The sequence below is a fragment of the Myotis nattereri genome (assembly GCF_964212035.1).
Source record: "Myotis nattereri genome assembly, chromosome: Y".
In the NCBI taxonomy this organism is placed as follows: Eukaryota; Metazoa; Chordata; class Mammalia; order Chiroptera; family Vespertilionidae; genus Myotis; species Myotis nattereri.
Window position 1 is genome coordinate 11,558,710 of NC_138094.1, and position 288,358 is coordinate 11,847,067.

At 43.0% G+C, this 288,358-nt stretch overlaps 2 pseudogenes across 2 annotated transcripts; one reads left to right on the forward strand and one right to left on the reverse strand.

Moving 5' to 3' along the window:
- The first annotated feature begins 320 nt into the window (after positions 1 to 320).
- LOC308512335 (centriole and centriolar satellite protein OFD1-like) lies at positions 321 to 41,675 on the forward strand (annotated as a pseudogene). The gene is made up of 5 exons: positions 321 to 348; positions 36,699 to 36,817; positions 38,821 to 38,894; positions 40,473 to 40,567; positions 41,469 to 41,675. The product of its transcript is annotated as a centriole and centriolar satellite protein OFD1-like (transcript).
- Positions 41,676 to 115,283: 73,608 nt separating this feature from the next.
- Positions 115,284 to 241,088, reverse strand: LOC308512336 (TCF3 fusion partner homolog; annotated as a pseudogene). Its single transcript has 2 exons — positions 240,560 to 241,088; positions 115,284 to 115,303 (listed from the first exon to the last, which is right to left on the reverse strand). The product of its transcript is annotated as a TCF3 fusion partner homolog (transcript).
- Positions 241,089 to 288,358: the final 47,270 nt, after the last annotated feature.

The window sequence follows — 288,358 nt, forward strand, 5'->3', positions numbered from 1 at the left end:
AGCCCCAACCCCCTGATTGGCCCTGCTCTGTGTGTGACAGGGTATGGAGCCCCATATGGAGCCCCTCTGTGTGGGGTGCAGCACTCCAACCCCCCTTCTCTGTGTGTGATGGTGTAGAGCCATAACTTCCCCATTGACTCTGCCATGAGTGTGACAGGATGTGGTGCCCCAACCCCCTATTCCGCCCTGCTCTGTGTGTGACAGGGGGCGGTGCCCCAACTCCCCTATTGGCCCTACTCTGTGAGTGACAGCGGGGAGCTCCTCAAACCCCTGATTGGCCCTGTTCTGTGCATGACAGGGGGGAGCTTTCCAAACCCCTGATGGGCCCTGCTCTGTGCGAGACATGGGGTGACTCCGCAACCTCCCCATCGACGCTGCCTTGAGTGTGACAGGGGGTGGTGCCCCAACCCCCCAATCGGCCATACCCTGAGCACGACTGAGGGTGGTATGGCAACCTCGCAATCCACCCTGCTCTGTGCATGACAGGGTGCGGTGCCCCAACTCCCCAATCAGCCTTGCTCTGAGCCCGACCAGGGGCTGCACCTAGGGATTGGGCCTGCCCTCTGCCACCCGGGAGCAGGCCTAAGCCTGCAGGTCATTATTTCCCAAGGGGTCCCAGACTGTGAGAGGGCACAAGCCAGGCTGAGGGACCACCCCCCACCCCCCCAGTGCACAAATTTTTGTGCACTGGGCCTCTAGTTCAAGTATAAGGGGCTTTCAAAGTTGCGGAGGGAGGTATGAGAGGAAATCAGGGGGAGATGTGACTTCAGTAGAGTCACAAGATGCAATATTCCTGGCTTTTAATGATGAAGGAAGCGGTCACCAGTCACAGAATATGGGTGGTCTCCAGAAGCTAGAAAGAAAGTCTCCCCAAGAGCCTCCAGAAGAGAATGCAGCCTCCTGATACCTGGATTGCAGCCTGGTGAGCCCCACACCAGACTTCTGTGCTAATAACTGTAACACATTTGCATTGTTTCAGGCCACTAAATTTGTGATAATTTTTTACGGCAGCAGTAGATAACTAACACACATGTCAAAGCTTAAAAAAAGCCTTGCAGGCATGAGGAAAAAATATTTAAAGAAGTGTCAGCAAAAAGGTAAAAGAAAGTGAGGATAGAGGGAGTTCATTTACTATGGCACATGGATTGTAAAACTTTGTCAGAAAGGTTGGTCTGAGCACAATGCTGCATCAACGTGCAGCTACTTACAGCAATATGGAGAAAGAGTATGGAAAAGAACAGCGTTGTGTTTTTTTCCAGCCTGATTCCCTAACACTGAGACCAGGATATAATAAGTGCTCAATGTTTGCAGAATGCAGCTGCAAGGAGGGGACTGTAATTTAGACAGTATAAGATGACCCTGAGATTAGGGCAGAGGTAATGCTGGCATGAAAGGCAGGGTGGGATTGACTAACTCAGTTGAGGACCTTTGAGGGCATGGAGGAAAGGGGTGGTCTCAGGCCTGAGAGCTGAAGTCTGTGTTTGAACAATTATCACCACCTTTTTGAGAACCGGCTGAAGTTGTTAAGGTCCTTACATAAAGCAATCCTCATTACAAGGGACAGGGCCTGTTGCCTAAAGGTAGGGGAGCCCTGACTGGCTCCTGTGGGGAAGATAGCATCTGTCTCGAGTAGCTAGGGTGACTTTGTTAGGGACAGAAATAGAACATTCAAGACTAGCTATCCTATATAATAAAAGGTTAATATGCAAATCAACGAAAAGGTGGAACAACAAGTTGCTATGACATGCACTGACCCCAGGGAGCAAATGCTCAATGCAGGAGCTGCTCTCTGGGGGTCAGTGCACTCCCACAGAGGGAGCACTGCTTGGCCAGAAGCCGGGCTCATGGCTGGCAAGTGCAGTGGCAGTGGCGGGAGCCTCTCCTGACTCCATGGCAGTGCTAAGGATGTCTGACTGATGGTTTAGGTCCACTCCCCAAGGGCTCCCAGACTGTGAGCGGGTGCAGGCCAGGCTGAGGGACCCCTCACCCCTGAGTGCCCAAATTTCGTGCACCAGACCTCTAGTTAATTATAAAAAACATTAGTCATGTTCTGCTCACTGTGATTGTTTTGTCCTGATTAAAGAAGGCACATTCTAACCTGGCTGGGATTTCCAAGCAGGACCTAGGACCTCACTTGGAAATACGGCCCATCCTCCACATCCAGTGATGCCTTCCCCAGGATATAAGTGACACATTTTCCCATGGAACTCTGAATTAGTACCTTTCCCTCTAACTTTCTTCAAATTAAGAGAATCTATGGAGTTCCCTATACTGCACAGTTTTAATGAAAGAAAATAAGACTTTCTAAGAGCATCAAATACATGTTTTTTTTTTATTTATAAACATATATACTCCTCTCTCTCTCTCTCTCTCTCTCTCTCTCTCTCTCTCTTTCTCTTTAAAATATATTCTTACTGATTCAGAGAGGAAGGGAGAGGGAGGGAGATAAAAACATCAATGATGAGAGAGAATCGCTGGTCGGCTGCCTCCTACACACCCCGTACTAGGGATCAGGCCAAAACCTAGACATGTGGCCTGACCTGGAATCAAACTGTGACTTCCTGGTTCATAGGTTGATGTTAACCCACTGAGTCACACTGGCCGGGCTCAATTCTTATTTATAAATTCATTCCAAGGACATATACAGCTTGAAAAGCTTTGAAAGCAGTTTTAAAAAAAACAACAACTAGCTTTTAAGTAGCAAGAAAACAGTTATAGAAGAAAGTTTAAATTAAAAGAAAAAATAATTGTTTTACTTTATTCAAGAGTGGGAACATCCTCCATGAAAATGTGTACCTTGACTGAGGATGGCTGGGTGGCCTTATCACACCTTAGGAAATTAAATGCTTTTTACAATGACAAGAAAGAGAGTTTCATCTAATTTCTCTCCCAGGGTAGATGTCTGTCAACAGAAGGTGGACATGAATAAAAGGAGGGGCTTGCACAATCAATCCAGAAAATCAGCAATCTATGAGTAATCCAGAACCCAGTATATATCTCCTCTGCCACACACCCTCCCTCCCAGCCAGTGAGCAAGACAATTACTCTCAAGTCAAGCTAAGTGCCCCCCAGTCACAGTGGCCCAATGCTGACATACAAAGCATACAAATAATTCTCACTCTGGCATAAAAGTGACAACTTTCTTGGAAGAAAAGCAGATACTGTAAATTTCTCAAAGTCTTCCTGAAACATTTTCTAAAGTAATTTTTACTTCTTTAGAAAAAATGCATACCTGGCAAACCATCTGTAATAAAAGGCCCATTCTATAAAACCTTACCTGGTCCTACTCATATCTGCAATCATAATCATATTTACAGACAAATATATCTATACTAAGAAAAGAGCAATATGCTAATTAGACTGGGAGACCTTCCAGGAGACCTTCCAGATGTTCTTCTGGACAAAGCCATGGTGGTGGGGCCAAGGTAGAGGCGGTTAGAGGCCAAGAGGGGAGGGCAGTTGTGGGTGATCAGGCTGGTGGGGGGCGGTGCTGTTTGGGGGTAAGCAGATCAGCAGAGGGGCCAGTTGGGGGCAAGAAGGCCATCAGTGGGGGGCAGTTGGAGGTGATCAGGATAGCGGGGGTGGGGGCCAGTTTGGAGTGAGCAGGCCAGCAGGGGGACAGTTGGGGATGAGCAGGCCAGTGGGGAGGGAAGGGAGGGACAAGCAGGCCAGCAGGGGCGGAAGTTTGTGGTGATCAGGCTCGTGGGGTGGGGGGGCATGTGGGTGCAAGCAGGCCAGCAGTGGGGGGCGGGGGGAGGTCAGCTGGGGTCGAGCAGGCCGGCAGGCAGAGTGGTTAGAGGCAATGAGGCAGGCAGGCAGGCAGGTGAGCGGTTAGGAGCCAGCAGTCCCAGATTGCGAGAGGGATGTGTGACTGCTGTAAACTGGCAGTAGGACATCCTTCGAGGGGTCCCAAATTGGAGAGGGTGCAGGCCAGGCTGAGGAACACACTGTCCCCCGTGCATGAATTTCATGCACCGGGCCACTAGTAAAAATATAAACAAACAGATAAAAACAAAGATAACATGCTAAAGACCACAAATTTATTATATGGCAAAAGTCAAGATTCAAAAATATCTCCCCTACTAGCAGAATTAGGTGGGAAATTAACAAAGTAGAATTTAATAGGATGCAAAATAAAGTCTCGTACTAGGGCTTTAAAAAAAAAAAAAACCCTGCACAACAGGATAACCTAGTTTAAGACCAGTGCATCTACAAAAACACATTTTCGTTTATTGCAAGCTCAACAAGAGGCAGCAGTCTGAAACAGTGGTCCCAAAAAGCTAATGCAATTCTAAGTTGCATTAAGAGAAGACAATGTCCTCTTCACAAATAATATCATCCTGGGGACCATACTCAGTTCTGGGAATCACATTTTAAAAGAATCAATAACTGAACTGTGTGTTGGGAGAAGGGTGGGATCTAGCCTAGGGAATATTCTGCACAAAAGCTAGTGAAGGAACTGGGGATGTTTAAACTGTTTTATTTTGTTTTTCATCTCATCTGTAAAGAGGATATGCTGCATAATGGAAAAGGGAGTGGACTAGGAATGGCAAATGGGTTTCCTTTCCTGAGCCAGTTCTAATCAACTGGTAGTGACTCCCAGGACCTGGTGCTGAGAAAGATTCTGAGAGTAGAAAGGAGGGAGTGAGGGCAGAGAGAGAGACATCAACTGGTTGCCTCCCACATTATCCCAATCTGGTGATTAGGGGAGTAGAGGAGCAAACTGCACCCAAAGTAGGTACCTCTGACTGGGAATTGAACCCAGGACCCTTGGGTATGCTGCAATTCTCTAACCACTGAACAACACCCACAAGGCTTCAGTGCATCTTAGTTCTTATACCATTCTCTGGCTATGTTTTTATTACCGTGTTAACATAAGAAACATTCAAACCTGTAAAGAATTTTGTGTTTATTTGAGCAAACTGTCGACAAGTGCCTGGAAGCAGTACCTCAACGGATTGGGAAAGTGCTCTGGAGAGTGGCGGGTTTTATTCTATTTTTATACATTACAACCAAAGGAGGAGACATAGGTAGGTTACAAGAAATTCATTGGTGATACATTAGAGAGGCGGGAGAAACCAAAGGGGGCTTGGGGGTGAGGGAGAGAACCTGTGAGACTGGATAAAAAATAAAATGATAGACACATACTTAGAAGGGTGTAGGATAGCCAACAGTCAACAATTAACATGAGAACAATGAAGGAATTAGTGGTAACTGTCCGGGAGCCCAAGCACATTAGGTTGTGCCACAAGGGGCCCAGAAAAAGGGAAGTTACAAGTTACCCATATATTTCAAGGGTATCCTAGCTAATAAAAGACAAAAGGGTAATGAACCGTACCTCCGCTATGCTTCCCATTGGCTAATCAGGGCGAGATGCAAATTAACTGCCAACAAAGATGGCGGTTAATTTGCATACATAGGCACAATGATGGGAGGCGAAAGGGGAAGGACAGAGGAAGCTGCCTGACGCTGACAGTGATCGGAAACCCAGGCAGCAGGCAAGAGCCGGGTGACAGGGCAAAGGGGGGGAACCTGGGCCGCCTTTGCCCTGCATGAACTATGCAGCTGGGAGAGGGGTGTGCGGCCGCTGGGAGCAGGGCGGGAACTTCCCGGGGTTTGCAGCAGGCAGCTGGGAGCGGGGCGGGAACTTCTGCCGCATTGTCATGGCAATGCGGCAGAAGTTCCCGCCTCGTAGCTGCTTGCTCATTCACTTACTCGCTCATTCATTCACTCATTCACTCACCCATTATTCACTCACTCACTCACTCACTCACTCACTCAGCAAACCCTCTCAGGTCCCTGGCACCAGGCCAGGCACTGAAGTTGAAGCAGGATAAGACAGAGCAATGTCCTCAAGATGTTAGTAATTCAGTAGGGCGAAGCAGGCACATGAACAAGGCAGTTGTACGCACAGATGCAGTGTACTGGGTTCAGTGAGAGCAGTAACTAATGCCGACTTTGTTCTCTTGATACAATGGGGCCTCGGGAGCCAGGCTGCCCCAAGCCTGTAGGCCTGTGCCTAGGCCAGGAGTGGCTGGGGTCCAGGAACATGACAGAAGGCGCAGGTCGGGCTGAGGGGTCTGACCCCACCCCTCACCCTCACCCCCGAGTGCACAAATTTTTGTGCACCGGGCTACTAGTCTATCTATATAAAAGACTAATATGCTAAGTGTCCTGCCGTCAGGGTAATACGTTATGTCGCAATGCCCAGCTTCCTCTCCCTAGCGACTAGCCTCCTAGAAGTTTCTTCAGCCCAGGAACACAATTTGCTTTATAGCCAGGTAGAAACATTCACAGTTAACCAAATGTCTGTGAAGTATTTTCCTGTGCCTCATCTCATTTGATCCTCACACAAGTCGTGGAGTAGGTAGATCAGAGACTTGGTAGAATCCTATTTTCTTTTCATTAAACAGAAAATGAAGATTTAGAAAGTTTAGAAACTCGACCCAACTGAAAAGAATTGAGAAATGGTGGACCCCCACCCCCCCCCAACCCCCCCTTCCCCCGCTCAAAAAGAAATAAAGAAAAGAAATGGTGGACCTTAAAAATGACTTCAGGTTTTTTCACTGCACAAAATATAGTCAAACACTGCTGCAAATTAAATATTTTACCCTTTGTTCTCCCTGCGTGATCTACAATAATAATGTGCTTCTTTGTGTTGATATTTACTGCTGTGTTGCTGACAATTACCTGAAAAGAAGTTGGAGTGCTTCACTGGGCTGGAAAAAGTTTAGCTAAATCAGAAAGCAGCTCTAATTAACAAGTTTGTTTTATATCTATAAAAGGCTAAGTTGACTCGCACATGGGTGATACATATAAAGCTCTCATTGGCAGCAATCACATGCATTTCAATCTGTCATTGTCGATCATGAATTTGGTTGACACTTCTATTATTGAGAAAGGGTGAACAGGGATATTAAAATATTTCTTCTAATTAATTTCCTTTCAATGTGCACAAATTCATGCACCAGGCCTCTAGTGTTATTATAGATGCAAAAAGACAGATAGGCTCAGTGAAGATACTGTCCTAGAATGTAACTACCCACTATTACTGCTTTTGGTTAAAGTTTAATTTCCGATCGTCCTTTGTGGTTACTTCAGGTCTTTGAGTTTGCAAGACCATCATACAGGCCTTCCCTGAGCTTGTCAGGTTACCATGTGGCCCCTTTCACCCACAGCATCTTGGTAAGCCAGCTTACCTTTATCTTCCTCGGTATGCACAAGAGTGGGTACTTGCCATGGCCTGTGTTGCTCGGTGGTTAGAGCATCAACCTGAGCAGCAGAGTCACCTATTGGATTCCTGGCCAAGGGCACATACCTGGGTTGCAAGTCCAAGCCCACAGTGGAGTGGAATGGGGGTGCTGCAGGAGGCAACCTATAGATGCCTCTTTCACATTGGTGTTTTTCTGACTCCCCCCCCCCTGCAACCCCCCCTTCCTTCCAGTCTCTAAAATCAATGGAAAATATGTCCTTACTCCTTGGGAGAGGTACAAAGAAAACCAAAAACCAAAAAACGATAAAAAGGTAGATACTTAAAGTTTAGCTCACTGATTTTCAACCAGTGACTTTTGCCTCTCCAAGAACATCAGGCAATGTCTGAGACATTCAGTAAGGTCAGAACTGGTAAGAGGCGCTGCATTTAGTGGGCAGAGAGGCCAGGGATGCTGCTAATCACCCGGCGGTGCACAAGACGGAGCCCCCTACAAAGGGTTTTCGGGTCCCAAAAGGCAACAGTGCCGCGCTTACTGCGTGACTTAATGAAAGGCAAAATAAGCAAAGCCCGAGCTGGCGGAGCTCGCTGGGTGCAATGCCTGGGCTGTGATGGGACCAGCTGGCCAGGGGATAGCCAGGTTGGGTCCAGCGCCCTAGGCCCAACAGGAGGAAGACACAGGGTTAACAGCCAGATCCCGCAGGCCCCGGATGTGGTGCAGAGCACATGGCTTCTCCTCCAATCCCAGCTCTAGCCCAGGGGTCCTCGCGGGACTGGGAGGCCAAGCTCTCCCGAGAAGTGGGCGGAGCTTCTGGCGGTTGTTGGCATTGACTTGGCTGTAAAGCTCTGGGTTCCCGGATTCCCGGATTCCTGGATTCCCGGATTCCTGTGCTGGGCTGGCTGGGTCTCGGGGAGAGGGCGGGATCGGCTGTGAGGCCCCCACCCGCCGCGAGGTGCCTCCACTTCCAGGGCCGCGGGTTTCACAGCCTCGCTCCGTATCTCTACTCTCCAGCCGCTGGTGAGAGTCGCGCCCGGTACACAACCCGCTCACCGTGGCAATCCGAGGGGAGGAAATGTGTTTATCCGCCATTTCCTAGTTCGAGTGGGCGGGAGAGCCTTGAGGTATACCCGTTCCTCTTGATTCCCGGCCCGCGGTTGGGCTCTGAGGACAGGTGAGGAAAAAGTACCGGGAGCACACGTGAGGAGATGTAGCATCTTGTTTGTTTCCATTAAAGCACCAACCCGGTGCGCGGGTGAGGAGGCGAACCTTCTTGCTTGTTGTCGTGCAAGCGCCGTCCCCGCTGGGCTTTCGTGCTTTCCCGCTTTCCCGCAGGTCAGCCACTGTTCCGTCTTCAGAAATTCCCGTGCCCGCTGCCTGCCTGGTAACCGTTGGCATCTTCTCTTCCAGCTCACCGTGCCCCCCAAATATGACGTGTTGAGTCAAGACGAACTACGCACAAAGCTGTCCCAGACCTTCAAGCGCCGAGGTATCCTGGACTCCCTCAAGGTGTCGGCTTGAGGCATATCTGTTCTGTAACTTTTACAAGTGGAAGCGGTGACAGGGAGTCCGCATTTAAACCCACTGGGTCTTGGTTTTAAAAATAATATGATATGCAGGTGGTATTGGGGAGTGACGCTTTTATGTTTTGTAGAACTCGTTATCCTGGAAAGCATTCTCAAACGGTTGAGAGTTTGCCCGGTCTTCATATTCAAATAGATTTATTGACTGACATTCAGGTAGGAGCGAGTAGCTGTATAAAATGAAAACATTTTAGCAACAAGGCAAGTTTTGTGAAACTGGTTTGTAGGTTCTTGAATTAATACGTGGTTTTGTAATAGTCATGTTTGGATGAAGGATATTGAGACAATATAATAAGCATTGTGTGCTGCTTACAGTACAATAGTCTGGAGAATGACAGCTTTTTTCTTTAAAATATAATGAAAGCTCTGAAGGTTTCACTTGGGCAGCACATATGTATTAGTATGAATTAACAGCAAGGAGTAGGGTTACCTCAAATGTGTTTTCATTACTATATACAGTTAGACGTGTATTTTACACTTATCAGGGGAAATACTGAGTTTTTCCTTCTCCCCCCATTGTTTTCGTAACTTAAAAAACAAAACAGAACACTTTATACCTATCTGAAAAACCCATAAAAACATAGAGGAAGAGAGTCTTTTCTGATTCAGCTATTATTGGCACAGTGGTGTGTGTGTGTATTCTTAGTTCACTGTTGTATAGTGAGCATTTTCCTGTGACCCGAAAAGTTCCTTGAAACCCTCCATTTAAGTGTCCCATGATTGGATGTATGTGTAATTTATGTAGCAGTCCCTGGTGAATGTTTAATCTTGGCAGAGAATAATTTACTAATACACTTTACATGTAAAGTAACATCAGGAATAGAATTGGTTTAAATGTGTTTTCATTACTACATATATTTCAGAAGTATATCTGAAATATAAATGCTGAATAGGTTATAACCAGGTCTGTGCATCCTTCAGTTGCATTTCTCATTTTTGCCTAGGTTACGTGGCATTCTTACATTCTTGTATGACTTTATCTATATAGAAAAGGCTAATATGCAAAGTGTTTCCTTGGAGGTTAGCCCGGGAGACCGGGAATTCGATTGCTCGCTATGATGTGCGCTGACCATCGGGGGGTCGCACAGAAAATTGCAGGCAGCGAGCTGGTGTTGGCGGGTTACTGAGGGAGCAAGGAAAGGGGGAAGCAGGAACAGGGGAGGGGGGAACCGCGTGGTGGTGGTGCATGAGGGAGCAGGAAAGCAGGGAACCTGATCAGCCGTGATTGCCAGCCAGGCCTAGGGACCCTACCTATGCACTAATTTCTTGCATCAGGCCTTTAGTCCTGGAAAATAAAAGGCCATAAGCATTTTTTTAAAAATACATTTTATTGATTTTTTAAAGAGAGGAAGGAAGAAGGGTAGAGAGTCAGAAACATCGATAAGAGAGAAACATCGACCAGCTGCCTTCCGCACACCCCCTACCCAGGTACATGCCCTTGACCAGAATCGAACCTGGGACCTTTCAGTTCTCAGGCTGATGCTCTATCCACTGAGCCAAACCGGTTAGGGCCGTGGTCGCCAAACTGTGGCTCGCGAGCCACATGCGTCTCTTTGGCCCCTTGAGTGTGGCTCTTCCTAAGCCTTAGGAGTATCCTAATCTACACTAATAAAAGAGAACAATGGTAATTGGCATACGGCGATACCGTTTTTATTGGCTAATCAGGGCCATATGCAAATTAACTGTCAACAAGATGGCGGCTAACTTGCATATGTAGGCACAATGCAGGGAGGCGAAAGGGAAAGCAGGAAGAAGCCCCCTGCCACTGACAGTGATCGGAAACCCACGGGGGAGCTAAGAGCTGAGGGGCAGCCCTTTGCCCTGCCTCCCAGCCATGATCGGAGAATCAGGCGCCTTTGCCGGCCTGGCCAGTGATAGCAGGAAGTAGGGGTGGAGCCAGCGATGGGAGCTGGGCACGGTCAAAGCTGGTAGTCCCGGGAGCTAGGGGTCCCTTGCCTGGGCCTAATGCGAAGCCCACGATCACGGCGCCCCCCGCTGCCACTGCAGGTCCCCGCTGCCCGGGACAGACACCTAGGCCAAAGGCATTAGGCCTGGGCAGGGGCGGAGCCTGCAACCGTGGGGTGCTGGGGTTCCCCTTCCGAGGCCTGACACCTCTGCCGGAGGCCTCAGGCCTGGTCAAGGGGCCGATCCGGTGATTTGTGATCGGAGGGTGATGAGGGTCAACTCCTCTGGCTGAGGTGTCAGGCCTGGGCGGGGGGTGGAGCAAGCGATCAGAGGGAGATGGGGGTCCCCTGTCCAGGCATGATTCCTGGGCCAGAGGCCTCAGGCCTGGGCGGGGGCCAGAGCCAGTGATCGGGGGGCAATAGGGGTCAACGCCTGAGGGCTCCCAGTATGTGAGAGGGAGCTGGCTGGGCTGAGGGACACTCTCCCCCCACACACACACCCAGAGCACGAATTTCGTGCACCGGGACCCTAGTTACGTTACTAACAATGTACCTACCTATATAGTTTAAGTTTAAAAAGTTTGGCTCTCAAAAGAAACTTCAATCGTTGTACTGTTGATATTTGGCTCTGTTGACTAATGAGTTTGCTGACCACTGGGTTAGGGCAAAGCACTTTTTTTAAGGCTCTTTGGCAGAGCATGTGTATTCTTCTCAGTATAAATGTCTTTTGTACTATAGGATTTTTGATGTATAAGTACTGTTCTGAACTTGTAGTTATATACTCTTGTTCTTTTCAGGTGTAGGATAGAAGATAGAGGTATAGCAACTCTATTTGTTTCCTGCTTGTATAGTATTGATATGAATACGTTGCGTGGATATAGGCAACATAGTCTTGAGATCTGCTCAATTAATATGTTTCCAGATTATATGCAAAGTAGATTAGGACAATATTCAGTAGTTCAGTTAATTTAGAGGTTTTCTTAAAACTCAAAGGAAAACTAACACATTATAACCTTGAAGAAAATTACCCACTTTGAACCTAAGTTTTCATATTTGTAAAATGTGGGAAAATTACTGTATTTCACAGTGTCTTGAGATGTAAATAATATATATGGAAGTGCATTTTTAAAAATATATTTTTATTGATTTCAGAGAGGAAGGGAGAGGGAGAGAGAGATAGAAAAATGAATGATGAGAGAGAATCATTGATCAGCTGCCTCCTGCACACCCTCAACTGGAGGTGGAGTCCTGCAACCTGGACATGTGCCCTTGACCAGAATCGAAACCAGCACCCAATATTTCTTCCAATATTATTTTCATATTCTTCATCAATCCACAGAGAGTTGAGGAAGCAACAGAATTTTCTCTTACACATGCTATCTGAATCAAAGACTGCTGAAATGGACTCATAGGGAAGATAGTTAGAGTCTTCATGTGTTCTGACTAACCAGCAATTCACTTGGAAGCAGGTGAAAACAGCTTCTCTGGCCAGAATCCATGGGCTGCTTATCTCATAGAGTAAGACAAAGTGTGCAGCAGAGTAGTACTAACTTTTGGCCATGGATCTAAAACAACTCCCCCATCAGACCTGCCTTGAGTGTGACGGGGGGCGGTGCCCCAACCCCCCAATCAGCCCTACCCTGAGCGTGACTGAGGGTGGCATCACAACCTCCCAATCCACCCTGCTTTGTGCATGACAGGGGGCGGCACCCCAACTCCCAAATCAGCCCTGCTCTTAGCCGGACCAGGGACTGCACCTAGGGATTGGGCCTGCCCTCTGCCACCGGGGAGCAGGCCTAAATAAAACAATTCTAATAAAACGATTCTAATTTCTGTGGCAAATCTGTGTATTCCTAGTGCAGCAAACCTGAAAGTTTGTTCCCATTTGTTGTTTTTTTTTTTTCTTTTTTGTCATTGAGCTAGACACAACTGAGAAAGCAGGTCATTCACGAATTGATGCACCCTGTATTGAGTGGAAGTCCTCCACCATTTCAGTGGAAGGGAGTGCCCTCTTCTTTTTAAAACATATTTTTATTGATTTCAGAGAGGAAGGGAGAGGGAGAGAGAGAGAGAAATATCAATGATGAGAGAGAATCATTGATTGGCTGCTTCCCGCATGCCCCCCCACTGTGGATTGAGCCCACAACTTGGGCATGTGCCCTTGACTGGAATCGAACCCGGACCCGTCAGTCCCCAGGCCAATGCTCTATTCACTGAGCCAAGCCAGCCAGGGCAGGAGCGCCCTCTTAATAGGCAGGTATACCTGTGTCCCACATGAGAAACCAGAGTCTGCAGAAGTGGGTAATTTGCTTAATGTCACAGGATTTCAAGATGGCAACACAGGGCAGTAAATCTAGATCTCTAAAATGTGCTCTTTAGATAAGAGAAATAAAGAATACATTAATTTTTTTGAAACCTGTTTTAATCCTCAAGTATTAAAACATATGTTTACCACTTCTTAATTATTTTAACTATATTCCTACACCATTGCCTTTGAACATATTAGTTACATTTTATCTTAAAGGCAGATATAGCAAACTTTCCATATATTTTTTAAATTGACTTAATATTTTAGAGCAGCTTCATAGCAAAATTGAACAGAACGGAGAGTTTCTGTATGTCTCCTCCTCCTTCATGCACAGCCTTCCCCATGATCAACATTTTTACAGTCAATGAGCCTACATGGTGGCATCATTGTCACCTAAAATCCATAATTAACATTAGGGTGCACTCTTTATGTTGTCCCTATGTTTTAATTCTCTTTCTATTAGCTGTAGTTGTCCAAAAGTTTCTTATTCAGAAGTTTTAAGAAATCTTGAACAGTGTTAGTATTTGAAAAACTTGAAACTTAAATATGCTGTATTTAAGTTTGCCTGAGCAATAGTCAATTACATAGTTACTAGAGGCCGGATGCACAAAAATTTGTGCACTGGCGGGGGTGGGGGGTGCCCCTCAGCCCCACTTGTGTCCTCTCACAGTCTGGGACCCCTCGGGAGATTACGACCTGCTGGCTTAGGCCCACTCCCAGGTGGCAGAGGGCAGGCCCAATCCCTAGATGCCTTCACCGCAGCTCCTGGTTGGGCTCAGAGCAGGGCAGACAGAGGAGTTGGGGTGCCGCCCCCTGTCATGCACAGAGCAGGGCAGATCAGAAAGTTGTGATGCCACCTCCAGTCACGCTCAGGGTAGGGCCGATTGGGGGGTTGGGGCACTGCCCCCTGTCACGCTCAGAGCAGGGCCCATCAGGGGGGTTGGGGCTCCGTACCCTGTCAACACACAGAGCAGGGCCCATCAGGGGGTTAGGGAGCTCCCCCCTGTCATGCACAGAGCAGGGCCGATCGGGGGGTTGGGGAGCTCCCCCCATCATACACAGAGCAGGGCCGATCAGGGGGTTGTGATGCCACCCTCAGTAACGCTCAGGGTAGGGCCGATTGGGGGGTTGGGGTGCTGCCCCCTGTCACACTCAGGGCAGGGCTGATGGAGAGGTTGCGGCTCTACCCCGTCACACGCAGAGCAGGGCCCATGTGGGGGTTGGGGCGCTGCCACTGTCACACTCAGGGCAGGGCCAATGGGGAGGTTATGGCTCTACCCTGCCACACACAGATTAGGGCCCTGCTCTGTGCGTGACAGTGGGCAGCGCCCAAACCCCCTGATTGTCCCGGCTCTGTGTGTGACGGGGTGGCGCCGCAACTTCCCCATCAGACCTGCCTTGAGTGTGACGGGGGGCGGTGCCCCAACCCCCCAATCGGCCCTGCTCTGAGCAGGACCAGGGACTGCACCTAGGGATTGGGCCGGCCCTCTGCCACCCGGGAGCAGGCCTAAGCCAGCAGGTTGTTATTTCCCGAGGGGTCCCAGACTGCGAGAGGGCACAGGCCGGGCTGAGGCATCCCCTCTTCCCCCCCTCCCCCGAGTGCAGAAATTTTTGTGCACCGGGCCTCTAGTACTAATATAAGGGTAATACGCTAATCAGACTGGATGTCTTCCAGACATCCTTCTGGACAAAGCCATGTTGGTGAGGGCCGAGGCAGAGGCAATTAGGGGCAATCAGGCAAGCAGGGGAGAGCAGTTGGGGCAATCAGGCAGGCAGGTGAGCGGATAGGAGCCAGCGGTTCCAGATTGGGAGATGGATATTGGAATGCCGGTTTAGACCCATTCCTGGCAGTTGGACATTCCCCGAGGGGTCCTGATTTGGAGAGGGTGCAGGCCAGGCTGAGGGATCCTCCCTCACCACTCCCTTACCCCACTCTTTCCCCCTACCCCGTGCATGAATTTTGTGCACCGGGCCTCTAGTATTATATATTTAAATGAATTAATCGTGAAGAACATAGTTAATTAAGCACCTGTTGATTGAGATTTTGTTGTTTTATTGTTTGGGTTTTGCCATTAGAAGCGGTGTGCAGTGTACACTCTTTGTTTCCCTGTGGAAGTGTAGCTGTGTGAATTCCTAGAGGTGAAAAGACTAGGTTAAAGAACACATGTCTTTTTGAATACACAAACACTAACAAATTTCCCTCCTGAGTGATTGAACCTGCCGACTTCCCTGCTTTCTTGCCAGCACTTCAAGTATGATGAGAGTTTTAATCTTAGCAGTCTTATTGGGAAAATAGGACCTCTTTGTTTTAGTATTAATTTGCATTTTCTTAGGATTTTGTTTATCGACATTAAATTGTCTTACTGATTTATTAGATCTCTTTAATATTATGAAAGTTAGTGTGCTTTCTCCTCATTATAGCAAATATTTTCTTCCAGTGTGTCATTTGTCTTTTGACTTTATTTCATGCCATATATAAGTTCTTAATTTTTATGTTATTAAATATTTCTCTTTATCACTTCTAGATTTTTGTATCATGCTTGGGAAGGACTTCCTTCAGAAATTATTCTTAAGAGATACGTAACGTACAACAGGATAATGTCATAAATCCAAAATTTATAAAGTGACTGAGTAATGGTTGAATGAAAGTTGTGAGACAAAACTGTACATTGTGTTTTTTAGGTTTTCTCGTGGAGTTTTTAAAAGAAATGGCAGAATATCATGAGGCTAAAGAGACTTGTGACATGGACCCTCAGACAAGTGCAATTTTGCCTAGCAAAGACTCTCTTGGTAATTTCAGGCTTTTTTCCTGATTCCAGGTTTCTATTTTCTTTTTGAATGAAGAAAAAGATCTGCTTTTCTATGTTGTGTGTGTTCCTAAACTGTGTGCAGGTGGAGTGCTCATTTCCCATTGTGTCAGCACAGTCCTATCTTCAGTGCTGCCCCTCCCTCTGTGATCACCAGGTGGATGCAAAGGCCCATGTTCTTGTTTGTTGGGTCAACCCCTCAACTGGGAGGCTCTTCCCTGTGACTCATCTAACTTTATCGTATAGCCATTAACGTGAGAAGATCCTAGACTATTTGCATTGCGGAAAACTAGAGAAGTCAGTGGCCCGTCACTTCATGTTATAGTTGAGGAAACCAAGGTCACCAGATGAAGGAAAAGTGATACTGGAGTCCAAGTTTTCTGGTCCATGATCCAGATCCTTTTCCATGGGACAGCCTTTCTACATACAGTACCATCCTGCCTTTAGGCATATGCTCAGAAGGGAAACAGGTGGCTAAAATGCTGTGATTAATCCTGGCTCCTCCTTACTCATTAAAAGCAATAACTTGTTAGACAATAAATTAATCTGATTCTGCCAGTCTTTTTTTCCTGTGCATACTTTTTAGTGGGCACTGGTGTTTACATGATTGAGATTGCACTCTAGTGTGGGTTTTGCACTCTGTTAATGTTTGATTCTAATCCACATTTGGTTTGAGGGCTTCGGGTCTGCTGCAGAGAGCACTGGAATGAGAGAAATAGCAGACCTGGCTTTTGTCCCAGTTATGCCGTTGTGTAGTTGCTAAGCCCTCTGGGAGTCACCTACACTGTGTGGGCACCAGTGTCTCTGTAAAATGGAAGACTTAAAACTAAGAATCTCTGATTCATTTTAAGATCAGTGTTTTGAACATGTGACTCAGCTTTCACCAAAGACCATAAAAGAACTCTTTGGCACTTGGAGACTGGAAAAAGATGCCATTGTTTTCTGACCTACCTTTTGCTTTCTTTTCCCCTGACTTTTATGATGGAAATTTTCCAGCATTCAAAAAAGTTGAAAGTTTTACAGTTCACCAGTAAGTTTGTATTATGTTTGCTTGATCACTTTCTGTTCATCCAGTAATCTATCTCAATTTTTTGAATTGGTTCAGAGTAAATTGCAGATGCCCCCTGTCCGTATCCCTGTACTCTTTGCTTTTGAACAGACTTCTTGCTCACCTACCCTGAGTCCTCTGCCCTGTTTGTGTTTTTTTAATAGCTGAGAAGCTTCAACATATTGATGATCAGTTTTCAGGTGCTTACCCTCAGCATCCAACATTAGGAACTTTAGAAATAAAGTTAAATGAATATAAGAGAGAACTAGAACAGCAGCTTCAGGCAGAAATGCATGAAAGGGTAAGTTTATCTTGTTGCTGTTAACAAAAGTGGTATTTTTGCTTATCTTTTCATTCTTAATCTTAGGTATATAGGAAAATATCTAGAATCTTTAATAAACTAGAGGCCCAGTGCATGTGTAGGTTCCCTAGTAGCTACCTGCTGGTGGGGCCTCCCTTTCCCTGGCCACCTGCTGCCAGGTGGGGCTGGTCTCAGGGGACGGGCTGCAGGTGGTTGGCCAGCCCCGCCCCTGCTTGAACTCCCGGTGAAGGGGACAATTTGCATATATGGCTTTTATTATATAGTTAATATGATATATACTCTTGTGCATGTTATTATTTTTCTTTCCACTTGCTGTTGTTTCTTTTTGCCTTTTGAATGAGTTTTACAGGAACAGTTAATGAGACCAAAGATGAATTAAACTATAAATATAGGGTGTCCCAAAAATATATAAACACACCTTGAATAATTATAAAGGCAGTGTATATTAAACAACATTTTCACAATTGAGCTATCGGCTGTTAGAGTGTGTATACATTTTGGGGGGGATACCCTGTATAATTAATGAATATTGAACTTAAACATGGAGAATTTGTTACTAATTGTTTAGTATTATTATTTACAATGATTTGTAGTCAATTTGCATTTGAAGCATTTTAAAAATACTGAAGTAGTACAAATTAAAATGGAAGAGAAAGGAAAGTCTGAGGAGTTAGTGGTTTGGGAATGTTGTTGGAGAGCTTGTCAAGCAAGATCGGAAGCCTTCTTGGGAAAAGATGTTCCTTGAGAGAATTCAAAAGCACCAGAAGGCAATATTTTAAAATCATTTACTGGATGGCTCCTTCCTGCAGCTGCTTGTAGATTTGCTAAAAGTCCAGGGGTGAGATGAGACATTTGCTGGAACAGTTGAGGACCTAGAGCAGTGATGGTGAACGTTTTGAGCTTGGCGTGTCAAAAATTTTGAAAAACCCTAACTTAACTCTGGTGCCATGTCACATATAGAAATATTCATATATTTTTTTTGATACTTGCAACCATAATAAAAAAAGATTTATATTTTTGATATTTATTTTATATATTTAAATGCCATTTAACAAAGAAAAATCAACCAAAAAATATGTATAAAATGAACAAAAACAGAAAAACAATGTACATTTAAGAAAAAATAATAATAAAAACAATGATAATCATTACCATTTGCAACGTCATGGATGGAACTGGAGAGCATTATGCTAAGTGAAATAAGCCAGTCAATGAAGGAAAAATACCACATGATCTCACTCATTCATGGATAATAGAGACCATTATAAACTTTGAACAATAATAGATACAGAGGCAGGCCTGCCTCAAACAGATTGTCAAACTGCAGCGGGAAGGCCGGGGAGGGTTGGGGGGCAGGAGGTAGGGGGGTAAGAGATCAACTAAAGGACTTGTATGCATGCATATAAGCATAACCAGTGGACATAAGACATTGGGGGATAGGGGAGGCTAGGGGACTGTCTAGGGCGGGGGAATAAAGTGGACACATATGTAATACCCTTTGGAATACTTTAAGCAATAAATTAAAATAAATAAATTAAAATAAATAAATAAATAAATAAAAAATTAAAAAAAAAACAATGATAATCAAATGGTACGAAAACTAGAAATTAGTGACTTTTTTGGTGCTGAAGTTTGTCTGCTATTTCTTCGATTGCAGGTTCATACTTGGTGCACTTCAAAGCCAAGCAAGCCCCACTAACATCATGTTAGCCGGTTCCTTTTGTTCATTTTAATATTATTTAATGCTGAGAACAAAGTCTCACAAAAATATGTTGATGAAAAAATTGTTAGCAAAGCCATCGCTAGATTTTTTATATTGCTAAAAGTGTCAGGAACTCTGTTCCAAGCACTCAAAATTTCTTCTTCATAGTTGCACTCTTCATGTTTCAAACGATTTCGTTCCAGATTTTCAAGTTTCGACCTTAAGTCGACAAACACGAGTCCAAATGCTACCTTGAAAATCTGCAAGTTGCATCTCTAAATCATCAATTTGCATCCATTGGAAATTATTCAATTCCAAAGTACTGTAAACTACATCCAGATACTTAATTATTTTAATGGTCTGTTCTAGGCTTCTAAATTGGTTGAATCTTTCACTGAACTGTTCAAAGAACGTGTTTACTATATTCTGGTACATAAGTATAGACTCCATTACACTTGTAGTAGCCTTCTCGAAATACTTTTTCATCTGAGGAAAATACGAGTTTTAGTTTCAATATCTCGCTTGAAAATTTTAAGTTTACTTTCAAAAGATTTGATGTATCCAAACATAACGTCAATATTTTTGCCAAAACCTTGTAATTTTAAGTTCAGTTCATTCATATGAACAGAGAGATCTGTAAAAAACATCAAATTGCTGACCCACTTATGATCATTGATCTGAGGAAAGTTTGCCAGATCCTTATTCTCAATAAATACCATAATTTCTTGAAAGCACTCCACAAATCGCTCAAGTAGTTTTCCTCGACTTAGCCATCTCACACGATTGAACATCAGTAGTCCACTGTAGGTTGAATCAACTTCCTGTAAAAGTACAGAAAATTCTCGCTTGTGAAGGGGTCGAGAAGCTATAAAATTCACAATTTTTGTTACAGCTGACATTAAATCATTCAATTCAGAGAATCCCGATTTGGCACACAACACCTCCTGATGGATAATGCAATGAAAAGGTGCAAGTGGATGTCTAATAGCTTCCATAAACAATTTCAGGAATCCCACTTTTTTCCCACCATCTTTGGTGCCCCGTCTGTCGTGACTGACACAATTTTAGAGATATCAATGTTTAGGACACTGAATGTTTTTATAACAACTTTACATATTTGGTTTCCTGATGTACTCATTGGCTCTTATTCTAACTTTATCAACTCTTCTCTCATAGTGAGACCATCAGAATATCTAGCAATAATGGCTAACCGAGCATATGATGTGACATCAGTAGTTTCATCAAGAGAAATCAAAAAATATTTACATCTATTTAAGTCTTTTTTTAATTGACTTTGTACGTTTTTGTCAAGATCTGTTATTCTACCTTTTTTTTAAATTAAATCTTTATTGTTCAGATTATTACAGTTGTTCCTCTATTTTCCCCCCATAGCTCCCTGCCACCCAGTTCCCACCCCACCCTCTGCCCTTACCCCCACCCCCTACCGTCCTCACCCATAGGTGTATGATTTTTTTTTCTATGTCCCTGATTCTATTATGATCACCAGATTATTTATTCACTTGATTCTTAGATTCACTTGTTGATAGATGCATGTTTGTTGTTCATAATTTGTATCTTTACCTTTTTCTTCTTCTTCCTCTTCTTAAAGGATACCTTTCAGCATTTCATATAATCCTGGTTTGGTGGTGATGAACTCCTTTAGCTTTTCCTTATCTGTGAAGCTCTTTATCTGACCTTCAGTTCTGAATGATAGCTTTGCTGGATAAAGTAATCTTGGTTGTAGGTTCTTGGTATTCATCACTTTGAGTATTTCTTGCCACTCCCTTCTGGCCTGCAAAGTTTCTGTTGAGAAATGAGCTGACAGTCGTATGGGTATTCCCTTGTAGGTAACTGAGTTTCTCTTGCTGCTTTTAAGATTCTCTCTTTGTCTTTTGCTCTTGGCATTTTAATTATGATGTGTCTTGGTGTGGTCCCCTTTGGATTCCTTTTGTTTGGGGTTCTCTGCGCTTCCTGGACCTGTAAGTCTATTTCTTTCACCAGGTGGGGGAAGTTTTCTGTCATTATTTCTTCAAATAGGTTTTCAATATCTTGGTCTCTCTCATCTTCTGGCACCCCTATAATTCTGATGTTGGTACGCTTGAAGCTGTCCCAGAGGCTCCTTACACTATCTTCGTATTTTCGGATTCTTTTTTCTTTTTGCTTTTCCAGTTGGGTGTTCTTTGCTTCTTCGCATTTCGAATCTTTGACTTGATTCTTGCGCTCCTCTGGTCTGCTGTTGGGTGTCTGTATAGTATTCTTTATTTCAGTCAGTGTATGCTTGATTTCTAGTTGGTTCTTTATCACAACATCGAGGGTCTCATTAGATTTCTTGAGGATCTCACTACATTTATCGGCGGTCTCACCAGTCTTTTCGAGGGCCTTACTAAGTTTATCGGCAGCTTCTAGACAGTTCTTGAGAGACCTTAAAAGTGTGGTTTTGAGCTCTGTATCTTCCATTTCTGACATTTGCGTCCTATTTCTTTGTCTCCGCATTTTTTTATCTTTTCTTGGTGCATCCCCTAGTGGTCTTTGTGTGCAGTCTTGTTGTAGTTACGCCTTGATTGTTGTCGGCAATACTGGGGGTGATTTGGCCTCCAGGCTAACTGGCTATGAGAGCTATTCTGCCTTTGATAGTATTTCTACTGAGTGGTAACTTAGAAATTCTTTTAATAACATCATCTTTTTTTTCATATCGTGAAATAGAGCTGGTGCACCTCTTAGAAATGTTTCCTTACTAAATTCTCTGTCACTGAGGGCTTTTTCCATGCTGAGCTATGGAGAGAGCAATATAGTAACTTGCTGATATTAAATTTGTAGAGCATCTTACAAATTTAATGATGGAATTTGATTGACTTTTATAGAGGTGTAGCTGCCTAGAAATGCATTCCTTCCTCTCATCAATACTTTTTTTCAAGAACTGACAATGATTAGTTTCAAAATGTCTCTTTACATTCCACGTTCTGCTTACTACTGTTTCATTAAACAGTATGCACAATGAATTGTTGTTTCTGTTGACAATCCCGTACATCTTGGTGCATGTGTCTTGAAAGGGTCGGCTACTGCTACTTCCACTTCCCTTATCATTCAATCTTGCTTTTTTATTTTTTTGATTCTCCATCACAAGGCTGCAAAAATGAATATAAATGACGGCATTTTTTACAAAAGGTTGATAGTTTTCTTACCTATTAACTTTTTGCAGTGTTGTTGCACTGACTCCTGGTGCAAAACAATTCAAAAATAGTATGTATAACCAACAAATATATGGTGCTGTAATCAATTATCTGACACGCAGAATGTCTCGTCGAGCACTGTTGCACTGTATATCTTTTTCTTTTCTTTTTCTTTTTTTTATTAGTTAAGGTATTACAAATGTGTCCTCTTCCCCCCCATTAACCCCCAACCTCCCCAACCTCCCTGCACACTCGTGCTCCCATCCCCCTGTTGTCCATGTCCATTGGTTTGGCTTATATACATGTATACAAGTCCTTCGGTTGATCTCTTCACCTTACCCCCGCCCTCCCCTACTTTCCTTCTGGGGATTGATAGCCTGATTGCTGTTTCTCAGTCTTTGGATCTGTCCCTTTTCATCAGTCTATGTTGTTCTCTATAATCCACAAATGAGTGAGATCATGTGGTATTTATCTTTCTCTGACTGACTTATTTCACTTAGCATAATGCTCTCCAGTTCCACCCATGCTGTTGCAAAAGGCAAGAGTTCCTTCTTTTTTACCGCAGCATAGTTTTCCATTGTGTATATGTACCACAGTTTTCTAATCCACTCATCTGCTGATGGGCTCTTAGGCTGTTTCCAAATCTTAGCTATGGTGAATTGTGCTGCTATGAACATAGGGGTGCATATATCCTTTCTGATTGGTGTTTCTGGTTTCTTGGGATATATTCCTACTAGTGGGATCACTGGGTCAAATGGGAGTTCCATTTTTAGTTTTTTGAGGTGGCTACATACTGTTCTCCACAGTGGCTGCACCAGTCTGTATTCCCACCAGCAGTGCAGAAGGGTTCCTTTTTCTCCACATCCTCTCCAACACTTGTTTGTTGATTTTTTGATGATAGCCATTCTGACAGGTGTGAGATGATAATGCGTTGTCGTTTTGATTTGTATCTCTCCTATAATTAGTGACTTTGAGCATGTTTTCATATGTCTTTCGGCCTTCTGTATGTCCTCTTTCGAAAAGTGTCTATCTAGGTCCGTTGCCCATTTTTTTATTGGATTGTTTATCTTCCTTTTGTTAAGTTTCATGAGACCCCTGTAAATGTTGGAAATTAAACCCCTGTCGGTGGTATCATTGGCAAATATGTTCTCCCATACAGTGGGTCTTCTTGTTGTTTTGTTGATGGTTTCCGTTGCTGTGCAAAAGCTTTTTATTTTGATGTAGTCCCATTTGTTTATTTCCTCTTTAGTTTCCATTGCCCTAGGAGCATTATCAGAGAGGAAATTCCTTGGGCATATGTTTGCAATTTCGCTGCCTGTGGATTCCTCTAGTATTTTTATGGTTTCCCATCTTACATTGAAGTTTTTATCCATTTTGAGTTTAATTTTGTGTATGGTGTGAGTTGGTGGTCTAGTTTCATCTTTTTGCATGTATCTGTCTAATTTTCCCAACAGCATTTATTGAAGAGACTGTCTTGACTCCATTGTATGCTCTTGCCTCCTTTGTCGAATATTAATTGGGCATAGTGGTTTGTGTCGATTTCTGGGGTCTCTATTCTATTCCATTGACCTATATGTCTGTTCTTGTGCCAGTACTAAGCTGTTTTAAGAACAGTGGCTTTAGCCAAAACCGGTTTGGCTCAGTGGATAGAGCGGCGGCCTGCGGACTGAAGGGTCCCAGGTTCGATTCCGGTCAAGGGCATGTACCTGGGTTGCGGGCACATCCCCAGTGGGAAATGTGCAGGAGGCAGCTGAACGATGTTTCTCTCTCATCGATGTTTCTAACTCTCTATCTCTCTCCCTTCCTCTCTGTAAAAAATCAATAAAATATATTTAAAAAAAAAAAAAAAGAACAGTGGCTTTGTAATACAGTTTGATATCTGGTATTGAGATCCCACCTACTTTGTTCTCCTTTTTTTAAAAAATATATTTTATTGATTTTTTTACAGAGAGGAAGGGAGAGAGATAGAGAGTTAGAAACATCCATGAGAGAGAAACATCGATCAGCTGCCTCCTGCACATCTCCTACTGGGGATATGCCCGCAACCCAGGTACATGCCCTTGACCGGAATCGAACCTGGGACCTTTCAGTCCGCAGGCCGACGCTCTGTCCACTGAGCCATACCGGTTTTGGCTACTTTGTTCTTCTTTATCGGGATTGCTGCACCTATTCGGGATCTTTTTTTTTTTTTTTTTTTATTCCAGATGAATTTTTGGAACGTTCGTTCTAGATTTGTGAAATATGCCATTGGTAATTTAATGGGGATTGCATTGAATATATAGATTTCTTTGGGTAGTATGGACATTTTGATGATGTTGATTCTACCAATCCATGAACACGGTATGTTCTTCCATCTGTTTCTGTCTTCCTCTACCTCTGTTTTCAGTGTCCTGTAGTTTTTTTGCATATAAGTCTTTTACCTCCTTAGTTAAGTTTATTCCTAGGAATTTTAATTTTTTTGGTTCAATGGTAAATGGGATTGCTTTTGTAGTTTCACTCTCAGTAAGTTCACTTTTGGTGTAAAGAAATGCCATGGATTTCTTAGCATTAATTTTGTATCCTGCTACATTGCTGAATTCATTTATTAAGTCTAATAATTTTTTGATGGAGTCTTTTGGGTTCTGTATGTACAGTATCATGTCATCTGCAAATAAGGACAGTTTTACTTCTTCTTTTCCAATCTGGATGCCTCTTATTTCATCTTGTCTGATCGCAATGGCTAGTACTTCCAGTACTGTATTGAACTGGAGTGGTGAGAGGGGGCATCCCTGTCTTGTTCCTGATTTTAAGGGGAATGATTTTAGTTCTTGCCCATTGATTATGATGTTGGCTATTGGTTTGTCATATATGGCTTTTATTATGTTGAGGTATGATCCCTCAATTCCTATCTTGCTGAGAGTTTTTATCAAGAAAGAGTGTTGGATTTAGTCAAATGCTTTTTCCGCATCAATTGATATGATTATACGTTTTTTTTCTCTCAATTTGTTTACGTGATGTATCACATTTATTGATTTGCGGATATTGTACCATCCTTGCATCCCTGGGATAAATCCTACTTAGTCATGGTGTATGATCTTTTTGATGTACTGCTGGATCCGATTTGCTAGGATTTTGTTGAGGATCTTGGCATCTATGTTCATGAGGGATATTGGCCTATAATTCTCTTTCATTGTGTTGTCTTTATCTGGTTTTGGTGTTAGGGTGATGCTGGCTTCATAGAATGAGATGGGAAGTGTTCCTTCCTCTTGGATCTTTTGACATAGTCTGAGGAGGATAGGTTTTAGGTCTTCCTTGAATGCTTGGTAAAACTCCCCTGTGAAGCCGTCTGTCCCCGGGCTTTTGTTTGCTGGAAGCTTTTTGATTACTGCTTCGATTTCCTCCATAGTTATTGGCCTATTGAAATTTTTAGATTCTTCCTGATTAAGTTTTGGAATGTTGTATTTTTCTAGGAATATGTCCATTTCCTCCAGGTTGTCTAGTGTGTTGGAGTAGAGTTCATAGTATTTTCTAACAATCCTTTGTATTTCTATGGGGTCTGTTGTTATTTCTCCTATTTCATTCCTGATTTTGTTTACTTGGGTCCTCTCTCTTTGTTTCTTGGTGAGCCTGGCTAGAGGTGTATCAATCTTGTTTATCCTTTCAAAGAACCAGATCTTGGTTTTGTTGATCTTTTGTATTGTTTTTTTGGTCTCTGTGTTGTTTATCTCCGCTCTGATCTTTGTTATTTCCTTCCTTCTGCTTAGAGTGGGCTTTTTATGTTGCTCTCTTTCTAACTCTTTGCGTTGTAGAGTTAGGTCATTTATTCTCATTGTTTCTTGTTTCTTGCAGTAGGCTTGTAGAGCTGTGAACTTCCCTCTCAAGAGTGCTTTCACTGTGTCCCATAGGTTTTGGATTGTTGTGTTTTCATTTTTGTTTGTTGCCATGATGTTTTTTATTTCTTCTTTGATCTCTCTGGTAACCCAGTCGTTGCTTAATAGCATGCTATTTAGTCTCCATGTGTTTGATTTTCTTGGATTGTTTTTGTTGTAGTTGATTTCCAGTTTTATGCCTTTGTGGTCTGAGAAGATGCTGGATATGATTTCAATTTTCTTGAATTTGAAGAGACTTCATCTGTGACCCAGTACATGCTCTATCTTTGAAGATGACAAATGTGCAGTTGAGGAGAATGTATATTCTGTGGCTTTGGGGTGAAATGTTCTGAAGATGTCAATTAATTCCATCTGATCTAGTGAGTCATTTAGGATTGATGTTTCTTTGCTGAGTTTTTGTTTAGAGGATTTGTCCAATGGTGATAATGGGGTGTTAAGGTCCCCTACTATGATTGTATTGCTGTCAATCTCTCCCTTGATCTCCTCCAGAAGTTTTCTTACGTATTTGGGTGTTCCTATATTGGATGCATATGTATTTACCAGAGTTATTTCTTCTTGTTGGACTCCTCCGTTTAGTATTATGAAGTGGCCTTCTTTATCTCTTTTTATGTCCTTCACTTTGAGATCTAATTTGTTAGATATAAGTATTGCTACCCCGGTTTTTTTTTCACTTCCATTGGCCTAAAAAACCTTTTTCCATTACTTCACCATCAGTCTGTGTGCGTCTTTTTTTCTGAGTTGGGTTTCCTGTAGACAGCGGATATATGGGTCATGTTTTCTTATCCACTCATTTACCCTATGCATTTTTACTGGGGCATTTAATCCATTTACATTTAAAGTTATTATTTATAGAAACTTGTTAGTCACCATTTTTGATCTTTACCGCTGCATTCCTTCTTTGTTTCCTATTTTTTCTTTTTTCAGCAGACCCTTTAGCATTTCTTGCATTGCTGGTTCGGTTGTAATAAACTCCCGTAGACCGTTTTTGTCTGTGAAGCTCCTGATTTGACCCTCAATTTTGATTGATAGCCTCGCTGGGTACAGTATTCTTGGATTCAGACCCTTCCTTTGCATGACTTTGTATATTTCATTCCATTCCTTTCTTGCCTGATGTGTTTCTGTTGAGAAATCGGTCTCTAGTCTGATGGAGGATCCTTTGTAGGTAACTTTCTGTCTCTCTCTGGCTGCTTTTAATATTCTTGCTTTGTCGGTGTTTGCCAATTTAATTATTATGTGCCTTGGTGTCGGTCTTTTTGGGTTCATTTTGTTTGGGACTCTGTGAGCTTCTTGGATTTGTGTGAGTTTTTTCCTTCCCTATCTCAGGGAAATTTTCCCTTATTATTTTTTCAAACAGGTTTTCTATTCCTTGCTCAGTTTCCTCTCCTTCTGGGACCCATGTTATTTGGATGTTGTTTCGTTTAGTGTTGTCCCAGAGTTCTCTTAGGCTCTCCTCATGCTTTTTAATTATTTTTTCTAGAAGCTGTTCTGTTTGGGTATTTTTTCCTACCTTGTCTTCTAGCTCACTGATGTGGTCCTCTGCTTCTTCTAGTCTACTGTTGATGCTTTCTATTGAGTTCTTTATAGCAGTGATGTCATTTTTCATTTCTTCTTGGTTTTTCTTCATTTCCTCTTGGTTCCTACACATATTGGTGAATTTGTCTTCCATTCTTTTCATCCACCTTATGGCCATTTCTCTGAATTCTTTCTTTGACAGGTTGCTTGCCTCCATTGCCTCCATTTCGTTTACTTCCTTTTCTGATGATGCCTGTTTTTCTTTCATATGTGGGTTGGTTCTTTATTCACCATGATCTCTCTTCTCCAGGTGTTTGGTTATGTAGTTCTCTTTCTGATGCGTTGATTTAAAGGCACAAAATACAACACAAAAAGGCACAACATACAAGGCACTGAAAACAAATGTATTTACGATATTAATAACCCCAAATAAAGGTGACCACTGAGTGAAGAGAATTAGGGGATAAAGAAGAAAAAAGAGAAAAAGATTAAAGAGAAAAAGAAAAAAACAAAAAGGAATGCCGAAATGAGATTGGGAAAAGGGAGAGAAGAAAGAAGAAAAAAAAGTGAGAGAATGAATTAGAGGTGGGGAAGAGGCTATTTGTATTGGGAGAAAACTCTAATAGAACCACAAATAATCCCAATGAATTCCAGCAGCAGATCCCTGGAGATTAATGCAAACTACAATCAACCACTAATATCAAGCGAGGCAAGGGAAAACAGAAGCACAAAAATAACCAGAGAAAGAAAAAGCAAAACAGAAAAATAAAAATGTAAAACAAAACAATCTCCCAAACAAGCATAAAAAAAAAATATATATTCAAAATCAAGCAAACACTAGCAAAACGACAGAGAAAAAAAATTGGATAGTGAAGAACGATAAGAGAGAGGTGTATATGGATTTAGAGCAAGGGATTGGAAATTAGGTATATCAGTAGGGTGAAATTTAGACAGTGGGTAAAAAGAATGAATAGGGAAAATCTAAAGCAGGAATAGGGTAAGAGAAACAGGACAACAAAAGGGGAAAAGTGAGGAAGAGTTATGGCTTAAGGGTAAAGGTGAGATAGAGAGAAATGATGCTAAAGGAACGATGAAAATAGAGTGTAGAACACTAATTCCAAAATAAAATAATGAAAAAAAAAATAAAATGACACTTGAAAAAATGGTAAAATGATAGCAATAATACTGGTTAAAAAATGTAATTACAAAGGTAAAATCAGGTGATGAAAAAAAAATAATAATAGGTTCTTTATGAAATGGTGAAAAAAGAATTAAAAAGAAAAAAAGTTAAAAATGTACAGTAGTGAAGGTGCTTCAGATCTTCTACTCTTCTTTTTTTCACGCCTTAGTCCTGCCAGGCATTTAGGAGAGTGTTGAATTTCCCTGCGATACACTGTTCCTCTGTGCTGTAAACCACAGTCCTGATTTTAAGGCAGGTTGTATTTGTTTACCAGACTGCCTTTATTTGTATTTACAGAAGAGACAGTTCGTGGCTCTGCCTCTGGGTGGCAGTGTGTCTGGATTGACCTCCGAGGCTATAAGTCCTCTCTATCCAGTAGTTAGGGTTTATTTTCTCTATGTTACTTGAAACTGGTTTGGGAAAGTCCACTGCCCAGAGCTGGTTCTTTAATCATTACTCCCCGCTCTGTTTCCCAGGCTCCCCAAAATGTCTTTCCCCTACAGGCTCTGTGAATGACCCCACCTGGGGAATCCCATCCACTGGGTTTAATAATCAAACACACGGATCTAAGGGGAACTGTAACAACAAGAGCCTGAGAAGTTGTGTGAATTTGCAAGCCTCCACCTTCCAGGTCTGCGCACAGTCTCCACACACCCACTCGCCCCTGGCACCAAGCACCCGGCAGACTGGGAGAATCCGAGGCTGCTTTTTTGCATCCAGTCTAGCTATGTGCTTATTTTTATCGTTCCCTTCTGCCAGCTGCCCTGTGGGGCCCCTTCGCCACTTGAGGGTCACGCTGGTCCCAAGGGCCACGGACTCTGTGGGGCGCAGATTTCGCCCCTCGCGGTTCTCTCTCCAACCTGAATTGCAAACTGCACCTTTAGGGGAAGTCTAACCTTTCTGTGAGAAGAAGCAGTGCTCGTCTGAGTTCACGCAGTCACGCTGCTTGAGATCCCTTGTTTCCAGGTTAGTAGCTGATCTCTGGTTGTCTGTAACAGCCACTCAAGATGGCACAGTCTCCGCTGCTGAGCCGGCACACAGGGAGATGTTTCAGCCGCAGTCTCCAACCGTCCTTTTTTTTCTGGGAGTTCTCTGTCTTTCCCAGCTGCAGACTGTCTCTCAGCTGAATATCCTCTGCCTATTCGGGCTGTATGTTACCCGTTTCAGCTGCTCACCCTTATCTGCTCCAGGACAAGGCACAGGACACGTCCGTTTATACCTCCGCCATTTTTCTCCCCTTATATCTTTTTCTTCTAACCCTCCCACTCCTGTCCCCTAATGAACATGGCGATCAAGTGCGTCCGTTTGCCGAATGCACCCGAACGCACAGGAAGCTTACCCGAGGCACATGTTGACAATAATGAGGCCGTTTCCAGAATTGGGCGTTTTGTCACTCGAGTAAAAATAAAGTGTCTTGAGTAAAGATTAATCTCTTTATAGTGCAATTCTTAACCTTTTTATATTAATGCCAGTATTGGAACAGTGTATCTTGGATGTTTTCACAATGTATCTTTGCTACGCAACACTGATGTACATGCTTACATCTGGTTTTAGAATTGTGTAATTGATCATGAGTAACATGAGTAATAATATTACTCGAGTGATGCCCAGCTCTGGCCATTGCGAGAGACAAATATATGAATACGCAATTTTTTGTCTCTGTCGATGCGTGTCACCCAAAATGGTACGCGTGTCATAGGTTCGCCATCACTGGCCTAGAGGACTAGTAGGGACTGCGGTCAAGAATACACCTGGAAGAATCAGCTTTGAAAAGGATACTAAGACTTCTTTTTTCGAGATTACTGGAAGGAAGAGTGGAAGTGAATGTCTGAGTCAGGGGCATGAGACAACCTCACTAAAATTGCAGCAGATGTGAGAATTAAGTGGTAAGTGACCTTTGAGGAGAGGACCAGAGGTAAGGAATGGCCACTGGGTGGCGGGGGGTTGCAGAAGGAGCAGAGCAGCTCTCTGAAGCTGACAGGATTCTCGAGCTGTTTTGAGGGTACTGCTGAAGTGGGCAACCTGGAATTGAAGTAGACCAGACCAAGTGCATGTAGGTCAAGAATTTCAAACACTAACACGAACCAAGTTTATGTGGGCTGCAAAACAAAAGCTTCAATTTTCATAGAAAGGTTTATTTCGATAAAGACATGTTGAATACAAAGGGCTGAAATAAATGAGTAATCGTTAACAAAAAATAATAGAACGTTTTAATAAAAATCAGTATTTTGCATTGAACATTAACTTCCCAGACACTGAATAACTGGACAGATTAATAAGCACAATGCAAATAAACCTACTTTTCTCATTCTCCAAAAGCAAAGTATTTCCTGTTGCACATACCAAACAAGTCAGTACAAGACTAATGATGTGGCCATCGGGTGCTAAAATATTGTCTGCTAGTATTAATGGAGAGAAATGGCACGCCTGCGCATAAGGCACATAAGGGAAATGAATGCAACACAATTATAATCAGTCATTAGCAAATGTAGTTAGTAATTAATAATTATGTAAAACAGGTTATTGTAAAAATCAGGTTATGAAATTTTTATTAAAACGCTACATACTGTTATATTCGCTGAGCCACAAAAATATTCATTGTGGGCCACGTGCGGCCTGTGGGCCATGCGTTTGACATGCTTGTTGTAGGTGATTGTTCTGTTGCAGCTCTTGGGAGGATTTGGAAGGTCAATGAGGGCAGAAAAATGGTCGTAGTTGAGGAGTGTAGCTTTATAGAGCTGAATTTATTTCATTTGAGAAAGGCAGCCTGTTTAGTTGAAGACATTGGGGTTCAGCATGATGGTGAGCGGAACCAGAGCAGAGTGTGGATGACTAATAATCCAGGAGAGAAGGGAGAGCTACGTGGCAGTCTCAGACATCAAGGAGTAAGTCTGGGGATACAGACAGATGGAAGAATAAGGGTGGACCAACAGGACAGAGTTGCAGGTTGGGGTTCTAGGTGAAGTTGGAAACCAAATGCAATGTGCTTCCATCTGAGCAAAGGCAAAGGTCCCTGCAGTAGAAGGGTCTGGGGCTTATAAGTGTCATCCAGTGGCCATTTGATCTTGTCACCCAGAAAATGACTGGACAGGACATGAAGAGGTTGAGGAATGGTGGGGAGTGCATGCCAGCAAAAGAGATTGGATTGTTTCTTTTGGAAAAACAGTTTCTTTCCCAAGGGTTGTCAGACCTAACTAGGTTGGGGTCATGGTTTCCTCAGCCAGGACTACTGATACCAGGAGATGGTTGAAGTTAAAAGGCTTCCTCCCAGTGTCAACCTTTCTTGGAGCTTCTCAGTAAAACCCAGTTATTAATGGTGACCACACCCCCTCTCCAATTTTTTCTGGCATTTCTGGGAATTGGGTTAATTTTAGCTATAAAAATAAATGGAAGCACTGGTCTTTGAGATGATGGGTTGTGTTCAGACTAACACTTTGAACCTTAAAATGAGTGAGTGACTAGATCAGATCAACCAGTTGACAGCCTGTCTCGATTCAGTCAGATTCTCTGAAGGCACTGGAGAAGCTTGGCATCCTCATAAAAGGCACCATACTTTTACTCTGCCACCCAACTGTTCACCCCCTTCTCTCCCTGATAAAACTGTCCTGTCCTTCAAACTTTAGCTTCAATGATGCTTCCTGGTGACGCCTTCCCTGAATCCCATTGATAGACTCATTTAGGCATCATTCCTGCCGTGGAGACTGGACTCTGGTTGTGAAATTATCACATTGTAGTATTATTTCTCTCTCCCGCAGTAAATTGTGAATTTTTTAAAAGATGGGGACTGTAGCTGTTCATCTTTTCATATCCAGCTCACTGTGCTTTTTGACATGATATTCAGTAAATCCTTGCTCAGTGAACACACAAATGTAAGTGTGATCTATTTTTCACAGTTTCATTCCAGCTTGTTCATTCTGAGTCAGAACCGCCCATGAATTGAAACTTTCAGACGACTATTGAACCATGGGGATTCTACTTTGTTAAGTTCCCCCATTTTGTTTTTTGTGTTTTTTTTTTCTGGAGAACTTACAAAAATGTTAAGGAAGTGTCAGGATATTCTGCACAAGGGATATTAGGGTAATATAGCGTAACAGTCATTGGGCTAGGGAAGCCATGGGCAAACTACGGCCCGCGGGCCGGATCCGGCCCGTTTGAAATGAATAAAACTAAAAGAAAAAAAGACCGTACGCTTTTATGTAATAATGTTTACTTTGAATTTATATTAGTTCACACACACACTCCATCCATGCTTTTGTTCCGGCCCTCCGGACCTGTTTAAGAACCCATTGTGGCCCTCGCGTCCAAAAGTTTGCCCACCCCTGGACTAGGAGGTAAGTTCTTGTGTAACTAGAATAGGCAAAATGCATACCTTGAGATGGAATGTTTTAAAAGTGAAATTGTTCCTCTAAATGTCTGTACTTTGTTCTCTGGAATGTAGGAAGCAGTCCATTAGTTCAAACCTGTCTTATTTTCCTCAGCTTGCTTGCTACAATTAATGCTTTCCTCTACAGATGGAAACAAAAGAACTTTATGCTCAAATACAGCTTCTACTGAAAGATACCGATTTCCTAAGAGGCAGAGAAGCAGAACTGAAGCAAAGAATTGAAGCTTTTGATTTGTAAGTAATGTTTTCATTTTGACTATTCAGAGACTGTGAGTTTAAAACAAATACTACTAATTATTCTAATGCTAATTGCCAAGTAGAGTTCTTGCTTGTAAAGGTACATTCGGCTAGTTTTAAAAGGCATAAGTTGAGAGAAACAAAGACTAGGATTTTGCTTTTGAAATATTAGTTATTGGGATGAAAAGCAGTGAGACACCATCATCAGGCTACAGTAAAACCAGACCAGTACTTTGAAGAAGCTAACAACTGTTAACAAATTATGTTCAGTCACACACTTATGTTTAGTCATTGAGATCTAACGGTTCCATGTGCATGTAGTAACTCAATGCAGTGGCTCTGACTTGATTTGTACTGGGTGATGGATGTGTGTGTACTAAGTGCTCACCACTATTTCATTCTTCACATTGTACCTGCCATTAATGGCAAGCTCACCAGTCTAGTTTATGAAACAGGTTTCATTTCCATTAGGTTCTACTATTAGTTGACTCTTACTTCCTTAGTGGATTTGTCCTGGTCTTCATTAATGTGGTTAGATCATTTATATAGGCTTTAATTCATTTTATTTTTCATCTCTGCTACATTACTCTGTTCTAAGCAGTACTGAAGTGGTAAATTGATCATGACAGAAAAGGAAAGTGACAAATAAGCCATCGATTTTCAACTGGTGTGCTGCAAGAATATATAAAACATGACATACCTGACTGTAGTCAAGGGCATTAACCTCTTTTTCCTTAGATTTTCAAATAAAAAAAAAAAAGACAACAGTCAACACAAAATAGCGGTTCATTGTGAACGATTCAAAAATATACCTGTTGTGTTTTTTATAAATGGGCAAATATATTTTTGGCATGCTGCAGAATTTTAGTAGTTTATGTGTGTCAGAGATAAATAAGGTTGAAAATCGCTGATATCTTACGTAATAAAAGCCTAATATGCAAATTATTCCCTCTACTGGAGTTCCACTGTGAGTTTGACCACTGGATCAGTCGATCAGTCACTATGACGTGCACTGACCACCAGGGGGCAGATGCTCGGACCAGTAGGTTAGCTTGCTGTGGGCACTGGTGGGCTGGACTGGAAAGTGAGATGTGAGGTGAGAGCTGTCAGGAAGTTCCTGGGGTTTGTCTTGAGCCCTGGGCAGAGGCAGGTGGGGGCGGGAGCCAGCAGGGACCGGGTGGCTGGGGAGGCTTCTATGCTGAGAGCCTGGACTATGCAGCCCTCCGCAGCCTGTGGCCTTCTCAGTGCTCAATTTATAATCTTCAGAGCTGCTTATATTTATTTAAGTTTCACTAACTACTCCAGGAGAGTGGGTAACACCATTATAGGGTGCAGGCCAGGCATAGCTGCCCAAAGCCAACGTGCAGCCTCAGGCTCCTGGAACGCAGCTGAGAGGGGGGTGGGGCTGAGTCAAAGAAACTGAGTCCAAAACTTGAGGCGGAGGCAGCAAGAGGTGGAGGATGATAGCTGTGCAGGGGCCTAGAAAAGCTGCTGTGTGGGGATAGCCCAGGAACCCAGTGCCTCTCCCACGGGACAAGGTCTACATCCCTCCCTCCTCCTCCCGGTGACCTGTCACCCCAGCTCTTCTCCAAAGGTTGGACTTGGCCCACAGAGCTCTCCACCACTGCACACCCTGTACTGCCTTGTCTGCCCCACCCCACTCTGCACAGCCCACTCCATTCCCACACAGCCTTTGGAGAGCTCTGCCCCCAGAGGAGAAAGTGGGAGGCTGCGGACAGGAGGTCACATGAGGAGGGGCAGAGCAGGGCCCACCAAGTTAGATGGAGGGGAAGGAGGGAGAAACCACACAGGACTGGGGGCAAAGACAGTCGGGGAAGGAGGTCCATGTGGAAGCTTTGCCCTTGGTTGAAGTAGAAATCCTGACCCCATTTTACAGACCGCAGCAGAGTGTGTGTGTGGGGAGGGTCAAAGACAAAAGAGGGTTTGAGGGGACTGGATGGAGAGCAGCAACGTTTGATTAATGGCCTACTTACTATTTTTATTGATTTCAGAGAGGAAGGCAGAGTGAGAGAGAGAGAGAGAAACATCAATGATGAGAGAGAATCCATCGCCTCCTGCATGTGCTCCATACTGGGGATTAAGCCCGCAATCCAGGAATGTGTCTTTGACCGGAACCAAACCTAGGTCCCTTTAGTTCGCAGGCTGCGGCTGTACCTACTCTACCAAACCATCTGGGGCGACCCATGGCCTATTTAAAAACCACTGCAGTAGGCTGAGCAGGGGTCTTACCATGATGGTGTTACCTGATAATGAGGGTGTCTGTCTTTATGTTGGAGTAATTGGAACTGCAACGAAGTAAAGACACAGCAATGGAGCCTACAAAGGGTTTCCACGCACACAATGCAATTTACTTCATGTGGCAGCTGAATTTGGTGAGCAGAGCCTTAGAAGAACATGCGGTCTCCAAGACCAGGGGCAGGGGAAAGTTCATGCTGAACATTCTGTGCTGTGAGTTACAACCTATATATATAAAGGCATGATATGCTAAGTGTCTGACCGAGTGGTCAACTGACTGGTCGCTACGACTTGCACTGACCACCCGGGGGCAGATGTTCCAACCAGTAAGTTGCTTGCTGCTGGGGTGGGGCCCATCAGGACCAGGCAAGACAGGACCAGACTTGCCCTGGAGCCCTCCTGTGATCCCACCCCAGCCCCAATTGGGACTGGGTGAGAAGATCAGGACTGTGTGAGACCACCGTGATCAGCCAGGTGGAGGGACCCCTGCCATTCATGAATTTGTGCACCAGGCATCTAGTAAGCTAATAAGTATTGTTTACTGCTCCTTTGCTTTACATGTTAGTCAGCAGAGGGTGCTAACACATAGAGCTTTTATCCTTTGCTTGGAATGGTCAGCATTCCCTAGCACTTACCTGGCTCGATCAAAGGGAAGACCATTCCATTCTTCAGTATTTGGAAGTTCTGATTGACCTATCTATCTTTTTCTATTGTTCAGCACTCTTCAGTATTCAATCACTAGATTATTAAATATCAGAAACAAATCTTTTGTCTTTCATACCTATGGGCTGATCAGTTAAACCTCACAGAAATAATCTTACTGAAGAAATAAGTACTAAAGCAAAAGTACACTAACTTAAGTTTGGTATGTAGCTTTTCTCTGAATGTATTATGGCCATTTATTACCTGCAATCATTTTTTAAGTGTTCATCATCTTCTATGAAAAGCACTTTGGTCTTGAAACTTGCACACTCCCTGCAGCCTGGTGCACCATGCTGCTCCATCTGCTACTTCAGATCCCACATAACTTGGTCAGTTCATAAAATAGATGGAGAACTCCAGCTCTTTCCAGTTACTTCCCAGCAGTGACAGTCACATAACAGTTTTAGCTTGTGGAGCTAAAATTATGTTATTTTTTTCTCCTAAAGTCTTTACTTCAGCAATTACAGTTTTATTTTTTTTGCTTTTTATATTTTTGCTAAAATCAGAGGCTACAGAAGAAAATCATAAAAGTGTGGCTGATGCACTTAGGAGACAGGATCCTGAATATAAAGAGCATGGAGGAGACCTGTGACCAAAAGCTCAAGAATGAAATTCTAAAGAAATTGTTTGGTGTTCTTAAACAAGTAATAGATTTGGAATAAGTTGATGGAAACACAGCAATACTAGTGAAGTAGATAAGACTTAACATTTTATGGTGATAGTGTTTAAAAAAATACGTGTTTTTTATTGACAGTCAAGCCTTTCCCATGAATATTTAAGATAATTTTACAGAGTTACAGTATAGGGAATAGCATCCTCTGCTCTTTCTTACTCATAGCTTTTCTAACATGTATTGAGGGTCTGTGATTTGCTTTCATTTTATGGCACATTGTGAGTTGCTCAGCTCACATTGTAGATAAACTATAAAAGTGGTTGATCTAAGGCAGTTGTTCTCAACCTTCTGACCTTTTAAATACGGTTTCTCATGTTGTGACCCAACCATAAAATTATGTTCGTTGCTACTGCATAACTGTAATGTTGCTACTGTTATGAATCGTAATGTAAATAGCTGTTATGCAGGATGGTCTTAGGCGACCCCTGTGAAAGGGTCGTTCAACCACCAAAGGGGTCACGACCCACAGGTTGATCAACTTTTTAAAAATTCACTTTTTTTTAAAAAAAAAATAATTTTAGGGAGGAAAGGAGAGAGACAGGTAAAAATCAGCATGAGAGAGAAATATTGATCTGTTGCCTCCTGTATGTGCCCTGATCAGGAATTGATCCCATGACCTTCCAATGCACTGGACAGTGCTTCAACCATCTGAATCAGGCTGACCAGGGCTGGAATTATAATCCCTTTTAGTTCTCTTTTCCTCTCCCGCCTCAAACTTGCCACTACGCTGGAGGTATCTATCAATTTATAAATTATTCTGCCTAGTGGTTTTAGTGCTTATCAGGTAACATGTGCCCTGTATTCCTTCAAGATTCTGCAAAGCCAGAATCAAAAGAAATAAATGGAAATTAACAATGGAGCAAAAAAAATTATACAGGAAAAGGAAAATATGATAACTATGGTTACTATGACTTCCCTATAATCTGAGTTTTAATGTGTTGCAGTGATTAACTACTCAGTGCAGACATCAAGCCCATATGGTAACTTTTCTCTACAGTGCTCAGTGTAGTGTCTAGCACACAGGTGTTCATATAATATTCATTGAGTAAATGAATTTGTGGTGAAGAGATGACTCAACTAACTTTTGGTATGTCTTAATAAGTGGTCTCTTTTTACTGCCTTGCCCGTAATTTGTCATGAGATTACATTACATAGTACTTACATTACATAGTACTGAGCTTATTCTTTAAAAGAATTCTAATTAAAATATAGTACCTTTCCATGTATAGATTTTGAAATGATGACATACATATAGTATGTCAGCTTCTCGAGTGTAATAGCAAGTGCTGACATGTCTGTAGTTGTTAAACCCTTAGGAATAAATGAATGAGTAAATGTGTATGTTAATTTTCCCACTGCTTCGCAGATCATGTACTGTTTGATGTTGTCTGGTTTGGGTATCCTCTATGACTTGAGCAAGGGTGGGAATTCACAGGATACTCACCATCTATCTCAACTGAAACGTCTGCTAGTGGCAGTTGGTGGAGATAAGTAAAACTTGAAAGTGTGCTTTTGGTATTGCTAACCCAGATATGAGGGTGGTCGAAGTTGGCCCCGAACCCTATGCCCAGCCCTTGAGGGCAAAAGTTCTTTGGGGTGGGGATGGGGTGCAAGGCAAGGCAGGTGGATGTGACTGACTTCTTGTTCTTGGGATTTAGAGTCAGTTGTACCAGTGTAAATTGAACTTAATTTACTTTTGTGTGCCAATCCAGACCACCATGGAATAATTGTTCTCAATAACCTCACAATAACGAGTTTTGGGGACCAAATTAAAGGATTGTAGCAGGTTTTATATTCAGAATTTGCATCTCTGGGCTTTGGTACTGATAGTCCTTGAAGTTATGCATGGCCATGTTCATGCCCTTAGGTGCCCGGGTGCCACAGAAACCCATACATTGATAGGAATCTGTTCAGGAAAGTGACAAGAAAATCATTTTGGTCATTCTAATTCTCAGGTATCAACTTGAGCTAAAGGATGACTACATCGATAGATCTAACAGACTGGGTGAAGAGGACAGGAAGAATAAAGGTGATTCTTGTGGAGAAGAAAGCTGCATTTGTAAATTTCTGGTATAGGTTATTAGCTTCCTAAATTGGGCCTGTTCTAAATTTATATGTGTGTGTGTAGCTTACATTTTACTCTTACTACAAAATTAATCATCATTTTGTTCTTTTAATTTTACGTATCAAAAATGACCTTAACCTGAGAGAGGTAGGGTATTCAGGAGGTTTTTCTTCCCCCATCTACTTTCCTCCCTCCCCTTTGACCACCACTTGCTTGTTATCTATATTTATGGGCCTGTCTGTTTTGTTTTGTTTATTTTTATTTCTTAAGATTCCACATGTAAGTTAAATCATAAGGTATTTGTTTTTCTCTGTAACTTATTTCATCATAATATCCTTTAGATTCATCCATGTTGTCACAGGTGGCAAGATTTTATTCATTTCAGTGGCTGAGTAATATATCACATCTTCTGTATCCACACATTCATTTATTGATGGTAGTCTAGGTTGCTTCCAAATCTTGTCTGTTACTAGTAATGGTGCAGTGAACATGTGGGTGCACATGTATGTCTTTTCAAATTGGCATGTTGTTGTTTTTTACATATACTGAGAAGTAGAATTATTAGAACATATGGCCGCTCTTATTATTATTTTTTTGGGGGGGTGGGGGTGGGGAGAGTGACTTCACACTGTGTTTCCATAGTGGCTGCACCAATCTGCATTCCCACCAACAGTGTATGAGGGTTCTCTTTTTTCCACATCTTGGCCAGCACTTGTTATTTATCCATTTATTGATGATAGCTGTTCTAACAGGTGGGAGGTGATATCTCATTGTGGTTTTAAGCATGAGAGACTTCATTTTTTACTTATGGAAAATTTTAACTTCTCCATTCCCTGTGACCTGTTTCCTTATTTCTTTTACTTGTAACATATGTTTATGCCTCATGATATTTTTACCTGACATATAACTTCCTAAACTGTTTTATAACTAACCCAGGAGTAGGAAAGTTGAATAATTTTTCAATCTCTTGATATTTTATGTCTCAGTATATTTGTAGAAACTTGTCTATGAAAAGAAGTGAACTTAAGTAGAAATTTCAAAGGAACCAGAGCTGGGTACTTGATAAAGACCCATAAGGTCACCCAGTGTGTGACTGCTCCTCTGTGACTATCTTGTGAAAACTAGACTAATACTTCTTAGGAATTAGTACCATCATGTAGTCAGCTAATTTTTTTTTAATGATATATCTGCAAAGACTCATATTGAATGAAGTGAAAATGATGAAATAGACACTAAAATCATAAGACAAATCTTTGTATTTAAGGAAATTCAGATCTTTGGGTATGAGGACTCTGAGCAGCTGGTGCAACTGGTTGGTATGTGTAGTGGAAGAAAGTTCACAATATATGTGACCATTAAGACTTCCCATCACCTGTTGGGTAATAGGACTTATTTCTTACTTTCCCTACTGATTTTTGACTCTGACACCTGCTATTTTAGATGATGAAATAATCGTCATTAGGTCTGACATTGTACATAAATTCTTAAATGAGTTTTTATTCACTAGAAAAACATCTTAAATTGGTTGGCTTTCTCTTTCAGAAAAACCTATTCTTTTGCAAGAGCAGTCCATGGCTACCAATTCAAAACAGGAAGAAGAATGCAATCATTCTGCAACTCGTGTGAAAGAACTTGAGGTAATTGCTAAGCCTATTGTTTTTTGAAGTCGATAAAACTTCAAGGCAGTAGATGAAATTTTAGTTTCAGCCATACATTATTTAGCTTGATGTGTTTAGACTGTTTATTTTATGACTAAGAAGGCCCAACTTAAGTTAATTTAGTAGTTCTTCCTTTGAGTCCTTCCTGCTTGTTGCCTGGAACAAGTTCCTTAAACATTGGGGTGGTTGAGGTTCCGTGGTGAGCTGACCTATGTGCCTAGCCCATAGCAGGTGGCCAGAGCTTTTAGTTTCTGCCTTAGCCTCTCCTTCCTTCCCATCAGCAGAAGGTGAACATTCCTGTCATTACATTGGGATCTTACAGGATAAAACAGAATGAGATGTGTTTTTCACATGCCATTTATTTTCTTGCTGTTCATCACGTGTGCTCTCTGAAGGACAGAGCTGGAACTTGATGTACCTGGATATATCCTGCACATAAAATGTATTTTTGCAGCTGTAATGATCTATTTATTTGAGAACATTGTAGACTTTTGTATGTAAACATGAAATGTATAAAAAAAGGAAAGCACCACAGCATGTTTGTGATAGCTCAGCTTTTCATTTTTATAAACATTGCTGCAGTCTGTGATTGCTATTGGGACCTTAGTTGTATCTGGAAAATGGGCAACAAACTTAATCTGAAGCACTTGCTTTGTAGGCCAGGGTTCTGCATAAGTATAAGGTTGGATGAACTTCCCCCGCCCCTTCTAGGGCAAAGATAAGCTTCCATGTTGGAATCAGGTTCTTCTTACTGCAGAGAATGAGTCCTCTGTCCAGTGACCTTACTTACTATGGCACCCAGTTTATAGCAGCCTGCCAGTTTTTGCATAAGAAGTACTGCAGTAACTGTTCAAATGCAAGTTTTTTTTTTCAATTCCAGCTTGAACTCGAATCTCTCAAGGCCCAGTTCTTGGCAATAACCAAGCAAAACCACCTGCTGAATGAAGAGATGAAAGAGATGAGTGGCTATTTGCTTCTAAAAGAAGAGAAATTAGAGCTTCAGGCTCAAAATAAATTACTTAAACAACAACTGGAAGAGAGCAGAAATGAAAACTTGCATCTTTTTAACCGTATGTCTTTTTCCTGATTTGCATGTCTTTGTAATTCATATTAGCTTAATATTATGACACTATGCTTTGTATCTGTAAGGAAGGCTTCAATCAGGAAAATTTTTGTAAAATTAAGATTCTCAATTTGAAGTTACTTCCTTTTTTGCTTGCTATTACTATAGTATATTATTAGTGTCACTAAGAAGTATCTTTAAACTACAAATCTGCCTTCTGGGTTGTACAAATCTCCCCTCACTTTCTGCTGCTCAGATTTGGCCATTGAGAAGGAGGAATGAGAGTGAGGTTGAGGTTATTATTCCCTCTCCACCATTGCATCCTCACCCCCACTGTATATATTGGCTGTGGGCTGGCCCTGTGCCTCTCAGCAAGGCAAGATCCAGTGCTTACAGGATGACCTCTCACCATTGCTCTGTGCCTGTGCCAGATCTTTCTCTCCCAATTCTGGGAATTCTTCCCTCCCTGATGGTTTAGGCCAAGTGTGGAGACTGTCCTGCCCACAGGCTATAGAAGACCCATAAAATCTTTTGATCTGGCCCTGCCAAGGCATTAGGGGTGAGTTAATTAAATGTTTGACCAAATATAGGAGGCTAATTAAGTTGATAATTTTGTATGACCTGCAAATGATGTTATAAATATCCATGTCAAAACCGGTTTGGCTCAGTGGATGGAGCGTCGGCCTGCAGACTGAAGGGTCCCAGGTTCGATTCCGGTCAAGGGCATGTGCCTGGGTTGCGGGCACATCCCCAATGGGGGATGTGCAGGAGGCAGCTGATCGATGTTTCTCTCTCATCGATGTTTCTGGCTCTCTATCTCTCTCCCTTCCCCTCTGTAAAAAATCAATAAAATATATTTAAAAATAAATAACTAACTAAAAATAAATATCCCAATGGCCCTTGGCAGAAGTAAGTTTCCCCACTCCTACTTTGGGCCCACGGAGTTAACAGCATGGCCCGATTACTAGCCCAGAGAACTATACCACCCTTAGTGGCTAACCTACATGAATCACCCTTTAGTGGTTCTTCAGTGACTGAAATGGTGGAACTCCATCTGATGTCTGCTTGAACCCTGAGTGTTGCTGACTGGTGCACAGATCAGATTAGACCTAGGGGTACTTAACAGGTTTTGATGGAGAACTCCTTTTATGCCTCCTGTGTGTGATAGAGGAAAGAGGTGGGCTTTCAGGTTAGTTAAAGGATTTGAAAGAATTTCTTTCATTTGCATTAGAAAAGAGTAGTGAACTTTGCCTCTGCATGCATTAAACTCTTCTGAAATTTGTGCTCTTAGTCCATTCCATAGAATTAATATGGTATTAACTACATGTGTACAAAGAAAAGAAAGAACAATTTAAAATATCTTTAGCTGCTTTTGCTAAGTGAAATGGGAAAACTTACTGTTGATAATCACTAGGCTTTTTTACCTTCTTAGTTATAGCTCAACCACCTCCTGAACTGGTAAATTTGCAGAAACAGTTGAAGGAAGCAGGAGCTGCTTTCGTGTTAGGGCATAAGAAGTTTGAAACTCACAAGGAGGCTCTGCAGAGACAGCTGCAAAGTGAAGTGAGTACTGATCTTTATTTGGTCGGGTGTTAGTCTGATCCACTGTGTACACATGTAAGCTTGGTGTGTGTCACACCAGTGTAAATCAGATTGGTTTTAACATCAAAAATTATCCCCCCACTATTCTAAGGTAACCTTCTCACCTGAGAAATTCTTGGGTGATGATATAACTATATTTATAACAGTAATAAAATCCCAAGGAAAGCGCACTCATAAACAGAAATTGTCCCAGTCTCGGTTGTGCCCTCTAGTAATGTCTCTTGATTCTTGCCCTGTGACTTAGAATTGTTGACACTCTGGTGTCTGCCTCATACCTTATAGAACTGTTCTTAGAGATGAGTGCAAATGGAGGTGGCAAACTTGTTTGTGTGCTCTATTGTTTTCTAGGGACCTGTGGACCACAGGCATGAAGCTGCTCAGAATGGGCAAAATGGAAAAGAGAATAAGCCCTATAAAAGACTTGTTCCTTTTGAAGTGAACTGGGATTTCTTTTACATTGATTTCTTCCCTTCTTTAAATCTTTTCAGACTGAGCATTCTGCAAAGCTGAAGGCCCGGATATTAAATTATGATGCTTCTGTAAGGAGGTTAACTATGCAGGTGGCTGATTTAAAATTGCAACTGAAGCAGATTGAGACAGGTTAGAGAGATTTTTAACTTACAAATGTGTATGTGTAAAACTTCCAGTATATATGGAAATGTAATGATCACTACTGAAGTTTCAGTAATTCTCATAGTAGGGGAAAAGCCATAGAAATATGTCATCTTAGAAGTAAAAACTCTGTCCATTTCAGGAATACCAACCAGTCAGTCATCAGCTAACGTGACTTGCTTTTATAGGTTCCTTTGGCTTGGAAGAGCCTTGTACCCCAAATAAGAAAGGTGTAATGGCACAGAGGTTCCCAAATTCATGGACCTTGGTTTTTCTTTTATATTTGTTACCTTGATAATAAGATCAATCTGACCCTTCAGGGTTTTTACGTGTTCCTTGAGAGATGAGTAAAATATGTGAGAAGCAGGGTGACTTATGTCACTCTAGAGGCCTGGTGCATGAATTTGTACATGGGTGGGGTCCCTCAGTGTGGCCTGTGGGGATTGTGCTGAAACTGGCAGTCCAGCGCCACCTGCTGCTACTGCCTACCACTCTCGCTCATCCTGATCCTGCTGCACCTGCCACAGGCTCACGCCCAGTCAGTCCTGATCAGGAGAAGCTCGTCTGCTGCAGTGGCACTTGCCTGCATCTGGCGCCTGTCCCAAAGGGTATGGGATGGAGGGGTCGGTGGGGGGAGAACGCAATCTGCCCTTTGGGCAGGTGGTGGGATGCCCTTGCCTGCCCAGGATCCAGATCTGTCCCTGATGTTCGCAGGGATTGTCAAGATTTCTTCCTTGCAGAGTGTCTAGGGAGGGGAAGCAGCTGCGGTGCCTGAGGCCAACTTTCAGGAGGCTAGTGGCCCTGTGCTAGTGGTACTGGTCTGTTGGTGCCTGGCCTGTTCTCTAGAGATTGGACCTGCAGGACTACTGAGGGAGTGAGTGGCTACTGCTGCTGGCTGGTGGGCCTCCAGGAACAGGTCAGTCAGCAGAGCGGCACTCCCCCTGTGGGAGCGCACTCACCACCAGGGGGCAGCTCCTGCGTTGAGTGTCTGCCCCCTGGTATCAGTACATGTCAGAGTGACTGGTGGACCTGTCATTCAGTTGCTTTAGATAGAGGTTAGTATATATCACATTGATTATATACAATGTTTATGTTTTTGCACCTCAATTTTGAAGTTACTGATTAACCTTGGATGGACACATTTAACTTCTTTGTGATAACCATTATAATAACCTGGTTATTAACAGGGAAGGAGTAAAAGGAAGATTAGGTAATAGAGACATGCCATTTATACAGCTTTGCCAGGGAATTGCAGTTAATAGTCTCCAAGTTTATTACCTAAAGATCACTGTGGGAAGGCACTAGACAATGGACCCATGCCCAGTGAGGTCTGCATGACGTGGGATGTTGCTTATCTGTTAGTCAGTCACACCAGGGAATAAGTCAGTAGCCAGAAATAGGCATGCCACCGCAAGTACAGGAATATTTAATTTTTAAGCTCCTGAACAAAGAAGCCCCTCTCTCTCGCTGCTCACCTCAGATTCCCAGCTTATGGTGTTCTTACCTCCCTCTACTCACCCTGTGACCCACAGCCATGTAGACTTCACACAGTGTACTGATGTACTAAATGTAGCCTGACACTAAATCATGCCCTGCTCCACCATGGAATGGACACTCTGGATACTGGCCCTACTCTTTGATTCTGCTGGAGCCCCGTCTGCACTCTTTTCAGGACTAGGCTAAGGGACATTGAACCCTGCAGACCAGAAAATATAATTACACACCAATAAAATACATTCATTCTCCCATGGGAGTCTTAGAAAAGTCTTTTTCTAAAGATACTGCAAGAGCCACCCACTACCACTAAAGTCGGAAAAATTTGACCCAGTGATTTCTCCAGCTACAGTTGGACCTCAGTTTCCTCATTTGCAATGGGGATATGAATATCTACTTTGCCATGGTGAAGAAGGCAAAATGAGATGGCTCTCAGTTGAGTGCCTGCAACACATCAGATACTCAGAAGGATTACTGCTATCATGTTACTGCATGTTTGCCCTGAGGATGCATACTGCCTGCCTCTTCTTCATAACAGGTGTACTGAAGCTGAGATACAAAGCTCAAAAAGAAAGTTTCTGTGTGTTAGCAGTTGAACTGGTTTCCACATTTCCTGGCCTGGAGCCTTCCTCAGTTCCTATTTGTACTCACTCCTCCTCAGTTCCTTTTCCCATCTTCCACACTAGTTTCATTTTTATCTCTTGACTCCTTCCCTGTTCCTTTTTTTCTCTCACGCCTATTTGCTAAACTGCCCACAGCTGAAATCACAGTGATCTCGAAAGATGAATAGTTTGAGGATGGAACCTTTTCAAACACATGCATTGCCCTGGAGGCATTGCTGGAGAGTAGCGGCCACAAGACTGGCTATGCATGTCCAGGTTTTGCTTAGGGAGTCCCAGCATCTGTACACCTCCCTACCTGTATGACCTAGCCTTAGCTCCCCAGGTGTAATGTGGGAGGAGCAGAGTTGTTAGTCTTGTTGTGGCTGCAGGTCCTCATACCCTTATCTGAAAACTAGAGGCCTGATGCATGAAATTTGTGCACTCACCTTCGGTGGCTCGCCTCAGACCTCGCAGCTGTGGCTTTGTCTGGAAGGTTGTCCAGAAGGATGTCTGGAAGGTCATTCGGCTGTCCGGTCTAATTAGCACATTATGTTTTTATTATCGACTAGAGGCCTGGTGCACAAAATTCCTGCAGTCAGGCGGAAGGGGCCCCCCAGCCTGGCCTGTGCCCTCTCAGTTCTGGAGCCCCACGATAGATCGCCCCAAAGATGTAGGCTCCTGGATGAATTGCCCCAAAGAGGTAGGCTGGAGTAGGGTCCCTGCCTGCAGGCATGTAAAGCCTCGGGACCCCCAGTGCTAGAAGCTAAGACCAGCAGGTCATAATAAATGCGAGAAGTTCACCAGAAGGCTGATGGGCTTCGATATTCAGCAGGGCTGAAAATCTGCAAATTATTACCTGCTGCTAGAGGAAAGGCCAAAAGCAGTTCCTCTAACCTGATAATTTTTTCCTGTTTATCAAACCTGACCTTTGATATGTGTGTTTATTTTGCTAAAGGGCAAAATGTGTAAATAAAAAGCCATGGGTCCAGAAATTCGGCAAGCCACTCCACTAGAGAGCTGGTTTCCGCCTGGCTTTCCCCCATGCCTTCCAAATTTATACTTCTTGTCCAGTGTATCCATTTATGTGTCAGCCCCTTCTCCAAATTCCTGAACCCTTGATGCAAAAAGACTGCGGCACCCCAGGCCACGCCATGTGGAGCTAGCTGCCAGGCCCCACCTCCGTGCACACAGCATCATGTCTGCGCCCACCTGTGCACGCAGCCTCCTGATGATGGATGTGATGGGCATGAGGGCATTGCGGCGTGAGGGCTTAACAACCACATAAACTTATATTAGCATAGATAGATTGGGCCCTATAGTGGTTTTGCCACAGCCCTGGGAGTTCTGGGGCAGCATCCTTTAGTGAACCATGTTTGCAGTCAAATATGTGACTATCCATGCTGGGTAGAATAAATAAAGGTAATGAATGGATTTGCATCAGTTCAGGTAAAGTTTATCAACAGTGAATTCAGGTCTGCTTAGGCTTTGTTACCAAATTTATGAATATGATTGTGGATCGTGGGTTGTGAAATAATATCATGCATTAAGAAGGAAGGCCTAGCTCTGGCTAATTTTGTTCAGTGGTTAGAGCAATGGCTTGCAGACCAAAAGATGGTGGGTTCCATTCCTGTCAACCACATATACCTCAGTTGTGGGTTTTCTCACCATCTTTGGTTGGGGGTGCATGTGGGAGGCCAAGTTGAGGTGTCTCTCACATCAGTGTTTCTCTTCTCTCTCCCTATTCCTCTACTCTTCCCTTTCACTCTTCAATGGAAAATACATCTTTAAATGAGGACTAAAAAAAAGGCCTAAAAACAAGGTCTGTGAAGTTATAACTGGTACATAAAGCTCTCAAAAAAAATGCTAATAAATAAGAATTGGCTTCAGAAATTGTTTAGTGTGCATATTTGTTCTTATTAATACCTCTCTCTTCATTTAAAAAAAAATATCAAGCATATTTGAATTTTTTTTCCTGCTCATTGGTCACATTATTTTCATTTAGCCCCCAGCCAAAGCCATCTCTGTTTCATCATTCTGCCAGCAGATTTATGGTGTCTCCTACTGGTGAAACAAGCAGGGATTTCTTGAAAAAAATCATCTCAAACAGGAAAAGCTGATGGGAGAGACAGTTACACCAAGGATCATAAATCATCCAAATACAAGCACAGTTGTTTGCTCCCACATTTCTGATCTTTAGTTTGTAATCACACCAAGGCAAGAATGAAAGAGCTAGAGCAAGAGATTGATTGCTTAGAAAAAGCTTTCTTTGGTATTCTGTTGCTAGAAGCCCACTAGCATCTAAGAGTCTGCCTCCACTCATTTAGGTAAGCTTCTGCAGAAAGGGTTTCAGGACTTTCATGGTCCTTTTATCTGAGTACGAGTGAGTGAGCTGTAGAGAGCAAGAAGGAGGAGAAGTCTATGCTTGCTGTACCTGGGAAAACTTTAGCCTGAGTAGCTTCATCCTCACTGCACCTATGGTTGCCTGCTTACCAGAGACTTCTCCCCTGTGACATAACATTGTGGGAGGCAACGGCTTAGAGCAAGTTCAGCATTTTGCTTGACATGCAGACGTGTTCAGAGAATGGTAATCAATGGCTTTTCCCTTACTGCTGATTAGTTTTATTATTAATGCTGAATCCTTAATAATGTGGGTCAGTTATACATCATACTCAACTATTTGCAAGGATAATAGAATTTCTTTTCAAATTAAACTCCTTAGGAACCATGTTGCTGTTTTCACTGTGTAATTTGTAATATTCTTGTCCTGATACCTTTTGCCCTTTAGGTCTGGACCAATCCCAGTCCTTTGCTTTTCCCAGTCCTTGTCCTGAAAGAATGCTCCCGCCTTCAGCAACTGAATCTAGGCACAGCCTTTCCATCCATTCACTCTCAAGCCTTCTGGAGCAGAAAGCCAAGTAAGTTCCACATTCTGTATTCATCGGGGATAATTCTCTTTCTTTGTAGTGGCTTTATCTGGATTTGGGATTAGGGTAATGCTGTCCTCATAGAAAGTGTTCCTTTCCCTTGGATATTTGGAATAGTTGAGGAGATTAGGTATTAGTTTTTCTTTGAATGTTTGATAAAACTTCCCTATGAAGCCATCTGGACCAGGACTTCTGTTTGCTGGAAGTTATCTAATTACTGCTTCAATTCCATCAGTACTTACTGGCTTATTCAGGTTTTCTGATTTTTCCTGATTGAGTTTTGGAAGATTGTATTTTTCTTATTTGTCCATAGTCTGACAAAGCAGTTACCTTTTTGCTTAAGACAGTTCTTCAGAAACCATTCCATTTTGGGAAATCATAGTATAAAATTGAAATGGCGGTTAATACCCATATACATCTTCAATGTGATTGTAGTATGTTAATAATTCTTTGTTTCCTTCATGTCTTTAAAAAAAAAATAAGGACAGAAGAACCTTTATATTTCAGTTTTCAGAAGAGCTGATGACATTGGAGGAAAACTCGTCATCAAACTTGTCTGGCCCACTTTCTCTTTCTTCTTACTGTCTCTAATTTACACACTTCCCTCCCCTGTGTGGAATCAGGGAGGAAAGCTCTAGGGGGAGATTAGAGCTTTGTCTCATACTCCAGCCAGATCTTTTTCTCCTTGAACTAAAGAGTTTAAGCCTCAAGCTTGAAAGGAGATTTCTTAAGTAAAACCACCTCTTGTTTTTCCAGTGTTTGGATGGGACTATCATGTTCAACGCCTCTTGTAAGTAGTTTCTTGGTTCAAGTCAGCATACTCAGGGAGATGAGGAATTGCCAAAGGAAACAAGACTTTGAAAGGATTGTTCTCACTGATTCCAGGGTACACCATCCTGTAAAGCACTCATTCAGCGAGACTTCATTGAGAACCTTCACTTCATATATGAAAACTCTATCACCCAATATCACCTCATTGATTTAATTGTGAAAAAAGAAAAACAAACACCTCCTGTGTGCTGGGTGCTGGGCATACTGCAGTGGGACAACCCAAGCCCTTTCTTCATGGAGCTTCTAGTGGGAAAGTCAGCAGTCAGCTAGCCATCACCAAGACCTCTGATGGGATAGATACTGAGTAGGGGCAGTGGCCACCCAAGAGTGGCTGTGATAGGTTGTTTCGCAGAGACCTGGGTGAGTAGGAAATAAAAATAATACAATAAAGGAAACCAACTGAGTTCATAGGTGTTCTATCTCAGAGATAGAATGAAAATTATAACAATGGCTTTTAAAATTATTCTTAAGTAATGTTTACATTGATCATTGAAAAATTCTCTTATAATCATCATTTCCCCTCTTCGTTTGGATACAAAGGGAAGTGAAAAAATCCAAAACTTGATATCTTTGAGATGTCCAGTGGAAATACTAATTAGGTAGCTACCAAGTACAGTCATGCACCATTTAATAGCAGGTATATATTCTAAGAAATGTGTCCTTCGGGAATTCATTGTTGTGTGAACATCAGAGTGCACTTTTGTAAATCTAGGTGGTACAGCCTCCTGTACATCCAGGTAGCCTATTGCCCCTCCGGTACAAGCACATACAGCATGTTACTGTACAAAACAAGATTAAATCAAGCACAGGAGAAAATGACGCCATCGAGAGATGTAATAAACATGAGGTATATGAAGTTGCTGCCCATATAACATGGGATGCTGTTTCACAGCACACTTTTCTTTATCATTAGAAAAAAAAAAAACCACTATAAAACAGTGATTAAAAGGGTAGTGTAGTAAATACATAAACCAGTGACATGGTCCTTTATTATATTTATTAAGTATTAGGTACTAGACGTAGTTGTATGTGCTGTACTTTTATATGACTGGCAGCACAGTGGGTTGGTTTACATTAGCATCTCCATAGACACGGGAGTAATGCATTGTATTACATTACCATGTGGTGATAGCCACACCACTTAGACAGTAGTGATTTTTCAGCTCCATTATAATCTTACCAGAGGCCTGGTGCATGATTTTGGGGGGTCCCTTGGCCTGGCTGGTGAACAGGGCCATCTTGTCCACTCCTGATCGGGGCCTACTGGCAGGGGTGGGGTCGCGGGAGCAACCATGGGAAGTTGTCTGGTCATGGGAGCTTGGCTGTGGGAGCACACTGACCACCAGGGAGCAGATTCTGCCTTGAGCATCTGCCCTCTGGTGGTCAGTGCACATCATAGCTACCGGCCAGTCTTAACCGTTGCTTGGACTTTTATATAGAGAGAAGATGGGACCACTGTCATATATGTGGTCTGTTGAACGAAATGTTGTTATGCAATGCACAGCAAATATATAGTCCTTTTTTCTTCTTTATTGTTTAAAGTCAGCAACCAAACAGCATTTCTATTTTGAGATTGCTATTCCATGTGATAAAGTGATGGCATTTAGGTCTGCAAGCAAGAAGAAGATTGCCTTTCTGCCTGTGAAAATGATCAACTGCCTCCTCTGGTATTTGAATTTCATGACCAGGAGTATGAGTCCGAAATGACTGTGTTGTTTCTGTCCTGTTAGCAAAAACCTTCAAAATCCTTTGGTGAACCTATGAATTTGTCTCTTAGCATTGCTGGGGGGAAAGTGTAGCCTACAAAAGTTTAGGCTCTTCCAGAGCCAGAGGAGAAAGGCAAGCATAGCCATCTGTGGGATTGACATTGAGTTAAACCTGTGACAGGTGAGGACTTTTGCTTTGAGCTACAGGGAATAGACAAATAAAGCCTGGAACAATAGATGTAGAACAAACAGATTCATGTGGTTGTGAGAAGGCAGGTACAAAATACTGTGTAAATGTGGTGGTGGAGAGGTGTCACTTTAGGAATACTGTTTTTCTTAGTGGCTGTATCTTGTATTCCTTAGCCAGAAGTGTGCTAAGGTTCCTTCTTATCCACAACCTCACCAGCACTTATTGTATGACTTATTAATGGTTGCTATTCTGGCTGGTTTGCAGTGGCACCTCATTGTCATTTTAATTTGCATCTCTCTAATAATTAGTGACATTGAGCCTATCTTCATGTCTCTTGCCATTTGTATGTTGTCTTTGGAGAAGTATCTATTTAGATTTTCTGTCCACATTTAATGGGGTTGTTTTTCTTTTGGTGGGTTATCGGAGTACTTTATGTGTTTTGGAAATTAACCCCTTACCATATGTATTATTGGCAAATATGTGCTCCAATACAGTGGATTCCCTTTTCATTTTGATGCTGATTTTTTTTTGCTTTGCAGAAGTTTTTTTAGTTCAATGTAGTCTCATTTGTTCCTGTTTCTCAAGAATGTTGAGGCTAGGGGACCCTACCCCCCTCCCTATGTGGGAGTCTGTTCTGTGGTACTCTTTCCCCCTCCCTACTTTGGAGTCTGTACTTGTTCTTTAACAAATCTCCGCCTTTGCTATACCGAAGAAAAAAAAACACAAAAACAAAAACGAATGTTGTGGCTATTTTGGGGTCTTTTTCAGTGTTCTGTATCTCATTTGAATGTTCAGAACATTCAAATTTATATGCAAATATAAATTTTTTGCATATTTCTAGATCTGTGAAATATGCACTTGGCATTTTAATAGTGATTGCATTGAATCTAAGGATTGCTTTGGATAGTAGGCACATTTTAATGATATTAATTCTACCAGTCCATGAACATGGTATATTCTTCTGTTCGTTTATCTCTTTTTTCAGGGTCCTGGGCGCTTGCTCAGTGGTGGGGTTGTGTGGGAGAGGTGGGAGGAAGTGAGTATTAGGTTAGGGAGAGATTGAAAGCAAAGCACAGAGCAAGGGAGGCACAAATATACCCAGGTAGCATGAGTCTGCTGCTGGAGGTGCAGTGTTCCCAGTGCAGAAGTAGTGTACTATTTCAGGTCAGTCCGGAAAGAAGGTGTGGACACCACCAGAGCAGAGACAGCAACAGAAATCCAGGCCTCCTTTTCAGGAAATGAAGGGTGCTGCTGATGGTGGTTGCTTGAAGGCAGAGAGACTGATGTCAGGGTGAGCACATTGATTAGGTTATTTCAGCTCAGCTGTCCAGGTAAAAGGTAAGAGGTAGTCTTATTGCAGTATCTGGGGGAGTTAGAGCCTGTAAGCCCTGGTGGATGAGTGAATGTAGTGTAGAAAGGCATGATAAAAAGGGACAGGAATGATAACTTCAGGTCTGAAGCTGATGCTGTGGGATTTCCAAGTGTTGATGGTAGGGAACTGGCCAGAAATGCGGATGAGACTCGGGGAGAGATCTGTGCTAGAGAAAAAGATGTGAGAATGATCAGGGCAGAGGTAATAGCTAAAACTCCAGGAAGGGATCGGCCCAGGGCAAGTGGGAAATGTTGGTAAGATGACTAGGGGGGTTCAGGGGCGGGGTGCTGGTTTTGTACTAATTTTGTACTGTTCTGGGCGGGAGAGGCTCGATTGCTTTTGTGGGAATTAGGGGAAGAGTTATACAACTGCTGTATAAATACAGACTAATGTTTAAGTTAGAATCCTAAATAGAGAGTTACAACTGAGGATAGAGGCAGAAATGCAAGGCTTGCGAAGGGCAGAGTACAGAAGAAGGGGTGAGGAAGATAAGGAAATGTGTTGTGGCAGGAGGACAGTTGAAGTTGTTCATGGCAAGGGTGACTTGTTTTCATCTAAGTAAAGTAAAAGGCAGATGCTGTGCCAGGTGTGGGGCTGGAGGCTGCGAGACCATGAAGATGGATCAGCAGGCCAACACAATCAACTGAGAGTTGAGCAGTCTCCCTGGGCCTCTGCTCTTTATTTTCTGTCTCTTTAGGTGCAGATGAGAAAGAAGTTAGAGAAGAGAGTGAAGAAGCAAGAATATGGAACCTGCTGAAAGAACAGAAGCTGAGAGAAGAAAGAAGGCAGAATGAACAGAAAGCTTTGGAAAGAGAACGGAGAAAACTAGAAAAACTGGATCGAGAAAAGGTATAATAAGCATAGCTCAGTTCTCCATGCTAGTAGGTAACTTTTAAAAAGCTTGCTGCAGGCATCCCAATCCTCTCCTGTGCTTAAGCCCACTGAAAAGGGCTGTACATGGGCATAATAGGAGTCTCATAGGAAAAGGGAGCTTTGCAAGTCTGTGAGCATGCATTCTCATGTTCCTGAAAACACACTCGGAAAGGAGATGGACTCTGCTTTGCTGTAGAACTTCCCTGTGTAAGGGGTTTCAAGGTCAGCTGGCTAGGACCAGAAGAAACTGGGGGAGGTGGCTGCCAATCTGGTGGCTTCCTCAGGCTGCCCTGCCCTCCTCCCTCCTCATTGTCTTTGACTTTCTATGTCCTGATTCTGGTCCCAGGCAGATGGATTACCCTGCTACTTCTCATGCCTGCTGGACCTTACATAGATTAATCTTCTGTATCATGTTCCTTGAATTCCTGGCTCATTTGATCTGGAACACAGACACTTTAGGCACAGTAATTCCTATTCTTCATTACATGATATATTTGTGCCACTTTGATAGTAGCAACGAATGAAACAGTTTTCTGTCATGCACATGTCACATAAAGAAACAGAGTTATAGTACTATGTGTTTTTAAAATGTATATGTGTATCTCCTATTTTGCTGGTCATCTATTTACAGCAGATTATTGAAGAGTCTTTCAAGACGGAAATGGAGAAAGAATTAGAAGTGAGTGCTCAGGAAATGAAAGACAAATCTGTTTGTGGTGAATATGCTTTAAAGAAATACATGCATATCACCCAAAAGGACCAAGACCTGAAGAAGGTGGATAAGGTACTGATGCTATGGACCAGTGGTCTGTATGTGAGGATGTGAGGGCTTCTGTGGTTTGTTAGAAAACCTTGGGACAGGAGTTGGAGACAAAAGGTAACAGCAGAGGAAATCCAAAATTCAAATGGAGCCTCAAGTCGTATGTATATTACACTTCTGACAAAATGTTATCTCCTTTGCTTGGGCCAAAGAGTGAACAGATCTTGATTGGTAAGGTTTGTAAAATTGGAGCTATCTCATTATTTTCAGAACAAGAATGAAAGTGCTATCAATGAAAAACAAATGGATTGGTACTATCTGAGACATGAATTCTATATAATAAAATCCTAATATGCAAATGGTTGAACCGCAGAATGACCAGTCATTATGATGGGCACTGACCACCGGGGACAGATGCTCAATACAGAAGCTGCATCCTGGTGATCAGTGCGCTCCCATAGGGCTCATGGCTGGCGAGCGCAGCGGTGGTGGTGGGAGCCTCTCCCACCTCTGTAGCATCGCGAAGCGATCAGTGGGACATCCCCCGAGGGCTCCCAGAATGTGAGAGGGTTCTGGCCGGGCTGAGGGACCCCCTGAGTGCACGAATTTCATGCACTGGGCCTCTAATATATTACATAAGTCTAGAATACTATGGCTATTGAGAATGCGCACAGGACAGTTAGAGTGCTTGCTAAATTTCACATCTAAAAGTCAACGTTTTGGACTCAAATTATATTTAGGCAGTCCTCGGGTTACGTTGAACTCGATGTATGTTGTTTTGCGGTTACATCACTATCTCCCATTTACAGTGTTAATAAAAAAAAGTTCCGTCATTTCGACATATGTACATATGTGCTTTGTTTTTTATTATCTGCCACAAGTAAAGGTCAGGAATTGTTATCTTGCTTTAATTTTTTTTTTTTTTACTCTTTCACTTCATTACTGCTGTGTATGTGCTCCATGTGAGTGATGTAGGTGATTCTATAGGTGGGTTCCGACTTAACGGGGAAAATCGCATTATGTCGCGATATAACCCGAGGACCTACTGTATATTTCAAAAAGTTTTCAGCCCAACCAGCATGGCTCAGTGATTGAGTGTTGACCTATGAATCAGAAGGTCACAGTTTGATTCCTGGTCTGGACACATAACCCAGGTTGCTGGCTCGATCCCCAGTGAGGGACGTACAGGAGGCAGCCAATCAATGATTCTCATTGTTGATGTTTCTATCTCTCCCTCTCCATTCCTCTCTGATATTTTATTTTATTTTATTTTTTATTTTAGTATTTTTTATTGTTTTATTGCTTAAAGTATTATAAAGAGTATTACATATGTCTCCTTTTTTTCCCGCCCTTGACAATCCCCTGGCCTCGCTTACCCCCAGTGTCTTATGTCCATTGGTTATGCTTATATGCATGCATACAAATCCTTCAGCTGATCTCTTGTCACCCCTCTCCAGCCACCCAGCCCTCCCCGGCTTTCCCGCTGTAGTTTGACAGTTTGTTTGAGGCAGCTCTGCCTCTGTATCTATTTTTGATCATAGGTTTATAATGGTCTTATTATCCATAAATGAGTGAGATCATGTGGTATTTTTCCTTCATTGACCGGCTTATTTCACTTAGCATAATGCTCTCCAGTTCCATCCATTCTGTTGCAAATGGTAAGAGTTCCTTCTTTTTTACAGCAGCATAGTATTCCATCGTGTAGATGTACCACAGTTTTTTAACCCATTCATCTACTGATGGGCACTTAGGCTGTTTCCAGATCTTACCTATGGTGAATTGTGCTGCTATGAACATAGGAGTGCATATATCCTTTCTGATTGGTGTTTCTGGTTTCTTGGGATATATTCCTAGAAGTGGGATCACAGGGTCAAATGGGAGTTCCATTTGTAGTTTTTTGAGAAACTCCATACTGTCTTCCATAGTGGCTGCCCCAGTCTGCATTCTCACCAGCAGTGCACGAGTGTTCCTTTTTCTCCACATCCACTCCAGCACTTGTGTTTTGTGGATTTGTTGATGATAGCCATTCTGACAGGTGTGAGGTGGTACCTCATTGTTGTTTTGATTGGCATCACTCGGATGATTTCAGTGACTTTGAGCATGTTTTCATATGTCTCTTGGCTTTCTGAATGTCCTCTTTTGAAAGGTGTCTATTTAGGTCCTTTGCCAATTTTTTGATTGGATTATCTCCCTTTTATTAAGTTGTATGAGTTCCCTAGTTGGAGATTAAAAACTTATCGGTGATAACATTGGCAAATATGTTCTCCCATGCAGTGGGTTTTCTTGTTGTTTTGTTGATAGTTTCTTTGCTGTGCAGAAGCTTTTTATTTTGATGGAGTCCCATTTGTTTATTTTCTGTTTAGTTTCCAATGCCATAGGAACTGTATCGGTGAAGAAATTGCTTTGGCATATGTCTGAGATTTTGTTGCCTTTGGATTCTTCTAATATTCTAATGGTTTCTGGTCGTATATTTAAGTCCTTTATCCATGTTGAGTTTATTTTTGTGTGTGGTGTAAGTTGGCGGTCTAGTTTCATTTTCTTGCATGTATCTGTCCAATTGTCCCAACACCATTTATTGAAGGGACTATCTGGACTCCATTGTATGTTCTTGCCTCCTTTGTCAAATATTAATTGAGAATATTGGTTCGGGCCCGTTTCTGGGCTGTCTGTTCTATTCCATTGATCTATATGTCTGTTCTTGTGCCAGTACCAGGCAGTTTTGAGAACAGTGGCTTTGTAATACAACTTGATACCTGGTATTGAGATCCCACCTACATTGTTCTTTCTCAGGATCGCTGCAGCTATTTGGGGTCTTTTTTCATTCCAGATGAATTTTTTGAGAGTTCGTTCTAGGTCTGTGAAATATGCCATTGGTATTTTAATGGAAAGTGCCTTGAATTTATACATTTCTTTGGGTATTATGGACATTTTAATGATGTTGATTCTACCAATCCAAGAACATGAATATTTTCTGAATAGAGGTCTTTTACCTCTTTAGTTAAGTTTATTTCTAGGTAGCTTAGTATTTTTTGGTGCGATGGTAAATGGGATTGCTTTTTAAGTCTCTCTTTCGGTAAGTTCACTATTGGTGCATAGAAATGCCATAGACTTCTTGGCAGTAATTTTGTATCCTGCTACATTGCCAGATTCATTTATTAAGTCTAATAGTTTTTTGATGGAGTATTTAGGTTTTTTTATGTATAATATCATATCATCTGCAAATAAAGACAGTTTTACTTCTTCTTTTCCAATTTGGATGCCTTTTATTTCTTCTTCTTCTTGTCTAATTGCAGTGGCTAATACTTCCAGTACACTGTCAAACAGGAGTGGTGAGAGTGGGCATCCCGGTCTTGTTCCTGTTCTTAGGGGAAATGGTTTTAGTTTTTGCCCATTGAGTATGCTGTTGGCTGTGGGTTTGTCATATATGGCTTCTATTATGTTGAGGTATGATCCTTCTATTCCTACCTTGCTGAGAGGTTTTATCAAAAATGGGTGTTGAATTTTGTCAAATGCTTTTTCTGTATCAGTTGATATGACTGTGTGTTTTTTTTCTTTCAATTTGTTTATGTGGTATATCATGTTTATTGATTTGCGGATATTGTACCATCCTTGCATCCCTGGGATAAATCCTACTTGTTCATGGTGTATGATCTCTCTTATGTACTGCTGGATCTGATTTGCCAAGATTTTGTTGAGGATTTTGGCATCTATGTTCATGAGGGATATTGGCCTGTAATTCTCTTTCATTGTGTTGTCTTTACCTGGTTTTGGAATTAGGGTGATGCTGGCTTCATAAAATGAGCTTGGAAGTGTTCCTTCCTCTTTAATTTTTTGTAGTAGTCTGAGGAGGATAGGTTTTAGTTCTTCCTTGAATGTTTGGTAAAACTCCCCTGTGAAGCCGTGTGGTCCTGGGCTCTTGTTTGCTGGAAGCTTTTTGATGACTCTTCAATTTCTTCCATAGTTATTGGCCTTTTGAGATTTTTAGATTCTTCCTGATTGAGTTTTGGAATGTTGTATGTTTCTAGGAATATGTCCTTTTCCTCCAGGTTGTCTAGTTTGTTGGAGTGGAGTTGTCCATAGTATTTTTTAACAATCATTTGTATTTCTCTGGGGTCTGTTGTTATTTCGCCATTATCATTTCTGATTTTGTTTATTTGGGTTCTCTCTCTTTATTTCTTGGTGAGCCTGACTAGAGGTTCAACAATCTTGTTTATCCTTTCAAAGAACAAGCTCTTGGTTTCATTGATTTTCTGTATTGTTTTTTTTGTCTCTATGTCATGTATTTCTGCTCTAATCTTTATTATCTCCTTCCTTTTGCTCCTTCTGGGCTTTCCTTGTTGCTCTCTTTCTTATTCTTTGAGAGGTAGTTTTAGATGATTTACTACCATTTTTTCTTGTTTGTTGAGATAGACCTGTAGAGCTATAAAGTCCCCTCTCAGGACTGCTTTCATTGTGTGCCATAGGTTTTGGATTGTTGTGTTTTCATTGTCAGTAGTTTCCAGGATGTTTTTAATTTCTTCTTTGATCTCATTGGTAACCCAATCAATATTTAATAACATGCTATTCAGCTCCTAAGTGTTTTTATTTCTAAGTGTTTGAAAATGTTGAGTTGTTTTTATTCTAGTTTATTTCTAGTATTATGCCCTTGTGGTCTGAGGAAATGCTTGGTATGATTTCAATCTTCTTGAATTTGGGGAGACTTTGTTTGTGACCCAGTATGTGGTCTGTTTTTGAATATGTCCGATGAGCACTTGAGAAGAACGTATATTCCGTGGCTTTGGGGTGAAATGTTCTGAAGATGTCAATTAAGTCCATCTGATCTAGTGAGTCATTTAGGATTGCTGTTTCTTTACCATTTTTTTTTTTTTTTGTCTAGAGGATTTATCCAGTGATGTCAGTGGTGTATTAAAGTCCCCTACTATGATTGTATTGTTGTCAGTCTCTCCCTTGATATCTTCCAGGAGTTTTTTTTTTATGTATTTGGGTGCTTCTGTATTGAGTGCATATATGTTTTTCAGGGTTAAATCCTCTGTATATTCAATCCTTTAGTATTATGAAGTGGCCTCCCTTATCTCTTATTATGGCCTTCACTTTGAGGTCTATTTTGTCAGATATAAGTATTGCTACCCCAGCTATATTTTCATTTCCAGTTGCCTGAAAGATATTTTTCCATCCCTTCACTTTCAGTCTGTGTGAGTCCCTGATTCTGAGGTCAGTCTCTTGTGGACAGCAAATGTATGGGTCATGTTTTTTGTTTTGTTTTTGTTTTTGTTTTTGTTTTTGTTTTCTTTTTATCCATTCAGCCACTCGATGTCTTTTGGTTGGAGCATTTAGTCCATTTACCTTTGAAGTTATTATTGAAAGGTACTTGTTTGTAGCCATTTCTATTTTTTCTGTGTGTTTTCTTTCTGAGCTTTTTATTTCTTCTTTTTACACTGATCCCTTTAGCATTTCTTGCATTGCTGGCTTGGTATTGATAAACTCCCTTAGCCTTATTTTGTCTGTGAAGCTTCTTATTTCCCCTTCAATTTTGAATGATAGTCTTGCTGGATAGTGTATTCTTGGATTCATTGCTTTGCTTTGCATCACTGTGTAAATTTCCGTCCATTCTTTTCTGGCCTGATGTGTTTAGTTGAGAAATCATATGATAATCTAATGGGAGATCCCTTGTATGTAATTTTCCGTCTCTCTCTTGCAGCCTTTAAGATTCTCTCTTTGTCCTGAACATTTGCCATGGTAATTATGATGTGTGTTGATGTGGGTCTTTTTTTTTTTTTTTTTTTTTTTTTTTTGCTTAAAGTATTACAAAGGGTATTACATATGTGTCCATGATGTGGGTCTTTTAAGGTCACCTTGTTTGGGACTCTCTGTGCTTGTGTGACTCTTTTTTCTTCCCCACCTCAGGGAAGTTTTCTAATATTAGTTCTTCAAATAGGTTTTCTAAGTCTTGTTCCTCTTTCTGTTGTTCTGGCACCCCTATTATTCGCATGTTGTTTCGTTTCATGTTGTTCCATAGCTCCCTTAGGCTCTCCTCCTGTCTTTTAATTTTTTTTCGCCAATTGCAATTCAGTTTGGGAGTTTTGCTTCCCTGTCTTCTAATTCGCTAATTTGGTCCTCTGCTTCTCCTAGTCTACTGTTGAAACTTTCAATGGTGTTTTTTATTGCAGCTATATCTCTCTTCATTTCTTCTTGGTTCTTACATAATTTATTGATTTTTTTTATCTGTTTCTTCTTGCTTCTTGCATAAGTTGTTGAGTTTTTCCTTCATCCGGTTTATGCACTCTAGGACCCTTAATCTGAATTCTTTTTCTGTCATGCATGCCTCGGTTTCACTTAGCTGCTTTTCTGGCGAGTCCTCCTTCTCTTTCTTTCGGGGGTTTCTTTGTGTACCCATGTTTGATCTCACCGACATATCTCGATGTTGAGTCATTCAGCGACTGCTCCTTGGGTGGCAGTGGCTCCTCAGGCTGTGGTTGCTCCTCTGGCAGTTATTGTAGCAGCTGCTCCTCAGTTGGCAGCAGCTCCTCTGGTGGGTGCTGTTCACAGTTGTGGTGGCTCCTCTGGCTGGTGGGGGGAGGCTTCACACACAGAATCTGTTCCTGAGACAGAGGATGTGCTGATCACGAAGCTGCTGTTCCTTGGTTGGGGCTGGCTACGCACGCAGCTGCTACTCCTTGACCTGGGGCGGACTGCTCACGTGGCCGCTGAACCTTGATTGGGGGCTGGCTGCATGCTGCTGTTGTTCCTCTGTGGTGGGCTGCTTGTGGGGCTACTGCTCCTAGTATCGGCTGCTGCTCATCAGACAGGTGCAGGCTGTTGTGGCTCTGCTCCTCCGGTGCATGCTGTGTAGAGCTGCCACTCACCAGATGTGGCCGGTCTGCTCATGTGGTTGCTGTTTCTTGGACCGGGTTCGGCTGCCGCTGCTCCTCGAATGGGGCCAGGCCACTTGCAGAACTGCTGCTCCTCGGATGGGCACACAGCTGCTGTTCCTTGGATTGGGCAGGCTGCTTGTGCGGCTGCTGCTGCTTGGACAAGGGTAAGATGCTTGTTCAGCTGCTGCTCCTCGGACAGGTCAGACTGCTCATGTGGTTGCTGCTCTTCGGACGGGGAAGCGGGCTGCTCACACAGCTGCTGCTCCTTGGATAGGGGCAGGCCACATGAGGCTGCCTCTCTTTGGCTCGACGCAGGCTGCTCACGGGGCTAATGCTCCCTGGACAAGAGTGCACCGCTCACATGTCTTTTGCTCACGTGGTTGAAAAAATAATGTGTACAGAAGTAGGAAATAAAGGAACAAACAACAAAAAAAGAAGAACAAAGAAAGAAGAAAGAATAAAAGCAACAAACAAAAAAAGGGGGGGGACGACAAAAAAGAAAAACAAAAGCTAACAAAATAATAAATAAAATTGAAAAATTGAAATGTCATTCCTTTGGCTGGGTTAAGATCCCAGTTTTCTGGAATGTCTGTGATCTTCTGATATTTTCAAAATCATTTTTTTAAGAGTTTCAGAGAAATCAAAATCTACACTAATAAAAGAGAAAAATGGTAATTGGCGTACGGCACTACCCTTTTCATTGGGTAATCAGGGCTATATGCAAATTAACTGCCAACTGAGATGGCAGTTAACTGCCAACAAGATGGCGGCTAATTTGCATATGTAGGCACATGCAGGGAGGCGAAAGGGAAAGCAGGAAGAAGCTCCCTGCCACTGACAGTGATGGGAAACCCAGGGGGGAGCTAAGAGGTGGGGGGCAGTTCAAAGGTGGCCCTGGGGCCACCTTTGCCCTGCCCCCCAGCCATGATCTGAAAATCAGGCGCCTTTGCCACCCTGGCCAGTGATAGCAGGAAGTAGGGGTGGAGCCAGCGATGGGAGCTGGGCACGGTCGAAACTGGCAGTCCCGAGAGCTAGGGGTCCCTTGCCTGTGCCTAAAGCGGAGCCCATGATCGCGGGGCCGCTGCAGCTGCGGGTCCCCGCTACCCGAGCCGGATGCCTCAGCCAGAGGCGTCCTGCAGGGGCAGGGGCGGAGCCCGCGCAATGGCGGCGCCCCCCGCTGCCACTGCGGGTCCCCGCTGCCCGGGCCGGACGGCTAGGCCAGGGGCGTTAGGCCTGGGCAGGGGCGGAGCCTGCAACCACTGGGAGCTGGGGGTCCCCTGCCCAGGCCTAATGCTTCGGCCAGAGGTGTTAGGCCTGGGCAGGGGCAGAGCGGGGGATCACGGCGCTGCTGCCGCTGCGGGTCCCCGCTGCCCAGGCCGGACGCCTCGGCCAGAGGCATCAGGCCTGGGTGGGGGGCGGAGCCGGGGATTGGGGGGATATGATGGTCCCCTTGCCCAGGCCTGAAGCCTGGGTCAGAGGTGTCAGGCTTGGGCGGGGGGTGGAGCAAGCGATCAGAGGGAGATGGGGGTCCCCTGCCCAGGCATGATTCCTGGGCCAGAGGCCTCAGGCCTGGGCGGGGGTCAGAGCCAGTGATCGGGGGGAGATGGGGGTCCCTTGTCCAAGCCTGACACCTCTGGCGGAGGCGTCAGGCCTGGGCAAGGGGCTGATCAGGCGATCGGAGGGTGATGGGAGTCTACACCTCTGGCCGAGGCATCAGGCCTGGGCAAGGGGCAGAGCCAGCAATCGGAGGGGTCTGGGGGTCCCCTGCCCAGGCCTGACGCCTGGGCCAGAGGCATCAGGCCTGGGCTGGGGGCAGAACCAGTGATGGGGGGAAATGTGGGTCCCCTGCCCAGGCCTGACGCCTCTGTCAGAGGCGTCAGTCCTGGGCAAGGGGCCGATCCTGCGATTGGAGGGTGATGGGGGTCAACGCCTGAGGGCTCCCAGTATGTGAGAGGGGGCAGGCTGGGCTGAGGGACACTACCCCCACACACACACCCGGTGCACGAATTTAGTGCACCGGGCCCCTAGTTGTTTAATAAAATTAATACATTAATACACCTCTAATTTCAAAATTATTCTTTCTCCTCTTTTCAGAGCTCAATAAAGAGTGTCAGAGAAGACTCACAAGTGGACAAGCTGCTCCCTAGTGATAAAGATTAAAGGTATGCTTTCCCCAACATTGTGTTCTTATGCAAATCATTCATCACATTGCTGACTTTGTTAGCCCAAGAGCATTGTTCATATGTTGAGGTCTGCCTCTAAGAAACTATTGAATTAATCAAAATTACTGACTGCCAAAAGAATCTTTTACATTTTGAAGTTATGATATGGCTACTGATTAGGAAAGGAATGAGAACATTAGAAAGGTCCCCTAATGAACTGACAAGAATTTAACAAATTTTTAAAATTTTTGTCTTTCTCTAATTTAGTTTCACAGGGCTGTCTCATGAAGAACCAGATGACTTCTGGTAACCACCTGTGTTGCCCAGCTTTTTTCTCATGTAACACAATGTAATAAATACAATTCTCAATAAAAAATGTTTGTTTAATACAGGGTGGTTTCTTTTTCATCATTTAATTTGGTACTCTAGTGTATAAAATTAAAAATAGTCAGAATTCCTCATACTTAGACCTTTCATTACACTAGAATGAGCTGTTACGTGTTTTTTTCCTCATTTTTGTGTTAGATATTTCTTTGAAAATCATGTTATTGGTCAAATTTCCGGACTGCATTTTGGTCGTTTCTTCTGTGTTCCTTGCTCTCCAGAGTTGGGCTATTGCCTGTCAAACCAGAGGCCATCTTCCCCAGCACCATCCTTCTGATTTGTCCCTCAAAATAAAGACAAAGGTTTTTCATTCTAGGTGCCAGAAACAGCATAGTACACTGGGCTTTATTTCTGACATCTTTGTCTTGAGAATGAACCCAAACCCTGAGAAGAAAAGGTAACAGTTACTGAGCACTTACTGACTGTGTGTCAGGTATTCTTTAAACTTGTACCTGTATTAACTCACTTAATGCTCATATCAGCCATATGAAGTGTGACTGCCTGCATTTTATAGATTAGGGAACGTGGGACACAGAGGTTAGAGACTTGACCAAGGTCTTGTGACCATCCAGTTGTGCAGCCAGGACCCAGGTGTCTAGACCAGCATCGCTGCCTCTAGCCTGGGCTGTGCTGGAGCTGCTTCTATGGAATACATCCCAGGACTGGGAATGGCTCAGCCCCTAGAAGCTCTTCCAGAATGGCCTTTAGAAAATGCACTTCACCCAAATCCAGCCTAACACAGGAAGGATTTATCTGGTCAGTCCTTCCATGAAAATCCTGGAGTGGATCATCTTCCTTTACAAATACAAGCTAAGCTGAATTGTTTTTGCCATTAATACTTGTCTAGCCCTTGAGTTCTACAACAAAATGATAAGGCTTTTTAGTGTTATTCTTTAGGCTTTAAGAAATGTATCTTTGAAGTATTTTTAATCCTTGACAATATGTTTTTCATTTCTTAGTTTTTTTTAATTTTAGAGACGGGGACAGAGAGAGACATCAATTTGGTTGCCTCCCCTACGTGCCTGACCAGGGATCAAATCTGCAACCTGGGTATGTGCCCTGACAAGAAATCAAACCTGTGACCTTTTGGTGCACTCCAACCAAGTGAGCCACATCAGCCAGGGCTATTGAAGAATATTTTGGAAAGTAATTGAAAGAATTTAAGCACTATTTTTTTTTGTCACAATTAGCATAAGCAAAACATTTACTCATGTTGCCACCAAGAATTTGACATCTCTTGCAACAGCTCTTAGATAACATTATTTTTCTTCCAGCTTTATTGAGATAAAATTGACAGAAGATTGTGAGTTTAAGGTAAGGTATATAATGTGTTCATTTGGCACACTACTGCAGAATGTTTGCCACCATGGAATTCAATGACACCTGCATCATGTCATATAATTATCAAATATTTGTGGTGAGAACATTTAAGACCTACTCTCATCAATATTCAATTATACAACATAGCATTATAACTATAGTTACTATAACACATAATAGACTTCCCAATCTTACTCATTCCCTAACAGGGAGTATATGCTTTTTGGCCAACATCTCTTTTTGCCCACTACTCAGCCTCTGGTAAACCCTTACTTTAGTCTCTGTTTATATGAGTTCTTTTTAAGATTCCACATATAGAGATTTAGCATTTGTCTCTGTAATTTATTCACTTAGCATACGAATCATCCATGTTGTTGCATATGCGAGGATTTCCATGTCTTCTCATGGCTGTGTTTCTAGGAATTTATCCAGGATGTTCAATTGTTGGCCTGTAATTGTTCATAGTAGTCTCTTACACACACCCACACATATTTTTCTCCATTCATCCCTTATAGACACTAGGCACTTAGGTTGTTTCTATATCTTGGCTATTGTGATTAATGCTGCATTATATCTGCTAACATTGGAGTGCAGAGTCTTCAGTATTCTGTTCTCATTTTCTTTTGATAATACCCAGAGGTGGAATTGCTGATCATATGGTAGTTCTATTTTAAATATTTTGAGGGACCTCCATATTGTTTTTCATAGTGGTTGGACCAATTTACATTCTTACCAAGAGTGCACAAGGGTTCCCCTTTTCTCCATATTATCACCAACATTTGTCTTCTTTATGATAGCCAACCTAAATGTGTGAGGTTATAGCTCATTGTGGTTTTGATTTTGCATTTCCCTGATTAGTGATTTTGAACACATTTTCATGTACCTGTTAGCGATTTGTATGTTTTCATTGGAAAAACGTCTTCAATTCTGCCTATTTTTTGGATTAATTGTTTTTTGTTTGTTTTGGCTTAGGTGCATTTTATTGGTTTTCTGTCAGAATCCTTCTACAAAAGGGCAAAGTTAAAATCCAAGTCCCTAGTAAGGCAGTGAGAACCCTCCCCTTTACCCAGAGCCCTCCACCCTTCTCATGTTCATGGAGGTGGAGAGGGGGCTAATTCCATCCCACTTAGTGGGCTCCGTTAATGTCATAGGTAACATACAAGTTTTACATTTGTCACAGACGTGTTAGAAACCCCAAAAGGGGAAAGACCTTCCCCCTAACTCACCCTGCCCCTCAACCCCACCCCTCACACGTTGGTCCTGGCTGCAGGAGCCTGTCGTTAAGAACTGGTGCCATCCAGCAGGAGTTCTAACCCCAAGAAGGCCACGGCCAGGTTATAATCCAGGAACATCCGTCCTCCAGCACTCCACTGCGGAGCCCAGCACCATCTCACTCCCGGAGGCCGGCTATGTGCAATCTGGGCCAGGGAGAAGCCGAGGATGGGGCCGTGTCCGGGAGCTGGTGCAGGTAAATGCAGTCAGACTTGAAGGGGCAGCGGTCATTCCCCTGCGCAAAGTACCAGCATCGGATCTGGCTGGTCCGAGCCTTGAAGTTCCTGATGATTTGCACCTTCTCTGCCCCCCTCACTCACCCAGAATTTGTGGGGGATGATGTAGCTGGAATAGACACGGCACTGGGGACAGGCCTTGATGACATTCAGCGGGAAGTGCTGGCGGTTCATCCGCCAGGTGCTCAGGCAGCCCAGGCAGTGGGCTTGTGTGCAGTTGGGCAGGATGCCGAAGATCCGCTTGCCCTCCGGCTTGTCCCACACCTTGTCCATGCAGATGCCACACACGACATCGCGGCTGTCTTGCTCGCTCGCAAGGTCCGTGCTCTGAAGTGGGGCCCAGAGCCCCTGGGCAGGGTCTGACTTAGGCCGAGACTTCTGGGAGTAGCCGTGATCTCCATCAGGTGATGTCAGCCACCAAGCTCCTCATTCCGGCTGGCCAGCCCCTCGAGGCCAGGCTCCGTGTCCCAGATGGCCTCAGCCTCGGCCTCAGCCCCTCCCTAACCCACAGCCACTGTGGGCAACTAGGTGGGCTCGGAGCCCCTGCGGGTCAGCCCCAGCGGGGGTCCTGGCTGGGTGACAAGCGGCTAGGAATGGCGGCGGCCCCCACTGCAAGTGGCCCGGGGGCTGCGGGTGCTGATAGCTGCACCAGTCTCCATGGAAGCAGAATCCTCGCTGAAGTACCTGCAGTCCTGGGACGCCTTCCTGTCTTGAGCAAAATGGCAGCTGGATCCCGAGTGATGGGCCCGTCAGGTAAAGGTCCTGAATGGCCACTGGGAGTGGGGTCTGTCCTCCTCACCATGGCTGCCGCCACCGCCACCGCCATCCAGCCCTGCAGGGTCCATGCCAGCTGTAGCTCCTAGTGCCTGGATTAATTGTTTTTAATGTGTTTTGCTGTTGAGTTGTATGAAAGGGACAGAATATATACTTTGGATATTAACCTCTTATCATATAATAGTAGATGAATTGTGAATACTTCCTCCCATCCTATCTAGTTTGCCTTTTTATTTTGTTGATGATTTTCTTTGCTGTGCAGAAGCTTACTTTGATGTAGTCCCACTTATCTGTTTTGGCTTTGTTAGCTTTGCTTTTGGTCTTAACCCCCCCCCCCAAAAAAAAAATAATAATAATTGCCAAATCTGTTAAGGAGCTTGCTTATGTTTTGTTCTAGGAATGTTACTGTTTCAGGTCTTACATTCAAGTCTGTATTCCATTTGGAGTTGATTTCTGTATAGGGTGTAAGATAGCGGTCCAATTTTTATTCTTTTGCATGTGCCTACCCAACTTTCCCGATAAAATTTGTTGAAGAGACTTCTTTCCTTATTGTACATTGTTGGCTGCTTTGTCATAACTTAATTGACCATATAAGCGTGGATTTATTTCTAGGATCTCCATTTTGTTTCATTGATCTATGTATATTTTTATGCCAATACCATACTATTGATTACTATATCTTTGTAACATATTTTGAAATCAGAAGTGTGATGCTTCCAATTATGTTCTTAACATCATTTTAGCTATTCAGATTTTTGTTGTTTAGTGATTTTATACAAATTTTAGGATTTTTTTTCTATTGCTATGAAAAAAAATGACTTTGTAATTTTGATAAGTGTTACATTGACTTTTTAGGTCTCTTTGGGTAATATGAACATCTTACCAGCATTCTTCCAGTTGAGCATGGAATATTTTCCATGTATTTGTGTCTATAGTTTCTTTTATCAGTGTCTTACACTTTTCAATGTATAGATGTTTTATCTTTGTTAAATATACTCCTAAGTATTTTCTTATTTTTACTAGAGGCCCAGTGCACGAAATTCTTGCACTGAGGGTCGGGGGTCCCACAGCCCAGCCTGCCCCTTCTTATAGTCCGGGAGCCCTAGTGGATGTCCTACTGACAGGGAGTGGGCCTAAGCCACAGTCTGGCAGCAGAGGCTCAGAGCAGGCCCTCTGTGTGTGTGTGTGTGTGTGTGTGTGTGTGTGTGTGTGTGTGTACGCTGGGGGCCTGCCCCCAGCCGCGTCAGAGGCTTGGCGAGCAGGCACCCCGTGTGTGTGTGTGTGTGTGTGTGTGTGTGTCCGTGTCCACTGGGGGCCTGCCCCCAGCCACACTGCTGAGGATTGGAGCAGGCACCCCTCTGTGTTGATCTCTCAGGCTCCTGGCCACGGCTGCGTGTTGTTTCCTCCCTTGAGCGTGGCCAGGGTAGGGGGGAAGCTTGGCTTCCTCCATCACCGGGGGCAACTCAAGCCTCCTGCTCCATGGCTGCTGGCATCTTTGTTGGGTTAATTTGCATACTCTCCTTGATTGGCTGGTAGGTGTAGCTTAGTGACACCAATTTGCATGTTTCTCTTTTATTGGTGTAGATACTGTTGTAAATGATAGTTTTCTTAATTTTTCTTTCTGAGTTTTCATTGTTAGTGCATTGAATTTTATATATTGGTTTTTCATTGTTTACAGATTTTTCTTATTGGTTCCAACAGTAGTAGGGTACTTAGGGATTTCTATATATGATACCATGTCATTTTCAAATAGAGACACTTTTACTTCTTTCTGATTTGGATAGGTGGGTTATTTATTTCCTAATTGTTTTGGCTGGGTCTTTCATCCTGTGTTGCATAAAAGTTACAAGAGTACACATCCTTCTGATTTTAGAGGAAAAGCTTCCGGCTTTTCACTGTTGAGTATGATGTTAGTTGTGGATTTGTCATATATAGCCATTGTTGTGTCTCAACAAACTGGTATTGGCACAAAAACAGGCATAGATCAGTGGAATAGAATAGAGAGCCCAGAATTCAATCCACGCCTTTATAGCCAATAAATATTTGACAAAGGGGGCAAGAGCATAGAAGGGAGTAAAGACAGTCTCTTCAGTAAATATTGGGAAAACTGGACAGATACATGCAAAAAAAAAAAAAATGAAAATAGACCACCATCTTAAGCCAATCACAAGAATAAACTCAAAATGGATTAAAGACAAATATAAGTTGTAAAATAATAAAAATCTTAAAAGATTACAAGTAGTAAAATTTCAGACATCTCTTGAAGCAATATATTTTCTTATTTGTCTCCAAGGAAAGAGAAACAAAGGAAAAAGAGACAAATGAGACTACCTAAGAGCAAAAAGCTTCTGTACAGCAAAAATGTGGCAGAAATCATGGGAGAACAATCAGTTAACACTCTGAGGGAGGAAAGTTTAACCTTTATTTCACAGATCTGCTAGTCCAAGTAATTCCAGATTCAAAGCCAGAACTGAACTAGTGGGGAGGCTCTGACCTATATATCTCCTCCTGTGATGGGCCCCAGAGTCCCCGCAGCTCTGCCTGTCAGTCTTGGCTCCGCCCAAGTGGGCTGTGGCAGGGACCTGGGATTAGGCTCTGCTGCTCCACCCAAGTTCAATACTCATTCTGCAATCAGAGGCATCAGATACTGAAAGCATGTTCTAGTAGAGTCAATATTAAAAGGCAGAAGAAAAGTTATACAGATATAATGCACTTGGAAAAATGGCCAAAGTTATTAAGAAAAGGCAAATATAAAACAAGAGGGTGCTTTTACCATAGAGTAATTTCATAAACTAATGCAGAAATTAAGAAACATTGTGGTTATTTTCAAGTAACTGTAGAGCAAATATCTTTCCTATGAAAGGTCTTTTACACAATAAAAATCAATTACACGAAAGACCTAAAAAATGTAAACAATGTTTATTTTGGGTAAATAATAACTACATAATTAACATAAAATAATTAAGTGAATTTCAAAATCAACCTTAAAAATTACAAGCAAAGCATGCAGTCTGTGTTAACTAATTTCTAGTAGTAAAAATACATTTTTCATTTTATAACTATTTCATTCCAAAAAAGTAAAAATTCTGATTGGGAATTTTTACAGTTGATGTGGCAACACTTTTTCACATTTATTTCCCTCATCTTTCCTACAAAATCTACATTTCAAGTTCCTTATATTTCAACATATTTAACACTTTCAGATCCAGGAACAGTTTTTCTTCCCATATAAATCTTACATGTAATTTGAGAACTGGCTTTGATAAATCAGCTACTACTCAAAAAGAATTTACAGTTACCAATTTTGTGGGCTCTGCAAGGAAGGACTGTGTTGGGGGAAAAACAGGCCCGCCCATAAAAGTCCTTTATCACAGAAAATAAATGGGTGGTCTTTATTTTACTTCAAATCTTTATCTGATTTATTCAAGGGGCATTTATTTGGTAGTGATCCATGTAATCAAAGAGCTAAGTAATATTGAGGCAAACAACTTATCTGACAGTTCAGGAAAAGGTTATAAGGATGCTCAAAGAACTTAGAACCACAAGGTACTTAATGAAAACTACAACCACATGAAAGAGAATATAGAAACCATAAGAAATAACCAGTCAGAAATAAAGGATACAATATCTGAACCTGGCCAGTGGCTAAATTAGTTGGAATATTGTCTCATAAACTAAAAGTGGGTTCAATCTCCAGTCGGTACATTTGAAGGAAATCAATTATTTTTCTTTCACACTGACATTTCTCTCTCCTGAAAATACATTTAAAAATACCTCACTTTTAACTGCTCATTAAAAAAAAAGAATACTAGTATGATATTTGAAATGAGGAATACACTGAAAGGAATAAATGGTAGGTTAAATGAAGCATAGGTTTGATTCACCAATTTGGAAGATGGGGTATAAAAAAACACAATCAGATGAACAGAAAAAATGATAATTAGCCCTGGCTGGTTATCTCATTGGTTAGAGCATCAACCTGCACACCATGTTCCTGGTTGAGGACATGGGCCTCGGTTGAGGGTTTGTCCCTGCCCCTGTTTAGAATGCATGCAGGAGCAATCAGTTGATATGTCTGACATTGATCTCTCTCTTTTCCATGCTCTGAAAAGCAATGGGAAGAATACTATTAGGTGAGGATTAACACAGAGAGGAAGGGAGGGAGGGAGGGAGGGAGGGAGGGAGGGAGAGGGAGAGAGAGAGAGAGAGAGAGAGAGAGAGAGAGAGAGAGAGAGAGAGAAGGAGGAAGAGGATAATTCAAGGCAACTTAGGGACAATATAGAATGTACCAACATCTGCATCACAGGGGAACCAGAAAGAGAAGGGATTGAGTAAGGGAATGAGAACCTATTTTCAGAAATAATGAACAAAAACTATACTAGCCTGGTGAAGAAAAACAGCACAGTCATGAAGCATAGTCCCAAACAAGAGGAACTAAAGAAGCCCACACCAAGACATATAGTAATTAAAACTGCAAAGGTTAAGGACAAATAGAATATCTTAAAAGCTCCAAGATAAAGATAGTTACCTAAAAGGAGGGTCCCGTAGGACTATCAGCTGAAACACCAGGTCAGATGGGATTGGCATGAAATAGTCAAAGAGATGAAGATAAAGGACCTACAAACAAGGCTACATTATCAAGAAATGCAATTATTTAAAACTAGTGGCCTGGTGCACGAAATTAGTGCAATGAGTAGGGGTTGTTCCTCATCCCAGGCTGCACCCTCTCCAATCTGGGACCGCTCGAAGGGATTGGGCCTAAAATGGCAGTCGGACATCCTTCTCACAATCCAGGACTGCTGACCCCTAACTGCTCACCTGCCTGCCTGCCTGATTGCCCCCAACTGCCCCCTCTGCCAGCCTAGTCACCCCCAACTACCCTCTGTGCCAGTGTGCTTGCCCCCAACTTCCTGCCCTGCCAGCCTGCTCGCTCTCAACTTCCCCCTCTGCAGGCCTGCTTGTCCCCAACTTCCCTCCCCACTAGCATGCTTGCCCCCAACTGTGCCCCTGCTGGTCTGCTCACTCCAAACTGCATTCCCCCTCCCCCCGCACTGTCCTGATCACCTCCAACTGACCCCCACTGATGGCCTGCTTGCCACAACTGGTCCCCCTGCTGGTCTGTTACTCCCAATAGCCCTGCCCCCCACCAGCCTGATCACCCACAAATGCCCTCCCCTCTTGGCCTCTAACCACCTCTACCTCAGCCTTGCCACCATGGCTTTGTCCGGAAGAATGTCCAGAGGTCTCCTGGAAGGTCTCCCAGTCTAATTAGCATAGTACCCTTTTATTAGTATAGACTAGAGGCCCGGTGACAAAAATTTGTGACCTTGTGGGGGGAGGTCCCTCAGCCTGGCCTGTGCCCTCTTGTAGTCTGGAACCCCTTGGGGGATGTCCACCTGCTGGCTTAGGCCCAATCCCCAGAGGATCAGGCCTAAGCTGGCAGTCAGACATCCCGCTGGCAACCCGGGAGCCCTAAGGGGATGTCCATTTGCCAGTGGGGAGCAGGCCTAAACTGCATTTGGACATCCTTAGCGCTGTTGAAGAGGTGGGAGAGGCTCCCACCACCACCGCTGTACTGGCAGCCATCAGCCTGGCTTGTGGCTGAACAGAGCTCCCCCTGTGGGAGTGCACTGACCACCAGGGGACAGCTCCTGCATTGAGCATCTGCCTCCTGGTGGTCAGTGTGTGTCATAGTGACCAGTCATTCCCAGTCATTCTGCTGTTAGGGTCAATTTGCATATTACCCCTTTATTATATAGGATAGAGGTCTGGTGCATGGGTAGGGGTTGTCTGGTTTGCTCTAAAGGGTGTCCTAGGTCAGGGTGGGGGTCCCTATGGGATGCCTGCCAGCCTGGGTCAGGGGCTGAGAGCTGTTTTTAGGCTAGCCACACCCCCTTCAGGGTGGGGGTCCCCACTGGGATGCCTGGGCAGCCTGGGTGAGGGGCTGATGGCTGTTTGCAGGCTAGTCAAGCCCCCCAGTGGGGACCTTCACCCCATGGGGGTTTGGCCAGCCTGGGTGAGGGACTGATGGCTGTTTCCAGGCTGGCCACGGCCATGGCTGGAAGCAGGTATCTGGGATTTATTTATCTTCTAGAATGGAAACTTTGTAGGCTTGAGCAGAGCTCAGGGCCGGCAGGGCAGGCTGGAAGCTTGGCTTCCTCCATTGCCGGGGCCAACCCAAGTCACCTGCTTGCCCCAGCTCCGTGGCCGCTGCCATCTGAGTCGGGTTAATTTGCATATTTGCTCCTGATTGGCTGATGGGCGTGGCTTGTGGGTGTAGCAGAGGTACAGTCAATTTGCATGTTTCTCTTTTATTAGATTAGCTAGAGCCCTGGTGCATGGGTGGGGGCCTTCTGGTTTGCCCTGAAGGGTGCCCTGGATCAGGGTAGGGGTTTTCTTCATGCATGGGGCAGCCTAGGTAAGTGGCCTGTGGTGGTTTGCAGGCCGGTCATGCCCTCATGGAGTGAGGATCCCTGCTGGGGGAGTGTGGCCAGCCTGGGTGAGGGGCTGAAGGCTTTTTTAAAGCTGGCCACATCCCCTTCAGGGTGGGCGTCCTCACTGGGGTGCCTGGCCAGCCTGGGTGAGGGCCTGATGGCTGTTTGCAGGATGGCCATGGCCCCAGTGACCCAAGCTCCTAGCCCCTTCTTGCCGGCTGGAAGCAGGTATCTGGGATTTATTTATCTTCTATAATTGAAACTTTGTAGCCTTGAGGGAGGCCAGGGACTGTCAGGGCAGGCCAGAAGTTTGGCTTCCTCCATCACCAGGGGTAACCCAAGCCTCCTGCTCTTTCCAGCTCCATGGCTGCCACCATCTTGGTTGGGTTAATTTGCATACTTGCTCTTGATTGGCTGCTAGGCGTGGCTTGTGGGTGGAATGGAGTGATGGTTAATTTGCATGTTTCTCTTTTATTAGATAGGATTAAAGGAAAAAGAGCTTCCCAGGCAAGGAAAATCAAAAGGAGTTTGTTACCACTAAGTATTACAAGAAATGTTAAAGGGGCTGCATTAAGAAGGAGGGGAGAAAGGGAAGAGGAAGAGGTAAAGAAGATAAACAAAGGAACATAGTTAAAAGACTAAAATGGCAATATATATGAAACATAATATTTACTTTAAATGTAAATAGCTTAAAAGTTTCAAACATAAGACATAAGACAGCTGAATAGATAAGAACAGAAAAAGTATACATATGTTGTCTACAAAAGATACATACACTAAAAGCAAAAAAAAAAATTAAGATATTTCACACAAATAGAAAAAATTGCTGGGTGGCAAAACTTATATCTGATAAAATATATTTTAAAGCAAAAGTTATAGTTAATACAACTAAAACACTATAAAATGATAACAATAACAATCCAACAAGAGGATATAATCCTTGTAAATATTTATGTACCAAACATAGGAGCACTAAAATATGTAAAGCAAATCTTGATGGACATAAGGCAGGAGGTTACCAGCAATACAGTCACAGTAGGGGATTTAAACACCTCATAGATATCAATGGATAGATATTCAAATCAGAAAATCAGTAAGGATATGGTGGCTTTAAATGACACACCAGATCAGATGGATTTAATTGATATCTTCAGAAAATTTCACCCAAAGCAGTACAATATACATTATTTTCAAGTGCACTTGAAATATTTTATAGGTCAGACACATGTTAGGACACAAAATAAGCCTCAATAAATTTAAGAAGATTGAAGCATATCAAGCATCTTCTCTGACCGTAATGCTATGAAACTTGACATTAATCACAACATGAAAACTAAAAAACACAAAAAGATAGATGCTATAGGCCTACCTCAAGAAACAAGAAAAAACACTAATAAACTCTTTAACCCGCAATACATAATTAGAAAGAGAACAGCAAGAAAACCCAGTGCCCTGACCGGTTTGGCTCAGTGGATAGAGTGTCGGCCTGCAGACTGAAGGGTTCCAGGTTTGAATCCTGTCAAGGGCATGTACTTTGGTTGCAGGCACATCCCCAGTTTGAGGTGTGCAGGAGGCAGCTGACTGATGTTTCTCTCTCAACAATGTTTCTAACTCTCTATCCCTCTCTCTTCCTCTCTGTAAAATATCAATAAAATATATTTGAAAAAGAAAAGCCCAGTGGAAGTAGAAGGAAGGAAATAATAAAGACCAGAATGGAACTAAATTATGTAGAGAATAAAAAAAAAAAAAACAGTACAAAAGATTAATGAATATAAGAGCTGGGTGGTTGGTGTTTTTTTTTTTTACAAGATAAACAAAGTTGATGAAAATCCTTAGTCAAACTCATCAAGAATCAAAGAGAGAGGATCCAAATAAATAAAATCAGAAATGAAAGTGGTGGTATAATAACAGACACCACAGATATACAATGAATGGTAAACAAATACTACGAACAATTCTATGCCAACAAAATGGACAAATCCCTAGAAACATACAGTCTTATAAAATTCAATCAAGAAGAGCCAGAAAAGCTGAGTAGGCCAATAACTATTGATGAAATAGAAGCAGTAATAATAATAAAAACACTTCCAGCAAACAAAAGTCCTAGGCCAGATGGATTTACAGAAGAATTTTCCCAAATGTGCAAAGAACAAACACATATCCTCCTCAAACTATTCAAAAAAATTCAAGAAGAAGGAACACTTCTAAGCTCTTTTTACAAAGCCAGCATTATATCAATTCCAAAACCAGAAACTACAAAAAAAGAGAATTATAGGACAATAACCCTAATGAACACGGATGCTAATATCCTCAGCAAGAGGAGAATCAAGATGGCAGGTTAGGTAAATGCCTGTACTTGCTGCCTCCCACAACCAAATCAAAATTACAGCTAAAATACAGAACAACCATCCTCCAGACCATGAGAAAACTGGCTGAGTGGAAATACTACAACTAGAGAGGTAAAGAAGAAAGTGCATTGAGACTGATAGGAGGTTCAGAGGCATGGAACGGGCTGGTCTGGCACCTAGGTGTGCCACTTTGTTAATCAGGAGGGAGATTGCCTCTGCAGAGGCCACCTGAAGGAGCAAGAGGTCCCAGCCCCATATCAGACACCCAGCTCAGGGTTCCAGAGCTGGGGAAAGAGGTCCCTACAGGAAGTAAGAAATATGGGCTGCAAAAACCAGTGTGGATTGGGGCTGAGTAACATACAGGTTGCTGGAGACCTAGCTGCTCCTCTTAAAAGGCTGACACCACAAACTGCATTTATAAGCTCTGAGCTCCTCTGCTGGATGAGGCTGTCGTGGTCCCAGACATATACGGAGAGAAATGGGACTGTTTAGCAGCAGGGCAGGAACTCGGAGGTGGCTTTCTTCCAGATGGAGGAGCTCTCAGTGGTCATTGTTCCCAAGCTGAGACCTCCCTGGTGCAGAGCTGACTGGCAGCCATTTCTCTTTGCTCCACCAAGGTGAATACCTAAGACCCCACCCCACCCAATTTATAACACCACCCAAGCTCTGTGCAGCAGCTTTTGCATATGAATGGCCTGTTCTTTCTCAGGCTAAAACCTGTCAAACAAGCTGCAGCTGGGTCAGGGAGTCCCAAACTTATAAATAAAAGGCATCAAAACTGGCATCAGAACCAGCCTGCCTTGCTTCACAGCTGGGCCTCCTCTGGACACTTCCAAACCTGATTCAAAGAGGAGGAATCTGCATATGTCTCTGTAGCTCCTGCTGGATGGCTCCAGGCAGAGGCTGTCTTTGCACCGCCCTGGAGACCCAAGAACCAGTGTACCCAGTAGTCAGTGTGAGACCATACCAGATTACAACGTTTCACATCCATAAGAGATACACTCAAGGGGCAGACTCAGTGAGCACCAAAGTCCCACTAAAGCAAGTCCTGCTCCATAAGGGTGTCTCCTGCACACCAGCTCTCCCACTCTAGTCACAGCTGGTCCCTACAGCCAATTGGCCTGGAGGTCAATTCCTCTAAATAACACCAACAGCAATTAAGGCTTAACTGCAACAAAACTGTGCGCACAGCCTACAAAGGATGTCCATATCAGGTGATTGGGTAGGCTGAGCCACTGGGCCCTATAGGACACCTACTACACAAGGCCACTCTACTAACTCAAGGAGACTTAGCAGCAACCTAATACATAGAAACAAACACAGGAAAGCAGCCAAAATGTGGAGACAAGGAAACATGTCACACATGAAAGAAATGGAAGAAAACAAACTACTAGATATAGAGTTCAAAACCACAGTTATAAGATGACTCAAGAATCTTCTAGAAACCTCTGAGGAACTTTGCCAGAAGCCGGTCCATCCTTGCTGCTTGACACAGTCGCTGCAGGATAGAAACATCTGCACAGCATATGTTTCAAGGGACCTGGCGTACATAGCATACTGTTCTTAATATGTTTGCTCCCCTTAGCGCTGTGTGTTTTAACCAAGGTCACCTCTCCAAGACAGGTTGTTTCCCCAGGTAGGGATTTTTCCCTGAAGTTAGGGAGGGGATGAAACTCCTTAACTAAGTGCCAGGCGGGTAGTTAATCACTTTAACTACAAACAATCATGCTTAAGCTACATAATCTTTACTCCCTGGAATGGAGATAAGAAACACCCTAACCTTTGTAATAGAAATTGACAGGATTAAAATCAACTGGTATAAATACGGATGTAACAAGACAATAAACAGCAGAACCTCTCTGGAGATCCAGACCAGAAGTTGGCTGGAGATCCTGGCTGGAGATCCTGGCTGGAGATCATGGCTAGGCTGCTGATCAACTGAACACCGTCGCTGTGTCCTTCCGTCTTCGCCGACTCCGTCTATGCCTTTGGGAACCCCTGGACCTGCTGGGGTTGGACCCCGGCATCTGGCGCCCGAACAGGAACCCTTAGGTAATTCCCCCTATACTTGGGACGGATAGGACTGCACCTTAGGGTGCTGCAGACCCCCCACCCCCCAGAGGATAAGTAGGGTAAGTGGGTACTTAGTACAGAACTTAGATTGACAGGATGGGTCATACTGAGTCTAAAGAAAAAAGACTCTGTATTAATCTTTTAACGCATATGCTTGCTAGCAGAGGAGTTAAGGTTACTCCCAGTCAGACAGAAAGTTTTATAGAAGACGTATGTCAATGGCTTCCTGAGGATGGAACTGTTAATTTAGAAACTTGGACTAAAGCAGGAAAGCAATTAAAGAACTATTACAGCTACCATGGATCTGAGAAAGTCCTGCCAAATGTCTTTTCCCTCTGGAATTCAATCTGTGACACCTTGGCACCAGAGGCAAAAACGGTTGAACTTTCTCAAATTTTAAATAGTCCCTCGGCTCCACCCAGAGAGGACACATCATCATTGTCTTCAGCTCAATCTAAAAGCAATTTAGCTATGCCTACTGATCGGGAGGAGAATAAATATCATAAACATGACCATTGGTCCTTTCCAGTCAGTAGAGAGGAGAGAGGCCATCCCATTCAAAACAGGCTCCCCAAATTAGAAAGGAAGACTGTGGCTCCTAAGAGCTCCATGTCTAAATTTCAAAGGGCGATAAGAGAAGCTGAAGCTAATGGAGATCTTGAATTCTCACTCTGCTTCCCAGTTGCATATGAGAATGAGTCTGGTGGGGACGGAAACCCCACCTGGGAGCCTATACCTTACAAAGTACTTAAAGAATTAAAATTGGCCTGCTCTGAATATGGACCTCTAGCTCCTTACACACAAACCTTGGTAGAAACCCTAGCCAGTAAATGGATGACTCCTTATGATTGGTCACAGGTTTGTAAAGCCTGTCTCTCAGGAGGCGATTACTTATTATGGAAAACTGAATATGATGATCTTTCTAAGAAAGCTGTAGCCACTAGCAAAAAAAAAAAAAAAAAGAAAAAGAATAACCCTAGACATGATATTAGGAGAAGGTGATTTTAACATGGCTCAGGAGCGAATGAATATGCCCACAGGGGCACTTACCAAAGTAACCAGTTGTGCAGGAAATGCCTGGAAATCCCTACCTTATACAGCAGGAAAAACAACCACCCTTACAGAGGTTAAACAGAAGGTCGAGGAACCATATCAGGATTTCCTTTCTCACCTCATACAGGCAGTCAAGAGAGTAATCAATAACAAAGAGGCAGCCGATATCCTAATCAAACAACTGGCTTTTGAAAATGCTAATAATACCTGTCAGGCTTTATTAAGGCGGATTCGCAGAACAGGAACTATAAATGATTTTATAAAACAGTGTGCTGATGTAAGTCCAGCATTTATACAGGGTGTAGCTATAGCTGCAGCTCTCAAAGGGGAGACATACCCTCAATATGTACAGGGTATAGGACAAGCCAGCAATACTACAGGTAATAAAAGAAATATGAACTGCTACTCCTGTGGCTTATCTGGGCACTTTAGCAGAGAATGCGCAAATAAAAATAATAATACTCAGGCCAGATGGCAAGCTCCTCGACAGCCTGGAAATACATTAGGGAATAATATTAATCCTCCAAAAACCGTTTGTCCCCGATGTCAGAAAGGATTCCATTGGGCAAAGGAATGTAGATCAAAATACCATAAAAATGGTTGGCCAGCCAAAACCGGTTTGGCTCAGTGGATAGAGCGTCGGCCTGCGGACTGAAAGGTCCCAGGTTCGATTCCGGTCAAGGGCATGTACCTGGGTTGCGAGCACATCCCCAGTGGGAGATGTGCAGGAGGCAGCTGATCGATGTTTCTCTCTCATCGATGTTTCTAACTCTCTATCTCTCTCCCTTCCTCTCTGTAAAAAAATCAATAAAATATATTTAAAAAAAAAATGGTCGGCCTTTAAACTCTACAAATAGCTCCCAAGGAGGTTATATCCCATCACCTCAATTGGGAAACTTGAGAAGGGGCCAGCCCCAGGCCCCTGCAATAAAAGGGGCATCAACCTTCAACCCCTCTGCAAATTTCGATCAGTCAGTGACCTCTTCAGGGCAACCCCAGGCAGTGCAGGATTGGACCTGCACTCAACCACCCATGCAATACTAACCCCAGACTCACCAGTAGCAGCCATTCCTACAGGAGTGTCTGGGCCGCTGCCTGAGGGAACTGTAGGTTTAATATTAGGACGGAGCTCCACCTCGTTACAGGGGATCTTAGTCATCCCAGGAGTTGTTGATGCAGACTACACAGGAGAAATACAGATTTTACTTTCCCCACCCACCACAGCTATACAGATTCAGCCCAACCAGAGAATTGCCCAATTACTCCTGTTACCAATACATAAAATAGGGACAGCTGTTACCCAGAAAGCTAGAGGGGCCAGAGGCTTTGGATCTAGTGATGCAGCATTTTGGATACAAGAAATCCATGCTACTAGACCTACAAAAATTTTACAAATTCAGGGAAAACCAATTGAAGGTCTATTGGATACAGGAGCAGATGTGTCCTGCATAGCAGGGAAGGATTGGCCCTCTTCATGGCCCACGCACACCACCTCCACTTCCCTAGTAGGCCTAGGCAAGGCATCTAATGTAAAAAAGAGTTCTCAGATTTTAACTTGGGCTGATGAAGATCAACATTCAGGAACATTCTGTCCCTATGTAATTACGACTATCCCGTTTACATTATGGGGAAGAGATATCTTATCTCAAATGGGAGTTCTATTATATAGCCCCAGCGGTGTTTGATTTACTCCTGTTACAAAATATTACAAGAAAATGAGTTTAAATATTCCTCTCCTCATCATGTTCTACAACATACTCTATTTGTAATTAATATACTAAATGTAGATTCTGAGGGAAATTCCCCGATGTACAGGCATTGGAACCCTGATTTAACTAAACCTAAAGCCCTCGTCAAATGGAGAGACTTGCTTACAGGAACCTGGAAGGGACCTGATGTACTTTTAACCTGGGGGAGAGGATATGCTTATATATTTCCACAGGACGCAGACTCACCTGTGTGGATTCCAGACCGTCTAGTCCAACCTTATGTCTCACCGCCCTCCATCTCTGCCTCACCATAGCACACCTGACCAGTGCCCGTCTGCAGCAGATGTGCAGCCCTGAGCTGGAACAATCTGTCCGTTGGGAGGATCACATGTGCCTCCTTTTTGTCTTTCCACATGTCCCAGCTTTGCCCCACATCTCCTTTCCTTTTTTCCTTCTTTTAAAACCTAACTACTTGTTTGATGGTTCTTTGGCCTTTCTCCTTCTTTCCTGAACACAGCCTTTTCTAGAATCTCCCTACCCTACTGTTCCAGGAAGGGCACCTCTCTTTTACGCCGTGACTAGGGGTGTTTGGTATATGTCCCATACATGGAGTTGCCTTGTGCCAAGAGCCTGACATCCTGGGCTGAGAAAGCCCTGTTCCTGGACTCTCCTTTGTCCTGTATTGGCCTCTCTTACCCTTGTGCCAAGAGGGACCCTCTTCTTACAATCCAATTGCCCATAGCTATTGCCTGAGCTCTCTGTTCATGCTGAGGTTGAAGCCTCATGGTGGCTGGTACCGTGGATCTGTCTCTCACCCAATAGCGTGAGCTGGGCCCTCCCTGGAGAAGAAACCCGGGTTCCCCAAGATATGTGATCAATGTCGGGGCCCCGCCAGCAGGCAAGGGGATCCCAAGGCAGTTGCTGGGCATGGAGGCCAGAGGGACATAGGCTACCAAGGAGACAGAACTGAACCTCACATCACCCTACTTGGCCCAGAGATGGCTGGTAGTCAAAGACGGGTAAGACCCCAAGGGGTGGGGCAACCTAAGACAGGCACAGTTCGGAGGGCCAGTAGGAGAGAACTTGGGGTTCAACAGAGGTGGGGCACAGATCCTCACCCCCCCCCAATGGTTCAGGGGCTTGAACACTCGCCCCTTCTGAGGAAGGTCTCCTGTCGCCATGGCTGCTTCCTGCTTCCCACACCCAGCTCAGATCGGGACCCAGGTAAAGACAGAGACTGGCTGACAGCAGCTGCCCTCTCACTGCAACAGGACTTGTTTCCCATTTCTACCTTGGACCACGGGGAAAGGGTCAGCTGAAGGTAAGGGCTGTGTCAGGATGCTGCCTTCTTCCCTGTCTTCTCCCTCTTTTTTCTAAACACTTCCATGCCTTGTAGTTCTTTTGCTTTCTCTTCTTTTTCTCTCTATTGCCCTCCATCTTCCATATCAGCTGACCCAGAGGGCACAGCTTACTCCTCCTCGGACACCGACACCACCATCAACCACGGCCCTGATGGACGCTTTGATGCAGCCCTTCAACTCGCTGATGCTTCGGGAAGCCCGTCGCCAGTGACGCCGCCCGCTAGCCAGACCAACAAAGACAATCAAAACAACAACTTGAAGACAGCTGAAATCCCTTGACTGAAGAGGCCGGCAACCTTCTACAGGAATGGGGCTCCTTGTGCACTCCATCCACTATGTTTATAGTTATGCTCACTGTCATTGCTTGCCAGTCTTCTTCCGAGTTTTAAATGGCCCAATCTGAGAGGTGGCCAGTGATTTGCATGTGCTCTCATTTGAAAAACAAGAAAGGGGGAATTTGCCGGAAGCCGGTCCATCCTTGCTGCTTGACACAGTCGCTACAGGATAGAAACATCTGCACAGCATATGTTTCAAGGGACCTGGCGTACATAGCATACTGTTCTTAATATGTTTGCTCCCCTTAGCGCTGTGTGTTTTAACCAAGGTCACCTCTCCAAGACAGGTTGTTTCCCCAGGTAGGGATTTTTCCCTGAAGTTAGGGAGGGGATGAAACTCCTTAACTAAGTGCCAGGCGGGTAGTTAATCACTTTAACTACAAACAATCATGCTTAAGCTACATAATCTTTACTCCCTGGAATGGAGATAAGAAACACCCTAACCTTTGTAATAGAAATTGACAGGATTAAAATCAACTGGTATAAATACGGATGTAACAAGACAATAAACAGCAGAACCTCTCTGGAGATCCAGACCAGAAGTTGGCTGGAGATCCTGGCTGGAGATCCTGGCTAGGCTGCTGATCAACTGAACACTGTCTCTGTGTCCTTCCTTCTTCGCCGACTCCGTCTACGCCTTTGAGAACCCCTGGACCTGCTGGGGTTGGATCCCAGCAGAACTTAGTGATACTTACAGGGATCTTAGGGAGAATGCCAAGAAAATTGAAAAGGACCATACACTGAAATAAAAAATAATATACAGGGATTCAACAGTAGACTAGTGAATCCGAAGAATCAAATCAATGATTTGAAACACGAGGAAACAAAAAACACCCAACCAGAAGAGAAAAAAAAAATTATTTATTTATATTTTAATTAAATCTTTATTGTTCAGATTATTACATTTGTTCCTCTTTTTCCCCCCAGAACTCCCCTCCTCCCAGTTCCCGCCCCAACCTCCTCCCTCACTCCCCACCCACTGTCCTCATCCATAGGTGCACGATTTCTGTCCAGTCTCTTCCCGCATCTCCCACACCCCTTTCCCTCCCAAGAATGGTCAGTCCATTCCCTTTCTATGTCCCTGATTCTATTATAATCACCAGTTCATTCTGTTCATCAGAATATTTATTCACTTGATTCTTAGATTCACTTGTTGATAGATGCATGTTTGTTGTTCATAATTTGTATATTTACCTTTTTCTTCCTCTTCCTCTTCTTAAAGGATACCTTTCAGCATTTCATATAATCCTGGTTTGGTGGTGATGAACTCCTTTAGCTTTTCCTTATCTGTGAAGCTCTTTATCTGACCTTCAGTTCTGAATGATAGCTTTGCTGGATAAAGTAATCTTGGTTGTAGGTTCTTGGTATTCATCACTTTGAGTATTTCTTGCCACTCCCTTCTGGCCTGCAAAGTTTCTGTTGAGAAATGAGCTGACAGTCGTATGGGTATTCCCTTGTAGGTAACTGAGTTTCTTTCTCTTGCTGCTTTTAAGATTCTCTCTTTGTCTCTTGCTCTTGGCATTTTAATTATGATGTGTCTTGGTCCTCTTTGGATTCCTTTTGTTTGGGGTTCTCCACGCTTCTTGGACCTGTAAGTCCATTTCTTTCACCAGGTGGGGGTAGTTTTCTGTCATTATTTCTTCAAATAGGTTTTCAATATCTTGGTCTCTCTCATCTTCTGGCACCCCTATAATTCTGATGTTGGTATGCTTGAAGCTGTCCCAGAGGCTCCTTACACTATCCTCGCATTTTTGGATTCTTTTTTCATTCCGCCCCTCCGGTTGGGTGTTTTTTGTTTCCTCGCATTTCAAATCATTGACTTGATTCTTGCGCTCCTCTCGTCTGCTGTCGGGAGTCTGTATAATATTCGTTATTTCAGTCCATGTATGCTTAATTTCTAGTTGGTTCCCCATCACAACATCGAGGGTCTCATTAGTTTTCTTGTAGATCTCATTAAGTTTATCGGCGGCTTCTAAACAGTTCTTGAGAGACCTTAAAAGTGTGGTTCTGAACTCTATAGCTTCCATTGACAATTTTGTCCTGTTTCTTTGTCTCCGCATTTTGTTATGCTTTCTTGGTGCACCCCCTAGTGGTCTTTGTGCGCAGTCTTGTAGTTAAGCCTTGATTGTTGTAGCTAATACCAGGGAGGGTTTGACCTCCAGGCCAAGTGGCTGTAGAAAAAAGAATTAAAAAATATGAAGATAGAGTAAGGAGCCTCTGGGACAACTTTAAGTGCACCAATATCCAAATTATGGGGGTGCCAGAAGATGAAAGGGTGAGCAAGATATTGAAAACTTATTTGAAGAAATAATGGCAGAAAACTTCCCCTACCTGGTGAAAGAAGCAGACTTTCAAGTCCAGGAAGCTCAGAGAACCCAAAAGAAGAGGAATCCAAAGAAGACCACATCAAGATACATGATAATTAAAATGCCAAGGCTATAGATAAAGAGATAATCTTAAAAGCAGCAAGTTAGTTACCTACAAGGGGTGCCCATATGACTCAGCTGATTTCTCAACAGAAACTATGCAGGCCAGAGGGAGAAGCAAGAAATATTTAAAGTGATGAATAGCAAGAACCTATGACCAAGTTTACCCAGCAAAGTTGTCATTTCGAATTGAAGGTCAGATAAAGAGCTTCAGTCAAGAATAAGCTAAAAGAGTTTATCACCACCAAACTAGTATTATATGAAATGCTGAAGGGTATTCTTTAAGAAGAGGAAGAAGCCAAAACCGGTTTGGCTCAGTGGATAGCGTCGGCCTGCGGACTGGAGGGTCCCAGGTTCGATTCCGGTCAAGGGCATGTGCCTGGGTTGTGGGCAGGAGGCAGCTGATCGATGTTTCTCTCTCATCGATGTTTCTAACTCTCTATCTCTCTCCCTTCCTCTCTGTAAAAAATCAATAAAATGTATTTAAAAAAAAAAAGAAGAGGAAGAAGAAGGAAAGGGTAAAGATAAAAAATATGAGCATCAAAGTGACAACAAAGATATATCTATCAACAATTGAATCTAAAAATCAAATGAATAAAAAATCTGCTGAACAAATTAAACTGGTGAATGGCATAGAATTAGAGGCATGGAAATGGGACAGACTGACAATTCTTATAGGCAAGGGGATTTGGAGGGATGGTGGGAAGAGATTAGGCAAAGATCTTATATGCATTACCTATGGACACAGACAATAGGATGGCGAGGGCCTGGAGTAGGGTGGGAACTGGGTGGAGGTAAACTATGGGGGGAAAAAAGATGGGCATCTGTAATAATCTCAACAATAAGTATTAATAAATGAAATAAATAAAAAATAAATCCTCAGCAAAATATTAGCATATCAGATCCAACAATATTTTGAAAAGGCTAGAGACCCAAGCACAAAACTTGTGCAAGGGGCTTGGCCCTTGCAGCTGCCTTGGCTTGCCTAGGCCTCACAGTCCTGGCTTCGTCCAGAAGGCCATCTAGAAGGATGCGAGGAAGGTTGTTCAGCTGTCCAGTCCAATTAGCACATGATGCTTTTATTATTAGAGATCATATACCATGATAAAGTGGGATTTATTCCAAGGTTATAAGGCTGGTACAATATTTGCAGATCAATAAGTGTGATACATCACATAAATAAATTGAAAAATAAATACCACATGATCATATCAATAGATGCAGAAAAAGGATTTGATAAAATCAAGCACTCTTTTTTGATAAAAACTCTCAAAAGAGTGGAAATAGAGAGATCATATCTCAACATAATATAGGCCACATATAACAAAACTACACACAACATAATACTGAATGGACAAAAACTAAAAGTGTTTCCCTTAACAAGAGGAATAAGAAAAGGATGTCCACTTTCACCACGCTTACTCAACACTGCATGAATCCATGCATGGTTGGGGTCCCTCTGCCTGTCCAATGATTGGGGCTGATCAGGGCTCTCTCACCCACTTCTGATTGGGGCCAGTAGCTGGAGAGAGACCAAGGGAGGGCTCCAGGGCCTGTCTGGCCTAATCTCACCCAGTCCTAATTGGCGGGACTCAAGCTGCAAATTAACCTAGTGGTCCAAGCATCTGCCCCCTGGTGGTCAGCACATGTCATAGTGACTAGTCGGCCAACTGCACAGTCCGACACTTAGCATATTAGGCTTTATATATATATACTAGAGGCCCTGTGCACAAAAATTTGTGCACTTGGGGGGGAGGGGGGTCCCTCAGCCCGGCCTGTGCCCTCTCGCAATCTGGGACCCCTCGGGAGATAACAACCTGCTGGCTTAGGCCTGCTCCCAGGTGGCAGAGGGCAGGCCCAATCCCTAGGTGCAGCCCCTGGTCAGGCTCAGAGCAGGGCTGATTAGGGAGTTGGGTTGCTGTCCCCTGTCATGCACAGAGCAGGGCGAATCAGGAGGTTGCAATGCCACCCTCAGTCACGCTCAGGGTAGGTATGATTGGGGGGTTGGGGCACCGCCCCCTGTCACACTCAAGGCAGGGTCAATGGGGAGGTTGCGGCGCCACCCCCTGTCATGCACAGAGCAGGGCCAGTCAGGGGGTTGGGGAGCTCCCCCCTGTCACGCACAGAGCAGGCCCATCAGGGGGTTGGGGCTCCGTAACCTGTCACGCACAGAGCAGGGTCGATCAGGGGTTTGGAGAGCTCTCTTCTGTCACACACAGAGTAGGGCTGATAGGGGAGTTGGGGCGCCACACTCTGTTACACTCAGGGCAGGACCGATCAGGGGGTTGGGGCGCCACACCCTGTCACACACAGAGCAGGGCCGATCAGAGGGTTGGGGTGCCACACCCTGTCACACACAGAGCTGCAGGGCGATCAGGGGTTTGGGGAGCTCCCCCAATCAGGCACAGAGCAGGGTTGATCAGGGGGTTGGGGCGCCTTCCCCTGTCACAAACAGAGCAGGGCGGATAGGGAGGTTGTGGTCCCGCCTCCTGTCACACACAGAGCCACACAGCAATCAGGGGGTTTGGGCGCTGCCCCCTGTCACGCTGATCCCGGTGCCAGGAGGCCTCGCGGCTCCGCTGATCCTGGTGCTGGGAGGCATATTACCCTTTTACTATATAGGATAGAGGCCTGGTACATGGGTGGGGGCCAGCTGGTTTGTCCTGAAGGGTGTCCTGGATCAGGGTGAGGGTCCTGCTTGGGTGCCTGGTCAGCCTGGATGAGCAGATGATGGCTGTTTTCAGCTGGTCACACCTTGTTCAGGGTGGGGGTCCCCAATGGGGTGCCTGGCCAGTCTGGGTGAGGGGCTGAGGGCCATTTTCAGACTGGCAGGTGACTGAAGCTCCAAACCTCTCCTTTTTTTCTTTTTTTTTATTAATTCTGGGATTTATTTACCTGCTATGGCTGTCACAGGAGCTGAGAGCCGGCTTTAGCTCGGAGGCTTGGCTCCAGCTCTGAGACCTTGGCTGCTGAAAGCATTTATCTGGGTTTGTTTGGGTTCTATAATTGTAACACTTTTGCGGTCCTGCTCGCTCCAGCTCTGACACCTGAAATCAGGTTTCTGGGGATTTTTTAGCTTCTATAATTGCAACATTGTTTCTTAGAGTGCAAGCTCAGAGGCTGGCAGCAGCAGGCGGGGAACGTTGGCTTCCTCCTTCACTGAAGCAAGCCTCCTGTTTGCTTCAGCTGTCCGGCTGCCGGCTGCCATATTGGTTGGCAGTTAATTTGCATATCTTGCTGATTAGCCAATGGGAAGGGTAGCGAAGTTACTGTTAATTACCATGTTTCTCTATTATTAGATAAGACTAGAATCCCAGTGCACAAAATTCATGCAAGGGAGGGGGGTCCCCTCAGCCCAGCCTGCACCCTCTCCGATCTGGGATCCCTTTCACAATCTTGGACCTCTGGCTCCTAATCGCTCATATGCCTGCCTGCCTGGTTGCCCCTAAATGCCTCCTACTGCCGGCCTGGCCACCCCCAACTGCCCCCATGCTGACCTGGTTGCCCCGAACTGTGCCCCCTGCCAGCCTGGTCACCACTGATGCCTCTTCCCTGACAGGCCTTGTCGCCCAACGCAGCCTGCTGTTTATTTATTTGGTGATCCCTCACTAACCCCCCCGCCGACCTGGTCACACCATGCAACTGCTTGTTCAGTTGTTTGGTTGTCCCTCACTATCCCCCCTGCTGGCCTGGTCTTGTGAGGGTGTGAGGGTTAATTTGCATATTACATCTTTATTATATAGGAATAGATAGTAACTCAAGGTGCGGAATGCCCCGCATGCACTTTCTCCTGCCCCTGGTCTTGGAGACCGCATGTCTTTCCAAGGCTCTGCTCACCATCATCAGCTGCCACATGAAGTAAATTGAATTGTGTGTGTGTAAACCCTTTGCAGGCTCCATGAATGTGTCTTAACTTAGCTGCAGTTCCAATTACTCCAACATAAGGAGAGACACCCTCATTATCAGGTAACACCATCATGGTAAGACTCCTCCTCAGCCTACTTCAGTGGTTTTAAATAGGCCATGAGTTTCCCTAGATGGTTTGCCTCAGTGAATAGAACCACATCCTGTGGACTGAAGGGTCCTGGGTTTGATTCCAGTCAAGGGCACATTCCTGGGTTGCAGGCTTAATCCCCAGGAGGTGGTGTGTGGGAGGCAGATCGATTCTCTCTCATCATTGATGTTTCTCTCTCTCCCTCTCTCTCTCTCTCTCTTTCTCTCTCTCTCTCTCTCTCTCTCTCTCTCTCTCTCTCTCTCTCTCTCTGCCTTCCTCTCTGAAATCAAAAAAAAATATATTAACAAAAATAATAAATAGGCCATTAATCAAATGTTGCTGCTCTCCATCCAGTCCCCTCAAACCCTCTTTTGTCTTTGACCCTCCCCACACACACACTCTGCTAGGGTCTGTAAAATGGGGTCAGGATTTCTACTTCAACCAAGGGCAAAGCTTCCACATGGCCCTCCTTCCCCGCCTGTCTCTGCCCCTAGTCCTGTGGGGTTTCTCTCCTTCCCCTCCATCTAACTTGGTGGGCCCTCCTCTGCCCCCTCCTCATGTGACCTCCTGTCTACAGCCTCCCACTTTCTCCTCTGGGAGTGGAGCTCTCCAAAGGCTGTGTGGGAATTGAAGGGGGTTGTGTAGAGTGGGGTGGGGTAGGCAAAGCAGTGTGGGGTGTGCAGTGGTGGAGAGCTGTGTGGGGCAAGCCCAAGCTTTGGAGAAGAGCTGGGGTGACAAGTCACCGGGAGGAGGAGGGAGAGATGTGGTGCTTGTCCCATGAGAGAGGCATTGAGCTCCTCAGCTGCCCCCACCCATTAGCTTTTCTAGACCCCTGCACAACTATCACCCTCCACCCCTTGATGCCTCCACTTCAAGTTTTGGACTCAGTTTCTCTGACAGCCCCACCCCTCTCTCTGTTGCATTCCAGGGGCCCAAAGCTGCACCTTGGCTTTGGGCAGGTATGCCTGGCCTGCCCCCTGTAATGGTGCTACCCACTCTCCTGGAGTAGTTAGTGAAACTTAACAAATAAAAATAAGCTTCTCTGAATATTATAACTCGTGCACTGAGAACGCCACAGGCTGCAGAGGGCTCTTGAATCAAGTGTAGCAGCCTCCCCTCCTGCTCCATCCCTCTTGGCTCCCACTGCCATCCTCATCCATCCAGCGGCCAAACCCTGGGAGCTTCCTGACAGCTCTCTCCTCACACCTCACTTTCCAGTCCAACCCACCAGCGCCTGCAGCAAGCTAAGTTACTGGTCCGAGCGTCTGCCCATTGGTGGTCAGTGCATGTCATAGAGACTGGTTAAGCTGTCAAACTCCCAGCCAAACTCTAGTCGAGGAAACAATTTGTATATTAGGCTTATATTATATAGGACTAGAGGCCTAGTGCACAAAAATTCATGTATTTGGGTGGGAGGGTTACCTCAGCCCGGCAAATCCTGACCTTTACTTGTGGTAAATAAATAATAAAAAACATAAAGCACATATGTACATACATCGAAATGACGAAACATTTTTTTATAAATAAATGGGAGATGAAGACTAACCACAAAACGGTAAGTCGAGACCTACATAACCCAAGGATTGACTGTATTTAGGTCCGTTCCCCATTTTTTGATTGGATTGTTTATCTTCCTTTTGTTAAGTTGTATGACTTCCTGTAAACTTTGGAGATTAAACCCTTATCTGAAATAACATTGGCAACTATATTCTCCCATGCAGTGGGCATTTTTATTGTTTTGTTGATGGTTTCATTTGATGTGCAGAAGGTTTTTATATTGATGTAGTCCCATTTGTTTATTCCCTTATTAGTTTCCATTGCCCTAGGATCTGTATTGGTGAAGACACTGCTTTTATTATGTTGAGCTATGATTCCTCTATTCCCACTTTGCTGGTGGTTTTTATCAAAAATCACGGCATATGTCTGAGATCTTGCTGCCTGTAGATTCCTCTAAGATTTTTATGGTTTCCCATCTTACATTTCAGTCCTTTATCCATTTTCAGTTTATTTTTGGGTACGGTGTACGTTGGTGGTCTAGTTTCATTTTTTTACATGTATCAGTTCAATTTTCCCAACACCATTTATTGAAGAGACTGTATTGATTCCATTGTATGCTCTTGCATCTTTTGTCAAATATTAATTGAGCATACTGGCTTGGGTAGAATTCTGGGTTCTCTATTCTATTCCATTGTTCTATATGTCTGTTCTTGTGCCAGTACTGGGCAGCTCTGAGAACAGTGGCTTTGTAATGTAGCTTGATATCTGGTATTGAGATCCCACCCACTTTGCTCTTCTTTCTCAGGATTGCTGTGGCTATTTGGAGTTTTCTTAATTCTATATGAATTGTTGTTTTCTCTAGGTTGCAAAATATGCTGTTGGTATTTTAATGGGGATTGCATTGAATCTATAGATTGCTTTGAATAGTATGGACATTTTAATGGTGTTGATTCTACCAATCCATGAACAAAGTGTGTTCTTCTATCTATTTATGTCTTTATCTATTTTTTCAATGTTCTATAGTTTTCTGAGTACAGGTCAATTTCCTCCTTAGTTATCAGCCTGTTGAGATTTTTTGATTCTTCTTGGTTGAGTTTTGGAAGGTCTTATTTTTCTAGAAATATGTCCATTTCCTCTAGGTTGTCTAGTTTTTCATAGTATTTTTTTTTAACAATCCTTTGTATTTCTGTGGGGTCTGTTGTTATTTTGCCTCTTTCATTTCTGATTTTGTTTATCTAGGTCCTATCTCTTTGTTCCTTGGTGAGCCGCCTAGATTTTCATCAATTTTGTTTATTCTTTCAAAGAACCAGCTCTTGGTTTCATTGACCATATATATTTGGTCTCTAAGTCATTTATTTTTGTTTTGGTCTCTATTATCTCTTTCCTTCTGTTCACTCTGGGCTTTCCTTGCTACTCTCTAATTCTTTATGTTATAGAGTTAGATAATTTATTAACATTTTTCCTTGTTTATTTTGAGGTAGGCCTGTAGAGCTATAAACTTCCCTCTCAGAACTGCTTTCACTGTGTCCCATAGATTTTGGATTGTTGTGTTTTCACAACAATGGATTGTCATTTGTTTCAAGGATGTTTTTAACTTCTCTTTGATCTCTTTGGCAACCCAATCATTATTTAATAGCATGCTATTCAGCTTCCAAGTGTTTGAATTTTTTTGATTGTTTTTATTGTAGTTGATTTCTTTTTTTAAAAAATTCTTTATTACTTAAGGTATTACAAATGTGTCTTCGTCCCCCCCATTAAACCCCTTTTCTCCTCCCCCTACCCCCACTCATGCTCTCATCCCCCTGTTGTCCGTGTCCATTGGTCTGGCTTATATGCATGCATACAAGTCTTGCCCCCTCCCTTGCCTACTTTCCCTCTGGGGATTAATAGCCTGATCGCTGTTTCTCAGTCTTTGGATCTGTCCCTTTTCATCAGTCTCTGTTGTTCTCTATATTCCACAAATGAGTGAAATCATGAGGTATTTATCTTTCTCTGACTGGCTTATTTCACTTAGCATACTGCTCTCCAGTTCCATCCATTCTGTTACAAAAGGCAAGTGTTCCTTCTTTTTTGCCGCAGCATAGTATTCCATTCTGTAAATCGACCACAGTTTTTTGATCCACTCCTCTGTTGATGGGCACTTACACTGTTTCCAAATCTTAGCTATAGTAAAATGTGCTGCTATGAAGATAGGAGTGCATATATCCTTTCTGATTGGTGTTTCTGGCTTCTTGGGATATATTCCTAGAAGTGGGATCACGGGGTCAAATGGGAGTTCCATTTTTAGTTTTTTGTGGAAGCTCCATACTGCTCTCCACAGTGGCTCACCAGTCTGCATTCCCACCAGCAGTGCACGAGAGTTCCTTTTTCTCCACATCCTCTCCAGCACTTGTTGTTTGTTGATTTGTTGATGATAGCCATTCTGACAGGTGTGAGATGGTACCACATTGTCGTTTTGATTTGCATCTCTCATATAATTAGCGACTTTGAGCATGTTTTCATATGTCTTTGGCCTTTTGTATGTCCTCTTTCGAAAAGTGTCTCTTCAGGTCTGTTGTCCATTTTTTGATTGGATTGTTTATCTTCCTATTGTTAAGTTTCATGAGTTCTCTGTAAATGTTGGAGATTAAACACTTATCCGTGATATCATTGCCAAATATCTTCTCCCATGCAGTGGGTCTTCTTGTTGTTTCTTTTATTTCTCTGCTTTTATTTTTTTTTATTTTTTTAAGTTGTTTTATCGCTTAAAGTATTACAAAGAGTATTACATATGTCTCCTTTTTTCCTGCCCTTAACAATCCCCTGGCCTCCTGTACCCCCCACTGTCTTATGTCCATTGGTTATACTTATATTCAAGTCCTTCGGTTGATCTCTTACTCCAACCCCTTCTGCCCCACAACCCTCCCCGGTCTTCCCACTGTAGTTTGACAATCTGTTCGAGGCTGCTCTGCCTCCATATCTATTTTTGTTCATAAGTTTATAATGGTCTTAATTATCCATAAATGAGTGAGATCATGTAGTATTTTTCCTTCATTGACCGGCTTATTTCACTTAGCATAATATTCTCCAGTTCCATCCATGCTGTTGCAAATGGTAAGAGTTCCTTCTTTTTTACAGCAGCATAGTATTCCATCGTGTAGATGTACCACAGTTTTCTAATCCATTTTTCTATTTATGGGCACTTAGGCTGTTTCCAGATCTTAGCTATGGTGAATTGCACTGCTAAGAACATATGGGTGCATATATCCTTTCTGATTGTTGTTTCTGTTTTCTTGGGATATATGCCTAGAAGTGGCATCATGGGGTCAAATGGGAGTTCCACTTTTAGTTTTTTGAGGAAACTCCATACTGTCTTCCATAGTGGCTGCACCAGTCTGCATTCTCACCAGTAGTGCACGAGAGTTCCTTCTTCTCCACATCCACTCCAGCACTTGTCATTTTTTGATTTGTTGATGATAGCCATTCTGACAGGTGTGAGATGGTACATCATTACTGTTTTGATTTGCATTTTTCTAATGATTAGTGACTTAAATAACTTCACAGCTACCTCTTTATCCGAGAATAAAGGCCAATATGTATATAATGGTCTATAAAATATTTGACCCACTTACTTTTAAAATCTCATCTTCTATAAGTATTCCTGTGCTTTTTGTCCACACTAATTCAGTGTTATTCTTGGAACACCCAGTTATCTTCCTCTCACAGGGACCATGCTTTGTATGTTCTTACTAGAGGCCTAGTTCATGGATTGATACACCACTGGGGTCCCTCAGCCTGTCTCTCAGGTATCAGTGGACTTCCATGCTTCTACTGCCTGGTCTTATCTGCCAGCTCATCAGGCCCTAGCCTGCTGTCTGCATCAATCCTGCAAAACATGAAGTAGTGTGTGAAGCAGCAGGTGGCTGGGGAGGAGCCCAAGCCCAGGCTGGGTGCCATGCTATTCCTGCTCATCCCAGCCCCACTTCACCGGCCACCGCCAATTGGGTGCACATGGGGAGTGTCGGCAGGAGAGGCTTGCACTGCTGCAGATGTGCTCATCAGCTGTGAGCTTGGCATCTGGCTGAGCAGTGCTACCCATGTGGAGTGCACTGACGACCAAGGGGAAGCTCCTGTGTTTAGCATCTGCCCCTGGTGGTCAGTGCATGTCATAGTGACCAGATGACCAATCATTCAGTCGTTTGGTCACTTAGGCTTCTACACTAAGAATAGACAAATATGTAAATTGACCATACCTTCATGATGTCCCACAATCAAGCAGGTGTTAGTCTGTAAACCCAACAAAGATGGTGGGCCTGTGAGCAGCACTCACATGTGTAGGCACCAATTGGCCAGGGGGTGGGGCAGGACACTTGCGTCATCACCATGGCATTCTGCACCATCTCAGCTGCTCCGGGCCTCTGGGCAGTGTGGGAAGGTAGAAAGGTGGCTCTGGGCTGGAGCAAAGATGGAAAGGTGGTTCCAGGCTGAAGCGAAGGCAGAAAGGTGGTTCGGCTGGAGCGAAGATGGTGCCGGCATCCAGGGGAAGGAAGTCCCATTCTTGTACGAATGTTCATGCATTGGGCTTCTAGTTTATATGCATACTAGAGGCCCAGTGCACAAAAGTCTGTGCTCTTTGGGGGGTCCCTCAGCCCTGCCTGTGCCCTTTCACAGTCTGGGAATCCTTGGGGGATGACTACCTGCTGGCTTAGGCCCACTGCCTGGGGGATTGGGCCTAAACTGGCAGTCAGACATCTCTCTGGCAGCCTGGGCACCCTCAGGAGATGTCCACTTGCCAGCAGGGAGCAGGCCTAAGCTGCAATCAGACATCCTTAGTGCCACTGAGGAGGCAAGAGAGGCTCCCTCCACCACCGCTGTACTGGTAGCCATCAGACTGGCTCGTGGCTGAGCAGAGCTCCTCCTGTGGGAGCGCACTGACCACCCGGGTGCAGCTCCTGCATTGAGCATCTGCCCCCCTGGTGGTCAGTGTGTGTCATAGTGACCAGTCATTTCCAGTCATTCTGCTGCTAGGGTCAATTTGCATATTAACCTTTTATTATATAGGAGTGCCTGGCCAGCCTGTGTGAGGGGCTGATGGCTGTTTTCAAAGTGGCCACAGCCCATTCAGTGTGGGGGTCCCCACTGGGGTGCCTGGCCAGCCTGAGTAAGGGGCTGAGGGCCATTTTCAAGTTGGTCACACCTCCTTCAGGGTGGGGGGGTCCTGCTGGGGTGCCTGGCCAGTCTGGGTGAGGGGCTGATGGCTGTTTGCAGGCAGGCCAAGACCCGCAGCGGGGGCCCTCACCCCATGAGGGTGTGGCCATCCTGGGTGAGGGGCTTATGGCTGTTTGCAGGATGGCCACTACCCTCAGCTACCCAAACTACCAGTGGAGGCTGGCTGGAAGCAGGTGTCTGGTATTTATTTGTCTTCTATAATTGAAGCTTTGTTGCCATGAGCGGAGGCTGCAGCCAGCTCAGGGCCTGTGGGAAGCTTGACTTCCTCCATCACCCGGGCAACCAAGCCTCCTGCTTGCTACAGCTCCATGGCTTCCAGCCACCATCTTGGTTGGGTTAATTTGCATATAGTTGCTCTGATTGGCTGGAGGGCATAGCTTAGGGCATAGCGAAGGTACAGTTAATTAGCATCTTTGTCTTTTATTAGTGTAGATAGATTTTTTTAAGTCAATATTGAGGCAATAGCAATGGTCTCCTAATTAGTGTCTCACTCTTACAATTCTGTTACAGATCTCTTGATTCACCTATGCCAGTGTTATGGTAGATAGTTCTGAGAGTGCACATGAAGTTGTACAGGAAGAATACAATTTTACACATATTCAAGGAGCTTCTTACTTTTTCACAGTGTTCTTATAAAAAGATAGCTCATAAGGTGAAAGTTTACAATTGCAAGAACAAGTTTCAACCAATAGGGACAAAGGCCTGTGAAAAAACCTTTAGCTATCCTTTCTAAGGGCCAATTCTAAAATGCATTATTTCACTGTGCAAGAACCTGAGTAATTTGAACCCGCATTGACTTTGACAATGACTATGATAATGTACTCTTTTTAAAATTTATTTTCATTTTTTACACTATGTCCTCATTTCCTCCCCTTCACCCCCTTTACACAGCCCCACCTCCCTTTCCTTTGGCTTTCACCATACTGTTTGTTGTATGTGTCTATGGGTATGCATGCATGTTCTTTGTCTAATCCCTTCTTCTTTCATGTGGTATCTTCTCCCCAAAATCCTTCCTCTTTGACAGCTGTCAGTTGTTCTATGTTTTTATGCCTCTGTGTTGTGAGAGTGAACCAGTGATCTTTTCTGTCAAAGAAAGGAGCTTACTGCCATATTTGATCCCACTATTTTGATCTGACCTTCAGGCTATCAGAGTGCCACCATCTTAGCTCCGCCTTACCCCTCCTCTTCCTCTGAATTAGCCGATCATGAAATAATGTGAACCTGAGCTCTGAGCCCTGACCAATCAGGTCAGAGTTCAGAGTGAGGCACAGGGCAGACCCACATCAAGAAACAAAAGCCAAATGGACTTCACATTCATTGTTTTCTGCCCCTGGTTTCCAGCTGGCAAAATCACCCTTTGGCACAGGAGGGTGCAATGAAGTTTTGAGTGTCTGTCTCATTCCAGTGACATTGTTGAGAGCATTTCTAACAGTGTCCATTTTATTAATCAGTTCATTTTGATCATTAGATTAACACATACAACTGAGATTATATGGCATTGACTCGGCATAATAATCTCCTCTGATATTGGCTTTTCCCCTTCCCTGTCTTATTTTCTAAGCTCTCTCACTTCTGTTTCCTTAAATTATGTCACAAATAAACTTTCCAGTTTTTTTTTCTTTAATTAGTTCCATGTAAACTAATGGCACTCAAATTCTTATTTTCATATTTTATCTAGAGAACGAGAGGCCTGGTGCATGAATTCATGCATGTGTGAGGTCCAGCTGGCTCTGGGGGAGGGGCTGGGACAGCAGGGGCAGAGGGACCAAGAGAGTTAGAAGTGGGTGCTGATCGGGCCCCAATCAGGCTGGTTGGCTGTTGCAGTGTACATCATAGGGACTAGTCATAGTGGTTGTTCCGTCATTCCAGTCACTTGGCTATATATGTGTAGATAATCCATGGCAACAGAAGCTAAAATACATATTTATAGATATTCACATTGAAGTCAAGGATATATTTCTAAAATAGATATCTCCAGTCATTCCCTAACCAAATAATTTTTTAATTCTCTCTCACCTAGCCTAAAATCTACCATATTAAGGACGTCTATAAGACTCGAATAAGAGGCTTGTGTAGCCTGCACCCATCCAAGGAAGAGCAGCCTCGTGATCAGCACACCCTAAGTCTGAGAAACAGCAGCTGTGTGTGAAGCCTCCCCCCACCAGCCAGAGGAGCCACCACAACTGTGAACAGCACCCACCAGAGGAGCTGCTGCCAATTGAGGAGCAGCTGCTACCACAACTGCCAGAGGAGCAACCTCAGCCTGAGGAGCCACTGCCACCCAAGGAGCAGCCACTGAATGACTCAACATCTAGATATGTCGGTGAGATCAAACATGGGTAGACAAAGAAACCCCCAAAGGAAAGAGAAGGAGGACTCACCAGAAAAGCAGCTAAGTGAAAAAGGCATTCAGCATGACAGAAAAAGAATTCAGATTAAGGGTCCTAGAATGCATAAACCAGATGGAGGAAAAACTCAACAACTTATGCAAGAAGCAAGAGGAAATGGATGAAAGAATAAACAAATTATGTAAGAACCAAGAAGAAATGAAGACTGATATAGCTGCAATAAAAAACACCATTGAAAGTTTCAACAGTAGACTAGGAGAAGCGGAGGACCGAACTAGCGAATTAGAAGACAGGGAAGCAAAACACACCCAAATTGAACTGCAATTGGAGAAAAAAATTAAAAGACAGGAGGAGAGACTAAGGGAGCTATGGGACAACATGAAACAATACAACATATGAACAATAGGGGTGCCAGAACAACAGAAAGAGGCACAAGGGTTAGAAAACCTATTTGAAGAAATAATATAAAACTTCGCTGAGGTGGGGAAGAAAAAAATCACACAAGCACAGAGAGTTCCAAACAAGGTGAATCGGAGAAGATTCACACCAAATCACATCATAATTACCATGGCAAATGCTCAGGACAAAGAGAGAATCTTAATGGCCACAAGAGAGAGACAGAAAGTTATATTCAAGGGATCTCCCATAAGATTTTCAAATGATTTCTCATCAGAAACACATCAGGCCAGAAAAGAATGAACAGAAATTTACAAAGTGATGCAAAGCAAAGGACTGAATCCAAGAATACTCTATCCAGTAAGCCTATCAATCAAAATTGAAGGAGAAATAAGAAGCTTCACACACAAAAATAGGCTAAGGGAGTTTATAACCACCAGGCCAGCAATGCAAGAAATGCTAAAGGGACCAGTGTAAAATGAAGAAATAAAAAGCTCAGAAAGAAAACAGACCCCCCCAAAAAAGAAATGGCTACAAACAAGTACCTTTCAAGAATAACTTTAAAGGTAAACGGACTAAATGCTCCAATCAAAAGACATCGAGTGGCTGAATGGATAAAAAAACATCATCCATACGGTTGCTGTCTACAAGAAACCCATCTCAGAAGAAGGGACTCACACAGACTGAAAGTGAAGGGATGGAAAAATATCTTTCAGGCATATGGAAATGAAAAGAAACACAAAAAAAAACAAAACAAAACAAAAACAAACAAACAACAACAAAAAAACTATGGGTAGCAATACTTATATGGGAAAAAATAGACCTCAAAGTGAAGGCCATAACAAGAGATAAGGAAGGCCACTTCATAATACTAAAGGGATCAATACAACAAGAGGAAATAACCCTGATAAACATATATGCACCCAATACAGGAGCACGCAAGTACATAAAAAAACTCCTAGAAGACATCAAAGGGGAGATTGACAACAATACAATCATAGTAGGGGACTTTAATACACCACTGTCATCACTGGATAAATCCTCTAGACAAACAATCAGCTAAGAAACAGCAATCCAAGATGACTAACTAGATCAGATGGACTTCATTGACATCTTTAGAACAGTTCACCCCAAAGCCACGGAATATACATTCTTCTCAAGGGCTCATGGGACATATTCAAAAATAGACCACATATAGGGTCACAAACAAAATCTCCCCAATTTCAAGAAGATTGAAATCATACCAAGACTCTTCTTAAAACAGGATGGCATAATATTAGAAAAAACTACCAAATACTAAAACATTTGGAGGCTGAATAGCATGTTATAAAATATTGATTGGGTTACCAATGAGATCAAAGAAGAAATAAAAACATCCTAGAAACTAATGACAATGAAAACACAACAATCCATAACCTATGGGACGCAATGAAAGCAGTCCTGAGAGGGAAGTTTATAACACTACAGGCCTATTTCAAAAAACAAGAAAAAATGATAGTAAATCATCTAACTCTACAACTCAAATAATTAGAAAGAGAGCAACAAGAAAAGCCCAGAGAGAGCACAAGGAAGGAGATAATAAAGATTAGAGCAGAAATAAATGACATAGAGAGCAAAAAAACAATACAGAAAATCAATGAAACCAAGAGCTGGTTCTTTGAAAGGATAAACAAGATTGATACACCTCCTGCCAGGCTCACCAGGAAGCAAAGAGAGAGGACCCAAATAAACAAAAGCAGAAATGATAGAGGCAAAATAACAAGAGACCCCACAGAAATACAAATGATTGTTAAAAAATACTATACTATCCTCCTCAGATTATTCCAAAAAAATTCAAGAGGAAGGAACACTTCCAAGCTCATTCTATGAAGCCAGCATCACCCTAATACCAAAACCAGATAAAGACAACACAATGAAAGATAATCATAAGCCAATATCCCTCATGAACATTGATGCCACAATACTCAACAAAATTCTAGCAAATTGAATCCAGCAATACATCAGAAAGACCGTACACCATGACCAAGTAGGATTTATCCTGACGATGTAAGGGTGGTACAATATTTGCAAATCAATAAATGTGATACATCACATAAAGAAATTAAGAGATAAAAATCATATAGTCATATCAATTAACTCAGAAAAAGCATTTGACAAAATCCTACACGCTTTCTTGATAAAAGCTCTAAGCAAGTTAGGAATAAAAGTATCATAACTCAAGATAATAAAAGCCATATATGAGAAACCCACAGCTAACATCATACTCAATGGTCAAAAACTAAAACCATTTCCCCTAAGAACAGGCACAAGACAGGGATGCCCACTCTCACCACTCCTGTTCGACATAGTACTGTGAGTACTAGCCATTGCAATCAGACAAGAAGAAGATACAAAAGACATCCAGATTGGAAAAGAAGAAGTAAAAGTGTCCTTATTTGCAGATGACATGATACTGTACATGAAAAACCCTAAAGACTCCATCAATAAAATTATTAGACGTAATAAATTAATTCGGTAATGTAGCAGGATACAAAATTAATGCCAAGAAATCTTTGGCATTCCTTTACACCAATAGTGAACTTACAGAAAGAGAAACTAAAAAAGCAATACCATTTACCATCATACCAAAAATATTAAAATACCTAGGAATAAACTTAACTAAGGAAGTAAAAGGTCCATATGCTAAAAACTACAGAACACTGAAAAAAGAGAAAGAGGAAGACATAAAGAGATGGAAGAACATATCGTGTTCATGGATTTGTAGAATCAACATCATTAAAATGTCCATACTACTCAAAGCAATCTGTAGATTCAATGCAATCCCCATTAAAATACCAATGGCATATTTCACATATCTAGAACGAATGTTCCAAAAATTCATCTGGAATAAAAAAACCTTGAATAGCTACAGCAATCCTGAGAAAGAACAAAGTAGGTGGGATCTCAATACCAGATATCAACCTGTATTACAAAGCCACTGTTCTTAAAATATCTTGGTACTGGCACAAGAACAGACATATAGATCAATGGAATAGGATAGAAAACCCAGAAATCGACCCAAATCAATATGCCCAATATTTGAAAAAGGAGACAAGAGCATAAAATGGAGTCAAGACAGTCTCTTCAATAAATGGTGTTGGGATAATTGGATTGATACATGAAATAAGATGAAATTAGACCACCAACTTACACCATACACAGAAAAAGAACTCAAGAGAAACTAAGATGGTGGCATAGGTAAACACCAGAAATTGATGCCTTGCACAACCACTTCAAAAATACAACTAAAAGACAAAACGGACATCATCCAGAACCACAGGAAGGCTGGCTGAGTGGAAATTCTACAACTAGATGGAAAGAGAAAAGCACACTGAGACTCAGAGGAGGTGCAGAAGTAAAGTGCAGAGGTACAGAGGCACCCACTGAAAGGGCTGGCAACTGAGGACGCAGCACTGGTGGAAAGGGCTCGCAGCTGAGGATGCAGCACATGTGGAAAGGGCGCAGCTGAGGACGCAGTTGTCTTTTTCAATTGGGAGGGAGTCTCAAGCTCCCGACTGCTCTGAACTCCAGTTCCAGGTGAGTCTTTGGGGAACCAGACTCATAGGGGGAGATACTGAACTGCCTGGCATCAGGCAAAATTCGAGGGCGACTTTTTTTCAGAGGAGCTTTCAGTGATTACCACGAAACACTGAGACCTAGGGCCTCTTGGGGTACGACTGGGGACCAGCCATAGCTGCTTGCTCTTCCCTGTTGATCCCTTGAGACCCCGCCCCACCCAAGCTGTGCTCAGAGGCTTTTGCATATGAAAGGCCTAGCCCTTTGCAATTTAAAAATTACCTAACAAATTGCAGCTGGGTCAGAGAGACCCAGAACTTCCAAAAGGCCCAAGGCCCCACTGCAGCTTGCATTGATTCACAGCTGGGCCTCATTTGAACACCTCCAAACCCCAAACAAAGAAGAGGAATCTCTCCATAGCTCCTTCTGTGTAGTCTCAGGCAGAGGCTAAATTCGCACCTCCTTAGAGATCCAAGAGCCAGTGTACCCAGTGGTCAGAGTGGGACCATCCAGATTACAACTCCTCAGATCCATAAGGGACACACTCAGGGGGCAGACTCAGTTGCCAGAAGCCGGTCCATCCTTGCTGCTTGACACAGTCGCTGCAGGAAAGATACATCTGCACAGCATATGTTTCAAGAGACCTGGCGTATATAGCATACAGTTCTTAATATTTTTGCTCCCTTTAGCGCTATGTGTTTTTCCCAAGGTCACCTCTCCGAGAAAGGTTGTTTCCCCAGCTAGGGATTTTTCCCTGAAGTTAGGGAGGGGATAAGACCCCTTAACTATGTGCCAAGTGGGTAGTTAATCACTTTAACTACAAATAATCACACTTAAGCTACATAATCTTTACTCCCTGGAATGGAGATAAGAAACGTCCTAACCTTTGCAATAGAAATTGACAGGATTAAAATCAACTGGTATAAATACAGATGTAACAAGACAATAAACACCAGAACTTGGCTGGAGATCCTAACCAGAACTTGGCTAGAGATTCTGGCTAGGCTCCTGATCAACTGAATGCTGTCTCCATGTCATTCCTTCTTTGCCGACTCTTTTTACACTTTCGGGGACCCCTGGACCTGCTGGGGTTGTACCCCAGAACTCAGTGAGCACCAAAGCCCCACTGAAGCAAGTCTTGCACCATAAGGGTGTCTCCGGCACAGAAGTTCTCCTACTGCAGACACAGCTGATTCTCACAACCAATTGGTCTGGAGATCAATTCCTCCCAGTGATACCTACAACAATCAAGGCTTAACTACAAAACTGTGCACAAAGCCCACAAAGGGGTGCACCACGAGTGTCCACCTCAGGTAATTGGGGAAGCTGAGCCACTGGGCCCTGTTGGACACCTAGCACAGAAAGCCACTCTATCAACACAGGGAAGCATAAAAAATGTGGAGACAAAGAAACAGGTCACAAACAACAGAAATGGAGAAAAGCAAACTACTGGATATAGAGTTCAAAACCACACTATTAAGGTTTTTCAAGAATTTTCTAGAAACTGCCAATAAATTTAGTGAGACCCTCAAGAAATCTAGTGAGTCCCTCAAGGTTATGAAAATGGACCAACTAGAAATTAAACATACACTGACTGAAATAAAGGATATTATACTGAGTTCCAACAGTAGACTAGAGGATCCCAAGAATCAAGACAAAGATTTGAAATACAAAGAAGCAAAAAACAACCAACTGGAAAAACAAAAAGAAAAAAGAATCCAAAAATACAAAGATAGTGTAAGGAGCCTCTGGGACAGCTTCAAACGTACCAACATCCAAATTATGGGGGTGCCAGAAGAAGAGAGAGAGCAAGATTTTGGAAACCTATTCGAAAAATGACAGAAAACTTCCCCTACCTGGTGAAAGAAATAGACTTACAAGTCCAGGAAGCGCAGAGAACCCCAAACAAAAGGAATCCAAAGAGGACCACACCAAGACACATAATAATTAAAATGCCAAGAGCAAAAGACAAAGAGAGAATCTTAAAAGCAGCAAGAGAAAAACAGTCAGTTACTTACAAGGGAGTACCCATAAGATTGTCAGCTGATTTCTCAACAGAAACTATGCAGGCGAGAAGGGAGTGGCAAGAAATATTCAAAATGATGAATAGCAAGAACGTACAATCAAGATTACTTTACCCAGCAAAGCTATCATTCAGAATTGAAGGTCAGATAATGAGCTTCACAGATAAGAAAAAGCTAACGGAGTTCATTACCAACAAACCAGTATTATCTGAGAGGCTGAAAGGTATCCTTTGAGTAGAGGAAGAAGAAGAAAAAGGTAAAGATACAATTATGAACAACAAATACACATCTATCAACAGTGAATCTAAAAATCAAGTGAATTAATAACCTGATGAACAGAATAAACTGGTGAATATAATAGAATCAAGGGCATACAAAGGTAGTGGACTGACTATTCTTGGGGAGAAAGGAGTATGGGAGCTGCGGGAAGAGACTGGACAAATTGTACACCTATGGATGAGGACATTGGGGGTGGAAGGGCAGAGGGTGGGGTGGGAACCAAGTGGAGGGGAGCTATGGGGGGAAAAAAGAGGAACAACTATAATAATCTGAACAATAAAGATTTAATTTTTAAAAAAAGAACTCAAAATTGATAAAGGACTTAAACATAAGATGGGAAACCATAAAAATACTAGGCGAATCCACAGCCAACGAAATTGCAGACATATGCTGAAGTAATTTCTTCACTGATACTGCTCCTAGGGCAATGAAAACTAAAGAGAAAATAAACAAATGTGACTACATCAAAATAAAAAACTTCTGCACAGCAAAGGGAAACCATCAACAAAACAACAAAGAAAGCCCACTGTATGGGAGAACATATTGGCTAATATTATCACTGATAAGGGTTTAATCTCCAGCATTTACAGGGAACTCATATAACTTAACAAAAGGAAGATAAACAATCCAATCAAAAAATGGGCAATGGACCTAAATAGACACTTCTCGAAAGAGGACATACAGAAGGCCAAACGACATATGAAAAAATACTCAAAGTCACTAATTATATGAGAGATGCAAATCAAAACGACAATACAGTATCATTTCACACCTGTCAGAATGGCTATCATCAACAAATCAACAGACAAGTGTTGGAGAGGATGTGGAGAAAAATGAACCCTTTTGCACTGCTGGTGGAAATAAAAACTGGTACAGCCACTGTGGAGGACAGTATGGGGTTTCCTCAAAAAACTAAAAATGGAACTCCCATTTGACCCAGTGATATCACTTCTAGATATATACCAAGAAGCTAGAAACACCAATCAGAAAGGATTTATGCATCCCTATGATCATAGCAGCACAATTCACCATAGCTAAGATTTGGAAACAGCCTAAGTGCCCATCATCAGATGAGTGGATTAAAAAATTGTGGTACATATATACCAATGGAATATTACACTTCAGTAAAAAAGAAGGAGCCCTTACCATTTGTAACAGCATGGATGGAATTGGAGAGTATTATGCTAAGTGAAATAAGCCAATCAGAGAAAGATAAATATCACATGATCTCACTTAGTTGTGGAATATAGTGAACAACATAGGCTGATGAACAGGGTCAGATCCAGAGACAGAGAAGCAGCGATCAGACTGTCAAACCTCAGAGGGAAAGTAGGGGAGAGTGGGGGTGAGGGGGGAGATCAACCAAAGGACTTGTATGCATGCATGTAAGCCCATCTAATGGATACAGACAACAGGGGGGTGAGGGCATGAGTGTGTGTGGGGTGGGGGTGTTATGGGGCAATGAAATTACATATGTAATACCTTAATCAATGAAGAAATTAAAGATTGAAAAAAATTAGAATAAAAAAATATATTGAAAATGTTTAAAAAGTCATATAATCATATCAATTAGGCAGAAATGGCATTTCACAAAATCCAGTACCATTTTGTGATGAAAGCTCTCAGGAAAGTGAAAGTAGAGGGATGATACCTCAACATAATAAAAGCCTTGTGTGACAAACCTGCAGTACATCATACTTAATGGTAAAAACTAATACCATTCCCCCTAAGAACAGGAGCAAGACAGGGATGCCCACTTTCACCACTTCTGTTTTACATAGTACTGGAAGTGCTCGCCATTTCAATCAGACAAGAAAAAGAAATAAGGGCATCCCAATTGTAAAAGAAGAAGTAAAATTGTCATTATTTGCAGACGACATGATATTGTACATAGAAAACACTAAAGACTCCATCAAAAATAACTACTAGAACTAATGAATTTGGCAGTGTAGTAGTATACAAAATTAACACCCAGAAATCTATTGCTTTTTTATACACCAACAATGAACTCACAGAAAGAGAAACTAATAAAAACAATTCCATTTACCATTGCAACCAACACATTATGATACCTAGGAATTTAACCAACGAGATAAAGCACCTGTGCTCAGAAAATTACAGGACGCTGGAAAAAAAAAAAGAGAGAGAGAGAGAGAGAGAGAGATACAGGGAGACATAAACAAATGGAAGAATACACCATGTTCATAGGTTGGTAGAATCAACATCATTAAAATGTCCATACTACCCAGAGTAATCTATAGATTCAATGCAATCCCCTCTAAAATGCCAACGACATACTTCAAATACCTAGAACAAACTCTCCAAAATTTCATCTGGAATAAAAAAAAAAGACCCCAAATAGCTGCAGCAATTATGAGAACAAACAATGTTGGAGGGATCACAATACCAAAAATACTACAAAGCACGAGAACAGACATATAGACCAATGAACATAACAGAGAACTCAGAGATTGATCCAAGACATTATGCTCAATTAATATTTGACAAAGGAGGCAAGAGCATACAATGGAGTGAAAAACGTCTCTTCAATAAATGGTGTTGAGAAAATTATACAGATTAGAAGCAAAAAAATGAAACTAGACCAGTAACTTAGACTATACACAAAAATAAACTCAAAATGGTTAAAGGACTTAAAAGTACAACCAGAAACCATAAAAATACTAGAGGACTCTAAAGGCAACAAAATCTCAGACATAACTCATAGCAATATGTTTACTGATAAAACTCCTAGGACAAGGAAAACTAAGGAAAAAATAAACAAATGAGACTACATCAAAATGAAAAGTTTCTGCACAGCAAAAGAAACCATCAACAAAACAACGAGAAAGACCACTGCATGGGAGAACCTACGCATTTGCCAATGTTACCTCTGATAAGGGTTTAATCTCCAACATTTACAGGGAATTTATACAATTTATCAAAGGAAAGATAAATAATCCAATTTAAAAAACGGGCAAAGAGCCGAAACTGGTTTGGCTCAGTGGATGGAGCGTCGGCTTGTGGACTGAAAGGTCCCAGGTTCGATTCCGGTCAAGGGCATGTACCTGGGTTGCGGGCACGTCCCCAGTGGGGGATGTGCAGGAGGCAGCTGGTCGATGTTTCTCTCTCATCGATGTTTCCAACTCTCTATCTCTCTCCCTTCCTCTCTGTGGAAAATCAATAAAATATATTAAAAAAAATGGGCAAAGGACCAAAATAGACACTTTTCAAAAGAAGACGTACAGAAGGCCAAGAGACATATGAAAACATGCTCAAAGTTACTAATCATCTGAGAGATACAAATCAAAACAATAATGAGGTACAACCTCACACAAGTCAGAATGGCTATCATCAACAAATCAATAAGTGACAAGTGCTGGAGAGGATACGGAGAAAAAGGAACCCACTTGCACTGCTGCTGGGAATGCAGATTGATGCAACCAGTCAAAACCAGTATGGCATTTTCTCAAAAAATTAAAAATGGAACTCCCATTTGACCCAGTAATCCCACTTCTAGGAACATATCCCAATAAATCTGAAACACCAATTAGAAAGGATATATACACCCCTGTGTTCATAGCCGCACAATTTACAATAGCTAAGTTTTGGAAACAGACTAAGTGCCCAGATGAGTGTATTAGAAAACTGTAGTACATCTACACAATGGAATACTACACTGCTGTAAAAAAAAAAAAAAAAAAAAAAAAAAAAAAAAAAGGAATTCTTACCATTTGCAACAGCATGAATGGAACTAGAGAGCATTATGCTAAATGAAATAAGCCAGTCAGAGAAAGATAAATATCACATGACCTCACTCATTTGTGGAATATAATGAACAACATATACTAATGAACAAAAATAGAGCCAGAGTCATAGAAGCATCGAACAGACTGTCCAACCTATAAGGGAATGCAGAAGGTGAGGAGGTAAGAGATCAACCAAAGGACTTGTATACATGTATATGAACATAACCAATGGACACAGACGGGGTGGCATTGAGGGCAGCTAAGGAGAGGTCAATGGGGGAAAAGGGAGACTTATGTAATAGTTTAAACAATAAAGAATTTAAATGAAAAAAAGAAGAGTTATTGCTGGACATGGACTGGCCCAGAGCAGGTTTGCATCAGACCAGCCATGCAGGAAAGATTTCACAAAATAAGTTCAGGTGATTTTGAGATTACATTTATTAAAGCTGTAAATATTGAAATGAAGGAAGGACTCTGGGTAAAAGAAGCAACAGGAGAGAGCCCAGGCAATTCTTTTCTTAGCTCTCTAGAAATGTTATAGGAAAGAAGTGAGCCAAGGCGGGGCTGCTTTTATCCCACTGAGAAGTCAGAAAAGAAGGGGCCTTGGAGACACGATCAGTGGGTAAGCCAAGGATGAGCTGCCACTGCCCACTGATCTCTCCACTGCAGGTCTCATGAGGACACTTAGAGTTTAGGAGGAAGGAAAAAGTTTTTGGCAGACAAGAGCATGGGCTTTCTCTAGTCTAGAGCAAACCCACACATATCATTGGATTGATTGTTTAATTTTCCTTTGGGGGTGAGAATCTTAGGGGGGATTTCATCAAAATATTCATTAGCTTTTCAGGTGCTTTACAAATATGCTAGTGCATTAAAATGACCCTATATGGATTATTCTTTCGTCTGCTTTACTATTTTACTTTTATCTTGGGTCTACCTGGATCTAATTGGGATTTTGTTATTGTCCCAATGACTTTATTTGTCCTTAAGTTTAGATAGAACAAAGTCATTAATTGACTTTCTATTCTCTATTTTCCTGACCAGAGTGATTTAAGCTATGTATTACCTATTTGTGGAGGAGAGGTATAAACCATTGGTTCTCAAGTGTCCTTGGTTGGGGAAAATATGGTCTTAGGATTTACTAGCTGGCTTTAAGTTGTTCAAAGTGTTTGGCCCATTTAATCTTCTTATCTCAGTTTTTCTATTCCACCTGCCTGGGGATTTTCCTGCCTCTGTATGAGCAAATATGCGCTGACAAACTGGGTAACTTAGGTAAAATGGACAAATTCCTATAATCAGAAAAATTACCAAGACTATACCACAAAGAAATAGAAGATCTGAATAGACCTATAAATAGTAAGACTTTTCAATCAGTAATAAGAATATATCTCCCAATAAATCAAAGCTCTGAATCTGATGGCTTCACCAGAGAATTCTACAAAGTCTAACACCAATTTCAAAAACTAACACCAGTCCTTCTTAAATGTTTTTAAAACTTGATTAGGAAAATCACTTCCTAACACTTCCTAATTCATTCTATGAATCTTACATCACCCTGACACCAAAGGCAGACAAAACCACAACAAGTAAAATCACAGACCAATAGCCAATATTTACAATGATACAAAATTCTTAACAAAATTCTAGCAAACTGAATTCAGCAACATATTTTAATGTTTTTCACCATGATCAAGTGGGATTGATTCCTTGAATGAAAATAAGGTTCAATGTAAGAAAATCTACCAATGTAGTCTACCACATTGACATAATAAAGAGGAAATAAATATAATCATTAAAAGGACATGATACAAGGAAAGGATTTTTAAAAAGTCAACACTGATGACATAAGAATTATAAAAGTAGGAATAGAAGAGAACTATTTCAACATCATAAAGGCTACGTATGACAAACCTTTATGTAATATCATACTCCATGGTGAAAGTTGAAGTGTAAGACAAGGATTCCCTCTCTCACCACTTATATTCAACATAGTATTTGAGCAATTAGGCAATAAAGGGAAATAAAAGGCATCCAAATTGGAAAGTATGAAGGAAAGTAATCTCTCTTCATATATTATGCAAATAGACCAAATGGCGAAGGACTGGCAGAATGACTGGTTGCTATGACATGCATTGACCACCAGGGTGCAGATACTCAATACAGGAGCTGCCACCAGCCCATAGGCCTCAGGCCAGCCAAGGTGGGTGCCATCAGGCCCCGCGACCCCCGATTGCCCTGCTGGTCGCTCCATTGATAGGCCTGATCACCAGTCAGGCATGGATTTCATGCACCAGGCCTCTAGTAAAAATATAAATGACAACAAAAAAGTACCTATCAATAATAACCTTAAATGTAAGTGCTCCAACCAAAAGACATAGGGTAGATTAATGGATAAGAAAACATGACCCATATATATGCTCTCTATAAGGACCCACCTCAGAACAAGGACTCACACAGGATGAAAGTGAAGAGATAGAAAAAATATTTTCCAAACAAATCAAATTGGGGGAAAAAAAGATGGGGAGCAATATCCATATCTGACAAAATAGACTTCAAAATAAAGGCCATAAAAAGAGACAATGAAGGCCACTTCCTAATACTAAAAGGAATGATTCAACAAGAGGATATAACCCTGGAAATCATATAAGCACCCATTATAGGAGCAGCCAATTTATGAAAAAAAAAAAAAGAAAAGAAAACTTGTGAAGGATTTAAAAGGAGAGTGTCAACAGCAATACAATCATAGTAGGGGACTTTAATTCTCCACTGACAACACTAGATAGATCTTCTAGACCAGTGGTTCTCAACCTTTGGGTCACGACCACTTTGGGGGTCAAATGACCCTTTTACAGGGGTCGCCTAAGACCATCAGAAAACACATAACATAATTACATATTGTTTTTGTGATTAATCACTATGCTTTAATTATGTTCAATTTGTAACAATGAAAATACATCCTGCATATCAGATATTTACATTAAGATTCATAACAGTAGCAAAATTACAGTTATGAAGTAGCAAAGAAAATAATTTTATGGGGAGAAGAAAATGGCAGAGGTATAGACGGACATGTCCTGTGCCTTGTCCCGGAGCAGATAAGGGTGAGCAGCTGAAACGGGTCACATACAGCCCTAATAAGCAGAAGATATTCAGCTGAGAGACAGTTTGCGGCTGGGAAAGGCGGAGGACTCCCGGAGAAAGGGGAAAGTTGGAGACTGCGGCTGAAATCTCTCCCGGAGCACTGGCTCAGCTGCTGGAGACCATGCCATCTTGAGTGGCTGTTATTGGAAGCATATCCATCAAAAGACCAGGCATCCACAGCATCCAGATATCGGCTACTAACCCAGAAACAACGGATCCCAAGCATCGAGACTACATGAACTTAGAGGATCCCTGCTTCTCTCTATGGAAAGGTCAAATTTCCCCTAAAGGTGTGGTTTGCAATTCAGGTTGGAGAGAGGAACATGCATACGCGCAGGGGAAATCTGAGCCCCACAAAGTCCACGGCCGTTGGGGCCAGCGTGATCTGTGAGTGTGGGAGGGCTCCCTCAGGGCTGCTGGCAGAAGGGAAAGCCAAAAATAAGTCCATAGCTGGACTGGATGCAAAAAAGCAGCCTTGGATTTTGCCAGTGTGCCGGCTACTTTGCACTGGGGAAGAGAGGGTGCACGGAAGGGACTGCGCACAGAGCTGAAAGGTGGGGGGTTGTGAATTCACGCAACTTCTCAGGCTCTTGTTCTCTCTCTTCCCCTTAAATCTTTGCGTTTGATTATTAAACCCAGTACATGGGATTGCCCAGTCAGGGTCACTCACACAGACTGCAGGGGAAAGTTGTTTTTGTGGAACCTGGGAAACAGAGTGGGAGTAACAATTAAAGAACAGGATCTAGGACAGTCGACGCTCCCAAACCAGTTTTAAGTGTGATCGGGAAAATAAACCCTAACTGCTGGACAGAGAGGACTTATAGCCTCGGAGGTCTATCCAGAAACAATGCCACCCAGGTGCTGATCCAGAACTGACTCTTCTGTAAATACAAATAAAGGCAATCTGGGAAACAAATACAGCCTGCCTTAAAATCAGGACTGTGGTTTACAACACAGAGGAACAGTGTATCGCAGGGAAATTCAGCACCCTCCTGAAAACCTGGCAGGACTAAAGCATGCCAGAAAGAAGAGTAGAGGACCTGAAGCACCTTCACTACTGCACATTTTTATTTTTAGTTCTTTTTTCACCTTTTAATTAAGAAACTATTTTTTTTTCTTTTTTCATCACCCGATTTTACCTCTTTAATTACTACATTTTTATTTTAAACCAGTATTATTACTACTACCACTTTACCATTTTTTAAAGTGTCATTTTATTTTCTCTTTATTTTATTTTCATCGTTCTTTTAGCATCATTTTTCTCTACCTCAACTTTACCGTTATGCCAAAACTCTTTTCCTCACTTTTCCCCTTTGTTGTCCTGTTACTCTTACCCTATTCCTGATTTAGATTTTCCCTATTCCTTTTTTACCCCCTGTCTAAATTTCACCCTACTTATATATCTAATTTCCAATCCCCTGCTCTAAATCCATATATACCTCTCTCTTATCTTTCTTCACTATCCAAATTTTTTTCTTCTCTCTGTTGTTTAGTTTTGTTTGCTTGATTGTTGAGTATATTGGGTGTTTTTATGCTTGTTTGTGAGATTGTTTTGCTTTTGCTTTTTCTTTTCCTGTTGGTATTTTTTTCTCCGATTATTTTTTTGCTTATGTTTTTCCTTGCCTCCCTTGATATTAGTGGTTGTTTTTAGTTTGCATTCATCTCCAGGGATCTGTTGCTGGAATTGGTTGGGATGAGTGGTGGTTCTATTGGAGTTTTATCTCTATATAAATAGTCTCTTCCCCTCTTCTATTTCATTCTCTGTCTTTTCTCTCTTACTTTTTTTTCTCCCTTTTCCCAATTCCATTTTTGCACTCCTTTTTTTCCCTTTTCTCTTTTATCTTTTCCTCTTCTTTCTTCCTTATCCCTTAATTCTCTTTGCTCAGTGACCACCTTTATTAGGGGTTATTAATATTGTAAATACATTTGTGTTCAGTTCCTTGTATGTTGTGCCTTGTTGTGTTGTATTTTGTGTCTTTAATTCAACACAACAGAGAGAGAACTACATAACCAAACATCTGGAGAAGAGGGATCATGGTGAAACAAAGAAGCAGCCCACATATGAAAGAAAAACAGGCATCACCAGAAAAGGAAGTAAACGAAATGGAGGCAATGGAGGCAAGCAACCTGTCAGAGAAAGAATTCAGAGAAATGGCCATACGGTGGATGAAAGAATGGAAGACAAATTCAACAATATGTGTAATAATCAAGAGGAAATGAATGAAAACCAAGAAGAATTGAAAAATGACATCACTGCTATAAGGAACTCAATAGAAAGCATCAAAAGTAGACTAGAAGAAGCAGAGTACCGCATCAGTGAGCTAGAAGACAAGGTAGAAAAAAATACCCAAGCAGAGTAGCTTCTAGAAAAAAAAAATAAAAAAAAGGAAGAGAGCCTAAGAGAACCCTGGGACAACACAAAATGAAAGAACATCCGAATAATAAGGGTGCCAGAGGGAGGGGAAACTGAGCAAGGAGTAGAAAACCTGTTTGAAAAAATGACAGAAAACTTCCCTGACATAGGGAAGAAAAAACTCAAAAATCCAAAAAGCTCACAGAGTCTGAAATAAAATGAACCCCAAAAGACCGACTCCTAGGCACATTATAATTAAATTGGCAAACACCAATGACAAAGCAAGAATCTTAAAAGCAGCCAGAGACAGAAAGTTAACTACAAAGGACCCTCCATCAGACTAGTGACTGATTTCTCACCAGAAACACATCAGGAAAGAAGGGAATGGAATGAAATATACAAAGTCATGCAAAGGAAGGGTCTGAATCCAAGAATACTGTACCCAGCAAGGCTATCAATAAAAATTGAGAGTCAAGTCAGGAGCTTCACAGACATAAAAGGTCTACGGGAGTTTATTACCACCAAACCAGCAATGCAAGAAATGCTAAAGGGTCTGCTGTAAAAAGAAAAAATAGGAAACAAAGAAGGAACACAGGGGTAAAGAACAAAAAGGTGACAAACAAGTGTCTATCAATAATAACTTTAAATGTAAATGGATTAAATGCCCCGATCAAAAGACATAGGGTAACTGAGTGGATAAGAAAACATGACCCATATATCTGCTGTCTACAGGAAACCCAACTCAGAAAAAAAAGATGAACACAGACTGAGGGTAAAGGGATGGAAAAGGTTTCTCAGGTGAATGGAAATGAAAATAAAACCAAAAGCTGGGGTAGCAATACTTATATCTGACAAATTAGATCTCAAAGTGAAGGACATAAAAAGAGATAAGGAAGGCCACTTCATAATACTAAAGGGAGCAATCCAACAAGAAGAAATAGCTCTGGTAAACACATACGCACCCAATATAGGAGCACCCAAAAATGTAAGAAAACTTCTGGAGGAGATCAAGGGAGAGATTGATCATAGTAGGGGACTTTAACACCCCACTATCACCATTGGACAAATCCTCTAAACAAAAAATCAGCAAAGAAATATCAATCCTAAATGACTCACTAGATCAGATGGAATTAATTGACATCTTCAAAACATTTCACCCAAAGCCACAGAATATACATTCTTCTCAAGTGCTCATTAGTCATTTGCAAAGATAGACCATATATTGGGTAACAGGCAAAGTCTCCTCAAATTCAAGAAGATTGAAATAATATCAAGCATCTTCTCAGACCACACTGGCATAAAACTAGAAATCAACTACAACAAAAACAATCCAAAAAAAATCAACACATGGAGAATAAATAGCACGCTATTAAACAAGGACTGGGTTACCTGAGAGATCAAAGAAGAAATAGAAAACATCATGGCAACAAATGACAATGAAAACACAACAATCCAAAATGTATGGGACACAGCGAAAGCAGTCTTCAGAGGGAAGTTCGTAGCTCTACAAGCCTACTGCAAGAAACAAGAAACAATGAGAATAAATTACTTAACCCCACAACTAAAAGATTTAGAAAGAGAGCAAGAAGAATATCCCAGTGTAAGCAGAAGGAAGAAAATAATAAAGATCAGAGCGGAGATAAAAGACAAAAAAAAAAAAAAAAAACAATACAAAAGATCAACAAAACCAAGAGCTGGTTCTTTGAAAGAATAAACAAGATTGATACACCTCTATCCAGGCTACCAAGAAACAAAGAGAGAGAACCCAAATAAACAAAATCATAACTGAAAGAGGAGAAATAACTACAGACCTCACAGAAATACAAAGGATTCTTAGAAAATACTATGAACAACTCTACTCCAACAAACTAGACAACCTGGAGAAAATGGACATATTCCTAGAAAAATACAACATTCCAAAACTCAATCAGGAAGAATCTAAAAATCTCAACAGGCCAATTACTATGGAAGAAATTGAAGCAGTCATCAAAAAGCTCCCAGCAAGCAAAAGCCCAGGGCCAGACGGCTTCACAGAGGAGTTTTACCAAATATTCAAGAAAGAAATAAAAGTTATCCTCCTCACACTATTCAAAAAAATTCAAGAGGAAGAAACACTTCCATGCTCGTTCTATGAAGCCAGCATCACCCTAATACCAAAACCAGATAAAGACAACACAATGAAAGAGAATTGCAGGCCAATATCCCTCATGAACATAGATGCCAAAATCCTCAACAAAAATCTTAGCAAATCGTGTCCAGCAATACATAAGAAAGATTATACACCATGACCAAGTAGGTTTTATCCCAGGGATGCAAGGAAGGTATAATCTCCGCAAATCAATAAACGTAATACATCACATAAACAAATTGAGAGAAAAAAAACCACAGTCATATCAATTGATGCAGAAAAAGCATTTGACAAAATCCAACACCCTTTCTTGATAAAAACTCTCAGCAAGGTAAGAATAGAAAAATCACACCCCAACATAATAAAAGCCATATACGACAAACCGAAAGCCAACATCATAATCAATGGACAAAAACTAAAACCACTCCACCTAAGAACAGGAACGAGACAGGGATGCCCCTCTCACCACTTCTGCTCAACATAGTAATGGAAGTACTAGCATTTGCGATCAGACAAGAAGAAGAAATAAAAGGTATGCAAATTGGAAAAGAAGTAAGACTGTCATTTTAGCAGATGACATGATACTGTACATAGAGAACTCTAAAGACTCCATCAAAAATTTATTAGACTTAATAAATGAATTGGCAATGTAGCAGGATACAAAATTAATACCAAGAAATCTATGGCATTTCTATACACCAATAGTGAACTTATAGAAAGTGAGATTAAAAAAGCAATACCATTTACCATCGCACCAAAAAAATTAAGATACCAAGGAATAAACTTAACTAAGGAGGTAAAAAACCTATGTGCGAAAATACGGGGCACTGAAAATAGAGATAGAGAAAAACATAAACAGAAGGAAGAACATACCATCTTCATGGATTGGTAGAATCAACATCATCAGAATGTCCATACTACCCAAGGCAATCTATACATTCAATGCAATCCCCATTAAATTACCAAAGGCATATTTCACAAACTAGAGCAAATGTTCCAAAAATTCATCTGGAATAAAAAAAGACCTCGAATAGCTGCAGCAATCCTGAGAAAGAAGAACAAAGTAGGTGGGATCTCAATACCAGATAATAACTTGTATTACAAAGTCACCATTCTTAAACAGCTTGGTACTGGCACAAGAACAGACATCTAGATCAATGGAATAGATTAGAGAACCCAGAAATCGACCCAAACTACTATGCCCAATTAATATTGGACAAAGGAGGCAAGAGAATACAATGGAGTCAAGACGGTGTTGGGGAAATTGGACAGATACATGCAAAAAGATGAAACTAGACCACCAACTCACATCATAGACAAAAATAAACTTAAAATGGATAAAAGACTTAAACGTAAGATGGGAAACCATAAAAATACTAGAGGAATCCACAGGCAGCAAAATCGCAAACATATGCTGAAGGAATTTCGTCTCTAATAATGCTCCTAGGGCAATGGAAACTAAAGAGAAAATAAACAAATGGAACTACATCAAAATAAAAAGCTTTTGCATGGCACAGGAAACCATCAACAAAACAACAAGAAGAATCAATGGAATAGAATATAGAGCCCAGAAATTGACCCGAACCAATATGCAAAATTAATATTTGATAAAGGAGGCAAGAACATACAATGAAGTCAAGATAGTCTCCTCAATAAATGGTGTTGGGAAAATTGGACAGATACAGGCAAAACAATGAAACTAGACGACCAACTTACACCATGCACAAAAATAAACTCAAAATGGATAAAGGACTTAAATGTACGAAGGGAAACCATAAAAATACTAGAAGAATCCAAAGGCAACAAAATCTCAGACATATGCTGAAACAATTTCTTCACTGATACAGCTCCTAGGGCATTGGAAACTAAAGAGAAAATAAACTAATGGGACTACATCAAAAAAAAAAGCTTTTGCACAGCCAAGAAAACCATCAATAAAACTACAAGAAAGCCCACCATATTGGAGAACATATTTGTCAATGTTATCTCCGATACGGGTTTAATCTCCAACATTTACAGGGAACTCCTACAAATTAACAAAAGGAAGATAAACAATTCAATCAAAAATGGACAAATGATCAAAATAGACACCTTCCAAAAGAGTACATTCAGAAAGCCAAGAGACATATGAAAACATGCTCAAAGTCACTAATCATCAGAGAAATGCAAATCAAAACAGTAATGATGTACCATCTCACACCTGTCAGAATGGCTATCATCAACAAATCAAAAAATGACAAGTGCTGGAGTGGATGTGGAGAAGAAGGAACTCTCGTGCACTACTGGTGAGAATGCAGACTGGTGCAGCCACTATGGAAGACAGTATGGAGTTTCCTCAAAAAACTAAAAGTGGAACTCCCATTTGACCCCATGATGCCACTTCTAGGCATATATCCCAAGAAAACAGAAACAACAATCAGAAAGGATATATGCACCCATATGTTCTTAGCAGTGCAATTCACCATAAGGTATTACATGCTAAGATCTGGAAACAGCCTAAGTGCCCATAAGTAGAAAAATGGATTAGAAAACTGTGGTACATCTACACGATGGAATACTATGCTGCTGTAAAAAAGAAGGAACTCTTACCATTTGCAACGGCATGGATGGAACTGGAGAATATTATGCTAAGTGAAATAAGCCGGTCAATGAAGGAAAAATACTACATGATCTCACTCATTTATGGATAATTAAGACCATTATAAACTTATGAACAAAAATAGATATGGAGGCAGAGCAGCCTCGAACAGATTGTCAAACTACAGTAGGAAGACCGGGGAGGGTTGTGGGGCAGAAGGGGTTGGAGTAAGAGATCAACCGAAGGACTTGAATATAAGTATAACCAATGGACATAAGACAGTGGGGGGTACAGGAGGCCAGGGGATTGTTAAGGGCAGGAAAAAAGGAGACATATGTAATACTCTTTGTAATACTTTAAGCGATAAAACAACTTAAAAAAATAAAAAAAAATAAAAGCAGAGAAATAAAAGAAACAATAAGAAGACCCACTGCATGGGAGAAGATATTTGGCAATGATATCACGGATAAGTGTTTAATCTCCAACATTTACAGAGAACTCATGAAACTTAACAATAGGAAGATAAACAATCCAATCAAAAAATGGACAACAGACCTGAAGAGACACTTTTCGAAAGAGGACATACAAAAGGCCAAAGACATATGAAAACATGCTCAAAGTCGCTAATTATATGAGAGATGCAAATCAAAACGACAATGTGGTACCATCTCACACCTGTCAGAATGGCTATCATCAACAAATCAACAAACAACAAGTGCTGGAGAGGATGTGGAGAAAAAGGAACTCTCGTGCACTGCTGGTGGGAATGCAGACTGGTGAGCCACTGTGGAGAGCAGTATGGAGCTTCCACAAAAAACTAAAAATGGAACTCCCATTTGACCCCGTGATCCCACTTCTAGGAATATATCCCAAGAAGCCAGAAACACCAATCAGAAAGGATATATGCACTCCTATCTTCATAGCAGCACATTTTACTATAGCTAAGATTTGGAAACAGTGTAAGTGCCCATCAACAGAGGAGTGGATCAAAAAACTGTGGTCGATTTACAGAATGGAATACTATGCTGCGGCAAAAAAGAAGGAACACTTGCCTTTTGTAACAGAATGGATGGAACTGGAGAGCAGTATGCTAAGTGAAATAAGCCAGTCAGAGAAAGATAAATACCTCATGATTTCACTCATTTGTGGAATATAGAGAACAACAGAGACTGATGAAAAGGGACAGATCCAAAGACTGAGAAACAGCGATCAGGCTATTAATCCCCAGAGGGAAAGTAGGCAAGGGAGGGGGCAAGACTTGTATGCATGCATATAAGCCAGACCAATGGACACGGACAACAGGGGGATGAGAGCATGAGTGGGGGTAGGGGGAGGAGAAAAGGGGTTTAATGGGGGGGACGAAGACACATTTGTAATACCTTAAGTAATAAAGAATTTTTTAAAAAAAGAAATCAACTACAATAAAAACAATCAAAAAAATTCAAACACTTGGAAGCTGAATAGCATGCTATTAAATAATGATTGGGTTGCCAAAGAGATCAAAGAGAAGTTAAAAACATCCTTGAAACAAATGACAATCCATTGTTGTGAAAACACAACAATCCAAAATCTATGGGACACAGTGAAAGCAGTTCTGAGAGGGAAGTTTATAGCTCTACAGGCCTACCTCAAAATAAACAAGGAAAAATGTTAATAAATTATCTAACTCTATAACATAAAGAATTAGAGAGTAGCAAGGAAAGCCCAGAGTGAACAGAAGGAAAGAGATAATAGAGACCAAAACAAAAATAAATGACTTAGAGACCAAATATATATGGTCAATGAAACCAAGAGCTGGTTCTTTGAAAGAATAAACAAAATTGATGAAAATCTAGGCGGCTCACCAAGGAACAAAGAGATAGGACCTAGATAAACAAAATCAGAAATGAAAGAGGCAAAATAACAACAGACCCCACAGAAATACAAAGGATTGTTAAAAAAAAATACTATGAAAAACTAGACAACCTAGAGGAAATGGACATATTTCTAGAAAAATAAGACCTTCCAAAACTCAACCAAGAAGAATCAAAAAATCTCAACAGGCTGATAACTAAGGAGGAAATTGACCTGTACTCAGAAAACTATAGAACATTGAAAAAATAGATAAAGACATAAATAGATAGAAGAACACACTTTGTTCATGGATTGGTAGAATCAACACCATTAAAATGTCCATACTATTCAAAGCAATCTATAGATTCAATGCAATCCCCATTAAAATACCAACAGCATATTTTGCAACCTAGAGAAAACAACAATTCATATAGAATTAAGAAAACTCCAAATAGCCACAGCAATCCTGAGAAAGAAGAGCAAAGTGGGTGGGATCTCAATACCAGATATCAAGCTACATTACAAAGCCACTGTTCTCAGAGCTGCCCAGTACTGGCACAAGAACAGACATATAGAACAATGGAATAGAATAGAGAACCCAGAATTCTACCCAAGCCAGTATGCTCAATTAATATTTGACAAAAGATGCAAGAGCATACAATGGAATCAATACAGTCTCTTCAATAAATGGTGTTGGGAAAATTGAACTGATACATGTAAAAAAATGAAACTAGACCACCAACGTACACCGTACCCAAAAATAAACTGAAAATGGATAAAGGACTGAAATGTAAGATGGGAAACCATAAAAATCTTAGAGGAATCTACAGGCAGCAAGATCTCAGACATATGCCGTGATTTTTGATAAAAACCACCAGCAAAGTGGGAATAGAGGAATCATAGCTCAACATAATAAAAGCAGTGTCTTCACCAATACAGATCCTAGGGCAATGGAAACTAATAAGGGAATAAACAAATGGGACTACATCAATATAAAAACCTTCTGCACATCAAATGAAACCATCAACAAAACAATAAAAATGCCCACTGCATGGGAGAATATAGTTGCCAATGTTATTTCAGATAAGGGTTTAATCTCCAAAGTTTACAGGAAGTCATACAACTTAACAAAAGGAAGATAAACAATCCAATCAAAAAATGGGGAACGGACCTAAATACAGTCAATCCTTGGGTTATGTAGGTCTCGACTTACCGTTTTGTGGTTAGTCTTCATCTCCCATTTATTTATAAAAAAATGTTTCGTCATTTCGATGTATGTACATATGTGCTTTATGTTTTTTATTATTTATTTACCACAAGTAAAGGTCAGGATTTGCCGGGCTGAGGTAACCCTCCCACCCAAATACATGAATTTTTGTGCACTAGGCCTCTAGTCCTATATAATATAAGCCTAATATACAAATTGTTTCCTCGACTAGAGTTTGGCTGGGAGTTTGACAGCTTAACCAGTCTCTATGACATGCACTGACCACCAATGGGCAGACGCTCGGACCAGTAACTTAGCTTGCTGCAGGCGCTGGTGGGTTGGACTGGAAAGTGAGGTGTGAGGAGAGAGCTGTCAGGAAGCTCCCAGGGTTTGGCCGCTGGATGGATGAGGATGGCAGTGGGAGCCAAGAGGGATGGAGCAGGAGGGGAGGCTGCTACACTTGATTCAAGAGCCCTCTGCAGCCTGTGGCGTTCTCAGTGCACGAGTTATAATATTCAGAGATGCTTATTTTTATTTGTTAAGTTTCACTAACTACTCCAGGAGAGTGGGTAGCACCATTACAGGGGGCAGGCCAGGCATACCTGCCCAAAGCCAAGGTGCAGCTTTGGGCCCCTGGAATGCAACAGAGAGAGGGGTGGGGCTGTCAGAGAAACTGAGTCCAAAACTTGAAGTGGAGGCATCAAGGGGTGGAGGGTGATAGTTGTGCAGGGGTCTAGAAAAGCTAATGGGTGGGGGCAGCTGAGGAGCTCAATGCCTCTCTCATGGGACAAGCACCACATCTCTCCCTCCTCCTCCCGGTGACTTGTCACCCCAGCTCTTCTCCAAAGCTTGGGCTTGCCCCACACAGCTCTCCACCACTGCACACCCCACACTGCTTTGCCTACCCCACCCCACTCTACACAACCCCCTTCAATTCCCACACAGCCTTTGGAGAGCTCCACTCCCAGAGGAGAAAGTGGGAGGCTGTAGACAGGAGGTCACATGAGGAGGGGGCAGAGGAGGGCCCACCAAGTTAGATGGAGGGGAAGGAGAGAAACCCCACAGGACTAGGGGCAGAGACAGGCGGGGAAGGAGGGCCATGTGGAAGCTTTGCCCTTGGTTGAAGTAGAAATCCTGACCCCATTTTACAGACCCTAGCAGAGTGTGTGTGTGGGGAGGGTCAAAGACAAAAGAGGGTTTGAGGGGACTGGATGGAGAGCAGCAACATTTGATTAATGGCCTATTTATTATTTTTGTTAATATATTTTTTTTTGATTTCAGAGAGGAAGGCAGAGAGAGAGAGAGAGAGAGAGAGAGAGAGAGAGAGAGAGAGAGAGAGAGAGAGAAGAGAGAGAGAGAGAGAGGGAGAGAGAGAAACATCAATGATGAGAGAGAATCGATCTGCCTCCCACACACCACCTCCTGGGGATTAAGCCTGCAACCCAGGAATGTGCCCTTGACTGGAATCAAACCCAGGACCCTTCAGTCCACAGGATGTGGTTCTATTCACTGAGGCAAACCATCTAGGGAAACTCATGGCCTATTTAAAACCACTGAAGTAGGCTGAGGAGGAGTCTTACCATGATGGTGTTACCTGATAATGAGGGTGTCTCTCCTTATGTTGGAGTAATTGGAACTGCAGCTAAGTTAAGACACATTCATGGAGCCTGCAAAGGGTTTACACACACACAATTCAATTTACTTCATGTGGCAGCTGATGATGGTGAGCAGAGCCTTGGAAAGACATGCGGTCTCCAAGACCAGGGGCAGGAGAAAGTGCATGCGGGGCATTCCGCACCTTGAGTTACTATCTATTCCTATATAATAAAGATGTAATATGCAAATTAACCCTCACACCCTCACAAGACCAGGCCAGCAGGGGGGATAGTGAGGGACAACCAAACAACTGAACAAGCAGTTGCATGGTGTGACCAGGTCGGCGGGGGGGGTTAGTGAGGGATCACCAAATAAATAAACAGCAGGCTGCGTTGGGCGACAAGGCCTGTCAGGGAAGAGGCATCAGTGGTGACCAGGCTGGCAGGGGGCACAGTTCGGGGCAACCAGGTCAGCATGGGGGCAGTTGGGGGTGGCCAGGCCGGCAGTAGGAGGCATTTAGGGGCAACCAGGCAGGCAGGCATATGAGCGATTAGGAGCCAGAGGTCCAAGATTGTGAAAGGGATCCCAGATTGGAGAGGGTGCAGGCTGGGCTGAGGGGACCCCCCTCCCTTGCATGAATTTTGTGCACTGGGATTCTAGTCTTATCTAATAATAGAGAAACATGGTAATTAACAGTAACTTCGCTACCCTTCCCATTGGCTAATCAGCAAGATATGCAAATTAACTGCCAACCAATATGGCAGCCGGCAGCCGGACAGCTGAAGCAAACAGGAGGCTTGCTTCAGTGAAGGAGGAAGCCAACGTTCCCCGCCTGCTGCTGCCAGCCTCTGAGCTTGCACTCTAAGAAACAATGTTGCAATTATAGAAGCTAAAAAATCCCCAGAAACCTGATTTCAGGTGTCAGAGCTGGAGCGAGCAGGACCGCAAAAGTGTTACAATTATAGAACCCAAACAAACCCAGATAAATGCTTTCAGCAGCCAAGGTCTCAGAGCTGGAGCCAAGCCTCCGAGCTAAAGCCGGCTCTCAGCTCCAGTGACAGCCATAGCAGGTAAATAAATCCCAGAATTAATAAAAAAAAAGAAAAAAAGGAGAGGTTTGGAGCTTCAGTCACCTGCCAGTCTGAAAATGGCCCTCAGCCCCTCACCCAGACTGGCCAGGCACCCCATTGGGGACCCCCACCCTGAACAAGGTGTGACCAGCTGAAAACAGCCATCATCTGCTCATCCAGGCTGACCAGGCACCCAAGCAGGACCCTCACCCTGATCCAGGACACCCTTCAGGACAAACCAGCTGGCCCCCACCCATGTACCAGGCCTCTATCCTATATAGTAAAAGGGTAATATGCCTCCCAGCACCAGGATCAGCGGAGCCGCGAGGCCTCCTGGCACCGGGATCAGCGTGACAGGGGGCAGCGCCCAAACCCCCTGATTGCTGTGTGGCTCTGTGTGTGACAGGAGGCGGGACCACAACCTCCCTATCCGCCCTGCTCTGTTTGTGACAGGGGAAGGCGCCCCAACCCCCTGATCAACCCTGCTCTGTGCCTGATTGGGGGAGCTCCCCAAACCCCTGATCGCCCTGCAGCTCTGTGTGTGACAGGGTGTGGCACCCCAACCCTCTGATCGGCCCTGCTCTGTGTGTGACAGGGTGTGGCGCCCCAACCCCCTGATCGGTCCTGCCCTGAGTGTAACAGAGTGTGGCGCCCCAACTCCCCTATCAGCCCTACTCTGTGTGTGACAGAAGAGAGCTCTCCAAACCCCTGATCGACCCTGCTCTGTGCGTGACAGGTTACGGAGCCCCAACCCCCTGATGGGCCTGCTCTGTGCGTGACAGGGGGGAGCTCCCCAACCCCCTGACTGGCCCTGCTCTGTGCATGACAGGGGGTGGCGCCGCAACCTCCCCATTGACCCTGCCTTGAGTGTGACAGGGGGCGGTGCCCCAACCCCCCAATCATACCTACCCTGAGCGTGACTGAGGGTGGCATTGCAACCTCCTGATTCGCCCTGCTCTGTGCATGACAGGGGACAGCAACCCAACTCCCTAATCAGCCCTGCTCTGAGCCTGACCAGGGGCTGCACCTAGGGATTGGGCCTGCCCTCTGCCACCTGGGAGCAGGCCTAAGCCAGCAGGTTGTTATCTCCCGAGGGGTCCCAGATTGCGAGAGGGCACAGGCCGGGCTGAGGGACCCCCCTCCCCCCCAAGTGCACAAATTTTTGTGCACAGGGCCTCTAGTATATATATATAAAGCCTAATATGCTAAGTGTCGGACTGTGCAGTTGGCCGACTAGTCACTATGACATGTGCTGACCACCAGGGGGCAGATGCTTGGACCACTAGGTTAATTTGCAGCTTGAGTCCCGCCAATTAGGACTGGGTGAGATTAGGCCAGACAGGCCCTGGAGCCCTCCCTTGGTCTCTCTCCAGCTACTGGCCCCAATCAGAAGTGGGTGAGAGAGCCCTGATCAGCCCCAATCATTGGACAGGCAGAGGGACCCCAACCATGCATGGATTCATGCAGTGTTGAGTAAGCGTGGTGAAAGTGGACATCCTTTTCTTATTCCTCTTGTTAAGGGAAACACTTTTAGTTTTTGTCCATTCAGTATTATGTTGTGTGTAGTTTTGTTATATGTGGCCTATATTATGTTGAGATATGATCTCTCTATTTCCACTCTTTTGAGAGTTTTTATCAAAAAAGAGTGCTTGATTTTATCAAATCCTTTTTCTGCATCTATTGATATGATCATGTGGTATTTATTTTTCAATTTATTTATGTGATGTATCACACTTATTGATCTGCAAATATTGTACCAGCCTTATAACCTTGGAATAAATCCCACTTTATCATGGTATATGATCTCTAATAATAAAAGCATCATGTGCTAATTGGACTGGACAGCTGAACAACCTTCCTCGCATCCTTCTAGATGGCCTTCTGGACGAAGCCAGGACTGTGAGGCCTAGGCAAGCCAAGGCAGCTGCAAGGGCCAAGCCCCTTGCACAAGTTTTGTGCTTGGGTCTCTAGCCTTTTCAAAATATTGTTGGATCTGATATGCTAATATTTTGCTGAGGATTTATTTTTTATTTATTTCATTTATTAATACTTATTGTTGAGATTATTACAGATGCCCATCTTTTTTCCCCCCATAGTTTACCTCCACCCAGTTCCCACCCTACTCCAGGCCCTCGCCATCCTATTGTCTGTGTCCATAGGTAATGCATATAAGATCTTTGCCTAATCTCTTCCCACCATCCCTCCAAATCCCCTTGCCTATAAGAATTGTCAGTCTGTCCCATTTCCATGCCTCTAATTCTATGCCATTCACCAGTTTAATTTGTTCAGCAGATTTTTTATTCATTTGATTTTTAGATTCAATTGTTGATAGATATATCTTTGTTGTCACTTTGATGCTCATATTTTTTATCTTTACCCTTTCCTTCTTCTTCCTCTTCTTTTTTTTTTTAAATACATTTTATTGATTTTTTACAGAGAGGAAGGGAGAGAGATAGAGAGTTAGAAACATCGATGAGAGAGAAACATCGATCAGCTGCCTCCTGCCCACAACCCAGGCACATGCCCTTGACCGGAATCGAACCTGGGACCCTCCAGTCCGCAGGCCGACGCTATCCACTGAGCCAAACCGGTTTTGGCTTCTTCCTCTTCTTAAAGAATACCCTTCAGCATTTCATATAATACTAGTTTGGTGGTGATAAACTCTTTTAGCTTATTCTTGACTGAAGCTCTTTATCTGACCTTCAATTCGAAATGACAACTTTGCTGGGTAAACTTGGTCATAGGTTCTTGCTATTCATCACTTTAAATATTTCTTGCTTCTCCCTCTGGCCTGCATAGTTTCTGTTGAGAAATCAGCTGAGTCATATGGGCACCCCTTGTAGGTAACTAACTTGCTGCTTTTAAGATTATCTCTTTATCTATAGCCTTGGCATTTTAATTATCATGTATCTTGATGTGGTCTTCTTTGGATTCCTCTTCTTTTGGGTTCTCTGAGCTTCCTGGACTTGAAAGTCTGCTTCTTTCACCAGGTAGGGGAAGTTTTCTGCCATTATTTCTTCAAATAAGTTTTCAATATCTTGCTCACCCTTTCATCTTCTGGCACCCCCATAATTTGGATATTGGTGCACTTAAAGTTGTCCCAGAGGCTCCTTACTCTATCTTCATATTTTTTAATTCTTTTTTCTACAGCCACTTGGCCTGGAGGTCAAACCCTCCCTGGTATTAGCTACAACAATCAAGGCTTAACTACAAGACTGCGCACAAAGACCACTAGGGGGTGCACCAAGAAAGCATAACAAAATGCGGAGACAAAGAAACAGGACAAAATTGTCAATGGAAGCTATAGAGTTCAGAACCACACTTTTAAGGTCTCTCAAGAACTGTTTAGAAGCCGCCGATAAACTTAATGAGATCTACAAGAAAACTAATGAGACCCTCGATGTTGTGATGGGGAACCAACTAGAAATTAAGCATACATGGACTGAAATAACGAATATTATACAGACTCCCGACAGCAGACGAGAGGAGCGCAAGAATCAAGTCAATGATTTGAAATGCGAGGAAACAAAAAACACCCAACCGGAGGGGCGGAATGAAAAAAGAATCCAAAAATGCGAGGATAGTGTAAGGAGCCTCTGGGACAGCTTCAAGCATACCAACATCAGAATTATAGGGGTGCCAGAAGATGAGAGAGACCAAGATATTGAAAACCTATTTGAAGAAATAATGACAGAAAACTACCCCCACCTGGTGAAAGAAATGGACTTACAGGTCCAAGAAGCGTGGAGAACCCCAAACAAAAGGAATCCAAAGAGGACCAAGACACATCATAATTAAAATGCCAAGAGCAAGAGACAAAGAGAGAATCTTAAAAGCAGCAAGAGAAAGAAACTCAGTTACCTACAAGGGAATACCCATACGACTGTCAGCTCATTTCTCAACAGAAACTTTGCAGGCCAGAAGGGAGTGGCAAGAAATACTCAAAGTGATGAATACCAAGAACCTACAACCAAGATTACTTTATCCAGCAAAGCTATCATTCAGAACTGAAGGTCAGATAAAGAGCTTCACAGATAAGGAAAAGCTAAAGGAGTTCATCACCACCAAACCAGGATTATATGAAATGCTGAAAGGTATCCTTTAAGAAGAGGAAGAGGAAGAAAAAGGTAAATATACAAATTATGAACAACAAACATGCATCTATCAACAAGTGAATCTAAGAATCAAGTGAATAAATATTCTGATGAACAGAATGAACTGGTGATTATAATAGAATCAGGGACATAGAAAGGGAATGGACTGACCATTCTTGGGAGGGAAAGGGGTGTGGGAGATGCGGGAAGAGACTGGACAGAAATCGTGCACCTATGGATGAGGACAGTGGGTGGGGAGTGAGGGAGGAGGTTGGGGCGGGAACTGGGAGGAGGGGAGTTCTGGGGGGAAAAAGAGGAACAAATGTAATAATCTGAACAATAAAGATTTAATTAAAATATAAATAAATAATTTTTTTTTTCTCTTCTGGTTGGGTGTTTTTTGTTTCCTCGTGTTTCAAATCATTGATTTGATTCTTCGGATTCACTAGTCTACTGTTGAATCCCTGTATATTATTTTTTATTTCAGTGTATGGTCCTTTTCAATTTTCTTGGCATTCTCCCTAAGATCCCTGTAAGTATCACTAAGTTCTGCTGGGATCCAACCCCAGCAGGTCCAGGGGTTCTCAAAGGCGTAGACGGAGTCGGCGAAGAAGGAAGGACACAGAGACAGTGTTCAGTTGATCAGCAGCCTAGCCAGGATCTCCAGCCAGGATCTCCAGCCAACTTCTGGTCTGGATCTCCAGAGAGGTTCTGCTGTTTATTGTCTTGTTACATCCGTATTTATACCAGTTGATTTTAATCCTGTCAATTTCTATTACAAAGGTTAGGGTGTTTCTTATCTCCATTCCAGGGAGTAAAGATTATGTAGCTTAAGCATGATTGTTTGTAGTTAAAGTGATTAACTACCCGCCTGGCACTTAGTTAAGGAGTTTCATCCCCTCCCTAACTTCAGGGAAAAATCCCTACCTGGGGAAACAACCTGTCTTGGAGAGGTGACCTTGGTTAAAACACACAGCGCTAAGGGGAGCAAACATATTAAGAACAGTATGCTATGTACGCCAGGTCCCTTGAAACATATGCTGTGCAGATGTTTCTATCCTGTAGCGACTGTGTCAAGCAGCAAGGCTTCCGGCAAATTCCCCCTTTCTTGTTTTTCAAATGAGAGCACATGCAAATCACTGGCCACCTCTCAGATTGGGCCATTTAAAACTCGGAAGAAGACTGGCAAGCAATGACAGTGAGCATAACTATAAACATAGTGGATGGAGTGCACAAGGAGCCCCATTCCTGTAGAAGGTTGCCGGCCTCTTCAGTCAAGGGATTTCAGCTGTCTTCAAGTTGTTGTTTTGATTGTCTTTGTTGGTCTGGCTAGCGGGCGGCGTCACTGGCGACGGGCTTCCCGAAGCATCAGCGAGTTGAAGGGCTGCATCAAAGCGTCCATCAGGGCCGTGGTTGATGGTGGTGTCGGTGTCCGAGGAGGAGTAAGCTGTGCCCTCTGGGTCAGCTGATATGGAAGATGGAGGGCAATAGAGAGAAAAAGAAGAGAAAGCAAAAGAACTACAAGGCATGGAAGTGTTTAGAAAAAAGAGGGAGAAGACAGGGAAGAAGGCAGCATCCTGACACAGCCCTTACCTTCAGCTGACCCTTTCCCCGTGGTCCAAGGTAGAAATGGGAAACAAGTCCTGTTGCAGTGAGAGGGCAGCTGCTGTCAGCCAGTCTCTGTCTTTACCTGGGTCCCGATCTGAGCTGGGTGTGGGAAGCAGGAAGCAGCCATGGCGACAGGAGACCTTCCTCAGAAGGGGCGAGTGTTCAAGCCCCTGAACCATTGGGGGGGGGTGAGGATCTGTGCCCCACCTCTGTTGAACCCCAAGTTCTCTCCTACTGGCCCTCCGAACTGTGCCTGTCTTAGGTTGCCCCACCCCTTGGGGTCTTACCCGTCTTTGACTACCAGCCATCTCTGGGCCAAGTAGGGTGATGTGAGGTTCAGTTCTGTCTCCTTGGTAGCCTATGTCCCTCTGGCCTCCATGCCCAGCAACTGCCTTGGGATCCCCTTGCCTGCTGGCGGGGCCCCGACATTGATCACATATCTTGGGGAACCCGGGTTTCTTCTCCAGGGAGGGCCCAGCTCACGCTATTGGGTGAGAGACAGATCCACGGTACCAGCCACCATGAGGCTTCAACCTCAGCATGAACAGAGAGCTCAGGCAATAGCTATGGGCAATTGGATTGTAAGAAGAGGGTCCCTCTTGGCACAAGGGTAAGAGAGGCCAATACAGGACAAAGGAGAGTCCAGGAACAGGGCTTTCTCAGCCCAGGATGTCAGGCTCTTGGCACAAGGCAACTCCATGTATGGGACATATACCAAACACCCCTAGTCACGGCGTAAAAGAGAGGTGCCCTTCCTGGAACAGTAGGGTAGGGAGATTCTAGAAAAGGCTGTGTTCAGGAAAGAAGGAGAAAGGCCAAAGAACCATCAAACAAGTAGTTAGGTTTTAAAAGAAGGAAAAAAGGAAAGGAGATGTGGGGCAAAGCTGGGACATGTGGAAAGACAAAAAGGAGGCACATGTGATCCTCCCAACGGACAGATTGTTCCAGCTCAGGGCTGCACATCTGCTGCAGACGGGCACTGGTCAGGTGTGCTATGGTGAGGCAGAGATGGAGGGCGGTGAGACATAAGGTTGGACTAGACGGTCTGGAATCCACACAGGTGAGTCTGCGTCCTGTGGAAATATATAAGCATATCCTCTCCCCCAGGTTAAAAGTACATCAGGTCCCTTCCAGGTTCCTGTAAGCAAGTCTCTCCATTTGACGAGGGCTTTAGGTTTAGTTAAATCAGGGTTCCAATGCCTGTACATCGGGGAATTTCCCTCAGAATCTACATTTAGTATATTAATTACAAATAGAGTATGTTGTAGAACATGATGAGGAGAGGAATATTTAAACTCATTTTCTTGTAATATTTTGTAACAGGAGTAAATCAAACACCGCTGGGGCTATATAATAGAACTCCCATTTGAGATAAGATATCTCTTCCCCATAATGTAAACGGGATAGTCGTAATTACATAGGGACAGAATGTTCCTGAATGTTGATCTTCATCAGCCCAAGTTAAAATCTGAGAACTCTTTTTTACATTAGATGCCTTGCCTAGGCCTACTAGGGAAGTGGAGGTGGTGTGCGTGGGCCATGAAGAGGGCCAATCCTTCCCTGCTATGCAGGACACATCTGCTCCTGTATCCAATAGACCTTCAATTGGTTTTCCCTGAATTTGTAAAATTTTTGTAGGTCTAGTAGCATGGATTTCTTGTATCCAAAATGCTGCATCACTAGATCCAAAGCCTCTGGCCCCTCTAGCTTTCTGGGTAACAGCTGTCCCTATTTTATGTATTGGTAACAGGAGTAATTGGGCAATTCTCTGGTTGGGCTGAATCTGTATAGCTGTGGTGGGTGGGGAAAGTAAAATCTGTATTTCTCCTGTGTAGTCTGCATCAACAACTCCTGGGATGACTAAGATCCCCTGTAACGAGGTGGAGCTCCGTCCTAATATTAAACCTACAGTTCCCTCAGGCAGCGGCCCAGACACTCCTGTAGGAATGGCTGCTACTGGTGAGTCTGGGGTTAGTATTGCATGGGTGGTTGAGTGCAGGTCCAATCCTGCACTGCCTGGGGTTGCCCTGAAGAGGTCACTGACTGATCGAAATTTGCAGAGGGGTTGAAGGTTGATGCCCCTTTTATTGCAGGGGCCTGGGGCTGGCCCCTTCTCAAGTTTCCCAATTGAGGTGATGGGATATAACCTCCTTGGGAGCTATTTGTAGAGTTTAAAGGCCGACCATTTTTTTTTTTTAAATATATTTTATTGATTTTTTTACAGAGAGGAAGGGAGAGAGATAGAGAGTTAGAAACATCGATGAGAGAGAAACATCGATCAGCTGCCTCCTGCACATCTCCCACTGGGGATGTGCTCGCAACCCAGGTACATGCCCTTGACCGGAATCGAACCTGGGACCTTTCAGTCCGCAGGCCGACGCTCTATCCACTGAGCCAAACCGGTTTTGGCTGGCCAACCATTTTTATGGTATTTTGATCTACATTCCTTTGCCCAATGGAATCCTTTCTGACATCGGGGACAAACGGTTTTTGGAGGATTAATATTATTCCCTAATGTATTTCCAGGCTGTCGAGGAGCTTGCCATCTGGCCTGAGTATTATTATTTTTATTTGCGCATTCTCTGCTAAAGTGCCCAGATAAGCCACAGGAGTAGCAGTTCATATTTCTTTTATTACCTGTAGTATTGCTGGCTTGTCCTATACCCTGTACATATTGAGGGTATGTCTCCCCTTTGAGAGCTGCAGCTATAGCTACACCCTGTATAAATGCTGGACTTACATCAGCACACTGTTTTATAAAATCATTTATAGTTCCTGTTCTGCGAATCCGCCTTAATAAAGCCTGACAGGTATTATTAGCATTTTCAAAAGCCAGTTGTTTGATTAGGATATCGGCTGCCTCTTTGTTATTGATTACTCTCTTGACTGCCTGTATGAGGTGAGAAAGGAAATCCTGATATGGTTCCTCGACCTTCTGTTTAACCTCTGTAAGGGTGGTTGTTTTTCCTGCTGTATAAGGTAGGGATTTCCAGGCATTTCCTGCACAACTGGTTACTTTGGTAAGTGCCCCTGTGGGCATATTCATTCGCTCCTGAGCCATGTTAAAATCACCTTCTCCTAATATCATGTCTAGGGTTATTCTTTTTCTTTTTTTTTTTTTTTTGCTAGTGGCTACAGCTTTCTTAGAAAGATCATCATATTCAGTTTTCCATAATAAGTAATCACCTCCTGAGAGACAGGCTTTACAAACCTGTGACCAATCATAAGGAGTCATCCATTTACTGGCTAGGGTTTCTACCAAGGTTTGTGTGTAAGGAGCTAGAGGTCCATATTCAGAGCAGGCCAATTTTAATTCTTTAAGTACTTTGTAAGGTATAGGCTCCCAGGTGGGGTTTCCGTCCCCACCAGACTCATTCTCATATGCAACTGGGAAGCAGAGTGAGAATTCAAGATCTCCATTAGCTTCAGCTTCTCTTATCGCCCTTTGAAATTTAGACATGGAGCTCTTAGGAGCCACAGTCTTCCTTTCTAATTTGGGGAGCCTGTTTTGAATGGGATGGCCTCTCTCCTCTCTACTGACTGGAAAGGACCAATGGTCATGTTTATGATATTTATTCTCCTCCCGATCAGTAGGCATAGCTAAATTGCTTTTAGATTGAGCTGAAGACAATGATGATGTGTCCTCTCTGGGTGGAGCCGAGGGACTATTTAAAATTTGAGAAAGTTCAACCGTTTTTGCCTCTGGTGCCAAGGTGTCACAGATTGAATTCCAGAGGGAAAAGACATTTGGCAGGACTTTCTCAGATCCATGGTAGCTGTAATAGTTCTTTAATTGCTTTCCTGCTTTAGTCCAAGTTTCTAAATTAACAGTTCCATCCTCAGGAAGCCATTGACATACGTCTTCTATAAAACTTTCTGTCTGACTGGGAGTAACCTTAACTCCTCTGCTAGCAAGCATATGCGTTAAAAGATTAATACAGAGTCTTTTTTCTTTAGACTCAGTATGACCCATCCTGTCAATCTAAGTTCTGTACTAAGTACCCACTTACCCTACTTATCCTCTGGGGGGTGGGGGGTCTGCAGCACCCTAAGGTGCAGTCCTATCCGTCCCAAGTATAGGGGGAATTACCTAAGGGTTCCTGTTCGGGCGCCAGATGCCGGGGTCCAACCCCAGCAGGTCCAGGGGTTCCCAAAGGCATAGACGGAGTCGGCGAAGACGGAAGGACACAGCGACGGTGTTCAGTTGATCAGCAGCCTAGCCATGATCTCCAGCCAGGATCTCCAGCCAGGATCTCCAGCCAACTTCTGGTCTGGATCTCCAGAGAGGTTCTGCTGTTTATTGTCTTGTTACATCCGTATTTATACCAGTTGATTTTAATCCTGTCAATTTCTATTACAAAGGTTAGGGTGTTTCTTATCTCCATTCCAGGGAGTAAAGATTATGTAGCTTAAGCATGATTGTTTGTAGTTAAAGTGATTAACTACCCGCCTGGCACTTAGTTAAGGAGTTTCATCCCCTCCCTAACTTCAGGGAAAAATCCCTACCTGGGGAAACAACCTGTCTTGGAGAGGTGACCTTGGTTAAAACACACAGCGCTAAGGGGAGCAAACATATTAAGAACAGTATGCTATGTACGCCAGGTCCCTTGAAACATATGCTGTGCAGATGTTTCTATCCTGCAGCGACTGTGTCAAGCAGCAAGGATGGACCGGCTTCTGGCAAAGTTCCTCAGAGGTTTCTAGAAGATTCTTGAGTCATCTTATAACTGTGGTTTTGAACTCTATATCTAGTAGTTTGTTTTCTTCCATTTCTTTCATGTGTGACATGTTTCCTTGTCTCCACATTTTGGCTGCTTTCCTGTGTTTGTTTCTATGTATTAGGTTGCTGCTAAGTCTCCTTGAGTTAGTAGAGTGGCCTTGTGTAGTAGGTGTCCTATAGGGCCCAGTGGCTCAGCCTACCCAATCACCTGATATGGACATCCTTTGTAGGCTGTGCGCACAGTTTTGTTGCAGTTAAGCCTTAATTGCTGTTGGTGTTATTTAGAGGAATTGACCTCCAGGCCAATTGGCTGTAGGGACCAGCTGTGACTAGAGTGGGAGAGCTGGTGTGCAGGAGACACCCTTATGGAGCAGGACTTGCTTTAGTGGGACTTTGGTGCTCACTGAGTCTGCCCCTTGAGTGTATCTCTTATGGATGTGAAACGTTGTAATCTGGTATGGTCTCACACTGACTACTGGGTACACTGGTTCTTGGGTCTCCAGGGCGGTGCAAAGACAGCCTCTGCCTGGAGCCATCCAGCAGGAGCTACAGAGACATATGCAGATTCCTCCTCTTTGAATCAGGTTTGGAAGTGTCCAGAGGAGGCCCAGCTGTGAAGCAAGGCAGGCTGGTTCTGATGCCAGTTTTGATGCCTTTTATTTATAAGTTTGGGACTCCCTGACCCAGCTGCAGCTTGTTTGACAGGTTTTAGCCTGAGAAAGAACAGGCCATTCATATGCAAAAGCTGCTGCACAGAGCTTGGGTGGTGTTATAAATTGGGTGGGGTGGGGTCTTAGGTATTCACCTTGGTGGAGCAAAGAGAAATGGCTGCCAGTCAGCTCTGCACCAGGGAGGTCTCAGCTTGGGAACAATGACCACTGAGAGCTCCTCCATCTGGAAGAAAGCCACCTCCGAGTTCCTGCCCTGCTGCTAAACAGTCCCATTTCTCTCCGTATATGTCTGGGACCACGACAGCCTCATCCAGCAGAGGAGCTCAGAGCTTATAAATGCAGTTTGTGGTGTCAGCCTTTTAAGAGGAGCAGCTAGGTCTCCAGCAACCTGTATGTTACTCAGCCCCAATCCACACTGGTTTTTGCAGCCCATATTTCTTACTTCCTGTAGGGACCTCTTTCCCCAGCTCTGGAACCCTGAGCTGGGTGTCTGATATGGGGCTGGGACCTCTTGCTCCTTCAGGTGGCCTCTGCAGAGGCAATCTCCCTCCTGATTAACAAAGTGGCACACCTAGGTGCCAGACCAGCCCGTTCCATGCCTCTGAACCTCCTATCAGTCTCAATGCACTTTCTTCTTTACCTCTCTAGTTGTAGTATTTCCACTCAGCCAGTTTTCTCATGGTCTGGAGGATGGTTGTTCTGTATTTTAGCTGTAATTTTGATTTGGTTGTGGGAGGCAGCAAGTACAGGCATTTACCTAACCTGCCATCTTGATTCTCCTCTTGCTGAGGATATTAGCATCCGTGTTCATTAGGGTTATTGTCCTATAATTCTCTTTTTTTGTAGTTTCTGGTTTTGGAATTGATATAATGCTGGCTTTGTAAAAAGAGCTTAGAAGTGTTCCTTCTTCTTGAATTTTTTTGAATAGTTTGAGGAGGATATGTGTTTGTTCTTTGCACATTTGGGAAAATTCTTCTGTAAATCCATCTGGCCTAGGACTTTTGTTTGCTGGAAGTGTTTTTATTATTATTACTGCTTCTATTTCATCAATAGTTATTGGCCTACTCAGCTTTTCTGGCTCTTCTTGATTGAATTTTATAAGACTGTATGTTTCTAGGGATTTGTCCATTTTGTTGGCATAGAATTGTTCGTAGTATTTGTTTACCATTCATTGTATATCTGTGGTGTCTGTTATTATACCACCACTTTCATTTCTGATTTTATTTATTTGGATCCTCTCTCTTTGATTCTTGATGAGTTTGACTAAGGATTTTCATCAACTTTGTTTATCTTGTAAAAAAAAAAAACACCAACCACCCAGCTCTTATATTCATTAATCTTTTGTACTGTTTTTTTTTTTTTTATTCTCTACATAATTTAGTTCCATTCTGGTCTTTATTATTTCCTTCCTTCTACTTCCACTGGGCTTTTCTTTTTCAAATATATTTTATTGATATTTTACAGAGAGGAAGAGAGAGGGATAGAGAGTTAGAAACATTGTTGAGAGAGAAACATCAGTCAGCTGCCTCCTGCACACCTCAAACTGGGGATGTGCCTGCAACCAAAGTACATGCCCTTGACAGGATTCAAACCTGGAACCCTTCAGTCTGCAGGCCGACACTCTATCCACTGAGCCAAACCGGTCAGGGCACTGGGTTTTCTTGCTGTTCTCTTTCTAATTATGTATTGCGGGTTAAAGAGTTTATTAGTGTTTTTTCTTGTTTCTTGAGGTAGGCCTATAGCATCTATCTTTTTGTGTTTTTTAGTTTTCATGTTGTGATTAATGTCAAGTTTCATAGCATTACGGTCAGAGAAGATGCTTGATATGCTTCAATCTTCTTAAATTTATTGAGGCTTATTTTGTGTCCTAACATGTGTCTGACCTATAAAATATTTCAAGTGCACTTGAAAATAATGTATATTGTACTGCTTTGGGTGAAATTTTCTGAAGATATCAATTAAATCCATCTGATCTGGTGTGTCATTTAAAGCCACCATATCCTTACTGATTTTCTGATTTGAATATCTATCCATTGATATCTATGAGGTGTTTAAATCCCCTACTGTGACTGTATTGCTGGTAACCTCCTGCCTTATGTCCATCAAGATTTGCTTTACATATTTTAGTGCTCCTATGTTTGGTACATAAATATTTACAAGGATTATATCCTCTTGTTGGATTGTTATTGTTATCATTTTATAGTGTTTTAGTTGTATTAACTATAACTTTTGCTTTAAAATATATTTTATCAGATATAAGTTTTGCCACCCAGCAATTTTTTCTATTTGTGTGAAATATCTTAATTTTTTTTTTTGCTTTTAGTGTATGTATCTTTTGTAGACAACATATGTATACTTTTTCTGTTCTTATCTATTCAGCTGTCTTATGTCTTATGTTTGAAACTTTTAAGCTATTTACATTTAAAGTAAATATTATGTTTCATATATATTGCCATTTTAGTCTTTTAACTATGTTCCTTTGTTTATCTTCTTTACCTCTTCCTCTTCCCTTTCTCCCCTCCTTCTTAATGCAGCCCCTTTAACATTTCTTGTAATACTTAGTGGTAACAAACTCCTTTTGATTTTCCTTGCCTGGGAAGCTCTTTTTCCTTTAATCCTATCTAATAAAAGAGAAACATGCAAATTAACCATCACTCCATTCCACCCACAAGCCACGCCTAGCAGCCAATCAAGAGCAAGTATGCAAATTAACCCAACCAAGATGGTGGCAGCCATGGAGCTGGAAAGAGCAGGAGGCTTGGGTTACCCCTGGTGATGGAGGAAGCCAAACTTCTGGCCTGCCCTGACAGTCCCTGGCCTCCCTCAAGGCTACAAAGTTTCAATTATAGAAGATAAATAAATCCCAGATACCTGCTTCCAGCCGGCAAGAAGGGGCTAGGAGCTTGGGTCACTGGGGCCATGGCCATCCTGCAAACAGCCATCAGGCCCTCACCCAGGCTGGCCAGGCACCCCAGTGAGGACGCCCACCCTGAAGGGGATGTGGCCAGCTTTAAAAAAGCCTTCAGCCCCTCACCCAGGCTGGCCACACTCCCCCAGCAGGGATCCTCACTCCATGAGGGCATGACCGGCCTGCAAACCACCACAGGCCACTTACCTAGGCTGCCCCATGCATGAAGAAAACCCCTACCCTGATCCAGGGCACCCTTCAGGGCAAACCAGAAGGCCCCCACCCATGCACCAGGGCTCTAGCTAATCTAATAAAAGAGAAACATGCAAATTGACTGTACCTCTGCTACACCCACAAGCCACGCCCATCAGCCAATCAGGAGCAAATATGCAAATTAACCCGACTCAGATGGCAGCGGCCACGGAGCTGGGGCAAGCAGGTGACTTGGGTTGGCCCCGGCAATGGAGGAAGCCAAGCTTCCAGCCTGCCCTGCCGGCCCTGAGCTCTGCTCAAGCCTACAAAGTTTCCATTCTAGAAGATAAATAAATCCCAGATACCTGCTTCCAGCCATGGCCGTGGCCAGCCTGGAAACAGCCATCAGTCCCTCACCCAGGCTGGCCAAACCCCCATGGGGTGAAGGTCCCCACTGGGGGGCTTGACTAGCCTGCAAACAGCCATCAGCCCCTCACCCAGGCTGCCCAGGCATCCCAGTGGGGACCCCCACCCTGAAGGGGGTGTGGCTAGCCTAAAAACAGCTCTCAGCCCCTGACCCAGGCTGGCAGGCATCCCATAGGGACCCCCACCCTGACCTAGGACACCCTTTAGAGCAAACCAGACAACCCCTACCCATGCACCAGGCCTCTATCCTATATAATAAAGGGGTAATATGCAAATTGACCCTAACAGCAGAATGACTGGGAATGACTGGTCACTATGACACACACTGACCACCAGGAGGCAGATGCTCAATGCAGGAGCTGTCCCCTGGTGGTCAGTGCACTCCCACAGGGGGAGCTCTGTTCAGCCACAAGCCAGGCTGATGGCTGCCAGTACAGCGGTGGTGGTGGGAGCCTCTCCCACCTCTTCAACAGCGCTAAGGATGTCCAAATGCAGTTTAGGCCTGCTCCCCACTGGCAAATGGACATCCCCTTAGGGCTCCCGGGTTGCCAGCGGGATGTCTGACTGCCAGCTTAGGCCTGATCCTCTGGGGATTGGGCCTAAGCCAGCAGGTGGACATCCCCCAAGGGGTTCCAGACTACAAGAGGGCACAGGCCAGGCTGAGGGACCTCCCCCCACAAGGTCACAAATTTTTGTCACCGGGCCTCTAGTCTATACTAATAAAAGGGTACTATGCTAATTAGACTGGGAGACCTTCCAGGAGACCTCTGGACATTCTTCCGGACAAAGCCATGGTGGCAAGGCTGAGGTAGAGGTGGTTAGAGGCCAAGAGGGGAGGGCATTTGTGGGTGATCAGGCTGGTGGGGGGCAGGGCTATTGGGAGTAACAGACCAGCAGGGGGACCAGTTGTGGCAAGCAGGCCATCAGTGGGGGTCAGTTGGAGGTGATCAGGACAGTGCGGGGGGAGGGGGAATGCAGTTTGGAGTGAGCAGACCAGCAGGGGCACAGTTGGGGGCAAGCATGCTAGTGGGGAGGGAAGTTGGGGACAAGCAGGCCCGCAGAGGGGGAAGTTGAGAGCGAGCAGGCTGGCAGGGCAGGAAGTTGGGGGCAAGCACACTGGCACAGAGGGTAGTTGGGGGTGACTAGGCTGGCAGAGGGGGCAGTTGGGGGCAATCAGGCAGGCAGGCAGGTGAGCAGTTAGGGGTCAGCAGTCCTGGATTGTGAGAAGGATGTCCGACTGCCATTTTAGGCCCAATCCCTTCGAGCGGTCCCAGATTGGAGAGGGTGCAGCCTGGGATGAGGAACAACCCCTACTCATTGCACTAATTTCGTGCACCAGGCCACTAGTTTTAAATAATTGCATTTCTTGATAATGTAGCCTTGTTTGTAGGTCCTTTATCTTCATCTCTTTGACTATTTCATGCCAATCCCATCTGACCTGGTGTTTCAGCTGATAGTCCTACGGGACCCTCCTTTTAGGTAACTATCTTTATCTTGGAGCTTTTAAGATATTCTATTTGTCCTTAACCTTTGCAGTTTTAATTACTATATGTCTTGGTGTGGGCTTCTTTAGTTCCTCTTGTTTGGGACTATGCTTCATGACTGTGCTGTTTTTCTTCACCAGGCTAGTATAGTTTTTGTTCATTATTTCTGAAAATAGGTTCTCATTCCCTTACTCAATCCCTTCTCTTTCTGGTTCCCCTGTGATGCAGATGTTGGTACATTCTATATTGTCCCTAAGTTGCCTTGAATTATCCTCTTCCTCCTTCTCTCTCTCTCTCTCTCTCTCTCTCTCTCTCTCTCTCTCTCTCTCTCTCTCTCCCTCTCCCTCCCTCCCTCCCTCCCTCCCTTCCTCTCTGTGTTAATCCTCACCTAATAGTATTCTTCCCATTGCTTTTCAGAGCATGGAAAAGAGAGAGATCAATGTCAGACATATCAACTGATTGCTCCTGCATGCATTCTAAACATGGGCAGGGACAAACCCTCAACCGAGGCCCATGTCCTCAACCAGGAACATGGTGTGCAGGTTGATGCTCTAACCAATGAGATAACCAGCCAAGGCTAATTATCATTTTTTCTGTTCATCTGATTGTGTTTTTTTATACCCCATCTTCCAAATTGGTGAATCAAACCTATGCTTCATTTAACCTACCATTTATTCCTTTCAGTGTATTCCTCATTTCAAATATCATACTAGTATTCTTTTTTTTAAATGAGCAGTTAAAAGTGAGGTATTTTTAAATGTATTTTCAGGAGAGAGAAATGTCAGTGTGAAAGAAAAATAATTGATTTCCTTCAAATGTACCGACTGGAGATTGAACCCACTTTTAGTTTATGAGACAATATTCCAACTAATTTAGCCACTGGCCAGGTTCAGATATTGTATCCTTTATTTCTGACTGGTTATTTCTTATGGTTTCTATATTCTCTTTCATGTGGTTGTAGTTTTCATTAAGTACCTTGTGGTTCTAAGTTCTTTGAGCATCCTTATAACCTTTTCCTGAACTGTCAGATAAGTTGTTTGCCTCAATATTACTTAGCTCTTTGATTACATGGATCACTACCAAATAAATGCCCCTTGAATAAATCAGATAAAGATTTGAAGTAAAATAAAGACCACCCATTTATTTTCTGTGATAAAGGACTTTTATGGGCGGGCCTGTTTTTCCCCCAACACAGTCCTTCCTTGCAGAGCCCACAAAATTGGTAACTGTAAATTCTTTTTGAGTAGTAGCTGATTTATCAAAGCCAGTTCTCAAATTACATGTAAGATTTTTATGGGAAGAAAAACTGTTCCTGGATCTGAAAGTGTTAAATATGTTGAAATATAAGGAACTTGAAATGTAGATTTTGTAGGAAAGATGAGGGAAATAAATGTGAAAAAGTGTTGCCACATCAACTGTAAAAATTCCCAATCAGAATTTTTACTTTTTTGGAATGAAATAGTTATAAAATGAAAAATGTATTTTTACTACTAGAAATTAGTTAACACAGACTGCATGCTTTGCTTGTAATTTTTAAGGTTGATTTTGAAATTCACTTAATTATTTTATGTTAATTATGTAGTTATTATTTACCCAAAATAAACATTGTTTACATTTTTTAGGTCTTTCGTGTAATTGATTTTTATTGTGTAAAAGACCTTTCATAGGAAAGATATTTGCTCTACAGTTACTTGAAAATAACCACAATGTTTCTTAATTTCTGCATTAGTTTATGAAATTACTCTATGGTAAAAGCACCCTCTTGTTTTATATTTGCCTTTTCTTAATAACTTTGGCCATTTTTCCAAGTGCATTATATCTGTATAACTTTTCTTCTGCCTTTTAATATTGACTCTACTAGAACATGCTTTCAGTATCTGATGCCTCTGATTGCAGAATGAGTATTGAACTTGGGTGGAGCAGCAGAGCCTAATCCCAGGTCCCTGCCACAGCCCACTTGGGCGGAGCCAAGACTGACAGGCAGAGCTGCGGGGACTCTGGGGCCCATCACAGGAGGAGATATATAGGTCAGAGCCTCCCCACTAGTTCAGTTCTGGCTTTGAATCTGGAATTACTTGGACTAGCAGATCTGTGAAATAAAGGTTAAACTTTCCTCCCTCAGAGTGTTAACTGATTGTTCTCCCATGATTTCTGCCACATTTTTGCTGTACAGAAGATTTTTGCTCTTAGGTAGTCTCATTTGTCTCTTTTTCCTTTGTTTCTCTTTCCTTGGAGACAAATAAGAAAATATATTGCTTCAAGAGATGTCTGAAATTTTACTACTTGTAATCTTTTAAGATTTTTATTATTTTACAACTTATATTTGTCTTTAATCCATTTTGAGTTTATTCTTGTGATTGGCTTAAGATGGTGGTCTATTTTCATTTTTTTTTTTTTGCATGTATCTGTCCAGTTTTCCCAATATTTACTGAAGAGACTGTCTTTACTCCCTTCTATGCTCTTGCCCCCTTTGTCAAATATTTATTGGCTATAAAGGCGTGGATTGAATTCTGGGCTCTCTATTCTATTCCACTGATCTATGCCTGTTTTTGTGCCAATACCAGTTTGTTGAGACACAACAATGGCTATATATGACAAATCCACAACTAACATCATACTCAACAGTGAAAAGCCGGAAGCTTTTCCTCTAAAATCAGAAGGATGTGTACTCTTGTAACTTTTATGCAACACAGGATGAAAGACCCAGCCAAAACAATTAGGAAATAAATAACCCACCTATCCAAATCAGAAAGAAGTAAAAGTGTCTCTATTTGAAAATGACATGGTATCATATATAGAAATCCCTAAGTACCCTACTACTGTTGGAACCAATAAGAAAAATCTGTAAACAATGAAAAACCAATATATAAAATTCAATGCACTAACAATGAAAACTCAGAAAGAAAAATTAAGAAAACTATCATTTACAACAGTATCTACACCAATAAAAGAGAAACATGCAAATTGGTGTCACTAAGCTACACCTACCAGCCAATCAAGGAGAGTATGCAAATTAACCCAACAAAGATGCCAGCAGCCATGGAGCAGGAGGCTTGAGTTGCCCCCGGTGATGGAGGAAGCCAAGCTTCCCCCCTACCCTGGCCACGCTCAAGGGAGGAAACAACACGCAGCCGTGGCCAGGAGCCTGAGAGATCAACACAGAGGGGTGCCTGCTCCAATCCTCAGCAGTGTGGCTGGGGGCAGGCCCCCAGTGGACACGGACACACACACACACACACACACACACACACGGGGTGCCTGCTCGCCAAGCCTCTGACGCGGCTGGGGGCAGGCCCCCAGCGTACACACACACACACACACACACACACACACACACACACACACAGAGGGCCTGCTCTGAGCCTCTGCTGCCAGACTGTGGCTTAGGCCCACTCCCTGTCAGTAGGACATCCACTAGGGCTCCCGGACTATAAGAAGGGGCAGGCTGGGCTGTGGGACCCCCGACCCTCAGTGCAAGAATTTCGTGCACTGGGCCTCTAGTAAAAATAAGAAAATACTTAGGAGTATATTTAACAAAGATAAAACATCTATACATTGAAAAGTGTAAGACACTGATAAAAGAAACTATAGACACAAATACATGGAAAATATTCCATGCTCAACTGGAAGAATGCTGGTAAGATGTTCATATTACCCAAAGAGACCTAAAAAGTCAATGTAACACTTATCAAAATTACAAAGTCATTTTTTTTCATAGCAATAGAAAAAAAATCCTAAAATTTGTATAAAATCACTAAACAACAAAAATCTGAATAGCTAAAATGATGTTAAGAACATAATTGGAAGCATCACACTTCTGATTTCAAAATATGTTACAAAGATATAGTAATCAATAGTATGGTATTGGCATAAAAATATACATAGATCAATGAAACAAAATGGAGATCCTAGAAATAAATCCACGCTTATATGGTCAATTAAGTTATGACAAAGCAGCCAACAATGTACAATAAGGAAAGAAGTCTCTTCAACAAATTTTATCGGGAAAGTTGGGTAGGCACATGCAAAAGAATAAAAATTGGACCGCTATCTTACACCCTATACAGAAATCAACTCCAAATGGAATACAGACTTGAATGTAAGACCTGAAACAGTAACATTCCTAGAACAAAACATAAGCAAGCTCCTTAACAGATTTGGCAATTATTATTATTTTTTTTTTGGGGGGGGGGGGGTTAAGACCAAAAGCAAAGCTAACAAAGCCAAAACAGATAAGTGGGACTACATCAAAGTAAGCTTCTGCACAGCAAAGAAAATCATCAACAAAATAAAAAGGCAAACTAGATAGGATGGGAGGAAGTATTCACAATTCATCTACTATTATATGATAAGAGGTTAATATCCAAAGTATATATTCTGTCCCTTTCATACAACTCAACAGCAAAACACATTAAAAACAATTAATCCAGGCACTAGGAGCTACAGCTGGCATGGACCCTGCAGGGCTGGATGGCGGTGGCGGTGGCGGCAGCCATGGTGAGGAGGACAGACCCCACTCCCAGTGGCCATTCAGGACCTTTACCTGACGGGCCCATCACTCGGGATCCAGCTGCCATTTTGCTCAAGACAGGAAGGCGTCCCAGGACTGCAGGTACTTCAGCGAGGATTCTGCTTCCATGGAGACTGGTGCAGCTATCAGCACCCGCAGCCCCCGGGCCACTTGCAGTGGGGGCCGCCGCCATTCCTAGCCGCTTGTCACCCAGCCAGGACCCCCGCTGGGGCTGACCCGCAGGGGCTCCGAGCCCACCTAGTTGCCCACAGTGGCTGTGGGTTAGGGAGGGGCTGAGGCCGAGGCTGAGGCCATCTGGGACACGGAGCCTGGCCTCGAGGGGCTGGCCAGCCGGAATGAGGAGCTTGGTGGCTGACATCACCTGATGGAGATCACGGCTACTCCCAGAAGTCTCGGCCTAAGTCAGACCCTGCCCAGGGGCTCTGGGCCCCACTTCAGAGCACGGACCTTGCGAGCGAGCAAGACAGCCGCGATGTCGTGTGTGGCATCTGCATGGACAAGGTGTGGGACAAGCCGGAGGGCAAGCGGATCTTCGGCATCCTGCCCAACTGCACACAAGCCCACTGCCTGGGCTGCCTGAGCACCTGGCGGATGAACCGCCAGCACTTCCCGCTGAATGTCATCAAGGCCTGTCCCCAGTGCCGTGTCTATTCCAGCTACATCATCCCCCACAAATTCTGGGTGAGTGAGGGGGGCAGAGAAGGTGCAAATCATCAGGAACTTCAAGGCTCGGACCAGCCAGATCCGATGCTGGTACTTTGCGCAGGGGAATGACCGCTGCCCCTTCAAGTCTGACTGCATTTACCTGCACCAGCTCCCGGACACGGCCCCATCCTCGGCTTCTCCCTGGCCCAGATTGCACATAGCCGGCCTCCGGGAGTGAGATGGTGCTGGGCTCCGCAGTGGAGTGCTGGAGGACGGATGTTCCTGGATTATAACCTGGCCGTGGCCTTCTTGGGGTTAGAACTCCTGCTGGATGGCACCAGTTCTTAACGACAGGCTCCTGCAGCCAGGACCAACGTGTGAGGGGTGGGGTTGAGGGGCAGGGTGAGTTAGGGGGAAGGTCTTTCCCCTTTTGGGGTTTCTAACACGTCTGTGACAAATGTAAAACTTGTATGTTACCTATGACATTAACGGAGCCCACTAAGTGGGATGGAATTAGCCCCCTCTCCACCTCCATGAACATGAGAAGGGTGGAGGGCTCTGGGTAAAGGGGAGGGTTCTCACTGCCTTACTAGGGACTTGGATTTTAACTTTGCCCTTTTGTAGAAGGATTCTGACAGAAAACCAATAAAATGCACCTAAGCCAAAACAAACAAAAAACAATTAATCCAAAAAATAGGCAGAATTGAAGACGTTTTTCCAATGAAAACATACAAATCGCTAACAGGTACATGAAAATGTGTTCAAAATCACTAATCAGGGAAATGCAAAATCAAAACCACAATGAGCTATAACCTCACACATTTAGGTTGGCTATCATAAAGAAGACAAATGTTGGTGATAATATGGAGAAAAGGGGAACCCTTGTGCACTCTTGGTAAGAATGTAAATTGGTCCAACCACTATGAAAAACAATATGGAGGTCCCTCAAAATATTTAAAATAGAACTACCATATGATCAGCAATTCCACCTCTGGGTATTATCAAAAGAAAATGAGAACAGAATACTGAAGACTCTGCACTCCAATGTTAGCAGATATAATGCAGCATTAATCACAATAGCCAAGATATAGAAACAACCTAAGTGCCTAGTGTCTATAAGGGATGAATGGAGAAAAATATGTGTGGGTGTGTGTAAGAGACTACTATGAACAATTACAGGCCAACAATTGAACATCCTGGATAAATTCCTAGAAACACAGCCATGAGAAGACATGGAAATCCTCGCATATGCAACAACATGGATGATTCGTATGCTAAGTGAATAAATTACAGAGACAAATGCTAAATCTCTATATGTGGAATCTTAAAAAGAACTCATATAAACAGAGACTAAAGTAAGGGTTTACCAGAGGCTGAGTAGTGGGCAAAAAGAGATGTTGGCCAAAAAGCATATACTCCCTGTTAGGGAATGAGTAAGATTGGGAAGTCTATTATGTGTTATAGTAACTATAGTTATAATGCTATGTTGTATAATTGAATATTGATGAGAGTAGGTCTTAAATGTTCTCACCACAAATATTTGATAATTATATGACATGATGCAGGTGTCATTGAATTCCATGGTGGCAAACATTCTGCAGTAGTGTGCCAAATGAACACATTATATACCTTACCTTAAACTCACAATCTTCTGTCAATTTTATCTCAATAAAGCTGGAAGAAAAATAATGTTATCTAAGAGCTGTTGCAAGAGATGTCAAATTCTTGGTGGCAACATGAGTAAATGTTTTGCTTATGCTAATTGTGACAAAAAAAAATAGTGCTTAAATTCTTTCAATTACTTTCCAAAATATTCTTCAATAGCCCTGGCTGATGTGGCTCACTTGGTTGGAGTGCACCAAAAGGTCACAGGTTTGATTTCTTGTCAGGGCACATACCCAGGTTGCAGATTTGATCCCTGGTCAGGCACGTAGGGGAGGCAACCAAATTGATGTCTCTCTCTGTCCCCGTCTCTAAAATTAAAAAAAACTAAGAAATGAAAAACATATTGTCAAGGATTAAAAATACTTCAAAGATACATTTCTTAAAGCCTAAAGAATAACACTAAAAAGCCTTATCATTTTGTTGTAGAACTCAAGGGCTAGACAAGTATTAATGGCAAAAACAATTCAGCTTAGCTTGTATTTGTAAAGGAAGATGATCCACTCCAGGATTTTCATGGAAGGACTGACCAGATAAATCCTTCCTGTGTTAGGCTGGATTTGGGTGAAGTGCATTTTCTAAAGGCCATTCTGGAAGAGCTTCTAGGGGCTGAGCCATTCCCAGTCCTGGGATGTATTCCATAGAAGCAGCTCCAGCACAGCCCAGGCTAGAGGCAGCGATGCTGGTCTAGACACCTGGGTCCTGGCTGCACAACTGGATGGTCACAAGACCTTGGTCAAGTCTCTAACCTCTGTGTCCCACGTTCCCTAATCTATAAAATGCAGGCAGTCACACTTCATATGGCTGATATGAGCATTAAGTGAGTTAATACAGGTACAAGTTTAAAGAATACCTGACACACAGTCAGTAAGTGCTCAGTAACTGTTACCTTTTCTTCTCAGGGTTTGGGTTCATTCTCAAGACAAAGATGTCAGAAATAAAGCCCAGTGTACTATGCTGTTTCTGGCACCTAGAATGAAAAACCTTTGTCTTTATTTTGAGGGACAAATCAGAAGGATGGTGCTGGGGAAGATGGCCTCTGGTTTGACAGGCAATAGCCCAACTCTGGAGAGCAAGGAACACAGAAGAAACGACCAAAATGCAGTCCGGAAATTTGACCAATAACATGATTTTCAAAGAAATATCTAACACAAAAATGAGGAAAAAAACACGTAACAGCTCATTCTAGTGTAATGAAAGGTCTAAGTATGAGGAATTCTGACTATTTTTAATTTTATACACTAGAGTACCAAATTAAATGATGAAAAAGAAACCACCCTGTATTAAACAAACATTTTTTATTGAGAATTGTATTTATTACATTGTGTTACATGAGAAAAAAGCTGGGCAACACAGGTGGTTACCAGAAGTCATCTGGTTCTTCATGAGACAGCCCTGTGAAACTAAATTAGAGAAAGACAAAAATTTTAAAAATTTGTTAAATTCTTGTCAGTTCATTAGGGGACCTTTCTAATGTTCTCATTCCTTTCCTAATCAGTAGCCATATCATAACTTCAAAATGTAAAAGATTCTTTTGGCAGTCAGTAATTTTGATTAATTCAATAGTTTCTTAGAGGCAGACCTCAACATATGAACAATGCTCTTGGGCTAACAAAGTCAGCAATGTGATGAATGATTTGCATAAGAACACAATGTTGGGGAAAGCATACCTTTAATCTTTATCACTAGGGAGCAGCTTGTCCACTTGTGAGTCTTCTCTGACACTCTTTATTGAGCTCTGAAAAGAGGAGAAAGAATAATTTTGAAATTAGAGGTGTATTAATGTATTAATTTTATTAAACAACTAGGGGCCCGGTGCACTAAATTCGTGCACCGGGTGTGTGTGTGGGGGTAGTGTCCCTCAGCCCAGCCTGCCCCCTCTCACATACTGGGAGCCCTCAGGCGTTGACCCCCATCACCCTCCAATCGCAGGATCGGCCCCTTGCCCAGGACTGACGCCTCTGACAGAGGCGTCAGGCCTGGGCAGGGGACCCACATTTCCCCCCATCACTGGTTCTGCCCCCAGCCCAGGCCTGATGCCTCTGGCCCAGGCGTCAGGCCTGGGCAGGGGACCCCCAGACCCCTCCGATTGCTGGCTCTGCCCCTTGCCCAGGCCTGATGCCTCGGCCAGAGGTGTAGACTCCCATCACCCTCCGATCGCCTGATCAGCCCCTTGCCCAGGCCTGACGCCTCCGCCAGAGGTGTCAGGCTTGGACAAGGGACCCCCATCTCCCCCCGATCACTGGCTCTGACCCCCGCCCAGGCCTGAGGCCTCTGGCCCAGGAATCATGCCTGGGCAGGGGACCCCCATCTCCCTCTGATCGCTTGCTCCACCCCCCGCCCAAGCCTGACACCTCTGACCCAGGCTTCAGGCCTGGGCAAGGGGACCATCATATCCCCCCAATCCCCGGCTCCGCCCCCCACCCAGGCCTGATGCCTCTGGCCGAGGCGTCCGGCCTGGGCAGCGGGGACCCGCAGCGGCAGCAGCGCCGTGATCCCCCGCTCTGCCCCTGCCCAGGCCTAACACCTCTGGCCGAAGCATTAGGCCTGGGCAGGGGACCCCCAGCTCCCAGTGGTTGCAGGCTCCGCCCCTGCCCAGGCCTAACGCCCCTGGCCTAGCCGTCCGGCCCGGGCAGCGGGGACCCGCAGTGGCAGCGGGGGGCGCCGCCATTGCGCGGGCTCCGCCCCTGCCCCTGCAGGACGCCTCTGGCTGAGGCATCCGGCTCGGGTAGCGGGGACCCGCAGCTGCAGCGGCCCCGCGATCATGGGCTCCGCTTTAGGCACAGGCAAGGGACCCCTAGCTCTCGGGACTGCCAGTTTCGACCGTGCCCAGCTCCCATCGCTGGCTCCACCCCTACTTCCTGCTATCACTGGCCAGGGTGGCAAAGGCGCCTGATTTTCAGATCATGGCTGGGGGGCAGGGCAAAGGTGGCCCCAGGGCCACCTTTGAACTGCCCCCCACCTCTTAGCTCCCCCCTGGGTTTCCCATCACTGTCAGTGGCAGGGAGCTTCTTCCTGCTTTCCCTTTCGCCTCCCTGCATGTGCCTACATATGCAAATTAGCCGCCATCTTGTTGGCAGTTAACTGCCATCTCAGTTGGCAGTTAATTTGCATATAGCCCTGATTACCCAATGAAAAGGGTAGTGCCGTACGCCAATTACCATTTTTCTCTTTTATTAGTGTAGATTTTGATTTCTCTGAAACTCTTAAAAAAATGATTTTGAAAATATCAGAAGATCACAGACATTCCAGAAAACTGGGATCTTAACCCAGCCAAAGGAATGACATTTCAATTTTTCAATTTTATTTATTATTTTGTTAGCTTTTGTTTTTCTTTTTTGTCGTCCCCCCCCCCCTTTTTTTTGTTTGTTGCTTTTATTCTTTCTTCTTTCTTTGTTCTTCTTTTTTTGTTGTTTGTTCCTTTATTTCCTACTTCTGTACACATTATTTTTTCAACCACGTGAGCAAAAGACATGTGAGCAGTGCACTCTTGTTCAGGGAGCATTAGCCCCGTGAGCAGCCTGCGTCGAGCCAAAGAGAGGCAGCCTCATGTGGCCTGCCCCTATCCAAGGAGCAGCAGCTGTGTGAACAGCCTGCTTCCCCGTCCGAAGAGCAGCAACCACATGAGCAGTCTGACCTGTCCGAGGAGCAGCAGCTGAACAAGCATCTTGCCCTTGTCCAAGCAGCAGCAGCCGCACAAGCAGCCTGCCCAATCCAAGGAACAGCAGCTGTGTGCCCATCCGAGGAGCAGCAGTTCTGCAAGTGTCCTGGCCCCATTCGAGGAGCAGCGGCAGCCGAACCCGGTCCAAGAAACAGCAACCACATGAGCAGACCGGCCACATCTGGTGAGTGGCAGCTCTACACAGCATGCACCGGAGGAGCAGAGCCACAACAGCCTGCACCTGTCTGATGAGCAGCAGCCGATACTAGGAGCAGTAGCCCCACAAGCAGCCCACCACAGAGGAACAACAGCAGCATGCAGCCAGCCCCCAATCAAGGTTCAGCGGCCACGTGAGCAGTCCGCCCCAGGTCAAGGAGTAGCAGCTGCATGCGTAGCCAGCCCCAACCAAGGAACAGCAGCTTCGTGATCAGCACATCCTCTGTCTCAGGAACAGATTCTGTGTGTGAAGCCTCCCCCCACCAGCCAGAGGAGCCACCACAACTGTGAACAGCACCCACCAGAGGAGCTGCTGCCAACTGAGGAGCAGCTGCTACAATAACCGCCAGAGGAGCAACCACAGCCCGAGGAGCCACTGCCACCCAAGGAGCAGTCGCTGAATGACTCAACATCGAGATATGTCGGTGAGATCAAACATGGGTACACAAAGAAACCCGCGAAAGAAAGAGAAGGAGGACTCGCCAGAAAAGCAGCTAAGTGAAACCGAGGCATGCATGACAGAAAAAGAATTCAGATTAAGGGTCCTAGAGTGCATAAACCGGATGAAGGAAAAACTCAACAACTTATGCAAGAAGCAAGAAGAAACAGATAAAAAAAATCAATAAATTATGTAAGAACCAAGAAGAAATGAAGAGAGATATAGCTGCAATAAAAAACACCATTGAAAGTTTCAACAGTAGACTAGGAGAAGCAGAGGACCAAATTAGCGAATTAGAAGACAGGGAAGCAAAACTCCCAAACTGAATTGCAATTGGCGAAAAAAAATTAAAAGACAGGAGGAGAGCCTAAGGGAGCTATGGAACAACATGAAACGAAACAACATGCGAATAATAGGGGTGCCAGAACAACAGAAAGAGGAACAAGACTTAGAAAACCTATTTGAAGAACTAATATTAGAAAACTTCCCTGAGGTGGGGAAGAAAAAAGAGTCACACAAGCACAGAGAGTCCCAAACAAGGTGACCTTAAAAGACCCACATCATGGACACATATGTAATACCCTTTGTAATACTTTAAGCAAAAAAAAAAAAAAAAAAAAAAAAAAACCCACATCAACACACATCATAATTACCATGGCAAATGTTCAGGACAAAGAGAGAATCTTAAAGGCTGCAAGAGAGAGACGGAAAATTACATACAAGGGATCTCCCATTAGATTATCATATGATTTCTCAACTAAACACATCACGCCAGAAAAGAATGGATGGAAATTTACACAGTGATGCAAAGCAAAGCAATGAATCCAAGAATACACTATCCAACAAGACTATCATTCAAAATTGAAGGGGAAATAAGAAGCTTCACAGACAAAATAAGGCTAAGGGAGTTTATCAATACCAAGCCAGCAATGCAAGAAATGCTAAAGGGATCAGTGTAAAAAGAAGAAATAAAAAGCTCAGAAAGAAAACACACAGAAAAAATAGAAATGGCTACAAACAAGTACATTTCAATAATAACTTCAAAGGTAAATGGACTAATGCTCCAACCAAAAGACATCGAGTGGCTGAATGGATAAAAAGAAAAAAAACAAAAACAAAAACAAAAACAAAACAAAAAACATGACCCATACATTTGCTGTCCACAAGAGACTGACCTCAGAATCAGGGACTCACACAGACTGAAAGTGAAGGGATGGAAAAATATCTTTCAGGCAACTGGAAATGAAAATATAGCTGGGGTAGCAATACTTATATCTGACAAAATAGACCTCAAAGTGAAGGCCATAATAAGAGATAAGGGAGGCCACTTCATAATACTAAAGGATTGAATATACAGAGGATTTAACCCTGAAAAACATATATGCACTCAATACAGAAGCACCCAAATACATAAAAAAAAACTCCTGGAAGATATCAAGGGAGAGACTGACAACAATACAATCATAGTAGGGGACTTTAATACACCACTGACATCACTGGATAAATCCTCTAGACAAAAAAAAAAAAAAAAATGGTAAAGAAACAGCAATCCTAAATGACTCACTAGATCAGATGGACTTAATTGACATCTTCAGAACATTTCACCCCAAAGCCACGGAATATACGTTCTTCTCAAGTGCTCATCGGACATATTCAAAAACAGACCACATACTGGGTCACAAACAAAGTCTCCCCAAATTCAAGAAGATTGAAATCATACCAAGCATTTCCTCAGACCACAAGGGCATAATACTAGAAATAAACTAGAATAAAAACAACTCAACATTTTCAAACACTTAGAAATAAAAACACTTAGGAGCTGAATAGCATGTTATTAAATATTGATTGGGTTACCAATGAGATCAAAGAAGAAATTAAAAACATCCTGGAAACTACTGACAATGAAAACACAACAATCCAAAACCTATGGCACACAATGAAAGCAGTCCTGAGAGGGAACTTTATAGCTCTACAGGTCTATCTCAACAAACAAGAAAAAATGGTAGTAAATCATCTAAAACTACCTCTCAAAGAATAAGAAAGAGAGCAACAAGGAAAGCCCAGAAGGAGCAAAAGGAAGGAGATAATAAAGATTAGAGCAGAAATACATGACATAGAGACAAAAAAAACAATACAGAAAATCAATGAAACCAAGAGCTTGTTCTTTGAAAGGATAAACAAGATTGTTGAACCTCTAGTCAGGCTCACCAAGAAATAAAGAGAGAGGACCCAAATAAACAAAATCAGAAATGATAATGGCGAAATAACAACAGACCCCAGAGAAATACAAATGATTGTTAAAAAATACTATGGACAACTCCACTCCAACAAACTAGACAACCTGGAGGAAAAGGACATATTCCTAGAAACATACAACATTCCAAAACTCAATCAGGAAGAATCTAAAAATCTCAAAAGGCCAATAACTATGGAAGAAATTGAAGAGTCATCAAAAAGCTTCCAGCAAACAAAAGCCCAGGACCACACGGCTTCACAGGGGAGTTTTACCAAACATTCAAGGCAGAACTAAAACCTATCCTCCTCAGACTACTACAAAAAATTAAAGAGGAAGGAACACTTCCAAGCTCATTTTATGAAGCCAGCATCACCCTAATTCCAAAACCAGGTAAAGACAACACAATGAAAGAGAATTACAGGCCAATATCCCTCATGAACATAGATGCCAAAATCCTCAACAAAATCTTGGCAAATCAGATCCAGCAGTACATAAGAGAGATCATACACCATGAACAAGTAGGATTTATCCCAGGGATGCAAGGATGGTACAATATCCGCAAATCAATAAACATGATATACCACATAAACAAATTGAAAGAAAAAAAAACACACAGTCATATCAACTGATACAGAAAAAGCATTTGACAAAATTCAACACCCATTTTTGATAAAACCTCTCAGCAAGGTAGGAATAGAAGGATCATACCTCAACATAATAGAAGCCATATATGACAAACCCACAGCCAACAGCATACTCAATGGGCAAAAACTAAAACCATTTCCCCTAAGAACAGGAACAAGACCGGGATGCCCACTCTCACCACTCCTGTTTGACAGTGTACTGGAAGTATTAGCCACTGCAATTAGACAAGAAGAAGAAGAAATAAAAGGCATCCAAATTGGAAAAGAAGAAGTAAAACTGTCTTTATTTGCAGATGATATGATATTATACATAAAAAAACCTAAATACTCCATCAAAAAACTATTAGACTTAATAAATGAATCTGGCAATGTAGCAGGATACAAAATTACTGCCAAGAAGTCAATGGCATTTCTATGCACCAATAGTGAACTTACCGAAAGAGAGACTTAAAAAGCAATCCCATTTACCATCGCACCAAAAAATACTAAGCTACCTAGAAATAAACTTAACTAAAGAGGTAAAAGACCTCTATTCAGAAAATATTCATGTTCTTGGATTGGTAGAATCAACATCATTAAAATGTCCATAATACCCAAAGAAATGCATAAATTCAAGGCACTTTCCATTAAAATACCAGTGGCATATTTCACAGACCTAGAACGAACTCTCAAAAAATTCATCTGGAATGAAAAAAGACCCCAAATAGCTGCAGCGATCCTGAGAAAGAACAATGTAGGTGGGATCTCAATACCAGGTATCAAGTTGTATTACAAAGCCACTGTTCTCAAAACTGCCTGGTACTGGCACAAGAACAGACATATAGATCAATGGAATAGAACAGACAGCCCAGAAACGGGCCCGAACCAATATTCTCAATTAATATTTGACAAAGGAGGCAAGAACATACAATGGAGTCCAGATAGTCCCTTCAATAAATGGTGTTGGGACAATTGGACAGATACATGCAAGAAAATGAAACTAGACCGCCAACTTACACCACACACAAAAATAAACTCAACATGGATAAAGGACTTAAATATACGACCAGAAACCATTAGAATATTAGAAGAATCCAAAGGCAACAAAATCTCAGACATATGCCAAAGCAATTTCTTCACCGATACAGTTCCTATGGCATTGGAAACTAAACAGAAAATAAACAAATGGGACTCCATCAAAATAAAAAGCTTCTGCACAGCAAAGAAACTATCAACAAAACAACAAGAAAACCCACTGCATGGGAGAACATATTTGCCAATGTTATCACCGATAAGTTTTTAATCTCCAACTAGGGAACTCATACAACTTAATAAAAGGGAGATAATCCAATCAAAAAATTGGCAAAGGACCTAAATAGATACCTTTCAAAAGAGGACATTCAGAAAGCCAAGAGACATATGAAAACATGCTCAAAGTCACTGAAATCATCCGAGTGATGCCAATCAAAACAACAATGAGGTACCACCTCACACCTGTCAGAATGGCTATCATCAACAAATCCACAAAACACAAGTGCTGGAGTGGATGTGGAGAAAAAGGAACACTCGTGCACTGCTGGTGAGAATGCAGACTGGGGCAGCCACTATGGAAGACAGTATGGAGTTTCTCAAAAAACTACAAATGGAACTCCCATTTGACCCTGTGATCCCACTTCTAGGAATATATCCCAAGAAACCAGAAACACCAATCAGAAAGGATATATGCACTCCTATGTTCATAGCAGCACAATTCACCATAGGTAAGATCTGGAAACAGCCTAAGTGCCCATCAGTAGATGAATGGGTTAAAAAACTGTGGTACATCTACACGATGGAATACTATGCTGCTGTAAAAAAGAAGGAACTCTTACCATTTGCAACAGAATGGATGGAACTGGAGAGCATTATGCTAAGTGAAATAAGCCGGTCAATGAAGGAAAAATACCACATGATCTCACTCATTTATGGATAATAAGACCATTATAAACCTATGATCAAAAATAGATACAGAGGCAGAGCTGCCTCAAACAAACTGTCAAACTACAGCGGGAAAGCCGGGGAGGGCTGGGTGGCTGGAGAGGGGTGACAAGAGATCAGCTGAAGGATTTGTATGCATGCATATAAGCATAACCAATGGACATAAGACACTGGGGGTAAGCGAGGCCAGGGGATTGTCAAGGGCGGGAAAAAAAGGAGACATATGTAATACTCTTTATAATACTTTAAGCAATAAAACAATAAAAAATACTAAAATAAAAAATAAAATAAAATAAAATATCAGAGAGGAATGGAGAGGGAGAGATAGAAACATCAACAATGAGAATCATTGATTGGCTGCCTCCTGTACGTCCCTCACTGGGGATCGAGCCAGCAACCTGGGTTATGTGTCCAGACCAGGAATCAAACTGTGACCTTCTGATTCATAGGTCAACACTCAATCACTGAGCCATGCTGGTTGGGCTGAAAACTTTTTGAAATATACAGTAGGTCCTCGGGTTATATCGCGACATAATGCGATTTTCCCCGTTAAGTCGGAACCCACCTATAGAATCACCTACATCACTCACATGGAGCACATACACAGCAGTAATGAAGTGAAAGAGTAAAAAAAAAAAAATTAAAGCAAGATAACAATTCCTGACCTTTACTTGTGGCAGATAATAAAAAACAAAGCACATATGTACATATGTCGAAATGACGGAACTTTTTTTTATTAACACTGTAAATGGGAGATAGTGATGTAACCGCAAAACAACATACATCGAGTTCAACGTAACCCGAGGACTGCCTAAATATAATTTGAGTCCAAAACGTTGACTTTTAGATGTGAAATTTAGCAAGCACTCTAACTGTCCTGTGCGCATTCTCAATAGCCATAGTATTCTAGACTTATGTAATATATTAGAGGCCCAGTGCATGAAATTCGTGCACTCAGGGGGTCCCTCAGCCCGGCCAGAACCCTCTCACATTCTGGGAGCCCTCGGGGGATGTCCCACTGATCGCTTCGCGATGCTACAGAGGTGGGAGAGGCTCCCACCACCACCGCTGCGCTCGCCAGCCATGAGCCCTATGGGAGCGCACTGATCACCAGGATGCAGCTTCTGTATTGAGCATCTGTCCCCGGTGGTCAGTGCCCATCATAATGACTGGTCATTCTGCGGTTCAACCATTTGCATATTAGGATTTTATTATATAGAATTCATGTCTCAGATAGTACCAATCCATTTGTTTTTCATTGATAGCACTTTCATTCTTGTTCTGAAAATAATGAGATAGCTCCAATTTTACAAACCTTACCAATCAAGATCTGTTCACTCTTTGGCCCAAGCAAAGGAGATAACATTTTGTCAGAAGTGTAATATACATACGACTTGAGGCTCCATTTGAATTTTGGATTTCCTCTGCTGTTACCTTTTGTCTCCAACTCCTGTCCCAAGGTTTTCTAACAAACCACAGAAGCCCTCACATCCTCACATACAGACCACTGGTCCATAGCATCAGTACCTTATCCACCTTCTTCAGGTCTTGGTCCTTTTGGGTGATATGCATGTATTTCTTTAAAGCATATTCACCACAAACAGATTTGTCTTTCATTTCCTGAGCACTCACTTCTAATTCTTTCTCCATTTCCGTCTTGAAAGACTCTTCAATAATCTGCTGTAAATAGATGACCAGCAAAATAGGAGATACACATATACATTTTAAAAACACATAGTACTATAACTCTGTTTCTTTATGTGACATGTGCATGACAGAAAACTGTTTCATTCGTTGCTACTATCAAAGTGGCACAAATATATCATGTAATGAAGAATAGGAATTACTGTGCCTAAAGTGTCTGTGTTCCAGATCAAATGAGCCAGGAATTCAAGGAACATGATACAGAAGATTAATCTATGTAAGGTCCAGCAGGCATGAGAAGTAGCAGGGTAATCCATCTGCCTGGGACCAGAATCAGGACATAGAAAGTCAAAGACAATGAGGAGGGAGGAGGGCAGGGCAGCCTGAGGAAGCCACCAGATTGGCAGCCACCTCCCCCAGTTTCTTCTGGTCCTAGCCAGCTGACCTTGAAACCCCTTACACAGGGAAGTTCTACAGCAAAGCAGAGTCCATCTCCTTTCCGAGTGTGTTTTCAGGAACATGAGAATGCATGCTCACAGACTTGCAAAGCTCCCTTTTCCTATGAGACTCCTATTATGCCCATGTACAGCCCTTTTCAGTGGGCTTAAGCACAGGAGAGGATTGGGATGCCTGCAGCAAGCTTTTTAAAAGTTACCTACTAGCATGGAGAACTGAGCTATGCTTATTATACCTTTTCTCGATCCAGTTTTTCTAGTTTTCTCCGTTCTCTTTCCAAAGCTTTCTGTTCATTCTGCCTTCTTTCTTCTCTCAGCTTCTGTTCTTTCAGCAGGTTCCATATTCTTGCTTCTTCACTCTCTTCTCTAACTTCTTTCTCATCTGCACCTAAAGAGACAGAAAATAAAGAGCAGAGGCCCAGGGAGACTGCTCAACTCTCAGTTGATTGTGTTGGCCTGCTGATCCATCTTCATGGTCTCGCAGCCTCCAGCCCCACACCTGGCACAGCATCTGCCTTTTACTTTACTTAGATGAAAACAAGTCACCCTTGCCATGAACAACTTCAACTGTCCTCCTGCCACAACACATTTCCTTATCTTCCTCACCCCTTCTTCTGTACTCTGCCCTTCGCAAGCCTTGCATTTCTGCCTCTATCCTCAGTTGTAACTCTCTATTTAGGATTCTAACTTAAACATTAGTCTGTATTTATACAGCAGTTGTATAACTCTTCCCCTAATTCCCACAAAAGCAATCGAGCCTCTCCCGCCCAGAACAGTACAAAATTAGTACAAAACCAGCACCCCGCCCCTGAACCCCCCTAGTCATCTTACCAACATTTCCCACTTGCCCTGGGCCGATCCCTTCCTGGAGTTTTAGCTATTACCTCTGCCCTGATCATTCTCACATCTTTTTCTCTAGCACAGATCTCTCCCCGAGTCTCATCCGCATTTCTGGCCAGTTCCCTACCATCAACACTTGGAAATCCCACAGCATCAGCTTCAGACCTGAAGTTATCATTCCTGTCCCTTTTTATCATGCCTTTCTACACTACATTCACTCATCCACCAGGGCTTACAGGCTCTAACTCCCCCAGATACTGCAATAAGACTACCTCTTACCTTTTACCTGGACAGCTGAGCTGAAATAACCTAATCAATGTGCTCACCCTGACATCAGTCTCTCTGCCTTCAAGCAACCACCATCAGCAGCACCCTTCATTTCCTGAAAAGGAGGCCTGGATTTCTGTTGCTGTCTCTGCTCTGGTGGTGTCCACACCTTCTTTCCGGACTGACCTGAAATAGTACACTACTTCTGCACTGGGAACACTGCACCTCCAGCAGCAGACTCATGCTACCTGGGTATATTTGTGCCTCCCTTGCTCTGTGCTTTGCTTTCAATCTCTCCCTAACCTAATACTCACTTCCTCCCACCTCTCCCACACAACCCCACCACTGAGCAAGCGCCCAGGACCCTGAAAAAAGAGATAAACGAACAGAAGAATATACCATGTTCATGGACTGGTAGAATTAATATCATTAAAATGTGCCTACTATCCAAAGCAATCCTTAGATTCAATGCAATCACTATTAAAATGCCAAGTGCATATTTCACAGATCTAGAAATATGCAAAAAATTTATATTTGCATATAAATTTGAATGTTCTGAACATTCAAATGAGATACAGAACACTGAAAAAGACCCCAAAATAGCCACAACATTCGTTTTTGTTTTTGTGTTTTTTTTTCTTCGGTATAGCAAAGGCGGAGATTTGTTAAAGAACAAGTACAGACTCCAAAGTAGGGAGGGGGAAAGAGTACCACAGAACAGACTCCCACATAGGGAGGGGGGTAGGGTCCCCTAGCCTCAACATTCTTGAGAAACAGGAACAAATGAGACTACATTGAACTAAAAAAACTTCTGCAAAGCAAAAAAAAATCAGCATCAAAATGAAAAGGGAATCCACTGTATTGGAGCACATATTTGCCAATAATACATATGGTAAGGGGTTAATTTCCAAAACACATAAAGTACTCCGATAACCCACCAAAAGAAAAACAACCCCATTAAATGTGGACAGAAAATCTAAATAGATACTTCTCCAAAGACAACATACAAATGGCAAGAGACATGAAGATAGGCTCAATGTCACTAATTATTAGAGAGATGCAAATTAAAATGACAATGAGGTGCCACTGCAAACCAGCCAGAATAGCAACCATTAATAAGTCATACAATAAGTGCTGGTGAGGTTGTGGATAAGAAGGAACCTTAGCACACTTCTGGCTAAGGAATACAAGATACAGCCACTAAGAAAAACAGTATTCCTAAAGTGACACCTCTCCACCACCACATTTACACAGTATTTTGTACCTGCCTTCTCACAACCACATGAATCTGTTTGTTCTACATCTATTGTTCCAGGCTTTATTTGTCTATTCCCTGTAGCTCAAAGCAAAAGTCCTCACCTGTCACAGGTTTAACTCAATGTCAATCCCACAGATGGCTATGCTTGCCTTTCTCCTCTGGCTCTGGAAGAGCCTAAACTTTTGTAGGCTACACTTTCCCCCCAGCAATGCTAAGAGACAAATTCATAGGTTCACCAAAGGATTTTGAAGGTTTTTGCTAACAGGACAGAAACAACACAGTCATTTCGGACTCATACTCCTGGTCATGAAATTCAAATACCAGAGGAGGCAGTTGATCATTTTCACAGGCAGAAAGGCAATCTTCTTCTTGCTTGCAGACCTAAATGCCATCACTTTATCACATGGAATAGCAATCTCAAAATAGAAATGCTGTTTGGTTGCTGACTTTAAACAATAAAGAAGAAAAAAGGACTATATCTTTGCTGTGCATTGCATAACAACATTTCGTTCAACAGACCACATATATGACAGTGGTCCCATCTTCTCTCTATATAAAAGTCCAAGCAACGGTTAAGACTGGCCGGTAGCTATGATGTGCACTGACCACCAGAGGGCAGATGCTCAAGGCAGAATCTGCTCCCTGGTGGTCAGTGTGCTCCCACAGCCAAGCTCCCATGACCAGACAACTTCCCATGGTTGCTCCCGCGACCCCACCCCTGCCAGTAGGCCCCGATCAGGAGTGGACAAGATGGCCCTGTTCACCAGCCAGGCCAAGGGACCCCCCAAAATCATGCACCAGGCCTCTGGTAAGATTATAATGGAGCTGAAAAATCACTACTGTCTAAGTGGTGTGGCTATCACCACATGGTAATGTAATACAATGCATTACTCCCGTGTCTATGGAGATGCTAATGTAAACCAACCCACTGTGCTGCCAGTCATATAAAAGTACAGCACATACAACTACGTCTAGTACCTAATACTTAATAAATATAATAAAGGACCATGTCACTGGTTTATGTATTTACTACACTACCCTTTTAATCACTGTTTTATAGTGGTTTTTTTTTTTTTCTAATGATAAAGAAAAGTGTGCTGTGAAACAGCATCCCATGTTATATGGGCAGCAACTTCATATACCTCATGTTTATTACATCTCTCGATGGCGTCATTTTCTCCTGTGCTTGATTTAATCTTGTTTTGTACAGTAACATGCTGTATGTGCTTGTACCGGAGGGGCAATAGGCTACCTGGATGTACAGGAGGCTGTACCACCTAGATTTACAAAAGTGCACTCTGATGTTCACACAACAATGAATTCCCGAAGGACACATTTCTTAGAATATATACCTGCTATTAAATGGTGCATGACTGTACTTGGTAGCTACCTAATTAGTATTTCCACTGGACATCTCAAAGATATCAAGTTTTGGATTTTTTCACTTCCCTTTGTATCCAAACGAAGAGGGGAAATGATGATTATAAGAGAATTTTTCAATGATCAATGTAAACATTACTTAAGAATAATTTTAAAAGCCATTGTTATAATTTTCATTCTATCTCTGAGATAGAACACCTATGAACTCAGTTGGTTTCCTTTATTGTATTATTTTTATTTCCTACTCACCCAGGTCTCTGCGAAACAACCTATCACAGCCACTCTTGGGTGGCCACTGCCCCTACTCAGTATCTTTCCCATCAGAGGTCTTGGTGATGGCTAGCTGACTGCTGACTTTCCCACTAGAAGCTCCATGAAGAAAGGGCTTGGGTTGTCCCACTGCAGTATGCCCAGCACCCAGCACACAGGAGGTGTTTGTTTTTCTTTTTTCACAATTAAATCAATGAGGTGATATTGGGTGATAGAGTTTTCATATATGAAGTGAAGGTTCTCAATGAAGTCTCGCTGAATGAGTGCTTTACAGGATGGTGTACCCTGGAATCAGTGAGAACAATCCTTTCAAAGTCTTGTTTCCTTTGGCAATTCCTCATCTCCCTGAGTATGCTGACTTGAACCAAGAAACTACTTACAAGAGGCGTTGAACATGATAGTCCCATCCAAACACTGGAAAAACAAGAGGTGGTTTTACTTAAGAAATCTCCTTTCAAGCTTGAGGCTTAAACTCTTTAGTTCAAGGAGAAACAGATCTGGCTGGAGTATGAGACAAAGCTCTAATCTCCCCCTAGAGCTTTCCTCCCTGATTCCACACAGGGGAGGGAAGTGTGTAAATTAGAGACAGTAAGAAGAAAGAGAAAGTGGGCCAGACAAGTTTGATGACGAGTTTTCCTCCAATGTCATCAGCTCTTCTGAAAACTGAAATATAAAGGTTCTTCTGTCCTTATTTTTTTTTTTAAAGACATGAAGGAAACAAAGAATTATTAACATACTACAATCACATTGAAGATGTATATGGGTATTAACCGCCATTTCAATTTTATACTATGATTTCCCAAAATGGAATGGTTTCTGAAGAACTGTCTTAAGCAAAAAGGTAACTGCTTTGTCAGACTATGGACAAATAAGAAAAATACAACCTTCCAAAACTCAATCAGGAAAAATCAGAAAACCTGAATAAGCCAGTAAGTACTGATGGAATTGAAGCAGTAATTAGATAACTTCCAGCAAACAGAAGTCCTGGTCCAGATGGCTTCATAGGGAAGTTTTATCAAACATTCAAAGAAAAACTAATACCTAATCTCCTCAACTATTCCAAATATCCAAGGGAAAGGAACACTTTCTATGAGGACAGCATTACCCTAATCCCAAATCCAGATAAAGCCACTACAAAGAAAGAGAATTATCCCCGATGAATACAGACCCTAAAATATTCAACATAATTTTAGCAAATGAGATCCAGCAATACATTAAAAAGACCATACATCATGACCAAATGGCATTTATTCTAGGAATGCAAGGCTGGTACAATATCCACAAATCAATAAATGTGATATATCACATTAACAGACTGCAACACTCAAAAATCACATGATCATTTCAATCAATGCAGAAAAAGCATGACAAAATCCAACACCCTTTTTTGATAAAAACTTTCAGTAAAGTAGAAATAGATCATATCTCAACATATTAAAAAGCCATATATTACAAACCTACAGCCAATATCATACTCAAAGGCTAAAAACTAAAACCATTTTCCCTAAGAATAGGAAGACAGGGATGCAACATAACAGGATATAAAATTAACACCCAGTAAACTATGGCATTTTTATATACCAATATTGAACGCTCAGAAAGAGAAATAAAAGAACAATCCCAATTAGCACTGCAACAACAACAAAAAATTGAGACTTATGAATAAACTTAACCAAAGTGGTAAAATACCTATACTCAGAAAACCATAGCACATTGAAAAAAGAGGTAGAAGAAGATATAAACTAGAGGAAGAATATACCATGTTCATAGATTGGCAGAAATAAATACCATCAAAATGTCCATACTACCCAAAGCAATCTTTAGGTTCAATGCATACCTATTAAAATACCAATGGCATATTTCACAGACTTAGAAAAATACTCTAAAAATTATACCAATAAAGACCTCAAAAGCTGCAGCAAGCTTGAGAAAGAGAAAAGTTGGAGGAATAACAATACTAGATATCAAGTTATACTAGAAAGCCACTGTAATCAAAATAGCCTGGTACTGGTACAAGTATCGCATACAGAGCAATGGAACAGAACTAAGAACCCAGAAATTGACCCACACCACTATACTAAACTAGTATTTGACAAAGGAGGCAAGAGCATACAATGGAGCAGAGGCAGTCTCTTCAAGAAATGGTGTTGGGATAATTAGACAGATATATGCAAAAACATGAAATAAGACCAACTTATACCATACACAACATAAACTCAAAATGGATAAAAGACTTAAATTTAAGTTGGGAAACCATAAAAATCCTAGAAGAAATCACGGGCACCAAAATCTCAGCCATCTTACACAGCAACATGTTTATGGATACAATGCCTAGGGCAAAGGAAACTAAGAAGGAAATAGACAATTGGGGCTACATCAAAATAAAAAGCAGCTGCACAGCAAAAGAAACCATCAAGAAAATAACAAGAGCCCTGACTGGTTTGGCTCAGTGGATAGAGCGTTGACATGTGGACTGAAGGGTCCTAGGTTCGATTCTGGTCAAGGGCATGTACCTTGGTTACAGGCACATCCCCAGTGGGGGGTGTGCAGGAGGCAGCTGATTGGTGTTTCTCTCTCATCGATGTTTCTAACTCTCTATCCCTCTCCCTTCCTCTCTGTAAAAAATCAATAAAAGTATTTTTTTAAAAAGAAAATAACAAGAGAGTCTACTGCATGGGAGAACATATTTGCCAATGATACATCCAATAAGGAGTTAGTTTCCAAAATATATAGAGAACTCATACAATTTAACAAAAACAAGGTAAACAGTCCAATTAAAAAATGGGCAAAGGACATAAATAGACACTTCTCCAAAGAGGACATACAGAAAGCCAAGAGACATATGAAAAAATTCTCAAAGTAACTAATCATCTGGGAAATGCAAATCAAAACAACAATAAGGTACCAGCTCACACCTGTCAGAGTGGCTATCATCAAGAAATCAAATGACAGCTGTTGGCGAGGATGTGGAGAAAAGTACACTGCTGGTGGGAATGCAGACTGGTGTAGCTACTGTGGAAAACAGTATAGTTTCCTCAAAAAATTCAAAATGGAACTCCCATTTGACCCAGTGATCCCACTTCTAGAAATATATTCTAAGAAACCCAATGCACTCATTAGAAAGAATAAATGCACCCCTATGTTCATAGCAGCACAATTTACAGTAGCTGAGATTTGGAATGAGCCTTAAGTGCTCATCAGCAGATGAGTAGATAAAAAAAACTACAGTACACTTACACAATGGAATACTGTGTGGCAGTAAAAAAGAAAGAACTCTTACCATTTGCAACAGCATGGATGGACCTGGAGAACATTATGCTAAGTGAAGTAAGCCAGTCAAAGAAAGATAAGTATCACATGATCTCCCTCATGTGTAGAATCTAATGAACAAAATAAACTGATGAACAAAAATAGACCCAGACACATAAAAGCATGGAACAGACTGCGAAACCTCAGAGGGAAGTCAGGGGAGGGGAGGTGGGTAGGAAGAGCTCAATCATTGAACTTGTATGCATATATGCATAATGAGTGAACACAAATAATGGGATGGTGAGGGCCTGTCTGTGTGTGTGTGTGTGTGGGGGGGGAGCGGGCCTGTGCCAGGAGCAGGCTGGAAGAGGTCAATGGGGGAAAGAAGGGGACTTCTGTAATAGTTTCAACAATAAAGATTTTTTTTTTTTTAAAAAGCCACTGTTGGGGAAGATTAATGAGAAGCAACTCCTTTAATTTTCTCCTCTTTACATGTTCAAATTTATTTCAGAAATGTATTAACAATGGCAATACTCAACTCTAAGACTTTGAATAATTTATGCTTATAAAGGTCCTCCCTCAATAAATGAAATAACTCACTAGGAACAGGCTGGCATTTAGTAGCTATCATACTATCTGTAGTTACAACCAAGGAAAACTTACTTGGGTAATGAGAGGAGATAGGTCTGGCAGGAGGAGCACCCAAGGCAGTTCCCAAGAGAGGCATGTCACCAGCAGGATGGAGGCCATTCACTTCAAACTGTATCGGCATGTCTGCTGCATCTATAATAGGTACAAATGAGTGTCCCAGGAGTCCTTAACAACAGCAAAAGAAGGCAGGGCAGTATGGGGGTAACTTTGGCTGCGCTCAAGTCTCAGCCAAAGCAACCAAGCCAGATCTTTTCCTACAGAATTAATCCTAAGACTTTCAGCATACCACTTGACAATCTATTTGCTTCTCAAAGTGTTATTACACTTAAAAGAATTAGATTTGTTTCCAAAACTAGATTTATAACCCAACAGGAAAGTGACAGAATTCACCTGACTTGCTGATAATTATATGAGCTCCATTTAGATAGTAAAGCCTTAACAAAATTGTTAAAAAGTTAGTTGCAAAGAATTTACCAATTTTACTAAGCTCTTTCATTTAACTGTTCAAAGTAGAGTACTTTCAGATTTGACAATGAAGCTCACAATGCAAAACTACAGATTATATACAAATATAAAGATTTCCTAGGCTAGAGAGAACCTTAGAGCTGACTGACTTCTATATCCTAATTTTATACTTAAGCAGTATGCTCCCAGAGAACAATCTAAGGCAGAGCCAGAGCCAGGCCTCCAGTTTTCAGATAAGGAAGCTAATATACTTCCACCTCCACTCATTCACTAAGAATGAGGTTTCTACATCTGATGCAGTCATCAGAATCTGTATAACTTAAATAACTTAGCATCTTCATATTCCATAAAAAGAAAAAAAAATTAAGAATCAGGTATTTTAATCTGAGGCAATCCCAAACTTGGTAAATTAAGTTAAGGGTTCACTTGTGAGCTTAGCTCCAACTTTGAAATTATTGGTTATCTTGAAAATTAAAAAAAAGTAACACTCAAATAGACCCATCAAAATCTGTGATATAAAAAAGGTAATACATCTGTATCCATGTTTTTATCACAAAATACAAATGTTGTAATTTTTAAGGCCTTTGATTTAACAATGGATATATTTCACCAAGACTTAGCTTTCTACATTTTCAACTGTTAAAAACTGGTACTTACATTTAAACTTACGTTCAAAAGATGATCCAAATTCCTCATTATCCTCGAAAGATAGTTCATCCACATTTGAAAATTTATGTCTGTCTTGAACTTCAGTTTGTCTTTGATAAAGACTGGGTTGAAAGAATAAAATTCATGAGTGTGAAGTTGTAATAAGGTAAAACCAAGAGCACAGGGCTATGAAAAGCCTTTGTGACTCTGGAAAAGGCTCTAGAGCGGTGGTTCTCAACCTTCCTAATGCCGCGACCCTTTAATACAGTTCCTCATGTTGTGGTGACCCCCAACCATAAAATTATTTTCGTTGCTACTTCATAACTGTAATTTTGCTACTGTTGAGAATCTTCATGTAAATATCTGATATGCAGGATGTATTTTCATTGTTACAAATTGAACATAATTAAAGCATAGTGATTAATCACAAAAACAATATGTAATTATATATATGTTTTCCGATGGTCTTAGGCGACCCCTGTGAAAGGGTCATTTGACCCCCAAGGGGTCTCGACCCACAGGTTGAGAACCGCTGCTCTAGAGAATGAACTGTGCTCTGTGAAAATGAAAGCTGTCCTGCACTGGGCACGCTCCATGCAACTGGCATCATTCCAAGTAATCAAGACATTAGCTTGGGCACTCTGCAGAACCACCTTACACTGTGAGGCAGGTATTATATTGCTGACAAGAAATAATGTGGCACTCTCAATGCTTTTATATTTTCAAGAACCACAAAACGTTTTTGAAAAGAACAAATTCTGCACAGCATCAGTATGAGTCAGCTGAAGATGCAAAACTACAAGCCCCATGTGCATCCAAGTGCCCTAACTCCCACATGGGTGTGCTGTTTCTCCTCTTGGCTTTATCATGAGAAAGCAATATAAATAAATGCACATTACACGCATTAGGACCACGATGGACACATGTGGCAGTTTTCAACTCTGTACACTGGGAGTGAATCAAAATATGCAGACAGATGTCCAGCCTGGAGCCCAGAACTAAGGAGTCAGAGTGCCGTCCATATGGATCAAGCACAGACAGGAGTCTCCTATGCGCCTCAATCCCAGCCTGGGTGACCCGCCACCCAACTTCTACATACGCCATTCTACTTCAGCAATCAGACCCTACAACCCACTACCAATTCAGTATTTATCTCAATAGACAAATTAGACTTTTGTTTGGACTAAATGCCCAAATATTTTTTAACTGACTTATTTTTTTTGAAGGACTTTAAAATTAAAATGTGTGAAACTACTTCAAGTTTAAAAATAAACTGAATATGCTTTTGTAGATTTTGTATGTTGCTTTTTTATTTCTATAAACCAAGTCTATTCATAGAACTATGAAAATGCTTACTGCTACCATAGTGCACTGTGTACACATCAGGTTTAGCAAACAAGGAAAAATTAATTATTTGCTAAAAGGAATTTTCCCCAAATAATTCAGATGATTCTTGAAGATTACACATCATCTTACAATCTGATTCTACACTCCACATGGTCTTGAGCGTCACTTTAAAACAACGCAAAGTCAGGGCCATTCAGCTAACCAGACTTGGCTGGGCCAATCAGAATGTGGAACTTACTTGGCTTTCTGCTCCAGAAGGCTTGAGAGTGAATGGATGGAAAGGCTGTGCCTAGATTCAGTTGCTGAAGGCGGGAGCATTCTTTCAGGACAAGGACTGGGAAAAACAAAGGACTGGGATTGGTCCAGACCTAAAGGGCAAAAGGTATCAGGACAAGAGTATTACAAATTACACAGTGAAAACAGCAACATGGTTCCCAAGGAGTTTAATTTGAAAAGAAATTCTATTATCCTTGCAAATAGTTGAGTATGACGTATAACTGACCCACATTATTAAGGATTCAGCATTAATAATAAAACTAATCAGCAGTAAGGGAAAAGCCATTGATTACCATTCTCTGAACACGTCTGCATGTCAAGCAAAATGCTGAACTTGCTCTAAGCCGTTGCCTCCCACAATGTTATGTCACAGGGGAGAAGTCTCTGGTAAGCAGGCAACCATAGGTGCAGTGAGGATGAAGCTACTCAGGCTAAAGATTTCCCAGGTACAGCAAGCATAGACTTCTCCTCCTTCTTGCTCTCTACAGCTCACTCACTCGTACTCAGATAAAAGGACCATGAAAGTCCTGAAACCCTTTCTGCAGAAGCTTACCTACATGAGTGGAGGCAGACTCTTAGATGCTAGTGGGCTTCTAGCAACAGAATACCGAAGAAAGCTTTTTCTAAGCAATCAATCTCTTGCTCTAGCTCTTTCATTCTTGCCTTGGTGTGATTACAAACTAAAGATCAGAAATGTGGGAGCAAACAACTGTGCTTGTATTTGGATGATTTATGATCCTTGGTGTAACTGTCTCTCCCATCAGCTTTTCCTGTTTGAGATGATTTTTTTTTCAAGAAATCCCTGCTTGTTTCACCAGTAGGAGACACCATAAATCTGCTGGCAGAATGATGAAACAGAGATGGCTTTGGCTGGGGGCTAAATGAAAATAATGTGACCAATGAGCAGGAAAAAAAATTCAAATATGCTTGATATTTTTTTTTTAAATGAAGAGAGAGGTATTAATAAGAACAAATATGCACACTAAACAATTTCTGAAGCCAATTCTTATTTATTAGCATTTTTTTTGAAAGCTTTATGTACCAGTTATAACTTCACAGACCTTGTTTTTAGGCCTTTTTTTTAGTCCTCATTTAAAGATGTATTTTCCATTGAAGAGTGAAAGGGAAGAGTAGAGGAATAGGGAGAGAGAAGAGAAACACTGATGTGAGAGACACCTCAACTTGGCCTCCCACATGCACCCCCAACCAAAGATGGTGAGAAAACCCACAACTGAGGTATATGTGGTTGACAGAAATGGAACCCACCATCTTTTGGTCTGCAAGCCATCGCTCTAACCACTGAACAAAATTAGCCAGAGCTAGGCCTTCCTTCTTAATGCATGATATTATTTCACAACCCACGATCCACAATCATATTCATAAATTTGGTAACAAAGCCTAAGCAGACCTGAATTCACTGTTGATAAACTTTACCTGAACTGATGCAAATCCATTCATTACCTTTATTTATTCTACCCAGCATGGATAGTCACATATTTGACTGCAAACATGGTTCACTAAAGGATGCTGCCCCAGAACTCCCAGGGCTGTGGCAAAACCACTATAGGGCCCAATCTATCTATGCTAATATAAGTTTATGTGGTTGTTAAGCCCTCACGCCGCAATGCCCTCATGCCCATCACATCCATCATCAGGAGGCTGCGTGCACAGGTGGGCGCAGACTTGATGCTGTGTGCACGGAGGTGGGGCCTGGCAGCTAGCTCCACATGGCGTGGCCTGGGGTGCCGCAGTCTTTTTGCATCAAGGGTTCAGGAATTTGGAGAAGGGGCTGACACATAAATGGATACACTGGACAAGAAGTATAAATTTGGAAGGCATGGGGGAAAGCCAGGCGGAAACCAGCTCTCTAGTGGAGTGGCTTGCCGAATTTCTGGACCCATGGCTTTTTATTTACACATTTTGCCCTTTAGCAAAATAAACACACATATCAAAGGTCAGGTTTGATAAACAGGAAAAAATTATCAGGTTAGAGGAACTGCTTTTGGCCTTTCCTCTAGCAGCAGGTAATAATTTGCAGATTTTCAGCCCTGCTGAATATCGAAGCCCATCAGCCTTCTGGTGAACTTCTCGCATTTATTATGACCTGCTGGTCTTAGCTTCTAGCACTGGGGGTCCCGAGGCTTTACATGCCTGCAGGCAGGGACCCTACTCCAGCCTACCTCTTTGGGGCAATTCATCCAGGAGCCTACATCTTTGGGGCGATCTATCGTGGGGCTCCAGAACTGAGAGGGCACAGGCCAGGCTGGGGGGCCCCTTCCGCCTGACTGCAGGAATTTTGTGCACCAGGCCTCTAGTCGATAATAAAAACATAATGTGCTAATTAGACCGGACAGCCGAATGACCTTCCAGACATCCTTCTGGACAACCTTCCAGACAAAGCCACAGCTGCGAGGTCTGAGGCGAGCCACCGAAGGTGAGTGCACAAATTTCATGCATCAGGCCTCTAGTTTTCAGATAAGGGTATGAGGACCTGCAGCCACAACAAGACTAACAACTCTGCTCCTCCCACATTACACCTGGGGAGCTAAGGCTAGGTCATACAGGTAGGGAGGTGTACAGATGCTGGGACTCCCTAAGCAAAACCTGAACATGCATAGCCAGTCTTGTGGCCGCTACTCTCCAGCAATGCCTCCAGGGCAATGCATGTGTTTGAAAAGGTTCCATCCTCACACTATTCATCTTTCGAGATCACTGTGATTTCAGCTGTGGGCAGTTTAGCAAATAGGCGTGAGAGAAAATAAGGAACAGGGAAGGAGTCAAGAGATAAAAATGAAACTAGCGTGGAAGATGGGAAAAGGAACTGAGGAGGAGTGAGTACAAATAGGAACTGAGGAAGGCTCCAGGCCAGGAAATGTGGAAACCAGTTCAACTGCTAACACACAGAAACTTTCTTTTTGAGCTTTGTATCTCAGCTTCAGTACACCTGTTATGAAGAAGAGGCAGGCAGTATGCATCCTCAGGGCAAACATGCAGTAACATGATAGCAGTAATCCTTCTGAGTATCTGATGTGTTGCAGGCACTCAACTGAGAGCCATCTCATTTTGCCTTCTTCACCATGGCAAAGTAGATATTCATATCCCCATTGCAAATGAGGAAACTGAGGTCCAACTGTAGCTGGAGAAATCACTGGGTCAAATTTTTCCGACTTTAGTGGTAGTGGGTGGCTCTTGCAGTATCTTTAGAAAAAGACTTTTCTAAGACTCCCATGGGAGAATGAATGTATTTTATTGGTGTGTAATTATATTTTCTGGTCTGCAGGGTTCAATGTCCCTTAGCCTAGTCCTGAAAAGAGTGCAGACGGGGCTCCAGCAGAATCAAAGAGTAGGGCCAGTATCCAGAGTGTCCATTCCATGGTGGAGCAGGGCATGATTTAGTGTCAGGCTACATTTAGTACATCAGTACACTGTGTGAAGTCTACATGGCTGTGGGTCACAGGGTGAGTAGAGGGAGGTAAGAACACCATAAGCTGGGAATCTGAGGTGAGCAGCGAGAGAGAGGGGCTTCTTTGTTCAGGAGCTTAAAAATTAAATATTCCTGTACTTGCGGTGGCATGCCTATTTCTGGCTACTGACTTATTCCCTGGTGTGACTGACTAACAGATAAGCAACATCCCACGTCATGCAGACCTCACTGGGCATGGGTCCATTGTCTAGTGCCTTCCCACAGTGATCTTTAGGTAATAAACTTGGAGACTATTAACTGCAATTCCCTGGCAAAGCTGTATAAATGGCATGTCTCTATTACCTAATCTTCCTTTTACTCCTTCCCTGTTAATAACCAGGTTATTATAATGGTTATCGCAAAGAAGTTAAATGTGTCCAACCAAGTTTAATCAGTAACTTCAAAATTGAGGTGCAAAAACATAAACACTGTATATAATCAATGTGATATATACTAACCTCTATCTAAAGCAACTGAATGACAGGTCCACCAGTCACTCTGACATGTACTGATACCAGGGGGCAGCTCCTGCGTTGAGCTGCCCCCTGGTGGTGAGTGCGCTCCCACAGGGGGAGTGCCGCTCTGCTGACTGACCTGTTCCTGGAGGCCCACCAGCCAGCAGCAGTAGCCACTCACTCCCTCAGTAGTCCTGCAGGTCCAATCTCTAGAGAACAGGCCAGGCACCAACAGACCAGTACCACTAGCACAGGGCCACTAGCCTCCTGAAAGTTGGCCTCAGGCACCGCAGCTGCTTCCCCTCCCTAGACACTCTGCAAGGAAGAAATCTTGACAATCCCTGCGAACGTCAGGGACAGATCTGGATCCTGGGCAGGCAAGGGCATCCCACCACCTGCCCAAAGGGCAGATTGCGTTCTCCCCCCACCGCCCCTCCATCCCATACCCTTTGGGACAGGCGCCAGATGCAGGCAAGCGCCACTGCAGCAGACGAGCTTCTCCTGATCAGGACTGACTGGGCGTGAGCCTGCGGCAGGTGCAGCAGGATCAGGATGAGCAAGAGTGGTAGGCAGTAGCAGCAGGTGGCGCTGGACTGCCAGTTTCAGCACAATCCCCACAGGCCACACTGAGGGACCCCACCCATGCACAAATTCATGCACCAGGCCTCTAGAGTGACATAAGTCACCCTGCTTCTCACATATTTTACTCATCTCTCAAGGAACACGTAAAAAACCCTGAAGGGTCAGATTGATCTTATTATCAAGGTAACAAATATAAAAGAAAAACCAAGGTCCATGAATTTGGGAACCTCTGTGCCATTACACCTTTCTTATTTGGGGTACAAGGCTCTTCCAAGCCAAAGGAACCTATAAAAGCAAGTCACGTTAGCTGATGACTGACTGGTTGGTATTCCTGAAATGGACAGAGTTTTTACTTCTAAGATGTCATATTTCTATGGCTTTTCCCCTACTATGAGAATTACTGAAACTTCAGTAATGATCATTACATTTCCATATATACTGGAAGTTTTACACATACACATTTGTAAGTTAAAAATCTCTCTAACCTGTCTCAATCTGCTTCAGTTGCAATTTTAAATCAGCCACCTGCATAGTTAACCTCCTTACAGAAGCATCATAATTTAATATCCGGGCCTTCAGCTTTGCAGAATGCTCAGTCTGAAAAGATTTAAAGAAGGGAAGAAATCAATGTAAAAGAAATCCCAGTTCACTTCAAAAGGAACAAGTCTTTTATAGGGCTTATTCTCTTTTTCATTTTGCCCATTCTGAGCAGCTTCATGCCTGTGGTCCACAGGTCCCTAGAAAACAATAGAGCACACAAACAAGTTTGCCACCTCCATTTGCACTCATCTCTAAGAACAGTTCTATAAGGTATGAGGCAGACACCAGAGTGTCAACAATTCTAAGTCACAGGGCAAGAATCAAGAGACATTACTAGAGGGCACAACCGAGACTGGGACAATTTCTGTTTATGAGTGCGCTTTCCTTGGGATTTTATTACTGTTATAAATATAGTTATATCATCACCCAAGAATTTCTCAGGTGAGAAGGTTACCTTAGAATAGTGGGGGGATAATTTTTGATGTTAAAACCAATCTGATTTACACTGGTGTGACACACACCAAGCTTACATGTGTACACAGTGGATCAGACTAACACCCGACCAAATAAAGATCAGTACTCACTTCACTTTGCAGCTGTCTCTGCAGAGCCTCCTTGTGAGTTTCAAACTTCTTATGCCCTAACACGAAAGCAGCTCCTGCTTCCTTCAACTGTTTCTGCAAATTTACCAGTTCAGGAGGTGGTTGAGCTATAACTAAGAAGGTAAAAAAGCCTGGTGATTATCAACAGTAAGTTTTCCCATCTCACTTAGCAAAAGCAGCTAAAGATATTTTAAATTGTTCTTTCTTTTCTTTGTACACATGTAGTTAATACCATATTAATTCTATGGAATGGACTAAGAGCACAAATTTCAGAAGAGTTGAATGCATGCAGAGGCAAACTTCACTACTCTTTTCTAATGCAAATGAAAGAAATTCTTTCAAATCCTTTAACTAACCTGAAAGCCCACCTCTTTCCTCTATCACACACAGGAGGCATAAAAGGAGTTCTCCATCAAAACCTGTTAAGTACCCCTAGGTCTAATCTGATCTGTGCACCAGTCAGCAACACTCAGGGTTCAAGCAGACATCAGATGGAGTTCCACCATTTCAGTCACTGAAGAACCACTAAAGGGTGATTCATGTAGGTTAGCCACTAAGGGTGGTATAGTTCTCTGGGCTAGTAATGGGGCCATGCTGTTAACTCCGTGGGCCCAAAGTAGGAGTGGGGAAACTTTCTTCTGCCAAGGGCCATTGGGATATTTATTTTTAGTTAGTTATTTATTTTTAAATATATTTTATTGATTTTTTACAGAGGGGAAGGGAGAGAGATAGAGAGCCAGAAACATCGATGAGAGAGAAACATCGATCAGCTGCCTCCTGCACATCCCCCATTGGGGATGTGCCCGCAACCCAGGCACATGCCCTTGACCGGAATCGAACCTGGGACCCTTCAGTCTGCAGGCCGACGCTCCATCCACTGAGCCAAACCGGTTTTGACATGGATATTTATAACATCATTTGCAGGTCATACAAAATTATCAACTTAATTAGCCTCCTATATTTGGTCAAACATTTAATTAACTCACCCCTAATGCCTTGGCAGGGCCAGATCAAAAGATTTTATGGGTCTTCTATAGCCTGTGGGCAGGACAGTCTCCACACTTGGCCTAAACCATCAGGGAGGGAAGAATTCCCAGAATTGGGAGAGAAAGATCTGGCACAGGCACAGAGCAATGGTGAGAGGTCATCCTGTAAGCACTGGATCTTGCCTTGCTGAGAGGCACAGGGCCAGCCCACAGCCAATATATACAGTGGGGGTGAGGATGCAATGGTGGAGAGGGAATAATAACCTCAACCTCACTCTCATTCCTCCTTCTCAATGGCCAAATCTGAGCAGCAGAAAGTGAGGGGAGATTTGTACAACCCAGAAGGCAGATTTGTAATTTAAAGATACTTCTTAGTGACACTAATAATATACTATAGTAATAGCAAGCAAAAAAGGAAGTAACTTCAAATTGAGAATCTTAATTTTATAAAAATTTTCCTGATTGAAGCCTTCCTTACAGATACAAAGCATAGTGTCATAATATTAAGCTAATATGAATTACAAAGACATGCAAATCAGGAAAAAGACATACGGTTAAAAAGATGCAAGTTTTCATTTCTGCTCTCTTCCAGTTGTTGTTTAAGTAATTTATTTTGAGCCTGAAGCTCTAATTTCTCTTCTTTTAGAAGCAAATAGCCACTCATCTCTTTCATCTCTTCATTCAGCAGGTGGTTTTGCTTGGTTATTGCCAAGAACTGGGCCTTGAGAGATTCGAGTTCAAGCTGGAATTGAAAAAAAAAACTTGCATTTGAACAGTTACTGCAGTACTTCTTATGCAAAAACTGGCAGGCTGCTATAAACTGGGTGTCATAGTAAGTAAGGTCACTGGACAGAGGACTCATTCTCTGCAGTAAGAAGAACCTGATTCCAACATGGAAGCTCATCTTTGCCCTAGAAGGGGCGGGGGAAGTTCATCCAACCTTATACTTATGCAGAAGAACCCTGGCCTACAAAGCAAGTGCTTCAGATTAAGTTTGTTGCCCATTTTCCAGATACAACTAAGGTCCCAATAGCAATCACAGACTGCAGCAATGTTTATAAAAATGAAAAGCTGAGCTATCACAAACATGCTGTGGTGCTTTCCTTTTTTTATACATTTCATGTTTACATACAAAAGTCTACAATGTTCTCAAATAAATAGATCATTACAGCTGCAAAAATACATTTTATGTGCAGGATATATCCAGGTACATCAAGTTCCAGCTCTGTCCTTCAGAGAGCACACGTGATGAACAGCAAGAAAATAAATGGCATGTGAAAAACACATCTCATTCTGTTTTATCCTGTAAGATCCCAATGTAATGACAGGAATGTTCACCTTCTGCTGATGGGAAGGAAGGAGAGGCTAAGGCAGAAACTAAAAGCACTGGCCACCTGCTATGGGCTAGGCACATAGGTCAGCTCACCACGGAACCTCAACCACCCCAATGATTAAGGAACTTGTTCCAGGCAACAAGCAGGAAGGACTAAAAGGAAGAACTACTAAATTAACTTAAGTTGGGCCTTCTTAGTCATAAAATAAACAGTCTAAACACATCAAGCTAAATAATGTATGGCTGAAACTAAAATTTCATCTACTGCCTTGAAGTTTTATCGACTTCAAAAAACAATAGGCTTAGCAATTACCTCAAGTTCTTTCACACGAGTTGCAGAATGATTGCATTCTTCTTCCTGTTTTGAATTGGTAGCCATGGACTGCTCTTGCACAAGAATAGGTTTTACTGAAAGAGAAAGCCAACCAATTAAAGATGTTTTTCTAGTGAATAAAAACTCATTTAAGAATTTATGTACAATGTCAGACCTAATGACGATTATTTCATCATCTAAAATAGCAGGTGTCATAGTCAAAAATCAGTAGGCAAAGTAAGAAATAAGTCCTATTACCCAACAGGTGATGGGAAGTCTTAATGGTCACATATATTGTGAACTTTCTTCCACTACACATACCAACCAGTTGCACCAGCTGCTCAGAGCCCTCATACCCAAAGATCTGAATTTCCTTAAATACAAAGATTTGTCTTATGATTTTAGTGTCTATTTCATCATTTTCACTTCATTCAATATGAGTCTTTGCAGATATATCATTAAAAAAAAATTAGCTGACTACATGATGGTACTAATTCCTAAGAAGTATTAGTCTAGTTTTCACAAGATAGTCACAGAGGAGCAGCCACACACTGGGTGACCTTATGGGTCCTTATCAAGTACCCAGCTCTGGTTCCTTTGAAATTTCTACTTAAGTTCACTTCTTTTCATAGACAAGTTTCTACAAATATACTGAGACATAAAATATCAAGAGATTGAAAAATTATTCAACTTTCCTACTCCTGGGTTAGTTATAAAACAGTTTAGGAAGTTATATGTCAGGTAAAAATATCATGAGGCATAAACATATGTTACAAGTAAAAGAAATAAGGAAAGAGGTCACAGGGAATGGAGAAGTTAAAATTTTCCATAAGTAAAAAATGAAGTCTCTCATGCTTAAAACCACAATGAGATATCACCTCCCACCTGTTAGAACAGCTATCATCAATAAATGGATAAATAACAAGTGCTGGCCAAGATGTGGAAAAAAGAGAACCCTCATACACTGTTGGTGGGAATGCAGATTGGTGCAGCCACTATGGAAAAACAGTGTGAAGTCACTCTCCCCACCCCCACCCCCCCAAAAAAAATAATAATAAGAGCGGCCATATGTTCTAATAATTCTACTTCTCAGTATATGTAAAAAACAACAACATGCCAATTTGAAAAGACATACATGTGCACCCACATGTTCACTGCAGCATTACTAGTAACAGACAAGATTTGGAAGCAACCTAGACTACCATCAATAAATGAATGTGTGGATACAGAAGATGTGATATATTACTCAGCCACTGAAATGAATAAAATCTTGCCACCTGTGACAACATGGATGAATCTAAAGGATATTATGATGAAATAAGTTACAGAGAAAAACAAATACCTTATGATTTAACTTACATGTGGAATCTTAAGAAATAAAAATAAACAAAACAAAACAGACAGGCCCATAAATATTGATAACAAGCAAGTGGTGGTCAAAGGGGAGGGAGGAAAGTAGATGGGGGAAGAAAAACCTCCTGAATACCCTACCTCTCTCAGGTTAAGGTCATTTTTGATACGTAAAATTAAAAGAACAAAATAATGATTAATTTTGTAGTAAAAGTAAAATGTAAGCTACACACACACATATAAATTTAGAACAGGCCCAATTTAGGAAGCTAATAACCTATACCAGAAATTTACAAATGCAGCTTTCTTCTCCACAAGAATCACCTTTATTCTTCCTGTCCTCTTCACCCAGTCTGTTAGATCTATCGATGTAGTCATCCTTTAGCTCAAGTTGATACCTGAGAATTAGAATGACCAAAATGATTTTCTTGTCACTTTCCTGAACAGATTCCTATCAATGTATGGGTTTCTGTGGCACCCGGGCACCTAAGGGCATGAACATGGCCATGCATAACTTCAAGGACTATCAGTACCAAAGCCCAGAGATGCAAATTCTGAATATAAAACCTGCTACAATCCTTTAATTTGGTCCCCAAAACTCGTTATTGTGAGGTTATTGAGAACAATTATTCCATGGTGGTCTGGATTGGCACACAAAAGTAAATTAAGTTCAATTTACACTGGTACAACTGACTCTAAATCCCAAGAACAAGAAGTCAGTCACATCCACCTGCCTTGCCTTGCACCCCATCCCCACCCCAAAGAACTTTTGCCCTCAAGGGCTGGGCATAGGGTTCGGGGCCAACTTCGACCACCCTCATATCTGGGTTAGCAATACCAAAAGCACACTTTCAAGTTTTACTTATCTCCACCAACTGCCACTAGCAGACGTTTCAGTTGAGAGAGATGGTGAGTATCCTGTGAATTCCCACCCTTGCTCAAGTCATAGAGGATACCCAAACCAGACAACATCAAACAGTACATGATCTGCGAAGCAGTGGGAAAATTAACATACACATTTACTCATTCATTTATTCCTAAGGGTTTAACAACTACAGACATGTCAGCACTTGCTATTACACTCGAGAAGCTGACATACTATATGTATGTCATCATTTCAAAATCTATACATGGAAAGGTACTATATTTTAATTAGAATTCTTTTAAAGAATAAGCTCAGTACTATGTAATGTAAGTACTATGTAATGTAATCTCATGACAAATTACGGGCAAGGCAGTAAAAAGAGACCACTTATTAAGACATACCAAAAGTTAGTTGAGTCATCTCTTCACCACAAATTCATTTACTCAATGAATATTATATGAACACCTGTGTGCTAGACACTACACTGAGCACTGTAGAGAAAAGTTACCATATGGGCTTGATGTCTGCACTGAGTAGTTAATCACTGCAACACATTAAAACTCAGATTATAGGGAAGTCATAGTAACCATAGTTATCATATTTTCCTTTTCCTGTATAATTTTTTTGCTCCATTGTTAATTTCCATTTATTTCTTTTGATTCTGGCTTTGCAGAATCTTGAAGGAATACAGGGCACATGTTACCTGATAAGCACTAAAACCACTAGGCAGAATAATTTATAAATTGATAGATACCTCCATCGTAGTGGCAAGTATGAGGCGGGAGAGGAAAAGAGAACTAAAAGGGATTATAATTCCAGCCCTGGTCAGCCTGATTCAGATGGCTGAAGCACTGTCCAGTGCATTGGAAGGTCATGGGATCAATTCCTGATCAGGGCACATACAGGAGGCAACAGATCAATATTTCTCTCTCATGCTGATTTTTACCTGTCTCTCTCCTTTCCTCCCTAAAATTATTATTTTTTTTTTTAAAAAAGTGAATTTTTAAAAAGTTGATCAACCTGTGGGTCGCGACCCCTTTGGTGGTTGAACGACCCTTTCACAGGGGTCGCCTAAGACCATCCTGCATAACAGCTATTTACATTACGATTCATAACAGTAGCAACATTACAGTTATGCAGTAGCAACGAACATAATTTTATGGTTGGGTCACAACATGAGAAACCGTATTTAAAAGGTCAGAAGGTTGAGAACAACTGCCTTAGATCAACCACTTTTATAGTTTATCTACAATGTGAGCTGAGCAACTCACAATGTGCCATAAAATGAAAGCAAATCACAGACCCTCAATACATGTTAGAAAAGCTATGAGTAAGAAAGAGCAGAGGATGCTATTCCCTATACTGTAACTCTGTAAAATTATCTTAAATATTCATGGGAAAGGCTTGACTGTCAATAAAAAACGTATTTTTTTAAACACTATCACCATAAAATGTTAAGTCTTATCTACTTCACTAGTATTGCTGTGTTTCCATCAACTTATTCCAAATCTATTACTTGTTTAAGATCACCAAACAATTTCTTTAGAATTTCATTCTTGAGCTTTTGGTCACAGGTCTCCTCCATGCTCTTTATATTCAGGATCCTGTCTCCTAAGTGCATCAGCCACACTTTTATGATTTTCTTCTGTAGCGTCTGATATTAGCAAAAATATAAAAAGCAAAAAAATAAAACTGTAATTGCTGAAGTAAAGACTTTAGGAGAAAAAAATAACATAATTTTAGCTCCACAAGCTAAAACTGTTATGTGACTGTCACTGCTGGGAAGTAACTGGAAAGAGCTGGAGTTCTCCATCTATTTTATGAACTGACCAAGTTATGTGGGATCTGAAGTAGCAGATGGAGCAGCATGGTGCACCAGGCTGCAGGGAGTGTGCAAGTTTCAAGACCAAAGTGCTTTTCATAGAAGATGATGAACACTTAAAAAATGATTGCAGGTAATAAATGGCCATAATAAATTCAGAGAAAAGCTACATACCAAACTTAAGTTAGTGTACTTTTGCTTTAGTACTTATTTCTTCAGTAAGATTATTTCTGTGAGGTTTAACTGATCAGCCCATAGGTATGAAAGACAAAAGATTTGTTTCTGATATTTAATAATCTAGTGATTGAATACTGAAGAGTGCTGAACAATAGAAAAAGATAGATAGGTCAATCAGAACTTCCAAATACTGAAGAATGGAATGGTCTTCCCTTGGATCGAGCCAGGTAAGTGCTAGGGAATGCTGACCATTCCAAGCAAAGGATAAAAGCTCTATGTGTTAGCACCCTCTGCTGACTAACATGTAAAGCAAAGGAGCAGTAAACTATACTTATTAGCTTACTAGATGCCTGGTGCACAAATTCATGAATGGCAGGGGTCCCTCCACCTGGCTGATCACGGTGGTCTCACACAGTCCTGATCTTCTCACCCAGTCCCAATTGGGGCTGGGGTGGGATCACAGGAGGGCTCCAGGGCAAGTCTGGTCCTGTCTTGCCTGGTCCTGATGGGCCCCACCCCAGCAGCAAGCAACTTACTGGTTGGAACATCTGCCCCCGGGTGGTCAGTGCAAGTCGTAGCGACCACTCAGTTGACCACTCGGTCAGACACTTAGCATATCATGCCTTTATATATATAGGTTGTAACTCACAGCACAGAATGTTCAGCATGAACTTTCCCCTGCCCCTGGTCTTGGAGACCGCATGTTCTTCTAAGGCTCTGCTCACCAAATTCAGCTGCCACATGAAGTAAATGGCATTGTGTGCGTGGAAACCCTTTGTAGGCTCCATTGCTGTGTCTTTACTTCGTTGCAGTTCCAATTACTCCAACATAAAGACAGACACCCTCATTATCAGGTAACACCATCATGGTAAGACCCCTGCTCAGCCTACTGCAGTGGTTTTTAAATAGGCCATGGGTCGCCCTAGATGGTTTGGTAGAGTAGGTACAGCCGCAGCCTGCGAACTAAAGGGTCCTAGGTTTGATTCCGGTCAAAGACACATTCCTGGATTGCGGGCTTAATCCCCAGTATGGAGCACATGCAGGAGGCGATGGATTCTCTCTCATCATTGATGTTTCTCTCTCTCTCTCTCTCACTCTGCCTTCCTCTCTGAAATCAATAAAAATAGTAAGTAGGCCATTAATCAAACGTTGCTGCTCTCCATCCAGTCCCCTCAAACCCTCTTTTGCTTTGACCCTCCCCACACACACACTCTGCTGCGGTCTGTAAAATGGGGTCAGGATTTCTACTTCAACCAAGGGCAAAGCTTCCACATGGCCCTCCTTCCCCGACTGTCTTTGCCCCCAGTCCTGTGGGGTTTCTCCCTCCTTCCCCTCCATCTAACTTGGTGGGCCCTGCTCTGCCCCCTCCTCATGTGACCTCCTGTCTGCAGCCTCCCACTTTCTCCTCTGGGGGCAGAGCTCTCCAAAGGCTGTGTGGGAATGGAGCGGGCTGTGCAGAGTGGGGTGGGGCAGACAAGGCAGTACAGGGTGTGCAGTGGTGGAGAGCTCTGTGGGCCAAGTCCAACCTTTGGAGAAGAGCTGGGGTGACAGGTCACCGGGAGGAGGAGGGAGGGATGTAGACCTTGTCCCGTGGGAGAGGCACTGGGTTCCTTGGCTGTCCCCACACAACAGCTTTTCTAGGCCCCTGCACAGCTATCATCCTCCACCTCTTGCTGCCTCCGCCTCAAGTTTTGGACTCAGTTTCTTTGACTCAGCCCCACCCCCCTCTCAGCTGCGTTCCAGGAGCCTGAGGCTGCACCTTGGCTTTGGGCAGCTATGCCTGGCCTGCCCCCTATAATGGTGTTACCCACTCTCCTGGAGTAGTTAGTGAAACTTAAATAAATATAAGCAGCTCTGAAGATTATGAATTGAGCACTGAGAAGGCCACAGGCTGCGGAGGGCTGCATAGTCCAGGCTCTCAGCATAGAAGCCTCCCCAGCCACCCGGTCCCTGCTGGCTCCCGCCCCCACCTGCCTCTGCCCAGGGCTCAAGACAAACCCCAGGAACTTCCTGACAGCTCTCACCTCACATCTCACTTTCCAGTCCAGCCCACCAGTGCCCACAGCAAGCTAACCTACTGGTCCGAGCGTCTGCCCCCTGGTGGTCAGTGCACGTCATAGTGACTGATCGACTGATCCAGTGGTCAAACTCACAGTGGAACTCCAGTAGAGGGAATAATTTGCATATTAGGCTTTTATTACGTAAGATATCAGCGATTTTCAACCTTATTTATCTCTGACACACATAAACTACTAAAATTCTGCAGCATGCCAAAAATATATTTGCCCATTTAAAAAAAACACAACAGGTATATTTTTGAATCGTTCACAATGAACCGCTATTTTGTGTTGACTGTTGTCTTTTTTTTTTATTTGAAAATCTAAGGAAAAAGAGGTTAACGCCCTTGACTACAGTCAGGTATGTCACGTTTTATATATTCTTGCAGCACACCAGTTGAAAATCGATGGCTTATTTGTCACTTTCTTTTTCTGTCATGATCAATTTACCACTTCAGTACTGCTTAGAACAGAGTAATGTAGCAGAGATGAAAAATAAAATGAATTAAAGCCTATATAAATGATCTAACCACATAAATGAAGACCAGGGCAAATCCACTAAGGAAGTAAGAGTCAACTAACAGTAGAACCTAATGGAAATGAAACCTGTTTCATAAACTAGACTGGTGAGCTTGCCATTAATGGCAGGTACAATGTGAAGAATGAAATAGTGGTGAGCACTTAGTACACACACATCCATCACCCAGTACAAATCAAGTCAGAGCCACTGCATTGAGTTACTACATGCACATGGAACCATTAGATCTCAATGACTAAACATAAGTGTGTGACTGAACATAATTTGTTAACAGTTGTTAGCTTCTTCAAAGTACTGGTCTGGTTTTACTGTAGCCTGATGATGGTGTCTCACTGCTTTTCATCCCAATAACTAATATTTCAAAAGCAAAATCCTAGTCTTTGTTTCTCTCAACTTATGCCTTTTAAAACTAGCCGAATGCACCTTTACAACCAAGAACTCTACTTGGCAATTAGCATTAGAATAATTAGTAGTATTTGTTTTAAACTCACAGACTCTGAATAGTCAAAATGAAAACATTACTTACAAATCAAAAGCTTCAATTCTTTGCTTCAGTTCTGCTTCTCTGCCTTTTAGGAAATCGATATCTTTCAGTAGAAGCTGTATTTGAGCATAACTTTCTTTTGTTTCCATCTGTAGAGGAAAGCATTAATTGTAGCAAGCAAGCTGAGGAAAATAAGACAGATTTGAACTAATGGACTGCTTCCTACATTCCAGAGAACAAAGTACAGACAATTAGAGGAACAATTTCACTTTTAAAACATTCCATCTCAAGGTATGCATTTTGCCTATTCTAGTTACACAAGAATTTACCTCCTAGTCCAGGGGTGGGCAAACTTTTGGACGCGAGGGCCACAATGGGTTCTTAAACTGGTCCGGAGGGCCGGAACAAAAGCATGGATGGAGTGTGTGTGTGAACTAATATAAATTCAAAGTAAACATCATTACATAAAAGGGTACGGTCTTTTTTTCTTTTAGTTTTATTCATTTCAAACGGGCCGGATCCGGCCCGCGGGCCATAGTTTGCCTATGGCTTCCCTAGCCCAATGACTGTTACGCTATATTACCCTAATATCCCTTGTGCAGAATATCCTGACACTTCCTTAACATTTTTGTAAGTTCTCCAGAAAAAAAAAACAAAAAACAAAATGGGGGAACTTAACAAAGTAGAATCCCCATGGTTCAATAGTCGTCTGAAAGTTTCAATTCATGGGCGGTTCTGACTCAGAATGAACAAGCTGGAATGAAACTGTGAAAAATAGATCACACTTACATTTGCGTGTTCACTGAGCAAGGATTTACTGAATATCATGTCAAAAAGCACAGTGAGCTGGATATGAAAAGATGAACAGCTACAGTCCCCATCTTTTAAAAAATTCACAATTTACTGAGGGAGAGAGAAATAATACTACAATGTGATAATTTCACAACCAGAGTCCAGTCTCCACGGCAGGAATGATGCCTAAATGAGTCTATCAATGGGATTCAGGGAAGGCGTCACCAGGAAGCATCATTGAAGCTAAAGTTTGAAGGACAGGACAGTTTTATCAGGGAGAGAAGGGGGTGAACAGTCGGGTGGCAGAGTAAAAGTATGGTGCCTTTTATGAGGATGCCAAGCTTCTCCAGTGCCTTCAGAGAATCTGACTGAATGGAGACAGGCTGTCAACTGGTTGATCTGATCTAGTCACTCACTCATTTTAAGGTTCAAAGTGTTAGTCTGAACACAACCCATCATCTCAAAGACCAGTGCTTCCATTTATTTTTATAGCTAAAATTAACCCAATTCCCAGAAATGCCAGAAAAAATTGGAGAGGGGGTGTGGTCACCATTAATAACTGGGTTTTACTGAGAAGCTCCAAGAAAGGTTGACACTGGAAGGAAGCCTTTTAACTTCAACCATCTCCTGGTATCAGTAGTCCTGGCTGAGGAAACCATGACCCCAACCTAGTTAGGTCTGACAACCCTTGGGAAAGGAACTGTTTTTCCAAAAGAAACAATCCAATCTCTTTTGCTGGCATGCACTCCCCACCATTCCTCAACCTCTTCATGTCCTGTCCAGTCATTTTCTGGGTGACAAGATCAAATGGCCACTGGATGACACTTATAAGCCCCAGACCCTTCTACTGCAGGGACCTTTGCCTTTGCTCAGATGGAAGCACATTGCATTTGGTTTCCAACTTCACCTAGAACCCCAACCTGCAACTCTGTCCTGTTGGTCCACCCTTATTCTTCCATCTGTCTGTATCCCCAGACTTACTCCTTGATGTCTGAGACTGCCACGTAGCTCTCCCTTCTCTCCTGGATTATTAGTCATCCACACTCTGCTCTGGTTCCGCTCACCATCATGCTGAACCCCAATGTCTTCAACTAAACAGGCTGCCTTTCTCAAATGAAATAAATTCAGCTCTATAAAGCTACACTCCTCAACTACGACCATTTTTCTGCCCTCAATGACCTTCCAAATCCTCCCAAGAGCTGCAACAGAACAATCACCTACAACAAGCATGTCAAACTCATGGCCCACAGGCCGCACGTGGCCCACAATGAATATGTTTGTGGCTCAGCGAATATAACAGTATGTAGCGTATTAATAAAAATTTCGTAACCTGATTTTTACAATAACCTGATTTACATAATTATTAATTACTAACTACATTTGCTAATGACTGATTATAATTGTGTTGCATTCATTTCCCTTGTGCGCCTTACGCGCAGGCGTGCCATTTCTCTCCATTAATACTAGCAGACAATATTTTAGCACCCGATGGCCACATCATTAGTCTTGTACTGACTTGTTTGGTATGTGCAACAGGAAATACTTTGCTTTTGGAGAATGAGAAAAGTAGGTTTATTTGCATTGTGCTTATTAATCTGTCCAGTTATTCAGTGTCTGGGAAGTTAATGTTCAATGCAAAATACTAATTTTTATTAAAACGTTCTATTATTTTTTGTTAACGATTACTCATTTATTTTAGCCCTTTGTATCCAGCATGTCTTTATCGAAATAAACCTTTCTATGAAAATTGAAGCTTTTGTTTTGCAGCCCACATAAACTTGGTTCGTGTTAGTGTTTGAAATTCTTGACCTACATGCACTTGGTCTGGTCTACTTCAATTCCAGGTTGCCCACTTCAGCAGTACCCTCAAAACAGCTCGAGAATCCTGTCAGCTTCAGAGAGCTGCTCTGCTCCTTCTGCAACCCCCCGCCACCCAGTGGCCATTCCATACCTCTGGTCCTCTCCTTATCACTTAATTCTCACATCTGCTGCAATTTTAGTGAGGTTGTCTCACGCCCCTGACTCGGACATTCACTTCCACTCTTCCTTCCAGTAATCTCGAAAAAAGAAGTCTTAGTATCCTTTTCAAAGCTGATTCTTCCAGGTGTATTCTTGACCGCAGTCCCTACTAGTCCTCTAGGCCAGTGATGGCGAACCTATGACACGCGTACCATTTTGGGTGACACGCATCGAAAGAGACAAAAAATTGCGTATTCATATATTTGTCTCTCGCAATGGCCAGAGCTGGGCATCACTCGAGTAATATTATTACTCATGTTACTCATGATCAATTACACAATTCTAAAACCAGATGTAAGCATGTACATCAGTGTTGCGTAGCAAAGATACATTGTGAAAACATCCAAGATACACTGTTCCAATATTGGCATTAATATGAAAAGGTTAAGAATTGCACTATAAAGAGATTAATCTTTACTCAAGACACTTTATTTTTACTCGAGTGACAAAATGCCCAATTCTGGAAACGGCCTCATTATTGTCAACATGTGCCTCGGGTAAGCTTCCTGTGCGTTCGGGTGCATTCGGCAAACGGACGCACTTGATCGCCATGTTCATTAGGAGACAGGAGTGGGAAGGTTAGAAGAAAAAGATATAAGGGGAGAAAAATGGCGGAGGTATAAACGGACGTGTCCTGTGCCTTGTCCTGGAGCAGATAAGGGTGAGCAGCTGAAACGGGTAACATACAGCCCGAATAGGCAGAGGATATTCAGCTGAGAGACAGTCTGCAGCTGGGAAAGACAGAGAACTCCCAGAAAAAAAAGTACGGTTGGAGACTGCGGCTGAAACGTCTCCCTGTGTGCTGGCTCAGCAGCGGAGACTGTGCCATCTTGAGTGGCTGTTACAGACAACCAGAGATCAGCTACTAACATGGAAACAAGGGATCTCAAGCAGCGAGACTGCGTGAACTCAGACGAGCACTGCTTCTTCTCACAGAAAGGTTAGACTTCCCCTAAAGGTGCGGTTTGCAATTCAGGTTGGAGAGAGAACCGCGCGGGGTGAAATCTGCGCCCCACAGAGTCCGTGGCCCTTGGGACCAGCGTGACCCTCAAGTGGGGAAAGGGCCCCACAGGGCTGCTGGCAGAAGGGAACGATAAAAATAAGCACATAGCTGGACTGGATGCAAAAAAGCAGCCTCGGATTCTGCCAGTCTGCCGGGTGCTTGGTGCCAGGGGCGAGTGGGTGCGTGGAGACTGTGCGCAGACCTGGAAGGTGGAGGCTTGCAAATTCGCACAACTTCTCAGGCTCTTGTTGTTACAGTTCCCCTTAGATCCGTGTGTTTGATTATTAAACCCAGTGAATGGGATTCCCCAGGTGGGGTCATTCACATAGCCTGTAGGGGAAAGATCTTTTTGGGGAGCCTGGGAAACAGAGCGGGGAGTAATGATTAAAGAACCAGCTCTGGGCAGTGGACTTTCCCAAACCAGTTCCAAGTAACATAGAGAAAATAAACCCTAACTACTGGATAGAGAGGACTTATAGCCTCGGAGGTCAATCCAGACACACTGCCACCCAGAGGCAGAGCCACGAACTGTCTCTTCTGTAAATGCAAATAAAGGCAGTCTGGTAAACAAATACAACCTGCCTTAAAATCAGGACTGTGGTTTATAGCACGGAGGGACAGTGTATCGCAGGGAAATTCAACACTCTCCTAAATGCCTGGCAGGACTAAGGCGTGCCAAAAAGAAGAGTAGAAGATCTGAAGCACCTTCACTACTGCACATTTTTATCTTTTTTTCTTTTTAATTCTTTTTTCACCATTTCATAAAGAACCTATTATTATTTTTTTTTCATCACCTGATTTTACCTTTGTAATTACTACATTTTTTTAGCCAGTATTATTGCTATCATTTTACCACTTTTTCAAGTGTCATTTTATTTTTTTTTTTCGTTATTTTATTTTGGAATTAGTGTTCTACACTCTATTTTCATCGTTCCTTTAGCATCAGTTCTCTCTATCTCACCTTTACCCTTAAGCCATAACTCTTCCTCACTTTTCCCCTTCTGTTGTCCTGTTTCTCTTACCCTATTCCTGCTTTAGATTTTCCCTATTCATTCTTTTTACCCACTGTCTAAATTTCACCCTACTTATATACCTAATTTCCAATCCCTTGCTCTAAATCCATATACACCTCTCTCTTCTCGTTCTTCACTACCCAATTTTTTTTCTCTGTCTGTCGTTTTGCTAGTGTTTGCTTGATTTTGAGTATATTTTTTTTTATGCTTGTTTGGGAGATTGTTTTGTTTTTCATTTTTATTTTCCTGTTTTGCTTTTTCTTTCTCTGGTTATTTTTGTGCTTCTGTTTTCCCTTGCCTCGCCTGATATTAGTGGTTGATTGTAGTTTGCATTAATCTCCAGGGATCTGCTGCTGGAATTCATTGGGATTATTTGTGGTTCTATTAGAGTTTTCTCCCCAAATAGCCTCTTCCCCACCTCTAATTCATTCTCTCACTTTTTTTTTTCTTCTTTCTTCTCTCCCTTTTCCCAATCTCATTTCGGCATTCCTTTTTGTTTTTTTCTTTTTCTCTTTAATCTTTTTCTCTTTTTTCTTCTTTATCCCCTAATTCTCTTCGCTCAGTGGTCACCTTTATTTGGGGTTATTAATATCGTAAAAACATTTGTTTTCGGTGCCTTGTATGTTGTGCCTTGTTGTGTTGTATTTTGTGCCTTTAAATCAACGCATCAGAAAGAGAACTACATAACCAAACACCTGGAGAAGAGAGATCATGGTGAAAAAAGAACCAACCCACATATGAAAGAAAAACAGGCATCATCAGAAAAGGAAGTAAACGAAATGGGGGCAATGGAGGCAAGCACCCTGTCAAAGAAAGAAATCAGAGAAATGGCCATCAGGTGGATGAAAAGAATGGAAGACAAATTCAACAATATGTGTAGGAACCAAGAGGAAATGAAGAAAAACCAAGAAGAAATGAAAAATGACATCACTGCTATAAAGAACTCAATAGAAAGCATCAACAGTAGACTAGGAGAAGCAGAGGACCACATAAGCGAGCTAGAAGACAAGGTAGGAAAAAATACCCAAACAGAGCAGCTTCTAGAAAAAAAAATTAAAAAGCATGAGGACAGCCTAAGAGAACTCTGGGACAACACTAAACGAAACAACATCCAAATAACAGGGGTCCCAGAAGGAGAGGAAACTGAGCAAGGAATAGAAAACCTGTTTGAAAAAATAATAACGGAAAATTTCCCTGAGATAGGGAAGAAAAAACTCACACAAATCCAAGAAGCTCACAGAGTCCCAAACATAATGAACCCAAAAAGACCGACACCAAGGCACATAATAATTAAATTGGCAAACACCAACGACAAAGCAAGAATATTAAAAGCAGCCAGAGAGAGACAGAAAGTTACCTACAAAGGATCCTCCATCAGACTAGAGACCGATTTCTCAACAGAAACACATCAGGCAAGAAAGGAATGGAATGAAATATACAAAGTCATGCAAAGGAAGGGTCTGAATCCAAGAATACTGTACCCAGCGAGGCTATCAATCAAAATTGAGGGTCAAATCAGGAGCTTCACAGACAAAAACGGTCTACGGGAGTTTATTACAACCGAACCAGCAATGCAAGAAATGCTAAAGGGTCTGCTGTAAAAAGAAAAAATAGGAAACAAAGAAGGAACGCAACAGTGAAGATCAAAAATGGTGACTAACAAGTTTCTATCAATAATAACTTTAAATGCAAATGGATTAAATGCCCCAGTAAAAACGCATAGGGTAAATGAGTGGATAAGAAAACATGACCCATATATCCGCTGTCTACAGGAAACCCAACTCAGAAAAAAAGACGCACACAGACTGATGGTGAAGTAATGGAAAAAGGTTTTTTAGGCCAATGGAAGTGAAAAAAAAGCCGGGGTAACAATACTTACATCTAACAAATTAGATCTCAAAGTGAAGGACATAAAAAGAGATAAAGAAGGCCACTTCATAATACTAAACGGAGGAGTCCAACAAGAAGAAATAACTCTGGTAAATATATATGCACCCAATATAGGAACACCCAAATATGTAAGAAAACTTCTGGAGGAGATCAAGGGAGAGATTGACAGCAATACAATCATAGTAGGGGACCTTAACACCCCATTATCACCATTGGACAAATCCTCTAAACAAAAACTCAGCAAAGAAACATCAAACCTAAATGACTCACTAGATCAGATGGAATTAATTGACATCTTCAGAACATTTCACCCCAAAGCCACAGAATACACATTCTCCTCAACTGCACATTTGTCATCTTCAAAGATAGAGCATGTACTGGGTCACAGATAAAGTCTCTTCAAATTCAAGAAAATTGAAATCATATCCAGCATCTTCTCAGACCACAAACGCATAAAACTGGAAATCAACTACAACAAAAACAATCCAAGAAAATCAAACACATGGAGACTAAATAGCATGCTATTAAGCAACGACTGGGTTACCAGAGAGATCAAAGAAGAAATAAAAAACATCATGGCAACAAACAAAAATGAAAACACAACAATCCAAAACCTATGGGACACAGTGAAAGAACTCTTGAGAGGGAAGTTCACAGCTCTACAAGCCTACTGCAAGAAACAAGAAACAATGAGAATAAATGACCTAACTCTACAACGCAAAGAGTTAGAAAGAGAGCAACAAAAAAAGCCCACTCTAAGCAGAAGGAAGGAAATAACAAAGATCAGAGCGGAGATAAACAACACAGAGACCAAAAAAAACAATACAAAAGATCAACAAAAACAAGATCTGGTTCTTTGAAAGGATAAACAAGATTGATACACCTCTAGCCAGGCTCACCAAGAAACAAAGAGAGAGGACCCAAGTAAACAAAATCAGGAATGATATAGGAGAAATAACAACAGACCCCATAGAAATACAAAGGATTGTTAGAAAATACTATGAACTCTACTCCAACACACTAGACAACCTGGAGGAAATGGACATATTCCTAGAAAAATACAACATTCCAAAACTTAATCAGGAAGAATCTAAAAATTTCAATAGGCCAATAACTATGGAGGAAATCGAAGCAGTAATCAAAAAGCTTCCAGCAAACAAAAGCCCGGGGCCAGACGGCTTCACAGGGGAGTTTTACCAAACATTGAAGAAGAACTAAACCTATCCTCCTCAGACTATGTCAAAAGATCCAAGAGGAAGGAACACTTCCCAGCTCATTCTATGAAGCCAGCATCACCCTAACACCAAAACCAGATAAAGACAACACAATGAAAGAGAATTATAGGCCAATATCCCTCAAGAACATAGATGCCAAAATCCTCAACAAAATCCTAGCAAATCGGATCCAGCAGTACATCAAAAAGATCATACACCATGACTAAGTAGGATTTATCCCAGGGATGAAAGGATGGTACAATATCCGCAAATCAATAAATGTGATACATCACGTAAACAAATTGAGAGAAAAAAACCGTATAATCATATCAATTGATGCGGAAAAAGCATTTGACTAAATCCAACACTCTTTCTTGATAAAAACTCTCAGCAAGATAGGAATTGAGGGATCATACCTCAACATAATAAAAGCCATATATGACAAACCAATAGCCAACATCATAATCAATGGGCAAAAACTAAAATCATTCCCCTTAAAATCAGGAACAAGACAGGGATGCCCCCTCTCACCACTCCAGTTCAATACAGTACTGGAAGTACTAGCCATTGCGATCAGACAAGAAGAAATAAGAGGCATTCAGATTGGAAAAGAAGAAGTAAAACTGTCCTTATTTGCAGATGACATGATACTGTACATACAGAACCCAAAAGACTCCATCAAAAAATTATTAGACTTAATAAATGAATTCAGCAATGTAGCAGGATACAAAATTAATGCTAAGAAATCCATGGCATTTCTTTACACCAAAAGTGAACTTACCGAGAGTGAAACTACAAAAGCAATCCCATTTACCATTGAACCAAAAAAATTAAAATACCTAGGAATAAACTTAACTAAGGAGGTAAAAGACTTATATGCAAAAAACTACAGGACACTGAAAACAGAGGTAGAGGAAGACAGAAACAGATGGAAGAACACACCGTGTTCATGGATTGGTAGAATCAACATCATCAAAATGTCCATACTACCCAAAGGAATCTATAGATTCAATGCAATCCCCATTAAATTACCAATGGCATATTTCACAAATCTAGAACGAACGTTCCAAAAATTCATCTGGAATAAAAAAAAGATGCCGAATAGCTGCAGCAATCCCGATAAAGAAGAACAAAGTAGGTGGGATCTCAATACCAGATATCAAACTGTATCACAAAGCCACTGTTCTTAAAACAGCTTGGTACTGGCACAAGAACAGACATATAGGTCAATGGAATAGAATAGAGACCCCAGAAATCGACACAAACCACTATGCCCAATTAATATTCGACAAAGGAGGCAAGAGCATACAATGGAGTCAAGACAGTCTCTTCAATAAATGCTGTTGGGAAAATTAGACAGATACATGCAAAAAGATGAAACTAGACCACCAACTCACACCATACACAAAATTAAACTCAAAATGGATAAAAACTTCAATGTAAGATGGGAAACCATAAAAATACTAGAGGAATCCACAGGCAGCGAAATTGCAAACATATGCCCAAGGAATTTCCTCTCTGACAATGCTCCTAGGGCAATGGAGACTAAAGAGGAAATAAACAAATGGGACTACATCAAAATAAAAAGCTTTTGCACAGCAACGGAAACCATCAACAAAACAACAAGAAGACCCACTGTATGGGAGAACATATTTGCCAATGATACCACCGACAGGGGTTTAATTTCCAACATTTACAGGGGTCTCATGAAACTTAACAAAAGGAAGATAAACAATCCAATAAAAAAATGGGCAACGGACCTAGATGAACACTTTTCGAAAGAGGACATACAGAAGGCCGAAAGACATATGAAAACATGCTCAAAGTCACTAATTATAGGAGAGATACAAATCAAAACGACAACGCGTCATCATCTCACAACTGTCAGAATGGCTATCATCAAAAAATCAACAAACAACAAGTGTTGGAGAGGATGTGGAGAAAAAGGAACCCTTCTGCACTGCTGGTGGGAATACAGACTGGTGCAGCCACTGTGGAGAACAGTATGTAGCCACCTCAAAAAACTAAAAATGGAACTCCCATTTGACCCAGTGATCACACTAGTAGGAATATATCCCAAGAAACCAGAAACACCAATCAGAAAGGATATATGCACCCCTATGTTCATAGCAGCACAATTCACCATAGCTAAGATTTGGAAACAGCCTAAGAGCCCATCAGCAGATGAGTGGATTAGAAAACTGTGGTACATATACACAATGGAATACTATGCTGCGGTAAAAAAGAAGGAACTCTTGCCTTTTGCAACAGCATGGGTGGAACTGGAGAGCATTATGCTAAGTGAAATAAGTCAGTCAGAGAAAGATAAATACCACATGATCTCACTCACTTGTGGATTATAGAGAACAACATAGACTGATGAAAAGGGACAGATCCAAAGACTGAGAAACAGCAATCAGGCTATCAATCCCCAGAAGGAAAGTAGGGGAGGGCGGGGGTAAGGTGAAGAGATCAACCGAAGGACTTGTATACATGTATATAAGCCAAACCAATGGACATGGACAACAGGGGGATGGGAGCACGAGTGTGCGGGGAGGTTGGGGAGGTTGGGGGTTAATGGGGGGGAAGAGGACACATTTGTAATACCTTACCTAATAAAAAAAAAAAAGATATACAGTGCAACAGTGCTCAACGAGACATTCTGCGTGTCAGATAATTGATTACAGCACCATATATTTGTTGGTTATACGTACTGTTTTTGAATTGTTTTGCAACAGGAGTCAGTGCAACAACACTGCAAAAAGTTAATAGGTAAGAAAACTATCAACCTTTTGTAAAAAATGCCGTCATTTATGTTTATTTTTGCAGCCTTGTGATGGAGAATCAAAAAAATAAAAAAGCAAGATTGAATGATAAGGGAAGTGGAAGTAGCAGTAGCCGACCCTTAAAAAGACATATGCACCGAGATGTACGGGATTGTCAACAGAAACAACAATTCATTGTGCATACTGTTTAATGAAACAGTAGTAAGCAGAACGTGGAATGTAAAGAGACATTTTGAAACTAATCATTGTCAGTTCTTGAAAAAAAGTATTGATGAGAGGAAGGAATGCATTTCTAGGCAGCTACACCTCTATAAAAGTCAATCAAATTCCATCATTAAATTTGTAAGATGCTCTACAAATTTAATATCAGCAAGTTACTATATTGCTCTCTCCATAGCTCAGCATGGAAAAAGCCCTCAGTGACGGAGAATTTAGTAAGGAAACATTTCTAAGAGGTGCACCAGCTCTATTTCACGATATGAAAAAAAAGATGATGTTATTAAAAGAATTTTTAAGTTACCACTCAGTAGAAATACTATCAAAGGCAGAATAGCTCTCATAGCCAGTTAGCCTGGAGGCCAAATCACCCCCAGTATTGCCGACAACAATCAAGGCTTAACTACAACAAGACTGCGCACAAAGACCACTGGGGGATGCACCAAGAAAAGATAAAAAAATGCGGAGACAAAGAAATAGGACGCAAATGTCAGAAATGGAAGATATAGAGCTCAAAACCACACTTTTAAGGTCTCTCAAGAACTGTCTAGAAGCTGCTGATAAACTTAGTAAGGCCCTCGAAAAGACTGGTGAGACCGCCGATAAATGTAGTGAGATCCTCAAGAAATCTAATGAGACCCTCGATGTTGTGATAAAGAACCAACTAGAAATTAAGCATACACTGACTGAAATAAAGAATACTATACAGACACCCAACAGCAGACCAGAGGAGCGCAAGAATCAAGTCAAAGATTCGAAATGCAAAGAAGCAAAGAACACCCAACTGGAAAAGCAAAAAGAAAAAAGAATCCGAAAATACGAAGATAGTGTAAGGAGCCTCTGGGACAGCTTCAAGCGTACCAACATCAGAATTATAGGGGTGCCAGAAGATGAGAGAGAGCAAGATATTGAAAACCTATTTGAAGAAATAATGACAGAAAACTTCCCCCACCTGGTGAAAGAAATAGACTTACAGGTCCAGGAAGCGCAGAGAACCCCAAACAAAAGGAATCCAAAGGGGACCACACCAAGACACATCATAATTAAAATGCCAAGAGCAAAAGACAAAGAGAGAATCTTAAAAGCAGCAAGAGAAAGAAACTCAGTTACCTACAAGGGAATACCCATACGACTGTCAGCTCATTTCTCAACAGAAACTTTGCAGGCCAGAAGGGAGTGGCAAGAAATACTCAAAGTGATGAATACCAAGAACCTACAACCAAGATTACTTTATCCAGCAAAGCTATCATTCAGAACTGAAGGTCAGATAAAGAGCTTCACAGATAAGGAAAAGCTAAAGGAGTTCATCACCACCAAACCAGGATTATATGAAATGCTGAAAGGTATCCTTTAAGAAGAGGAAGAAGAAGAAAAAGGTAAAGATACAAATTATGAACAACAAACATGCATCTATCAACAAGTGAATCTAAGAATCAAGTGAATAAATAATCTGGTGATCATAATAGAATCAGGGACATAGAAAAAAAAATCGTACACCTATGGGTGAGGACAGTAGGGGTGGGGGTAAGGGCAGAGGGTGGGGTGGGAACTGGGTGGCGGGGAGCTATGGGGGGAAAACAGAGGAACAACTGTAATAATCTGAACAATAAAGATTTAATTTTAAAAAAAAGGTAGAATAACAGATCTTGGCAAAAACGTACAAAGTCAATAAAAAAAAGACTTAAATAGATGTAAATATTTTTTGATTTCTCTTGATGAAACTACTGATGTCACATCATATGCTCGGTTGGCCATTATTGCTAGATATTCTGATGGTCTCACTATGAGAGAAGAGTTGATAAGTGCCAATGAGTACATCAGGAAACCAAATATGTAAAGTTGTTATAAAAACATTCAGTGTCCTAAACCTTGATATCTCTAAAATTGTGTCAGTCACGACAGACGGGGCACCAAAGATGGTGGGGAAAAAAGTGGGATTCCTGAAATTGTTTATGGAAGCTATTAGACATCCACTTGCACCTTTTCATTGCATTATCCATCAGGAGGTGTTGTGTGCCAAATCGGGATTCTCTGAGTTGAATGATTTAATGTCAGTTGTAACAAAAATTGTGATTTTATAGCTTCTCGACCCCTTCACAAGCGAGAATTTTCTGTACTTTTACAGGAAGTTGATTCAACCTACAGTGGACTACTGATGTTCAATCGTGTGAGATGGCTAAGTCGAGGAAAACTACTTGAGCGATTTGTGGAGTGCTTTCAAGAAATTATGGTATTTATTGAGAATAAGGATCTGGCAAACTTTCCTCAGATCAATGATCATAAGTGGGTCAGCAATTTGATGTTTTTTACAGATCTCTCTGTTCATATGAATGAACTGAACTTAAAATTACAAGGTTTTGGCAAAAATATTGACGTTATGTTTGGATACATCAAATCTTTTGAAAGTAAACTTAAAATTTTCAAGCGAGATATTGAAACTAAAACTCGTATTTTCCTCAGATGAAAAAGTATTTCGAGAAGGCTACTACAAGTGTAATGGAGTCTATACTTATGTACCAGAATATAGTAAACACGTTCTTTGAACAGTTCAGCGAAAGATTCAACCAATTTAGAAGCCTAGAACAGACCATTAAAATAATTAAGTATCTGGATGTAGTTTACAGTACTTTGGAATTGAATAATTTCCAATGGATGCAAATTGATGACTTAGAGATGCAACTTGCAGATTTTCAAGGTAGCATTTGGACTCGTGTTTGTCGACTTAAGGTCGAAACTTGAAAATCTGGAACGAAATCGTTTGAAACATGAAGAGTGCAACTATGAAGAAGAAATTTTGAGTGCTTGGAACAGAGTTCCTGACACTTTTAGCAATATAAAAAACCTAGCGATGGCTTTGCTAACAATTTTTTCATCAACATATTTTTGTGAGACTTTGTTCTCAGCATTAAATAATATTAAAATGAACAAAAGGAACCGGCTAGCATGATGTTAGTGGCGCTTGCTTGGCTTTGAAGTGCACCAAGTATGAACCTGCAATCGAAGAATTAGCAGACAAACTTCAGCACCAAAAAAGTCACTAATTTCTAGTTTTCGTACCATTTGATTATCATTGTTTTTATTATTATTTTTTGTTAAATGTACATTGTTTTTCTGTTTTTGTTCATTTTATACATATTTTTTGGATGATTTTTCTTTGTTAAATGGCATTTGAATATATAAAATAAATATCAAAAATATAAATCTTTTTTTATTATGGTTGCAAATATCAAAAAAAATATATGAATATTTCTATATGTGACATGGCACCAGAGTTAAGTTAGGGTTTTTCAAAATTTTGACACGCCAAGCTCAAAACGTTCACCATCACTGCTCTAGGTCCTCAACTGTTCCAGCAAATGTCTCATCTCACCCCTGGACTTTTAGCAAATCGACAAGCAAGCTGCAGGAAGGAGCCATCCAGTAAATGATTTTAAAATATTGCCTTCTGGTGCTTTTGATTTCTCTCAAGGAACATCTTTTCCCAAGAAGGCTTCCGATCTTGCTTGACAAGCTCTCCAACATCATTCCCAAACCACTAACTCCTCAGACTTTCCTTTCTCTTCCATTTTAATTTGTACTACTTCAGTATTTTTAAAATGCTTCAACTGCAAATTGAATACAAATCATTGTAAATAATAATACTAAACAATTAGTAACAAATTCTCCATGTTTAAGTTCAATATTCATTAATTATACAGGGTATCCCCCCCAAAATGTATACACACTCTAACAGCCGATAGCTCAATTGTGAAAATGTTGTTTTAATATTCACTGCCTTTATAATTATTCAAGGTGTGTTTATATATTTTTGGGACACCCTATATTTATAGTTTAATTCATCTTTAGTCTCATTAACTGTTCCTGTAAAACTCATTCAAAAGGCAAAAAGAAACAGCAAGTGGAAAAAAAATAATAACATGCACAAGAGTATATATCATATTAACTATATAATGAAAGCCATATATGCAAATTGTCCCCTTCACCGGGAGTTCAAGCAGGGGCGGGGCTGGCCAACCACCTGCAGCCCGTTCCCTGAGACCAGCCCCACCTGGCAGCAGGTGGCCAGGGAAAGGGAGGCCCCACCAGCAGGTAGCTACTAGGGAACCTACACATGCCCTGGGCCTCTAGTTTATTAAAGATTCTAGATATTTTCCTATATACCTAAGATTAAGAATGAAAAGATAAGCAAAAATACCACTTTTGTTAACAGCAACAAGATAAACTTACCCTTTCATGCATTTCTGCCTGAAGCTGCTGTTCTAGTTCTCTCTTATATTCATTTAACTTTATTTCTAGAGTTCCTAATGTTGGATGCTGAGGGTAAGCACCTGAAAACTGGTCATCAATATGTTGAAGCTTCTCAGCTATTAAAAAAAAACATAAACAGGGCAGAGGACTCAGGGTAGGTGAGCAAGAAGTCTGTTCAAAAGCAAAGAGTACAGGGATACGGACAGGGGGCATCTGCAATTTACTCTGAACCAATTCAAAAAATTGAGATAGATTACTGGATGAACAGAAAGTGATCAAGCAAACATAATACAAACTTACTGGTGAACTGTAAAACTTTCAACTTTTTTGAATGCTGGAAAATTTCCATCATAAAAGTCAGGATAAAGAAAGCAAAAGGTAGGTCAGAAAACAATGGCATCTTTTTCCAGTCTCCAAGTGCCAAAGAGTTCTTTTATGGTCTTTGGTGAAAGCTGAGTCACATGTTCAAAACACTGATCTTAAAATGAATCAGAGATTCTTAGTTTTAAGTCTTCCATTTTACAGAGGACACAGGTGCCCACACAGTGTAGGTGACTCCCAGAGGGCTTAGCAACTACACAACGGCATAACTGGGACAAAAGCCAGGTCTGCTATTCCTCTCATTCCAGTGCTCTCTGCAGCAGACCCGAAGCCCTCAAACCAAATGTGGATTAAAATCAAACATTAACAGAGTGCAAAACCCACACGAGAGTGCAATCTCAATCATGTAAACACCAGTGCCCACTAAAAAGTATGCACAGGAAAAAAAGACTGGCAGAATCAGATTAAGATATTTGAATTTATTGTCTAACAAGTTATTGCTTTTAATGAGTAAGGAGGAGCCAGGATTAATCACAGCATTTTAGCCACCTGTTTCCCTTCTGAGCATACGCCTAAAGGCAGGATGGTACTGTATGTAGAAAGGCTGTCCCATGGAAAAGGATCTGGATCATGGACCAGAAAACTTGGACTCCAGTATCACTTTTCCTTCATCTGGTGACCTTGGTTTCCTCAACTATAACATGAAGTGACGGGCCACTGACTTCTCTAGTTTTCCGCAATGCAAATAGTCTAGGATCTTCTCACGTTAATGGCTCTACGATAAAGTTAGATGAGTCACAGGGAAGAGCCTGCCAGTTGAGGGGTTGACCCAACAAACAAGAACATGGGCCTTTGCATCCACCTGGTGATCACAGAGGGAGGGGCAGCACTGAAGGTAGGACTGTGCTGACACAATGGGAAATGAGCACTCCACCTGCACACAGTTTAGGAACACACACAACATAGGAAAGCAGATCTTTTTCTTCATTCAAAAAGAAAATAGAAACCTGGAATCAGGAAAAAAGCCTGAAATTACCAAGAGAGTCTTTGCTAGGCAAAATTGCACTTGTCTGAGGGTCCATGTCACAAGTCTCTTTAGCCTGATGATATTCTGCCATTTCTTTTAAAAACTCCACGAGAAAACCTAAAAAACACAATGTACATAGTTTTGTCTCACAACTTTCATTCAACCATTACTCAGTCACTTTATAAATTTTGGACTTATGACATTATCCTGTTGTACGTTATGTATCTCTTAAGAATAATTTCTGAAGGAAGTCCTTCCCAAGCATGATACAAAAATCTAGAAGTGATAAAGAGAAATATTTAATAACATAAAAATTAAGAACTTATATATGGCATGAAATAAAGTCAAAAGACAAATGACACACTGGAAGAAAATATTTGCTATAATGAGGAGAAAGCACACTAACTTTCATAATATTAAAGAGATCTAATAAATCAGTAAGACAATTTAATGTCGATAAACAAAATCCTAAGAAAATGCAAATTAATACTAAAACAAAGAGGTCCTATTTTCCCAATAAGACTGCTAAGATTAAAACTCTCATCATACTTGAAGTGCTGGCAAGAAAGCGGGGAAGTCGGCAGGTTCAATCACTCAGGAGGGAAATTTGTTAGTGTTTGTGTATTCAAAAAGACATGTGTTCTTTAACCTAGTCTTTTCACCTCTAGAAATTCACACAGCTACACTTCCACAGGGAAACAAAGAGTGTACACTGCACACCGCTTCTAATGGCAAAACCCAAACAATAAAACAACAAAATCTCAATCAACAGGTGCTTAATTAACTATGTTCTTCACGATTAATTCCTTTAAATATATAACACTAGAGGCCCGGTGCACAAAATTCATGCACGGGGTAGGGGGAAAGAGTGGGGTAAGGGAGTGGTGAGGGAGGATCCCTCAGCCTGGCCTGCACCCTCTCCAAATCAGGACCCCTCGGGGAATGTCCAACTGCCAGGAATGGGTCTAAACCGGCAGTCCAATATCCATCTCCCAATCTGGAACCGCTGGCTCCTATCCGCTCACCTGCCTGCCTGATTGCCCCAACTGCTCTCCCCTGCTGGCCTGATTGCCCCTAATTGCCTCTGCCTCAGCCCTCACCAACATGGCTTTGTCCAGAAGGATGTCTGGAAGACATCCAGTCTGATTAGCGTATTACCCTTATATTAGTACTAGAGGCCCGGTGCACAAAAATTTGTGCACTCGGGGGGGGGGAGGGGATGCCTCAGCCCGGCCTGTGCCCTCTCGCAGTCTGGGACCCCTCGGGAAATAACAACCTGCTGGCTTAGGCCTGCTCCCGGGTGGCAGAGGGCAGGCCCAATCCCTAGGTGCAGTCCCTGGTCCGGCTCAGAGCAGGGCCGATCGGGGGGTTGTGGCACTGCCCCCCCGTCACACTCAAGGCAGGTCTGATGGGGAAGTTGCGGCGCCACCCCCCGTCACGCACAGAGCCGGGACAATCAGGGGCTTTGGGCGCTGCCCCCTGTCACGCACAGAGCAGGGCCCTAATCTGTGTGTGACAGGGTAGAGCCATAACCTCCCCATTGGCCCTGCCCTGAGTGTGACAGTGGCAGCGCCCCAACCCCCTGATGGGCCCTGCACTGTGTGTGACAGGGTGTGGCGCCCCAACCCCCACATGGGCCCTGATCTGTGTGTGACGGGGTGGAGCCGCAACCTCCCCATCAGCCCTGCCCTGAGTGTGACAGGGGGCAGCACCCCAACCCCCCAATCGGCCCTACCCTGAGCGTTACTGAGGGTGGCATCACAACCCCCTGATCGGCCCTGCTCTGTGTATGATGGGGGGAGCTCCCCAACCCCCCAATCGGCCCTGCTCTGTGCATGACAGGGGGGAGCTACCTAACCCCCTGATGGGCCCTGCTCCGTGTGTGACAGGGTACGGAGCCCCAACCCCCCTGATGGGCCCTGCTCTGAGCATGACAGGGGGCAGTGCCCCAAGCCCCCAATCGGCCCTACCCTGAGCGTGACTAGAGGTGGCATCGCAACCTTCTGATCTGCCCTGCTCTGTGCATGACAGGGGGCGGCACCCCAACTCCCCTGTCGGCCCTGCTCTGAGCCCGACCAGGAGCTGCGGTGCAGGCATCTAGGGATTGGGCCTGCCCTCTGCCACCCGGGAGTGGGCCTAAGCCAGCAGGTCGTAATCTCCCGAGGGGTCCCAGACTGTGAGAGGACACAAGTGGGGCTGAGGGACACCCCCCACCCCCTCCAGTGCACAAATTTTTGTGCATCCGGCCTCTAGTAACTATGTAATTGACTATTGCTCAGGCAAACTTAAATACAGCATATTTAAGTTTCAAGTTTTTCAAATACTAACACTGTTCAAGATTTCTTAAAACTTCTGAATAAGAAACTTTTGGACAACTACAGCTAATAGAAAGAGAATTAAAACATAGGGACAACATAAAGAGTGCACCCTAATGTTAATTATGGATTTTAGGTGACAATGATGCCACCATGTAGGCTCATTGACTGTAAAAATGTTGATCATGGGGAAGGCTGTGCATGAAGGAGGAGGAGACATACAGAAACTCTCCGTTCTGTTCAATTTTGCTATGAAGCTGCTCTAAAATATTAAGTCAATTTAAAAAATATATGGAAAGTTTGCTATATCTGCCTTTAAGATAAAATGTAACTAATATGTTCAAAGGCAATGGTGTAGGAATACAGTTAAAATAATTAAGAAGTGGTAAACATATGTTTTAATACTTGAGGATTAAAACAGGTTTCAAAAAAATTAATGTATTCTTTATTTCTCTTATCTAAAGAGCACATTTTAGAGATCTAGATTTACTGCCCTGTGTTGCCATCTTGAAATCCTGTGACCTTAAGCAAATTACCCACTTCTGCAGACTCTGGTTTCTCATGTGGGACACAGGTATACCTGCCTATTAAGAGGGTGCTCCTGCCCTGGCTGGCTTGGCTCAGTGAATAGAGCGTTGGCCTGGGGACTGACGGGTCCGGGTTCGATTCCAGTCAAGGGCACATGCCCAAGTTGTGGGCTCAATCCACAGTAGGGGGGCATGCGGGAAGCAGCCAATCAATGATTCTCTCTCATCATTGATATTTCTCTCTCTCTCTCCCTCTCCCTTCCTCTCTGAAATCAATAAAATATGTTTTAAAAAGAAGAGGGCACTCCCTTCCACTGAAATGGTGGAGGACTTCCACTCAATACAGGGTGCATCAATTCGTGAATGACCTGCTTTCTCAGTTGTGTCTAGCTCAATGACAAAAAAGAAAAAAAACAAAAAAAAAAACAAATGGGAACAAACTTTCAGGTTTGCTGCACTAGGAATACACAGATTTGCCACACAAATTAGAATCGTTTTATTAGAATCGTTTTATTTAGGCCTGCTCCCGGGTGGCAGAGGGCAGGCCCAATCCCTAGGTGCAGTCCCTGGTCCGGCTTAGAGCAGGGCTGATTTGGGAGTTGGGGCGCCGCCCCCTGTCATGCACAAAGCAGGGTGGATTGGGAGGTTGTGATGCCACCCTCAGTCATGCTCAGGGTAGGGCCGATTGGGGGGTTGGGGCACCGCCCCCCGTCACACTCAAGGCAGGTCTGATGGGGGAGTTGTTTTAGATCCATGGCCAAAAGTTAGTACTACTCTGCTGCACACTTTGTCTTACTCTATGAGATAAGCAGCCCATGGATTCTGGCCAGAGAAGCTGTTTTCACCTGCTTCCAAGTGAATTGCTGCTTAGTCAGAACACATGAAGACTCTAACTATCTTCCCTATGAGTCCATTTCAGCAGTCTTTGATTCAGATAGCATGTATAAGAGAAAATTCTGTTGCTTCCTCAACTCTCTGTGGATTGATGAAGACTATGAAAATAATATTGGAAGAAATATTGGGTGCTGGTTTCGATTCTGGTCAAGGGCACATGTCCAGGTTGCAGGACACCACCTCCAGTTGAGGGTGTGCAGGAGGCAGCTGATCAATGATTCTCTCTCATCATTCATTTTTCTATCTCTCTCTCCCTCTCCCTTCCTCTCTGAAATCAATAAAAATATATTTTTAAAAATGCACTTCCATATATATTATTTACATCTCAAGGCACTGTGAAATACAGTAATTTTCCCACATTTTATAAATATGAAAACTTAGGTTCAAAGTGGGTAATTTTCTTCAAGGTTATAATGTGTTGTTTTCCTTTGAGTTTTAAGAAAACCTCTAAATTAACTGAACTACTGAATATTGTCCTAATCTACTTTGCATATAATCTGGAAACATATTAATTGAGCAGAGCTCAAGACTATGTTGCCTATATCCACGCAACGTATTCATATCAATACTATACAAGCAGGAAACAAATAGAGTTGCTATACCTCTATCTTCTACCCTACACCTGAAAAGAACAAGAGTATATAACTACAAGTTCAGAACAGTACTTACACATCAAAAATCCTATAGTACAAAAGACATTTATACTGAGAAGAATACACATGCTCTGACAAAGAGCCTTAAAAAAATGCTTTGCCCTAACCCAGTGGTCAGCAAACTCATTAGTCAACAGAGCCAAATATCAACAGTACAACGATTGAAGTTTCTTTTGAGAGCCAAACTTTTTAAACTTAAACTATATAGGTAGGTACATTGTTATTAACGTAACTAGGGGCCCGGTGCATGAAATTCGTGCTCTGGGTGTGTGTGTGTGGGGGGAGAGTGTCCCTCAGCCCAGCCAGCTCCCTCTCACATACTGGGAGCCCTCAGGCGTTGACCCCCATCACCCTCCGATCGCCTGATCGGCCCCTTGCCCAGGCCTGACGCCTCTGCCAGAGGTGTCAGGCTTGGACAGGGGACCCCTATTGCCCCCCGATCACTGGCTCTGGCCCCCGCCCAGGCCTGAGGCCTCTGGCCCAGGAATCATGCCTGGACAGGGGACCCCCATCTCCCTCTGATCGCTTGCTCCACCCCCCGCCCAGGCCTGACGCCTCAGCCAGAGGAGTTGACCCTCATCACCCTCCGATCACAAATCACCGGATCGGCCCCTTGACCAGGCCTGAGGCCTCCGGCAGAGGTGTCAGGCCTGGGAAGGGGAACCCCAGCTCCCCACGGTTGCAGGCTCCGCCCCTGCCCAGGCCTAACGCCTCTGGCCTAGGCGTCCGTCCCGGGCAGCGGGGACCTGCAGTGGCAGCGGGGGGCGCCGTGATCGTGGGCTTCGCATTAGGCCCAGGCAAGGGACCCCTAGCTCCCGGGACTACCAGCTTTGACCGTGCCCAGCTCCCATTGCTGGCTCCACCCCTACTTCCTGCTATCACTGGCCAGGGCGGCAAAGGCGCCTGATTCTCCGATCATGGCTGGGGGGTAGGCCAAAGGCGGCCCCAGGGCCGCCTTTGCCCTGCCCCCCAGTTCTTAGCTCCCCCCTGGGTTTCCGACCACTGTCAGTGGCAGGGGGCTTCTTCCTGCTTTCCCTTTCGCCTCCCTGAATTGTGCCTACATATGCAAGTTAGCCGCCATCTTGTTGGCAGTTAACCGCCAATCTTTCTTGGCAGTTAATTTGCATATGGCCCTGATTAGCCAATAAAAACGGTATCGCCGTATGCCAATTACCATTGTTCTCTTTTATTAGTGTAGATTAGGATACTCCTAAGGCTTAGGAAGAGCCACACTCAAGGGGCCAAAGAGACGCATGTGGCTCGCGAGCCACAGTTTGGCGACCACGGCCCTAACCGGTTTGGCTCAGTGGATAGAGCATCAGCCTGAGAACTGAAAGGTCCCAGGTTCGATTCTGGTCAAGGGCATGTACCTGGGTAGGGGGTGTGCGGAAGGCAGCTGGTCGATGTTTCTCTCTTATCGATGTTTCTGACTCTCTACCCTTCTTCCTTCCTCTCTTTAAAAAATCAATAAAATGTATTTTTTAAAAAATGCTTATGGCCTTTTATTTTCCAGGACTAAAGGCCTGATGCAAGAAATTAGTGCATAGGTAGGGTCCCTAGGCCTGGCTGGCAATCACGGCTGATCAGGTTCCCTGCTTTCCTGCTCCCTCATGCACCACCACCACGCGGTTCCCCCCTCCCCTGTTCCTGCTTCCCCCTTTCCTTGCTCCCTCAGTACCCCGCCAACACCAGCTCGCTGCCTGCAATTTTCTGTGCGACCCACCGATGGTCAGCCCACATCATAGTGAGCAATCGAATTCCCGGTCTCCCGGGCTAACCTCCAAGGAAACACTTTGCATATTAGCCTTTTCTACATAGATAAAGTCATACAAGAATGTAAGAATGCCACGTAACCTAGGCAAAAATGAGAAATGCAACTGAAGGATGCACAGACCTGGTTATAACCTATTCAGCATTTATATTTCAGATATACTTCTGAAATATATGTAGTAATGAAAACACATTTAAACCAATTCTATTCCTGATGTTACTTTACATGTAAAGTGTATTAGTAAATTATTCTCTGCCAAGATTAAACATTCACCAGGGACTGCTACATAAATTACCCATACATCCAATCATGGGACACTTAAATGGAGGGTTTCAAGGAACTTTTCGGGTCACAGGAAAATGCTCACTATACAACAGTGAACTAAGAATACACACACACACCACTGTGCCAATAATAGCTGAATCAGAAAAGACTCTCTTCCTCTATGTTTTTATGGGTTTTTCAGATAGGTATAAAGTGTTCTGTTTTGTTTTTTAAGTTACAAAAACAATGGGGGAGAAGGAAAAACTCAGTATTTCCCCTGATAAGTGTAAAATACACGTCTAACTGTATATAGTAATGAAAACACATTTGAGGTAACCCTACTCCTTGCTGTTAATTCATACTAATACGTATGTGCTGCCCAAGTGAAACCTTCAGAGCTTTCATTATATTTTAAAGAAAAAAGCTGTCATTCTCCAGACTATTGTACTGTAAGCAGCACACAATGCTTATTATATTGTCTCAATATCCTTCATCCAAACATGACTATTACAAAACCACGTATTAATTCAAGAACCTACAAACCAGTTTCACAAAACTTGCCTTGTTGCTAAAATGTTTTCATTTTATACAGCTACTCGCTCCTACCTGAATGTCAGTCAATAAATCTATTTGAATATGAAGACCGGGCAAACTCTCAACCGTTTGAGAATGCTTTCCAGGATAACGAGTTCTACAAAACATAAAAGCGTCACTCCCCAATACCACCTGCATATCATATTATTTTTAAAACCAAGACCCAGTGGGTTTAAATGCGGACTCCCTGTTACCGCTTCCACTTGTAAAAGTTACAAAACAGATATGCCTCAAGCCGACACCTTGAGGGAGTCCAGGATACCTCGGCGCTTGAAGGTCTGGGACAGCTTTGTGCGTAGTTCGTCTTGACTCAACACGTCATATTTGGGGGGCACGGTGAGCTGGAAGAGAAGATGCCAACGGTTACCAGGCAGGCAGCGGGCACGGGAATTTCTGAACACGGAACAGTGGCTGACCTGCGGGAAAGCGGGAAAGCACGAAAGCCCAGCGGGGACGGCGCTTGCACGACAACAAGCAAGAAGGTTCGCCTCCTCACCCGCGCACCGGGTTGGTGCTTTAACGGAAACAAACAAGATGCTACATCTCCTCACGTGTGCTCCCGGTACTTTTTCCTCACCTGTCCTCAGAGCCCAACCGCGGGCCGGGAATCAAGAGGAACGGGTATACCTCAAGGCTCTCCCGCCCACTCGAACTAGGAAATGGCGGATAAACACATTTCCTCCCCTCGGCTTGCCACGGGTGAGCGGGTTGTGTACCGGGCGCGACTCTCACCAGCGGCTGGAGAGTAGAGATACGGAGCGAGGCTGTGAAACCCGCGGCCCTGGAAGTGGAGGCACCTCGCGGCGGGTGGGGGCCTCACAGCCGATCCCGCCCTCTCCCTGAGACCCAGCCAGCCCAGCACGGGAATCCGGGAATCCGGGAATCCGGGAATCCGGGAACCCAGAGCTTTACAGCCAAGTCAATGCCAACAACCGCCGGAAGCTCCGCCCACTTCTCGCGAGAGCTTGGCCTCCGAGTCCCAGGAGGACCGCTGGGCTAGAGCGGGGATTGGAGGAGAAGCCATGTGCTCTGCACCACATCCGGGGCCTGCGGGATCTGGGTGTTAACCCTGTGTCTTCCTCCTGTTGGGCCTAGGGCGCTGGACCCAACCTGGCTATCCCCTGGCCAGCTGGTCCCATCACAGCCCAGGCATTGCACCCAGCGAGCTCCGCCAGCTCGGGCTTTGCTTATTTTGCCTTTCATTAAGTCACTCAGTAACCGCGGCACTGTTGCCTTTTGGGACCCGAAAACCCTTTGTAGGGGGCTCCGTCTTGTGCACCGCTGGGTGATTTAGCAGCATCCCTGGCCTCTCTGCCCACTAAATGCAGCGCCTCTTACCAGTTCTGACCTTACTGAATGTCTCAGACATTGCCTGATGTTCTTGGAGAGGCAAAAGTCACTGGTTGAAAATCAGTGAGCTAAACTTTAAGTATCTACCTTTTTATCGTTTTTTGGTTTTTGGTTTTCTTTGTACCTCTCCCAAGGAGTAAGGACATATTTTCCATTGATTTTAGAGACTGGAAGGAAGGGGGGGTGGCGGGGGTGGGGGGGGGAGTCAGAAAAACACCAATGTGAAAGAGACATCTATAGGTTGCCTCGTGCAGCACCCCCATTCCACTCCACTGTGGGCTTGGACTTGCAACCCAGGTATGTGCCCTTGGCCAGGAATCCAATAGGTGACTGTGCTGCTCAGGTTGATGCTCTAACCACCGAGCAACACAGGCCATGGCAAGTACCCACTCTTGTGCATACCGAGGAAGATAAAGGTAAGCTGGCTTACCAAGATGCTGTGGGTGAAAGGGGCCACATGGTAACCTGACAAGCTCAGGGAAGGCCTGTATGATGGTCTTGCAAACTCAAAGACCTGAAGTAACCACAAAGGACGATCTGAAATTAAACTTTAACCAAAAGCAGTAATAGTGGGTAGTTACATTCTAGGACAGTATCTTCACTGAGCCTATCTGTCTTTTTGCATCTATAATAACACTAGAGGCCTGGTGCATGAATTTGTGCACATTGAAAGGAAATTAATTAGAAGAAATATTTTAATATCCCTGTTCACCCTTTCTCAATAATAGAAGTGTCAACCAAATTCATGATCGACAGTGACAGATTGAAATGCATGTGATTGCTGCCAATGAGAGCTTTATATGTATCACCCATGTGCGAGTCAACTTAGCCTTTTATAGATATAAAACAAACTTGTTAATTAGAGCTGCTTTCTGATTTAGCTAAACTTTTTCCAGCCCAGTGAAGCACTCCAACTTCTTTTCAGGTAATTGTCAGCAACACAGCAGTAAATATCAACACGAAGAAGCACATTATTATTGTAGATCACGCAGGGAGAACAAAGGGTAAAATATTTAATTTGCAGCAGTGTTTGACTATATTTTGTGCAGTGAAAAAACCTGAAGTCATTTTTAAGGTCCACCATTTCTTTTCTTTATTTCTTTTTGAGCGGGGGAAGGGGGGGGGTGGAGGGGAGGGGGCACCATTTCTCAATTCTTTTCAGTTGGGTCGAGTTTCTAAACTTTCTAAATCTTCATTTTCTGTTTAATGAAAAGAAAATAGGATTCTACCAAGTCTCCGATCTACCTACTCCACGACTTGTGTGAGGATCAAATGAGATGAGGCACAGGAAAATACTTCACAGACATTTGGTTAACTGTGAATGTTTCTACCTGGCTATAAAGCAACTTGTGTTCCTGGGCTGAAGAAACTTCTAGGAGGCTAGTCGCTAGGGAGAGGAAGCTGGGCATTGCGACATAACGTATTACCCTGACGGCAGGACACTTAGCATATTAGTCTTTTATATATATAGACTAGTAGCCCGGTGCACAAAAATTTGTGCACTCGGGGATGAGGGTGAGGGGTGGGGTCAGACCCCTCAGCCCGACCTGCGCCTTCTGTCATGTTCCTGGACCCCAGCCACTCCTGGCCTAGGCACAGGCCTACAGGCTTGGGGCGGCCTGGCTCCCGAGGCCCCATTGTATCAAGAGAACAAAGTCGGCATTAGTTACTGCTCTCACTGAACCCAGTACACTGCATCTGTGCGTACAACTGCCTTGTTCATGTGCCTGCTTCGCCCTACTGAATTACTAACATCTTGAGGACATTGCTCTGTCTTATCCTTCTTCAACTTCAGTGCCTGGCCTGGTGCCAGGGACCTGAGATGGTTTGCTGAGTGAGTGAGTGAGTGAATAATGGGTGAGTGAATGAGTGAATGAATGAGCGAGTAAGTGAATGAGCAAGCAGCTACGAGGTGGGAACTTCTGCCGCATTGCCATGACAATGCGGCAGAAGTTCCCGCCCGCTCCCAGCTGCCTGCTGCAAACCCAGGGAAGTTCCCGCCCTGCTCCCAGCCACCTGGTGCCCCTCTCCTGCCTGCATAGTTCTCGCCCCTCTCCCGGCTGCCTGATGCAAACCCCGGGAAGTTCCCGCCCTGCTCCCAGCGGCCGCACACCCCTCTCCCAGCTGCATAGTTCATGCAGGGCAAAGGCGGCCCAGGATCTCCACCTTTGCCCTGCCACCCGGCTCTTGCCTGCTGCCTGGGTTTCCGATCACTGTCAGTGTCAGGCAGCTTCCTCTGTCCTTCCCCTTTCGCCTCCCATCATTGTGCCTATGTATGCAAATTAACCGCCATCTTTGTTGGCAGTTAATTTGCATATCGCCCTGATTAGCCAATGGGAAGCATAGCGGAGGTACGGTTAATTACCCTTTTGTCTTTTATTAGCTAGGATACCCTTGAAATATCTGGGTAAGTTGTAACTTCCCTTTTTCTGGGCCCCTTGTGGCACAACCTAATGTGCTTGGGCTCCCAGACAGTTACCACTAATTCCTTCATTGTTCTCATGTTAATTGTTGACTGTTGGCTATCCTACACCCTTCTAAGTATGTGTCTATCATTTTATTTTTTATCCAGTCCCACAGGTTCTCTCCCTCACCCCCAAACCCCCTTTGGTTTCTCCCGCCTCTCTAATGTATCACCAATGAATTTCTTGTAACCTACCTATGTCTCCTCCTTTGGTTGTAATGTATAAAAATAGAAGAAAACCCGCCACTCTCCAGAGCACTTTCCCAATCCGTTGAGGTACTGCTTCCAGGCACTTGTCGACAGTTTGCTCAAATAAACACAAAATTCTTTACAGGTTTGAATGTTTCTTATGTTAACACGGTAATAAAAACATAGCCAGAGAATGGTATAGGAACTAAGATGCACTGAAGCCTTGCGGGTGTTGTTCAGTGGTTAGAGAATTGCAGCATACCCAAGGGTCCTGGGTTCAATTCCCAGTCAGAGGTACCTACTTTGGTTGCAGTTTGCTCCTCTACTCCCCTAATCCCCAGATTGGGATAATGTGGGAGGCAACCAGTTGGTGTCTCTCTCTCTGCCCTCACTCCCTCCTTTCTACTCTCAGAATCTTTCTCAGCACCAGGTCCTGGGAGTCACTACCAGTTGATTAGAACTGGCTCAGGAAAGGAAACCCATTTGCCATTCCTAGTCCACTCCCTTTTCCATTATGCAGCATATCCTCTTTACAGATGAGATGAAAAACAAAATAAAACAGTTTAAACATCCCCAGTTCCTTCACTAGCTTTTGTGCAGAATATTCCCTAGGCTAGATCCCACCCTTCTCCCAACACACAGTTCAGTTATTGATTCTTTTAAAATGTGATTCCCAGAACTGAGTATGATCCCCAGGATGATATTATTTGTGAAGAGGACATTGTCTTCTCTTAATGCAACTTAGAATTGCATTAGCTTTTTGGGACCACTGTTTCAGACTGCTGCCTCTTGTTGAGCTTGCAATAAACGAAAATGTGTTTTTGTAGATGCACTGGTCTTAAACTAGGTTATCCTGTTGTGCAGGTTTTTTTTTTTTTTTAAAGCCCTAGTACGAGACTTTATTTTGCATCCTATTAAATTCTACTTTGTTAATTTCCCACCTAATTCTGCTAGTAGGGGAGATATTTTTGAATCTTGACTTTTGCCATATAATAAATTTGTGGTCTTTAGCATGTTATCTTTGTTTTTATCTGTTTGTTTATATTTTTACTAGTGGCCCGGTGCATGAAATTCATGCACGGGGGACAGTGTGTTCCTCAGCCTGGCCTGCACCCTCTCCAATTTGGGACCCCTCGAAGGATGTCCTACTGCCAGTTTACAGCAGTCACACATCCCTCTCGCAATCTGGGACTGCTGGCTCCTAACCGCTCACCTGCCTGCCTGCCTGCCTCATTGCCTCTAACCACTCTGCCTGCCGGCCTGCTCGACCCCAGCTGACCTCCCCCCGCCCCCCACTGCTGGCCTGCTTGCACCCACATGCCCCCCCCCACGAGCCTGATCACCACAAACTTCCGCCCCTGCTGGCCTGCTTGTCCCTCCCTTCCCTCCCCACTGGCCTGCTCATCCCCAACTGTCCCCCTGCTGGCCTGCTCACTCCAAACTGGCCCCCACCCCCGCTATCCTGATCACCTCCAACTGCCCCCCACTGATGGCCTTCTTGCCCCCAACTGGCCCCTCTGCTGATCTGCTTACCCCCAAACAGCACCGCCCCCCACCAGCCTGATCACCCACAACTGCCCTCCCCTCTTGGCCTCTAACCGCCTCTACCTTGGCCCCACCACCATGGCTTTGTCCAGAAGAACATCTGGAAGGTCTTCTGGAAGGTCTCCCAGTCTAATTAGCATATTGCTCTTTTCTTAGTATAGATATATTTGTCTGTAAATATGATTATGATTGCAGATATGAGTAGGACCAGGTAAGGTTTTATAGAATGGGCCTTTTATTACAGATGGTTTGCCAGGTATGCATTTTTTCTAAAGAAGTAAAAATTACTTTAGAAAATGTTTCAGGAAGACTTTGAGAAATTTACAGTATCTGCTTTTCTTCCAAGAAAGTTGTCACTTTTATGCCAGAGTGAGAATTATTTGTATGCTTTGTATGTCAGCATTGGGCCACTGTGACTGGGGGGCACTTAGCTTGACTTGAGAGTAATTGTCTTGCTCACTGGCTGGGAGGGAGGGTGTGTGGCAGAGGAGATAAATACTGGGTTCTGGATTACTCATAGATTGCTGATTTTCTGGATTGATTGTGCAAGCCCCTCCTTTTATTCATGTCCACCTTCTGTTGACAGACATCTACCCTGGGAGAGAAATTAGATGAAACTCTCTTTCTTGTCATTGTAAAAAGCATTTGATTTCCTAAGGTGTGATAAGGCCACCCAGCCATCCTCAGTCAAGGTACACATTTTCATGGAGGATGTTCCCACTCTTGAATAAAGTAAAACAATTATTTTTTCTTTTAATTTAAACTTTCTTCTATAACTGTTTTCTTGCTACTTAAAAGCTAGTTGTTGTTTTTTTTTAAACTGCTTTCAAAGCTTTTCAAGCTGTATATGTCCTTGGAATGAATTTATAAATAAGAATTGAGCCCGGCCAGTGTGACTCAGTGGGTTAACATCAACCTATGAACCAGGAAGTCACAGTTTGATTCCAGGTCAGGCCACATGTCTAGGTTTTGGCCTGATCCCTTATACGGGGTGTGTAGGAGGCAGCCGACCAGCGATTCTCTCTCATCATTGATGTTTTTATCTCCCTCCCTCTCCCTTCCTCTCTCAATCAGTAAGAATATATTTTAAAGAGAAAGAGAGAGAGAGAGAGAGAGAGAGAGAGAGAGAGAGAGAGAGAGAGGGAGAGGAGAGAGATAGATAGAGAGAGGAGAGAGAGAGAGAGAGAGAGAGAGAGAGAGAGAGAGAGGAGTATATATGTTTATAAATAAAAAAAAAACACATGTATTTGATGCTCTTAGAAAGTCTTATTTTCTTTCATTAAAACTGTGCAGTATAGGGAACTCCATAGATTCTCTTAATTTGAAGAAAGTTAGAGGGAAAGGTACTAATTCAGAGTTCCATGGGAAAATGTGTCACTTATATCCTGGGGAAGGCATCACTGGATGTGGAGGATGGGCCGTATTTCCAAGTGAGGTCCTAAGTCCTGCTTGCAACTCCCAGCCAGGTTAGAATGTGCCTTCTTTAATCAGGACAAAACAATCACAGTGAGCAGAACATGACTAATGTTTTTTATAATTAACTAGAGGTCTGGTGCACGAAATTTGGGCACTCAGGGGTGAGGGGTCCCTCAGCCTGGCCTGCACCCGCTCACAGTCCGGGAGCCCTTGGGGAGTGGACCTAAACCATCAGTCAGACATCCTTAGCACTGCCATGGAGTCAGGAGAGGCTCCCGCCACTGCCACTGCACTTGCCAGCCATGAGCCCGGCTTCTGGCCAAGCAGTGCTCCCTCTGTGGGAGTGCACTGACCCCCAGAGAGCAGCTCCTGCATTGAGCATTTGCTCCCTGGGGTCAGTGCATGTCATAGCAACTTGTTGTTCCACCTTTTCGTTGATTTGCATATTAACCTTTTATTATATAGGGTAGCTAGTCTTGAATGTTCTATTTCTGCCCCTAACAAAGTCACCCTAGCTACTCGAGACAGATGCTATCTTCCCCACAGGAGCCAGTCAGGGCTCCCCTACCTTTAGGCAACAGGCCCTGTCCCTTGTAATGAGGATTGCTTTATGTAAGGACCTTAACAACTTCAGCCGGTTCTCAAAAAGGTGGTGATAATTGTTCAAACACAGACTTCAGCTCTCAGGCCTGAGACCACCCCTTTCCTCCATGCCCTCAAAGGTCCTCAACTGAGTTAGTCAATCCCACCCTGCCTTTCATGCCAGCATTACCTCTGCCCTAATCTCAGGGTCATCTTATACTGTCTAAATTACAGTCCCCTCCTTGCAGCTGCATTCTGCAAACATTGAGCACTTATTATATCCTGGTCTCAGTGTTAGGGAATCAGGCTGGAAAAAAACACAACCCTGTTCTTTTCCATACTCTTTCTCCATATTGCTGTAAGTAGCTCCACCTTGATGCAGCATTGTGCTCAGACCAACCTTTCTGACAAAGTTTTACAATCCATGTGCCATAGTAAATGAACTCCCTCTATCCTCACTTTCTTTTACCTTTTTGCTGACACTTCTTTAAATATTTTTTCCTCATGCCTGCAAGGCTTTTTTTAAGCTTTGACATGTGTGTTAGTTATCTACTGCTGCCGTAAAAAATTATCACAAATTTAGTGGCCTGAAACAATGCAAATGTGTTACAGTTATTAGCACAGAAGTCTGGTGTGGGGCTCACCAGGCTGCAATCCAGGTATCAGGAGGCATTCTCTTCTGGAGGCTCTTGGGGAGACTTTCTTTCCAGCTTCTGGAGACCACCCATATTCTGTGACTGGTGACCGCTTCCTTCATCATTAAAAGCCAGGAATATTGCATCTTGTGAGTCTACTGAAGTCACATCTCCCCCTGATTTCCTCTCATACCTCCCTCCGCAACTTTGAAAGCCCCTTATACTTGAACTAGAGGCCCAGTGCACAAAAATTTGTGCACTGGGGGGGTGGCTGGTCCCTCAGCCTGGCTTGTGCCCTCTCACAGTCTGGGACCCCTTGGGAGATAATGACCTGCAGGCTTAGGCCTGCTCCCGGGTGGCAGAGGGCAGGCCCAATCCCTAGGTGCAGCCCCTGGTCGGGCTCAGAGCAAGGCTGATTGGGGAGTTGGGGCACCGCACCCTGTCATGCACAGAGCAGGGTGGATTGCGAGGTTGCCATACCACCCTCAGTCGTGCTCAGGGTATGGCCGATTGGGGGGTTGGGGCACCGCCCCCTGTCACACTCAAGGCAGCGTCGATGGGGAGGTTGCGGAGTCACCCCATGTCTCGCACAGAGCAGGGCCCATCAGGGGTTTGGAAAGCTCCCCCCTGTCATGCACAGAACAGGGCCAATCAGGGGTTTGAGGAGCTCCCCGCTGTCACTCACAGAGTAGGGCCAATAGGGGAGTTGGGGCACCGCCCCCTGTCACACACAGAGCAGGGCGGATTAGGGGGTTGGGGCACCACATCCTGTCACACTCATGGCAGAGTCAATGGGGAAGTTATGGCTCTACCCCATCACACACAGAGAAGGGGGGTTGGAGTGCTGCACCCCACACAGAGGGGCTCCATATGGGGCTCCATACCCTGTCACACACAGAGCCGCAGGGCGATCAGGGGGTTGGGGCGCCTTCCACTGTCATGAACAGAGCAGGGTTGATCAGGGGGGTGGGGCCACGCCCCCTGTCACACAAAGAGCTGCTGGGTGATCAGGGGGTTTGGGCGCTCTGCCCTGTCACGCTGATCCCAGTGCTGGGAGGCAAATAACCCTTTTGCTATATAGAATAGAGGCCTGGTGCACGGGTGGGGGCCGGCTGGTTTGCCCTGAAGGCTGTCCTGGATCAGGGTGGGGATCCCCACTGGGGTGCCTGGCCAGCCTGGGTGAAGGGATGATGGCTGTTTGCAGCTGGTCACACACCCTTCAGGGTGGGGGTCCCCACTGGGGTTCCTGGCCAGTCTGGGTGAGGGGCTGAGGGTTGTGTTCAGGCTGGCGGGTGACTGAAGCTCCCAACCGCTCCTTTTTGTTTTATACTGGGCCAGCTTTTGCTCTGATGTAGCATACTATTCCACTATGTAGATATACCAGGGCTTTTTAACCCACTCATCTGCTGACCAGCACTTAGGCTGTTTCCAAATCTTAGCTATTGGAAATTGTGCTGCAGTGAACATAGAGGTGCATGCATCCTTTCAGATTGGTAATTCTAGGTTCCTGGGATATATTCCTAGAAGTGGGATCAGTGCGTCAAATGGGAGTTCCGTTTTTAGTTTTTTGAGGAAACTCCATACTCTGCTCCATAGTGGCTGCACCAGTCTGCATTCACACCACCAGTGAAGGAGGGTTCCTTTTTCTCCCCATCCTCACCAGCACTCGCCCTTTGTTGATGATAGCCATTCTGACAGCTGTTAGGTGGTATCTCATTGTCCTTTTGATTTGTATCTCTCAGATGATTAGTGACTCTGAGCATGTTTTCATGTGTCCCTTGGCCTTCCTTTTGTCCTCTCTGGAAAAGTATCTATTTAGGTCCTTTGCCCATTTTTGTGATTGGGTTGTTTATCTTCCTTTTGTTAAGTAGTATGTGTTCCCTATAAATGTTGTAGATGAAACCCTTATCAGAGAGAACATTGGCAAATATGTTCTCCCATGCAGTGGGCTTTGTTGTTGCCTTGTTGATGGTTTCTTTTGCTATGAAGAAGCTTTTTATTTTGATGTCTTCCCATTTGTTCATTTTAACTTTATTTTCCATTGCCCCAGAGCTGTGTCTGTGAAGATATTGCTTCCGCATATATCTGAGACTCTGCTGCCTATGGATTCCTCTACTATTTTTATGGTTTCCAGCTTTATGTTCAAGTTATTTATCCATTTTGAGCTTATTTTTATGCATGGTGTCAGTTGGTGGCCTAGTTTAATTTTTGCATTTGTCTGACCAAATTTCCCGGCACCATTTATTGAAGAGACTGTCTTATCCCCATTGTATGTTTTTGCCTCCTTTGTCAAATATTAATTGAGCTTGGTTGTTTGAATTGGTTTCTGGGTTCTCTATTCAATTCCATTGGCCTATGTGTCTATTCTTGTGCCAGTGTCAGGCAGTTTTGAACACAGTAGCTTTGTAATACAGCTTGATATCTGGTATTGAGATCCCTCCTACTTTGTTCTTCTTACTCAAGATTGCTGCCACTATTCGTGATCTTTTTTTTTATTCCAGATGGATTTTTGGAGAGTTCATTCTAGGTCTGTGAAATATGCTGTTGGTATTTTAATGCGGAGTGCATTGAATGTATAGATTGCTTTGGGTAGTATAGCCATTTTAATGATGTTCTTTCTACCAATCCATGAACAAGGTATGTTCTTCCATCTGTTTATGTCTTCCTTTATCTCTTTTTTCAACATCTTCTAGTTTTCTGATTGGAGGTCTTTTACCTCCTTAGCTAAGTTTATTCCCAGTTATCTTAATTTTTTTGGTGGGATGATGAATGGGATTCTTTTTTTAATCTCCTTTTCTGTAAGTTCACTATTGGTGTATAAAAATGCCATATATTTCTTGGCGTTAATTTTGTAGTCTGCTACATTGCCGAATTCATTTATTAAGTTTACTAAGTTTTTGAAGGAGTGTTTGTGGTTTTCTATGTACAGTATCATGTCATCTTCAAATAATGACAATTTACTTCTCCTTTTCCAATTTGGGAACCTTTTCTTTCCTTTTCTTGTGTGATCACTGTGACTAGGACTTCCAGTACTGTGTTGAACAGGAGTGGTGAAAGTGGGTGTCCCTGTCTTGTTCCTGTTCTAGAGGGAAATGGTTTTAGTTTTTGCCCATTGAGTATGATGTTGGCTGTAGGTTTGTCATATAAGGCTTTTATTATGTGGAAGGATGATCCTTCTATTCCTACTTTGCTGACTGTTTTTATCAGAAAAGGCTGTTGCACTTGGTCAAATGCTTTTTCTGCACCAGATGATATGATTGTGTGGTTTTTCTCTCTCAATTTGTTTATGCGATGTTTCATGTGCATTGATTTGTGGATATTGTACCATCCTTGAATCCCTGGAATAAATCCAATTGGTCATGGTGTATGATCTTTCTAATGTAATGTTGTATCCGGGTTGTAGAATTTAGGTGAGGATTGCAGCATCAATGTTCATCTGGAATATTGGCCTGTAAGTCACTTTCTTTGTGGTGTCTTTTTCTGGTTTTGGTATTATGGTAATGCTGGCTTCATGAAAAGAGCTTGGAAGTATGCCGTCCTCTTGAATTATTTGAAATAGTGTGAAAAAGATTGGTTTTAGTGCTTCTTTGAATGTTTGGAAAAACTCCCCTGTGAAGCCATCTGGTCCAGGGATTTTGTTTTTCGGAAGCTTTTTGATTACCGTTTCAATTTTATCAGTAGTTATCGGCCTGTTCAGGTTTTTTGCTTCTTTCTGTTTGAGTATTGGAAGCTTGTATTTGTCTAGAAATGTGTCCATTTTGTCCAGGTTTTCCATTTGTTGGAGTAGAGTTCTTATAGTTTTTACAATCCTTTGTATATCTGCCGGGTTATTTGTTACTTCAACTCTTCCATTTCTGATTTTGTTTATTTGGGTCCCCTTTCTTAGTTTCTTGGTGAGCCTCCCTAGAGGTTCATCAATTTTTTTTTCTTTTTTTCAAAGAACCAGCTCTTGCTTTCATGATCTTTTGTATTATTTTTTTGGTCTCTATGGCTTTTATTTCTGCTCTGATCTTTATTATCTCTTTCTTTTTTGGTAACATGGGCTTTTATTGTTGCACTCTTTCTAATTATTTAAGTTGAAGATTACTTAATTTATTACCATTTTTTTCCTATTTTCTAAGGTAGGCCTGTAGAGTTGTGACCTTCCCTCGCAGGACTGCTTTCATTGTGTCCCATAGATTTTAGGATTGTGTGTTTTCATTGTCATTTGTTTCCAGGATGCTTTTCATTTCTTCTCTGATCTCTTTGGTAACCCAACTATAGTTTAATAGCATGCTATTTAGCCTCCAAGTGTTTGATTTTTTTCATTGTTTTTATTGCACTTGATTTCTAGTTTTATGCCATTGTGACCTGAGAAGATGCTTATTACGTTTTCTATCCTCCTGAATTTGAAGAGACTTTGCCTGTGTCCTAATATGTGGCCTATCTTTGAAAATGTCCCGTGTGCACTGGAGAAGAATGTACATTTGGTAGCTTTGGGATGAAATGTTCTGGAGATGTCAAGTCCATCTGAACTGGAGAGTCATTTAGGATTGCTGTTTGTTTGGAGGTTTTTTGTTTAGAGGATTTATCCAGTGGTGTCAGTGAGGTATTGAAGTACCCTACATTGATACTATTGCTATCTATCTATCCCTTGATACCTTCCAGAAGTTGTTTTTTGTATTTGGGCACTCCTGTACTGGGTGCATATATGTTTACCAGAGTTATATCCTCTTGTTGATTTGCTACTTTTAGTATTGTGTAGTGGCCTTCCTTATCCCTTGCTATGACCTTCATTAGAGTTCTATTTTGTTCAGATATAAGCATTGCCACCCCAGCTTTTTTCTCATTTCCATTTGTTGAAAATTTATTTTTCCCTCTTTCACTATCTGTGTGAATCCTTTGCTCTGAGGTGAGTCTCTTGCAGACTGCAAAATATGGGTTTTGTTTCCTTATCCATTCAGCTGCCTCATGTCTTGATTGGAGCACTGAATCCATTTACCTTTAATGTTATTATTGTAAGTACTTGTTTGTCATATTTATTCTTAATGTGTGTGCTTCTCCTTGCCTTTCTGTTTCTTCTTTTTACTTCCATCCCTCTAGCATTTCTTGCATTGCTGACTTGGTGGTAATAAACACTCATAGCCCTTTTTTGTCTGTAAATTTCCTTATTAGTTCTTCAATTTTGAATTATAGCCTTGCTGGGTATGGATTCAGCCCCTTGTTTTACATCCATTTGTATATTTCATTCCATTCCCTTCAGGCCTGGTGTGTTTCTGTTGAGAAATCTGTTGATATTCTAATGGGAGATGCCTTGTAGGTAACTTTCTGTCTGTCTGTCAACCTTTATGATTCTTACTTTTGCATTGATGTTTAATTATGATGTGGCTTGGTGTTGGTCTTTTTGGGTTCATCTTATTTGTGACTCTGTGTGGTTCTTGGACTTGCATAGTTATTTTCTGGCCTGTATCAGGGAAGTTTTCTGTCGTTATTTCTTCCAACATGTTTTCCCCTCCCCCATCTGACTGGAAGAACTGGCTGGGTCTATAGACCAAGACTGAGCACAGACCTGCTGAGAACCTGGATTGCGGTGAGTGATGGTCACCTAAATGTACACTCCTGCTTTTTGCCCATGACCCTGATCATGTCCACCGCTGCCACACATAGAGTGGCATGTTCCCATTCTCCGGTGACTTCTCTAGGCACACTCCCATCAGGCTGGCCCAGGTGATGGCCATGGGAGCCTTACATCAGGAACCAGTGCCTTGTTCTTGTGTCACCGTCCCATGACCCACTCAGAGATACGAGTGCAGGCGACTGATTCAGGCCTCAGATACTGAACATGGAGAAGGAAGTCAATTGATGGCCCCTGCCAAGGTCTCTTGCCTGGAGAGAGAAGTAATGAGACTTGGAAAGTGGAATGCTTCTGTAATTTCTTAAATTCTGCCGAACATGAGGAATTACTTTTACTCATCATCTTGACTCAGAATCCAGCTTCAGGTTCACAATGGCCAGCTATCAGACAAGTGTAAATGAGCAACATGGTTGTGACCAAAAAAAGGATGGAGAGATCCCAGGGCAAGCCATGAGGCCAAAGAGCTTCACACTAAAGGAACTCTCCCAGAGACGGGTGCCCACGTAGGCAGCAGGAAGGATGGAACCTTGGAAGCTTATCCAAAACTAGTAAGCAATGTGACAGTTCACCAGGGCATGGAAAAGACTCTCACTCTGTGTGGAAAGTTGTATGAGCAGAAGACCCTCAAGCCATGTTTAAACTACTCTTGAAATAGTTTGCAAAGGCGCATGTCAGTGTTTAATTCTCAAATATTTAAAATCACAGAGTGCTAACTAGTGATTTTACTACTTTATTTATTTACATGTATGGTATGTTTATAACAGTTTTTTAATGTTGTGACATAACTCTGTAATAGCCATTGAAAAATAACAACTTTTCCTATGGTTATTTGGATTGCTGGGCAAGGTATTAGCTGGAGGTACTATTCTATGTGGGTTGCTCTACAGTGCAAAGCAAGACTAGTCTGTGATTTACTCATTTTGCATTTCATTTGTTTTGTTTGTTTGTCTCCTCAATCTAGTGAGGGTTCATGGCTCAGAGATACCCTGAGGAAGATCATGAACGTCTCATGAGGTGTCCGAGCTGATCACCCAGAATAGCAGTGGATGTACCCTTAGGCACTCAGTAAATTTTTTGGAGTAAATCAAGGATTGAAGAGCGAGGAGAGGTGTCTGGCTTTGGCAGGTGAGGATCAGCTGACCCGTGGACATCCCTGAGAAGATGTCCACTCTGTGCCAGTGCCTCCTGCCAGCCCTCACATAGGGCATAGAGGGATTTCCTGTCAAGTATGGATACAGAACTTTTGTGGCCATGAGTCTTATGGAACCGTTTCCAGGGGAACAATCAGCAGTGGAACGGGCTGTAGAGCCTATAGCATCTGGTTTTCCTCTCAGCCACAATAGTCTTCCTCTGGCTTCGAGTTGGAGATTTAGGGTCAGTGGATGACAGGGATGCAGTAGCAGGAACCATTCTCTCCTTCTCTGGTCAGAAGCATAATTCTTGCCATCTGATGAGGCAGAAGTGCAATCTTCACCAGAAGCATCCCTCTGCAGGCCTGAATGCCATGGTCGGGCCCTCCCTTTCCCTCTCGACCTCTCGTCTTCTTTGTGTCCAGGATCGGTGTGTGCCATTCTCCCCACCTTGCCCTGCACTCTCTATTGGAATGACCCAGTGCCTTTGGGGTTGGGATCTGGGAATGTCACTGGCACTTCATCTACGCCAGGCCAACCCTGCACCCCAACCCCTCCCCAACACCACCGCTGTCTGCATAATCTGGTAGATTATGTCTCTGATATTTAAGGGATGCAGATCACAGATTCAGCAAGACTGGCCCATGCTCTGCTGCCATTTCACTTTTGTGCCTCATTCTGGGTCCCTTTTGGGATTCTCTGGGCCATTTTCTGCCCTGTCCCTCTAGCCCAGAGTGAGTGCTCTTCCTCATGCACCTCCCTTGTGCCTCTAGAAGCACTGCCCTTGGCATTAAATGGCTAGAGCCAGGCATGTCTTGGATATGAGGCATGTTCTCCTTGGGGAGCAAAAAAGAGGGGCAATCCCTTGTTTAGGTCTAGATGTCATTGGAACCAGGTCTTGTTGGGCACGGGCAGGGCAGGTAGTGCCAGCAGAGACTTGTGAGTTTGAAAAAGGCACAGAGGACAAAATATGTCAGGGTAGGAAGAGGTCTGACTGCAGAGGGAAAGAAGCCAGGTGGAAGGCTGTCTGCTCGAAGGCTGGGTTAAGAGAGCGGACGATGGGAAAGCCCATGCATGGGGACTGGTCCCCAGGGCCTCTGAAGGCCCATAGAGGCAGGGCTTGCTGTGGAACCCAGGAAGGACATCCTCCTGCCTCTTTGGTGCCTCTTTGGATCCAGAAAGGCAGTTGGGATGTTGATTTTCCTTCTGTACACTGTAGCTTGTCACGTTCTCCAAAACAGCTCAGAAGAATTGGGGAGAACTCCTGATTTCTGTTATCAGTGGGTGTCCCCAGCATGAGATTTCTGATGGGCTGACTGACATTCCAGGGATGCATAAAGAGGGTCCCAGACTTGGAGCACATTCTAAGGACCCCCTTTCTTCCAAAAAATGTCACAAGGGCAGATGACCTTGGATCGCAGTAGGAATTTTGTGACTGGAGCAGGTTGCAAAGGACGGCCCTATTCGTGGGCTCAGAGGCTACTGTGTTCTGTACGTAAGTGAGGGCTATGATGAGAGCAGGTGGCAGGTGACCAGGATGTGGTGAAAACATCCCCCAAATTCATGTGTGGGTGCTGGGAGTCGGCAGGGCCTGTCCATTACTGGGCAGGAAGTTCTCCTGCCCACAGTGCCATAGGACATGCCCTGGGTAAAGCTGGCTCCGCATGGGGGGCGTGGATAGAGGAGTGTTTCTTGCTCATGAAGAAGGCATGTTGGGCTCAGATTTTGTTTCTAGGTCATTCTAAGTGGTCCATCCTGCCTCCCTGTATCTCCTGGACACTGGGATCTCATAGAGGCAGCCTGAGCTTGGGCTCCTATAATTTTCCAGTTTCTGCCTGGTACATGTAATGTCTGTGTTAAAGAGAAAATCTCAGCCCCCAGGTGGCACCCTCAGGCTAAAATCCCATGATACCAAGTCTAGGCTCAACTGCTGAACTCATTACAGTTTGCACCTCTTCCAGAAACCTAAACAGCCAGTCTGAAATTTTCTGGACAACACCACTGTGCTAATCTGTCATGTGGTCCCTCTGCCTGGAATATGAAGTTGTTGGGGCATCACAATGCAGGGGGTACAGAAGAGCCTACAGAAAATCTGGGCCTCTCTGTCTCTTTGTACTGGGTCAGCACACACAAGGCGCATCCATAGGGACTGGAACAAGTGGTTTCCAGTGAGCACCACCGAGGTACAACTTCTCTGGGGCTGTCACCGGTAACTAGTCCAGGCCCTGGTCTCCAACACTCCTCCCCAATTGCCTGTGGCGGCTCCATGGTAGGGCTTCCCTGTACACAAGTCAGGCCCCCAATACTGAAAGGGACATAAGCCTGTCAGGAACCCAGAGCCCTGGCCTCACCAGTCCATGCCTGTTATTCCCCTGGATCAAGGCCCTACTTGAACTCAAGTACCTGTGGCCTGGAAACACATTTACATTCTTTTCAGCAAAATATTAAGCTGGCATAAACCTCTGCTTTGTTCTGTGTCCCGCCCTAGAATAGGACATCCTTTTGTAGAGGATGGTCTAATGTTCGAAGACTATCCCTCATGATCCTCCTTCCCATCAATCAAGGAGGTGGTAAAGCAACTCTCAGCCAGTGACAGGCCCTGGGTCTGAAGAGTGGACAACCCCAAGCCAGTTCCCAGAGAGCATTTAAGTGGACACAGGTGAAGGTCACACCGGGGAGATAGGGGTATGGAGGGCCACCCTGAGGGTCAATACAACCAAGTGAAAGGGAGATGTCCTAGTGTGCTGTTGGATCCCACAGTCAATGGACAGTTAGCTGGCCAGCAAGGAACAGGCTCCCTGCCCACCTGCCACTGCATTCTGGCCCTAGGCTGTCTCAGTTTGCTCACTGTGTGGCCTGCCAGAGGAGCACGTAGGGAGAAGGCCACACATCCAGGCCCAGGGGCAGGACTCCATTTGCCTGTATGTCTCCCTAATTGTGAGGAAGTCAGTCCTGCGTTTTCTACTTCTACTGCTCCTCATTCAGTGCCAGCCACTCATGTGCTTGCTGCTCTCTGCTGGGTTTCAGCAGTTCATAGCTTGTCACATACAGCACCTGGCCCTTCGTTCTCTTTTTATTGCTCTTCCTGTCTTTGTCTTCTACCTTCCAGTCTTCTAGCTTGGGCCCATCAGAGTAGGAGCTCATTTTCCCGTTTCTTAAGTACATTTTTTATTGATTTCAGAGAGGAAGGGAGAAGGAGAGATGGATAAAACACCAATAATGAGACAAAATCATTGGTTGGCTTTCTCCTGCACATCCACCTGGGGATCCAAACATAAACTCCGGCCCCTCTTCCAATTGATAATTGAACCATGTCCTCTTGGTTCATAGGCCTACTGAGCCACACTGGCCATCACACTCTGCTTCTTCTAGTGGGAAGAGAAATGCTGAAGTCTCTGTAACAGTCTGTGAGCTCCCCACTCCCCCAAAAAAGAGGATAAGAGAACAAGGCTCAGAAAATGTGTATCTCTTACAGCAAACGCTCTCTTTCTCTTCCTCTCCCTCTCCTATTCCATCTCCCTCTCCCTGTCCCTCTGTCTGACATGCACCTTGTCTTCCCATCCCCACCTTAACAGGAAATAGTGTCCATAATGGGAATCAGAACCTCTGGAATTTGGGGAAAAGTATACAAATGGGCAGGTTCTTAGGGAGGAAGGGCATAGGCAAAACATCCTGTGGTCTGGGTGTTAATTCCTCTGCACAAAGAGATCGTGCCCATTACCTTGTGTGGAGATTCACCTGTGGGGCCAACTTATGTAAAGCTCTTGTCAGCATGTCCTCCTCTGGAATTGCCCACTGTTATTAGCATTGATGGTATTTATTATCCACCAGATGCAAGATAAGGAAGAAAATGAAAGACAGTGCACACTGGCCAGTGTGTCTGGGCATTTTCCTGTGCACCAGAAAGTTTACTGATTTGATTTCTGGCCAGGGCACATGTCCAGGTTGCAGATTCAGTCCCCAGGCATCCAACATTGTTTCTCTCTCACAGGAATGCATGCTTCTGTGTCTGTCTCCCTGCATTTACCTCTCTCTAAAGAATTAATTTTAAAAAACCCACCATATTAAAACACAACAAAAGAAAACTCATTGCTGCATGTTGCCTCTAAAACCAAGTGTCCTGCACTTGATGCTTTATTTGTTCTGGAGACCACAGTGAGAAATCTAGCAAAATTCTTTATTGGAATCTGGATTATTCTATAAAATATTCAGAAAAGCATAGTATTAAGGCAATGAGGCTGAGAAAGCTTAGATAGAGACTACATCTGTGAAGTTGGGCGCAGAAGGGGCCTGGATAGGAGGTGACTGCTGGTGCACAGGCATCTTGTACATGAAGGCCCTTGGGCAGGGTCTCTAGGGCATCAGAAAGCAAGCAGGGAGAGTAAGGCACACATAATAGGTTCCTTACTACTAGAATGTACCCTAGAGTCCACCAATCTGCACCGCAGTCAGGCAGGCTGGATACAGGGCAGCTGGAGCACACGAATGTCAAAGGGAAGACTCTGAATAAAGAAGAGCCAAAGCCTGGCCTGCTTGGCTCATTGGATGAGTTTTGACCTGTGAACCAGGAGGTTAGGGTTCAATTCCCAGGCCGGGACATGCCCATGTCGTGGGCTCTTAGCCCAGTTGATGTCTTGTAGGAGGCAGCCAATAAATGATTATCTCTCACCATTGATGGTTCTAACTCTTTCTCCCTCTCCCTTCCTCTGTGAAATCAATCAATAAATATATATATATATGTATATATATATATATATATATCTAAAAGTATGTACATAGTTTAGGGTTTTGATACCCTGAATATCCGTTTAGAAATACAAGAGAGCCTTTTGTCATGGTCAGGATTTATATGCTGTTCCTTCTTCCCCTTTAATCTTCCTTTCTAGTCCACTTCCCCATGGGATTGTATATAAAGTGATCTATTTCATGCTGGGACGTTTTGTATTGTTTGTCTTGTTGTATTTCTCTGTACCATAATACGTTATTAATACAAACCTACAGTGGAAAAATTAGGCTGAGTAAATTTGGCATCCAAATGGCTTTACTAAGTATTTCACCAATCCAGGTGCATGCCAGCTGGCAATGAAAAATGGGCTCACTGAGCCATGCCATTCATGGTTTGTTCCACCCCACAACGTGCAATCTGACAGGCTACATTTTAAAATCCTTAAAATTTTGAGGTCCAAGCTTCCTAAATTTTCAACTAATTTCACATACACTATTTCAATAAAAAGAATGTTAAAAAAACCACACATTACAGGGGTAATATTTAAAATTGAAGTTGGAAGGCTTGTTGATAACTATACACTCAACAGTCCAAGAGGTGAGTTTTTAAAAACCTTTCCCATTCATGATGTTTGTTTATATTCACTAATAAAAATACTGAGGATTCAAGATAACTCATAGTTTGAGTGATCATACCCTTTGTGGTACATTAAATGTCAAATAGTTGCAGAGAAAGTGCCTGAATAGTTCTCCAATAAAATACATATCACAATCTAGGGGCACTTTTGTTCACTCCGTTCAGAAGTATAGTCAGGAAGCTAACTGGTTCCATTTAAGTGGTAATCTCTGTTTCAATCTTAGTATAACCACTTCAGAAAGTGCTGATGTCACTTAAGTAAGCAAAAGGATGCCCACATTTAGACTTCTTCAAACTTTTATATCATTCCGTATGCAATATTTCCCTATTTATACTATTCCTTTCAAGGTTGAGGACATACAAAATGTCACAGGAAGAAGGTCAAGAATTGTTTTGCAGCTTTGGTGGAGGTTCCCCAATCCTTTTTTCCATTTAGGTTTTCCAAGGAAAATATGTAAATTGTTTACTCTCCCTAACTGGAAACAGGGCAGCATGCCATGAAGAAGTAACACGCTGCTTCATTTATTTATTTTTTTTATCATTATTGTTCAGATTATTACAGTTGTTCCTCTTTTTCCTCCATAGCTCCCCTCCACCCAGTTCCCACCCCACCTTCTGCCCTTACCCCGACACTGTCCTCATCCATAGGTGTACGATTTTTGTCCAGTCTCCTCCCACGCTCCCCACACCCCCCACATCCCTTTCCCCCGCAAGAATTTTCAGTCCACCCCCTCTCTATGCCCAATTTTTTATTATATTCACCAGTTTACTCTGATCAGATTTTTTACTCACTTGATTTTTAGATTCACTTGTTGATAGACATGTATTTGTTGTTCATAATTTTTATCTTTACCTTTACTTCTTCCTCTTCTTAAAGAATACCTTTCAGCATTTCATATAAAATAATATGGAACGCTTCACGAATTTGCATGTCATCCTTGTGCAGGGGCCATGCTAATCTTCTCTATATCGTTCCAATGTTAGTACATGTGGTGCCGAAACGAGCACAGTTCTCTTTCTTTTTTAATAAATATATGTATTATTTGGAAACATTAAGATCTCAGTATGTTTTTTAAAGAATGAATGAGTGCACTCTTTCATGAGCCAATAGTCTTCTTATTTTTTTTAAGTTTATAATAGTCTTTATTATCCATGAGTGAGTGAGATCATGTGCTGTTTTTCCTTCATTGACTGGCTTATTTCACTTAGCATAATGCTCTCCAGTTCCATCCATGCCATTGCAAATGGTAAGAGTTCCTTCTTTTTTACAGCAGCATAGTATTCCATCATGTAGATGTACCACAGTTCTCTAATCCATTCATCTACTAATGGACACTTGGACTGTTTCCAGATCTTAGCTATGTTGAATTGTGCTGCTATGAACATATGGGTGCATATATCCTTTCTGATTGGTGTTTCTGTTTTCTTGAGATATATTCCTAGAAGTGAGACCATAGCATCAAATGGGAGTTCCATTTTTAGTTTTTTGAGGAAGGTCCAGACTGTCTTCCATCGTGGCTGCACCAGTCTGTATTCCCACCAGCAGTGCACGAGTGTTCCTTTTTCTCCACATCCTCTCCAGCATTTGTCGTTTGTTGATTTGTTGAAGATAGCCAGTCTGACAGGTGTGAGATGGTACCTCATTGTTATTTTGATTTGCATCTCTCTGATGATTAGTTACTTTAATTATCAGGTTAGCAGATTGCCTTCAGCCATTTTGCCAACAGCAGGGTAATATAATGCGGATTTTCAGCCCTGCTGTTTATCAAAGTTCATTAGCCCTGTATCTATCTATCTATATATATATATATATATATATATATATATATATATATATATATATATATATATATTTTACAGGCCCAGTGCACAAAAATTTGTGCACTCAGGGGAGAGGGGGTCCCTCAGCCCAGCCTGTGCCCTCTCGCAGTCTGGGACCCCTCAGGGGATGACCACCTGCTGGCTTAGGCCTGCTCCCCGGGGAATTGGGCCGAAGATGGCAATCAGACATTCCTCTGGCAGCCTGGCAGCCCTCGGGAGATGTCCACTTGCCAGCGGGGAGAAGACCTAAGCTGCAGTCAGACATCCTTAGCACTGCTGATGAGTCTGGAGAGCCTCCCTCCACCACTGCTGTAATGGCAGCCATCAGCCTGGCTTGTGGCTGAGCATAGCTCCTCCCATGTGAGAGCGACCTGACTACCAGAGGGCAGCACCTGCATTGAGCGTCTGCCCCCTGGTGGTCAGTGTGTGTCATAGTGACCAGTCATTCTCAGTCTTTCTGCTGTTAGGGTCAGTTTGCATATTACTCTTTTACTATATAGGATAGAAGCCTGGTGCATGGGAGGGGGCCGGCTGGTTTTCCCTGAAGTGTGTTCCAGATCAGGGTGGGGTCCCCACTGTGGTTCCTGGCCAGCCTGGGTGAGGGGCTGATGGCTGTTTGCAGCTGGTCACACACTCTTCAGAGTAGGGGTCCCCACTGGGGTTCCTGACCAGTCTGGGTGAGGGGCTAAGGGCCGTTTTCAGGATGGCAGGCGACTGAAGCTCCCAGCCTCTTCTTTTTATTTTTTATTCTGGGATTTATTTACCTTCTATTGCTGTCACTGGAGCTGAGAGCCGGCTGCAGCTTGAGGCTATGGCTGGCTGAAAGCAGGTATCTGGGTTTGTTTAGCTTCTATAATTGCAACATTGTTGCATCTGGAGCTCAGGGCAGGGCTGCCGCAGGTGGGGAAACTTGGCTTCCTCCGTCACTGGAGCAACCAAGCCTCATGTTCACTTCAGCTGCGTGGCTTCCGGCAGGCATCTTGATTGGGAGTTAATTTGCATATCTCGCTGATTAGCCAATGGGAAGGGTAGTGAAGTTATGGTTAATTCCCATGTTTATCTATTATTAGATAGTATATATATATATATATATATATATATATATATATATATATACATATATAGGTATGTATATATATATATATATATATATATATATATATATATACACACACACACACATACATCTATACACACACACACACACACACATACACACAGACACATACTACTGTTGGTCTTTACCTCCAGCACTTAACTCTGAGGTTTGACAGTGTGATCAGTGCTTCTTTGTGTCTAGATGTCTTGTTGTTCATCAGTTAATGTTGTTCATTATATTCCACAAATGAGTGAGAATGTGATATTTATCATTCTCTGAGTGGCTTAATTTGCTTAGTGTAATGCTCTCCAAGTCCATCCATGCTGTTTCAAATTATAAGAGTTCATTCTTTGTTATAGCAGTAGAGTATTCCATTGTATAGATGTTCCACAGCTCATTCATCCGTGCATCTGCTAATGGGCACTGAGACAGTTTCCAAATCTTAGCTATTGTAAATTGGGCTGGTATGAACATACAGTTGCATATATCTTTCCTGATTGGTCTATCTCATTTCTTGGGATATATATGCCTAGAAGAGAGAATACTGGGTCAAATGGGAGCTCCATTTTTAATTTTTTGAGAAAACTCTACACGGTTTTCCACAGTGCTTGCATCAGTCTGCATTCCCACCAGCAGTGCACATGGATTCTTTTTTGTGTGGCTGTTTTCTTGGATCCAGGGCCTTAGGTATTACAGACTTTTGATCCCCAATACGAATTAGGCATAATGCAGTTCGAATAAGAGCACACATAGTTCAAGATGACAAGGTTACTTGTTTTCCTTGAGCCTGAGTTCAGAGAGTACCTTTTGATATTTTTATTATTTTTTTAATATTATTATACCTGTCTTTGTTGTTTATTGTTACTGCATTAAGCATGCCTTTATTTTAAAGTCTATTTTGTCTGATGTGGGTATTGTTGCTTTTTCTCTGCATCCTCACCAGCACTTGTGGTTTGTTGATTTTTTTCTGACAGCTATTCTGACAGGTGTGGATTGGTAACTCATTGTCGTTTTGATTTGCATCTCTTGGACTGTTCGTGCCTTTGAGCATTTTTTTTTGTATGTCTCTTGGCCTTTTGTAGGTCCCCTTTTGAAAAGTGTTAATTTAGGTCCATTGTTTTGATTGGATTGTTTATCTTCCTATTGTTAATTTGTGTGAGTTCCCTGAAATCTTTGGATATTCAACACTTATCCGGATACCATTGGGAAATATGTTCTTCTATGCTGTGGGCTTTCTTATTGTTTTGTTCAGGATTTTGTTTGCTGTGCAAAAGATTTTTATTTTGATGTAGTCAATTTGTTTATTTTCCCCTTTGTGTGCATTGCCTTTGAAGCTGTATCGGTAAAGATATTGCGGAGACGTATCTGATATTTTGCTACATATGCAATCTTGTAAGATTTTTTATAGATTCTCATCTGATGTTTAAGTCCTTTATCCACTTTGAGTTTATTTTTGTGAATGGTGTAAGTAGGTGGTCTAGTTTCATTATTCTGCATGTATCTTTCTAATTTTCCTAACATTTATTGAAGAGAATATCTTGACTCCATTGTATGGTCTTGCCTCCTTTTTAAATTAATAATAGAGCATAATGACTTGGGTCCACTTCGGGGTACTCTGTTCTGTTTCAGTGGAGTATATGTCTTTTCTAGTGGCAGTAGCAGGCAGTTTTGAGAATGGTGGCTTTATATTATAGCTTAATATCTGGTATTGTGTGTCCGCCAACTTTTTTCTTCTTCCTCAGATTGCTCAGGCTATTTTTACTCCATTTCAATTTTTGGAGGATTTTTTTCTGTTTCTGTGACATATTCTGTTGGTATATTAATGGAGATTACAATTAATCTATAGATTGCTTTCGGGAGTACGGACATGTTAATGATGTTAATTCTACCAACCCATCAACATGGTATATTAGTCCATTGGTTGATATCTTTATCTCCATTTCAATGGCCTGTAGTTTTCCAAGTGCAGTTCTTTTACTTTCTTTATGAGTCAATAAAAATGTACAGTTTTTAATTATAAACCTTGTTTTCTATCAAAATTACTTCACGCGTGAATTTTAGGACACCCTTTACTTAGGCGACTCCGGTGAAAGGGCCATTTGACCCACAAAGGGGTCCAACCCACGGGTTGAGAACCGCTATTCTAAAATGTCACGTAAATCTAATGGATCCAGTGTGTCCTTTAGAGGCTCTGCATCCTTGTTATTTTTACATATGGAAGATCTATCCAGAGAAGTCAGAGGGGTGATAAATTCCCTTACTGTGACTGTCCTGTTGTCACACTCTCTGTAAAAGTCTTCTAGAATTTTTGTTAGTTTTGATTTTTTGTTTGTTTGTTTGAGATATATATATATTGAGGTGCTCCTCTGTTGGGTGAATATATGTTTACTAGGGTTATATTGTCTTGTTGGTTGGTCCCTTTAGTATCATGCAGTGACCTTTCTGTCTCTTGTGATGGCCTTTATTTTAAAGTCTATTTGGTCTGATACCCATATTGTTACTTCAGCCTTGTTTATTTTTTTCATTTCCATTTGCATGGAAATTTTTCCCATTCCTTCACTCTCATCCTGTGTGTGTCTTTTGTTTTGAGATGGTGCTCCTGTAGAAAGCATATACTTGCATCATGTTTTTGTATCCATTTTGCTCCACTACACCTTTAGATTGGAGCATTGACCCACTTGCATTTAGGATTATTATTCATAGGTATTTATTTATTTCTTTCCATTTCGTTTCTGTGTGGCTAAGTTTCTGTCTCTGTTTCTCCTTCTCATTACAGCAATCTCTGTAGCATTTCTTGTAAAGCTGGCTTGGAGATGATGTACTCCTTCAGCCTTTTTCTGTCTAGGAAGCTCTGTATTTGACCGTCTATTTTGATTGAAAGAATTGCTGGATATAGTAATCTTGGCCTCAGATCCTTACTTTCCATTAACTTGAGTACTTCATGCCATCTTCTTCTGGCCTGTAGAGTTTCTGATGAGAGATCAGGAGTCAGCCTTATGGGAACTCCTTCATAGCTAACAGTTTTGTCTTGCTGCCTTGAAGATTCTCTCTTTGTCTTTAATTTTTGGCATTTTAATTATGATGTGTCTGGGCACGGGTTTGTTTGTGTACTTCTTCTTTGGGGTTCTCTTTGGCTCTTGATCTTGTGTGGGATTTTCCTTTATCAGGTTAGGTAAGTGTTCTGCCATTGTTTCTTCAAAGACCTCTATGCCTTTCTCTCCTCCTGCCTCTTTTGTCACTCTCGCTATTCTAATACTGTTAGGTAAGTGGTCCTCCTGTTTTTTTTTGTTTTTGTTTTTTTAAATCTTATTTTTTTCTGTCTTTTTTTTATTGGGTGATATTTTTAACTTTGTTCTAATTCAGTGATTGATCCTCAGCTTTCCCTAATATCTGCCTATTCCTTCCAATGTGTTCTTTATTTGTGTTACGTCATTTTATATCTAGGACTGTTCTTTTCATAGTCACTATATCTTTTTTCATGCTCTTGAGCTCTTCTACCCTCATAACTCTGAAGTCAGATTCATTTAAATGTCTGCTCTGTGCTTCATCTATCTCTATATCTGAAGAATTCTCTAGTTCTGTTATTGGGGGTTGTTTCTTTGTTTCCTCTTTCTGGCTTTCTGTCTGGGTTTGTGGTGAGGAGCTAGGTGGATCCTATATGCCTCTCAGTCTCTAGTGCAGGACATTGTTAAAGTATGTTTCTGACTAATTCGGTCAGGCAAAGACTCAAAGAATCCAGAGATCTCCTCTGTCTATAGACTGATAGGATTCCAACTTCACTTGCCTCCAAGGCAATGGTCATCAGCTGTGACAAGAGTTTGTTTCAACAAGGTGGGGCAGTTGCCTCTGCCTGGAGGTTAATTGTTATTTATAATCTCTTAACTGCCCTCAGGGCACGGTGTTTACCAGTAGTGTGTGTTAATTGTGTCCCCTCCAGGAAAAGCAAATGTCTGCATGGGAGAGATTTTCTCTGCTGCATGAGGAAATGACTTCTCCCAGGAACTTGAAGTGTTTGTCTTCTGAGCTGGTAACCTTGACTCCCAGTTCTGGCTTTTTCCCTCACAGCTCCAGTCCACTTCACCCTCCCTTTGCCAGGGCACAAGGTATGTGGCTCCACAGGGAAGTTTGTGCATTGGCCCTTTAAGAGGATGCCGGAATTTCCAGTTGTCTCTCCCTGGCAGACAGTGCCCTGCTGCTATTCACATCCACAGGTTATATGGGTACCCTCCTCAGTTCTGGTGCTCTCTGCTAGGAGGCCCAGCTTGGGGATTAGACCCAGAGTTCTCAGTGGCAGTCCTCCACAGCTGAGATATCTCTCCGAGACTTCAGTTGCTGTCTGTGGGTGTCAGGCCCGCCCCCTTCCAGCCTCCTCTCCTCCTACCAGTGTCTACGTGGCCTCCACCTTCGGTCCTCGGGTGTCAGGGTTCTCTCCTGTGAGTTTTCCATTGATTATTCAGGAAGTTGTTCTGTATTTTAGTTGGAATATCAGTTTGTTCCTGGGAGCATGTCCCTGCAGCATCCATGATTCTGCCACCATTCTTTTAAAAATATTTTTATTTATCTCAGAGAGAAACGGAGAGCGAGTGAGAGTTAGAAACATCAGTGATGAGAGAGATTCATTGATCAGCTCCCTCCTGCATGCCCCAGACTGGTGATTTATTCCACTCCCAGGTAAGTGCCCTTGACCTGAATCAAATCTGGGCCCTTCGGTCTGAAGGCCAGTGATCTGTCCACTGTTCCAAATTGGCTAGGATTCTGCCACCTTTTTCAATCTTCTTCAGAATCCCTCTGCATTGTAAAGTCCCTGCTAACATTCTTGTCCAATACACTCCTTTTCATGTGGTTTCAGGATGGAGTTGTGCATGAAGGCCCTAATGTCCTGTGAGTGCACATTCTGATCAATAGCACCATCAGGAAATGTGCATTGAGGCATGCTCAGTAGGCATATAGTAACATAAACCTGCCATGTCTCTTACTGTTTCTGTCTCTGTTTGGATCATGATGGATCCCAACTAAGGCTCTTGTTTCAAGTAGGGGTTGGCAGGATATACTCTTCATTTCAACACGTGTTCTTCTGAGAAACTTTGGTAATGGTGCCCTACTCTAAAATGTATTAGGCCATTCAATTATAAGGCCAGATCTTTTTATAAGGACAAGGCATTTATTTTTATTGAATGATAATTCTAAGAAACACATCTAATCTAATAAAAGAGAAACATGGTAATTGGCGTACGACGGCTACCCTTCCCATTGGCTAATCAGGGCAATATGCAAATTAACTGTCAGCCAAGATGGCGGCCGGCAGCCAGGCAGCTTGAAACTAACATGAGGCTTGCTTGCTTCAGTGACGGAGGACTCCAACGTTCCCCGCCGGCTGCTGCAGGCCTCTGAGCCTGCAGTTTCAAACATTGTAACAAATATAGACGCTAAACAAAACCTCAGCCAGCTGGGATCTCAGAGCTGGGGTTGATACAGAGTTTTGAGAACTAAAACAAACCAGATACCTGCTTTCAGGAGCGGAGGCCTAAGAGCTGGAGCCTCAGAGCTAAAGCTGGCCCAGAATTAAAAAAAGAAAAAGAAAAAAGGAGCAGTTGGGAGCTTCAGTCCCAGCCTGAAAACAGCCCTCAGCCCCTCACCCAGACTGGCCAGGCACCCCAGTGGGGACCCCCACCCTGAAGGGTGTTTGACCAGCTGCAAACATCCCCTCATCCAGGCTGGCCAGGCACCCCAGTGGAGACCCCCACCCCTGATCCAGAACACTCTTCAGGGCAAACCAGCCAGCTCCACCCATGAACCAGTTCTCTATTCTATATAGTAAAAGGATAATATGCCTCCCAGCACCAGGATCAGCAGAGCCGCGGGGCCTCCCTGCACCAGGATCAGCGTGACAGGGGGCAGCGCCCAAACCCCCTGATTGCCCTTCTCTGTGGGTGATAGAGGGCGGCGCCCCAACCCCCCACCATGGGCCCTGCTCTGTGTGTGATGGGGTAGAGTCATAACCTCCCCATTGGCCCTGCCCTGAGTGTGACAGTGGTGGCGCCCCAACTCCCCTGATCGGCCCTGCTCTGTGGGTGATAGAGAGTGGCGCCCCAATCCCCTGATCCGCCCTGCTCTGTGTGTGACAGGGGGTGTTGTGCCAACTCCCCTATAGGCCCTACTCTTTTAGTGACAGGGTGATGCTCCCCAACCCCCTAATGGGCCCTGCTCTGTGCGTGACAGGTGGGGGGTGGGGGGGCGAGCTCCCCAACCCCCTGATCGGCCCTGCTCTGTGCGTGACAGGGGGCAGTGCCCCAACCCTCTGATCGGCCCTGCTCTGTGCGTGACAAGGGTTGGTGCCACCACCTCCCCATCGACCCTGCTTGAGTGTGACAGGGGACGGTGCCCCAACCCCCCAATTGGCCCTACTCTGAGCATGACTGAGGGTGGCATCGCAACCTCCCAATCCGCCCTGCTCTGTGCATGACAGGGGGTGGTGCCCCAAATCCCAGTGGGCCCTGCTCTGAGCCCAACCAGGGGCTGCACCAAGAGATTGGGCCTGCCCTCTGCCACCCGGGAGCAGGCCTAAGCCAGCAGGTCATATCTCCCAAGGGGTCCCAGACTGCGAGAGGGCACAGGCCAGGCTGAGGGACCCCCCCCCCCCGAGTGCACAAATTTTTGTGCACCGGGCCTCTAATAAATATATAAAGATATACTTTGTGCTTCCAACAATCATATACGTATTGAGGAAATGTGGAGACCAAATAACTACAACTGAATCAATAGGATGCAATTACTGTAGTTCCTCGCATTACATTGTTGACACGTTCCTGAAGTGGGATATAATGCAATATTCGCGTAAGTCAGAACCCACCTACATAAGCACGTATGTCACTCACATGGAGTACACATACACAGCAGTAATGGCGTGAAACAGTAAAAAAAAAAAAAAAAAAAAAAAAAAAAAAAAAAAAAAAAAAAAAAAAAAAAAAAAAAAAAAATTAAAAGAAAGATAACAATTCCTGACCTTTACTTGTGGTAAATGAATAATAATAATAAAAAAACCATAAAGCATATATGTACATACGTAGAAATGATCAAACTTTTTTAAAAAATAAATAAATGGGGTATGGAGACGTATCCAGAACCTACGTACTTTGAGTCCAACATAACCCAAGGAATGTCTACATTATCTCAACAGGCTGAAAAGTGACCAATGTGGATTCAGATGGTCTGTTTTTAATGAAAACAAGGTTGGGAAGGCACACTTCAAAGAGTTAGGCATTGCAAGTTCCAAATCAGAGCGTGCACATCGTTGTGAAGAAATAAGGTAAAAGTGACTTATTCATATTAGTAAAGAGATGTTTTAAAATCTAACACTGAGACCCTCACTATAATTTATGTTGGAAAATTGAAAGTATTGATAGCATCAGTGTAGTTAAGAAGAATATGCCTCTGCACTTGAATATAGACAAGCAGCCTGCCCATTTCAATTTTGGATGAGCTAGTGAGCAAAGAAAATTAGTGAAAGGCTCATTTAGGGACATTAGTGGAAAGAATTAGCACTGAAACATAGTACTGTTTGTGGGAGATGTAATATTTCTCATATTTTGAAGGAGATTAGTGCCCTTCATATAAGCCATTAAATAATACTGCTAAAGAGCAGTAAAATCTATATGGCCATCATTACCAAAATTCAGGTTATACCTTTAAATTATTCAGCATTAGAAGAGAACCATGCTAAATCGGTGATAAATAATAAAATGACTAGAGGCCCGGTGAACGAAATTTAAGCACTGGTGGCGTCCCACAGCCTGGCCTGCGCCCTCACGCAATCTGGGACACCTTGGGAGATGTGGGACTTCCAGGTTAGGTCTGACACCTCCTGAGGGATGTAGCAGTGCACGAAACGGCAGGCAGCCGGGCAGGAGCCCAAGCTGGAGCCAGGTGCTGTGTTCCCGCTCATCCAGGCCCCACTCCACCTGCCACCACTGGTTCGTAGCCTTGTCACATAGGCAGCAGAGGCTCTTGCTGTCACAGCTGCACTTTCCAGCCTTTAGCCCGGCTTCTGGCTGAGTGATGCTCTCGCTGTGGGAGAGCCTTGACCACCTGGGGGAAGCTCCTGTGTTGAGCGTCTGCGTCCTGGTGGTCGGTGTGCATCGTACCAACCACTCATAATGTCGCTTATGCTTTTATATATATATATATATATATATATATATATATATATATATATATATATATATATACTAGAGGCCCGGTGCACAAAAATCTGTGCACTCGGGTGGGTCCCTCAGCCCGCCCTGTGCCCTCTCGCAATCTGGGGCCCCTTGAGGGCCCCTTCCCCTGGCTGCTGGCACCAGTTTTCCTCCAGCGCCTGGAACCCAGGCCTTCCCTCTTCGCCAGGAGGGGCGCGCACAGTGGGCTAGGGACTTAGCTCTTTTAAAAATACTTCTGAATGTTTGGTAAATAACCCTGTAGGAATCTCCTTTCTGAAACATGTTGGTTGTTAAGGGCTGATTTGGGTAATCAACAAAATGTATGTTAGAATCCTAATCTCCAGAACCTCAGAATGTACCTGTGTATAGAGATAAGATCTTTAAAGAGGGGATTAGATTAAATTGAGGCAGTTCTAGTGGGACCCTTAGCCCATCTCACTGAAGTCCTTATAAGAAGAGGAATGTTGGGGCCCTGCCTCAGTAGGTCCGGGGGTTCCCAAAGGTGTGGATGGAGTCGGCGACGAAGGAATGACACAGAGGCAGCATTCAGGTGATCATCATATCCAGGTTCTCTTTTTATTGTCCTGTTACATCTATATTTATACTATTTGATCCTAAAAGCATGCCTCTATAAGCTTTTTTTTGCCAAGGAGAGCATGGGGTCTGTTTATTGGGGGGTCAGTCAAAGGGGGAGCTGGCTAGGGTGGGGTAGGGCAGCTACTTGTCTGGCCCCCAGAAACCCAACTTGTGTCCAAAGCCTCGACCGCTTTGAAGCCAAAGTCTTCCTCCACCTTTATCTGCATGGGGGCCAGCTCCAGAGACAGCGGGACTCACGCCTGGCCCCCTTCCGGTGGCACTCGCCGCCTCTTCCAACCCCTGGGCCCCTCGCCAGGGGCCAGGCTGCTGGCTTCTGCAGGCGCTGGCGTCCTCCTGGGCGGGGACAGCCCCTCTTTCTCTGGAGGCTGGTTCTCAGCGTTGCCTGGGGTGGGGGCATCTGTGCCCTGGCTGCCCTCATCCTCCAGTAAGATGGTGAACTGGCTGGCCCAGTAGTTGTCACCGTAGGAGTCCAGCACCTTCATGAGGAACCTCCTCTCCTGCTGGAGTCTCCATGTTATCCTCTATATCTGATGGAGCCTGTTCAGGACCCACTCCTTCGCCTGCTCAATCTCCCTGCAGCGCCTGGTACTTCCTGCGATTAAGTTCCCTTTGGCACCGCTGTTGCCAGCCTCAGGCTGCCTCCTCCTCTTCCTGTAGCTCCTGGAGGCTGGAGCTGCCCAGACCCCCAGAGAGGAACTCCACGTCGGTCTCAAGCTCGCTCTCCAGGATGTGACCACCTTCAGCGGAGGAAGCGCCAGCTCCCAGCCAGGAGGTGCTGAGAACTCCTCAAAGCCCACGGCTGCCATGGACCCCTCTCTCTGCTCCAGCTCCATTTCTCCCTGGCTCCAGGCGCAGAACTTCCAACCTTGCAAGCCTCTAATTTAAAGTGGCTTGCAAAACTACAGCCCATTGGATTTCACAGCCAGGCACCCAGGCCCGGCTGCTAAGCCTCCTGTGAGTTGTAGTTCTCTATTTCCAGCTTGCCTCCCTGCCCCACCCCCACCCCAGTCCCAACTGAAAGGCCCTGCTGGCTGGACTAACCCTGTGGCCAGGCATCTGAGTCACCTCGGGTCTTTATTCCTGCCCCGACACCACGCCATCTGGCCATGGAGACTCTCCTCTTGGGAGGCCCCTGGGTCTCCTTCTGGGTCTCCTTCTCGGGCCTGGCTGCATCGCCCCCGAACCGGATGGCGTGCCCCAGCTGCTACACAGCCCCGGGCCCTGGGTCTCCTCAGCCTGGGCACCGGATCGTGTGCCCCAGCTGCAACGCAGCTCTGGGTCCTGGGTCTCCTCAGCCTGGGCACCGGATTTCTGACCCAGCAGCGATGCAGCCCCAGCACCTGGGTCGCCTTCTGGGTCTCTTGCTGGGGCCTGGCTGCTTCGCCCCTGGGGTCCAAATGGTGTCCCCAGGCAGCTATGCAGCCTGGCCTCTGGCCCCGCCTCTGGGTGTTCTCCCATCAGTGGTGATCAGTGATCTGAGAAGCCACGCTGGGCAGGGAAGAGGCAGACATCTGCCTCTTCCCTGCCCCACCCAGCTTCTCCGATTACTGGCCCAGGGCCAGCAAAGGTGGCCAGGTCCTCCTATCACAGAAGCCAGCAAAGGCAGCCTGGCTTCTCTGAGCAAAAGCAGCTTGGTTCTCTGGCTCTTGGCTGCCACTGGGTTTCCAATTGCAGTCAGGGCAGGCGGCTTCTTCCCTCCTTCCCCTTTCGCCTCCTAGCATTGCACCTATGTATGCAAATTAACTGCCATCTTTGTTGGCAGTTAACCTCCAACTTGGCTGGCAGTTAATTTGCATATCGCCCTGATTAGCCAATGGGAAGGGTAGCGGTCGTACGCCAATTACCATATTTCTCTTTTATTAGATAGGATAGATATGTGCGACCAATTTGGCATGTCCTGCCCAATAGAATATTACCATTCACGGATGATATCTTGCCACTATTAGAATACCAGTGGCCAGGTGCATGGATTCGTGCATGTTGAAAGGAAATTAATTAGAAGAAATACCATAATACTGCTATTTGCCCTTTCTCTATAATAGCAGTGTCAATCAAATGCAGATTGACAATGACAAATTGAAACACACTCATGCAATTGGCGCCAGTAAGAGCTTCATATGTATCACACATGCACGAGTCAACTTAGCCATATAAATATAAATATATATATATATATATATATATATATATATATATATATGGAATAAACTTGCTTAATTAGACCTGCAATCAGATTTAGCTAAACTTTTTTCAAGCCATTGAATCACCTTAACTTCTCCAGGTAATTGTCAGCAACACAGCAGTAAATATCAACACAAAGCACATTATTATTGTAGTTCATGTGGGGAGAACAACGGCTAAAATATTTAACTGAAGCAATGTTTGACTTTATTCTGCACAGTGAGAAAACCTGAAGTCATTTTCAAGTTCCACCATTTCTTCCTTCTTTTCAGTCAGGTCAAGTTTCTAAGCTTGCAAAATCTCGGTTTTCAGGCTAATAATAGGATACCTCTGAGTCTACCAACTATCTACACCAGAGCTTTGAGTAAGTGGCAGGGCTTCGCAGGGTGACGCCCACTGCCCCATCTGTGATTAGAGGAGGCTTTTGTGGAGCCCACCCAGAAACAGCAGGCTGGGCCTGGCTAGGTGCCTTCTGTACCACATGCTCACATGACCAGCGCCTGTGCATGAGCCCCCTGTGCCCCCACTCAGCACACCAGGGCCTGGTTGCATGCACCAGTGAGCAAGCACCTTGCCTGGACTCAGCAGGCTCTGCACCACCTGCTCCTTCACAGCACCAGTCTCAGAGCCATGGGGCATCCAGAGTCAGGCTGTGTTGGGAGACTGAGGGGCTCCTGGGGGCAGCGCGCTTCCTCTCAGTTTCACTAGGGGGCCTTCAGCTGCAGGGCGCCTGAGGATTCACAGGGCTCCCCAGGGCCTTTGCACCAGGAAGGACAGGGCAAGCAGGATGATCCAGGAGGCTTTTAGCTTCACCTCGGTGCAGGAAAGTGGTGATACCCAGGACACAAGGGCACAGGAGGTTCAGAGGGCAGCTTTGGGGCTGGAGTGGGAGGACTTCATGCAGGTGGGGGAGGCTGAGACCCTGGAGCTGAGGTTGGACACAGGCCAGGATGTTGGGCTTGATCTTGAGTGCGGGAGAGGGGAGGACTGGGTGGCTGCAGAGCAGTGTGTGCAGGGAGAGGAGAGTGAGGTGCAGCAGGGAACCCAGAGTGAGGAGCAAGGGGAAGACAAGGAGGGCCTGGGGGAGGAGTTCCAGGCACAGGCTCAGTTTATCCTGTGGACAGAGGGCCTTCTGCAGGTGGTGCCATGGCAGGCCAAGTGGGCAGGTGAGGAGGTTTTCCCAGATCTGCAGGTGGGGAGGCAGGAGGAGGTGGTGAGTGAAGAGCTGAGGCTGGAGGCACAGGATCCAGGTGACCCGCAAGGGAGTGACCACCAGGAGGAGGGGTGGATGGAGGAGCAATTAATTGCAGTAGAGCAGTTTTTCCTGCAGGGGGAGTGGAGGGCACCATGAAGGGAGTGGAACAGGTGGGAGAGGTGGAGCCTCAGTCCAAGGCCAATGCAAAGCCAGAAGAAGAGCAGCCAGTGCAGCAGGAGGAGGCCCAGTCAGGGCCCAGGGCCAAGTTCACCTGGTCCCCTCTGGAGGTGCTCCAGTTTCTCCAATTGGAGATGGAGCCCATGAACGAGCAAGCCAGCAGGGCCTTCTCTCGGCTCAGGTGCAGGACTCGGCAGAGGCTCAAGCCCTATTTCAAACGGAGAAGCCTCAATATCCGGCGCATCCCTGGGTTCTGGCTCACAGCTGTATCCTTGAGGGTAGAGGAGCAGGATCACAAGGAACATGGGACAGTGCAGGAGAACCGTGTAAGCGGGGATGGTTCCCATAGAAAAGAACATTGAGGACAAGCTAGGGGCAGTGCGCCCCGGTCTGGCCCAGGATCCTGGAGACACCCTCTGTCTTGTACAGGCACCATAGAAGCATTACCAGGGTGTCCAGGGGCAGAGCTCCAACGCAGAGGCACGCATACACCAGGGGCTGATGCCCACAGACAGGGCTGTGTTGCACGGGCTGTTCTGGGACTAACTAATGCTGCCTTACAGGCCGTCTCTATGTCCAGTTCCTCAGTCAGAAGCATTAATGTGTGATGTGTAACCTGTCAAAACCTCAGCACAACACAGTCTGGTGGGCATCAGGGTCTGTCAGGAAACAGAGTGGTGCTGTGCCCCTTTCTGCCCTTGATGGAGAAGGAGTGGCCTTAAGGGAAGGAGAGGCCAGGCCAGGCTGCTCTTTCTAGCTGGTCCATGCCCAGCTCCCAAGGTGCAGGTTGCTTGACCCACAGCAGTTTGTCAACCACCCAGAGTTGTCGGCAATGATCAGGGTCCAAGGTGAAAACATCCTTGGTCACATGATCAATTTGAAGGTCAGTCTACCTGCTCCAGGGAGTGGTGGAGGGCAGGTGGGTAAGTGGCCTGTCCCTGAAAACAGCTACAGGCTGGAGCCCTGGGCAGCGATTTCACTCCCTGGATCCACTTTCCTTCTGCAGGTGAGGGAAGTCAGGCATCCCTGGGGTTGCTGCACCATTAGCCTGTACTTCTGCAGCAACCCCTACTTCCGCAACCATGTGATTGTGAAGAAGTATCTCATCACTCTCACAAGTAACAGGAGGCTCCCTGTATGGGCTGCAGCTGGTGGTGGGCAGGGATGTAAGGCAATGTGCCCAGCTTCACATACCCCTCTCCTGCAGGATACAGGGTGTCCAGTGCCACTCCGATTCAGTGGTTCCAGCATTGTGAATGAGAAGCCTACAGCCACAGGCTCCAGGACAACAGCGCCAGCTTCTTCTACTGGTTCTCTGACAACAGCGTGGCAGGATCTGGCAGGATTGCTGAGGTTGGATGTCACTGGCCATGCCAGCATGCAGCTTCCTGTGTCCACCTGCTGCTTGCAATTCTATTCAGGTCCCTATGGTCTCCTGTTTGCCCTACCAGATCATCAGCAAGGACCTGTGGCTCAATCCCCTGGAGAACTATGAGAGGAAGATGGTCCCCAGAGTGGACAGGGCGGGTGAGGAGGGGCTGCCTGGGCTCTCCCCTGGTGTGCTGCCAGGTTCCTGGGCCATTACTTTTCTCTCACAGGGACACCTGGATGCTGGGAAGGATACAGCCTGTGACCCCCGGACCTCAGGGTGTGTGCCTGAGACAGGAACTACCAGCACAACAAGTGCAGTGCAATTCCAGATCAGGCAGGGGGGCTTAGGCAGGGGGAGAGAGTGTGCATGTCCATTGTCACTCAGAGTCAAAGCAGATTACCTCAGCCCCTCCTCTGAACTCTCCCTCTAGGCCACCCACAGCACCTTCAGGCCTTTCCACCTGCCCCTCAACAGGGGCTGCCATGACATGTTCTTCCTATACTCCTTTCCACAGGTGTCTGTGAATCTTCCTCATGCTGAGGCCTAGGCTGCTGCGCTGCCACACCACATTGCCCTGTTGCTGCTCACCACCATCTCCTATTTCCCCAAGGTCTCCTCTTCCTCCTGGGGCCAGTGGGATCGGCCTGCTCCTTATCAGTATCTTAGGGGGCAAAGTGTGGGCCACAGAGCTGGAGGAATCCTTGTTTTGCAGCCTTGTCAGAGGTTCTTCAATCCTTTTATCCATTTAGGTTTTCCAAGGAGAATACCTCATTTGTTTACCCTCCCTAACTGGAAAACAGGGCAGCATGCCATGACGAAATAACACACTGCTTCATTTTGTATACAGTTCACTTCATAGACTTTATGCACATATGGTCATAGACACCCTGGGAAATTTAGGGCCATGAATATAACTCACCATCCAAACAGATTGCTTTTATGTGTTTGTCATAAAATCAGACAAGAAATCCCATTTGCAGAACACTTTCTTCTGAAAATTTTTTGTAATGTTAGTGTTTAAGTTTTTACAAAAAGTAATATATATGTCTCTTTCTTTTTTTCTACTGACCTCCCCCTGGCCTCCCCTATTCCTAGTCACTTGTTCTCGTCACCCACTCCCAGTGTCTTTCCTCTGTTGGTCTGTTGGTTGTGCTTATATTCTGAATATTTTAACAATACAATATGTAAAATTTAAACATTTAAGTATATTGTAATTTAAATCAGCACTTATGAAACAACCTGGTATAATTCAAAACTTGCCTCCAATCCTGAAACTTCATAATGGTAACTAGAATTCTTGATGCCTCCCCCAAACCTACCATTTCCTTTTAGTCACCTTAAATAACAGAAGCCACATTCTTTACAATAAAATTTTGTCGGTACCTTATCATTTTTAATTTCAGTCTCTAATTCTTCTGTCACAGGGGCTTCCCCCCTGGCTCCCCAAGTGCCCAATCAGGTGAGCTACTGTACTGCATGAATCACTCTCTCTTGTGTACATGGTGTATCCTGTGATCGCCGCCAGCACCACACTCAGAACCTCTTACAGGAGTGTCCCATCAGCTGCTGGAGTAATTGCCGTGCCCCCATCATATCCATCTCTTGTGTGGCTGTAATAATCATCACAGGGACTGGACCACCATAAGTCAGAGGGGGCCTTCGTGCTGGTGGTGCCCATTTTTTTACTGGGATGTTGATCTTCCTTTTGTTTAATTGGATGAGTTCAGTATGAATTTTGGAGAATAGGTCCTCATCGGATATAACATTGGCAAATATCTTCTCCCAGGCAGTGGACTTCCTTGTTTTGTTGTTGTTGTTGTTCTTGTATTTGTTGGCTTCTTCTTCTCTGCAAAAGTGTTTTAATTTGACTTCATCCCATTTGTTTCTTTTCTCCTCAGTTTCCAATGCCCTAGGAGCTGTATCAGTAAAGGTATTGCTGAGACAGATGCCTGCTATTTTGCTGCCTATGGATTCTTCTAAGATTTTCATGGTTACCCACTTATGTTTAAGTCTTTTATTCATTTCCAGTTTATACTTGTGTATGGTGTAAGTTGGTGGTCTAGATTAACTTTTTTGCATGTATGTATGCTATATGTCCAACACCAATTATTATTATGTTTTTATTTTGGCTTTGTAATATCTTCAATGAAACAAAATAAAATTTCCTCTGTTAATTGAGTCATGCTTTCTCTAAATCTGGCCTTTAAAAAAATCCCCTGGGGCACAATCTCATCCATTCTTTGATTTTCCTTCCACTGATCCCAAACCTCGGCTGTAGTCTGCATCCTTTCAAAGGAAAAAAGCAGACACTGAGTCCTCAGAGCCGCCCACTGCACGCTCCTGCCCTTGGGAGGTGCAGCGCCCATCCCCATCTGGACCTTGGCTGCCAGGGAGAGTCAAAGCCTGAGAATTTAAGTGGCAGCATATCATTGCCTTCTCTGGCCTGTCTCCAGCAGCACAAAACCAGTCCTCCCAGCCAGTGCTCTGGGGACAGACCATCAGGGCGATGTGGTGGCGCTGTCCCCTGGCAGCCGAGCATCCCAGGCTTCTCTTTGGGCAGGCCTGGGCCAGGGCCTTCGGGGATCTCTCTGTCCATGGTATAAAACCGAGTGAGATCAGACACAATGTTATCTATGATTGGCTTGGTAAGGTCTCCACTAAATACGTGCCACCATGGCTTCTCAGCCTTAGCCTCGGCGGGCACCTAGACCCCATAGACCTGCAGGGCCAGGTGGAGCACTGCCTCGGCTATGTGCTGAGCCTGGAACCGGACGCACAGCCCCCCCCCCCCCCTCGTAGCTGTCCCGCAGCAGGGCCCAGGCAGTGATGGAGATGGGGGTCCGTTGCCAGCTGTAAGGATTCAGCCAGTTCTTGAGAGAAATCAGGTAGTGGAGCAGGTACCTGTGTGGGTACGGAAAGGAGACTTGGAAGCGCAGTACCCGCAGCACAAGGAGCTCGCACTGCACAATGCTGTCCCGGATCACCCAGAATCGGGAGTCCAGCTCCAAGGGCTCGCTGCCCAGGTGGAAGTACCTGTTGGACACGTTGATGATGTCGCGGGTTAGCAGGGGCTGTTCTTCCACTTTGCCAGCCACGTAAAGGGCAGACATGGCGACCAAGTAGGGGTCATAGGCTTCCACGTTGATCTCGCAGAAGAACTTACAGTAAATGGCACAGGCGGTGGCGAGGGGAACGGACTGCATCCCTAGCTTGACACCTGCCTCCATGATGAACCTTGTCACTTGTAAGTGCACCCTCGCCTGGGGTGTGGGCCACCCCTTGGTGCCCGGCGCCTCATCCTCCTCTCTGCAGCTGTCCAGGCTAAGTTCCTACATGGGACCCAGCCCAGAGGCCCCAGACCTTGTGGGAAGGGCAATAGTCTCTCTGCCTGTGATAGCCTAGTCTTAGCCCAGTGCACAGCCACCCTGCCTCGCCCAGCCCCGCCAGGCCCCACCCTGCCTCGCGGCCTCACCTGTCCCACCCCGCCTAGGCCTGATTGCCATCCAGGTTCCAACACCAATTATTGAAGACACTGTATGACTCCATTCTATGCTTTTGCCACCTTTGTCAAATATTAATTGAGTATAATGGTTAGGGTCGACTTCTATGTTCTCTGTTCTGTCCCATTGGTCTTTATGTCTTGTTTAGTGCCAGTAACAGGCAGTTCTGAGAATGGTGGCTTTGTAATATAGCTTGATATCTGGTATGGTTATCCCTCCAACTTTGTTCTTCTTTGTCCAGATTGCGGTTAACTCTTTGGGGTCTTTTTTTAAATCCATAGGAATTTTTGGAAACTTTCTTCTAGGTCTGTGAGATACGCCATTGATATTTTAATGGGGAATACCTTAAAACTGTACATTGCTTTGGGTACTATGAACATTTTTAATGATGTTGATTGTACCAATCCATGAATATGGTATGTTCTTCTATTTGCTTTAGTCTTCCTCTATCACTTTTTTTCAATTTCCTGTAGTTTTCCAAGAACAGCTTTTTACCCCCTTAGTTAAGTTTATTCCTAGGTTTCTTAAATTTTTGTTGCACTGCTAAATGGCATTTTTGTTTGTTTGTTTCTATTTCTGAGTTCATTATTGGTGTATCAAAAAGCCATAGAATTCTGGGTGTTAATTTTGTACCCTGCTACATTGCCAAATTCATTTGTTAAATCTCCTAGTTTTTTTGATGGAGTCTTTAGGTATTTCTATGGACAATACCATGCCATCTGCGAATTATGACAGTTTTACTTCTTCTTTTCCACTTAGCATGCCTTGTTTGACTTCTTCTTGTCTGACTGCATTGCCTAGCACTACCAGTACTCTGTTGAACAGAAATGGTGAGAGTGGGCATCCCTGTCTTGTTCCTCTTCTTAGAGTAATTGTTTTTGCCTATTGAGTATGATGTCTGTAGGTTTGTCAAATAAGGCTTTTATTATGTTGAAGTATGATCCCTCTATGCCCTGTTTGCTTAGAGTTTTTCTCAAAATTGGGTGTTGGATTTTGTCAAATGCTTTTTCTGCATCACTTTATATGACTATGTGTATTTTTACTCTCAGTTTGTTTATGTGATGTATCATGTTTATTGATTTTCTGATATTGTACCATCCTTGCATACTTGAGAAAAATCCTACTTGGCCATGGTGTATGATCTTTCTGATATACTGCTGGATCTGATTTGCTAAGATTTTGTTGAGGATTCTGGCATCTTTGTTCATGAGGGATATTGGCCTGTAAGTCTCTTTTATTGTGTTGTCTTTACCTGGTTTTGGTATTAGGGTGATACTGGCTTCATAGAATGATCTTGAAAGTGTTCCTTCCTCTTGGATTCTTGTAGAAGTGTAAGCAGGATAGGTTTTAGGTCTTTGTTGAGTTTTTGGTAAAACTCCCCTGTGAAGCTATCTGACCCTGGCTTTTGTTTGCTGGTAGCTTTTTGATGACTGCTCTAATTTCTTCCATAGTTATTGGCCTTTTGAGATGTTTTGATTCTTCCTGATTGAGTTTTGGAATGTTGTATTTTTCTAGGAACATGTCGATTTCCTACGGGTTGTCTAGTTTGTTGGAGTTGAGTTGTCCATAGTATTTTTTAACAATCATTTATATTTCTGTGGGGGTCTGTTGTTATTTCGCCTCTATCATTTCTGATTTTGTTTATATGGGTCCTCTCTCTCTGCTTCTTGGTGAGCCTGGCTAGAGGTTTGTCAATCTTGTTTATCCTTTCAAAGAACCAGCTCTTGGTTTCATTGATTTTCTGTATTTTTTTGGTCTCTATGTCATTTTTTTCTGCTCTAATCTTTATTATCTCCTTCCTTCTGCTCACTCTGGGGTTTTCATGTTGCTCTCTTTCTAGTTCTTTGAGTTGTAGAGTTAGATGATTTACTACCATTTTTCTTGTTTTTTGAGATAGGCCTGTAGAGCTATACACTTCCCTCACAGGACTGCTTTCATTGTGTCCCATAGGTTTTTGATTGTTGTGTTTTCATTGTCATTAGTTTCCAGGATGTTTTTCATTTCTTCTTTGATCTCATTGGTAACCAATCAATATTGAATAACATGCTATTCAGCTTCCAGTGTTTGAGTATTTTGGATGGTTTTTATTGTAGTTTATTTCTAATATTATGCCATTGTGGTCTGAGAAGATGCTTTCAATCTTCTTGAATTTGGGTAGACTTTGTGACACAATACGTGGTCTATTTTTGAAAATGTCCTATGAGCACTTCAGAAGAACATATATTCCCTGGATTTGCGGTGAAATGTTCTGAAGATGTCAATTAAGTCCATCTGATCTAGTGAGTCATTTAGGATTGCTGGTTCTTTGCCAATTGTTTGTCTAGAGGATTTATCCAGTGATGTCAGTGGTGTATTAAAGTCCCTTACTATGATTGTATTGTTGTCGATCTCTCCCTTGATGTCTTCCAGGAGCTTTTTTTTATGTATTTGGGAACTCCTGCATTGGGTGGATATATGTTTATCAGGGTTATAGCCTCTTGTATTGATCCCTTTAGTATTATGAAGTGGCCTTCTTTATCTCTTGTTATGGCCTTCACTTTGAGGTCTATTTTGTCCGATATAAGTATTGCTACCACAGCTGTTTTTTTTTTTTCTTTCATTTCCGTTTGCCTGAAAGATATTTTTCCATCCCTTCACTTTCAGTCTCTGTGAGTCCATTCTTCTGAGGAGGGTCTCTTGTAGACAGCACATATATGGGTCATTGTTTTTTATCCATTCAGCCACTTGATGTCTTTTGATTGGAGCATTTAGTCCATGTACATTTAAAGTTATTATTGAAAGGTACTTGTTTGTAGCCATTTCTATTTTTTGTGCCTGTTTTCTTTCTTAGCTTTGTCTTTCTTCTTTTTTTCACCAGTCCTTTTAGCATTTTTAACATTGCTGGCTTGGTGGTGATAAACTCCCTTAGCCTTTTTTTGTCTGTGAAGCTTCTTATTTCCCCTTCAATTCTGAATGATAGCCTTGCTGGATATAGTATTCTTGGATTCAGTCCTTTGCTTTGCATCACTTTGTTAATTTCCATCCATTCTTTTCTGGCCTGATGTGTTTCTGTTGAGAAATCATTTGATAATCTAATGGGAGATCACTTGTATGTAACTTTCAGTCTCTCTCTTGTAGCCTCTAAGATTCTCTCTATGTCCTGAACATTTGCCATGGTGATTATGATGAGTCTTGATGTGGGTCTTTTGGGGTTCACATTGTTTGGAACTCTGTGCTTGTGTGACTTTTTTCTTCCCCACCTGAGGGGAGTTTTCGGATATTATTTCTTCCAATAGGTTTTCTAACCCTTGTTCCTCTTTCTGTTGTTCAGGAACCCCTATTATTCGCATGTTGTTTCGTTTCATGTTGTTCCATTGTTCCCTTAGGCTCTCCTCCTGTCTTTGAATTTTTTTTCTCCAATTGCAGTTCAGTTTGGGTGTGTTTTGCCTCCCTGTCTTCTAAGTCGCTAATTCAGTCCTCTGCTTCTCCTAGTCTACTATAGAAACTTTCAATGGTGTTTTTTATTAGAGCTATAACAGTCTTCATTTCTTCTTGGTTCTTCCATAATTTATTGATTTTTTTCATTCGTTTCTTTTTGATTCTTATATAAGTTGATGGTTTTTTTCTTCTGTTTCTTCTATGTTCTTGATAAGTTGTTTATTTTTTCCTCCATCTGGTTTATGGATTCTAGCACCCTTAATCTGAATTCTTTGTCTGTCAAGCTGCATGCCTCTGTTTCACTTAGCTGCTTTTCTGGTGAGTCCTCCTTTTCTTTCCTTTGGGGGTTTCTTTGTCTACCCATGTTTGATCTCACCGACATATCTAGATGTTGAGTCTTTCAGGAGCTGCTCCTTGGGTGGCAGTGGCTCCTCGAGTTGTGGTTGCCTCTCAAGCAGTTGTGGTAGCAGCTGCTCCTCAGTTGGCAGCCGCTCCTCTGGTGGGTGCTGTTCACAGCTGTGGTGGTTCCTCTGCCTGGTGCGGGGAAGCTTCACACGCAGCTGCCGTTCCTCAGACGAACGATGTGCTGATCACGAGGTATCTGTTCTTTGGATGGGGGTGGGCTACACACGCAGCTGCTACTCCTTGAACTGGGGCGGACTGCTCACATGGCTGCTGATCCTTCGATGGGGGCTGGATGCACGCTGCTGTTGTTCCTCTGATGTGGTGTGCTGCTTGTTGGGCTACTGCTCCTAGGACTTGGACAGGTTGATTGCAAGTCTTTTGCTCCTCAGACAGGAATGGGCTGCTTGCAAGGCTGCTGATCTTTGGACGGGCGTGAGCTGCACGCGTGGCTGCTCCTCCTCGGATGGGGATGCGCCACTCACCCGTCTGCTGCTCGTCAGACAGGTGCAGGCTGTTGTGGCTCTGCTCCTCGGACCAGTGCGTGCTGTGTAGGACTGCCGCTCCTCAGACGTGGGCGGTCTGCTCGTGTCGCTGCTGCTCCTTGGACAGGGTTGGGCTGCTGCTCCTCCAGTGGGGCATGGCCACTCACAGAACTGTTGCTTTTCAATGGGGGTGGGCTGCCCATACAGCCTCTGTTCCTTGGATTGGGCAGAGTGCTCGTGTGGCTGCTGCTGCTTGGACGATTCCAAGATGCTTGTGCAGCTGCTGCTCCTCAGACTACTGCAGGGTGTGCGCAGCTGCTGCTCCTCGGATGGGGGCGGGCTTCACAGGGCTGCTTTTCCTCAGATGTAGGAAGATTGCTCCAGTGGCTGCTCTTCCTTGGACAAGTCAGACTGCTCACATGGTTGCTGCTCCTCAGAAGGGGAAGCAGGCCGCTCACACAGCTGCTGCTCTGTGGACGGGGCAGGTCACATGAGGCTGCTGCCCTTAGGCTCGAGGTAGGCTGCTCATAGGGCTGATGTTTCCTGGACAAGTGCGTGCCACTCACGTGACTGCTGCTCCCGTGGTTGAAAAAATAATGTGAAAAGAAGTAGGAAATAAAGGAATAAACAAAAAAAAAGGAGAACAAAGAAAAATGCAAGAAAAAAGCTAACAAATAATAATAATAATAATAATAATAATAATAATATTAAAATGAAAAATTGAAATGTCATTCCTTAGGTTGGCTTAAGATCCCAGGTTTCAGAAATGTCTGTGCTTTTTGTTGTTGTTGTTGTTGTTGTTTTTGTTGTCATTGCTGGGACTGAAAGCCCTGCTATAGGCCAGACCCTGATAAGTCCCAGGGACTAATCATATTATTTTAATCCTTCATCTCATTCAGGGTGGAATCTGGATGTGGCTGTTCTCCTTGCCTGGGGCCTGGACGGAGGAATTATAGCCTCAGTAGAAAATGGTTGCCCAAGTCCTAGGCTCAGGGGTGACTCAAAACTCAATTTACTGCCACTTCTCCTGGCACACCTTCTCTTCCCAGCCTCTCCCCAGATTCCACTTGTCCTCACCTTCTCCCGCTCTTCAGCACAGGTGAGTGTCTGTATCCGAAATGTCCTATGAACAGGGTTCAGTGAAAACAAACAAACAAACTCCAGCCACAGAAACGGGGAAGGCTGAGTTTCTGTAAGCTCCTCTTTTACGGGCACGGCATGGTCTGGTCAACACTTCAGGCTGCCCCTTTAGGCTCAGTCCTCCGTAATTATGGAAACCAGATCTCAAATCTCCCTGCACCAACAGTCCCGCGGATCTCTTTTCCACAGTCAGGAGCTGTGCCTGTCCCAAGAGTCGCGGCTGTGTGCTGCGTGGTCTCCCTCCTACCCTCTGGGCTCAGAGGTGTGGCAAACTTTCCTGCCCAGATCCCTGGTTTTTACCTTACCAGAGGAACTCTGCCCTTCCCTGCTGCAAACTGTCTCACCACCTGAGTGTACTTCGCCAATTCGGGGTGGGTGTTACTAGTTTCAGCTGCTCACTCCATTTGCTCCAGGACAAGCCCTGGGACGCTTCTGCTTATTCCGCCACAATCTTGGCTTCTCGAGATTTATTTTTTCAAATATAATTATTGATCCCCTAGTTTCCCCCCCGCCTTTGCCTGAAAAATATTTTCTCTCCTTCCACTTTCAGTCCGTGTGAGTCCCTTATTATGAGGTGGGTTTATCATGGACTGCATACATATGGGTCTTGTTTTATTATAATTTTAGCCATCCTATATCTTTTGAATGGAGTGTTTATTTCATTTAGGTTTAAGGTTATTTTGATAGGTATTGATTTGTTGCCACTTTTTTCTTTATGCCTGTTTTTCTTCTGTCTCTTCTATTCCTTCTTTTTACAACTTTCTGTTTAGCATTTCTTGCATTGATGGTTTCGTAGTGAAACATCCCCTTAGATTTTTTTTTCTGTGAAGAAACTGAATTCCTCTATACTTTTGAATGATAGCCTTGCTGGATAAGTATTCTTGTATTCAGTCCCTTGTTTTGCATCACTTTGTATATTTCCTTTCATTCCCTTCTGGCCTGATGTGTTTCTGTTAAAAATCATTTGATAATCTAACAGGAGAGCGTTTGTAGGTGACTCTCTCTCTCTCTCTCTTGCAGCCTTTAAGGTTCTGTTTGTGTCGTTATTGTTTGCCATTATAATTACAATGTGTCTTGGTATAGGTCTTACTGGGTTCATCTTGTTTGGGACTGTCTGTGCTTGTGTGACTTTTTCTTCCCAAGATCAGGAAGGTTTTGTGATTATTTCTTCTAATAGGTTTCCTAATCCTTGTTCCTCATCTTGTCCCTCTGACACATTATACACATGTTACTTTGTTTCATGTTGTCCCCAGTCTCCCTTAAGATATCCACCTGCTTTTTATTTTTTCTCTCCAATTGCTGTTCAGATTGTGTTGTTCAGGGTTGTTACTCTGCCTTGTCTCCTAAATCGCTGATTTAATCCTTTGCTAATTCTAGTCTACTATTGAAACCTTCCATCGTATATTCTATTGTAGCTATTATCAATTTTTTTCATTTTCCTTGATTCTTTTTTTTTTTTTTTTTTTTTTTTTTTTTTTTTTTTTATTTTTATTTTTTTTTTAAAAATATATTTTATTGATTTTTTACAGAGAGGAAGAGAGAGAGATAGAGAGTCAGAAACATCGATGAGAGAGAAACATCGACCAGCCGCCTCCTGCACATCCCCCACCGGGGATGTGCCCGCAACCCAGGTACATGCCCTTGACCGGAATCGAACCTGGGACCTTTCAGTCCGCAGGCCGACGCTCTATCCACTGAGCCAAACCGGTTTCGGCCATTTTCCTTGATTCTTATGTAAGTTGTGGATTTCCCATGCATCTGATGTATAAACTGTATGACCCTTATTCTGAATTCCTTTTCGAACATATTGTATGCCTCCATTTAGTTGCGTTTCCCTTCTCGGCAATTCCTCCTTTTCTCTCCTTTGGGGGTGGTTTGTTTGTCTCCCCATTTTAGCTATCATTGCAGAACCTTTGGTGCCAGGGTGCGAGGGGCCAATGGCCACAGAGTGGATCGGCAATTCAGTTGTGCACTCCAAGTCTCACAGGAGGCAGTGGCGTTGGTGGGGGGCTGAAGTCCCGGTGTCCGTGGGCCTGCTGCTGCCGTAAAAAGGTCTTTGGCCAGAGTGGCTCTAGGATCACAGGTGATGTCTGAGGCCCATCTGGGTGGAGGTGAGGCTGGGTTCCTAGTCATAGCAGCTCTCCCCTTCAAGATGGCTTGTTTTCTTAGAACCATATTTAACAAACAGTGTATAACATATAAATACTAAAGATTGTGCAAGAAGCCAATTAAAAATACAATGGAGAAAAAAATCAGAACTATGTAAATACAGATTTTCAGTCATACTGGACATTTTTTTCTGTCATTTTAACTGAAGAAATAATAAAAGTAAGAAAACTGAGAGGGGGTAGAGGAGGAATAAAGTACCTAATCATTTTGAATGAATGATTGTTTGTTTTAAAAAATAGTTTATGTAAGCCGGGTGCACTGGAAAAAATGAAATAGATGTTGTCAAAACAAAAATGAAGTAACTGACACATTCTAAAAAGTAATCCACATTGCCCAGCAAGTATTGCTCAATGGTTGAGGATAGAATTGTGAACTAAGATGTCTCATCATCTATTCCTGGTCAGGACAAATTCCCAGGGTGCTGGCTGATTCACCAGTTTGACACATTTAAGGAAGCCGCTGATCAAAATATTTCTCTTTTATCTATGTTTCCAACTCTCTATCCCTTTCCCTTTCTCTCTCTCCAGAAAACCAAGAATAAGCCTATTAAAAGACAAGAATGGAAAGTATCTGTTTTCCCCTGGAATGTGAGACATTTTAGTGCTTATTACTAGAGGTCTTTGGAGGACTTTTATTAACCAACATATATGGTTCTGTGTTGAATACCTCAATGGAATATTGGTAATAATGAAGTGTTTCATACTTACCATGGAAAAGGACTCTATCATTTTTGAAGGAAATGCTTGGTTTGGGAGAAGAATTTGAGGTAGATCTTGATTTTAGTTGCAATAATAAGTAGTTTTCAAACAGTTGCTCATTTGTTCAGGTTAAATGTTATGTAGTGTTGATATTATGTGTACTCATTTTAGTCTGTGGGTGGAAAAACAACTAAAGTAGACTACACCAAGAAACCATCTTTTCAAAGTGGGGGTGGCTAGGGGGCACCACTTCCATCAAGAAATAGAGGTGATGTGAGAAGTCTGAGAAGTCAAGAGAGGAAGTAAGAGAAGCAAAAGGACATCCCTCAGGTGGAAAACACTTAGGTAATATTTCAAAATCTAGGGATGGTAGGAGATCTGACTTAGGTAAACATATATTACAATATGAAAATGAGGTATCATAGACTTCTGTAGCTGAAGCCTATGTGATCATATTGACTCCTATAAGTTCAATAAAAAGTGCAGAAATGGTCAGTAACTCAAATGTTTTTAAAAAATTAAAGAATAAAGATATGAGCATGAAACCATTATTTATATGAAAACAGTAACATTGAATGAAGAGATACACCTCAATTTCATTTATATCTTTAAAAGCAAAAGAAATGATACCATTCGTTAGATTGAGAATGTATACTGATGATCAGTATGATTTGTAATTGCTAAAGAGGCATAGCACTTATAATAATGAATGAAATATGTAATGTGTGAAACACTCCTAATCACCTTCTTGGGATAGGATTTAAACCTCAAGCTAAATTCAGTCTATTTTAGCATTACTGTTTGCCTCTAGTGACTTCAATATTTCTCCGAAGAACTCAATTCTATTGATATAATGTTAGTATGTTACACTTTGGGAACAAGAAGCTATGTAGGTTTAAAATGAAGATTCATACTTACTGAACTACTAAGAATCTGTTCTGAAAGTACACTTCTTTCGTCTCAAAAAAAGCACATCAGTTCACCTTAGAAAATTCCCATTGAAATAAAAGTTACTCTAACTATATAAACTTCAAAGACACACACTTCATTTAGAATTGGATTTGAAATACTAGCTTTGAGTATAGGAATGTGCAACTCTGTACTGTGTAAAATAATCTCTATTATTATTTTGATAAGAGGATCTTGTACCTATATTTGGTGTAGAGAACTTTCCATTTGGAAACTACATAAGGGAAATGTCTATAGTATTAAATAGATTCACCAAGGGGTCTCTGACTCAGGAAAAGGCTAAAAACCAATGATTCACCAAGTTTATTGGTCTTTCTTTCTTTCTTTCTTTCTTTCTTTCTTGTATATGAGGAATATGAAACATGAATAAAAATGTTGATGAGCTATTTTCAGGGAAGTTGTCTTGTAATTAATTTATCTATTTACTTATTTTACTGACTATGAAAGGAAGGTATATTCAATTCAATATATCTGTAGCAGGAAAAGTTGGTTTCATATTAACCAGTTTTCCCAATTTCAAAGATTTAGTGTCCATTTGTGATAATTAGGTGTGTGACATTTCACGGGAAATTTCCTAAAGTGTTATTGCAGAGTTTGTGCAAGATGAAGGTGGATGTTCCTGTTTTTCCCACCGAGGTGATACTGAGAAGAGTTTGCCAGTTCATATTGGGCCACATATGAGGATGCTCTTAGTTCTTCTTTCCCATGACAAATTACAGAATTGGAAGATAAGCCTATTTTCTATTTAAAATTGATAAGAGTGATTTTTAATTATGTATTATTCAACATGTTTACTTTAAATACTATTAAAATAGAGTATAGTTTTCTGATCAAAGAATTATTTTATAAATGAACTGTAGGAATTATATGATAACATTCGTTAAATAACACTTTTTTGTAATGCATGTTTTGACTTTTTACATTTTAATTTTTAACTATGACGTTACACGTTTTAAAAGCTTTTATTGAGATGAAACTAATTTAAATACTAGTTGAGACTATTACCTTGTATCTTTAAAATAACTTCTTTCACTTACCATAACTGGATACTCTGCATTCAAATTCCGGTGTGTGTTTCTGTGTGTGTGTGTGTGTGTGTGTGTGTGTTGTTTTGTTTTTTGGCACATATATATAATGCTGCTTCAGTTCTTTCTCAGTTATCCAAACTGATTTTCAATAACTCTGAGCACTGTACTGAAGACATGTAAAGATAGAATTTTATCATTTTGGGCTAACCAGCATGCTTATGACCATCATCCTGTTTGGTAAAAATTTATACACAATAACCAGACTTGACCATTTAACAAATGTTGACCCTACTCAAGTAGAATGATGTTATTTATAACAAAGAGGATAGCAGACATAAAATTAATCTTCACAGCAGTGGCTCCATGGGTGGGTTTTCTTCTACTGAAAAGGGCTCCATCTTCAAGAAGTTGGGATCCTCCACCAACAAGACCTGCCCATTCTGTTCCAAGTCAAAGCATTACTGGGGTGGGAAGTCAAGGTAAATGGTACAGCCTTTCATGGATTAGAGTAATGAGCTGTTTTAAAAGGAATGCTGCACTTTAATTTCAGGAAGCCATGTGGAAAGTGAGTAGTGGATGGGCATCTGTACTGAACACTAACTTATTGTTTCATTGTTAGGAAATAATTCTTCATCTTCTGATTAGTGAGGTAAGAAGTAGATAACACCAGAGTGAGGAATGCATTCCTTTTAATCCATGTTGATACAGTGTCACTCTTTTTTATATTTACTTTTTTTAATATTTTAAGAAAAATGGTTTTAGTGTCATAATGTTACATTCAATAAATGTTAATATTTCCAGAAAAACTATTTTAAATGTAATAATTTTACATGTAATAAGCATTACCATTCCAAGATTAACAATTTTAAATATAATAATACTGGAGACCCAGTGTACAAATTCTTGCATGGGAGGTGTCCGGCATGCACACCCCAATCGCCGTGTTGGCCATGGGGAGGCGATGCAGGTGTTTGGCTGGCTGGCCCCACCCCGATCGAGCGGGGGGTCAGATGGGGGAAGATGAAGGTCAGTGGAAGGGACTGTGGGAAGCTTACTGGCCGGCGGGTCCTCGATCATTGAAGGGGGGTGGGGTGTTGGACAGAACAGTGTGGGACTGGCTAAAGGGTGCAGCTGGGGACAAATAGCTACACCGTCCCACCCCATGGTTGATCTCCTGGTCAAACTCCTGTTTGAAGGGACAATTTGCATATTAGGCTTTTATGATATAGTGTTACATGCAATAAAAATTAATATGTTAAGAAAAAAAATTAAATATATATTACCAAAACAGTGCAAACCTGTTTTATCACAAAAGTTGTAGAAATTACTAAATATCTGAAAATAATAGGATTCCTTCTATTATATTCTAAAACATTTTTTTTTTACTCTGGCTCTGTTTTATTCATCTGTTTATTCTTTTATTTTTTGAAATATTTTTTACTGATTTCAGTGAGAAAGGGTGAGGGAGAGAGAGAGATAGCAACATCAATGATGAGTGAGAATCATTGATCCCCTGCCCGCTGCATGCTTCAAACTGGGACCAAGCCTACAACCCAGACATGTGTCTTTGGCCGGAATCAAACCTGAGACCCTTCAGTCTGGAGGCCAATAATGTATCCATAGTTCCTAACCAGCTAGGGATAATTTTTCTTTATGGATTAAAGTATTACATATGTGTCCTTATCCCCCATTGGTCCCCCTTGCCTCCTACTCATGTCATCACCCCCACTGGTGTCTGTGCCCATTAGTCAGGCTTATATGCATGTCTATAAGTCCTTTGGTTGATCTCTCCCCCTAACCCCACCTTCCCCTACCTTCCCTGCAGCAACATTTTGCAGCAAAGATTCAGGATCTGGAAAAGTGGATGAACTCAAATGAATACACCTAGACAACAATTACAAATTTAGAAGGCATGGGGGATACAGGTAAAGACATTTCTCTCTAGTATAGAGGCTCTCAGAAACCCAGGACCCATAAGCTTTTATTTACTTGAATACACATTTGCCCTTGAGCAAAACAAACAGGCATATCAATGGTAAAGTTTGGTAAACAATAAAAGTATTATCATGGTAGGAGGTTGCTTTCAGCCATTTTGTCAACAGCAGGGTAACAAAATGCTGATTTTCAGCCATGCTGAATGTCAAAGTCCATTTGCCTTCTGTGGACTTCTCACATTGATATGTTAACTACTGTTGGTCTTTGCTCCAACATTTGCCCCTTTTTGCTTTCTTATTAATTTAGAAAGGTGTATGCCATTTGCTGGGCTCACATCCTTTTAAGACTTTTCATTCTGCATCTTCAGACTGGAAGCAAACATAGAAGAACAAGAAAGAAAGACAATACTGGTTATTCTAAAAAGGAAATGTAGGGAGATTTGATGACAAGGATTGAGTTCTTTCATGTCCTTTTAAATATTATTGTCAGGTATTTAAGGAATTCATTCATAGTAGGATTCTTTGGGGGCCATTAGTTTTTTATGGATCATTTTCCCAGTCACTGTTAGCTTGTGACATGACAGCAATGATGTTCAAGTACTGGATGGTGGACAAATGGTGAGAAATGACAATGCAGGTCTGACCTTTTTTGGCTTTGTTATGGGGAACCTGCACCAATGCACAGCTGATGAGTAGCTAGCATGGCAAGCCGTCTTCCCCATCCCCCATCTGGATGTTTCTCCTCTGACTCCTCAGCGTTTTGCTTGGGGCCACTGATATCTGTGGTTGGCGTAGTCTGGTCAGTTACTCTCTCAGATTCATGTTGCAGGAATTGGAGGAGTTTTCTGGAAATAACACAAGTATATCCTCGACCAAAGGTTTATAAAGGGACCCTTCTATAAACCAGACTCGGTATCTTTCCATTTAACTAGAGCATTTTCCTTTAGCTTATTCTTTCACTAGTGTCTTTCCATGGGTGTCTTGCCATCAGCATTACAAGGGAAAAATTCAAAGTAATTAAGGCTTGGTGTAGTGTATTTACAGGAGATTTCTTCACAATTCCCCCACTTTCGTTTTTCATGTTGGGATTTAGAGGCCCTTGTAGCAGATATAATATGCAAGGGGGACATTTCTTGATAATCTGTTTTGCCTGCTGTACAATATTTTGGCAGACTAGTGTAAAAATTGATGAGATTCCCCTGGCCTGTTTAATAAAATAACTAACTGATAGGCATATTCATTTCCTTTTGTTAAAGGACCAGGACTTGTTCAAAGAGTATAGATAGGCATCAGTCACTGGCCATTTAAATTGAGTAGTTGCAGTTCTGTTTACCAGGCTGGCAGCATAGGCAGATAAGAGATAATATTAAGAGGCTTTTGAAAATCCTGCAAGTCAGCCTTGATCGTTTCTAATTCGATTCATTTTTTTTAAGTTTAGGAATAATTCAGTTTATCGTTCCCAGTATATTGTGAGAAGGGTACAATGTTCATCAGGAAACAGTTAATGGGGGAAAACACAAAAAAAGCAATGTCCAGGTACCAAGATTGCAGTGCTTACCACTAAGGAATTTAACATTAGTCAAAAAGTCTTGAAATCTCTTGTCAATAGCCCGATAATTAATTAAACTGCTATAAATATATTCTCCCTCGCCCCAAAACTTTTTATTCTAAAAATATTCAGTAAGAAAAGTTGAAATAATACAGTGAACACCTGTTTCATCTAAATCTAAGAGTTGTTAAGGTCTAGCCTGTTTTGCTCAGTGGATAGAGCATCGGCCTGCAGACTGGTCCTGCGTTTAATTCCAGTCAAGGGCACATACCCAGGTTGCGGGCTCAATCCCTAGTAGTGGGCATGCAGGAGGCAGCCAATCAATGATTCTCTTCTTACCATTGATGTTATTGATGTTCCTCTCTCTCTCTCTCCCTCTCCCTTCCTCCCTAAAATCAATAAAAAATGTTTTAAAAATAAACAAATAAATCTAACTGTGGTTACCATTATGCCATATCTGCTTATGTGGATGTGAGGGATTTGAGTGGGGGGTGCTGACTACCTGAAAATCCCCCACATCATGACTTCATCATGCATTTCCCCAAAATAAATATTCTCTCCTATACACCACAAAACCATCATCTTGCCTAAGAAAAAATTTTTCTAACATCGCCTAATACTCAGACCATTTGCAACTTTTTCAAATTTTCTCCAAAATGTTTTTTTAAGATAATTTTCTAGAACCAGGACTCAAAGTTCACTCAAAATGGTGCAAAAAATATTGCATTGGGTGATGTCCTTTAGTCTCTTTTAACCTAGAATAGGCCCCACCTTTTTCCCCCCTCCATGACTCTTTTTTTTTTTTATATTTACTACTGTTCTTTTTTTTTCTTTTTTTAAAAAAATTAATTACATCTTTATGGTTCAGATTATTACATTTGTTCCTCTTTTTTCCCCCCATAACTCCCCTCCACCCAGTTCCCACCCCACCCTCCTCCATCACTCCCCATCCACTGTCCTCATCCATAGGTGCGCGATTTTTGTCCAGTCTCTTCCCACATCCCCCTCACCCCTTTGCCCCCCAAGAATAGCCAGTCCACTCACTTTCTATGCCCCTGATTCTATTATAATCACCAGTTCATTCTGTTCATCAGATTATTCACTTTATTTTCAGATTCACTTGTTGATAGATGTGTATTTGGTGTTCAAAATTTGTATCTTTACCTTTTTCTTCTTCTTCCTCTTCTTAAAGGATACCTTTCAGCATTTCATAGAATACTGGTTTGGTGGTGATGAACTCCTTTAGCTTTTCCTTATCTGTGAAGCTCTTTATCTGACCTTCAATTCTGAATGATAGCTTTGCTGGATAAAGTAATCTTGGTTGTAGGTTCTTGGCATTCATCACTTTGAAAATTTCTTGCCACTCCCTTCTGGACTGCAAAGTTTCTGTTGAGAAATCAGCTGACAGTTGTATGGGCACTCCCTTGTAGGTAACTGACTTTCTTTCTCTTGCCGCTTTTAAGATTCTCTCTTTGTCTTTTGCTCTTGGCATTTTAATTATGATGTGTGTTGGTGTGGTCCTCTTTGGATTCCTTTTGTTTCAGGTTCTCTGTGCTTCCTGGACTTGTAAGTCTATTTCTTTCATCAGGTAGAGGAAGTTTTCTGTCATTATTTCTTCAAATAGGTTTTCAATATCTTGCTCTCTCTCTTCTTCTGGCACCCCTATAATTCGGATGTTGGTACGCTTGAAGCTATCCCAGAGGCTCCTTACACTATCTTCGTATTTTTGGATTCTTTTTTCATTTTCTTTTCTGGTTGGGTGTTTTTTGCTTCTTCGTATTTCAAATCTTTGCCCTGATTCTTGCAATCCTCTAGTCTGCTGTTGGGAGTCTGTATAATATTCTTTATTTCAGTCAGTGTATGCTTAATTTCTAATCGGTCCTTTATCGCAACCTCGAGGGTCTCATTAGATTTCTTGTAGACCTCATTAAGTTTATTGGCAGTTTCTAGAAAATTCTTGAAAAACCTTAAAAGTGTGGTTTTGAACTCTATATCCAATAGTTTGCTTTCCTCCATTTCTATCATTTGTGTCCTTCTTCTTTGTCTCCGCATTTTTTATGCTTCCCTGTGTTGATAAAGTGGTTTTCTGTGCTGAGTGTCCACTAGGGCCCAGTGGTTCAGCCTCCCCAATTACCTGAGGAGGACACTCTTGGTGCACCCCCTTGTGGTCTTTGTGCACAGTCTTGTTGTAGTTAAGCCTTGATTGTTGTAGTTATCACTGGGAGGAATTGACCTCCAGGCCAATCGGCTGTGAGAATCAGCTGTGTCTGCAGAGGGAGAACCTCTGTGCTGGACACACCCCTCTGGGGCAAGACTTGCTTCAATGGGGCTTTGGTGCTCACTGAGTATTCCCCCTGAGTGCAACCCAAGCATGTGCAATGACAGCAAATTAGATTTTTTCTTCCTTTCCCTTACTCTCTGAGTATTTTTACTATGAACTTGATTTTTATTTATTTAACACTTTGCAACCAAATATAATCATGTGCTAATATAGTCTTATAGCCTTAAATTTAAGTCTTATAAATTTTTTTGGCAATAACTAATTGAATTACTCAAGTGTTTAAATATTACCATTAAATGGATAAAGAACAGTGCAAAAAAAATGATGATATAGAAAATAAATGAAATGTTTATTTCCCTACCATTATCTTCACTATATGTTAAAACATATATCTAGCTACTGGGATCATTATATATTGTTTTTATTATTTCTGTTAAATTTTAGGATAAAAGCTTTGTTTTTTTTAAAAAAATTACTCAATAATCAATCAAATACTAAAATTCCAATCAACTCACCTGTTGAACAGGACTATCAACTGTAAAGGCCTTGTAAAGAGCCAATGCCTGGCTTTTACTTCCTTTGCTCCAGATCACCATATTTCCAGCCACATAGAGTTCCCCGTCATCATCCACTTCTCCAATTTCATTTCCACCTCTCCTTAACTGGCAGCTTTCCTTAAAAATTTACATATGTAAGACATGTTTACGCGGTTTTTATTTCTTTTGCAACATTATGGAGCAAGATTTATTAATTAAAATTGAACAGCAATCCAGATACAAGTCTCCTACTCTGTCTGTGGAGTAAGACTCAGTCCATGCCCAACTCTTAGGTTTAGTGCCACTGATTAACAGAGGAGGGGGTGTGGGTGTATGTATCATACTGTATCTTACAGGATTTCAAAAATGGGAATTTACCTCAAGAATTCTCTATATTAAGTATTTTATTATTACATTACCATTTTATGCTGCCAAAAACATAAATAAACAAAAACTAGACCTTACCTATATATCAAAAAATTAAACCAACATTCTTGGGAGACTAAAGACATATTAAGCATATGCGGGGTGAAGCAGAGATGGCAGTGAAGTGCACATGGGACACTGGGGGAGCTTACCCACCATGCAGACTTCCCTGCTTCACAACTGCATATGCATTCACCTTCCTGCCCTTGTGCCAACCATCAAAATGAACAGGGCAGAGAAAGGTTTGGATTCCTAACTACAGACTTCCGCTCCTGGAAATTTTGGTATCCCAAAAGGGATACAGAAATGGAATTAAGATTAGAAAGACTGACTGTTTAACATGCACAGGGGAAGTATCTCATTCCCCTATTTAAAAACTAGTACTGTATCTACTTATGTGGCATTTCTTTTCTCCTCTAGAAACATGTAAGTTTTTGGCAGCAGGGACCATTGCTAACTCTACTATCTAACCATCAAATAACATGAAATCTGGTCCCACATACTAAGTGAAGAAAAAGAGATTTAAATGGACCATAATCATAGTGACTCTCATTATAAATCCCTGAGTTATATGTCTAAACAGCCATGACACTATAATACAATTAAGGTCATTATTTTTAGCTTTGACAAAAATGACCAAATCTTAACCTATACCCTAGAAGTAGCATCATACTCATTTCTCAGTTGCATCTGGGTAGCCTTAAATTACAGGTAGATCGAATCTCTCTACATTTCAAAAGCAAACTGAGAACCTTGATAAAACCTTCTGTTTTTCGTGGATTGGAACCTCCTGCAGGGATCCCACCAAGCCAGCAGCACCATCAGAGGACCACAACTCAGAGGCTGGGTGCAGCTGCCGAAGCTGAAGGTTCAAAGAATTAGGGTGGTGTCTGCAGTGGTCTCGACCAAAAGGAACAAATTCCTGCAAATCCCCAGCTGCAATCATTGTTTCCCTTTCTTCAGAGAAGTTCAACATGGCTTTCAGATATCAATATTATTTCTGTGTGAATTCAAACACATTCTGGACCGCTGTTGGAATCAAAACGAGAAGAAAATTATCAGAAGTTTACAGAAGAGCCATTAATCCTTAGGTGAGTGTCATACAATCCTATCACATTGTAGGTGTACAAGTAATCATAACATCAAAGGGCATTCCAGATCTGATTCTTTCAGGTAATTAGTTACCATTTCATAGTTACCTTACACTACCAGAACATAATTAACATTACAGCTACATGTTAGTTGCTGACAAAATCAACTGTAGGAAATCACTGGCCTGAGAGATAAGCACTTATGTCTGACAATATTGATCCTACATTTCCTACTACTACTCACTAATTTCTCCACATTTCACATTTAAGGATTTAGACAAGTTTTACTTTATAGTAAATGGCTCTCAACATTTAAGGGCATTTCTGTTCAAATGCTGGAACAACATTTAAAAAGCACACCTAACAGATCACTGGCATATTGAAATGAAACAAACAAAAACAACATATCATTTCTAATTCATCAAAAGTTGAACCACTTGGTGCTTTAAGAAACTATTAAATGTCATCATTAATTTTGAGCCTCAATCTACCTAACCATATAATTGCAAGCAATTCCAATTTCTGGTGCAAACCCAAAAGACCAAGGCATGAATAAAATTACTGGCAATGGAACAGTCATGATTGTTTGCAAACTTAACAGTTCTAGCTTTGAAAGAACATAATCTACTACAGTTCAGCTTATTACTACAAAGAAGTGAATGAGCTGTGGGTGGAAACAGCCCTCACCCATTACCTCCAGAACATTTCTACGAACAGTAACTGACAGCCAGTCAAATTTGGCCACTGTAGAAGGTGGATGGACAACTCTTATAAGGAAAACGGTTTTGTGGCATAGAGGTTAAGCTGCAATCCTCAAATACAGGAATCAAAACAAACATTCATGTCAGCACTAGACAACCTTTAAAAACAGTGTTGGAAATGGCTTTCACATCACAAACAGTTTAATTTGACTTGGTTTCTCCTCTGAGGTCTTTTTGGCACCAGCAGCTTTCTTGGCTGAAATATCTGAGCCTGTGGTTCCCATGCAGCTCCTCTAGGGTTGCAGTTACGTTTTCTGTGAATTAAGTGTTATTCCTGAGAGAACGGTTATGTCACATTCATGACACTTTTTCCTCCTGATAAGTCAGTTTTGAGAACACTTAAACTTGGGCCATGACTGAGATAGTGCCTGTGGGAGCCTAATCAGAGTACGCCGGATGTTCAAGGCCAATCTGAGCAGGAGAATCCTAATCAGGATGGTCAAGGCCAATCTAAGCAAGGACACAGAGATTGTACTGTACACACTGGGCAGGAGTACCTTACTATAACCCAAATACTGATGTCACTATTTGGCAGGAGCCTTTGTGTCTAAGTTAGTATAAATGTGTTACTAACCAGCCAGTGGGTGGCTGTTTGGTATGGTTCCTGTTTGCTACTGTATTAGCAAGGGCTGCTTGGCGCAGCCACTGTGTGAAGCTACTTTGAAGAACTGTTTTGTCTGATGGTTCCTTGTTAGCAATAGCTACATGGCCTGCAAAAGAGACTCTCCTGCCCTAACCGGTTTTGCTCAGGGGATAGAGAACAGCCTGCAGACTGAAGGGTCCCAGTCAAGGGCATGTACCTTGGTTGCAGGCACATCCCCAGTAGGGGTTGTGCAGGAGGCAGCTGATCAATGTTTCTCTCTCATGATGTTTCTAACTATTCCTCTCCCTTCCTCTACGTAAAAAAAATGAAAATATTTTTTTTAAAAAGACTCTCCTATATGCCTCTGTCTTCTCATGTCCTCTTTGTCTACTACCCGGCGTTCACGTGGGTACAGCCCCTGGCAGAGGACTGTGCACCCCACAGTGCCTTATAAAACTTACACCAAACACCCATAAAATCCAGCCGACCTTCCTATGTTCTAGTCAACGGGTTAACCAACATATTAACTCTGAGAGGAAGCCACAGAATCAGTAATTAAAGAATCGCCTGCACAGAACAATGACCACTTTGTGCTGATTAGTATATTTAGTTCTTTGCAGCCCCAACTGTGTGTGCGCTTCCCGGCGCCCTATAACAGCCCTGCGTTGAACTGATGCGCTCCCATGGAGACTGCGGCCTCGCTTCCTGGGAACACGGACCTTCCAAGAGCACATGAGGCGGTTCGGTGGGGACCCGAAGGCACAGGAGGCACCTGAGCCAGGTCTGGGCAGAAGGGCCGCGTCCAGGGCCTCAGGGTAGGCAAGACCTGCGGGCTGAGCTGGGGCCTCAGCAGCGCTGGCCATGGGGCAGGCCAGCCCAGAGCTGTGGCAGCAGGGACACTGCACTCAGCTGGGAAGGAGGCCTGGGGGAGGGGTTGGGGTGGAGCAGCGCGGGGAGGGGCGGCGCAGAGCCCAGCTCCCAGGCCAAGCCGCCCTGGGCGGTCGGGCACAGGGTCAGGGACATGGGGAGACCAGCAGCGCCACCGGCCAGGCCGCGCCTGAGTCACTCGGATGCACAAGGCTCAGGAGCCCAGCTGCGCCGCCCGGGGCCACAGCAGAATGGGTCACAGGGACTCCGCCTCCCCTGCAGCATTTCCTTGCCTTCTGTCCCCAGCTCCGGAGAACTGGCAAGCAGCAGCCAAGGACCCTGGGAGTTAGCTCCTGCTCTAAAACCAAAGGATGGGACTCAACTCTCTAATTCGATTCTTTGCACAGAAGTATGACTGGTCTGAATGACTTGGTCTGAATTCTTTGCATTATAAGCAGCTTTACCATGAGATGAACTATCAGTAAAAACAGTGACTGCTCTAGGAATAGGTTTCTGCCTATTTCAACTAAGTTCCACTGAATATTCTTTGATTTTCATTTGCTAATTTAAATCAGTCTAAAATAAGACTTATTTCCTAACTTCCTTTCTCACTGGGGACAGTAAATGAAACTAATAGGATTTCTGCTATCAGTCTTTGAGTATCTACACTAATAAAAGAGAAACATGGTAATTGGCATACGACTGCTACCCTTTTCATTGGCTAATCATCGAGATATGCAAATTAACTGTCAGCCAAGATGGCGGCAGGCAGCCAGGCAGCTTGAAACTAACATGCAGCTTGCTTGCCTCAGTGAGGGAGGATCATTGGAGGAAACCAACTTTCCCGCCTGCGGCTGCAGGCCTCGGAGCAGGCAGTTTAAGAAACATTGTAACAAATACCGCTGGACTTCAACCAGCAGATTCGCAACATTGTAAGCAAAGGCCAGAACCTACTTTCAGCCGCGGAGGCCTAAGAGCTGGAGCCAAGCCTCAAGGTAAAGCAGGCCCAGAATAAAAAAAGAAAAGAAAAGAAGGAGGGGTTGGGAATTTCAGTCACTCCCAGCCTGAAAACAGCCCTCAGCCCCTCACCCAGACTGGCCAGGCATCCCAGTGGTGACCCCCACCCTGATCCAGGACACCCTTCAGGGCAAACCAGCCAGCCCCACCCATGCACCAGGCCTCTACCCTATATAGTAAAAGGGTAATATGCCTCCCGGCACCGGGATCAGCATGACAGGGGGCAGCGCCCAAACCCCCGTTCGCTCTGAGGCTCTGTGTGTGACAGGGGGCGGGGCCCCAAGTCCCTGAGCAGCCCTGCTCTGTGCCTGATAGGGGGGAGCTCCCCAATACCCCCCCCCATGGGTCCTGCTCTGTGTGTGATGGGGTAGAGCCATAACCTCCCCATCGGCCCTGCCCTGAGTGTGAGAGTGGTGGTGCCCCAACCCCCTGATTGGCCCTGCTCTGTGTGTGACGGGGTCAGTGCCCCAACCCCCTGATTGGCCCTGCTCTGTGCGTGACAGGGGGTGGCGCCGCAACCTCCCCATCTACCCAGCCTTGAGTGTGACAGGGGACGGTGCCCCGACCCCCCAATTGGCCCTACCCTGAGCATGACTGAGGGTGGCATCACAACCTCCCAATCTGCCCTGCTCTGTGCATGATGGGGCGGTGCCCCAACTCCCCAATCAGCCCTGCTCTGATCCCGACCAGGGGCTGCACCTAGGGATTGGGCCTGCCCTCTGCCACCCGGGAGCAGGCCTAACCCAGCAGGTAGTTATCTCCCCAAGGGTCCCAGACTGCCAGAGGGCACAGGCAAGGCTGAGGGATCCCCCTCCCCACCGAGTGCACAAATTTTTGTGCACTGGGCCTCTAGTATTGACATAAGCTTTGTTTAGGGAGGCAGAATGGAAATTGTTTACTTTTCTTTTAGAGGCCTAATACATTTATTTTTAATTGCAGTTTTCTAGATATTTGAAGGGAATCTCCTCCTGTTTTTTCTTCCAGAGTAATTTCTAGGACACAATTTGGGAGTTTCTTTTAAAAAGCTTTTTTATTTCTTTTAAATAGAGCTACAAACTTAGTTCCTTTTAAGAAATACCTCTAAAAGAGAGGTATGCTGGCCAATACTGCAATGCATACAGATTAAGTAAAAGTAAGTCTCTTTTTTTATGGTGTCTTATTAATGGTGAGATTTAATATTTGAATAACTTTTTGTTTACCTTGTAAATAGTAGCAGAAGAGACTTAAAAATGTCTCCTTTTTCTTAAGCTTAAAATTTACTTTTAAACAGCATTCTTTTGGCTGGTGCTCATTTACATAGGTACACTCTGGACTCTGTTAGAACCAATTGCTAATAAAATATCTGCTTCCATATAACTGAGTTTATATGAGAACTTGATTATATTGTAAAAAGCTAATTTGTTAAGTGACTAAAGTATGCACCCTTATTGAGAAAGCAAAGTAAGTAAACTTATACATTTGACCTATGAACTACAGATGTTGCACTGCCCCCTGGCCTATCTAAAGATCAGGCTGTCAGGGCTCCCATCTTAAAATTCTGCTGCTGAATAGTCCCATGTTGCTTAAGAAGTATTCAGCAACTTTTTCCTGCCCTCCCTTAGAGGTTGAAACTTTTATAACATTTAAAATATGTGTATGTAAAGAGAACAAAGTTATTAATTTTTATTTGATGAAGCTGCAAGTGATTTCAAGTATATTAGTTTGGCGTAAATTGGTTTAAAGATATTTCTTTTCCTAAAATATTTCTTTTAAGAAGAGAGTAAACCCTTGAATTATTCCAGGGCACTTGAAAACTTTCAAAGCTATCTCTTGGTTAAAGTCTTGAAATTTAACATTGAAAGACTATCACAAATATGTGTAACCCAAACATTACATTATACATTTGTTGCAATTATTCTAAAATAGATCAATAAAATTTAAATTGGTTTTTATATTAAAAATTAATTTCAGACCATAGAATTAATCCTCTTTTTTAATCAGTCCAATAAAATATTATATATTAGTTTGAAATTTTACCACACATAGTACACATAAGGACTACAATATCTTTTTTACTACTAATATTTTCCAGAGAAATCACAAGAATTATTTTTCTTGATAATGAAATTCTAAACTTTATGCATTTTATCATTACAAGCATATAATTTCTGCCAATTGAATTTGAACTTTTAACTCTTGGAAGCCTTAAATTTTAGGTGGCAAGTTAAATACTTAGCATTTCTTAGATTAGTAATACCGTCACATTTTTAAGGATATATTTCCAATAAAATTAACAAAGACTTATTTAATTAATAGATTCATTTTGTGCTTTATTTTTTTCATTTTGGTACACTCAAAATAATATTTCAGTATTTTGTTATTTCAAAACATTTAGAGATTTAGTAAGTTTCATTCCTTAATGTAACCAACTCCAAATTTTTAAGTTACCAAAAATTTAAAAAATATGTTTAGAGATATGAGGTTGCCAAAGAAGTAGGGGAAGAAGGGATGAAGGCCTGTAGCCATTTGAATTTTAAAACCACCACATTTTTCATTCAGAGATAAAATATAAGGTTGCTCTACCTGGTTCTCCACTTTTACAGGGAGAAGATCCACTGGACCTTTCCACCAACAGAGATTGCAGTCAGCCCTCTCCTCAGTGACTACACCCTCACCATCAATATATTTATTTATAATTATTACTGGAAAGCTTTGCCACAAAGCCTTCATTTTAGTTATATCTATCTATTTAACTTTTAACAATTTTGAGCTTCCAAAGCCAGTTATCACCATCTAAGGCACTTTACTTTGGCAAATTTTGCAGCAGAAAAAACTTACTGGCTTTCATTGGCTTTAACGTGAACCTTGGAATATGGTCCATTATTATTTAAGAACTGCCCCTTATTATGGAAACACTAATCTTATTGCCTAAACACAGCCTGTATATTTTCCTTGTGTCATTTCACCATCTTATTAAGAAAAACAGTCTTGTGTTTGTACTATAACATCTGTGAGGAAATGGGGGTCAGTCCAAGAGGCCATCCAAAATCAGGTGGGGTGTGACTTCTCTTAAGCTAGTGTTTTTCTCTTCACGGGTACAGAAATCCCAGAGATATCCCTTAAGTTGTGAGGAATGTCTCATAAATCCAAATTTCAAATGACGGTCTGGGAAATAAAAGGAGACTTTTAATAACACTCTCGAGAGTGGGCATACATGTTACAGGATCACCAAGAGACTAGTAATTAATGGGTTGGGAGGTGTTTTAGATGTTTAGTAATGGCCTGTCCATCTACTGTTTCTTTTCTTATTAAATTAAATTGAAGGCATGCTTAATAGACTGACAATAAACCACCAAGACAGATTGATAATAATCAACAGACAAGTGCCCATAACATAGAGACAAGGCTTAATGAATCAGAGTAGTTTTCATAGATATTATCCTATTCTGCTCTTCATGGCATTGGCTGTCCTCTAAAGTTATTTTAGCTAAAATCTGCCTGTCCCAAGGTGTCATATGGTAATTTTCAGACAAAGCATTAAAGAGTCCTTTTGTAAAATGACTGTTAACCCCGTTTTCTCTAGCTGCTGTGCCTTTCCACACTAGAGTGGAGGACCCAGGGCTTAGGTATTACAGACTTTTGATCCCCAATACGAATTAGGCATAATGCAGTGCGAACAAGAGCACACATAGTTCAAGATGACAATGTTACTTTTTTTCCTTGAGCCTGATTTCAGGGAGTACCTTTTGATATTTTAATTTCTTTATCCTTGAGCATACAAGTAAATGTTTACAATTATTTATTTATTTATTTTGCTTTATAATCAAACTTTCCTTCATTATAGCCTGGCAGAAATGAAAGATTTTCCGCCCACTTTTTGTTTCACTATTTCCAAAGCTGGCATGGGCTTTGTGCACAGAGAATTTTCCCCACCTTTTCAGTGCACTTCTCAGCTTTCTGGTAAAATGTCTTCATTTTTCACTCTGGTGAAATTTCTTCTCCAGATGCCCCCCATTGGGCGCCAGAATGCTGCAACCTTTTGCAGCAAGGATTCAGGATCAGGAAAAGGAGCTGAACACAAATGAATACACTAGACAACAAATATAAGTTTAGAAGACATAGGGGGGCCAGGGAGAGACCTTTCTCTCTAGCAGAGAAGCTCTCTGAACCCTAGCACCCATCAGCTTTTATTGACTTGGCTTTAGGTTTCTCCTATATGCCCTTTAGCAAAGCAAACAGGGTTATCAGGTTAGGAGATTACCTTCAGCCATTTTGCCAACAGCAGGGTAATATAATGCTGATTTTTCAGCCCTGCTGAATATCAAAGTTCATTGGCCCTCTAAGGGAGATACATGTACATATACATATACATATACATATACATATACATATACATATACATACATATATATACATATACGTATTTCTGTATATTTGTGTATATATACCTTCACACACACACACACACACACACACACACACACACACACACACACACATATAAATATATGTACTAGAGGCCCAGTGCACAAAAATTTGTTCACTGGTGCGGGGGTGTCCCTCAGCCCCACTTGTGCCCTCTCACAGTCTGGTACCCCTTGGGAGTTGCAAATTATAAGAGTTCATTCTTTGTTATAGCAGTTGAGTTTTCCATTGTATAGATGTTCCACAGTTTTTAATCCGTGCATCTGCTAATGGGCACTTAGATTGTTTCCAAATCTTAGCTATTGTAAATTGGGCGGGTATGAACATACAGTTGCATATATCTGTCCTGATTAATGTTACTCATTTCTTGAGATATATATGCCTAAAAGAGAGAGTACTGAACAAATGGGAGCTCCATTTTTAATTTTTTGAGAAACTCTATATGGTTTTCCACAATGGTTGCAGCAGTCTGCATTCCCACCAGCAGTGCACAAGGGTTGCTTTTTCTCTGCATCCTCTCCAGCACTTGTGGTTTTTTTATTTTTTTTTATAACAGCTATTCTGACAGGTGTGGATTGGTACTTCTCTCATTTTGATTTGCATCTCTTGGACTGTTAGTGCCTTTGAGCATTTTTTCCTATGTCTCTGGGCCTTATGTAAGTCCCCTTTCAAAAATTGTCCATTTAAGTCTATTGCCCGTGTTTTGATTGGATTGTTTATCTTCCTACTGTTAATTTGTGTGTGTTCCCTGTAAACATTGGAATTCAACACTTATCAGAGATACCATTGGCAAATGTGTTCTACTATGCAGTGGGCTTTCTTGTTGTTTTGTTCAGGATTTAGTTTGCCATGCAGAAGGTTTTTATTTTGATATAGACCATTTGTTTATTTTCCCCTTTGTGTGCGTTGCCTTCGGAGCTGTGTCAGTAAAGATATGCTAAGACATATGTGTAATATTTTGCTGCCTATGCAATCTTCTAAGATTTTTTTATATAGATTCCCAACTAACGTTCAAGTCCTTTCTCCACTTTGAGTTTATTTTTGTGTAAGGTGTATGTTGGTGGTCTAGTTTCATTTTCTTCCTTGTTTCTGTCTGATTTTCATCATTTATTGAAGAGACTGTCTTGACTCCATTGTATGCTCTTGCCTCCTTTGTAAATTAATAATAGAGCGTAATGACTTGGGTCCACTTCTGGGTTCTCTGTTCTATTTCAGTGGTGTATACATCTTTTCTAGTGGCAGTAGCAGGCAGTTTTGAGAATGGTGGCTTTATAATATAGCTTAATATCTGGTATTGTGAGCCTTCCATATTTTTTTCTTGTTCCCTGGATGGCTGAGGCTATTTTTACTCCATAGGAATTCTTGGAGAGTTTGTTCTTTGTCTGTGAATTATTCTGTTGATATATTAATGGAGATTACATTGAATCTATAAATTGCTTTGGGTAGTATGGACATCTTAATGATGTTAATTCTACCAACCCATCAACAAGGTATATTAGTCCATTGTTGATATCTTTATCTCCTTTTCAATGTTCTGTCATTTTCCAAGTACAGTTCTTTTACTTCCTTCATTGAGTTTTTTCCTTAATTCTTTTACTGCAATGGTAAGTGGGATACTTTTCTTAGTTTCTCTTTTTATGAGTTCATTCTTGGTGTATCAAAAGACATATTTTTGAGTGTTAATTTTGTATACTGATACATGACCAAATTCACTAATTATGTGCTTTTCCGGTTGGGATGACTTTTATTTCTTCATGTCTGAACACTATGGGAGCACTTCCTGTACTATGTCGAACAGGAATGGTGAAAATTGGCATCACTGTCTTGTTCCTGTTCTTTTAGAGGAAATGGTTTTAGTTTTTGCCCATTGAGTATGATGTTGGCTGTGGGTTTCTCATATATGGCCTTTATCATGTTGAGGTATACTCCATCTATTACCAAGTTGCTGAGAGTTTTTATCACAATTGGGTGTTGGGTTTTTTCCAGTTCTTTTCCTGTGTCTATCGATATGATCACGAGATTTTTGTCTCTCAGTTTGTTTATGAGTTGTATCACGTTTATTGATTTGTGAATATAATACCAGCCTTGCATCCCTGGTGTATATCCCACTTGATAATGGCATTTGGTCCTTTTAATATAATGCTGGATGCTATTTGCTAATACTTGGTTAAGGACTTTCGTATCTGTCATCATCAGCTATATCGGCCTGTAATTCTCTTTCTTTGTAGTGTTTTTACTTTGTTTGGGAATTAGAATAATGCTGGCCTCATACAAAGAGTTTGGAAGTATTCTTTCCTCTGATTTTCTGAAATAATTTGAGGAGTATAGATTGTAGTTTTCTGAATGTTAGGTAGAACTACCCTGTGAAGGTGTCCAGGCCGGAGCTTTTGTTGGTTGCAAGCGTTTTGATTACTGCTTCCATTTCATTAGTTGTTATGAGCCTATTCAGGTCTCTTAATTCTTACTGAATCACACTTGGTAGATTGCATTTTTTACTGACTTCATCTATTTCATCCACATTGTCCAGCATTTTGGCATATAGCTATTTATAGTATTTTGTTACAATCCTTTGAATTTCTGTGGTGCCAGTGCTTACTCCTCCACTCTTGTTTCTGATTTTACTTATTGGAATCATATGTGTTTGTTTCTTAATGAGTCTGGCTAATGGTTTATCAATTTTGTTTATCCTTTCATGGAACCAGCTTTTGGTTTCATTGAATTTTTTGTCTCTCTTATTTTTTCTGCTGTAATCTTTATTTTTTCCTTCCTTCTACTTACTCTTGGCTCTTCTTGTTGGTCTCTTTCTAATTCTTCAGTTGTAGGGATAAATAGTTTATTGCTGATTTTGTTATTTTTCTGAGATATGTCTATAGTGCTATGAACTTCCCTCTCAGAACTGCTTTTGCTGTTTCCCAGAGATTCTGTGTTGTTATTTGTTCATTTTCCTATTTTTCCAAATAATCTATGATATTTTCTTGATCTCACTGTAACAAGTTCAATTGTTTATTAGCCTTCTATTTAGTCTCTAAGTGTTTAAATGTTTTTGGGTGTTTTTACTCTATTTGATTTCTCATTTCACTCCACTGTGATCCAAGAAGATGCTTGATATGATTTAAAACTTCTTGAACTTGTAGGGACTTGTTATGTGTCCTACCATGTGGTCTATCTTTGGGAATGATCCATGTGCACTTGAGAAGAATGTATATTCTGCTCTGTTGGGGTGAAATGTCCTAAAATGTAAATTAAATCCATCTGATGCAGTGTGTTCTTTAGAGTCTCTGTATCATTATTTTGTCACATGGAAGACCTATCCAGTGAAGTCAGAGGAGTGATAAAAGTCTGCTACTATGACTGTCGTGTTTTCAGGCTCTCTTTTAAAGTCCCCTAGAAGTCTCTTTGGTTTTTGTTTGTTGGTTTGTTTGTTTGATATATATATCTACCTACCTGACTGACACCAGTCTGAACCCTCTTAGCCAATAGTTAAGAAATAAAGGAAGCCAAGATTATTCCACCCTATAGATGCCTTTTGGGATATTGATTTTCAGCTCTTTATTTAGAAGCCAAAGTGTCAGAGAGAAACTTTGGGCAACCCCTACCCGCTCCTGCCCAAAAATTCAGAGAGAGAGACCTTCTTCAGAAGATTGTTGCCTTTGCCTGATTGGAATGAAACATGGTAAACAAGAGGGCTTCAGCAGATGTCTATTGGCTAGTTTGCCCTCCTCCCCTGTGACACCATCAATCAGGAGTGTGGGAGGGGTTCCCAGACATTGTTGGTCCCAGGAGGCAGGGTTATAAATTCCAGCAGCTGCAGTTCAGCTCACCCAGCACACCTCCTGAGCCACAGCTGGACAGGGAAGAGACTGGGTCCAGGCTGGCTGGGCCCAGGACCTGGAGAAGAGGGGGAAAACAGAGGGGGATGACTCAGATGAACCTGGAGCTGTGCGAGCTCCATCTGTCATTGGGCAGCTGGCCTTCAGCTGAGTGTTCCTCTCCAAACAACCAACCTCTAACCCAGAAGTTACTCTCATGGGGAGGGCTGTACCCTCTTCGAGTCCAGTCTCTTGGAGGCCCGAATCTGGGTGAAGGGATGCCGCCCAGGGATGGAGGTTCCTGCCTTTCCCTCTGGGCTCCTGGATATTTACGTCAAAAGAATTTTCAAAAGGTGTGGTTCACAGAAATCGGGACACACACTGTGGCGAATGCACTCTGGCCACCCTGAATTCTCTCCGAGATCTTTCACATCGGCTAATCCTGCAGTGTACTGGGAGTGCAGAGGCCATTGCATGTGCCTGTTAGGAAATCAGGAGCCTATTGTACAGTGGGTGTCATGGAAGCACAAGTCAGCCCCAAATGCCTTCCTGATTTGCCCTCCCTGCTTTGGACCCCTGTTTAATCTCCTTCGTCTTAGTGTCTTCACCTGAAAACAACTGACAGCATTAAAGTTCAAACTGTCATGGCATGAGTCAGACTACAACATCAAAAGGCTAAGTTTTCCTTAGTCTGTAAGGGCTGTATGATGCTTAGTTTGAGAATGCAGATTCCTTCATACTTAGGCTTACTGTAGGTGATTGTAGACAAAAGTATGTACCCCTTCCACCTCACCTCTATTTCATCCCCTCACAGGACAGGCTAGACTCAGCCTCTCTCAGCTGTGCAGGAGTGTGTGTATGCACACACACTCACACACACACACACACACACACAAACACACAGCAGCTCCTTCAAAAGCATCCAGCTTCCCTCTCTTCCACTACGGAAGGGTTTTTAAGTCATGATCGTGATCATTATTATGCAGTGCTGGTTGACTGACACTTTTCATGTTTCTAAAATGAAAATACATCTTCACCACCAGTCCAGGAGAGGAAATTGTAATAAAGAACCCTGTAAAAAATACAGGAAGATATTTTACAATGACTAGCATTATCATTTTTAGTGGACATGTGGACTGCTTTAAGATATTCATAAATATGATTTGCTGATTTCCCAGGAGAGTAGGGCCCAAGAACGGTTAGTCCCTGTTCCTTATGCAGGCTTACTGTCACCTAGGAACATGGTGAACATTGTGAGGCAATGGGTGAAGCAATGGAATAAATGAATGTTATATTCACATTTAACTTTACAAGAATAGGGTTGCATTATGTAATCAGTCGGGTGGCCTGCATTTTGCTTTTGATATAACAGACCATGTCTTTTTAGTGCATCAACCTCTGCAATGCTGACAAACAACCGATCATCATGAACATAAGGGTGGACAAACTTCAAATAGATTCCCTTTGAATTTCACCTTCCCTGGATACATCCATTGCCCTCTCTGTCACTGTGCCCCAGTGTCTCTTGCATTCTCAAATTGGCTAAGCACTTTACTCTCTCAGAAATTGTGCAGTCTGTCCTCATGCCCTGAACAGGATCCTTCCAAGCCCCTGATGGCCCCTCCTTGTACAACTCTCAGGCAGAAGTCTACCTACCTCTGTACCTTTCCATACCAGCACCTTTGTTCTCTTGACAGAATTAGTTACAAAGAGCCATTTGTAGATAATGGTCTTGTTGGGTTTTGGTGTGTGTGTGTGTGTGTGTGTGTGTGTGTGTGTGTGTGTGTTTTCTATTGTCATCCTAAACTCTGTGAGGAGAGACTGTGTGTAGCTCTGAGCATGGGATAAGCAGCCACTCAGGAAAAAAATAGTTGCCAAATGCATCAAGGAGAGAGGTGCGAGTGCTATGCTGAATCTCTAGTTCCCAGGTGAAATAGTGGAGTTGTTTCTGTTTCTGTTTTTTATCTGCTCTGCTCTAGGTGACAAACCCAAATCCACTGAGGCTGAGTGCAGTGGCCTCATTTGTCCTCATTCCTCCATCTATGTAGTTGGAAGTCTTAAACTCTGCTAGTTCATAGGCATTGGGAACGTCTGGAGGAATGGTAGGGTAGGAACACACTAGAAGCCAGCCTTACCACCCTGCTGTTACGCTCCACCCCCCTGACCTCTCCACAGCCTATGGTGAAGAGATGCAGGATCACCTGCAGGACAGGGACACAGTGTCCTCAGCCCACTCTCCCTCTCAGATAAGGTCTCACAGTTTGCAGAGTCTGAATATTCCCCAAGTCTGAGTGTGGAAGAGAAAGGCAGCACAATGTGTCTGAGGCTGCCTGTGACTACTTGAGCCAAGTTAAGCAGAGACAGCGTTGAACCACACAATGACTGTTTACTCCAAGGATGCGGTCAGTATGGGGCGAGGAGTCGCTCACCCTGGAAATTCAGCTCTCAGCCTCTTGGGGAGAAGATAGCTACCTGTAGCTGCCAGCTGCAAGTGTGACATGCAAAGGGGAGGGGAGGGCCTGCTGTCTGGACCTTCAGGAGCTCAAAGGCTGACCACAAGGTGGCTAATCTTCTATGACCTTAGCAACAGCTCAGCCCCTTCCTGGGATGAGATTGGAATGGTCAGCCTTCCTAAGAAAGACCCCAGGAGGGGGTCAGGGTGCGGGCACAGCTGCCAAATCAAAGCCTGTCCTGTGCCTGGTCTCTTCCCAAAATGCAATTCTTTTCTGAGTAATGGGCCATGGAGGCAGCCTATGTTTTCAGTAGAGCCTGTTTCATCCTCCAGTGTCCCAGGGCCTGGTATTTATAGTTTGTAAGTAATGATTAAACAACTGCGGCTCTATTCTTATTACAAGCCCTTCCTCACTAAGAGAAGCTTATTTCCAAGGACGCCCAGGAGATGCCTCAGGCCAGCTTGGATGACAGGGCTGGGCCTCAGCTTTGCTCTTCCCCTCTCCCTCTCTCCTCACAAGCCTGGCTTTTGTCTCCTAAAGAGACTATGGAAAAGCAGGCAGCAAACCCTGTCAGACTGAGCATGCCAGGCCCCCTGTGTGCCCTGGAGGCGCCACCTGAGATTTGAACCCTGGGTTAAGGTTCAGCTAAGGGGCAGCTGTGCCAGCGCCTGAGCACCAGGCTGTGGCTGGTGCCTCCCCACCTCTCCTCACCTTTGTTGGCCTGCTCCTCCTCAGGAGCCTCCTGCCCACTCCTTCTGCTTTCAGGCCCAGGTGTGACTTTGCCAAAGGGATTTGTTGGTGAGAGGAGAACCCCTTCCTGAGGGAGCAGGAAGGCAGGGAGGCTGCCATCACCTGAAGGCTTAGGGGAGGTGAGCAGAGCAAAGGCTGGATTCGGGGCTTGTCAAAGAGCTCTGATGACCCAAACCCCAGGGGTAGACTGAGGAGGGCACCTGTGGAGAGAGACAATGTAATTGCATCTGGCCAGCTCTCCTCTGCCCCGGGGGTTACTAAAATGTCCCCATCCAGACAGTAGGGACAGTGGGCTAGCCCAGGGCAGGGCGCTCTTTTCTAGACAGAGGGCTGCGGTGGGGTGGGAGTGGGGCGCCAAGCCTGGCCAGGGAACAAGGTAGGTAAGTGGCAGCCACAACCACAGAGGGAAAGGGGTCCCCAGAAATACAGACAGGGTGTTGAGTGGGAGGTTAGCTGGGGGTCGTGGCCTCCTGTTTCTCCCTCCACATCGGGACCGCCCCCACCCTCATGCCTGGAAGCACAGGGTTTCCCTGACAGCCACCCACCCTCTGCCACCCCTTGCAACCTGGTGGGTGTGGCACAGGCGCCCCTGTCCCCACCTTCTCTGGGCCTGTTAAGACACGACCCCCCTCCAGCTCCCTGATCTTGGGTTGCTCCTGATCTCGTGATCTCGCGAGATTTCGCCCCCAAAGGAACCAGGGCGCAGCCCCAGGAAGCTTGCCAGGCAGCGACCCCCACTGCTTCCTTCCCTCCAGCCTCCCAACTTAGCTGGAGACCATGCTGTGAGGAGCGTGGCCTGTTGAAAAGGTAATCGCACACCCTGGGTTCTTGCTGTCTCCAGGGGTGAACTTTCTGTTGCGGGGGTGAACTGCTCTAGTCACTGGCAACCCCCAGCCCCTCCCGCCCCGGCTTTTTCCATCTGAAAATGAGTTCCCACCTGGTTGTCCTGAAGGCCTGAGGTCCAAACCTGGCTCGCTGGCGTGAGGCCTTCCGCTTGCTGCGCCAGAGTGGGAGCTCGCTGAGGTGACTTACACGCAACAATTCATGGAACTCTGGCGTCGGCCTTTATTGTGTGACCTCAGCTGGCCGAGTTTGCAGTTGACCAAGAGGGTCCCCACAGCCCTCGGCGCCAACTCCCCCGGAATCTGGGTCCTCAAGTCTGTGGGCTCTCAGGCCAGCCCAGCCCTGCTCAGGGCGTGGGAGACAGAGAGGGGGCAGAAAAGTGGCTGCTGGATAGTGGAGAGGGCGCTTTCCGCAGAGCACCAGGGCCGTCACTCATCATTGTCCTCTGGTTCAGCTGGTGAGAAAGCGCTGGTCAGGCTGGGACATAAGAGGTGATTCCCACTGAGAGCGGCAGAGCCCTCTCCTGGTGTGAGTGTGCAGGTGCCTGAGTGTGCGTGAGTGTTTGTGAATTCTCACCTGATGATATGTTCCTGGGTTCCTTTTCATTCTTATTACTAATTAAGGTATTACATATGTGTTCTTATCCCCCACTGCTCCCACACCCCCACCCCCACCCCGCAAGCATGTCCTCACGCTCACCACCACCCTTGGTGTTTGAGTCCATTGGCTAGGCTTATAGGCATGCATACAAGCCCTTTGGTTGATCTCTCCCCCTTAACCCCACCCTCCCCTACCTTCCCTCTGAGGGTGATGGTCTGATCCATGCTTCTCTGTCTCTGGATCTGGTTTTGTTCATCGGTTTATGTTGTTCATTATAATCCACAGATGAGTGAGATCATGTGATATTTCTCTTTCTTGGACTGACTGACTGGCTTTGCTTAGCATAATGCTCTGCAGCTCCATACATGCTGATGCAAATGGTCAGTGCCCCTTCCTTTTTTGTGGCAGCGTACTATGCCAGTGTGTAGATGTACCACGGCTTTTTAACCCACTCATCTGCTGACCAGCACTTAGGCTGTTTCCAAATCTTAGCTATTGTAAATTGTGCTGCAGTGAACATAGAGGTACATGTATCCTTTCGGATTGGTTATTCTAGGTTCCTGGGATATATTCCTAGAAGTGGGATCACTGGGTCAAATGGAAGTTCCATTTTTAGTTTCTAGAGGAAACTCCATACTGTTCTCCATAGAGGCTGCACCAGTCTGCATTCCCACCAGCAGTGAAGGTGGGTTCCTTTTTCCCCCCATACTCACCAGCACATGCCCTTTGTTGATTTGTTGATGATAGCCATTCTGACAGCTGTGAGGTGGTACCTCATTGTCCTTTTGATTTGCGTCTCAGATGATTAGTGACTCTGAGCATTTTTTCATGTGTCTCTTGGCCTTCCTTTTGTCCTCTTTGTAAAAAATATCTATTTAGGTCCATTGCCCATTTTTGTGATTGGTTTGTTTATCTTCCTTTTGTTAAGTTGTATGAGTTCCCTGTAAATGTTGTAGATGAAACCCTTATCAGAGAGAACATTGGCAAATATGTTCTCCCATGTAGTGGGCTTTGTTGTTGTCTTGTTGATGGTTTCTTTTGCTATGAAGAAGCTTTTGATTTTGATGTCATCCCATTTGTTTATTTTAAGTTTATTTTCCATTGCCCCAGGAGCTGTGTCTGTGAAGAGATTGCTTCCGTATATATCTGAGACTCTGCTGCCTATGGATACCTCTATTATTTGTATGGTTTCCAGCTTTATGTTCAAGTTATTTATCCATTTTGAGCTTATATTTATGCATGGTGTCAGTTGGTGGCCTAGTTTCATTTTTGCATTTGTCTGACCAAATATCCCAGCACCATTTATTGAAGACACTGTCTTATCTCCATTGTATGTTTTTGCCTCCTTTGTCAAGTATTTATTGAGCTTGGTGGTTTGAATTGGTTTCTGGGTTCTCTATTCAATTCCAATGGCCTATATGTCTATTCTTGTGCCAGTGTCAGGCAGTTTTGAGCACAGTAGCTTTGTAATACAGCTTGATATCTGGTATTGAGATCCCTCCTACGTTGTTCTCCTTTCTCAAGATTGCTGCCACTATTCGTGGTCTTTTTTTAATTCCAGATGGATTTTTGGAGGGTTGGTTCTAGGTCCGCGAAATATGCTGTTGGTATTTTAATGCGGAGTGCATTGAATCTATAGATTGCTTTGGATAGTATAGCCACTTTAATGATGTCATTTCTACCAATCCATGAACAAGGTATGTTCTTCCATCTGTTTATGTCTTCCTCTACCTCTTTTTTCAACATCTTCTAGTTTTCTGAGTGGAGGTCTTTTACCTCCTTAGCTAAGTTTATTCCTAGCTTTCTTAATTTTTTTGGTGGGATGGTAAATGTGATACTTTTTTCAATCTCCTTTTCTGTAGGTGTATTAAAATGCCACTATTGGTGTATAAAAAATGCCATATATTTCGTGGCGTTAATTTTGTAGTCTGCTACATTGCCGAGTTCATTTATTAAGTTTACTAAACTTTTGAAGGAGTGTTTGGGTTTTTCTATGAACAGTATCATGTCAATTGCAAATAATGACAATTTACTTCTCCTTTTCCAATTTGGGAACCTTTTCTTTCCTTTTCTTGTGTGATCACTGTGACTAGGACTTCCAGTACTGTGTTGAACAGGAGTGGTGAAAGTGGGTGTCCCTGTCTTGTTCCTGTTCTAGAAGGAAATGGTTTTAGTTTTTGCCCATTGAGTATGATGTTGGCTGTAGGTTTGCCATATAAGGCTTTTATTATGTGGAAGGATGATCCTTCTATTCCTACTTTGCTGACTGTTTTTATCAGAAAAGGCTGTTGCAGTTGGTCAAATGCTTTTTCTGCACCAGTTGATATGATTGTGTGGTTTTTCTCTCTTAATTTGTTTATGTGATGTTTCATGTTCATTGATTTGCAGATATTGTACATACTTGCATACCTGGAATAAATCTCACTTGGTCATGGTGTATGATCTTTCTAATGTAATGCTCTATCCGGTTTGCTAGAATTTAGGTGAGGATTGCAGCATCAATGTTCATCTGGAATATTGGACTGTAAGTCACTTTCTTTGTGTTGTCTTTTTCTGGTTTTGGGATTATGGTAATGCTGGCTTCATGAAAAGATCTTGGAAGTATGCTGTCCTCTTGAATTTTTTGAAATAGTGTTAGAAAGATTGGTTTTAGTTCTTCTTTGAATGTTTCGAAAAACTCCCCTGTGAAGCCATCTGGTCCAGTGCCAGCCACTCATGTGCTTGCTGCTCTCTGCTGGGTGTCAGCAGCTTCCTAGCTTGTCACACACAGCACCTGGCCCTTCGTTCACTTTTTATTGCTATTCCTTTCTTTTTCTTCTACCTTCCACTCTTCTAACTTGGGCCCATCAACGAGGGAGCTCATTTTCCCATTTTTAAGTACATTTCTTATTGATTTCAGAGAGGAAGGGAGAGGGAGAGATGGATAAAACATCAATAATGAGACAAAATCATTGGTTGGCTTTCTCCTGCACATCCACCTGGGGATCCAGTTGTGAACTCCGGCCCCTGCTCCAACTGAGAATTGAATTATATCCTCTTGGTTCATAGGCCTACTGAGCCACACTGGCCATCACACTCTGCTTCTTCTAGTGGGAAGAGAAAATGCTAAAGTCTCTGTAACAGTCGGTGAGCTCCCCACCCCCCCAAAAAAGAGGATAAGAGAACAAGGCTCAGAAAAGGTATATCTCTTACTGCAAACGCTCTCTTTCTCATCCTCTCTCTCTCCTATTACGTCTCCCTCTCCCTGTCCCTCTGTCTGACATGCACCTTGTTTTCCCATCCCAACCTTCACAGGAAATAGTGTCCATAATGGGAATCAGAACCTTTGGAATTTGGGGAAAAGTATACAAATGGGCAGGTTCTGAGGGAGGAAGGACATAGGCAAAACATCCTGTGGTCTGGGTGTTAATTCCTCTGCACAAAGAGATCGTGCCCATTACCTTGTGTGGAGATTCACCTGTGGGGCCAACTTATGTAAAGCTCCTGTCAGCATGTCCTCCTCTGGAATTGCCCACTGGTATTAGCATTGATGGTATTTATTAACCACCACATGCTAGATAAGGAAGAAAATAAAAGTCAGTGCACCCTGGCCAGTGTGTCTGGGCATTGTCCTGTGCACCAGAAAGTTCACCGATTTGATTTCTGGCCAGGGCACATGTCCAGGTTGCAGGTTCAGACCCAGGCATCCAACATTGTTTCTCTCTCACAGGAATGCATGCTTCTGTGTCTGTCTCTCTCCATTCACCTCTCTCTAAAGAATTAATTTTAAAAATCCACCATATTAAAACACAACAAAAGAAAACTCATTGCTGCATGTTGCCTCTAAAACCAAGTGTCCTGCACTTGACGCTTTATTTGTTCTCGAGACCACAATGAGAAACCTAGCACAATTCTTTATTGGAATCTGGACTTTTCCACCAAAATATTCAGAAAAGCATAGTATTAAGGCAATGAGGCTTAGAAAGCTTAGATAGAGACCACATCTGTGAAGATGGGCACAGAAGGGGCCTGGATAGGAGGTGACTGCTGGTGCACAGGCATCTTGTACATGAAGGCCCTATGGGCAGGGTCTCTATGCCATCAGAAAGCAAACGGGGAGAGCAAGGCACACACAGTAGGTTCCTTACTACTAGAATGTACCCCAGAGTCCAACAATCTGCCCAGCAGTCAGGCAGGCTGGATACAGGGCAGCTGGAGCACACGAATGTCAAAGGGAAGACTCTGAATAAAGAAGAGCCAAAGCCTGGCCTGCTTGTCTCAGTGGATGAGTTTCGACCTGTGAACCAGGAGGTCAGGGTTCAATTCCCAGGTCGTGACATGCCCATTTTGTGGGCTTTTAGACCAGTAGATGTCTTGTAGGAGGCAGCCAATCAATGATTCTCTCTCACCATTGATGGTTCTAACTCTTTCTCCCTTTCCCTTCCTCTGTGAAATCAATAAAAAAATATATATCTAAAAGTATGTACATAGCTTAGGGTTTTGATACCCTGAATATCCGTTTAGAAATACAAGAAGGAGCCTTTTGTCATGGTCAGGATTTCTTTTTTTTTTTTAGCAGTCTTTTTTTTTTTAATATATTTCATCGACTTTTTACAGAGAGGGAGGGAGAGAGATAGAGAGTCAGAAACATCGATGAGAGAGGAACATCGATCAGGTGCTTCCTGCACATTTCCCACTAGGGATATGCCCGCAACCAACGCACATGCCCTTGACCGGAATCAAACTCGGGACCCCTCAGTCCTCAGGCCGACGCTCTATGCACTGAGCCAAACCGGTTTTGGCGTCATAGTCAGGATTTTTATGCTGTTCCTTCTTCCCCTTTAATCTTCCTTTCTAGTCCACTTCCCCATGGGATTGTATATAAAGTGATCTATTTCATGCTGGGACGTTTTGTATTGTTTGTCTTGTTGTATTTCTCTGTACCATAATACGTTATCAATACAAACCTACAGTGGAAAAATTAGGCTGAGTAAATTGGGCATCCAAATGGCTTTATTAAGTATTTCACCAATCCAGGAGCATACCAGCTGGCAATGAAAAATGGGCTCACTGAGCCATACCATCCATGGTTTGTTCCACCACACAACGCGCAATCTGACAGGCTAGATTTTAAAATCCTTAAAAAGTTGAGGTCCCAGCTTCCAAAATTTTCAACTAATTTCACATACACTATTTCAATAAAAAGAATGTTAAAAAAACACACATTATTGGGGTAATATTTAAAATTGAAGTTGGAAGGCTTGTTGATAACTATACACTCAACAGTCCAAGAGGTGAGTTTTTAAAAACCTTTCCCATTCATGATGTTTGTTTATATTCACTAATAAAAATACTGAGGATTCAAGATAACTCAGAGTTTGAGTGATCATACCCTTTGTGGTGCATTAAATGTCAAATAGTTGCAGAGAAAGTGCATGAATAGTTCACCAATAAAATACA